Below are 287,759 nucleotides of genomic sequence, written 5' to 3' on the forward strand. Positions count from 1 at the left end.
TTTAGAAAGATGAGGAGGGGTGCTTTTCTTGTGGAATGCTCTTATCTCGCCTACCTGAATTTCAAGGAACTTTCATATATTCACATGGTCAAAAGTCACAGCCCTCCTGTTCATTGTTGAGCGTGCTGTAAACGAAGGCTTTGCAATTAAAGTGAGATTTGCCCACATCTGAGAAAGTAACCTTTTGACTCTGTGGTGATCGTGCCTAGGGACCCTTCCCACCTGCATGTGGCCGTGCAGACACAGAGTTTGGCCCGAGGAGGCAGCTTTACAGCTTGTTTCACACATATGTATAAATATACATTTTTTTCTATTTCAGTGCTGATAAAATCAGAGCATCTTAGGCCAAGAGAAATGGAGCCGAACAGACTCGAGCTTCCAACATTCCTAAACCCCACCCCTGCCAAGCTCTGTGTGCTCAGCTGTTTTGCATACGATTGCTTTATGTCCACGGTGTACTTTTAATAAGCAGTTTGGATTTTACTCCATTCCAAGGGAGATTAAATAAGGGAGGTAGGAGGGGGGGATTTTTATCCCTGAGAATCAGCCTCGGTGATTTCCTTTGGTATACCTCATTAGTATTCTTTATAAACTCAACCGAGGAAATTCTCTTCCTGAAAGCTTTGTGCCCATAAGATTCACAGTAAGTTAATCATATTAAGAGGTGTTAGGAATGGAAGAGGCCTCTCGGACAGTTTCACTGATCTCCGGAAGGCACACAGGATATCACAGTTGCTTGCATGGACCTCCCTGTGATTTTCCAGCCCTCTAATAATTTTTGTGGTATGAAAAATGGCACAGGGTTAAGTGGAAGTGCTGAGTTTGAGTCTGTGTGGCGTCCTCTGAGGGACTATTGTGCATGTAATGCTCAGACCACACCACAGACACCAGAATATCCCTTAATTCTCAGGGGTCCTATCTGGAACTGGCGAGGCGGCCTTTCCTAACCTCTACAGCATAACCTGGGCTGTGCGCGAAAGCCTCCTCCGTAGTTACCTCTACAGAGTCACGAACTGTCCTCTCAACTCCACCCGAGGAGGTTGTGATGTGTGGATTAAAATGACCCTGCAGGGCCCATTCCATGACTCAGCAATTCATTCTATTTCATCACTAATCCAATTAAATACCTCTCTTAACTGTATTTTAAATCCAACTTTAATATCTGACCCCTTTCTCCTCTATTTTGCTATCTACAGTCATTCCCTCACTTGTCCCCATGCCTGTACGCCTCTTGGTCACTTTACTGATGAGAGCACCTCAGGCTTTTTCATCTTGACCACCCTCCCAAGATCCTTATGACCAGATCTTGGATATTCAGCCCAGTGCCAGAAGGTGTGCCAATGGACCCACCAAGTGGCAGCCCGTGTAGGAGAGTTTTAAGTGTGTTCTCTGGGCCAGAGGGACCCGGAAGCTGACACCTGTTGGCTTAGATGTGGTCTGTCCACCCTAGGAACTGAGCTTCCCACTGAACAAGCTGGTCAGATTTGCAGAATGCCCAGCCATATGGACGAGTTTTAAGGCCAGCAGACTTGCCCACCCCTTCCTGTACCTTCTTCCAACACAAACCTCTTGTGCCATATCTCTTCCAAGTCTGGTGTCCTTGTCCTTGCCCCCACCCTGTCTTATTGTTCCCTGAGAATGCAAGAAACTTTCCCCCTCCCATCCTTTTTTGCACCACCCTGCCTTTTTTTTAATTACTCTGTTCTGGCCCTAAATATTTGTTTAGTTTGACTGCTTACCCAAACCACTCCTCATTTCATGTGTCTTTTCACTCTCAGTTCGTTAACAATACTTCTTAGGAATGATCTCACTAGACCATCTGTATAGACACTGTCACCATTAGAGTTGTTTTCTCCATAGAGGGATGCATTGCATTTGAAATAGTCATCCTTTGAGAATAAAATCCTGTTGTGCAAACTGAGCCTTTCTGATCAAGGAAAACTAATGAGACTGTAAAAACATTTCCATTTCTTGAAGAAGATGTGCCATTTTTGCAACCCATCTAGAAACTGATGTAAATATCATTAAATAATATCACTGCTGGTTATGTAGGCAGTCTCTAATCTTCTGGAGGGGAGAGGGCAGGTGTCTTTGCCAGAGTATCAAAAGAATCATGCAAAAGGACTGCCAGCATCAAGTGTAGGCTCAGCCCTCCCAGGGCTCCCCACCTTCAGACCTAACATGCACCAAACACAGTGCCTAGAGCTGTATAAAATGGGTTTTTTGGCAGCTCGGACTGAAAGGGAAGGGAAAAGGCTTTGCAAGGATGTCTCCACACCCATGGAATTCACTTAAAAGTGTCTCTGCACACTGGCCAAGTTTTCTGCCAAATGACTCTGGAGTATGGAGGCCAACCAGATCGGTGACCTGCCCAGAAGCCCACACATGCCTCTTGCTGACTATAGCACCCAGACATCAGAAGAGAGAAGCTGTCATTGGCCAGCCCAGAAAAAATTACATCAAGGCAAAAGCCTTAGCACTAAAAAAAAAAAAGAAGATAGCAGGAGGGGAAGAATGAAGGGGGGTAAATCGGAGGGGGAGACGAACCATGAGAGACGATGGACTCTGAAAAACAAACTGAGGGTTCTAGAGGGGAGGGGGGTGGGGGGATGGGTCAGCCTGGTGATGGGTATTAAAGAGGGCACGTTCTGCATGGAGCACTGGGTGTTACACGCAAACAAGGAATCATGGAACACTACATCAAAAACTAATGATGTAATGTATGGTGATTAACATAACAATAAAGATCTAAAGAAAAAGCCTTAGCACTATCCACCCTTCGATGTGATCCTAATTAGCAAGAACAGCTGCTGCTTCAGAATGGGGAGTTTGGCTTAAAACAGCGTAATGGACTCAAGTGTGTTTGTTTCATCCCAGCTAAAACTTAACACATGCTTTTTAAAAAGTCATTTACAGTCCAAACGCAGTTTTTGTTTATTAAGTAAGCATACTAAGATGGGAACCTCTTCAACTCAGCAAATAAAATTATAACATGTATTCCTTGGTCTATGCCGAGATGCCCAGGGTCTATTGCTGCCACAGAGCAAAGCGAGTTTGAAAGAGAACTGGATGAGCCCAGGTGGACTGGGCACGCTTAGCCAGCACGTAGGGTTTGAGCCACAGTTCTCTCAGGAAGGGCCCAGATTGAACGTGTCTTTGTCTTGTCTGCTACTTGCTAGTCCCACATCCGGTGTGGTGGCATCTCAACTCCCCCCGCTGCCTACTCGGAACTTGAAAAGTCGTAAGTTCCGGATTCCTGGGATCCTAGATTTGGGACATGGGAACCTAAAGAGCCAATAACACTTCCACCTGTGGTCTCCACCTGAAGAAACCCCCAGCTGTGGGAAGACAAGGGAACAATGGATCTGCTCCCTGTGCCACCAGGCACAGCACAAAGGACCCTGTGTCCTGTGTGGTGAAGATGCCCCTCTGACCCTGTGTGGTGGCCTTTGTGAGATGTGGCTTTTCACCCAGTATTCATATTAGCTAAAGGAATGTATTTGTAATTATTCTTTGTCACTATTTTACTGTCACTGGAAGTTTCTTTAGTTCTTTGAAATTTAGGCCTTTTTAAATTACATTTCTCTTTGCTACATAGAGCTCCCTTCAATAAATAATAAGAGCAGCTCTAACCCTGCTTTTATCCTGCTGTCAGTTTTCTCGATCTCGATGACTTACTGACATGTCCTATTCATTGTGCCCCAAATGGGAAATTGGCCTCCCTTTCCTCAAATCTGCTCCTGTTGACTTGTGTTTCAGCTGATGGCCTCCTCATCGTCCCAGTCATGCCACTTGGAGATAAATCACAGCTCCTCTGCCTTGTTCCTCTTTCCACCTTTCCTTCCCCATATCTGATCAGTCTCCAGCCCTGTGACTTCCACCTTTAGATCAAGTGGAATGACATTTACCATTTACTGAGCCCATCCGATGTGCCAGCCATTGTGCTAAACCCTTCATACATATGAGCTTCATCTGCATTGTACAGATGAGGAAATGAGACTTCTAAAGGAAGAGAACTGGTCCCAAGTCACACCAGTTATTGGCAGAGCCAGGCTTTAAATGCCAATTGAGTCCATGTAAGTGGGTGTTGTGTATCTTTAAGACATCTAGAATCCCAGAATTCTGTACATGCCTCTCACTTCTTACCAACAACTGTTGACTTCCACTAACTGAAAGGAATACATCCCAATAAGGCAAGCATGTCATGAAAAGCCATGTGAACTTTGTAAACCTGGGGTGGATCTTTATCTTGAGGTTTGCATTACACAAGTAAAGCTGTCAGTTTCCTATTAGACTGGGAAGTGTTCTGCAAATATCAGCTTTTAATTCTTATAAAGAATTGATTCAGGCAGAAGAAAGATCAGATGCAGTGGGACTTTCAGAGTGGTTAATTGTTTTAAGTGAGAATTGCTTTTGAGGAAATTAGGCACCATTTTAAAACTGCACTGGTTTATCTTTGTTGAGGAAAATATGCGTATTAAGATTTCAGGAAGGGGCACCCGGGTGGCGCAGCTGGTTAAGCGTCTGACTCTTGGTTTCGGCTCAGGTGGTGATCTCAGCGTCGTGAGATCGAGCCCCAGGTCAGGCTCCCCGCTCAGTGGAGTCTGCTTGAGATTCTCTCTCCCTCACCCTCTGCCCCCCACCCCGCCTAAAAATAATACATCTGAATAAAAAAGATTTCAGGCATTCTAACTCAGACTAGTATGCGAGTAAGTAGAACAGTGTTATAATTGGTTTGTACTGTCTTGGAGGAATAGTTGGAGGCCTTGAGACTCACCTTCCTTCCCTGCCCCTGCCCCAGGAAGCTCGTGTCAATGTGTCTGTTTTCCCGCCTATCAAAGGAGAAGGAGACGAAACAGAGCAGTCCTTTCCGTTGGGGCTGTAGGCTTTCTTCTGTCCTATGAACTTAATGTGCTCTATCATCTGCAACCCTGAGAGCCAGCTTCCTTAAACATTTTCACAGCGAATCCAGGTATGGGGGCACCAGGAAACATTGTAAACCTGTTGCCTTCAAAAAATAACATAAGTAATGTAAGAAAAAAATAAAATAAAGCCAACAATTCATCCTTGGGATCTCAACTTAAAAAACTCCCTTCTGGAAGCTTTTATGACCCACTAGTCTGGGAAGTATTCATTTTACAATCCTCCATAGCATACCCAGTGACCCAGGCAACACACATCTTACATTCTATGGTTCCTGTTGCTATTCTTCTTCTTTTTTTTAATTCTGAATTAATCAACCTCTTTTTTAAAAGATTTTATTGATTTATTTTAAAGATTTTATTTATTTATTTGACAGAGAGAGACAGCGAGAGAGGGAACACAAGCAGGGGGAGGGGGAGAGAGAGAAGCAGACTCCCCGCCGAGCTGGGAGCCCAATGTGGGGCTCGATCCCAGGACCCTGGGACCATGACCTGAGCCAAAGGCAGATGCTTAACGACTGAGCGACCCAGGCACCCCAATTGTGACAAATTCTTAAGAACAGCTCAGTGGGGCTCAAGCTCCACAGAGACCACTTCTCCCAGAAGAGCCCTCTCGGAAAACATGTTATTTCTATTGACCATGCGAGGAAACAAAGAGAGGGTCACTCCTCCAGAAAACCCTACCAACTCAACAGCTGCTGTAGTGTGTAATTTGGGGGGTGGGCCTCCTGACTTCTAGGAAAAGGTTGTAAAGGTGATAAGTAAAAAACAGCAACACAGTAATCAAAGACTTGATCTCTGAAGAAAGATCAAAGAGCAGCTAAGACAGGCTAGCTAATGCTCTACTTCAATTTGAAATCAAAAGAAAACAGCATTCTTAGCTCACACTATTCTTGAGATCAAGTTCCTTTTATATGTGAGCTTAATTCAGTAGGGCTCTGAATGACAAGTTAAGTTGCTAGATGTCCCTCTCCCTCAGAACTTCCTTTCCCCTTCCCAGTAGATCAGTGTATTGTTAAAGCACTCAGTAACCAAATCCGAGACCCTACGGAATTCTGAGGCCTTGGGTATACAGGGCAAAATTCTGAACAGATACTATGCCACCAAAGTACAGTTGATGTGTTCATCCACTTCCTGGGCTCTTGAGATTTAAACAAAACTCCTGAAACTATGTGTGATAAAGCATGTTTGCCTTTAATCCTTTACAAGAATATCACAAGATTCTTCTAGTAAAGCCATGTCAATTTCCCCGTGATTTGGAGGGGGACCATAGTAGATGAGTACAAAAGTCCTCACCAGTAGGTGAGTCCGGCAGTGGAAAGCAAGAACCAGAGAATAATCAGAAAAAACAGGCAAGGAAGCTGAGGAGTGGAACAAGAAGCCATTCCTGCCTATGCGTGAGAGACCTGGTTCCAGGAAAAAGAGCATTCAAAACAGGGTGTGCAAATGAAGAGGAGCAGTCTGGGTCAAAAAGAGACCAAAATAATTGCATGGAGACTCAGAATTAAAATGAGTCCCATACACCGAAGTGTTATTAATATGTAACTCACATGCCATACAATTCACTGACCCAAAGTCTGCAATTTAATGGTAGTTAATATTATTCAGAGATGTACAATCATCCCCACAACCAATTTTAGAACATTATCAGTACCCCCAAAAGAATCTCCATACCCATAAATGATCACTCCCCATCCGTACCCCCAACCTTCCCAGCTCAAGGCAATTTATTTCTCTCTAATGGTTCTGCCTATTCTGGACCTAGAATCATGCAGCAAGTGGTCTTTGGTGACTGGCTCTTACACTTGGCATGTTTTCAAGGTTTATTCATGTTGCAGCTTGTATCAGTCTGTCATTCCTTTGTATTGCAGAATGACATTCATTTTATTTATCCGTTCATCACTTGGTGGGTTGTTTCCACTTTTTTTTTTTAAGATTTTATTTATTTATTTGACAGAGAGAGAGAGCGTGCGCACAAGCAGGGGAAGGGGCAGAGGGAGAGGGAGAAGCAGGCTCCCCTCTGAGCAGGGAGCCGGATGCGGGGCTCGATCCCAGCACCCTGGGATCATGACCTGAGCTGAAGGCAGACGCTTAACCGACTGAGCCACCCAGGCGCCCCGGGTTGTTTCCACTTTCTGCCTATTATGGATTATTTTGTGATGAACATTTTTGTACAAGATTTTGTGTAGGCATATGTTTTCGTTTCTCTTGGGTATATACTTAGGAGTAGAATGGCTGGGTTATGTGATAACTGTATGTTTAACTTTCTGAGAAGCTGCCCCAAATGTTTTCCATGGTGGCTGCCCCACTTTATATTCCCACCAGCAACATACGAGGGTTCCAATTTCTCCACATCCTCACCAACACTTGTTATTTCCCATCTTTTTTCATGTGCATTTGAGAAGAATGTGAAGTCAGCCATTGTTTCTTCACATGAGTTTTCTGCTTCTTTCCCTCTCTTTTCTCCTTCTGGGACCCCTATAATGGGAACGTTCTTCCACTCGATTTTATCCTATAGTTCCCCTAAATGATCTTAATTTTTCAAATTCTCTTTTCTTTTTGCTGCTGTGTTTGGGTGAGTTACACTGCCCTGTCTTCTAGACTGCTGATCCTTTCTTCTTCATCCAGTCTGCTGTCATTGAGCACCTCTAGTGTATTTTCAGTTCAGTTATTGTATTGTATTCTCCGTGACTTCTGTTTGGTACTTTCTTAAATTTTCTCTTTGTTGAAGTTCTCATTGTGTTCATGCATTCTTCTCCCAGGCTTGGTGAGCATCTTTATGACCATTATTTTGAACTCTTTATAAGGTAAATTACTTAGTTCTGTTTCATTAAGGTTTTTTTCTGAAGCTGTATCTTTTTCTTTCATTTATAACACATTCCTCTGTTTCCTCATTGTGCTTGACTCTCTGTTTGTTTTGTGTATTAGATGAAACCACCACCTCTCCATCTTGAAGGAGTGGTCTTGTGTAGGAGATGAAACTGTTTGTTGAACCTTGCCCTAGCTTTTGGTTGTCTCTTAAAACTTTGTGATTCTCTAAGCAGCCTGACTTATTCTTGATAGGTCCCAGTTATTAAGACAATGCGAAGACCTGTGAGTGTTCCAGAGGGAGAGATCTCCCTCAGCACCTAGTCTCAGGTTGCTTGGAAGCTGGTCCCTCAGGCGGCCGCTTTTAAGATATACAAATATATACAGACTTATGAGACCAGGATTGTAAACTCTGCTGGCCTCCAGCCCAGGTGATCTGGAGGTGCTCTCTTGGTGACAGTTGCAAAAACTGGGGTTCCAGACAAGTGTATAAGCTGCTTGCTGGGTGGTTCAGACAAGCTATAGTGAGGCCAAGGGAGAGTGTCCCCCCAGCCTACATTCCCTGAGAGTGCTTCCATAGCCTCTGGAAGTGTGGTAAACCTGAAGCCTGCCCCATGGGCTGAAGTTTCAGGACAAGTAAATAGGCCTTTTTCACAGGAAGAATGGGGTGTGTTTCAGTCTGCTTTTTGTGCAGTACCCTGGGGCGGTAGCCTGCCAAGAACTGTCTCTCTCATTGTTTCGTGGCAGGGCCATGGGAACGGGGCTGGTGCAGGGGCAGGTGCTGGCCTGCAGGTTTTGGTAGAACCGCTTTTGCCAGGCCTTTTTATTACAGTCATTGTGGTGGGTGTGAAGTGATGTCTTGTGGTTTTGATTTGCATTTCTCTAATGGCAAATTATATTGAGATCTTTTCACTTGCATATTCACCATTTAAATACCTTCTTTGCCAAAATGTCTATTCAGAAATTTTGACCATTTATAAATTGGGCTGTATTTTTATTATTAAATTGTATATATTCTAGCTACAAGTCTCCTATCAGTCTATGATTGCAAAAGATTTTCCCCATTCTGTGGGTTGTCTTTTCTTGATGGTGTCCACTGAGGCACAAAAGCTTTTAATTTTGATGAATTCCAATTTATCTATTTTTTTCTTTTGGAGTCCTGTGATCAGTGATTATAATTTGCTGCAAGCTCAGATGATGGTTAGCATTTTTTAGTAATAAAATCTTTTTAAATTAAGTTATGTACATTTTTTAGACATAATGTAAATTAACAAGTCAGGACACAGCAGATGTTGGCGAGGATGCAAAGAAAGGGGAACCCCCTTACACTGTTGGTGGGAAGGCAAACTGGTGCAGCCAGTCTGGAAAACAGTATGGAGGCTCCTCAAAAAGTTAAAAATAGAGCTACGACCCAACAATTGCACTACTAGGTATTTATCCAAAGGATACAAACATAGTGATTCAAAGAGGCACCTGCACCCTGATTTTTTTTTAAGATTTTATTTATTCATTTGACAGAGAAGGGAGAGCACAAGCAGGAGGAGCGGCAGGTAGAGAGAGAGGGAGAAGTAGGCTTCCTGCCGAGCAGAGAGCCCAATGTGGGGCTCGATCCCAGGACCCTGGGATCACAACCTGAGCTGAAGGCAGACACTTAACCAACTGAGCCACCGAGGTGCCCCGCACCCTGATGTTTATAGCAGCAACGTCCACAACAGCCAAACTATGAAAAGAGCCCAGATGTCCATCAACAGATGAATGGATAAAGAAGATGTGGTATACACACACACACACACACACACACACACACACACACACACAATGGAATACTATTCAGCCATCAAAAAGAATGATATCTTGCCATTTGCAACGACATGGATAGAACTAGAGGGTATTATGCTAAGCGAAATAAGAGAAAGACAAATACCATATGATTTCACTGATATGTGGAATTTAAGAAACAAAACAGAGGATCATAGAGGAAGAGAAGAAAAAATATAACAAGACGAAACCAGAGAGGGAGACAAACCATAAGAGACTCTTAATCAAAGGAAACAAACTGAGGGTTGCTGGAGGGGACGTGGGTGGGGGGATGGGGTAACTGGGTGATGGACAATAAGGAGGGCATGTGATGTAATGAGCACTGGGTATTATATGCAACTGATGAATCACTGAGTTCTACCCCTGAAACTAATAATACACTATATGTTACTTAAATTGAATTTAAAGAAAAATTTTTTTTAAATGTAATTTTTTTAAGATTTTATTTATTTATTTATTTGACAGAGGACACAGCAAGAGAGGGAACACAAGAAGGGGAAGTGGGAGAGGGAGAAGCAGGCTTCCCGCTGAGCAGGGAGCCCGATGCGGGGCTCGATCCCAGGACTCTGGGATCATGACCTGAGCCAAAGGGAGACGCTTAACGACTGAGCCACCCAGGCGCCCCTAAAAATGTAATTTTTATATGCACTGGGAAAACAAAAAATTCACTCGACTCCTTTTATTGTAATACTTGCTTTATTGCGCCGATCTGGAATCAAACTCACAGTATCTCTGAGGTATGCCTGTACTTGATTTTCAGAAATGGTTCTGATAATATTTTTCTGCCCCCATGCATAGGCTGGAGCTAAAGGTGAAGCAGTGCTAGGCAGGGCTCTCTCATTAGGCCTGGCCAGGGATGCTGAGGTGTCTTAGACATTTTGCTCTAAGAAAATTTTCAACTCTAAAATTTTGGTTATTGCATCATCTTCTCAACCTCTTTCTCTACACGTACAGTACACATGTAGCCAGTAATGTTCTGGCACTTTCTGTTCTCGGGAATTGCTTTGTCAATTCTTGTTTTAAATGAGTCAAGACATTTCCATTGCTTCTTTTCAAAGACTGCTCTCCCAATGAAATTGTTCACTTTATTTCACTACATCTTATTTTTCTCCATCTTATGATTTATTGCAGCTCTCTGCAGTGCATTGCCTTATTCTTTCCACTGGACTATCTGTAGTCTTTCCCTTTCTGTTGAACCCCAGTAATAACCACATCCCAGTTATTTTCTTCAGCAAGAAAGAACATGGAAAAGTCCTGACTTCTGATATTTTTGTTATTCTTGAGTCGCCATTTTTGAGCTCTGCCAGCATCCTGGAGGATTTTGTAGGGCAGATACACATAGTCATTGCCTGATTATTGTGCGATCTGATTTCACACCAGGCAACCAATGTAGACATCGATTTATTAATGGCATTGAGAGAAGGTAGTCAGTTGTGTGTCACAGGTATGAGGCTATTGGCTTTTTAAAAAAAGATTGTATTTATTTTTAGAGAGAGAGAGAGAGCACGAGTCAGGTGAGGGGCACAGGGAGAAGCAGGCTCCCCCCTGAGCAGGGAGCCCGATGCAGGGCTCCATCCTGGGATGCCGGGATCATGACCTGAGCCGAAGGCAGACGCTTTATTTTTAACTATTTAACTGACTCAGCAACCCAGGCGCCCCAAGGCTATTGGCCTCTAAGGGCAGACCACTTTGTACCCATTCCTAGGTTTAAGGATGAAAGAAGCAGTGGAGTGATGCTGCCATGCTTAGCAGGTCCATCCTCTGCTCAAAAGGGGAACCAGTTTCCAGGAAGATAGGCAGTGTTTTAGCCTTGCCAATATCCAAGAAAACAAGTCAGATTTCCACTCACTCTTGCCTATGCATTGAAACTCCCCACTCCCTGCTATTATCTCATTTTTGATACATAGCCTCATCAACTTGATTTCCCAAACATTACAAGGTTCTGAACTCCAGGTTCAGGCCATGACAGCCCAGTCCCTTCCACAGCATGGCATAGGGCAATATCTGAAAACAAGCAGAAGGCCTGGTCCCTGCCCTCAGGAGCAAATGGCCCAAGTTCAAGATCACATACAAACATCTGAGTCCTCTTTGAATAGTATATTGTTTTCCTAAATAAAATTTGGACTTGCTATAGTGTTTTCCTGATCACTTTCATCTTGTCTTTCCAAGATGGGAGAGTACTTTTTTTGTTTTTTAGAAATCATTCTATCTGGGACAGCAGTACCATCAGCCAGCCTGTCCTCAAGGAGGATCTTCTGGACATGGAACCGGCTGTCCACGCTGATGGGGCATCCAGAAGGAAGTGCTGTCCTGGGCTGGAGTAGAAACCCAGCCACCACCTCGCAGTGCTCCCTTCTTAACCTCCAGCCCCAACCAACGGCAGCTGGCCCAAGGGGGAATGTCTCCTAGGTAAGACATCCTGCCCTTCCTCTTGATGAGAGGGGGGGAGCGCCAACATTTTACATGGGACTCAAACGTTATCAGTCACCTTGAGAAACACAGTGCAAGTGAGGTGAGACTGCAATTCTACACTTCTCCTCACCCATTCAATACAAGGTCTGTTTTAGCTTGTGGGTCTGTGAACCAACCTGTCTGCTTTTTGGTTTCTGGTCCCCTTCCATTTAATAGTCTAATTTCAATCTGCCCTCTAGGAAACAAAATGAAACAAAACAGAAAGTTTTAATGGTTTATAAGGAAGAGATGAATTCATGTCAAAAGTCTCTATTAGGTTAGTCATGATTGTGAGGCCTGGGTCAATTGATGTCCCCCACCCCAGTCCTTACGCCACAATAGACCACATGTGGAGAAAGAGAACTGAGATTTGGACCCGGTAGAGCTACCAGGTGTAATGAATTTAGACAGCTATCCATTCCAACTGACTCTTGAACTTTCTACACGCCCTCATTCTTGTCTGCATGTGTACGATTGCCCGCATGAGAACTGAAAATCTTAAACCCACACTTCTGAATAAGATTCTCTGTACACTAAGCTGGTAGCAAGGCCTCTGGCAGAAAAGGCAAATCTGGGCTCTGCCCAAGAGCCTCTGTTGTTATCAACTTGCATTCACCAAAAAGGTAACTGGGAAATGAAGGCATTATTTTTTCTGACTTGGTATTTCAGGACATTGAGCTCACTTATGCTTCATTTTTTCTGGCAGACCTGAGGATCATTCCACAAGGTAGAACAACTCATTGACCCATTTGACTTGGCCCCAGGAGTGCTTCGTAAAGAGATTTCCTATTCTGAAGAATTCCGTTAGAATTCCCTGGAGAAAAACACCCACTTTAGTTGGCATATCCTAGAGTCCCTGGAATCAGTTACTTACTTACAATTCCTTAAAATTTGGAAGGATTTCGGAATTGCTGTTGTTCTCTTGGTAAATTACTGGATCATACTGGTGTCTTGGAATAAGGCAACACATTTTAAATGCAAGTTTCCATAAACTGCAACTCAACTTCCCCAGCTCCTAAGGGATTTTCACTGGCCCAGACTCAGAAAATTTTCTTCTGTGGGATCCAAGACTTCAGAGACCAAACATTTCCTGAAGACTTTCCTCTGCTTTCTGACCTCTACCTACCTCCTCCCAAAGACATACAAAGTAACCATTTCTGATCTGTGCAGGCAGCCAAGAGAGCCTGGTGGGCCTAAGGGGCGGGTTAGGGGAACAAGGGAACATGGATACAAGAGTCTTTGTCTGCATTATGGCACCATGGAGTTTCCTGATGGCTTGAGTATGTTAACCCCTTGCTTTATGACTAGAATTTTTACTTCCCACCCCTGGAGCTTTTCTGAGAAATTGATCTTGTCCCTGGTGTTCATTTATATTCCAGAAACCAACTCGATCATAAAATAGGAGTGATGGTTAGGAGTAAAGGCAGCCAAGAGGACGTAAATTATCAGACTCTGGCACCTCCAAACGTTTTGAAACTCATTAGTTCTGCTGCCTCTCCCCCTTAGCTTGTTAAAACCTGGCCTGGGTGCGTTGGGTTAGTGGTTTGGGGACAGAGTTTTGGAGCCATTATTAGGAGATGTGCTGGCCTGATGTACATTGCCCACTCACCTACGCTGGTCATACCAGGTCCTCTCCCTGCCACTGCCCAATCCTGTCATCTGCATCCCTCCAAAGTTCTGCGGCGACCTCTAAGGTCATGTTCTCCCACCTTACAAAGTTGCAAATATCTTGGCGCATAATTTCAAAAGTCTTGTCTGAACTAGACTTTCTCTGCTCCTTCCGAGTAAGAACTTTGTTTCCTCTGTGTCCTGGTGTCCTTACTCCCCTCCCCACCCCCGGGCCTGGTCTGGTCCCCGGCCAGTGGACATTCTGTTAATACGAACTGACACTGGTGGGGTGTTCTGGGCACTGCCAAGACAGGTCCTGGCACTTGTCCCCAATTAGCTCAATTCTCACCACTTTTTCTTCATCACCATCATCGGTGGATGCTTCCTGCAGATCATGACCCCAAGTTCAGGATAGAGTACCCCTGCCAGGCCTCCCTTCCCGCATGAGATGCTCTCCCCCCACCCCCACCCCACCCCGCCAAGTCCCCCAAAGCCTCTGTTGTTCGGAGTCTGCGGTCCGGACCCCTGGAGTCCGAATCCCGCCTGGGCTGGCGGAGGCACCAAGCGGAGCGGGGTGGCGGCAGGCAGGGCGCACGGTCGGGGTGCCCACCTCCGGGGCTGCCCGCAGGGTGGGGCCGCTCCCTCTCCGCGCCTTCCCCATCCCCAAAGACGACACCCCTCCTTCCGCCCGGCCCGCTCCCCACCCTCGCCGCGGCGCCGCCTCCCCGCCGCCCTCCCGCGCTGGCCCCGAGCCTCGCAGGCAGCCAGCGAGCGAGGGGAGCGCTCTGGGATGGGACTTGGAGGAAGCGGCGAAGGAGGAGACAGCGGCCGCGGCTCCCACGAGCGACCCCCGAGGAGAACCGCGCCTCTCCGAGTGCCGAGGAGGCCGACGACGGAGACCCGGGTGGCTGCGCCCGTCTTGCTGTCCAGGCGCCCGCGGCAGCGGCTGCAGGTGAGCGGGGCGCGCTTTCCCCGGGGCTCTGTGCACGGCCCCGGCTGCCCCGAGGCGCGGACAGACCGGCCGACCGCCTGACGGACCGACAGACAGACCCGCAGAGCTCGGGCGGACGGGCGCACGCGGCCGCTGCCCCCAGGCCTGCGCGCCCGCCTCGCCCCGGCCCCTGCGGCTCCGCGCGGCCCCTGCGGCCAGGCGCCCCCTCCCGCCCCGGGACCCGTCGCTCCGGACCCCGCTGGGCCGGCACGAGCGGAGGGCGGCGCTGCCCGGATCCCCGGGCGGCGAGAAGTCAGGCCAGCCCGGCCGGGCGAGCGGGGCGCGCTCCCTGCTCGGGGCGCACGGTACGGCCGCCAGCCCACAGTGCCCCGTGGGGGCGCTGTGCCCCGCCGCGGGGACTCCCGACCTGGGCTCCCGCGGCCCCGGGGGGGTGGGGGTGGGGGGGAGACTTGTTGAGCGGGCACATCCAGTGTGATTCCTGTCCTACAGACAGGCCAGATGAGTCGCATTCCTCCCCTCGGTCGGCTGGTATTTTAATGCCGTGTCATCTGGATTTTGTTCTTGGTCCTCCCTCCGGTGTCTCTCCATTGTGGAGAAGGGAGAGAAGGGGGAGGGCATTTTGTGGTAGTTGCTGGAAACCCACGAGGACAGTTTGGGGAGGAGACAGAAAAACGGGGACCCTCTCTCGTTAAGGTCTCCAGGACTGGACACCCGGGAAGGTAGCGCCTCAGGAACAGACCCCCACCCTGAACCAACCCATTTGACCAAGTTCCAAATTGTCATAAATCAGGGGACCAGGATGCATCTGCACCAAGTGTATTGAATGGGCGGGCCTTCCAGGAGAGGGGAGGCTGTAGGGGTCGGTGGTCAAGGGCATAGAATCTGGGATTAGCCTGCCTAGGTTCAAACCCTGGCTGTGAAGCTCACAGGTTGGTAACCTTGGGGTAACCCAACTACTCTATGCCTCAGTTTCCTCATCTGTCAAATGGAGATGTTAATACCTACAGGGCTGTGAGGATTAAAGTCCTTAGAACAGTTCCAGGCACATCCTAAAGCTACCTGGTGAGTTCCATTACCTCTCTTTCCAGAGAAAGCAAGGAGTTCCTATGAGCAGTCACCTCCTCCCCAACTCAGGAAGATAGCCTCTCCACAAATACATGAAGGTGGCAGATAATCCACATGTAGTTAACTGGGGTTTTCCATTCTGGAGGCCACTCCTGCCCAGCTCTGCCTACCTGCTCTCTAAGGGACAGCTTCATAAAACCACGTCAGGATACCAAAATGGGTTTATGGCCTGGAAAGTTTCCTCTTCGCCCCTGAAACTTGGTCCCTTAGAATCCCCTTGAGAATGCCAAGATTTGTGGCTCTTCACTACCCGTCCATACTTTTATTCCTGTCATAGAATTCAGCCTGAGGCCTCCCAGTTGCCAGGACTCTCTTTTTTGTCAACGAGGGCTCCAGGTTTCCTTGCTCCTAGCATCCAGACCCAGGCAAACTGGAACCACTGTGGCCTGAGCTCACTCACTGGAGACGCCATAGCAGAGTCCACCTCCAAGATACCCTCCCATGGTTGTCGTGCCCTGGGCTCTTACCAGCAAGCACCAGGTATCTCTGTTCAGCAAGAGGTAGTTGTAATGAGGCCCAAGATTTAAAGAAAAGGGAATAGATGATTGCTCCTTGAAAGACAGCAAAGGAATAGGAGGGTCTTTGGAAGTTGTAGAAGGAGATTGAACAATTTTCCTCGAAACAGCTCTGACTGGTGCCTTAAAGAAGGCAAGGAGTAAGGCAGGGGTGTGGCTGGAGAAAGGGGTAGAGACAGGCTCAGGTCTCAGGAAAAACAGGCCACAGGGTGTGATGGGTGTCGACGCTGGTGGGCACCAGGTGTTGGGCATGAAGCTGGGCAGGCAGTGACAGAGGACATGCTAAGCCTCAGGGATGAGTGCTGGAGTTTAAGACCAGTCAGGTGGGTCAGAGGGTCTCTAGCGCTTTCCCCGGGACCCACTGCCCTCTGGTCTGCAGCACCTGTGTTCAAGAGAACCCTTCCCTGGGACTCCCCATCTTTAGGAAAGCTCAGGAGGGTTGCCCTGCTTCCCACTGTGAGAATAGCTCGGGAGGATCATGGGAAGAGGGAGGCTGAAGCGCCAAGGAGAGCGGAGCATGTCATCACTGTTGCTAGTAAACAGTGCCAGAAAGGCCCTTCCAAGGGACCAGTTGCCACCTGGAGCTCCAGACTGTGAGGTCATGTTTGAACCCTGCCATGTCGCTTGGCAGACGGCTATCACTGCCTTACCTGGCAGGACCCTGAAGGGGACTCGGAGGGAAAGGCAGGGCTGGGCTGGATCCCAGATGCTTGGGCCCTTGTCAGAAATTGGTGGTAGTGACAAGGTCAGTGGTGAGAGGGAGTGGGGGCCCAACCCGGAGAGCACACCGATCTTGGCACCTGAAGGACCCAGCTACCAGTCTCAGCCCTGTGTGTGTGTGTGTGTGTGTGTGTGTGTGTGTGTGTGTGTGTGTGTTGGGGGGGTGGCTGGGGGGACTTGTTGACGTCAGCATTATAACACAGGGCCAGATGACAGGGCTTTGAAATGCTAAACTAAGGAATCTAGATTTTACCGTGTTGGCACGTGGAAGTTGGAAGTCGCTGGCAGTTTTTGAGCAGGAACATGATAAGCGAGCATGATAGTGTGTTGGGAAGATTGAATTCAGCACTGGTGCTAGATGGATTCAATAGGAGAGACTTGGAAACAGTCTATTAATTAGGACTAATGTTCAGTTCCAACTTACAGAAAAAAACTGAAATAACGGTGGCTTCAAGAAGGAAGTTTATTTCTGTCTTGCGTTCTAGAAGCCTGGAGGCGGTGAGTCCAAAGTGAGAGTGAGGTCAGGGACCCCCACTCCTGTGCCTCGCTTTACCATGCAGCGTGGCTTCCATTTCCATCATAGGTCATGGTTCAACATGACTGCTGGGTATCCAGCAAGGATGTTCTCATTCCAGCTAGCAGGAAGGCAGGAAGCAAGGAGGTCAATTCCCCATCCCTTCTTTAGGACACTTTTCAGAAGTTGTACATACCATGACCACTGCCATTCACTGGCCAGCATGTAGTCACACAGGCGAGAAGGGAGGACTGGGAGCCATGGTCTTTATTCTACCCCATCACATGTCCACGTAAAAAGTGGGAGTATTACCAAGGAAGGAGAGGAAGGAAGATATTGGGGGGGGTAGCTGCCAGTGGTCTCTGTGATGGGAATAAGGTCTAGGGCTGTGACCTCGGTATGGATGGAAAGGGAAGAAGACATGAGTGACATCACTGAGAAAAAAATGGCAGGACTTGGTGCTTGAGTGCATGGAAGGGAAAAAAAGATATGGAAGGAATGACCATATATACCAAAATATGAGGGGAGGGTTTTTCCCCCCCAAAAATTATTCCTTAGAAAAGAGGAAATTGCCCTATATTTGAGTCCTTGCAAAATCTCTCAAAGTACAGGGAATCTAGCAAATATTTTGAACAAAGTGCTGTTTGGGGAAGACACACAATATTCAAAATGTTCTCAATCAGCGTGCTACCTTTGGATACATCTAGATACATACCAAAACAATAAAAAAAATCAACTCAGATTTTGTAATTATTCTTGAGGGCACAATTTCCCAGTTGCAAGGATTGGCTGATGCTGGATACAGTCCTTTAAAGAACAACACAATGAGTGAATAAGTTGCAGAGATACACTCTCCTCATCTGCTGGCCCAAGATAAAACCTCCAGCGTCAGCATCCCATATGGGTCTGGAAAGTGCTGTGTCTCAGACAACTTACACACAGGTGGAGACGTTAGAAGACTCAAAACGTATCTTTATTGTTGACACAATAGTGATGTTTGAAAGGCAAGCATTTGAAAACATTGTTTTATGGAAAATTTTTAATGAGAAAAGCCTTACTTCTAAAGTGATAACATTCTTTTGTAATTTAAAGTGTTTTGAGTAGGCATTTGTGACTAAGTTGATACATTAGTTACTGTGACTCGATATTTGATATTTCATCTACATCCTTTTAAAATTATATATTTAACTTGGCCGAGAAATTTGAGGGAGGGGGTCCTCCCATCATAGGAGACAGCCACTGGGGTCGCCTGTATTTAGGCAAATATCCTATGTAGAGAAAGACATGAGCTGGGACTTGGCAGTTATCAGTTGCCGAACTAGGGCCGGTTTGATCCAACATTTATTGATCTTTTCTTGGTCAATAAGTGTGTTTATTCAACATTTGTCTATTTTCTAAAAGCTTATTTATAAAATTCGGCCCAAGCACATGGGTGATACAGCAATGATAAGGTATGGTCCCAAGGAACAGCTCACAGATGAGGCAGGGAGACAGATCTAGTAGCAAGAAAAAGAAACCAAGGGCTAGAGCAGACAACAAACCCATTATTCGGGGTGTATAGAGAAGTCAATCCGTACTGGGAAAACTGGAGAACATTTTAGAGAGTGGGTAACACAATGAACCGAGCCTTGAGGAATGAATGCGATTTTGGTTCATGTAGGGCTTCTAGGCCAAGGGACCAGCATGGAGGGAGGCACTGGCTGTGATAAGAATCTGAGTTCCTCAGGCCAGGGAGATGGCAGGGATAGAAGTTTGGCTTTGTCCCTTCGCTAGCTCTCAGGCCTTGGAGAGTGTCTTCCCCTCTTAGTGTCCCATTCATAAAATTGGGAACTCATCCTCCTCACAGAAGGATTGTAGGGATCCAACGAGATGATAATATACAAAATGCCCAGGTCACTGCCTGGGACATAGTAGGCACTTAAAAAATAGTAACGGCCTACCCCCTTTCTCTTCTTGTCCAGAGGCAGAGTTTACCACCTTGTAGAAAGTCATGCCCAACCTCCTTTAGGATCGCAGGGTTGTGCTGGCCTGTGGCCTGGTTTAGGTTGAGAAACACTGTTCTCAGGCCACGCCTCTCATTTTACGGCTGACTAATTAAAACCCAGAGAGAGAAGTCACCAGTTAACTGAGGTCACACAGGGTGTTCTCACAGGGCTAGGCCTCTCCTCTCACGGCCTACAGCACATCCTGTTGGCTCTGGTGGGATTCTACTCGCCTGACAATTTACTTGGAACGGGGATACTTAGAAGAACCCAAGGCTAAGAGGGTCAGAGCAGTCTCCTCTCTCCCTTCCCCCACCCCCTTGCTAGAGCTAAATGAAAAGACTCATTGTCCCATGGAGAGGAGAAACATTGTTAAAACAAAGTCAAAGCTGTTGTGTTTTTTTAAAAATATTCTTTCCGTGCCCCTGAATGCTTCACGGAATCTGTTCGGATTGAATTAACCTCTGTTTCCCAGCACAACAATCCTCCTATGCCCATACGTGAAAGGAACGGTTTCTCAAGCATCAGTCCATTTCCCAGCTAGAAGCGGCTCCTGTTCTTCAAGTGCTTGCAGCTAGCTGCAAGTGCCCAACTGAGCAACATTATCAACGTGGGTTCCAGGCCCTGACCTTGTGTTTTCTTGTCTCACTGCCATTGCATTTTTTTTTTTTAAGTCTACCTTGCCTATATTAATGCTGACTACTGGTTTTATGTTGGCATGTATACAATATTCTTTCCCCCATTCCTTTAGTTTCTTTTAAACAGCTTTTTTGAAGTATAACTTACATACCAATAAAATTCATCATTTTTAGGGGACAATTTGATGAGTTCTGACAAATGCATACAGCTGTATAACCTCCACCATAATCATGATATAAACACTTCTATCGCGCCCCGTCTCCAAATTTCCCTCATGTCCCTTTGTAGCTGATCTTCTTTTCCCACCCGCACGCCCTGGAATCACGGATCTACCTTCTGTCACCTAGTGTTACTCTTTATTGAAGGTCACATAAATAGAATCGTTCAGATTATAATCTTTTGTGTCTGGCTGCTTTCACTCAGTATAATTATTTTAAGATTCAACCTTTAATTGCTGAGTAGTATTCCATTGTGTGGATGTACCGCAGTTTAATAATCCATTCATCAACATGTGGACATTTGGGTTGTATCCTGTTTTTAGCTTTTATAAATAAAGCTCCTAGGACCATCTGAGTATAAGTCTTTGTGTGGATGTGTTTTCATATCTTCTGCGTAAATTCCGAGGAGTGAGGTTGCTGGTAGCAAGATGAAACATCTCAGTCTGTCCAGGACTGAGGAGTTTTCCAGGATGCAGGACTTTCATTGCTAAAACATCGACAGTTCTGGGTAAACCAGGACAGTTGGTCACTTGTGCTGTGTCATTTGGCAAGTGTACATTGAACTTTATGAGTAACTGGCAATTTGTTGTCCAGAGCCTCTGCACCATTTTGCATTCTTACCAGCAATGTATTAGGGTTTCAGTTTCTTCACATCTTCACCAATACTTGGTTATAGCCATCTTTTTAATTTTAGTTTTTCTAGTGGATTTGTCATGGAATCTTATTGTGGTTTTGATTTGCATTTTTATAATGGCTAAGAATGTTGAACATCTCTTCATATGATTATTTGTCATCCAGATATCTTCTTTGCTGGTGTGACTGTTCAAATATTTCACATATTTTCAGATGGGTTGTCTTCTTACTGAGTTTATAAGAGTTTATATAGTCGGATATAAATAACAGATCAGAACTGTGTCGATCCTTTCTACCAGTTTGTGACTGACCATGCCATTGCATTTAAAAGGAAAGTTTTAAATACTTTCAGATATTAGCATTATTTTTAAATTATATATTTGTATGTCATTATTCTATTATACTGGTCATAAATAAGCATAAAAGTTAAGTTGATGTGTGTGTTAAATGGTTTAATATGACAAAATGAACAATGTGTACTTCATATTAATTGGTTTGATTGCATAATAAGAACAACAAGTAGCTTACTGAGCACTTACTATGTGCCATTCACTGTTCTGCGTGCTTTATGTATAGGACTGATTTAATCCATACAACAACCAGGTCTATTTCTTATCCCCACTTTAAAGATGAGGAGACTGAGGCACAGAGAGGATAAGAGCAACCTGCTCAGTGTTAGACACCTAGAAGTGCTTGGTTCTGTGTTTTCTTTTTTCTTTTTCCTTTTTTTAAGTAAGCTGCATGCCGAACGTGGGGCTCGAACTCACCACCCTGAGATCAAGAGTCTCATGCTCTGGGCGCCTCGGTGGCTCAGTTGGTTAAGCGACTGCCTTCGGCTCAGGTCACGACCCTGGAGTCCTGGGATCGAGTCCCGCATCGGGCTCCCTGCTCGAAGGGGAGTCTGCTCCTCCCTCTGACCCTCTTCCCTCTCGTGCTCTCTATCTCTCATTCTCTCTCTCTCTCAAATAAATAAAATCTTAAAAAAAAAAAAGAGAGTCTCTTGCTCTCCTGACCGAGCCAGCCAGGTGCCCCAAGTTCTGTTTATTTTTCACGCCTTCCCCTTCCCCTATTCCCCTTTTAGTTAGTGATGGTGACCTGAAAACACAAACACTTCTTGAAATCAGCAGGAAACCCAAGCACATGAAATGGTATTGTTTTTTGAAAATGATACTCACCCACCACATCATGTTCCAAATGTTTGGATTTAAATGCAAATATGTCAGGTTACAAGTGGGCTTAGAGAACATGTTGTATACATTTTGAAATAAATAAAGGGGGACTTTGTATTTTCTTAGTTCGGAGGAAGGAGAAAGCAGTAAAATAATAAATCACATATACTTATAAAGTCATTTAAAATGTGATAAATACCCAGGAAGCTTGAAAATAAATAATAAGTTTAAGACCAGAGAAAGAGGCGAACTCTTCTAAGTGTTCTTCCTTTTCTCAGAAGGAATCTCACAGTTAAAGCTATGAAAAAGGGCCAATCTAATTAGTGAAGAATTTAATTTATTTAAAAAGTTGGGGGCAGTAGTTATCAGTAATGAGCCGATATGCTCTGGAGTTTCGCCACTTTATCAGCTGCATAACCTTAGGTAAATTACCTACCTTCTCTGAGTTACTGTTAGAATTAAATGACTTAATACATTTAAAGCATTTGGCCCAGTGCCTGGCACATAGTAAGTGCTGTACAAACATTTGCTATTTTTAATAGAATTTTAATGCATACAGAAAAGTGAGTTAGCTCTATACAGCAAGTGTGAAAAACTGTGGACTTTGAAGTTTGACAGCCGGGGTTTATCTCCAAGTCAATTCCTGAAAGCAATTTGCTGAACAAACAATTCACTAATTACTGAGTTTTGTTTTGTTTTGTTTTTTTTTTTTTTAAGTTTTGGGAAATGGTCTTTGCCCTGGCCCTACCCTGTTCCTGCCTCTGACGGCAAAACATCTATGCCCTTTCATGAATTGTCTTCTGGGATTTGACTTGCAGCTAATTGGGTTTTCTGCTAATCAATGAATTGGTAAATTGGCCTGCTTACCCTGGGTTTGAATCCCTACTTTGCTACTTAGTTTAGCTGTTTGACCGTGATCAAGTTACTGAGCTGCTCTGAGCCTCCGTTTCCTCATCTCTAAAGAGCAGAAGTAATCATTTTGATTTCTGCAAGGTAGGTATGAGGATTACATGAAGTTGCCAAGCACAAGATGAGGACTTAGTAAGGATGTTACATGCATGTGATGTCACTTAAATGTTGTTCCTCCTTAAATCTTCCCTCCTCCCCACCTAACTTATATAAATTAATAAATTGCGATGATATTCATATGCATAGAAAATGGGAAAATATCTTTAAACCTAGTCTCAGGACATTGCCTTCTCCATAAGGTTTTGCCAGGCAGGATGGTCTTTTTTTTTTTTTTTAAGATTTATTTATTAATTTGAGAGAGAGAAAGAGTGTGGGGGGGGGAGGGGCAGAGGGAGAGGGAGAGAGAACATCTCAAGCAGACTCCATGCCCAGCACAGAGCCTGACATGGGGCTCCGTCTCATGACCCTGAGATCTTGACCTGAGCTGAAATCAAGAGTGAGATATTTAACTGACTGAGCCACCCAGGTGCCCCCAGACAGAATAGTCTTGACATCACTCACCATGTGGCCAAGTACCTTTCTCATCCCATCTGAAGCACTGAGATAGGCCATCCTGGGAAAACCTGGTTCTGACCCTGTCACTTCCCTGCTTAGAATCCTTCTGAGCCTTGATACCAGCTATACCGATACAGAAAATGGGTAAAGGCAGTGCTGTTCTGGCAGACAGGGCTCCTCTGGTTCAAAGTCCCCTTGCTCCTGTGGATACCTGGAAGTCAGAGTTAGAATTCTTTATTCCTGCTCAGCATCGGGTTTGATCTTATTCTTCTCTGGTCCCCCAGCGCCTTTGCTCATTTGCTTGTCCCCACCTCCCCAGGGGTGCCAGGCACTATGCTGAATGCTTCAGTTACATGCATTAATTCACTCAGTTAACTAATATTATCCCATATTCCCACAGGCCTCGGGAGGTTAAGTAGCTTGGCCAAGGTCATACGCAGTGAGTTTCAAGGGTCAGGATTCAAAGGCAGGAAGTTTGGGCCAGAGTCCAAGCCCTTAACTACTGCACCCTGCTGCCTCTTAAGAGACATGTGAGGGAGGCAGGAAGGCAGGGAGGCTGGGAGGCTCACTATGTGACGCTACCTTGTATCAGCTGGGAATTTATATATTTTACTTTGTGCCATATGCTATTACTAGACTGAAGGAATAATGTTACTTGGAATCTTCAGATATGATTTTTTTCCTTTTTCAAATCCAAGATATAGAATATGATTATAGACAATAGATAAAAAATAACTAAGGAGAAACTTGAGGATAGATCTTTTTTTCCCCATCAAGTTTTCCATTCAGTCTCATAGAGTCCAAAGTGACGAAAAATTTTAATATGCATGCCCTGCTCAGAGTATCCAAGAACCTACCAAAGGAAGTTCCTTGAGTTCTTAAGGATCAAACATATAAGTGACATTTTAAGGACAAGGGGCATATTTGATGCTGAAAAGGTGGCACAGCGGGTCTGCAGCGCCTAGAGTTCAAGGAGACCTGGAAATCTCACCCTGCTCCCTTTTCCCGTTGTGTCTGTCACAGCCTTCCCCTCTTCCTCTTCTCGAAGATGGAAAAGATGCTGGTGGGCTGCTTTCTGTTGGTCCTCGGACAGATCCTTCTTCTCCTTCCCACTGAGGCCAGGGAGCGGCCTCCCTGGAGGTCCATCTCCAGAGGGAGACACGCTCGGACCCACCCCCAGATGGCCCTCCTGGGTGAGTGTTGGGGGCTCTGCCTCCGAAGCAAGCAGGAAAAGGGGGTTAAGGGTGGACCTCCGGTCAGGGGATGGACACATGTCAGTCGGGAAGCTCTCTTATCCCTCAGTCTCCTGTTGGGTTTTGGGGGGGATGGGGTGGGGTGGGGTGGGGGAGGGAATGGATCTCATCGGCAATGAGTGCATGGGGTTTTCAAAATGAAATTGAAACCCTTCTATTTCAGAGGCTTCCATTTAATCTGAGGCTCATGACTTTTCTCCAATACGCAAGGAAAAAATCTGAAAAGGTCCTGGTTGTACTTCTCTGAGCAGGGGTGTTATGAGAGTTTTTCATTGGATTTGTCCAGCTCATCTGTGTTAATAACGCTTCCCTGCATGGCAGCATGGGGAAAAGAGCAGGCAGTTTTGCGGAAGGTGGGAGCAGCCTCAGACGAGAGGTGGGGATACTGTGAGTGGAATCAAGATATCAGGAATAGAAAATATCGGGGTTCTCTTATGAACATGTTTTCTTCAGGTGAATTTTTCTTTTTCTCCAAGAGAAAGGAAAGATCGTAAAAACACACAGACTATGGATACATGCATCTGGTTGTAAATATAGGCTCTGGTAAGCCCAGGATGTGGAGGTAATAGGAAGGTTGTCCAGTGGAAAGAGAATAGGTTTTGGCATAGACCTGTGTTCACGTCCTGGGTCTGGTACTTACATGTGTATACTTAGGCAGTGCAGTCTCTCTGGGGTTCAGTTTCCCCATCCATAAAATGGGAATGTTCATGCTGACCTTGGAGTATTTTTTGTGAGGAGAAAATAAGTTAATAAATGTAAACTATAGGTATGCAGTGAATGATAGCTTTACAACAACTGTTGTTCTGTGAAGTTCTCTGAAACCGTGTTTTATAGCTTGTTGGCCAGGTGACAGAGTCTGACCCCCTATGAAGGCCATTGAAAGAACTGCCCAATTGCCTGGTCGCCTCAGCATTCAAAATTACAATCAGAGACCAGGGGAACTCCAAACACTCTGTTCTGAGAGGTTGGAATCTTTACTGATGTTCACTAAATGATGGCCCCCCACGATCCTGGGCCTTCCATGTCTTTAGTCTTCTGAGAATCTGTTTCCATAGTGACATCAGCATAAGACTTTTGCAAATGTGGCAAGGACTGGGGCATGTTTACTACACTGATTGAAGGGCTTTTTACAAACAAATTTCAAGATGAAAAACATGTGTGTGTATATATATATATATATATATATATATATATATATATATATATATATGTATGTATACACACACAGAGGGAGAGAGGGAACTTAAAATGCATGATTCCTATAGCACCAGCCGCGATTGCACAGTTGGGTTTCTGATGGGGCTTTCAGAATGAGCCCCCCCACACTTAGCTGGAAAAGCATACTCCTCTTGGCCCTAAATACCTCCCCCCCCAACCCCGCACACACCGTGACTTCCCTATGTCAGCATTCACTGCCCTCTTCATCGCCCCAAGCTCAAGCTCTGAAGTAGAAACCCCTTGTCTTCTGAAATCAGCCCCACACCCAGTATTGCATCCTGTTCCTCATTTTGCCAGAGAATGTGCCAGAGACAAGGAGGAGGAGGGAACATGGCGCATCTCCCCGCCCCGGAGAATGGCCAGTGGCCGCCCCCGGACGTGCTAGACGGCTGCTGAACTCGTGAATGTGGTTGAGTGAGAATCATGAAACCGGAAGGCAAACACCACAACTTTCTGGCCTGGATTCTCACGTGCCATCTGCTTTTGGTCTTCCTCTGACAGGGAACAAAGATGCAGAAGCCACATTCCCTGCAGTCCTTGCCCTGGTCCTGTGATTTTCTCTTCATTCTTAGAATACGGTGTCTTCCGTGTTATGGGTGTTCGCTTTTTTCGGCTTGTTGTTTTCGATGTTCTAAACATTGCCCAGGCGCGTTTCACTTTTGTGGCACATCATTGTGGCTGTAGTTAAGGGACGCCCTGCATGACTTATTTCACTAGTTACTTACTTGCCAGGGTGTCTCTGAAAGTTTAACAAAGAAACAGAATTGTTTCTTAGGTTGATTCTTCATTTGAATTTTCTGTTTTTTTAAAAAAAGTTTCTATTTCATGTCTGAAGTCAAGTCAGAGTTCCAGTAACAACTTGAGCCAGTTAAAAAAAATAAAGCATGTATTTATCTGCCCTGCCTATGAGTGTTTGCAGGCTGCTCAGGTGGTAGTCAGTGGTGATGTGTGTCCACGTGCGCTTCTCTCCTACTTCATTCATTCATCTGGAGTTTCTGCTGTGGGGCAGACATTGGGGGTTCAGGAAGCGCATGTGTAGTGGGGGGAGACAGATATGGAAAAGGATCAGTAATTTGGTGGAATTGACGTGCAACAGAAGCAACAGAAGCTAGGTTCAGCTCCACTCTGCCTGTTGTACACTCAATGTAAGGCAGTGGGTCTCAGACTCTTGGGTCTCAGGATCCCTTTACAGTGAAAAGTTATTGAGGATCTCAAAGAGTTTTTGTTTTTGTGGGTTAGATCTGTTGATGGGTCAAATATTGAAATGGACAACTTAAAACAGTATTACCTAATGAATGAATGAATGAATTAAAAAATAACAATAATAAACCCACAACATAACCCGTAACATAAATACAAATATTTGTATAAAAAATGACCTTTTCTAAGTTAAAAAAAGAACGGCACTGTTCTACATCTTTACAGATCTTTTTCATGTCTGGCTTAATCGAAGACAGTTGGATTCTTACCTTGTCCGTTCAGTCTGTCATGAAATGTTGTTTTGGTTGGACTACATGAAGAAAATATGGCCTCCCCCAGATACGTAGTCTGAAAAAGGAAAAGCATTTTAATAGCCTTTTCATATAATTGTGGATATTTTTCTTTGAGATGACACCAAAACTTGACAAATGATAGTTTCTTAAAGGTTAGTTGCACTGTGGAAACAAAAACTGCATCAATAAACTTTTCATGCTCTATGTACTCATGAGAAAATAAGACTATAAGAAAAGCAGACATTCGTGCTATTATGGATATAGTCCTGACCCCATAGGCCCTTTGAAGGGATCTCAGGGACCCTCAGGGATCCCTAGACCACACTTTGAAAACAGCTGGTTTCGGGCTGCATTCCTAGGGAAGGCAGAGATCCTCCCTGAGGGATGAGCGGGCAAGAGTGAGGCCGGCGCGTCAGGTGGAACCTGGTCAGGCATTGGGGGCCGGCACGCCCGGGAGGCGGGTGGTCTGAGCTGGAGACAAACCTGGAGGAGGGAACCAAATCGCTGAGGGCCAGGGGCTCTGCAGCTCTGACATAGAGTTTGGGCTTCATTTGGCAGGGGTGGGAACCCCTGGGGGACTTGAGGCAGGCATCAATCACATCAGTAGTGGTCCCTGCTGACCCTCTGCCCATTCACTGTGCCATCTGGACAGCCTCAACCTTCCTGGGCTGTGGCAAAGGGCAGCGAGAGCCTCGATGTGCAGGCCACCAGGACAATGAAGGAGCCCATTCTCCAGCCCCCAGTCCCTTCCAGGCAACCATGCTAGCTGGTGGACTTGGAGCTGCAGGGTGTGCTGTTCTCAGAGCCTAAGCCCGTGAAAGCCTCCAGATTCATCCCTCTGTACTCCTTCTTTATCAGTGGTGCGCATTCCCTCCCAAACTCCCAACTCCTCCTTGGGCTGCCTTCAAGGTGGGGCTCACCAGAAGTCATGTCGCCTCCAGCCCTGATTACTGTCTGCTTTGCTTGTACATAGTTTTTCTCTTTACTCTATCACTGCCACAGGGTGGGGGTGGAGCTGTTGCCAGGGCAACCGGTGGACGCCTCTCAGCCTTTTGGAAACCTCAACCCTCTTGCCCAAATTCCCACAGTCCTTGACTCCCCTCGCCCCAAGAACAAGAGTCCGCAAAGGGTCTACACTTCCGTGGGCTGGCTCTCCCTGTTTTGTTTGCCTTTTACAAGGTCTTGTTGACATGTGCGTTCTTTTCTAACTTTACCAAGCTCGCTCATTTTATTTCTACTAACCTCAAAACCTTTTCCCTTCCCTGTAGCAGATGCCCCTTGGGATCAATAGTATCCACACAGAATTCATGTTTGCATTTTGAGAGAGAGTGTTTTCAGGGGGAGGTAGAGATTTTATTTTATTTATTTTATTTTTTTAAAGATTTTATTTATTTATTTCATAGAGAGACATAGTGAGAGAGGGAACACAAGCAGGGGGAGTGGGAGAGGGAGAAGCAGGCCTCCGGCCGAGCGGGGAGCCTGATGTGGGGCTCGATCCCAGGACCCTGGGATCAACACCTGAGCCGAAGGCAGACACTTAACGACTGAGCCACCCAGGCGCCCTGGGAGGTAGAGGTTTTAAAGGAGGCTAGCCCCATAGTATGGTTAAGGGATTGGGGGGGAGCTGAACTCCGTCTCCCCCCCACCCCCCTGCCCCCACCAACACATACTCTGCTAAGGAAAATTCCAGAGGTGTTCAGGGCTACAAACAGTGAAATTTCTTCACAACAGTTAATTTACTACTTAAAAATAAAGCTAATGAAGACAATCTAAGAACTCACTGTATTATAGCCCCAAGTTCTGTTCCTTGGCAATCACAGTACTTATGAGGGTCTTATTTCCATTCTTGCATACAGTTCTAATGAAATCTGACATCGAAATATTAGCAAAAATGCAATGTGTTTCATATAAGGACCTGAAACCTCCTAAATAAGCAAAGTGACCGAAGGAATGGGCCAGCCAAGAGAATTAAGTGTAAGAATGTCCTACTCTCTGTTGATAATTATTAACCTTTTCAAGTGTTGGCTGCCAGTAAATGAATTTCCACATCCTAAAACAATTCTCCTAATTGACATGCGTTGGCACCCTCAGTGAGGAAGGAACAGCAGATGCCAGAGGCCATCAGAGTTTCTGGCTCCTGGAGTGACAGACCTATTGAGGCCACATGTTTTATATGCCCTGGAGCCACCTTATCAAATTTTGAACCTTTGTCTCCTTCCCTGAGCTTTCAGGGGGCTTTGTTCACTCTCCTTCTTCTACCTGGAATAGCTTTCCTTGGCCAAGGCCTGTGATCAGCCAGGGCCAGCTCAAATGCGGCCTTCCTCTCTCTCGCAGCCAGGCAGGACCCTCTTGGGATGGGCCACACCCACTGCAGTCCTCTGCTCAGCTGTCAACCTTGTCTGCCCTGTATTCCAAGGGGTAATAGTGGCACCCACCCAAGATGGACTCCTACTCTAGTTATTTTTGTACTTGCCTTGTTTTTACCTCTAGACTATAAACCTTTGAAGATAAAGACGGTTTTTCATGTCTCATAGCACCTCTGGAGGCTACTCTCATTACGGAGCCCCTGCTGTGAGTTGGGCCATGCTAGCTCATTGAATCCGAGAGAAAAAAGACAAGACACCGCAAGGTGGTTATTGGTTTATCTCATTTGCAGGAGAGGAAGCCCAGGCTCAGAGAACTTAAGCAATTTGGCAAGCTTGTCAAGGCTTCTGCAAACCTAGGGAAAAAAAGGTGCCCACTCCCACCCCCACCCCTCTTAGGGAGTAGATAGATGCATGGCTTAGGGGAAGATGTCCCCCGGGGTCCACGGACGTCAAGCCCTGGTGTTGGGTCCAGCCCACAGCAAAGCTCGGTGCTTGTTGAATGCCTGAGTGGACGAGACGTACAGATGGCTGATTTCATCCCCATTTGGACGCTTCCGGTCTTGATTCAACTTATACTTAGCAGGTGACGTTGGGCGAGTCGCTCTGTCCTCCAGTTTGTTCATCTGCAAAGGGAAGTGGTTGAAGTCAGTGATCTTCAGGTCTCATCTAGGATGTGATGACATCACTAATTCCTATGCCTTCCTGATGTCCCTCCTCTGGCTCCTGTGGTGAAACCACCAATGCAATCCTTGGCTTTCTTTCACTTTCTCCAGGTGGGAGAGCCAAGGTGGAACCATATCCTGAAGGCTGAGGAGGGTTTTGAAGCAGACGAGGTGGGAGAGTAGAATCAGGTAGGAGGGTGGGCAGTCGGATCAAGTAGGGGAGAGGGGGTGGGACTGCAGTATCAGGCAGAGGGGTGGGGTGGAGCAGTAGGGTCAGGCAGGGGGTGATGGGGCAGTAGGATTAGGCATGGGAGTGGGTTTGCAGTAGGATCGGGTAGGGCGGTGGGGGGCAGTAGGATCACGCATAGGGGTAAGGGAGCTGTAGGATCAGGCAGCAAAGCAGTGTTTCTCAAATTTTATTGTGCATCAGAAGCTCCTGAAAGGCTTGTTAGAACACGCCCTACTGGTCTCTGAGCTCAGAGTGTTTGATTCCGTAGGTCTGGGCTGGGAACTCAGAGGTTGCGTTCCTGGAGATCTCAATTTGAGAATTACTGGAGAAGAGAAATCTAGAAGGTAGGGTCAGGGGATGGGCAGGAGGCAAAGATCTTAGGAGGAGATGCTGTGAGGCACGAGCCAGAAACACAGCGCAGGGATGAGTGACATCGGCTAAGAAAACTGCAGCTGGAGAGTATAAACTAACTGTAGGCTGGGTCCACCCCTTCCGAAGCTTTGAAAATAAGCTGCTGGCATTTTTCTACCCAGGGGGAGTTGGCAAAGGTGGGCCTCCCCCCTGTGCAGGGAACCAGCCTCTTGCAGCAGAGTGATTAACACGCATCTCAACAATCGAGTGGCTGGTGTGTGTCTTTGTCATCAGAATTGATTATAAAAATGAAGGTTGATGGGTAGAGCTTATCAAATTGTTTTCACTAGAGCAGAGGCTTTTCAAAAATCCAGTCCTTTGAAGCGAGATCACACCCCGTCTTCGGCCCTCCACTGGGCATCCTGTGCTATACACGGCAGCTGGGAACAAGGGCTCGGCGGGAGGACTGTCATGGCTGCTACTCAGCCCAGACGCATGACACGCATCTCTTTGTGCCTGCGGTCTCTGCTTTATGTACGAACTGATGCCTCTGTTATCGTTCACGTTGAATAAACTGTATAAACTGAATTCTTCATTCCTATCTTGTAATTAATATTGGAAGAATTAAAAAAAAAAAAGCCTAGCATCTGACTTCCAATAAGCTACGAAGTTAAAAGCTTTCCTAGCCAGTGAATAAATAACTGGATTTTTTTTTTCTCCTACAGATTGTCTCTCTCTCCCCTTCTTTCCTCCTTTCTCGTCTCTATTAAACTCTTTATCCCCTTCCTTTTCTGTAACTCTCCTTTATCTCTCCCTCTTAAATCTCTCCCTCCCTCCCTCATTTCCTTCTTCAGTTCCAGGATGTCCCGTCCTCAGCTTGCCCAGGAAGGGGGCCTCCTCTCTGCGGGTAACATAGCCACTCTTCTTTTCTCTTCCTTGATGGCTTGTCCTGTTGGAGGGCAAGGCATACAGTCTTATCCCTCTGGCCAATCTTGTCCCAGGTCTCCCTAACTCATGATAATAATTCAAGTAATGATAATGAGGGCTGTCTTTTTGTAGGGGGGGTGGGGGAGCATCTACTACGTGTCAGGCACTGTATGAGGCAGTTCACACTTTACTCCACACGGTGTTATTATCCCCATTTTACAGATGAAGAAACTGAAGCTCAGAGAGGTGAAATATCTTGCTCAAGGTCAGATAACCATTGAGCAGCAGAGGTGGGATATGAGAATACAACATGCCTTTTCCTTTGTTCAAACCCTTTTCTGCAAACCTACCTCTTCTGTTCTGTCCAACTCAATTGGACTCATCTTTCAGGGCCCAGTGGAAGCATTCCTAATCTTTTAGGTCGGGATTGAATACCCCAACAATGCATCCTCCCCCCCGCCCCCCCAGCATGCCCTGTGTCCCAGCGCAGCACTTACAGCCTGTGCAGCGATTGCCTGCTTCATCGTCTGTGTTGTAGCAGCAGGGATCAGTAACGTGCCAGGCACTCAGCAGGTACTCCATAAACGCCTAGAGGAGTAAGTGAACGAACAAATGAGCGAAAAGGAGTGGCCAGAGAGGAGCTGCCGAGCTGGTGGGGGTTTCCGAAGCCAGGGCATGTGGAAAAGATTCGAAAGACCTGAGGATGTTTCGCTTGAAAAAAATCGAAGGGCTCTCTGAAGGCTGTGTTATGGAGGAGTCCAGGCTTGTTATCAAGACCTTGAAGAGGAGTTGGAGAACCAAACACCTGCGCTTTCAAGGAAACAGGTTTTCCTTCCATACAAAATTCTATAGCCACCAGATTAGCCCAGGAAGGAAACAGCTTGCCTCCTCGGGCTTTAGGGATGTGGAAAGCCTTGTGTGTAGAGGCTTAAATAAGACTGTAATCTGGGAACTCTCACGGTCCAAGATTCTATGGAGTTGCCTGCGGGATTAGGAACTGAACTAGGAGATAAGGACTTGCTCTCCTATTTAAAAAAAAAAAAGCTAAATATTTGTTTTCCAGGAACAATCTGCCTTAGGAGCCTTTCCAATAACAAATTTTAAGCAAGAGAGAAACTGAGAAATTTTTAGTGACTGGCAACATATAATTTGTTGAATCCCTGAGTTTCACTTCTGGCAATGTTAATTGAATGAATGAAAAGAATGATTACAGGTTAATTGTATTTGCTTTTTTGGTTAATTCATGCACAGCTTGCAGTCAGCGAATATGACTAGACCCTTACTCTGCGTGGCTCAATGGCCATCACGGGGCAGGTGTTTTTAACTTAAGTAGGATATTTTAAATTTTTTGCATTAAATTTTATCTTCTTCATTTAAGTTATTCATTCTTGATTAATATCTTTTCCCTCCTTAACAGAGCAATTTATAATTGTTTACAAATTTGATAAAATGCTTTCTATATCTTTCTTTATGTCCCCACTGAAAATATTAAAACAATATTTTATATTCTTTTGAAATGATTATAAGGAATAATCATCTTTACTTTAAAAAGTTCATGTTTAAATGTTTAATGACCTTTAGGTACTGAAAATACAAGAGGAGCTATTTCAAAAAATTGCTCAAGTGATCAACCTATACTTATTTCTTGTATTCTCGAGAGGAAATATTATAGAGACTTGAGTTGTATATTAGTTTCTTAGGGCCGCCGTAACAAAGCACCATACACTGGGAGGCTTAAACTCCAGACATTTATTTTCTCACCTTTCTGGAGACTAGAAGTCCAAGATCAAGGTTTTAGCAAGGTGTGGTTTTTTTCTGAGGCCTCTTGGCTAGGCTCGCAGAGGGCTGCCGTTGCCCCATGTCCTCACAGGTCCTCCCTCTGTACCTGTCTACCCCCAAGTTCCCTCTTCTTATAAGGACACCAGTTAGATTAGACTAGAGCCCACCCTAATGATCTCATTTAACTTTAATGACCTCTTTAAAGACCCCATCTCTAAATACACTCACATTCAGAGGTACTAGGGTTTAGGACTTCAACTTATGAATTGTGGGGGACACAATTCAATCCTAACAAGTTGCTCTGCTCTTCACTTGCATCAGTGGAGGACAATATGTCTTCTCTGACACGTTCCTAAATAGCTTCTTTTTCCTTTCTGATTCGCCGTGTATTCCCATTTCAGGGTGATAGATAGAACGTTACCGACACACACCGGGGAAGCATGCTCAAAGACTCCAGAGATGTGGATGTTTCTGAGTCCTTGAAAGTAGGTCGGACGAACGTGGGTGGGTTGGACAGCCAACATCCTAGCGCTGGAGATGAGAAACGAGTGCAGCATAGCCAGGATGTGAAGCCAAGTCCGAGTAAGATTTTTCAAAAGCCAAGAATGAGAACCACCAGCTCAGAACAGTCTTCTTTCAGTATATCCAGAGAAGGCTGATTTATAGGGAAAGATGAAAGGAGGGCCATGTGTGTATTTTGGCTGCTCAGAGGATGGTGGGGCTGGGAAAGGAGGAGGGGGGAGAAGTTATCTTAAGGCCGTAGCCAGCCAGGGCCTGAGAGCATCAAAGAGGAAGCTGATGGCCAGATGTACAAGGAGCTGATGCAGGGGAGAAATAAGAGGAATGTAGGCATCTGACGACATGGGCTCAGGGCCAGGAGGGGCCTTCGGAAAGGCAGGATGCATTACGTGCCGTGTGGGGCATTTGGGCCATGAGAAGCCTGGGGAGAATGAGCCTCAGAGGCCTTTAAAGTCAGGTTGGACCGCTACGTAAACTGGGGAAGAATCCCATCCGGAGGGCTCAGACCTGGCAAAGGCTGTGAGAGGCTGCTTTCCATCTCTAGCTCTTAATTCCCCGGCCCTGACACTAAGGCTTGTTCCAGTTGACGGGATCCATTCACTGAATAAGTATGTCCTGAGGATCCCCACGTTACAAGCGCTGTGCTGGGCCGAGTGAAAAATCCAGCATCCTTCAACGTTTGGCACTCATTGCTGGGGTAGCCCGGGAAGCGTGCCCTCCTCCTAGAGTGTACCATTTATCCATAGGTGCCCAGATGGTCAGACTCCCTGTGGCTGTCCTTTGTGATGGTCCCATCTACTGAAGGAAGCAGGCTCCTCCACCCCCCTGGTCCAGGCAAACTTGAATTTGTCTCCAAAATGAAGAGGAATAGGAAAGCCTTCAATTTTACCTAGCTATTTTTCTGTACCCAAATCGTTTAGCTCTAATACATTATTTTTTTGTTTCGTGATTTGCCTCAGTTTTATCATTTATTCACCCATTGAACAGATACACATTGAGGATCTACAGTGTGTGAGGACAGCATTGTTTTGGGTGCTGATGATGCTGCAGAGACCCATCTGGCCCCTTACCTGTCATGTTTTGGGGTTTGAGACAAATTCCCCAGTTGCAGGCAGCATGGGGCTTCGGGGGGGAAATTTGTATGGGATCCGTGAGAGGAGGCCTCCAGAGCCAGTGGAACTTACTCATAAAGCCATCGGGACTTGATGCCTTCTGTAGAGAGGATATTTCTGACAACTAATTCGATTTTTTTTTTTAAGTCATGAGTCTATTTGGGTTTCCTGTTTCTTCTTGAGTCTATTTTGGTAATTGGCCTTTTCCCTAATTTGTCTGTATTTTCAAATCTATCGGCATACATACAAAATACAGGTCATGACACTATTTTTAACACAGGGCATGGTATTCTTCAACAAAAAGTGCTCAGGGTTCTGTTCCCATAGTTCACAAAGTTCCTACCAAAATTCTGAAGGAACATTGAGACCTGGGGGATGATGTGCTGGGGATGGGGGAAGAAGTCTCTATTGACTATTAGGTTTCTCTGGTAATACCTAGCATTTGTAAGAGAGCTCTACAGTTTTTGAAAGCACCTTTTGCTTGCCCTAACTCCCTTTTCTTCACAAAGCCCTTGAGAGGTGGATTTGATGACAGTTCCCAGCTACAGATAAGAAGAAATCTGATCAGAGATGTTAATTTATCCATGATGTAGAGATGAAGCCTGAAGCCACTCCTAGATGACACCAGTTTACCTAGAAGAGAGTTTAGAGATCATCCCGTTGAGAGGTTTTTAGCCTGGGGGCCATGGACCAACAGAGTCCTTGGACAGACTTCCCTGGGCCCATAATTTGTATGGGAAAAAAATTACATACTTTTCACCAACCTCTAACTGCAATTGAGCATTTCCTTCTATTATGATTGTAAACCACAAACCATAGGAGGAGTGGCAGCTCTGTGTCACCAGCAGAGACCACAGATATTTTCAGGGCACATTATGTAGTCAGAGATAATTCAAAATACGGCTGACATGTATCGCTACTTTGAAATTACACTAGTTAGGAGACCTCCCTTTCGACCTTGTTATTTTTTTTTTTTTAAAGATTTTATTTATTTATTTGAGAGACATAGAGATAGAGAGAGCATGAGCGGGGAGGAGAGGAAGAGGCAGGCTCCCCTCAGAGCAGGGAGCCCGACGTAGGGCTCGATCCCAGGACCCTGGGATCATGACCTGAGCCGAAGGCAGACGCTTGATTGACTGAGTCACCCAGGTGCCCCATCGTCCTTGTTATTCAGGGTTATTTTTTAAAGGCCGTATGTTACTATATCCCTATAGTAACATTTTAAATATCTTGATAAGTGAAGTTCAAATAATTGGCCTCCTTTCTTACCCTTTGCATTTACTTGTTTGTTTCTTGTGGTGATAGAGATACATAATGTAAGATTAACCATCTTAAACATTTGAAGTGTACAATTCAGTGGCATTGAGGACACTCACATTGTTGTGTAGCCATCATCACTGTCTGTTTCCAGAACTTTTTATCATCCCAAACAGAAACTACCTGTGAGGAAGTAATTCCCAATCTTCCCTTTCCCCAGGAACTTTTCTACTTCCTGTCTCTATGGACTTGCCTATTCTTGATACCTCATATAAGTGGAGTGATATAATATTTGCGCTTTGTTGTCTGACTTTTTTCACCTAGTATAATGTTTTCAAGGTTCATCTACGTTGTAGCAGGTGTCAGAACTTCTTTTTTGTGGCCAAATAAAATTCCATTATATGTGTATACCACATTTTGTGTATCCATTCATCTATTGATGGACACGGGTTGTTTCTACCTCTTGGCCATTGTAAATAATGCTGGCATGAACATTGGCCTGCAAGTATCTGTTTGAGTCCCTGCTTCCAATTTTTCTTGGATGTGTATCAAGGATGAAATTAACTGAGAAATATGGTAATTCTATGTTTAACTTTTTTTCGGGTGCGAGAGAGAACACAAACGTGTAAGTGGGGGCAAGGGGTGGGAAGAAGGGCAGAGGGGCAGAGGGAGAGGCAGAGAAAGAATCTTAAGCAGGCTCCCCACCCAGTATGGAGCCTGACCCGGGGCTCGATCTCACGACCCTGAGATCATGACCTAAGCCGAAATCAAGAGTCAGATGCTTAAGCTACTGAGCCACCCCGGCGCCCCATCTACAGTACACTTTTTGAAGAACTGCCAAACTGTATTCCACAGTGGCTGCACCATTTTACATTCCCACCAGCAATGCACAAGGGTTCCAAATTGTCCATATTTTTACCAACACCTGTTATTCTCCATTTTTTAAATAGTAGCCTTTCTAGTGGGTGTTGCATTTTCTGTTAGGCATTTAACAAGTTTATTCTGAGAAGGGGTCATGGGCTTCACCACACTGCCATGGAAGTCCTTGGTACAAATAAAGGTTAAGAAACTAGGATGAAGGAACCGAAGCCCAGAGATATTGTTACTTGTTCAAAGTGAAGTGATTCACCAGCAGCACCTACGGCTTAGGACCAAGTCTCCTGGGGCTCCGAGGAGCTCTTTTCTCCTCCTACCACATAGTCTCTTCTCATGTAGACATTTGCCCCAGCCAGTGGTCAGACTGCGTCAGGGCTGGAATAAAGTCATCAACCAACCAGCCACTGAAGCTGAGGCAAGCCCCAGATGCAGACGAGACAGACATAATCCCTGTCCGCAAACGGCTGTCACGTAAAACTACCACACACCACCACAGCAGCTAAATCTTAATTCACTCAACAAACACTGAGTGCCTTGTGTGAGCTCAAACTCCATGTTCAGCTGGAGTGTCTAAGGGGTATCCAAAAGGACATCCCTTGGAGATGCTCAACTGATAGTTTGGTTTACAGGTTATAAAGTTCAGGAGGGGAAAAGAACCCTGCCTATGTTTCCTTTAAATACAGAGTGGTGTCCTGAACTGTCATTCCTTGATCGGGAGCCTCCAGCTCTGCAGAGAGCCCAAGATGGCTTCCTTTTTCCTAATAATCTCCTCGTCCCATGTTCTTACAAGCTTCCAATCAACTGTGGCTCTTGGATCTTCCCACACCTGAAAAAACACTTGTCAACTTGGTCTTAAAAATAACAGTAGCTGACATTTAATAAGTGTGAATGCTGGCTTTCCGCTGTGTGACCGTGAATAAGTAACACAGCCGCTCTCTACACCAGTTGTCCCCCTTGTAAAATGGCAGTGATAATGAGTGGGAAATAGGATGCGATGAGACCATGCTGATGAAAGGCTGGCATGGAGCCTGGCACAATAAGCATTCAGTAAATGCCTGTTGAGGTTATTATCTATTTTGGAAGTTATTCTTAAAAAACACTTTGTACATTGCAAAGTGGAAATAACAGAGCCCCCTCTACTGTGACGTCTTTAAATCTAGGAATTAGGGTCTTTTCATCTCTGGGTCTAAAGCATTTGACATTGTAGCCTCTCAATAAATGTATACTGAATGAATAGTGAGAGGTGACATTTATTAATATTACTAGTATTAATTTGTATTTATCTATTTGAGCATTTACTAGTTTAGATATAAAACAGCATTTTTTTCTTTAAACCTTAGATCAGATATTGGTCTTAGAGAAGAACCGCTATCAAGTTGATTATATGGGCATTTTAGAAAATATGCACACTTAGCGAAAGAGTTTAATACATTTGATTTTTTTTAAATGTCAAAACCTGTACCATCAGAATCATTCCTTCATACATGGCATACATTTTTATTGAGCAGCTACTCTGCAGCAAGCTTGCTATCAGCAGAGAAATCTCTGGATTTCCTTTTGCAATTAGCTAAGCGAACAGTGGTTTTATGAAAAGATAGTTAAGTAGCTCCCAGGAAGCCTGGAGGTCAGTGGTTCCCAGTCGGTGGCGGTAGCTCGGCTTTGTCATTGAGACCAGAGCTCCTTCTAGATTTTAGCTCTGTCATCCCAGGAGATTGGCTTTCCTTCCTTAGGCTTTTGCCTTATAGTCACAAGATGACTGCTGCGGCTCCAAACATCACTTTGTTCCATGACCACGGTCAAGTCAGGAAGAGAATAAAGAGAAGAAAGAGGACTTTTTCATCCCTTGGTTCGTTCCTTTCATCAGAGCCCAAAATCTTTTCTAGAAACTTCAGGGGAGTTTCCCTTACTCCCCACTGGCCCAAGCTGGATCGCATGCTCATTCCAGCTACCCAGTCTGGGAGTGGGCTAACCACCACCGGCTGCGTTCAGGAAGGACTCCTTCCTGGTGGGGTGGGACCCGGGTGGGACCCGCCCTCATGGAGCTCAGGGCCACCTCTTTGCTGCTGGAAAACCTTAAGCAAGGGAGCAGGAAGGGGGTGGGGGGAGAGAAATAAATTTTAAATAGTCAACCACTAGTGTTGTCCACTCTACTGTGGTTAAGCCATTTCCTTGAAAAGTACACAAAATCGATAGAAGGCAGTAATAATTAAATTGAGAGATGAGAGGACAAGAAAAAGAATTACCCAAATGGCTGGTGCACGTTAAAAAAACTAAAAAAGAATGTCAAAGCCTTAAACTTTATTACTGGATTTTTTTGTTTGTTAGTTTGTTTTGTTTGTTTGGTTTGCAATGTAAGGCTTATATGATAAGTGGAAATGCATTTAATGCAATTTAAAACTTGTATGGTAAATGCTCTATGAAGTTTTCTAGGAATCTTGAAACACAGCTGGCTGAAATCCATACATAATGTCCCTATTCTGTAGCATGCTGAGATTGATCCTATAATTTCCATCCTTTGGTACTGGTTTGGCCTCAAGAGTTAGAGTAAACATCCATCCCCAACCTTTAAACATTTTTTTAAACAGTTTATGTTATGAGAGTAATATGTGCTTATTTTTGCCCTTGTTGTCGGTTGGATTCTCAGCGGTTCTCTCCTGCAAGAGTAGATTTAATCCTGTTTCTGTATAATTTTAGGAATATAAATATCCAGTCATGTTGCTTCAAGTCTTTTTTTTCCAGGACTGACCTTTGAGAGATGAAAGAGAGTTCTAATAACTCTTCACGTCACAGTCCGATGCTGGTTTCTTGCGTCGCAGACACCCAGATATGTACTTATTCGTTCATCCTTTCATTCATTCATCTCACAAAGAGTTGAGTCACTTAGCGGTGGGGATCTTGGGAACGTAGCAGGGAACAAAATAGGCAAAAATCCCTGACCTCATGGATCATGTATTCCAATAGAAGAAAGAGACGGATAATAAAAAATAAATAAGTAAAATATATATGAGAGAAGTCGGTAAAGGCTACAGAGAAAAATAAAGCCAGAAAGAGGGAGAGGAGTGCTGGGAGTGGGGGTGGGGAATTTGAGATTGTGATGGGGGTTAGGGGGAGCCCTCACCGAGAGGGGGGCGCCTTTCCACAGGCACCCGAGGGCGGGGTGAGGGGGGAAGTCCCTGAATCCAGAATGTTCCAGGCTGAGGGAACAGTGGTAAAATCATGCCTGAAGTGTTTAGAATTGCAATGCCAGTGTAGTGTGGCTTAGAGAAGTAACAGGCGGTCCTTTGGGGGCCGTATGTAGGACTTGGGCTTTTCTCTGAGAAAGATGGGAACCATGGGAGGGTTTTAAACAAAGGGATGGGGTGATTTCACTTGTGTTTAAAGAATCACTGTGGCTGCTGGACTGAGAACAGTTTGTAGAAGGGCAAAGGTAAATGCCAGTTGGGAAGCTAATGCCATCATTGCGGCGAGGGATGTTGGTGGAGGTGAGCATCTCTGGAGTGTAATGAAGGACTAAGAATTATTTTATTTTGTGGCAAGTTTCCCAAAACCTTCTTGAACAGTTCCAGCCACTGGGAATTTATAGATATAGCCAGCAGAGTTCCTGACAGTCACAACTAGGGAACATTAATGTAATATAAAGTCATGGAGCTTGCGCCCTTGTCCAGCTGTGGTGTGTAAGTTTGTTGTTTCCTGTAGAATACTCATGAAGAGTATGAGTTCTAGACTCAGATTCCTGCATTCAAATCCTGGCTCTACCACTTTCTAACAATGTGACCTTGGGCAAATTACTGAAAACTCTCTGTGCCTCGGTTTCCCCAGCTGTTAAATGGGACAATGGGTTGTTGTGAAAAATAAGGAGTTGATGCACGTTCAACATTTAGCATTATATTGATATATAACCATTGCTCAATAAATATTAGCTATCATTATAGATATGGATATAACCATTTATGAAGGTCAAGGAACAGTTCTGTTTAACTTATTTAACACCATGGTGTAAACTAGACCCAAGTAGAACTGGAAAGGAACTGAGATGTCATTTAGTTCCACCCTAGAGATCAAAGTGACATGGCCAAAAAAGAGGAAGAAGGTCATGTGGCTGATGTCACCTAGCTGATGGCAGAGCAGGGACCAGACCATGAATCTCCGGACTCCCAGTCCAGTGATTTCTGTGCTATGCCATGTTGCTTCCATAGAGCCTTCAACATAATACCAGGTGGGAATAATAATAATCGTAATAACAACAATAAGTGATTTTTTGACTCTTACTTTGTGCCGGGCACCATTCTAAGTACTTTACACACATTAACTTACTTAATCCTCATGACAACCCTATGAGTCATTGTCCCCATCTGGTAGAAGAGGAAACTGAAGTTAGAGCAGGTAACTCGCGCAGGATGGGAAGTGTGTGTTGGATGGGGGGACGGGAGTGGCCCGAGAGTCGGGAGGGTGCCTTACCATTTTACCGCATGATCCATATTCTCCGTTTGTGGAATAGGGAAATTTAATCCAGTCTTTAAGGTCCCTTTTCAGTTTTTTAAAGATTTATTTATTTTACAGAGAGAAAGAGTATGCATGAGAGTGGGGGGAGGGGCGGAGATAGAGAGCATTTTCAAGCAGACTCTCTGCTAAGCACGGAGCCCAACATGGGGGCTCAATCTCACAACCCATGAGATCATGACTTGAGCTGAAACCAAGAGTCAGACACTTACCCGAATGAACCAGCCAGGTGTCCCCCTTTTCAGTTTTAAAGTATGCGTATCCTAAGTACTTTGTGATTATCAGGTCTGTAACAAGTACCATTTTAGTTCATTAAACATGCTGTCTTATTAACGGATCTTCATTTTAATGATCAGCTGCAAGAAAGACTATTTGTAGAACAGCCTAGAAACCAAAGTCACCAAGACTGTGAGGGATGCTTGAAATGTTATTCCTGGCTTCCATGGCAACCCTAACATAGGGCGTTAAGCTGAGTACAGTTGAGTACACCAGCTGGTGTACTCAAGCGCTGTGTTTCACCCAAGCGCTGTGAGTGGTGAGGAAACAAATAGCTGGCTCAATAGTTTTCCTTTTGTGTAATACACTGTCTCAGTGTATTTTAGGGGGCGGAGGCCTAGGCCAAGTTAAGTAAGGATGGAGGAAATGAAGCATCGTATCAAAGTGGAGAGAGGACAGTTTCCAAAGGAGTTGGAGAATGAGAACAGTCCAAGTGCCGGGGGGAGTCACTGTGGAGAGAAGGATGGAGAGGCATGCAGAGGTTTCAGGGGAGGGGAAGAGCGTTGGTGGCCCTACTTCCACAAAGCTTGAAGCGACTAGACCGTCAGGTGAGCTTTGTGAAGAGAACTGAGCATGCTAGTTGTGTTCTTTTGTTCCAGTGTGTTTTGAGCTCTCAGTTGGAATCCACGGCGGATGAGGGAGTGGCAAGAAGGCAGATACGTTGAGGAGTTGAGGGCACCACCAGCACCAGTGCAGGAAACAAAGCTCTCTAGGCACTTTAAGCAGAAAGGGATTTCATCCTGGGAACGAGGTACTTACATAATTGTTGGAAAGTTCGGAGAAGTGGGATTTAGGGCCATCACACAAGAATTCATTGCTGGGATCAGGATGCTACTGCCACCATAACGGCATCTATGAAGCTGGTGAGCAGATACTAGAACATCAAGCCTGTCTTTCCACAGCCCTACTTGCCAGCAGAAGCAGCCTTCACTTTGCTTCCTCCTTTGTGAGTATATTTAATTGGCGGTACCTAATTGTTACCCAAAACCCTAGCTGCAAGGGCGGCTGGGAAGTATGGTTCTTGTCTTTTTCGTTTCTGCAGTACTGGAAGCCTCATGAAAGAGGTGAGAGTCAATGCCGAGTGCCAACTGACATTCAATCAATAGTTATTGCATTTGAAATCTGAATTAACCAGGCTGAGCACTAGAGGTGGAGGAGTTGGGACACCTAAGAGAGATGAGTTGGGAGGGCCCAGCTACTGACCTAAGCTCTCTGCTCCACCACTGAAAGTCCTTTGGGTAGACTCGCTCCAGGATTAGATAGCAAAGGGGCAGAAACTCAACTCCTAAAGATGAAGGAGTTGTCTTAAAATTCTCTCTGGTGCCTTCTCTATTACTTTATACATGGAAGACATCAATTTACATCTGAGACCAGACTGGGTTCTTGAATGGAAGGGAAAGCAAGGGGTGCGGGCCTGGAGAGACTAGTTCTGGGTTGGGTCAGGGATGAAGAAGAGTGAAGTCTGGGCTGAGTCAGGAGCCCTTAGGCTATGCCCTGAAGGAGGATGATAGCACATGTTAAGACCCTTCAGTGGATCCCCACTCGCTCCTTAATGAAGTCCAAACTTCTTCTTTTTTTTTTTTTTAAGTAAGCTCTACACCCAACGTGGGACTTGAACTCACAGCCCCAAGATCAAGAGTCGTATGCTCTACCAACTGAGCCAGCCAGGCGGTCCATGAAGTCCAACTTCTTTTTTTTTTTTTAAGAATTTATTTATTTATTTCAGAGAGAGAATGAGAGATAGAAAGCACGAGAGGGAAGAGGGTCAGAGGGAGAAGCAGACTCCCCGCCGAGCAGGGAGCCCGATGCGGGACTCGATCCCGGGACTCCAGGACCATGACCTGAGCCGAAGGCAGTCGCTTAACCAACTGAGCCACCCAGGCGCCCTCCAACTTCTTAATAGAAGGCACATGCAGCCCTCCCTCCATGGCCCCGTCATCCCCAACGTGTCCTTTGAGATCCTGCCAAACCACACCCCATGCAGTCACCTGTGCACACGTGTGCCCTACTCTGTTCCAGCCTCCATGCGCCTTAGCTCACACTGACCCTTTGCCTAAAACACCCAGCCCAACTTTGCCTGGCCAACACCTGCTCATCCGATAATAAGAGAATAATATTATAAAATAATATAGTACCCATCAGCTTCTCCAGCAGTCTCCCCGTCCACCATCTTGGGATCAGTGTCCTCCAGGCTCTCGTTGCTTATGTTTTTCATGAATCTTATGAATCTGTCTTCTTTCAAAGGTTGTAAGCGCCTCCCAGGCTGAGGTTGGTTCTCGTACTGTATCCCCAGCACCTAGCACAAAGAAGGGGGGTTCTTGGCATAACTCAGCCAAACCAAAATGATGAGAGAGGTGACGCCAAAGAGCAACTTTGTCTTTGCTGGTACAGGGCTGTGGAAGCCTTCTGCCCCTTGCCTCCATGCGTGCCCGCCCCCTCCCCTTCCAGGGAAAGGTGTGCCAGACTCTGCCTCAGGGCCTCCTTTTCCTGGCTGGTACCTCAGCCTGACCTTGCATCGCTCTTCACAGGTCTCTCTGCTTGGCTCCTGACTTCCATTAGCTGAACTCCCAGAAAGCAGAGGGGGCAATTGCTCAATTTATTAAGTTAACCAGTTGCTTCTTTCAAGCTGCCTACGCTGTTTTCTACTTTGCAGAGAGGAGAAATCACCTGTTCCCCAGTACTTTCTATGCTATCTTGTACTGAGGGGCAGGCAGGTTTTGTTTGAGTGTGTGTGTGAGTGTCTGTATGTGTGTGTGTAGGTTACGATTTAAGATACGAAGCCAATTTCTCAATTTGAAAAAGGAAGAAACAGTGAGAGGGGTTTTGATGGAGAATACCAAACTTACTCTGAACCTATTCAGTCAGCTCAATGAGTTTTAAAACCATTGATTATTTCAGGGCTTCTTTATACTTCTCTTTATCAATTGGGAGAATGCCTGTTTGTATGACAAACTCTGAGAGCAGTTGCGAGGGGGCATTTTTTTTTTTTTTTTTTTAGTGAAACTTGAGCAAACTGCTGTACCTTGCAAGGAAATTCAGTTCATTGGAAATTTTCTCCAGGGCTAAACTCGGGCAGCTTTCTCTTTGGCTCCTTTGCAAAGAAAATTGTCCAGGGTTCTGGAAACTACGGTTGTTGAACCTCATATGATGTCTTTTCTTTCAGCTCATGTAACAGTTACTAAAGGAGACTGGTGTGATGTGGCATGTTTTTTCTTTTTTTCTTTTCCATTTTGCTGGCTCCTTGGTGCACGCTCCCTGAGGGCCTTAGAGAGCTGTCCCTAAAGGAATTTGTGACAGTCAGCAGGGACGACTGAAATTTGAGCTGGTGTCAATCGAGAATCCCTCCTTGCTACCCAAAAGATGCAAGCTCATTCACCAGAACCTTCTTTAAAAAAGAACAACCAAAAATCTCCTTGCGACATTGGAGAATATATTTCTGCATAAAAGCTTCCCAGCGTGTGTTTCCACAGCCAGAGAGCATCCATCTCCCCCCAGGCACACTCATCTCTGTCTGCTCTGCAAATGTTCTCCTTGGTAATAGCCTCAAAAAGTGTCCGCAGAGCGAACCTGACAGTACTGAAGTTTCAGCTGCAGCCCGTGGACTTTGGTTCTGCTTTGTGGGTGTTGGAAAGAACTTAATAGAATAAGGGTTGACATTCTGACCCTATCTCATGCGTTCTTGAGAGAAGCACGTGGTACGTGGCGTCTTGAATGGTATCCACCGCTTTTGGCACAGCTCAATGGGACAAGCAGGTCTATGGTAAAGAACACACGGAAGGGAAAAGAAAACTGTGGAGGGGCTCCAAAGCCCCTATTTCCTTTCCCCTAGCCATCTTCTACCTTCTTTCTTCCCCAACCAGGCATTCAAAGCAGGGTGAATGGGGCAGAGGGGGAAGTCCGTGGAAATCCCCTCCATCTGGATGTACTTGTTACTCTTCTCTTCAGGAGCTGGCCAAGAGGTAGAGCACGTATTTGCTCTATATTTTAGCTGTTCATGCCTCCTCGTTCAGAATTACAGTCTCTGGCGACTATTCTTTATGGTTGAGGGTTAGGCCGTTCTGGCTAAGCGTATGTTATGACTAGGATGACCAACTAATGATTCACCTTCCCCTGCCTCATTCCGCAAGCTTCTGTATGCTTGTCTCACCAAACCCCTGGACGGTAGCCCTCTGAGGCCGGGGACTGCATCTTCTCCCTGTCAGCATCCCCACAGCTCCAGCACTGTATTTTGCCCATAGTGCCTTCAGTTTACTACCTTCTGGGTACCAGCCCTGAGCCAGGCATGGGTGACACGAAGATGAATAGAGCGCAGCTGTGCCCTCGGAGGTTTCTCCTATTGTTTTGTGGGTTTGCAGGCTGGTAAGTATGGTGTTTGCGGGATGACATCATTGTACACCGTCATTAATAGTGCTTACTGTCTGCACCGCCTGGCGATGCAGAAGGCACTTTTGGACACAGATAAGCACAGCAGATGAATCCGGGGGGCTAAGGCAATGTGCTTCCTCCCAGGGGCTGGCCCAGGGCAGAGAGTGAAGAGGACTTGTACACGTGGGGGATGTGTCTTGAGTTGACCTTTAACTCCTGGGGCTTGTCCAGTCCCTGCTGCCAGTCCTCCTGAGATTTTGTCTAGGGAAAAATGTGTTAACTGGCAATGAGGAGGGTCACTGGGTAAGGCTCTTCTCTGGGACATTTTCCTATCCAAAGGAGACTCTTTACATTAGGTCACCTACTGGGAAATGGGTCACAAGTACAGGTACCAGCATCAGACTGGCATGGGTCTGAAATCTGCATTCCGCCACCACTCATTTGTCCCATACCGGTAGTCTGGTTATTCAAACCCTAAGCCTCAGAATTGGGGGTAACAATGGTGCCTGCCTTATTTATTTTCTGAACCTAATTGAAAGGCAGGACATATCTGACATGAACATGATCCGACATTGGCACAGAATGTGGATCAGAACACGTGAGAAAACCCAGGATGTATGGTCGCTATATTTATAAGGTCTCTCCTGGTCTTAGGAAGGGGTCCCCTGATACTGTCTTCTCCTCTGGACTCTTGGATCTGGGGCCAGGGTCTCCCTGGCTCACATGCCCCTTGGGATAGAGTTCTCAGATGCGTTGTGTCCAAGAATCACCTGAAGGAATTACAAGTGCAGATTACTGGGCACAAGCCCCAGAGATTCATATTCACTGGGTCAAGGGTGCTGCCTGGGGCTTAGCATTTTAAATACACACCCGATTTGTCTCTGATGTCATGAGGACATTGAGGATACTGCTGTGGGTGTTTCTGTATTATATCTCCACTGACCAGCTCTCCCAGCTCATGGAGGGGGATCTGCACCTTCTCTCTTCCCTGCCTTCCCACCCCTCCCAGTCATAGGTGCACATCAAAGAGATGATGGGGCATCACGCCTGACACTATGTGGGTACCAGGGATTCATAGAAGATGCCACTTGTGGTTGGGTAGCTCCACGCATGAGATGCCGGGAGGAACACGCGCAGATAGAGGTAAATGGGGCAGGTACCAGGAGGCTCAGAGGAAGGCCTGATTTTGACCAGTGTTGGAGGGCTGGGCATCTAAGAAGGGTTTTCAAAAAAATAGGTGACCACAGGGTTGAGTCTTAAGCTGAAGAGGCAGCCCGGAGAGGATGTAGGGAACTACAGACCATTTGATATCACTGGGGTACAGGGTATAGAGGGCAGGGAGTGCTGGGCTAAAGTGTTCATTAGTTCATTCTCCCATGAACGTCATTGACCTTGCTGTCAGTGAAGCTTAGGGTGGTGGCTTTGGAAGAAATTGCTCTGCTGAAACAGCATCCTGAGAACTTACAGCTGCCACATTCAGCTACGGTGACTCTGATCAATGAAGCTCACCAAAATATTCATGAATAGGAAATTTCTGCTGTAAAGAGAGGAAGGGTGAGTTCCATTGGTCAGGAGAGTCTCTCTATTCTCTCAGGTGAGGAAGGCCATTGATGAGATGGTTGGGGCATTAAGATGGGGGCGGGGGATCTCAATGGGCCTGATTGCAAAGTGTCAGGTTGGCAAACTGGTTTCACTCCCTAGTGGAGGCACCAGGTGGAGGGAACTCAGGGTACTGTGTTAGGAGCTGTGCTGTGGCTGAACTTTGATTCTGAGCCTGGGATTGATTAGGGGGTCTCACAGGTGCCAGCACTGGAAGCCTGGGCGACAACGTGCAAAGCTTGGCATCTGCCGTCCTGCCTTGAGATTTTATCACATGAGTGGTTGTCAATCCAGATTTCTTTTCCTATGGCTTATACACTTGGGTTTTTGAGCCTTGTGCACAGGGCTTGACATTTTTACCAATTAGGTTTCATCTTGTTAGCTTTGACTCATTATTCCTGCACTCAGAAATCCTTTCTGCCCCTGACTCTGTTGTTCAGCTTATTAGCCATTGCTCCCCGCATCGTATGTAATGGTGTATAGAGAATCATAAGTGCCCCAGAATTTGGAAACGTGTTTGGAAAATCTTACCAAGTGGGGAATGATTTGCTAATGAGGCCAAGGTATGTTTTAGATGCCACGAAGTAGTCCAGGGTGTTTCCCTAATAGAAGGTAATCAAGTTTTCAGGGTATTCCCCAGAGGTTCTTTAGGAAGATGTGAGTAGAGCGTAATGGATTCAAAGAAGGCCATAGCTCATCAGCAGCACTGCCGCATGTCTGGCTGGGGGTTCTGCCGCAGCTGGTGACTGACTAATAAGGGAATTGGAGAGGGAGGGATGGACCGTGGTCTTTCCAGCCTGGGCCGAGGAGCACATGCCCCAGTCAGGGGAGTTTCCGGTTAAGTCACAGTGGGGGCAAATATGAAAAAATAGGCTAACTTGCCTCTGAAATGTTCATGAAATCACCTATAAGTCCTAACAACTAGTCACACTCTGGAGGCACGTGTCAACAGAGCCACACGAAGCGGCCCTAGGGGCCACATGTCAGGCCTCTGTGGGCACCTCTGAGGCCACACTGAGCACAACCCTGGGTCGGACTGTGGTGCCCTTCTACTCGGTAGTCTCTTTCTCTCTGGCTGTCTGTCTTTGACCAGCCCATATACTTCAGTTCACAGACACCAAATGCCTCTGGGATGCAATCTCCCTCGGCTCTCCCTCACACCTGCCCCATCCTGCAGTTTCCCCTGGGGCCTTGCTCCTACTGGCCTCTCAACAAGCACTTGTCGGGTGAGTGAGAATGGGAATGTCTAGCAACCTGGTGTATGGAGCTGCTGCTATTCAGGGAGGCAGGCATCTGTTTTATCATTCTATTACATTTTTAAAAATGCAAATAGGCATGTAGCAGGCAGAAGTACTTGGCAGGAGGCAGGCAACTTGGAGCCACAGCTTTCAGGCTGGGATTCCAGGGAAGGAAAGAACTGACCCCAGAAAGCAGGTGCGGCCCCGGGGCATCTTGGGTATGCTGAGGGTCTAAAGGACAAAATCCTTCCTGAGTATTGCTTGGCAGTTAAGAGTATGGACTACAGAGTCAGACAAGGTGGGGTCAGATCCTGACTCCCCTACTTCCTAAGTATGAGACCCTGAGCTAGTTGTTTAGCCTTTCTAGGCTCACTGTCCTCAGCTGTAAAATGGGAATAGTAACAGTACCTACTCGCTAGGGTGGGTGTAAAGAATAAATAAGCCAACACCTGGAAAGTATTCAGAACCAGGCCCAGTAATATTAAGTGCTCAATAAAGAGTAGCTATAAATTATTATTATATTCTTTTGAGTTTCACGACATCCCTGGGAGGTATTATTATCACCATTTCACAGAAGAAGAGCCTGAGGGTCAGAGAGGTCAAGGAGAGGCTCAAGACCACATGGGCAAAAAGTGGCAGAGGCTGGACTTACACTGAGGTCATAGGACTATATGTCACTTCACTAAGCATTTCGGAGCCCCTTTTGAGTCTCTGCATGAAATCATTTTACCCTTGTTGTAGATATTCACATACTTTCCTTCTCCAAGCATGCTTTGATCTTCCCAGGCAGATGGCACCAAATATTTGCTGTACAATTCCACGGCCATGATTGAATTTACCCAGAGCAAGGAGGCTGATTAGTGACAAGTCTGCAACCCTGAGCAGAGGAAATCATTCTAGGGTTGCACACTGGAATCCTGCTGGAGTGGGAATGTCACTTAAAATTGTCCTGGCTCAGGTTCAACGGTAAGAGACACTTGTTTGCCCAACTTGTGGGCTTTGAAGGCAAGCTGACAGTACTGGAGTGCAGCTGACAAGGTCCAGACTGTCACTTTGTGGCTCAAGGGATGACATTTTATGATGTGCCCACAGACCCTCATCCCGTGCTATTGAAAGTCTGTCATGAGGGGCCAGAAGGAAGATTGTGTGCTCTTCTCCCAGGCTAGGGAGACAGGGAGGCTGTTTATCAGAACCAGTCTGTGAAAGGAACACACACAGAGGACAGTCCATTTTCTGGAAACATCTCTTAGCAGTCCCCATGTGGAAAAGCTGTGGGGCTCTTCCCAAGCATCTATAGAGCTCATATTGTAAGGCCACCTGTATTGAGAATCTTCCAATTGAGAATTCTCCCCCATGAGATGGGGGAGAGCCATCAGTATAGTCCCAGGTCTGACCCTAATGAGCTGTCATGTCTCTGAGCCTCAGTTTCCCCTTCTGTAAGGTGAGTGACTTGGACTTTATTTAGACCCCTCCCGCTCTAACAGTTTGTTAGTCAATGAGTCTGTGAACCAAAGTTCCAAAGTGGCTATACTTCTAGATTGGGGTCTAGAATCTGTGACTCTATTGGCAGGCACCACACCTGCTCTAGAACTTTTTGACTTTGTGGTTTTCATCCACCTGCTTGAACTGACTGCTCTGGTTCAATCCCTTCCACCTGAAACCTTGCCCCACCACCCAGAATTCCTTTTAATTCCACAAATGTTGACTCAAGACTGACTCTGTTCCCAACTACGTGGTTGGGAAGATGAATGAGACTAGTTTCAAACTTCGGGGAATTCACAGTGAGATGGTGAAGTCCAGACTCACCAGAACGTCTTTTCTCCAGAGATCTCTCTCTGGTACCTAAACTAGTGGTTCTCAAAGTGTGGTCTCTGGACCAGCGGCATTGACTTCACCTGGGAACTTGCTAGAAATGCAGATTTTTCTGGTGCCACCCTAGATCTACAGGGTCAGAAGCTCTGGAAGTGTGGCTCACCGATCTTAGTTTTTAATGCTTCTCCAAGGGATGGGGAGGCACCTCCAGTTTGAGAACCACTGAACTGGTCCTCTCGGGGACAAGCTGCAAGACTGTGGTTCTGAGCCCTTAAGGGATCTGAGAGGTTGTCTTGAAGAAAACTCTGTCACTTGGGCTTCAAGGCCTCGCTTTCCACTCACAGTCACAGGTCCCTTGGAACCTCCAACGTTTTAAAACTTTGTGGTGTTTTTGTAAATGCCCAGGCATTGTGGAAATTATATACTTGTTTTGGTGGGAACTAATCCAGTTTAGCACATCATTCCCCATGGAACCTCCAGGCTTCCCTTTAAATTGACTGTGATGCTTGATGGGATCTTGATACCGTGACTAAGACCCACAGCAAGAATCCCAATCCCAGAGGACCTCCTGCTTCCAAACTTCTCCAGAGGAAGAGTTCTCAGGGGGCCAGTCTGCTGTCTCCTCTCCCCCTTCCAAGCAGCCTTTCCTTCATATCTCCCTCTGTCTGAGCCCGGTTTCAGTTCCCCTCAGCAGGCAGAGGTCACTGGGCCACATTCTCCCTGCAGTAAGCTCACACATCAGTGGTGGGGTGTGGGTAGCTCCTGGAGGGGGGCCAGGCTGGGCCCTGGGCCCTATGGGTCTGTCATCCATGGCTCCGACCAAGGGCTGTATGCTAGACCATAGGCACCTTTGCGAATATTAGAAGAGGCACCCCTTCTACGTGCTTCTCAGGTGGGTGCAGCCCTGGGGGCTCAGGGCTAGGCTGGATTTCAGCCACTTGCCTCATAGGGCAGGTGTCTGTGGGCAACACAGACTACACGGCCAGGAACAGCAGGCTTCTCCCCTGGAGCCTGGGCCCGGCTGGAGAGAAGTGGGGGGCAGTGTGGGCAGACAAGAGGGTTCCCACACCCGGGGCCCAAGGCCACCCTCTTCCGCCTGAATTCTCACTACCGCCTAATGTGGTGGGTGTTGGTGTGTCTCCATATAGGTTTTTTCCTACATTAGAAGAGATTTTCCAATATTCGGTGCCTCCATTTTCTCATGTATCCAATGGGTATGACACCCTACTTTCCTCTTAAGAGCTTGTTCTGAAAATCAAATGAGACCATAGTGATGAATGTGCTCTGGAAAAAGGATTTGAAAACATCCCATAAATGTCAGATTTTATATTGATCTTTCTCCCAGAGTCCTCGAAGGTAGTTTCTGGGGCCTCTGGTTTGAGAAACTCACTTTGAACTCACACAGTCCCAGTGTTAGACATAGGTGCAGCACAAGGTTGGTCTCCTGCCAGGATGCTGTTGTTTGGGGGTGCTTCCTTGCCCCCAAATCGGAAGACTTATGAGGGCACAGTGGACGAGGTGTGTGTGCAGTTGCTTGGGGCGAGTCACAACCTGGCAAGCTGGCCTGGACAGGATGACTTCATGGGCCTTTCCCACTTTTCATTTTGATGACTGGATCCACTGTTTCATATTTGGCTTTCTCTCTCTTTCTTGCAGCTGTGGTGATTGGAATTTAGGGAAAGCATTTGGGATCTCTTTTCTAATCCCTATCAAATCTGGATTTAGCTACAGAGTCTGGGAAGGGGAGGAGGGACTCCCCCGCGCCCCTGGCTGGAGGCAGTAGCTCAGAACATCGGAGAAATTCCAGTAGGGAGGCCCAGCCTCCACCCTCTGAGGCAGGAGGCCTCTCAGCTCATCCCCTATCAACCTCTTCCCAGAATGTGATGAGTTTCGTCCACAGACTCAAACCCCTTCTAGCCTTCTTGCTTGGGGGCTCTGAAGGAATGAGTATGGTGGGGGTAGGGGAGAGACGTAACGTTTGCCTTTTTCCCATTTAACAGTATCTTTGGTTGAAATGTTTCTTGGTCAGTCCCTTTTCCAGGTCCACTATGCCGCCCCCACCCCAGTTGAGGTCGCGTCCCCCTCTCAGCCAGATTAGTGCAGCAATGGTCTGCATCACCCTCAATTGACTTACTATGTCACCTCCCTACAGGCCAGGTAAGGGACATAATGTGATGCTAATGTATTATGCCCATCGCCTGTGGCATTAGGCACACACTTCTCAGGCCCTTCATGGCTGGCTTCACGTTACCTCCAGCTCCATTCCTATCCGCGCCTCCGAGCAGTTCGTTCATCCTTTATTCCATTTCTGCCATCTTAGGCTTCTGCTCGTGTGTCTCTCTCCATGTGTTTCCTTCTCTCGATCCAAACAATTGCATAAAACTAGTTCATGTCTTGTCCGTTTGGCCCCAGCCCACTGACATCCCTGTTCTCTGAACAACTGGTGTCAGCACCACACTGCTTCACATAATTCTTCTTTCGCTTGTTCCATTAGTTAAGTTCCCAAGGTAGATTGTAAGCTCCTTGACATTGGTCATTGGCTTGTTGTATAGTCCCTGCAGTATCCAGCGAAGCTTATGTGGCATGCAGTAAATAATCAAATTGTGTTGACCCTGATCAGGTGTTTGCCCCACGTAAAAACTGTGTGGATGACTTTCTAGGAACTGAAGTGTTCGTTTATCTTGCAAAAATAAATAGTATCTGTTTGTAGCCAATACTCATGATCACCCAGTCATGCGTCTTATACCCTTACAGTTTCCCCGAGTGGGGAAGAAAAACCAGGGCAGATTGGAGTTCTGAAAGGTGATTCCCCAGCCCTGGGATTTCCAGTAACGGCCAGCCTGCTCTGGCCCTTAGCACTCCTCTCATGAGTTTGACCTCTCCTCTTTCCCCAGAGAGCTCCTGTGAGAATAAGCGGGCGGACCTGGTCTTCATCATCGACAGCTCCCGCAGCGTCAACACCCATGACTATGCCAAGGTCAAGGAGTTCATTGTGGACATCTTGCAGTTCTTGGACATTGGCCCTGACGTCACCCGGGTGGGCCTGCTGCAGTATGGCAGCACCGTCAAGAACGAGTTCTCCCTCAAGACCTTCAAAAGGAGGTCTGAAGTGGAGCGCGCCGTCAAGAGGATGAGGCACTTGTCCACAGGCACCATGACGGGGCTGGCCATCCAGTATGCCCTGAACATTGCATTCTCCGAAGCAGAGGGGGCCCGGCCCCTGAGGGAGAATGTGCTGCGGGTCATAATGATCGTGACCGACGGGAGGCCACAGGACTCCGTGGCCGAGGTGGCTGCAAAGGCACGGGACACCGGCATCCTGATCTTTGCCATCGGCGTGGGCCAGGTGGACCTCAACACACTGAAGGCCATCGGGAGTGAGCCCCATGAGGACCACGTCTTCCTAGTGGCCAACTTCAGCCAGATGGAGTCACTGACATCCGTCTTCCAGAACAAGTTGTGCAGTAAGTCCTGCTCTTCTGTGGCTCTTTCAGGGGGAATCATTAGGATTTCTTTTGGGTAGATTTCTCATTAGGTAGATTTTGTGCTACCTCGTCCCAGGTACTGCCCTGGCAAAGGTGTTCGGCGAAGGCCGGGAGAGACACAGCATTCTCTTGGGGTTGCACGCTGGCCAAGGAGACAGATAGTAGGATATAATGACATAGGTAAGTAAGTAAGTGTCATTGTAACGGTGGCACGGAGGAAGAACTCAGGCCAGGACCTAACCGCGGCCGGGGTGCTCGGGGAGAATTCCCTGGGGGAAGGGACCTTTAAACCCGAGCTGCTGAATGAGTACAAGTAGATAGGCGAAGTTTTTCTCCAGCACATTGGACTGCCCTGGCATTCCCTAAGTTAGAGTTCACCAGTTGGAGTAGAGATGGGAACCGGAGGGCAAAAACAAAATACCATAATGTCTCCTTGGATGGGGTTGAATACCAAGCAGTGTTGCCCCCACGGTGGTAGGAGTGGTGCAGGTTTTCTCCTCGGAGCGGCCCGGTGCACAGGGAGGACGGAGCTGCGGTCCCCTCCTTCCGCAAGGGGGATGCCTCCCCACGTCCTTGAGCCGCTTCTGCTGCAGGCTCTTCCGCCCTCTCTTGCTTTCCAACCCTACTCTCCACAAGGCTTTGCTCTCCTTCCCTGCTGGACGGCTCTCAGTGACCTGTGTCCGGAGCTCCTGCCTCAGCTTTTCCCTGTGGGCCAACTTGCCCTCCTCCCAGTTGCCTGCTTCTACCCCTGGCTTCCTGTCCTTTCCTCCTCCAGGAGGGCACACCCAGTCTCCTTGGTAGTCCCTGGAAACTGGAAACGTGCCTCCTGGCCTGGTAAACTGTCCAGTCCTGCCTTGCCCACCTCCATGTGTCCCTTTCCCCTCCAACTGCCATGCTTCTTTGATGGGAAAGCAAAAGTAAATGTCTATTTTGAAAGGACTAGTGTTCCCCAGGAGTATCTGTGGAGAATGAGCTTAAGGACTAGACTTATCTCCAGCTCCCCTGGAGCAGGACCCTGGCCCTCTGGGGGCTCTGAGGACTCTGACCCTGTTCTCAGACTCTGACACAGCCTAAGGACCCCCGCTCCCCTGACCAAAGCCTCAGAGAGGAAAAACTGTGTTTTGCTGTGTCTTAAAAAAAAAAAAATCCTTGAGAACTAACATCAAAAAGCAGAGACTCCATTGTTTCTTGATTCCTAAATCGAAAGATTTACTTAGATAGATAAATGAATAAATAAAACCAATGCCCTGAAGGCAAAAGAACTTTTTTCTCTGCAGTGTCACTTGGAGAATTTTCAAAAGTGCCATTAGGCTGGGCGCGCAGAAGGGCAGTCCTGTGGCCACGGGTCACCTGGTTGACTTCAGCCAGTAGAACGCTCTGCAAACATGTTAAGGTTTATGACTTTAAACGACTTCTGCAGAATTTATGTTCCCCTTTTCCTGGAAATATTAAAATAGAAACTGGTTCCGTATCCGTTTGGATGGGTTTATTCATTTGTCTCGGAAAATGTCAATGGAGGCGTTCTTTCAGAAGCTCTCTGGATTGATCGGCAAATGGAAAGGCAGGACTGTGGGCTTGTCTGAAGAAGAACCTTCCCTGTGTGCTTTATGGTCAGGCAGCAAAATTAAAAGGCATTTTCGATCCTCCTCTCCACACTTTGTTGTCATCCCGAAGCTCTAAGAAAATACCAGTATTATGCCATTCGTTGGTTTGTGTGGCCTGAGAGCTGAATCCCCCTGCCCACCCGCCCCGCAGGAGGCCAGCTCCGCTCCCACCACATCGCGGGTGTCTGCAGACCCGCCAACCGTCTTAAAAGGTTGAGGAGGCCCCGGTGCCTCTTTATCAACCGTGCGGTAAAGAATGCAATAACTAATATTCGTAAAACACTTTCCCTTCTGTTCTTGTATTGGATCCTCATGGAAATCTGGGGCAGGCAACACAACAGCCTCCCTGCCTCTTTGCACCTTCGTAAACTGCTCAAGTGAATTGCCCGAGAACAAACAGCCAGGCGTCCGTGGGTTCTGCTTCCAAAGTACTGGCTCACTTCACTCCTCCGCACGTCGGGGGTTCTAAATTCCTCTTTTAAGGTAAACCATTTTCTGATGCCTTCCACCCAGCCACGCTAGGTAAATCAGCTTTGAGGTTGGCATTCGTCTCAGAATTTGACCGGGAGACTTTGTAGGATTGTGGGTGGCGGGAAGGACCCTCGAATCTCAGCGTCGCCCCCTGCCGGCTGTACGGTACTTTGCAAATCTGTAAAATGGGGATTTTACCTCCAGACTAGAGGTGTGAGCGGGCTTTATCAACTGTAGAGCTCTATTCAGTGTGCACCGTGTTGTGTGTGATTGCAGTCAGCTACACGGAGGACCAGCAGGCGAGGCAGATGGCCTCAGTTTTGATCTGCACTCCAATTATCAGACGTCAGCAATGAGCATCTTCCAAGTTCCAGGCATCTGTGAGGTTTTGGAAGTTTCATTTGTTCCTTAAACATCAGTTGAACTACACTCTGAGAATAACAGCTAATTTTGTTCTGGGCTAGGCACTTTCCATTTGCCCTTTCATTTAATACTTGTAACAGGCTTATGAGGCAGGTGCTGTTATTATTCCCATTTTATGGAAGTGGAAACTGAGGCATAGAAAGTATAAGCAACTTCAAATAGCAGGGTTGGAGATTCAGAGTGCAGGCTCTCTGGCCCAAGCTCTTACCCTCCAGGTGCCAGGCCCGAAGGTTTCAGGCTGGTGGGAAGATGCTCTCATCATAGAGAAATGGGATGGAAGCTATCCAAAATGTGCACTTTGGAAAGTCACCTGGCACTGAGGGACCTCTGATCAGAGAACACCTGGGTCTCTCTAGGGGCTCCAGGAGGGCTTTAGAAAGGAGATGATAATAATCATTACCATTTACCATATCAATATATAATATATAATATTATTATTATAATATAATAATAATATGATATTAATATCATAATACTAATGTGCTGGCTTGAGCTATTAGCATACATTAACTTATTTTATTCACACAATAAATCTGTGAAGTAAGTGCTCTTACAACTCTCATTTTACAGAAGAGGAAATTGAGACCCAGAGAGGTTCAATGACTTGTCCAAGGTCACACAGCACTGTGGTAGAGTTGAGATGTAAGCCCAGGCATTCTGGCTCAGAGCCTACATCTTGACCACTGTGTGCTACACACACTTGACAGATGAGTAGGAGTTTCCTGGCTACTTGGGGGAGATGGGGTTGGGCCACGGGCAAGAAGCCAGGAAAGGAAAGATATTTTCGATTGATTTTTCTATGTCATTGAAACAATAACGACAGCAGCAAAGAACTAGTCCAGATTCTCTCTTAGTTGTAACCTGCTAAGGGGACATGACCCACAGTTTGAAAAATGCGGATGAAGGGGTAGGTAGGGAAGGGGAGGCCATGGTACAGCTAAAGAGAGGATTTCGGAGGGAAGAAGGACGGAGGCTCTGTGCTTCAAGCAGAGCTGAAAAACGCTGCTGGATCTGTGGATCGGAGGAGAGAGGCAGTCTTCCTGTGTGATCAAAGCAGGAAACTTTATTGTAAAACTAGGACGAGTTCAGGCTCTGGAGCCAGACTGCCCTTGAGTGGGAGACCTGGTTCTGGCTCTCACTGGCTGTGTGGACATGAACTTGGGCACAGCGGTGGCTTTATATCCATGGGCAGTAAATTCTCACACCAGCCACAGCAATGGGGAGAATGCTGAGGTTGCATTCTCAGGCCACCCCTGAGAGCACCAGAGAGACTTGGAAACAAGGTATCCTGTGAATTGAGGCCCTGTCTGCAAGATGACCAAAACCTACACATCCTGGGGCCTACCATTTTTGCCACCCAGGGAGAGAGGACACTGAATCTAGGGACTGATAAACACAGGTCTATCCTGAGCTTTCTGATGACTCACTGTAATCTGGGCAGGGCTGCTTTTTTTTTTTTTTAATGACTTTTGTTGAACAACATTTTTTTTTTTAAGATCTTATTTATTTATTTTGACAGAGAGAGACACAGCGAGAGAGGGAACAGAAGCAGGCCTCCCGCCGAGCAGGGAGCCCGATGTGGGGCTCGATCCCAGCACCCTGGGATCATGACCTGAGCTGAAGGCAGACGCCCAACGACTGAGCCACCCAGGCGCCACCTGGGCAGGGCTGCTTTTTGTTTTTTTTTTTTAAAGATTTTTATTTATTTATTTGAGAGAGCGAGAAAGAGCACATGAGAGGGGGGAGGGTCAGAGGGAGAAGCCGACTCCCCCGCTGAGCGGGGAGCCCGATGCGGGACTCGATCCCGGGACTCCAGGATCATGACCTGAGCCGAAGGCAGTCGCTTAACCAACTGAGCCACGCAGGCGCGGCAGGGCTGGTTTTAACTAACCTCTTTCTACCTGTTCTATCAGCCAAGCCTGGTATTTGGAGCCTGGAGGCTGGCGGTTCCTACCCTAATAGCCCCACCCCACCCAGGTCAGGCACAAATTAAGGCTCTAATAGTGTTCCTAAGACACACCTTCCATGAAGCCTGGGCAAAGTCTACACTTATTAGAGCCCTCTGGGGCTCTGGTGTTAAGTGGGAGACAAGACTGACTTCAACAAAGGTTGATGCTGTGTACCCAGTAAGTGTCCCTTTCCAGACCCCTAGTCAGCCTTAGCGTTCCTTTGATCATTTATGCATTTGTTAATAAGTATTTATGCACATTCCTATTTCCTAGTTTAAAAAAGCCCAATCCTGCCAATGACCTAGTCTGCTGATTAGGGATTCCTTCCCCAGAACACAAAGCCTTGACCCAGTTGCAGCCCATGAGGCCTTCTGGAGGCCAGTGGAGCGGGCAGGATGATCGCCCCCCGCCCTTCAGTCCCACCACAGAGGCCCATCCCACGGGGCAGCTGATGTTCTTGGAAACACCAATCACGCACCCATAATATTTTACAGATGGAAAATTTTTATTTTATCTTAGTAAAAATGGTGGGGATTCTTTTGCTTGAAAGTAACAGAAATTCAATTTGAACCAGCTTTTGGGGTGGGGCGGCTTGCATTGTATTACCTCATGGAAATCAGGCGAAGAGTAATGAAGGACAGCTCCACTTTCTCTCCACCTTCTCCCCCTGCCTCCTCTTCCTCTCTGTTCCGTGAGCAGAATGCAGGCATCCTGTCAGCCCCCCACACGTACTAGCCCTCGGTTTAAGCCCCCTTTTCCTCAGTTCTAGCTCCTGGATGCCAAGAAAGGACTCTGATTGTCACACCTTGTGCAGGTCAGTGGCATCCAGGAGGGGGCTGCCTCATACCAACATGTCCCGACAGTCCCCATGCATTGGAGGTGAGAAGGAAGAGCAGTTTCTAGAAAAGGGAGGGGGGGTGGCTACACAGACAAAATACTAAGTGTCTGTCCTGAGGGTCCCTAGACACCATTCGTGCCTTTATTCCACAGGTAAACAAACAGGTCTGAAAGGGCTACCCAGCTTACCTGAACTCCCCTCCCTCGTTCAGGCAAAGGGGAACCAGAGCACAGACCTGGCTTCTCACCCAATGCGCTTTCCGTTACACCAAGTTACAGTCCCCTGCTTCCCATTCTTTTACGGCACATGGCCAACACAAGCCTTAGTAACAAGCTGTCAGTCCAAAACCCTCTGCAGTAGTTCTTGTAATTTACCCATTTGACAGGTGAAGAAAGTGGAGTTTAGGGAAATTAAGTAATTCATCCAAAGTCATACTGAGTGGTGAGGTGGAGTGTTCAGGCAGGCTGCTTCTCGGGGCCACCTTCTTCACCCCGGTGCCGTCTGCTGCCCGTGGGTGTTTGCTCTGCGTCACGTCTCCTGCCCCCTTGCTTCATCTGCCAGGCTCCTGGTGTGAAGATGGGCGCCAGGCTCATCACTGGGGCCTCACACCAGCGGAAACCTGCTGTGTGGTTGGTTGCCTGGACTTGAGACTTCCTTCATTACGGAGGAGAGGGACACGCTGAGAGTTCCTCAGGAACGCCCCCATGCCTGCAGGTCACTGGGCTCTAGCAGTCCGGGATAGGAAGAGCGGCTTCCAGGGTGCAGGGCAAATGCAAATTAAAAACAGAATGATGGGGCTCCTGGGTGGCTCAGTTGGTTAAGCGACTGCCTTCGGCTCAGGTCATGATCCTGGAGTCCCGGGATCGAGTCCCGCATCGGGCTCCCTGCTCGGCAGGGAGTCTGCTTCTCCCTCTGACCCTCTTTCCTCTCGTGCTATCTCCCATTCTCCCTCTCAAATAAATAAATAAAATCTTTAAAAAAAAAACCAGAATGATGATTTTCCACTCATGAGACTGTCAGAAATTTAACATTTTGATAATCCCGAGTGCTGAAGTTTTGGGGGGCGTGGGAATTGTTACTCTCATGCACTGCTGGTGTGAGCCACCTTGCAAGGCAATTAGGCCACATGTATTCAAACTAGGACCCAGTCCTAGCGAAACAACTGCCTGCACCTGTGCGCAAGGAGATGTGTTTGAGAATGGTCGTCACGGGCGCCTGGATGGCTCAGTCATTAAGCGGCTGCCTTCGGCTCAGGTCATGATCCCAGGGTTCTGGGATCGAGCCCCGCATCGGGCTCCCTGCTCGGCGGGAAGCCTGCTTCTCCCTCTCCCACTCCCCCTGCTTGTGTTCCCTCTCTCTCTGTCAAATAAACAAATAAGATTTTATTTACTTATTTGACAGAGAGATAGAGAGCACAAGTAGGCAGAGAGGCAGGCAGAGGGAGAGGGAGAAGCAGGCTTCCCGCCGAGCAGGGAGCCCGATGTGGGACTCTATCCCAGGACCCGGGGATCATGACCTGAGCCGAAGGCAGCCGCTTAACCGACTGAGCCACCCAGGTGCCCCCAGTAGCTCAGTTTTCCTAAGCACTGGATTAGTGGGATTGTTCTTGGCTTTTGAAAGCCTCTTTTATTTTATTTATTTTTTTTTGAAATCCTCTTTTATTTTAGTTTCATAAAAATATATTTCTACAGATGGACATCTTTTTTGTTTATGAGAACACTTGCATAACTTGTTCCCTGTTTATAATGATGCTTGTTAATTTTAAATATGTCCAGGTTGAATTATATTAAATAAAGTAATAAACTAAGATGTAAAAAAAAATGAGAATTTTTATGAGCTCCAGATAGACTTGTGCAAGAATCGATGTCTCTGAAAGCCAAAGGACTTCAGAAACTAAATGCAGAAATATTTTAAATTAAGATTAAATTAAAAGATTATGGAAACACGGAACTTCAAAATGCATTTTTTACTCCAAAATATTCTGCATGACACTTTTGCATATTAAAAGATTGTTCTTGGGATTTATGGTCCTGAAAAACTGTTGACTCTTTACCACATCCTCATTTAACTAATAGCTTCTCCTCCAACCCCATTGCTGCTACTGAAAATCTACACATTAGCCAAAGCCCCCTGTGGTATCAGCAAACTTTCTCATTCCCCAATTGAGCATTATTAATTGAACCGTGAAATGTCTGGTTTTTTGTAGATCATTTTTGACCTGTTTTTGTCAGCAATTTCATACGTCAACCTAGCATCATTTCCCTTTAACCCTCTGTGGCCCTTTATCTATAGACTGCTGATGGCATTTATTTAGAATGGTCTTGTCCAACTAGAGGCTGTAAATCCCCTTGAGGGTTGGGACTGTAGTTTGTTTTCCTTTGGGTCCTGCTTTCTCCTTCACAGCAGGTTCTGAATACATGTGGGTGGATGAAGTCAGAGAAGGCGTCATCATTGCCTTAACTCACTGTATCTTCCTTTTCAGCGGTCCACATGTGCAGCATCCTGGAGCATCACTGTGCCCACTTCTGCATCAATACCCCTGGCTCGTACGTCTGCAGATGCAAACAAGGGTACATCCTCAACTCGGATCAGATGACTTGCAGAAGTAAGATTGCTTTGCTGATGTATCTGAACCATCCTTCTCTGCTCTCTCAAGGGCCTCTTGAATTCATCTGTGGCCCCTCACCCAACCAAGTCATCGTTTCCCTAAGGAAAGAAAGAAGACTTTATAACTCGGGTATTTTAGGCCGGCCTCCCCACCCCCCACCCCCAATCACAGTGCCTGGACCAGAGCCTGGCACCTACTAAGCCAACAGGAAGAGTTTGGAAGATCGTTGGAGGCACCTTCTTAGAAATAGCCTTTTTGAATTCATGAGCTGGTGTCTTTTACTTCCAAGCTGTTCTTTAAAGGGAACCACTGGAGAGCCTTTTCATCCACTGTCTCTATTAACTGTACCCTGAGGAATTGTTTCTCTATTTTATTCTCTTCTCTGAAGCATTGACTTAGGATGAGTTATGAACATTGGCTGGGAATGATTATTCTGTTCTGTTTAGAGGTGTGCAGGGATCTAGTAGCTTTGGTGAAGGACACTTTATAGGTCTCCTAAATAAAAAAGGTCAAATAGATAAAATGCAAATAGAACTCACATTCTCTTTTTCTGGCCAAGCCCCAAAACGTACTAACAACGGACTGACATTTGAGCCAGCAAGTGGTAATCTGCCTCTTAGAGGAGAGAATTACCTCGATGGTGAGTGTAGTGCCTACATATATATATTTTTAAGGTGTAAGTAAAGCCACACTGTTTTAGCCCGTAGACAACCAGGCTACCAAACCAGGCTTACTCAAGACCTGAGGAAGACCGGCCCATACGGAGGCAAATAAAACTCAGCTAATCTGACGTGCAGTTCATGCAATGCATAATTATTACACCACATGGTAAGCAATTAAGCATTAATGGAAAGCATTTGCACAAATGGCTGTAATTAGTATCACATTTATAGAGCCAAACCACATTTTCCTGTTTTCTTCTCACTTCATTTTCGGGGTTGAGAGTAGTTGGATAGAGGCCTTCCTGTCCCCCAAGATTAGGTGACATCTGCTGGACTCCTCAGCTCTGTGGCCTGTGGAAGCACCAAGCCCTCAGACTCTGTGAGTCTCCGGTGCTCCGTGTTCTTTGGCTCCTCTCAGACCGCAGGATCCCAGACTTTTGAGTGCAGCCTGAATCATCCTTATCTTCTGCTTGAACCTCTGACCCTCCTTCAGTTTCCACAACAAAAATCACTCACACCAAATACCCATGGGCTTAATAGAATTCTCTGGAGAACTGGGGCAGCCCTGGCAAGGTCACCTCACCCACTGCTCACTGCTCGGCAAACAAGCTATAAACATCTCTTTCCGACATCCCCCTACCTTTTTTGCGAGCTCTGCCCGACCCCTCTTCCAGCCTCTTCGGGAGCTCCCCCTCCCCAAGGGGTTTCTCTGAAGAATGCTCAGCCTTTAGGTACCCTGCTAACTGCCTTCTTAGCTGCACAAGAAACTCCTCCCCTTGTCTTCTGCCCCAGTCGCCTGCTGCAGTCAGGGCATCTGCTGACATCCACTTTCCGTGGGCTGGCTTAGTCAAGTCAGAGGAATTTTGAGACTAGCAAATAAAAAAGAAAAAGTTCTCCCCTCAGTGTCATGAGCAAGACCTATCTCTCACCAGGTTCTGTCAACCCCTGCCTGGTCCCACCTCAAGCCTTGAGGCCCCCGGCCCCCCTAGCCCCTGTGTTGGTCTGGCCTGGGCTCCCTCCCGTTCAGGGCTGCGGGTGCAAAGAGCATGAAGCGGAAGCTGCCTGGGCTTCAGACAGACTGACCAGGTGGAAGGGCAAGGTGGTCCAGGGCAGCGGTTCTCCAGCTCCAGTAACTAAGAACCACTCAGGAAGCCAAGCCCTTGGCTGTCACCCCCAGGGACTCAGGGTCAACAGGTCTGGGGGTGGGGGGCGCCCAGAGGTCTGCATTTCCCGTGAACTTTGGACGTGGATTGCTGCCACACTCAGATTCCCTGGTGTCAGGCAACAAGGGGGACCGGAGGGAAGGGCTTCGAGTTAGGGGAGAAGGGAAGGAGCTGGAGCCAGGGCTCTGCCATCCCAATCTGACCCAGCCCCTCCAGTCACCCGGAAGCAGTTCAACCACCTGCGCTATCAGTACCAGACTTCGCTGAACTGGTACAGTCACGAGAACAGTTCTCTCTCTCTCTCTCTCTCTCTCTCAGACAAAGGTGATAACTCTTGGATTTGCATTTCTGAAATTGTAGATGGTTATTTAAACTCCTTGACTCAACTTCCTCACCGATAAAATGGGAAAGCTGGTGACAAATTCATATCTGTGTCATCAATAAGTCCGTGTTAGCCTGTGGTTTTAGTCTGGTGGACAGTTAAAAGTTGTGCCAAGCGAAGGCTGGCACATTCCTCGACCTCTGTTTAGGAGCTGCTTGCAGGGACGTGTCCCTGCCCACATGGAGAGAGACTCAGTGGGCCTGGAGGGGAATGAGACACAGCTCTTTCCGTTTTTGAGCATGTAAGATGTGCCAGGCAGCGTGCAAACGATTGGAAATAAAATAGTGAATGAGACAGCAATGTTCAATGGGGGTAATTCAGATAACCAATATAATTGCAACCATGCAATTGGTGATTGCACCAAAGTAATTGCAGCCCATGCTCAGCTCAGTGTGCGCAGCACATAAGGTCAGGCCGAACTAGAGTCAATTCCCTTATTAAGTGTTCACCATATGTCAGAAGCTCTCCTAGTGCTTTCTACGTGTTACCTCATTTAATTCTGACAATGACCTCTTAAAGTGGGTTTTATCATTCTCGTTTTACAGATAAGGAAAATAAGGTCCTCCCCTAAAAGTTCAGGCAATTTACTCAAGATCATATGGCTAGTACTATGATCAAACCAGTATCCAAATCTTGTTCTGTAGGACTCCATATTGCTAGGTCTTAAGCACCACTTGATACTGTCCCATGATCCTTGAGGGCCCCCAGATGGCAGCAGGGCAACCCTGCAACCAGAGAAATTCCTCCAAGCCCAGGAGGACAGGCAGGTTCCAAGGCTCACTGATCCCAAAGGAGACTCAGAACTAATTCACCAGGACTAACATTCAAATGATTATCATTCCCTCAAGTCCACTGCCAACTGCTATGACACTGTCATTCTACAGAATGATGTGAGAAGACCTCTCGGGCGATTGCCCTCAGATGTGCTTGCGCACGCGTGCGTGCACACACACATACACACACCATGTCCACCATTTTGTATTCATACTTGTCTGTGTGGAGGGAGGAGGCAGACACAGCCAATTCAGAGATTCTTCAGATGGAAATGGACCTTAGCTATCAGACTTTTAGCTCCCTTCCCCACATAACCCAGTAATTCTATTCCTTCCCAGTGTCCCAGATGAATGATATTGCATGTCCGTTCACTCCCTGGGACACCAGGTTTTTGCACAACACCTCCATCCCACCTCCAGATAGCGTGGACTAAGCTGAAATCCTACTCTCTATAAAATTCCCAACTTTGATACTATTTCTGCCAGCTAAAGCTATATACCAGAGGGTGTATTTCCTTTTTCAAATAAAAAGAGAAAACCCTTTGATTATTGAGGAGTGTTATCCCCCCATCCCTCATTAATTTTCTCTTTTTCAGGGGAAGCATAAACACATCTTTAAGTAAATGGATTTGGGGTCTCTTCACTGTCCAAATAATCCTCTTCTGGACACTAGTTGGTCAGTGTCTCAAAATGTGTCCCTCCATTCAAAGACTAGATCAAGCATATTAAATAAATATTACCCTCAAAATTCTGCCCATATGAGCAATTTGGAATGTACTGGAAGTCAACATTGTGGATTCTTCTGTCCTCCAAAAAGTCTCTCCCACCCAATACCATTATATGAAATAAATGCAAAAGTGTTAGCATAGTACCTAGCCCATAGGACTCAGTAAAAGTTTATGTCCTTGGGGCACCTGGGTGGCTCAGTCGGTTAAGCATCTACCTTCGGCTCAGGTCATGATCTCAGGGTCCTAGGATCGAGTCCTGCATCGGGCTCCCAGCTTAGTGGAGAGCCTGCTCTCCCTCTCCCTCTGAAGCTCCCCCTGCTTGTGCTCTCTCTCTCTCTCTCTGTCAAATAAATAAAATCTTTAAAAGAATTTAAAAAAAAAAGTTTATGTCCTTCCCTCTCCCCATTAAAAAAAAATGGGAAAAACCCCCATGAAGTATGCCTGTCTTCACATTTTCCCCTACCAATCCCGCTCCCTTTGAATTGCTTTCCCAAACTTTATCTTCTTTCCTTTTCTTTATGTTTTTAAACAAGGAATTTTCCTTCCCTTCTTGAATATTTAATCTTTCTGGAAAAAATATTGAAAATGCAACATTTAGAAAATTTCACTTGGCAAAAAAATGTAAACTTTCTTATCCAGCTTTCTCATTTTTTCTCTTTCTCAAGAACCATACCAAATGCATTTTATTGCTTTCATTCTTCAGATATGTTCCTGACATTATTTTTTCCAAGCTACAGAAATGATTTAGTAGCTTTTATTTTACAATTTAATCAAGGGGCATGATCCAGAAAAAACAGTCATATTGTTAAAGAGAGAAAAGAAAATTATAACCAACATCCCTCCTGATGAATTTAGATGCAACGATTCTTGAAAACTTAGCAAATAGAATCCGTATTTATATACTCTAATCAAGACCAAATGAGGTTTATCCCAAGGATGCAAGTTGGCATTAACATAATTCACCACATCAACAGATTAAAAAATGAAAAACTATATAATCATTTCATAGATGCAGAAAAGGTATTGAACAATACCCAACATTCATTCATGATCAAAACTCTCAGCAAACTAGCAGTAAAAGGGAAATTTCTTAACCTGATTAAAGGTATCTATGAAAAAACCTATGGTTAACATCATACTCAAGAGTGAAAGATAAATGTTTTCCTCCTAAGAGAAAGAACGAGACAGTATGTTCATTCTCACCACTTCTCAGCATTGTACTGGAGGTTCTAACTGATAAAATAATAAAATAAAAAGAAATTAGAAAGTCATGCAGATTGGAAAGAAAGAAGTAAAATTGTCTTTATTCACAGACTATGTGATTGCTCCTGTAGAGAGCTGGTGAGAATCTTTAAAAAGCTACTAAAAATTAATAAATGAACTTAGCAAGTTTGTAAGACACAAAGTCAATATACGAAATTATTTGATTGTATTTTTACATACTGGCAACAAAAATCAGAAATTGAAATACCAGGGGCACCTGGGTGGCTCGGTTAAACATCTGACTCTTGATCTTAGCTCAGGTCTTCATCTCAGGGTTGTGAGTCAAAGCCCTGCATTGGGCTCCATACTGGGTGAAGAGACTACTTTAAAAAAAAGAAAAGAGAAGAAAAAGAAATTGAAATACCATTTATAATAGCATTGGAAATATGTAATTTAGGGATAAAGTTGACAAAAGTGTGCATGATCTGTACACTGAAAAGTACAAAAGATTTCTGCAATAAATTAAAGAAGTCCTAAATAGATGGAGAGATATACCATATCATGGAATGGAAGACTTAATATGGCGAAGATGTTAATTCTTTCCAAATTGATCTATAGATTCAAAGCAGTCCTTATCAAAATCCTAGCAGATGTTTTTAGGTAGAAACTGACAATCTGATTCCAAAATATATATAGGAAAATGCAAAAAAACTACAATAGTCAAATGCAGTCGATTCTCATTATTCATGATGGTTGTAAGCCTCTGTGAACATTAAACTAGCAATTATTAGATCATTGTTCCTAGAAGAAATACAGGGTTAGATTCTTGTGAGCTTCTGGCCACATCGTCAATGAGTACATAGCAATTTTTTATGTGTGTTTCTATTCAAAGACACCTTATTGAGTAAATATTGTTGATTGGTTAATATTGAACTCACAGCCAACAGCACTATTACTCATGCGTGAATGAAGATCATCTAATATACATCTATTCTTCATGAGGCACATCACAGCCTTCTTGCATTTAGGAACACTAGACAGCATTTCACACTACTCTTGAGGGCCCTTTTAAACAGTGAAATCACTCAACAAAAAGTACAAAAAGCAAAAAAAAAAAAAAGGCACTAAGTAGAACACAAAAAGGATGCTTGTTTGTAGTATGAGAGCTAAAACAAGAAGGCAAAGCGTTGCCTTTTTTTAACCTTAACTGGGAATGTGTGCATGAGGTAACTCAAAATTTTCACCATTCTGTGCACATCCACAAATGGCCATGAAAATACTGCAAATATTGATTTGGGTTACAAGTAAATTTTAGAAAGTAGGTGAATGTGCAAATATGGAATCTGCAAATAATGAGATTAATGAAAACTCCAAAAAAAATAAACAAAAAGTTGGGGGGTTTAGATTATCTGATTTCAAAACTAATTATAAAACAATAACAATCAAAACAGTGTGTATTGGCGGACATCAATGGACCAGAATATAGTCTAGGAATAGACTATATAATAGGTGAACTGATTTTTTAGAAAAGTGCCAAAGCAATTCATGAGGAAAGAATAATGTCATAAATAAATGGTGCTACAACAATTGGGTTGCCATGTGCAAAAAAATGGACCTTGACCCTCACTTCATACCATATGCAAAAATGAATTCAAAACTAATTTTAAATCTAAATGTAAGAGTGGAAACAATTAAATGTCTCTGTGAAAATGTAGGAAAAAGTTTTTGATGACCCTGGGTTTGGCAAGAATTTTTTAAAAATAGGATACAGAACACAAAAGAAAAAACTCAATAAATTGAACTTCATAAAAATTAAAACATTTGGGGGCACCTGGGTGGCTCAGTTGGTTGAGTGTCCAAATCTTGATTTCTGCTCCGGTCCTGATCTCGGGGGTCGGGGCTTGAGCCGCCCGCGTTGGCTGCGTGCTCAGTGTGGAGTCCGCTCGTCCCTCTACCTCCCCGTTGCCTCTCCCTGTGCTTGTGTTTTCTCTCTCTAAAATAAATACATAAAATCTTTTTAAAAATCAAAACATTTGCACTTCAAAATACACTACTACCAAAATGAAAAGGTGAGCCATAGTCTGGGATAAAATATTTGCAAAACATATATCCAGCAAAGGACCTTAGACTATATAAAGAATTCTTAGAACTCAATAATAGGAAAATAAACAACCCAGGCAAAATGGGCAAAAAATCTGAACAGACACTAAGCCAGAAGATATATGGATGGCAAAGGAGCCCGTGAAGAGATGTTCAACATTATTAGTCGCTAGAGAAATACAAATTAAAACCACAATGAGATACCACCGTACCTCTACTGGATTAGATAAAATTTAAAATATTGACCATAATACATGTTGGCAAAGTTGGCAACAGGTACTCTCATTGTTCCTGGCAGGAATGTGAATGGTTCACCCCCTTTGGAAAACAGATTAGCGGTTTTCTACAAAGTTAAATATGTACCTACCATATGACCAAGCCATTCAATATATTTAGGTATTTACACCAAAGAAAGTAAAGTTTATGTCCAAAGATTTTTTAAAAGATTTAATTTCTTTACTTATTTGAAAGAGAGAGGGAGCATGCAAGCAGGGGGAGGAGCAGAGAGAGAGGGAGAGAGAATCTCAGGCAGAGTCCTGAGCCCCAAGGCAGGGCTCCATCTCACAACCCTGAGATCATGACCTGAGCTGAAACCAAGAGTCAGATGCTTAACCGACAGAGCCAACCCCATGCCCCTATGTCCAAAGAAAGATTTGAACACAAATGTTCACTACAGCTTTACTTGTAAGAGTTCCAAACTGGAAACAACCCAAGTGTCCACCAATAGGTAAATGGATAACAAATTGTGATATGTGCATACAATGTAATACTACTAGGCAATGAAGAGAATGAACTTTTTTTTTTTTTTGAGAATGAACTATTGACAGAAGCAGCAAGCTAGATGAATTTCAAAATAACCATGTTGGATGAAATAAGACAAACAAGAGTATATAGAGTGTGATTCCATTTATAGAAAATTTTAGAAAATGACAACTAATCTATGTGACAGAGAGCAGATTCATGGTTGTCTGGGAATGGGGGGAGAGCGGTGGTGGGGAAGCAGGCAGAGGGATTACCATGGGGCGTGAAGAAACTTTGGGAGTTTGGGGATGATAGCGGGTGATATGTTGACATGTCAGATTTATCAAATTGCATTCTTTAAATATGTGCAGTTTATTGTATGCCATTTACAACTCAATAAAGCTAATATATATATAGAGAGAAAGTCAGAATAAGGTGGTTTTGGAAGGTAAGTAGTACTGAGACAAAGGCTGCAAGATAAGAGATTGAAGAGAGTCATGGAACAATCAGGGAAGGCGTTGTGGAGGAGGGCATTTTCCTAACAAGTCGAAGAGAATTGCAGGGCTTTTTGTCTTTGAGGGTGCTAACTAGGCCAGACTGCTCGTCTGGAACAGTTTGGGGCATTAGCGTAGGCTGAGGTAAGGGATATAAGCTGGAACAAATTATGGAGCTATTTGATTCTCAAGCTGAGTTCCAGCAACGATCTTTGGTGGGCGGGGGCGCGGGGGCTGGACACAGGGTGTCAAGAGTAAAACTACATTTTAGTAAATTGACTTTAGCAGTAATATATATGTGGGATTCAAATTGGTGGACAATGGGTGGAGAACTACCATCCATCCATTCACTCATTCATCCAACACTTACTGGTTCTCTCTAGGCACTCTTACAGGGTGGTAGGAGAAAAATAGGTGTTTCTCTTATATGCTTGAGACCCAAGAAACACTCAGATCTTGATTCCCCTTAATGCTCCACACCTATGGAGCCGAAGATGCAACCAGTTTACAATTCTGATCAGCTCAGTCCGTTCAGTACATGCTTTATTATGCCTACAGAATCAATTAGGAGACCACGGCAATAAACTGTACGCCAGGGAGGAGTTTATGAAATAAGCTGGGAGATGGGAGTGGGGGATGGTAGCAGAATTTAAAATGACTCGCTTCAGGGCGCCCGGGTGGCTAGCTTCAGGGTGCCTGCCTGGGTGGCTCAGTTGGTTGGGCGACTGTCTTTGGCTCAGGTCATGGTCCTGGAGTCCCTGGATCGACTCCCGCATCAGGCTCCCTGCTCAGCAGGGAGTCTGCTTCTCCCTCTGACCCTACCCCCTGTCATGTGCTCTCTCTCTCTCTCTCATTCTCTCTGTCTCAAATAAATAAATAAATAATCTTAAAAAAAAAATGACAGCTAGCTTCAGAAAGGAAACCTGGTTTTGAGGCAAAACTAATGAGTCTGAGAAGGAGCCCACCCAAGTGGTTGGATGCAGCTGGAGATGAGGCATTAGAGTTCAAGGAAAATCCCAGGATATGGATATGCTTGGTGGTAGTAATTGACCCTGAAAAATGGATAAAATCTTGGAGGGAGAGAGGGAGCGTGGAAAGGGAAGGTCAGGGTCGGAGCTTTGGGGCTGCCCACGATGAGAGCAAGGAGCAAGAGTGGAAGGGCGAGCAGGCTGCACCCACAGGCCTGCAGCTTGCCAGGTGCGGCCAGGACCACCCTGAGCAGAAGCAGAGGCTGCTGAGCAGAGTAAATGTGGTCACGGAGCTTCCTCTCCACCCCTGCTGCTGGGCCCCGGAATGTGGAGATGGTGACGTGCAGCTGCTCGCCCTCTGGTTCGGCCAGGTTCAGGGTGTTTTTTTTTTTTTTTTTAAAGAAGAAGGGAAAAGAAAGGAATCCTGGCTGAGTGGCGTTCTCATGGGAGAATGGACCTGCCAGCATGTGAGCGGAGAAGTGCGATGTGAAAGAATCACCACCTGTCGCCTGTCGGGGGCAGGGGGTGGGGAAGTGAGTTTGAGGCTCGTGCAGCTTCTTCTCTGCATTCCTGGTTTCACAAGCGCCCAGACAAGTGGTTCTCAAAGTGGACCCCCCAGACAAGCAGCCTCAGCTTTGCAGGGGAACTGGTTGGAAACGCAAACTCCCAGGTGGGACCCTAGGACTCCCGAATCAGGGACTCCGCGGTGTGACCTAGGAGTGTGTGTTTTAACAAGCCCTCCAGGGTTTTCTGATGTAAGATCAAGCTTGAAAACCACTGACCGAGGCCTTTTAAGCTAGATCTTGAGAGACTCCCCTCAGTAGGGAGTTTATATTAAGAACGTGATGATGGGGGGCGCCTGGGTGGCTCAGTTATTAAGCGTCTGCCTTCGGCTCAGGTCATGATCCCAGGGTCCTGGGATCAAGCCCCGCATAGGGCTCCCTGCTCCTCGGGAAGCCTGCTTCTCCCTCTGTCTCCCCCCGCTGCTTGTGTTTCTTCTCTCGCTGTGTCTCTCTCTGTCAAATAAATAAATAAAATCTTCAAAAAAAAAAAGTGATGATGGGCCAGCCATTTGGAAATTGCGAAGTGCTCTACAAGAATAGGGCCTTATTGGGCGCCTTGGTGGCTCAGTTGGTTGAGCGACTGCCTTCGGCTCAGGTCATGATCCTGGAGTCCCGGGATCGAGTCCTGCATCGGGCTCCCTGCTCGGCGGGGAGTCTGCTTCTCCCTCTGACCCTCTTCCCTCTCGTACTCTCTATCTCTCATTCTCTCTCTCTCAAATAAATAAATAAAATCTTTAAAAAAAAAAAGAATAGGGCATTATTTGTGCATGCTTGTTTCAGTGATCCTCATTCGGTCAGATTTACTTATGTTTTATGGCTTTACGGGGAGGTGGGGAGGGGAGCCTTCCCCCTTTCTTTTCCCTTCTCAGAACAAAAATCTTGTGACTAGGAGAATTGATTGGAAAAGAATTTAACAATTGGGGAGAGAAGGATTCCAGGCACAGCTGGGCTTTACCCGAAAGGACAGGTTTGTTTTTCTCGGTGACATTGGGTTTGTTTTGTTTCTTCCAGCGTTAGAAGCACAAGGCTGATGACTCACATTTACTGTCAAGAGTCCTTAAGTCCAAACTGCAGCTGTCAAAATAAGATTAGTGCTTTCAGGCACCATTAAAGAAGGGCGATGGTCCCCAAAATGCAGGCTTGGGTTTGTGGAGGCCTGACTCTGCAAGGGCTTTCACATTGGTGCAGGCGGAAACCCCATTGTTTCTCACTTGAGTGAAATCACAGCCCTAATAATACATTTCTCTTCACCCTTGCTGGGATGGATAATTTCTGATTTCTACATCTCAGGCTAAATAACAGCAGGAGCCGTTTAAAAAAAGTGGAGCGTGTCTTTAAAGGTGTTCATTTTGCTTTAACTCCAAAGGACGGATTAAACTGTCCTTGGTGGGAACAGCATGCAGTGTGGCTTGTCTAAAACTCTGAAAAGCCAGTAAAAAACCTTTGATTTTGCCTGGCATGATGTCAGCCACGGCAGCCCCAGCCTTTGTGCCGTGCTCCTCACCCAGTGGAACCAGATGGAGATTTTCCAAGTTCTCTGGCTGAGGCGCGGCGCCAGGGTTTCGAGATCATAAATGAAGGAAGGCACTTAAATCTAGAATGCATGCGAGCTTCGGGGCAAACACTGGGGATGGATTTGAGCACGACTCTGGGGCTCTGAGTTATCAAATCCTCACTGATTTCTTTCACCTGGGAAAACTGAGCAGCTGCAGTTAACATCCCTCCCTATAATTCACAAGGAACTAAAAACAAGTAAATTCTGCTGTCAGCTCTGTGTTAATAATGATTGCCTTCTGGCAAGGCATTGCTTGAGTTTGGTGAGATCTTTTGTTATAAGATTCAAAATTGTCTACTTCGCTGTATCAGATCAATGCAGCAGAGAATTCACAAACCAAAACTTAGCCAAGGATACGTTGACGTTATTTAAAGAAATCTGAATCTATGTCCACGTGTGGAGTTTTCACAGGCATCCATAAAGTGACACTATATTGTAATTGTGATGTAGGCACAACTCAGTTGGGGCCTACCTCTCCTCCATGCTGAACTGGGCCTGTACCTCCAAGACCTTTCTTTACCCCAGTCTAAGGAAGAAGAAGGCTAGCATTTGCTGAGTAACTACTGTCTTTCAGGTGCTTTACTCATCTCATATCTCAATTAGCCCTGCAATGGTTTCTCCACTTAAGTATTTAACTTCTAGTAAAATCAGATCGCATAGAAATCACTTATATAAGGTCATGCAAATCAGCTAGCCGAAGCCAGGTCTGGCTCCGAGGACGATCTTCTTTTCACTCTGATGGGCTCACTCCCACCTGTCTAAAGACACATAACTGCCCTTTATCTCCTTTCTCCAAGGTTCTATTCCCTTGCTCCTTGCTGTTTCACATTACCTCCCTCAAGTCTTTGTATTAAAAGAATCTTTTTAGCGAGACCACCTGCTGACCATAGCATATAAAACAGAAGCTCCCTTCCTTCCACAGTCCCAACTCCCTTTTCCTGCTAATTTTGTTCTGCAGCACTTATAAGATCTAACTCATAAGATCTAACCGCCTGGGTGGTTCAGGCGGTGAAGAGTCGGCCTTCGGCTCAGGTCATGATCTCAGGGTCCTGCGATGGAGTCCCGTGTTGGGCTCTCTGCTCAGCGGGGAATCTGCTTCTCCCTCTCCCTCTGCTGCTCCCCCTACTTGTGCTCTCTCTCTCTGTGTCAAATAAATAAATAAAATCTTAAAAAAAAAGATCTAACATAACCTATGTCTGGCCCCTGTCGGTGGTGTGCTGGTAAATGTTTAACAACCAGATCTCCAGGGGGGAAAGTACTGACTTGTAAGTTTTGGGAATCCCTGTGGTGTAAATACTTCCAGCATGGCCAATTTCATGCCACCCACCTGGCCTTGCTGAATGCGGGGTAGGGCAGAGATTGCACAGTCTGTCATGTGGGTCAGTGGGAGCTGGCCACCACACACCTCTGGCTCCCCACTTGAGTATCAGCTCCATGTGGCCAGACATCAATGATAGATTTTTTAAAAAAATTTATTTTATTCACTGTTGTGTTACCAGTACTTTGACAAATGGATGAATGAATGAATTCAGTCGTTCAAATATATATATATATATTTTAAAGATTTCATTTATTTTTTAACAGAGAGAGAGACAGCGAGAGAGGGAACACAAGCAGGGAGAGTGGGAGAGGGAGAAGCAGGCTTCCCGCGGAGCAGGGAGCCCGATGTGGGACTCGATCCCAGGACCCTGGGATCATGACCTGAGCCGAAGGCAGATGCTTAACAACTGAGCCACCCAGGCGCCCAGTCATTCAAATATATTTTTAAAAAACTGACCATATGCCCCACATCGTGCTGGATATTTGAGCTGGAGTGCTGAGCAAAACAAGCCCTGCCCTCCTACGGGAGGGAAAATAGACATTCAGTGATCGTTGTAAATGAAGTGTTCAGTTATGGTTGTGGTAAGGCAGACAGTGAGGGGGAACTTGACTTCTAACAGAGAGCAGTCAAATAAGAGCTGCCTGAGTACTCTAGGCTGGTGGTGGTGAAGTCCAATCAACAGATGTCCACTGCACACCTGCTGTGTGAGATGCATGGTATTGTGCAGGTATCCTGAGGAACATCAAGACTGATACTGTCCCTCTCAGAGTTCTCAGCCTAGATAAGATTGATTAGGGAGAACTACCTGACAACCTCATGTTTGTGCAGCATGGACATGGGTTCACTCTCTCATTGCTAAGTCCTTACTGAGCAACTACAACGTGCCAGGCACTGTGCTAGGTACCAGATGTGGCAGAAACAGCAAGACAGCCAGCCCGTTAGCTGTCGTGACAGTATCAGTGTCTGAAGCTGGGGGCTGGCTACCAGATGTCACGGAACTCTGAGCCCTCTCCTGGTATGGGAACACTTCTGGCTGGGGACAAGCACAGGTACAGAGATTCAGGAATAATTGTGTTCCCATCACACTCATCCTGCCAGGATCCCATTTCTGATGGTGGAGAGTATTTTTAGGACTCTAGAAACATCCCTATTGGGAGCCCAGGAGGATGGGCCTTTGTCACTGTACTTTCAGCAGATGAACACTTATGGAGCACCAACTACATGCGTGAGGACAGTGTGCTAGGCTCTGGGAAATCACTGAGTAAGATCAGCTCACATTCCAGTGAGGCAGACAGACATGATCAGGTCTTTCTGGTACCACCCGATAAATGTGCGAGTGCTAGAGTGGAGCCCAGAGGAAGGAGCCTCTGAGCCCAGCCAACCTGGAGAGGTCTTCCTGGAAGAGGTGCCATTTGATGGAAGTCATGAGCCATGAGTGGGGGTCACCAGGTAGAGGAGGCTTGGAGGGATAATGGGAACCCGGAATTCAGTGCTTCTCCCATCCCCCATAGTTTTATTACTCTTCAGTGAAACCCTCCTGGGCTGTGAGAAAAAGAAGCACTGTTTTTCAAAAGCATAAGGAATCATCGAAAAATATGTGTTTGTTTCAAATGGAAGTGACCACTGCCAGAAAAACAACCTTGTTTTATCAGAACCTAGTCTGTATTTATTCCTTAGTCTTTGTTTAATTAAGTTAATCCCTCAATGTTTTCCCTTGGGACAGTGCAGATCCTAGTGGCCATAAATCCCCAACGTTATAAAAACAGTATGGGGGCGCCTGGGAGGGTCAGTTGTTAAGTGTCTGCCTTCGGCTCAGGTCATGATCCCAGGGTCCTGGGATCGAGTCCTACATCGGGCTCCTTGCACAGTGAGGAGCCTGCTTCTCCCTCTCCCTCTACTGCTCCCCCTGCTTGTGCTCTCTCTCTCTCTCTCTCTCTGACAAATAAATAAATAAAAATCTTAAAAAAAAAAACAGTATGAAAGTACAACACACAGGGAGCCAACTGGCACGCATGCTGCTTGTGGGGCCGGCCTTCTGGAATGCGAGCGATGAGCCTCCTGGTCCTACCACGCTCTGCACCCTCATGTAGTGTCTGCAATTCTCTCAGCCACTTGGAGAGGGAATTGAGGAGAGTAGTCATTCTGAGGTTTGTTTAAAAAAGGAAACTGAGCCTGGCAGTCTCCATTAATAAAGGGGGAGACTTGATTCCTGGGCCTGGGCACCTTCTTCTTGGATGATCGCAAGGGCTTTTTATCCAGTTCAATGACTCAACCTGGCTGCACACTGCAGTTTTCTGGGGAGCTTTTAACAAACACTGCCGCCTGCATTCCACCCCCAACCTGTTTGATTTAAGGAGAGGGGCGCCCTGGGCATCAGGATTTTCAAAAGGTCCGCAGATGGTTCTAATGGGTAGCCAAGGTTGGGCACTGCTGCTTCTGTCGACCATACCTTGCAGTTATTCACAGGCTGTTCTGTGGGTGTCCCAGCCCTGTCCTGAAAGCAGTAAGCATTGCCTGTCTTACCTACCCTGTGGGGAGAAGTCTTATGGGAAAAAAGATAATTGCTTCAAGGTCTTGGTTCATTGCTCTCAAAATGCTGCTTTTAAAGGGGTTCTTCTGTAACAGGTTGGGGTTTTTTTTTCATTATTATAAAAGCTCTTGTTATAAACTTGTGTTAGAAAATTCAAGAGCAGATCATTATAAGTAAGAATAAAAATCACCTATGCTGCCACCACTCCTTTGGAACTACTAGAAGGCGGGGTCCCCACTGGACACCCAAGGAGGCAGAGCTGGGGCAGAGAAGGGAGACCTAGGTGGAGAAGCTCTGGCCCCCCACTTTGGAGATGGCCTTGGGATTTGGGGGTGCATGTTGTTCCAGTGTGCTGGGGTGACCTTTTCCAGCCACGAGGCTTTTAGGCAGGCGCTTTCGCCTCCCCATTAGGGAGCTTAGAGTCTAGCAAGGGAGACACAGTAAATAGACGGCAGTATAGATGCCTGTGTAATTAACATTGTGATCCATGCCAAGGGGAGAGGGGCAGGGGTGCACCAACAGCTGATAGGGGAGGCAGAAACCTCTGGCTCCGAAGAACAATAGAAGGTCCTCCTATCAGAAGGTTAATTTTTCCATCAATGTGCAAGCAAACCAGAGCTATTTCAGCACGGAATTCAAAAAACTACCACTATTCCCAAACAAAGCAGTGATTTTTTTTTTTAAGATTTTATTTATTTGGCAGAGAGAGACACAGCGAGAGAGGGAACACAAGCAAGGGGAGTAGGAGAGGGAGAAGCAAGCTTCCCGCTGAGCAGGGAGCCCGATGTGGGGCTCGATCCCAGGACCCTGGGATCATGACCTGAGCTGAAGGCAGACACTTAACGACTGAGCCACCCAGACACCCCCAAAGTGCTGATTTTTATTTAACATCTAGAGGTCCTCTAAGTTTCATCAGAGCTGAAGAAACTGCCAGATCCGCCTTTTGATGCATTTCACTGAAGGGTAATAAAGCTATGGGGGCTGGGAGAAGCACCGAATTTCGGGTTCCCATTATCCCTCCAAGCCTCCTCTACCTGGTGACCCCCACTCATGGCTCATGACTTCCGTCAAATGGCACCTCTTCCAGGAAGACCTCTCCAGGTTGGCTGGGCTCAGAGGCTCCTTCCTCTGGGCTCCCCTCTAGCACGCGCACATTTATCGGGCGGTACCAGAAAGACCTGATCATGTCTGTCTGCCTCACTGGAATGTGAGCTGATCTTACTCAGTGATTTCCCAGAGCCTAGCACACTGTCCTCACGCATGTAGTTGGTGCTCCATAAGTGTTCATCTGCTGAAAGTACAGTGACAAAAGCCCATACCCCCTGTCTCCCAATAGGGATGTTCCTAGACTCCTAAAAATACTACAAAAGGACAGGCCAGGTAGAATCACGCTCTCTCCCTTTTGACGGATTTTACCCTGACTGGTCTGGCTTGCCTGCTGAATGGGATTGATTTCTCAGCCTGCCTTCCAGCCCTCTGTCCCCTGGTGTCAGCTGTCCTTCCCATCTTCCCTCCTGCCACTTCCCTTGGAATTCCCAGCATGGAATTCAGCTATCAGGCCTACCCCATTTTCCTCACTTCTGCACACGTACTCACACTGTTCCCTCAGCCCAGAGTGCCTTTCTCCTTCTGCATTCTCTCATGCTTACCTGCCAACCTTTTCCAGTCCACCCTTGACTATGGGGCTAGTTTGTTCTACCTCAGGACCTTTGCATTTGCTATTCTTTCAATCAGAAATGCTCTTCCTAGAGCGTCACATTACTAATCCTTAGAATACAAGCTGGGTGACAGCAGGAACCCTTTTGTCTCTTTGTTTCACCCCTGTATCCCCAGTGCCTGGGGCAAAGGAGGTACTTCATTTATTGAATAAATGAAGAGATCCTATGATTCAGATTTTTCTTAGATCTCTGGCTCAGGCTTATAACTGTAGGTTTTATCATTAATTATTCACTATGACTTTTACATGAGCTCAAGTTTTTTCTGGTTATTGGTGTTTTTCTTCTATCTATATCCACTGGAAATCTCAGTTGGAGTTCCCAATTGGAAATCTAAGATAATAAATATACTGGTAAGAGATAGAAGAATTTGCCTCTATAATTTTCTTCATCTACTTTATTGATTTGGGAGTGAAAATACATCTTTTAGCACTTGAAAGCCAGAGTCCCTATTTGTACAATCTTAGACATAAACATTTTTTAATGTAATGATGCAGATTTTATTTTTAAAAATTATTTAGTGCATTTAATAGAGGTGATGAATAAATCAGCTTTTATCTTTTCATCAATTTAATATTTTATATTTATCTAAAAGCATAATAAACAATAAAACTCAGTGACACCGGAGATTACATTAAAGTGTAGCCATTGGATTCAGAGATCAATCAAGCTTTCTAGTTAATTGAGTTTCTATCATAGCTTTCATAGTGATAACTTTTAACCAGAGAAAACTCTTTTTAATATATTTGATCTCTTTAATGCTCTTTGGTTTTCTCCAGCTTTAATGGTAAAGTCACTGGAAGAGCTAGTTATGAAACCAAGCCATTTTCCTTGCTGAGAAATAACGTCATCACGTCAGCCTGTTTCTTGCAAAGGAGAGACTGAGTCAGTGATGGATTGAAAATGCCTTTAACCTTTTCATCCTCTGATATATTTTTAGTTCCCTTGCGGTGAATGTATTCTGTGAGTGCATTTTCACATTGCATTTGCGTGAAGAGCCAGGGCTCAGCGTATAATAAATATGTGACTCAAAGAGGCCCGCTAATAACCATATATCCATTTCTCCCTAGTAATCTTTGTTACCTCTACCTAACCTCCTCTGGCTTCATATTTTCCTCGTTTGTTACTGGCATGAAGAAATAGAGCCTAAGGAGGATTTCTAAAGATCGTTCTGGTAGACAAATGGAATGAGGAGAAATATCTTCCAAAGGGACAGATGCAGAATTGGGACCTGCCATGTTTTGGGTGGAGTAGCAGTTCTTTTCATGGTGCTCCCTCTCAGCTTCCCCATCTGCAGAATGTCAATGACTGTGCCAGACTGGGGTTACAAAGCATTTTCGTTCTCGAAGAACAGGAATGGTACTCGATGCAGACAAGTGCAAATGCTTGCTCGTGATAACACAGGAGCCATCAGAATGTTTCAGAGCACTTTCATGAACATGAAGAAAATACAAAACTGATGTTAATTTGAGATTAGTCAATGCATTTCCCAGAGGTGAATAATTCCAACTTTGAAAGCTATGTTTTTCTTTATACATAGAAATGCATCAAAAGGTTAATAGTGGTTGCCTTTGGATGGTAGGATTACAGTTATTTAATATGTTAAAAGGGATTTTAACAAAGGCTTGTTGCCTGGCCGTGTGCTGAGGGTCATCTCCCTCAGAGCTGTGTTCTAATGGCACGACTCTGCCCCAGTCCAGGATCTGTGTGCGGCGGAGGACCACGGCTGTGAGCAGCTCTGTGTGAATGTTCTGGGCTCCTTTGTCTGCCAGTGCTACAGCGGCTTCACACTGGCCGAGGATGGGAAAAGATGTGTGGGTGAGTACTCCCCTGCCTGGTTTAATGAGGAAGGACAAGTTGAGCACAGTGTTGCGGGGCGGGGCGGCGGGGGGGGGGGGCTCCCACGAATCCAACTGCTCTCCTCTGAGTTTCAACAAAGTGCTCCGTTCCTTGGTCTAATTGTTGGTCAGATTTTGAACTCTGAAGACTTCGTTGATGGCTGAGGCTAACATGTTCTCGTTCAAGGTCCTCAGCAAAAGGCAGATTTCTGATCATCTATGTAAATATGATTGTCCCTTTATATACTGCATCCCTTGAAAAGGACTGAGTGGATTTTCATCAAATTCGGAGGCAGTTTGGGATGGCCTGACTGCAGTATAGCTCATGTGCTGTTCCTGAGATTCCCTTGCTGATGGGCGAGGTTGCTGAGTGACACCTCAAAGATGGAGGCAGCCTTCCTGCTAAGTACGGATCTGCTAGCAATGGGCCCCGAGTGACCACCAGGGATGAGAGCCCAGCTGTCTGCAAGAAGATACCATTGTCAAAGGAAAGGGACAGTTGCCTCAAATGCAAGCCCAGGGAAGAAGTTTTAAGGGCAGTGCTTGGAATTTCAGGCACCCACTTGCAATCAGTTGAGTGGCTTCCCACTTGGGCAACTCCACCTTCTGTGACCTGGTGGGAGGTAGGAGAGGTGGGGGTGGCATCTGATTTCTTCAGTGAAGGATGATGGTTCCCCCCGGCACCCGGAGAGCAGGCCAGCAGGTCCCTCATGGCACCTCCCTGTGTGCCTGCAAAGCACCTTAAGCTCACACGGTCTTATTCATCCTTCCTCCAACAAACAGTGCCTGGCAAGCAGTAGGTGTTTGATTAACTGAACACAGTACTTCTAAGGCAAAAAAATCTGGAGGCAAAGGAAGGGAAAGGACTCAACTGACATCAGAGCCGGAACCTACTGATTCTAAATCCTGCATTTTCTCTTCCATATCCTATTGTGTTCTGGGGGATATGTTGTTATGTCCTGTTCTGTCTTGCTTCCCACAGTGAATGATTATTATATTGCACACAGAATTTACATTTTCCAGCACACTTTGATTCTTAGATAAGGAAGCAGAAAGAAAAAGCAACAAAACAAAAGTATAGGTGGCATCTTCTTTGCAGGTGAGAATCAAGTAGCTTTGTTTGCTTGTTTTTACACATGATGGGAAGAAAACTGCCCTCATCAGATGTCCACAAGTGGAATTGGTCTCCTAAGCCTTAGAGGTTTTATTTATTTTTTTCTTAATCTGCTGGTGGTGACAGTGATAGGTAGCAAGTTACCACATCCACCAGCATGGGCAAAAAAAAACCCAACATGCTTCATTCATTTTTATTATACAAGTAATATACTTGCATTGAGGATGAGGATTAAACAGATGAGCACTGGGTGATTTATGCAACTGATGAATTGTTGAACACTACATCTGAAACTAATAATGTACTGCGTGTTGGATAATAGAATTTAAATTTAAAAAAGGATTAAGTAGATGAGAAAAATCACTATTAATAGTTTGTTGTATTTTCTGCCAGACTTTTCCCCATACACACATCTAATTCAAGGGGCTCCTGGGCAGCTCAGTCGGTTAAGCGTCTGACTCTTGATTTTGGCTCAAGTCATGATCTCAGGGTTGTGAGATCGAACCCCTCGGTGCAGAGCCTGCTTGAGATTCTCTCTCTGTCTCTCTCGCTCTCTCTGCCTCTCCGCCTCTCCCCCCACTCACACACCTGCTCTAAATAAATAAATAAATAAATAAATAAATAAAATCTTTTTAAAAACTTATAAAAATATCTAATTCGAAACATTTTGTTAATGTTGAACAAAATGAGGTCATACTATTTATTTTGTCTAACCTATATTTTTTCCCTTACCAATAGTTCAATGGGTAGAAACTTTGGGTGCTGTTGGGTCAGAAGGAAATCGGGCTATTGGGAATAAGGCCAGTGGATAAGCTTCAGGAAAAAGGGCGAGGGTGTCTGATTAATTGGGTGAGGGAAGGAGCAGGGAAGGTCCAGAGCTTGTGTGGGCAACAAGGAATAGATGGGGCAGGGGCAGTAGGGGCTGTGGCTGGGGCAGGAGGCCTGCCCTGGGCCTTGGGAAACTGGAGGGTGGTGAGGAACCCAGTTTTCTGAGTGTTGCCAAATAATTGCCTTATCATCCCTGTGTGGTAGAGAACCTTGGTGTCTCTAAAGGTTTTGCTGTAACTTTTGGGGTTTGACATTTGTTGAAGAGCAACAAGCATGAGCATGGAAGCTACGCTTGCCAGGGAGCTGTTGTGGGCTGTGTTTATTAAAGATGGGCTTTTCTCGGGGCTCCTGGGTGGCTCAGTTGTTAAGCGTCTGCCTTCGGCACAGGTCATGATCCCAGGGTCCTGGGATCGAGTCCCGCATCGGGCTCCCTGCTCCTTGGGGAGCCTGCTTCTCCCTCTGCCTCTCTCTCTCTGTCTATCATGAATAAAAAAACAAAATCTTAAAAAAAAAAAGATGGGCATTTCTCTTGCTGCTGCTATCAGCATGCAAGGATGTCTGCCTTTCCTCAGAGTGGGTGGGAAGAATGGGAAAATGGGAGAGACTGTGTGACCCAGGCCTCATCCATCAGATGTTCCTGTCCTTATCGTCCTCAACCAAGCACCTGACCTGTTGAGGTGCTTAAGCCATGGTGGACCTTTGTTGCCAGTTGCCTTGGTTAGGGAGACTGAGCACATCTCCAGAAGGTCAAGTGCTGCTTGATGGGGCTATGCTGAGGGCAGAGCCAGTGGCAGAAGTAAGAGAGGCTACAGAAGGTCAGAGAAGAGGGTCATTCTGATGGCCAGGGTGGGGAAAATCTGGGAAAGGAAGGAAGAGTAGCCATTAGGCAAGTGTCCAAGGCAAGGGGAGACATGAAGGGCAGTAATGGTGTGGATGGGGCAGTGTTCTCAAAGTTCAAAGCCTTATCAAAGCCTTATCTCCCAAAACAGTTCAAAGCCTGTGTTGGGAGAGGCAGGCCTTGCTGCTGGGCATGGGGAGGTGAGGGGGAAACCGTTACAGGAATGCTGGACTGAAAGCTAAGACGGCAATCTAACCTGAGGACAGCAGTCTGAAGGGGCTTGTCAAAGATGGAGACTCCGGCTGTCATACTTAAATAGGAAATTTAGAGAAGCAAAGGCTGCTAGGGACTCTGGAAGCATTCCATCAGCAACTGGTCTGGATGGCCTGTGTGTAGATGGGAACATTAAGGATATGGGGACCATAAATCCCAGTTAATCCAGCATGATCCCAGTTTATGCCTGTTGGCTCAATTCTCAACAGCCCTCCCTTTCACTTTCAAAGGGGTTCTATTCTGGGTTGATAAATTATAGGATCACCCTAGGTAAGGCCAGCCTGGCTTAAACAGTGGAAGAGACCAACTCTGTTGAAGTAGAGAGTTCCTGAAGGTGTGAAGTAGAAGATGAAACTGAAGATACCAGCTGGAAACCTAGTGTTCAGGGCTTTGAAAATCAGTCTGAAGAGTCTGGAAGAGAGACACTGAAGGGTTTCTCACTGGGAGTGACCGATGCAAAGCCTCATTTTAGGAAACTTCATCTCATGGTGAACTGCAGGATGGATTCTAGAAGGAAGGAAGGAAGATGGTGAGGGATGGGAGGACCAGTTAGGAGACTCTGGCCGTCCTCAAGGAGAGGTGACAAGAGCCAGAGTTTGAGTGATGACTGAGGAGATGGAGAGGGAAGGAGTAAGGGATGAGGAGGTGATGGAAATAAAGGGGAGGAGGAAAAGTCGGAAGTCGCTCCTGAGTTGGAGCTTCCATGACGCCGACAGATCATGAGTCGTTTTAGAGAAGCTGAGTTTGAAGTTGAGGTGGGACCCCGACAAGGACGTGTCAGGAGGGAGAAGAAAAGAGCACCCCACAATGAGGGGAGGTTGGGACCAACAATGCAGCCGGGAAGCAGCACAGCGTGTTCCTTCCTAAATTTTAATTTCCATTTAGTTTTCACTTTAAATGTGTATTTGTGTGTGTGTTTGTTTTGACCTTTAGTACAGTAAGACCTGGGCTCCAGTCCCAGTTCTGCTGCTCACTGGTCATGGGTCATTTCATTTCTGAGCCTCCATTTTCTCATCCATACTGTAGAGTAATAATACCTCTGTCATAAAGTGTTGTGGGATTAAATAAGGTAACGAGTCAAGCTTCTGATACATGCAAGGCCATTATTATCATTATTACAGTGTATATCATCATCATCATCCTGGCTATCCTGAAGTATGGAGTGAGGAGAGAGTGAAGGCCTGAGCCTTGCTGGCCTGAGCCACATGTATGTAGGGAGCAGGAGAGACAAGTGGGGCGGGAAAAATATCCGTGAAGGAACAGCCCAAGGTGGGGGCGGGGGTGGGGGGAAGTGGGCAAAAGAATCAGAAGTCATGGAGTATGGTGGGAAAGAGAATTTCTAGGCCAGGTCAATATTAATGTCATGCTCCAGCGAGGCCAAAGGGAACAGAACTTAGAGAAAAAGCCTCTGAGTTGAGTCACTGATTCATCTCAGCAAATATTTCCAAACTCTCTGCCAGGCACTTTGCTGGCCATTAGGGACGCAAAGATGACCAGAAGCCCACGGATAATGATCAAGAGGGGTGGAGCAGAGGGCAGATTTCAGGGGAAGGGGGAGGTGGTGAGACATTGGGGACAGCAAATCTAAATTATTTATTTAGAGATGTGTGGTAGAAATTCCTTTACATCCAGCTACAGGTGAATGGATGCAATGGGTTTTCGGTTTCAGCACCTTCAAAGCTGTGATTCTAGCTCTTTGACTCATCCCAGAATTATGACCGTGACCTGCATGAAAACCCAATTCTTAGCCAGACTCAGGACTTTTCAAGACAGCGTTTCCATTTTTGAGTTAGAGGAACATTAAATTCTAGTGTTGGAGTCCCATTTCCCTAACTGCTCATTTCACTCTGGACAGTACTGAATTTATTTCCACATTCAGGTGATCGAGAGTGGATTCCCAACCTAGGTCTTCCCTTTGCTTTAATTGAGTTCCCTCTATTTGTAATCCATCAGCTGCCTCTAAAGCTGTGTTAATTTCCACCCAACACATGCATTTTTCAAAGACTGTTTTTCTCTATCTTTAAGGGTCACTTTTCTGCTGTACTTGTTCATCTGGTGTTTACCCACTGCCCTGTCTTTGGGGTAACTTTGGTCCTGTTTGCATCTTATCTGCCTAAGCATATTGTAAACCCTTGGGGACAGAAGCCGATGATAGTACTTTTCATCTTTCACAGAGCAGACTTGCATGCTGTATGTTTCAATACATTGACTGAGGCTGAGTAATTGATCACAATCTCAAGCAGTCATGTATTTAAAAAAAAAACCTTGTTCCCTTGATTGCTTTTTAAATTACAAAATCAATTTTTGCATATTAAAGAAATTGTCAGAATATAGATGTGTATAAAGTCGAAACTTGAAAGCCATTCCTCTTCAGTTTCACTTCCTGCAAGTAATCACTGCTAAAAGCTTGGCTTCTCCTTTCTGCCTTTCTTCTAAGATGTCTTATGTATAGTATTTGCTTGTCATTACCATCCAGGGTTTAACACAATGCCTGATGTATAGTAATTACTCAATAAATGCTTGTGGAACAAGTGAATGGCATTAAGGTATTTCTTAACCCCCAAATTCAATTTTATCTGAATAAAGATGCAGGGTGATAAAAACCTAATCTACATTTATTGACTATTACTAAGTCCTAACGCCTGTTTGAAATACTTCATGTATAATTGCAACAACCCTATGAGGTAGATACTATTGTTATCACATTTTATAAATCTCTTAATCTTTCTCTGTTTCAATGACTTTATCTGTAAATTGAGGATAACAATAATATATACCTCAAAGGATTGTTGTGAGGGTTCAATGAGTTGATATATTAAGGCATTTGCTAATATTATTACTGTCATATTGTCTGATACATGGGCAACTGATAAACATTAGCTGAATCTGAATTTCTATATCCTTTTTATTTAAATAATTAATTTATTTATTTGAGTGAGAGAGAGAGGGAGGGAGAACGAGTGTGAGGGAGGGGAAGTGCAGAGAGGGAGGGACAGGGAGAGAGAGAATCTCAAGCACACTCTGTGCTGAGCGTGAGCCCAGTGTGGGGCTTGATCTCACGACCCTGAGATCATGATCTGAGCTGAAACCAAGAGTCAGATACTTAACCGACTGAGCCACCCAGGCGCCCCTGAATTTCTGTAACCTTTGTGAATTTTTGTCTTCTTATGAATGCTTGCATTTAATAGCATGTCAGATGTATGCTACATTTACAAAATCACATCGAGGCCCATAGTCAGAACGATGGCGGCACGTAGCATGGGGATTTAGCATGGTGTTACTGCTGCCTTCAGAGCTTTGCCCCTAGATTCTCCTCTATCAGTGACCTTCAGTGAGGAAGGGATGGTTGATAATTAAGTTGGGGAAAAGGGATGGGAGGATCCATTTTTATATTGAAAGGTCAGCTTTTTAGTTCATTAGCTAACCACCCATGTTTGAAGCATGACCTCCCCCAATTCAAAGATGTTAAGTATTAGATTTCTCCCTATACTGGTTTGCTAGGGCCATAACAGAACCACAGAGTGAGTGGCTTTAACATTAGAGCTTTATTTTCTCACAGTTCTGGAAGCCAGGACTCCAAGGTCAAGGTGTCAACAGGGTTGGTTTCTTCTGAGGTTTCTCTCCTTGACTTGCAGAAGGCCTGCCTCTACATGTGGTCTTTCTTCTGGGTGCACACATCCCTGATGCCTCTGTGTGTGTCCAGATTTCCTCGTCTTACAAGGACTCCAGTTAGACTGGATTAGGGTCCACCCCAACGGCCTCATCCTCATCAAATCACTTCTTCAAAGGTCCTACCTCCAAATACAGTCACATTCTGATTGGGTTTAGGACTTAAACATATGAATTTAGGGTGGGGAAGACCATTCAGCCCAGAACACTTCCCTATTGTTATTAAAATCAACAAGAAACTCTCTGCGTTTCAAACTCCTGCATATAGAAATCCAACTGGGCTCCCAGAGGTTTTGTGACTCTGACTCTACGCGTGTGTCTTTTGTATACTCAGCAAGTCAGCTGCTTCTACCATTTCTCTCATGATGAATTTGGTTTTTCTTACTCTGTCATCAACAAACTTTAAAATCCAAATGCTTCTCTTTGAAATATCCTATTTCTACTGATGCCATCTCCTTGCAGACTGATGCCGGCTGAGAAAACTTTGGAATATGACCAGGTTGTAAATCAGAGACCATCAATCTTAAGCTTCATTACCTTGTACCAAAGTATCGTTTATCGTTGGACACAACTGAGTGATTGTTCACCTATTAGGCAGAGACTGAACACAGCGAGACCGGCTTCTAACCCTGAGATTTTAATACTTTGTGATCTGGAGGGCCGCATTCCCTACAGCCAGGGAATTACCCTTTCTGCTCATAAAGGACAGCATATAGATATGTCAGGCAAAACAACTGAGAACAGATTTTATTGAAGGAGATGAAGACTTGGAACACAACAGGAACATCTCTGAGTTACCCACAGGGAGCACCTCCATACATCCGCTCCCTAAACTTGGCCTCTCTTTTTACAAGTACAGTTTTGCAACTGGGGAAGTTATGCAAAGAACCCAAAGCATGTGGCAAAGGGTATCAGAGTTGAATGGACTGGAATTCTCTTGGTCTTAAAAATCTTTTAGGTTCACAGGCTTGAAGTGGGCTCCTCCACATGTAATGTTGTACTCCTGGCCTCCTCTGCTGTCCCCAGCAGCCTGGCAGCAAGCCAGTGAGTGGCCCTCAAGTCAAGGGGGGATTGGACACCTTGGGGTTTTACAGGCCAGGGTCTTGAGGCCCAGGAATGCTTGAATCCCACCTTGCCAACCTCTCCTCTCCCCTTCATTTCCCCAGATTGCTGAGCACACAAAAAACAAAACCAGCAAGAGAATCAAAGTCCAGAGGAAACCTTCTTACCCCGTGAGCTTGGGCCTATGGTTGGCCGATTGATGGAAAGTGTCTCTGGAAGAGTGGAATCATAAAAAAACCACATATCCAAACCTATCTTAACCTTTTTGTTTTTACTTAAAACACCTAAATGTACTTTTAATAAAAATTACCTTTAATTATACTTTTGAAAAGTACTAATTTTAAGTTCATTTTTTAAATCTATGATTAAAAATTTTTTTTCTGGCATAAATCATACCCATAATGTACTCTCCACGATTTTCAATTTTGGTTTCTTGAAATTGAAGCAAGAATTTGAAGAATTCTGTAAAGCAGCCTAAGGGCAGAATCCTTGTAAATTTTTGTGAAAATTTCCCCACTCTTTTACATGTTTTATCCATGCCTGGTTCCACAGCAATTTTGGTTGACAAATTGCTTTAATTAGGTCTTTCCAAAGCTTTCAATTTAGTTTTTTTTTAAACTCAATTTGTTTTAATGCTTATATTTAATTGGTTTTTATAGTATTTATAATTAAGTACAATAACATGTATAAATGGCATATATAGCTTTGGGAACAAAACCAATTTTGACTCTTTGGCAGTGGTTCTCAAATTTTAACATGCATCGGAAGCATCTGGAGGGCTTGTTAAAACACACATTCTTGGGCCCTACACCCAGCTTCTGATTCACTAAGTCTATAGTGGGGCCCGAGAATTTGCATGACCAACACGTTCTCAAGGGATGATTGTTGCAGCTGGTTCCCCACCACGTTTTGAGAACCAGTGCTTTATAAGCATGCAGTCAGGCAATAGGGAAAGTACACAGGTGTTCTGGAGCACAGGTGTTCCTCCACAGCTGCTTTATAAGCATGCAACCCAGCCACAGCTGTTCAGAAGAACAAGTGTTCCAACAGCCTGGAGCATTTAGTATGCTCTGGGCATCAGTTCTCATATTTTCAGAGGGAATGAAAAGCATTGACTGATCAGGCATCGGTTAAGTGGAGGTCAGTTAAAAGAGCTTCCTCTGTACAACTCTATTAACTGCCTGAGCCAACACTGGATGTTCTAGAGCATTCTGGAAAAATGCAAGTTTGGAGTATAGGGCTTAGATTTTAGGCCTAAGCAAAACTTCCAACCAGTCCGCACTCTAATAAGGGGCCAACATACTCAGGTGTCTTTCTGAGGGACAGAGCTGGCTGGGCTCAGAAATTACACTCCATGGTGTGTAAGAGGAAGTTTCAAGAGAGAGGGAGAATCTGAGTTTCTGACTTCAGGTATAGATAGTGGCCCACTCAGCATTGTGATATTGTCAAGAACGTGGAAGTCAGAGGAGCAGCTCTTCTCTTTGGTGGGGACACTAAAAAGTAGGTGGCCTGAGGTAGGAGAGGCTGGCTGATGGCAGGTACCCCTATCAGTGGTTGGGAGATTTTGAAGATGGCAGATGAGGCCCAACATGGGGAGGTCAGAGGTGGGAGGTGCCTACTGCTAACACGGGTCGGTGTGGGCCGCAGCATGGCCCACTCCTGTGACTGGGACCCATGCCGGGGCTTGGTCTCAGGGTCCTCGTTTCCGCGAGTATTTACTCGATGTTACAATGGTTCTTGAACGATGAGACCTTAACTTTTATTTATTTATTTATTTATTTTTAAATTTTTTATTTATTTGACAGAGAGAGACAGCGAGAGCAGGAACATAAGCAGGGGGAGTGGGAGAGGGAGAAGCAGGCTTCCCGCGGAGCAGGGAGCCCGATGTGGGACTCGATCCCAGGAACCTGGGATCATGACCTGAGCCGAAGGCAGACGCTTAACGACTGAGCCACCCAGGCGCCCGAGACCTTAACTTTTAGAAGAATTTGGTGCTAGAGCACTATTTATGGTATGACTCAACTCTAGCAACTGGCTTAGGTCCCATGACATGAAGATCCTGCAACTATGTGAATGTCCTGTTCCCACAATGATTTGTGTATTTAACCCTCAAATATTAGGTGCTATTAGAACTCTTTAGGGAGGCAAAGTCACAAAAATGATCCTTAGAAACCTAATGAAGCCCAGGGGCGCCTGGGTGGCTCAGTCGTTAGGCGTCTGCCTTCGGCTCAGGTCATGATCCCAGGGTCCTGGGATCGAGCCCCGCATCGGGCTCCCTGCTCGGCGGGAAGCCTGCTTCTCCCTCTCCCACTCCCCCTGCTTGTGTTCCTTCTCTCGCTGGGTCTCTCTCTGTCAAATAAATAAATAAAATCTTAAAAAAAAAAAAAAAGAAACTTAATGAAGCTTGGAAGCAAAAGAATAAGCACAACACAGCTTTTAAAACTTGGTAGCTTTTTCCTTTGCATCTTTTGATCACTATGTTAAGTATGTCATTATCTTCCCAGTGCATGGTGTTGGTTTTCAAATCACACATGTGTATTAATTGTGGATCCCATTTCCTTTTTATTATTTCCAAGTTTTTGATATTGGAGTATCCTAAAATGTTATAGAGGAAAATGGTTTTTTAAAATTAATTAATTTATTTGGGAAAGAGGGGAGGAGGGGCAGAGGGAGAGAAAAAGAGAAACTTAAGCAGACTCTTCACTGAGTGGCTAGACGTGGGGCTCGATCTCATGACCCTGAGAACACAACCTGAGCCAAAACCAAGAATCAGACGCTTACCCGACTGAGCCACCCAGGCCCCAAGGGAAATGTTTTTAAAAGGAAAAACAAATCATCCATAATTCTCCACCTTAACACTGCAAGAATTTTCATTTCTAGTTTCCAGGCTTTAGGCATTCCTAGGAGCTCTATTTTACCTGGGTGTAATCCCTGTAAATATTCAGTTTTGAGATCTACTTTTTCCACCAAATTTTATCTGTCTTCCTATTTACAATTACATGAGGATGAGAATGTTGATAACTGTCACATGCCCCAAGTAGAACTCCCGATCTTCTCCCACAAACTCACTGTGCCTCCCCCATCAGATGACAGCAACTCCATCCTCACGCCAGGTCCCCCAAGTCAGCCTTCCTCCCTCTCTTTTTCTCCTGCCCACCTCTGTTCCGGCAGGACCCCCATGGTCCCCACCTCAACTGATACCTGGTGCATTAGCTTCCTAGGGCCGCCATCACAAAAGACCATAAACTCGGTGACTTAACAGAAAGGTATTGCCTCCTAGTTCTGGGGCTAGAAGCCTGAAGCTGAGGTGCTGGCGGGGCCATGCTCCCACTGGAACTTGTAGGGGAGAAGCCTTCCTTGGTTCTGGCAGTGACCGTCGACCCTTGGTTTCCTCAGCCTGCAGCCACATCACTCCAACCACCAAACCCACACGGCGTTCTCCCTGTGTGTCCGCGTCTTCACGGGGCATTCTCCTCTCCCTATAAGGACACCAGCCGTATTGGATTAGGGTCCACCCGTAGGACCTCATTGCTGCTCCACTGTATCAGCAAAGACCCTGTTTCCAAATAAGATCACATTCACAAGTACCGGGGAGAGGACTTCAACATAATCTTTTTAGGCAACACCTTTAGCCCAGAACACCCAGAACACTGCTCCCCTGTCTCTCCCACCCACCCCTGTGCCATGCCATCCTGCTTTCACCCTCCACTGTTCCTCACTGGGATGATTGTAGCCTTCTAACTGGTTTACTACTGTCATACTTGCTCTCTGTGGTCTGTTCTCCATTCCCGTGTTCAGAACCTTCCAGTGACTCCATGCTCACTCAGAGTAAAAACCAAAGTCATTGCCGTGGCCTCAGTGCCTCCTGATGCACACTCCATCCTCACCTCCCACCCGGCTCTGCTCCAGTCCTGCTGGCTTCCCTGCGGGTCCTTCAGCACACCAGGCAGATGCCCACCTCATGGCCGTGTGCTTGCTCTTCCTTTTGCCCCAATGCTTGCTCCCTCCCACTTATCCGCTTGGCTAGTCCCTCATTCAAGACTCTGCCCAAATGCCACCTTCTCCTGAGGGCTCTCCTGGCCACTTCTATTACCTTCCACCGTCCTTCCTGCCTCCCCACAGGATCTATTCCTTTTCCCCAGAATACTCTCCATTTTCTACAAGATGATCCAGTTTACTTATTTATTTTATTTTTTGACCACCCCCACCATCATCCACATGTAAGCTCCTTGAGGACTGGCATCTGTGTCTGTTTTGTTTTTTGCTCTATCCTTAGTCCCTAAAACAGGGCCAGGCCCAGGGTAGGTGTTCAGTAAATATTCATAGAATTAATGAGAAATAGGACAAGACATCTTCTCATAATTCACTAAAGCATTTACCATTATTTATTGTTCATCTTATTTTCCAGATTTTTTTTATCACCGTAAATAATGCTGCTATAAATAGCTTATTTCATATAGTTAATCTCCCCCTTTTCTCAATGATTTCTCTGGGTCACGTTTCCACGGTGAACATTGTCAAATGTCCTTCCAAAAGAATTTTTGTCAATTTATGATTCCAGCTCCATGAAAAGCTCTGATTCCCTTTCCAGGCCACCTTGCCACTATTGGGTTTTGTCCTGTTTTTATTTGTGCAGTTTAATACTTATAAGTGTCGTAAGCCTTGTGATAGTTTTGATTTGGATTTCTTTTTTTTTAATATTTTATTTATTTATTTGAGAGAGAGAGAGAGAGAGAGAGCATGAGAAGGGGGGAGGGTCAGAGGGAGAAGCAGACTCCCTGAGGAGCAGGGAGCCTGATGCGGGGCTCCATCCCAGGACCCTGAGATCATGACCTGAGCTGAAGGCAGATGCTTAACCAACTGAGCCACCCAGGAGCCCCTGATTTGTATTTCTTTAACGTTTAAATACAATTGGTCGTGTGTTCTTTAGTCTATCTTCTGCTATAAACTACCTGATCTAGACCCCTGATTATTTTTTGGGTGGGGAGGGGAGAAGCCTTGGATCCATGTTTATTTATTCATAGTATTTGGGGGGCAATGATGTTAATCTTCATTTATATTTGTTATAAGTATGCCATTATTTCCGGTCCATCTTGTTATCTCCTTTCCTGTTTGTGTTTCTACTTCAACTCTGTGTTTGAATATTTACAGCTGTGGACTACTGTGCGTCAGAGAACCACGGATGCGAACATGAGTGTGTGAATGCGGACGGCTCCTACTTTTGCCGGTGCCCTAAAGGATTTGCTCTTAACCCAGATAAAAAAACATGCACAAGTAAGTTACATTAAAAAAATGTGTGTGTGTGTGTGTGTGTGTGTGTGTGTGTGTGTGTGTGTGTGTGTTTGGACATTTTTTGGACCTAACATTTTATTTATTTACTTACTTTTATTGTAATTCCTGTGTAGTTAGCATACAGTGTCGTATTAGTTTCAGATATACAATACGGTGATTTAACAACAATAACAGCATTTTTTTTTTTTTTTTTTTTTTGATGCTCTTGCTATGGGCACCATGGCCATGGGACCTCTCCCAAGCATATATTGTAGCACAGGATTATGTGCTGGGGAATCTGATACCTTCTGCCCCTATTCCTCCTTTGTCAGGCCTTTCTTCACTCGTCCCACGACTGTAGCCTACCCTGTCTCGACCTCACTCTTTAAGGCCTTCGACAGAGGTTGTCTTTTATTGGAGACCACATGTGGGAGCGTTCTTCTAGCATCTGCTGAGTGTGCTGACAGTCGGACCATCTAACTTCATGCTGGCTCAGCCGGGCTATGCCCATCAGTATTAACAGAGCTTAAGAAATACTTTCACTGAAGCCTTGTGGCTTGTGGGCTTCAGCTCTGACTCCATAGAAATACAGGAAAATCGCTGAGCCTAGAGGAGTTGAATGTGGTTGCTTTGGGGTGGGGGAGGGGTGGGCAGAGGGCGGTTTGCAGAGAATTGCTCATTCTTTTTGACATATTTAGTTCTATTTGATTTTAACTATACACACACAAATCAAAATTAATTTGAGCTCCCAAAATCTGACCATAAAAAATTTATAAAGATGTTTTACAAAAGGATTGCAAAAGTGTTCTTTTACATGTAAAGGTATGTCAGAGCACTTAAGAGATTGTGTATGGACTATCATCCTGTAGAGGGGTTCACTTGAGAGAAGCTTGGTTTTAAGGTGTTAGGGCTCAGCATTTTTAAAAAGTGTTTTTTTTTTTTTTTAGATTTTATTTATTTATTTGAGAGAGAGTGCACGCACGGGAGAGAACACAAGAGGGAGAAGTAGAAACAGGCTCCCGACTGAGCAGGGGGGCTGGATCCCAGGATCCCGGGATCATGACCTGAGCCAAAGGCAAATGCTTAACGGACTGAGCCACCCAGGTGCCCCTAAAAAGTGAAGTTTAACAGCAGGTTAGCATACGTCATCTCTAAAACATACCTCAGTGAGAAAATAGGATTTCAATTCATAAAAAGTTCATGCACCCACAACCTTTCTAAAATAAATTGATTATGTAAGGCAGGATATACTTGCACAGTGTTTTAAAAAGCGTCCCCCACGCAATGCCTGGAATATAAACTTGCCCTTCAAAACCTAATCATCAGCAGCTTACAAACTACTGGAGCTGGAGGTAGGGGTGGAGCGTGCAACTGCAAGGGAGACATTCAGTCAAAACTTACATTTCTGGAGCCCTAAAAATGTGCCAATAGCAATGAACAAGGCAAGGTCCTTCCTGGAGGACAAGATATCTGGGCTGAGTCTTGAAGGCAGAGCCCGTCATTTATTTTCCGGACAAAGAAGGCTGAGACACGGGTGGCCAGGAGGAGGAAGATGCGAGCCAGACAGGCTCAGACGCATGCCTGGCACAGGACCTACATGCAGTTTATTGAAAGAAGAAGTGAATGAATGAGTGGACCCCTCTGTGCCTCGTCTCCCTTCCCCTCTGAATTTTCAGAACCATAGGCCAGTAGCCTGGGCTCTGGTCCTGGCTGGGAATGTGGTTGCTGGGCTGATAGGTCAGTTCTCTTCATCAGAGAGGAGGCCATGTGATGCCAAGGGGCTGTCTTCAGCCTCAGATCAAATTCTGCTCTGTCACTGCGTGATCTTGGGCAAGATATTTGCGCCTCGGTTTCTTCAACTAATAGGGGATAATAATGCTGCCTGCTTCATAGTGTTGTCTTGAAAACTAAATGAAATCATCCATATAAACCATTAGGCAAAATTGTCTGGTGCTGAGCAAGTTCTTTTAAGGGATGATACTGCCTTCAAAGACTTTAAATTGGTATTTATTGAGCATATACCACACGCCTGAGCTAAGTTTAATAGTGTATGGCCCCAGGCTTCCGCTGGGATGAGACTTGGAGGAAAACACACATCCTATCCAGTCTCCCTCCTGCCTCTGCAGAACTCCATCCCTGCCTGGAGTCCCTGTCCCCAGTTCCCAGTGCCTCATGATCACCCCCACCCTGTGGCTCAGCATGTCTCCTATCCCAGAAGCTCTTGGGATGTGGAGGATTACAAGCCCCAGGATGGTGCGGGCAAGGGGACCCTGGCAGTGGGCACTGAAGCGCAGAGGCCTGGGAGGAGAGGTCTTTCTGGGAGGCAGGGGCTGGACTGGTCCAGCTGGGAGGCCTCACCAATTAGGCACGGAGCCCAGCATTCCAGCTGCCTCTGGGCCCTGGTAGAGTCAAGACCCAGAAGTGGGCAGAGAAGAGTGCTGGGCACTTATAGGGGTCTGGGCAGGCAGCATCGGGGAGATGTGTCCCCTAGAAAAAGGACCCCTTTCCTCCCATGCTTGGGAGCAGGGTGAGGGCCAGACCTGGGGAGGTTACTGGCGAGAGGAACGGGACCCCCGGCTTACTTGGAAAGCTGCGAGAGTGGGAAATAAAGCAAAACCCAGCAGTAAGAACTGAGAGCCTTGGAAGCACCCCACATCTGTGAGGGACCAGAACGAGAACTATGGAATAGGGGCCAGTTAAAAAGACAGAAACAGGATTGAGGCGGAAACTCAGAATCCAGGCAGCCATCCCATTAGTAATTAATGAGACATCGTGTCAGCTTCCAGCCAACTCCGCCTGGGTGCTCCCGTGATGTTGAGAGAGCTTTTAAAAAATTTTTCCACTTCTCATAAACTTGCAGAAAATGAAATGAAACAAAAGATACACAGTCCCTTAAATGTTGTCTCTCTTTTTAACCAAGAGTATATTTGAGGGCTTCATCCAATTGGTAAGTATATAATTATTGAAAAGGAGACTGTCAATGTGATCTACCAAAGCATGATTAATTCATGATTAAGCCAAAATGTACATAATAGAGCTTTATGTTCCTGAACAAATAATATAATTTAAAATATGTAAGTACTCAGGGCTCCTGGGTGGCTCAGTTGGTTAAGCAACTGCCTTTGGTTCGGGTCATGATCCCGGGGTCCTGGGATCGAGCTCCACATAGGGCTCCCTGCTCAGTGGGGAGCCTGCTTTTCCCTCTCTCTCTGTCTCCCCTGCTTGTGCTCTCTCTCTCTCTCTCTGTGTGTGTCAAATAAATAAATAAAATCTTTTTAAAGAATAAATAAATAATAAATAAATAAAATAAAATATGTAAGTACTCAAAAAAGCACCACTTTTTATATCAATTCTTTGTATCTTTATATCAATCCTGAAGCAACCCATCCAAACCTATCTGAATATTTTGTAGAGGGGAGAAGAGTAGAAATATGCAGGTACCATTAATTTGCAAAATATTGGTAAGACTTTTTTTCATTACAGTCAAATATATGTAATAAATTTACCACTGTAGCCATTTTAAAGGGTACAGTTCGGTGGTGTTAAGAACATTAACGTTGTTGTGCAACCATCTCCACCATCCAGCTCCCGAACTTTTCATCTCCCCAAACTGAAACTCATCCTTATTAAGTAACTCCCCATTCCCTTCCCAGCCCCCAGCCCCTGGCAACCATCCTTCTACTTTTGTCTCTATGAATTCGACTACTCTAGGTCCCTCGTGTAAGTGGAATCATACAACATTTGTCCTTTTGTGACTGGCTTATTTCACTTAGCATAATGTCTCCAAGATTCACCCATTCATGTTGTGGCCTGTGTTGGAATGTCCTTCTTTTTTAAGGCTGGGTAATATTCCATCGGTAATATTCCATTGTATGTAGACATCACATTTAGTTTATCTGTTCCTCTGTCACGAGACACCTGGCTTGCTTCTACCTTTGGGCTACAGTGAACAATGCTGCTATGAACGTGAAAGTGCCAGTATCTGTTCAAGCCCCTGCTTTCAAATTGCTAGATCCTATTGTGGCAAGACTTTTTGAGGTCTACTTTGAAACCATTACTACTGAGCCAGACATGAGAACATTCTCAGATGTTAAGGGTCTTTTCATGGGAAAGATAGAGGACTTCCATCCACCAGACAGGAATTCATGTCTTGGTATCAAGGAGACTGTGGGTTTCATGTTTCATGCGATAATGAGTTAAGGCAATTATAGACATTTGTAATTTATATAATAGCATATTGTTATTTATTATTTACTGACTTTGAGATCATTATACTCATTATTTTTTAGACTCCATTGATAACTTGGTTGACATTTCCATCCTTTTTTCAAGTAGGAATGCTTTGTACAGAGTAAAGTACTACATGAATATTTATACTTTCATTAAAAGTGAAACACAGAAAAAGGGAATAATTTTATACTGAATCAGTGGCATAAAATATAAAATGTGTAAAATGTATCAGTCTTTGGGTTTCCTGGCCAGCTCATGGTTAAGCTGCTGTAATATGCCACTTTTGTGAGAACAGTGTGCATGAATCAAAGACTCTCAGTTAGAGGCGGCCTTAAAGTTCAACCTAGTTCTAGCCCAACCACCCATCCTACAATATTCCCACCATGCCATCGTCCAGCCTGCACTTGAATACTCCTACTGAGAGGACACTCACTACACCCCATGCAGTGCGTTCCACTTTGTGCAGCTCTGACTCTTAGAAAGTGATTCCTTAAACTGAGCTGATAACTACTTCCTTGCACTTTGAAACCAACAGAACAAATTAAGCTTCTTGTATTTTCTTGGTCTCTGAGACTGAGTCATATCAGAATAACTTTGTTTCATTTAGTAGACTAGCCAGTCATGGAAAATGTGGTAAGAACTATCTATACTTTCATAGACATTCATCCAGTTTGTGGATGAAAGCCCTGTACCCCATAGACCAGATGGAGAAATGTGTGCTGGATGAAAGAATAATTGGTCAGGTCTGTAACTGGCTGAATGTCTGTACCCAGAAGATGTTAATTGCTGAGCTGCTATCCTCATAGAGGGAGGTATTTTAAGCACCCTGGCAAAAAGAAGCCTGAAGAAGTATGTGAGATCTGTCTTATATCCTTAGTGACCCCTTGTTGGTTCTTAGTGGGCAGTGTTTACCCATCTAAATCCTCCAAAACACTCCATTAAGAGTAATACCGATTCCCATTTATTCATTCAACGACTATTTGTTGAGCACCTACAATGTGCCAGATACTATTAGAGACACTGAGCGTGCAGTGGTAAGTAAAACAGACTAAAACACTTCTGTCCTTATGGACAGTATCTTACATTCTATTGGAGCAGAGTAAGATGAGAATACAGGGCTCACAGGAAAGTGGCATTTGATCAAAGACTTGAAAGAGGTGAGGAAAGGAGGAGATGTTTAAAGCAGGGGAAATGGCACCAGTGCAAAGGCCCTGAGGCAGGCACTGTGAGGTTTGGCAATTTGAGGGACAGCAAGGAAGTCCATGTGACTAGAAGACAATGAGACATAGTAATGTAGTGTTGTGGTCCATGGAGCATAGAGCCTGTCCTCTCCATAGTCATATGTTTGAATCCCCAAATTCCAGTGATACCTGTGAGTTCATAGTCACTCCCCTATTCTAAAAACCTAAATTGGCTTTGCTTGTTGCCTGTATTTTGTGTTTTGGATATAGACATCAGAAGCTATACATATTGTCCCCAGCAATTTTCCCTGATTATTTTCTTCGCCGTTACTGGGCACTTCCCACACTGTTCTTTTTTTCTATTTTTTTTTAATGCTATTTTCCATGGCAACTAATTCACAATTATGAACAGGTATACTTATTTTTAATACCCTTTTTGATTACAAAAGTAATGTAGAAAACTGGATCATATAGAAATGAAATTGTATAAAATGAAATGATCTATACTCTCATCACCCAGAGATAACCATAATTAATACTGATTTGCTCTTTCTCTTCTGCCTTTTTTATGTGCATGAATATATTTTTATAGAGTTGAGATCATATGGTATAACATTAAATCATGAGTATTTTCAAATGTCATTTAAATTTTATCAAAAACATTAAAAAATTTTAATGTCTGCATGATAATTTATCATATGTATGTATCACAAATTGCTCAACATTTTTTTACGCTGCTCAAATTGTATTGTGGCAAATATCCTCATATATAAGTCTTTGCATTTCTGACCAGGAGTAAAACACAAAAGAAAATTTATTGAATCAAAGGCTGTTAACAATTTTAAGGTTTTTGATGTATATTGCAAAATTATTTTCCAAAAAGTTTGTAACAATTTATACTCTACTGTGTTTTGAGGAGGTGATTAAAAATTTTTTTGCTAACTTACTAGGAAAAAATATTTTCTCATTGCTTTATTTTCATGTGTAATTACTTTTCTTCACAAAATTATATAGTAATATATAGAGATAATTGACAAATATATATTTTTTGGAGTTGTTATTTGATTAATGAATAGTCTGTTCAAATTAAAATTAACTCAAGAAGAAATAGATCATGTGAATAAAGCCTCTATCTATAAAAATAAATTGAACTTGTACTTATAAACCATCCCACAAAGAAAACACTAGGACCAGTTGACTTAACTCGTGAATTCTACCAAACATTTGAGTAAGAACTAATACTAATTTACACAAATTCTTCAAGAAAATCAAAGAAGAAGGAACATTTTTCAACTTATTCCATGAAGCCAGCATTATCCCTATACAAAACCCAGAAAAATATATTACAAGAAGAGAAAAATACATTACAAGAAAAGAAAACTACACACAAATATCCCTCATAAAATACATGTAAAAGTTCTTTAAATATTTTTAGCAATCAAATGCCACAATATATAAAAAAGATAGTGCATCTCAACCAGTGAGATTTATCCCAGGAATTCAAGATTCGTTTAACATTCAATACTTGATCAGTGTAACTCACAATATTAACATATGAAAAAGCAAAAACCATATAGCCCAACTCAATAGATACAGAAAGAGCATTGCACAAGACCTGACATCCAATTATGATTTTTAAAAGAAAAAAACTGGGGCACCTGGGTGGCTCAGTCGGTTAAGCGTCTGCCTTCGGCTCAGGTCATGATCCCGGGGTCCTGGGATCGAGCCCTGCATCAGACTCCCTGCTCCATGGGAAGCCTACTTCTCCCTCTCCCACTCCCCCTGCCTGTGTTCCCTCTCTGGCTGTGTCTCTCTCTGTCAAATAAATAAATAAAATCTTTTAAAAATAAAGAAAGAAAGAAAAGAAAAAAACCTCTGCAAACCAGGAATGTTGAGAACTGCCTCCATCTGATAAAATGCATCAGTGGAGAAAGCATCAGGTAACGTCATACTTGATGAAACACTGAATGCTTTCCTTATAGGATTGGAAACAAAACAGGATACCCATTTCACCACCTCCTTTTAGCATTGTACTATAGGTTCTGGCCATTGTAATAAGGAAGAAAAAAAGAAATGAAATCTGGATTGGAAAAGAAGAATTAAAGCATCTTTATTAACAGACATGATCATCTGTGTAGAAAATGCAGCGGAGTCTACAAAAAAGCTACTAAAACTTTTAAGTGAGTTTAGCAAGGTTGCAGGATACAAGGTCTATATTGCAAAAAACAACTATTTTTTGTATTTTTTAATGGAAAATCAAGATTAAAAAATACCATTTATCATAACATCAAAAATATGTAGTTACCTATGGGTAAATTTGACAAAAATTGTGAAAGACCTATACACTGAAAGCTATAAAATATCGCTAAGGGAAATTAAAGAAGACTTAATAAAATATATCATGTTCATGGATCCGAAGACTTAATATTTAACTGTCCTTTCCAAAGTAATCTATACATCAAAGCAATATTTATAATGATCCTAGCATGCTTTTTTGTAGAAACTGACAAGCTGATTCTAAAATATATGTGAAAATGCAAAGGATTAAAACAGTCAAATGAATTTTGAAAACAATGCACAAAATTGGAGAACTTAAACTACCTGATTTTTTAATACTAATTATAAAGCAACAGTTATCAAGACAGTGGGGTATTGGTGTAAAGATGGACATATAGGTCAATGGGACAGCATAGAGTCCAGAAATAGCCCTACACATATATGGTGAAATGATTTTCAATAAAGATGCCAAGGCATTTCATGGGGAAAAGGATAATGTCTTCCACAAAGGGAACAATTGGATTGCAAAAAAAAAAGCAACTTCACGTTCAGCTTATACCATAACAAAATTTAACTTGAAATGAATTTTAAACTTAAATATAAGAACAAAAGTATAAAAATTCTAGAAGGAAACATAGAAGATCTCAGTGACCCTGAGTTTGGCAAAGGTAGGACACAAAAAGCAGAAACTATGAAAATTAAAATGAACAACTTGAACTTCATCAAAATTTAAGCTCTTGTTCTTCAAAAGATACCATTGTTAAAATGAAAAGGCAAGCCATAGACTGAAAAAGAAATACTTGCAAAAATTATATCCAAAAAAAGATTTATATTTAGAATATATAAAAAAACTCTTGAAGCTTAATAATGAGACAAACAACCCAATAAAAATGGACAAGGGCGCCTGGGTGGCTCAGTTGGTTAAGCGACTGCCTTCGGCTCAGGTCATGATCCTGAGTCCCAGGAGTCCCGCATCGGGCTCCCTGCTCAGCAGGGGGTCTGCTTCTCCCTCTGACCCTCCTTCCTCTCATGCTCTCTCTCTCTCTCAATAAATAAATAAAAATCTTTAAAAAAATGGACAAAAGATTTGAAGAGATACTTCACTAAAGAGGTTATAGGGATGGCAAATAAGCATATGAAAATATATTCAACAGTGTTAGTAATTACAGGAATGCAAAATAAAAGCACAATGAGATGATTACTACACCCTAAAAGAATGGCTAAAATGGCCAAGTGTTGGTGAAGATGTGGAGCAATCGAAACTCTCATAAACTGGTGTTGAGAATGTTTAAGAAATTAAGCATATGTCAATGGTATGACCCAACCATTCTACTCCTAGATGTTGACTCAAGAAAAATAAAAGCGTATGTCTACATAAAGACCTATACATGAATGTTCTTGGCTACTTTATTTGTGATAGCCCAAAACTAGAAACAACTCAAATCCCAACACCAGGTAAATGGATAAATAAATTGTGGTATATCCATGTAATGAAATACTATAAAAAGGAACAAGCTATTGATAATACACATGAACATGGATGAATCTCAAAATAATTATGATGAGTGAAAGAATCCAGACCCGGGGTGCCTGGGTAGCTCAGTTGGTTAAGCGTCTGCCTTTGGCTCGGGTCATGATCTCAGGGTCCCGGGATTGAGGCCCGCGTCAGGCTCCCTGCTCCGCGGGAGTCTGCTTCCCCCTCTCCCTTTCCCTCTGCCCCTTCCCCCTGCTCATGCTCTGTCTCTGCCTCTCTCTTTCTCTCAAATAAATAAATAAAATCTTTAAGAAAGAGAGAAAGAAAGAAAGAAAAGAACCCAGATCCAAAAGAATACATTCTATATGACTCCATTTTAATAAAATTCTAGAAAACAGAAACTGAAATTTTTGAAAGACTGATGATTATATGGGGCCAGAGGATTTGGAGAAGAATGAATTAGAAAGAGACACAAGAAAACTTTTGAGAGGAATGGCATAAGTTCATTATCTCGATTGGGGTGATGGTTTCCATGGAAGCATATGTATGTGAAAATTCATCAAGTTGTTCATCTTAAATAGGTGCTTTTTGTCCGTTGTACCTCAATAAAACTCAAAACAAGTAGGGGAAACTGTATTACTCAAAAATGTGAATGTCATAACACCCAAAGAGGCTGTAGAAATATTCTAGACTATCAGTGTTCTACTGAATAGAACATTCTGTGATGATGCCAATGTTCTGTATCTGCACCATACAGTACGGCAGTCAGAAGCTACTATGGCTATTGAATACTTGAGATGTGGCTGGTGTGACTGAGGAACTAGATTTTTAATTTAATTTTTATTTTTTTTTAAAGATTTTATTTATTTATTTGAGAGAGAGAATGAGAGAGAGAGCATGAGAGGGGGTTGGGTCAGAGGGAGAAGCAGACTCCCTGCTGAGCAGGAAGCCTGATGCGGGACTCGATCCCGGGACTCCAGGATCATGACCTGAGCCGAAGGCAGTCACTTAACCAACTGAGCCACCCAGGCGCCCTTAATTTAATTTTTAAAAACGATTTATGTATTTATTTATTTGAGAGAGGGCGTGCATGCTTGTGGGGAGGGGAGGAGCAGAGGGGGAGGGAGAGGGACAAGCAGACACAGAGCCTGAAAAGGGGCTCGAGCTGATGATCCCGAAATCATGAGTCAGATGCTCAACTGAGCCACCCAGGCACCCCTAATTTAATTTTATTTTAGCCCATTTTGATTTAAATGGTTACATTCGACACATGGTTCTAGATTAAAGGAAGCTAAGCATAAATGAAAACTAAATATAATCTCTGACCTTATACTGGATTCTATACTGGAGGAGTAAAAACACTAAAGAACATTATTAGATCAACTGATAAGACTAGAATATGGATGGTAGATTAAAGTATTATATCAATGTAAATTTATAAATTTTACAACTATACTGTGGTTATCTAAGAGAATATCCCTCCTCTTAGGAAGCTCACACTGTATTTGGAAAAAGGACCATGATGTATGTAACTTACCTCAAATAGTTCAGAGCGATGAACAAATGATAAAGCAAATGGGGTAAAATGTTAACAATAGGTGAATCTGGTAGAGAGTATACAGGTGTTTCTTGTACATTTATGTTGGCAACTTTTTGTAAATTTGAAATTGTTTCCAAATAAAAAGCTTTACAAAATACCTTATATGTGATGATATTTTTTTTAAAAACTTCCCAGTCTTTTTGAGTGCCTGGCTGGCTTAGTCGGTGGAGCACGTGACTCTTGATCTCAGGGTCATGAGTTTGAGCCCCACACTGGGTGTAGAGATGACTTAAAAATAAAATCTTAAAAAAAAATAAAGAATTCCAGTCTTTTAAGGATACATTATGAAATATCTGTGGACAAAATGATATAGCATCTGGGGTTTGTTTCAAAGTAACATGGAATCCTAACATGAGAGGAACGTAGATTGATTCTCTTGAAGCCAAATGATATGTATACGAGTTTATTATACTCTTCTGTCCATTTTTGTGTACATTTAACATTTCCATGACTTTAAATTGGGAAGAATTGGCATTTACTTAATGTTTTTCCTTTTAAGGAGATTGCATGCCTTTCTCTTACTCATTTTGTTTCCTATGGTACGGGCTGGGAAAGCTCATTTATACCAAATTCTTCATTATGAAAATGATATCCGTAGGTCACATGTTCCTTAATACAATAAAAATCTTCATCACAACAAAAATATTTATGACCCCATCAGTGGTCAACTATTTCAAGCAATTTTAAGCAGTGTTTTCAATTCCCATGATAGCAAAACCTTTGATCAAACCCTTCCATAGAAACCACTTCCATATCTAAAAATGCTTATATAAGTAAAATGCCATTATAAAAAATTCCATGTAACCTTTTTTTTCCCTTGATATTTTGGTTTAAATTAATGTGTACCTAGAGATCACATTCTCTGACTGTGAAGCCTTGAGAAAATCCTAGTGAAGATGAGTCCAGTGGAGAAATGAGAACAGTCTTTTGCACTCAGGATATCTATGCCGTTCACACCTTCTTTTTCCCAGGATCTGGCTTCATGTTTTATTGTTTGGCTCAGTGTGTGAGGGATTTAAGTAGTTTGGGGTTAGACTTTGGGAAGATTTCATTGTTTTAACTGCATAAATTCCATAAAGCATTGAACTAAGCTCTCTCTTCCCAGCCTGTGATACAACGAACAAATGCTCCATCATACTTTTTTATTTAGGGGCTCTTACATGAACCAGGACAAGGAAAGCATCTTCACAAATTCATTTGCTGCATAAACATTTTGTAATGTCAAGGAAGTTCTCACTGGGGGGCCATATCTCTAAACGTGGAAATAGCTTCACTGAGAGATCCCTTCATAGTGGGAGTGTTTGAGGTTATAGGAATCTATCTGTTTAGGGAAAATGAAGACTGAAAATCCCTTGGTTTTCCGGTTAGATTTATTGTTTTGTTCATCATTATTATGATTTTTCTTTCTCTCCAGAGATAGACTTCTGTGCCTCGTCTCATCATGGCTGCCAGCACGAGTGTGTTAACATAGGTGACTCCTACTCCTGCCGCTGCCTAAAAGGTTTCACCCTGAATCCAGATAAGAAGACCTGCAGAAGTAAGTCACCTGGGTGTAGGAGAAGGGCTTGTTCCCATAAATGCCCTGCTAAATTTCCTTCTCCTTGCAAATCTGAAGCCAGTATACTTGTACTCAGCATTTGTGTTTACTAACACTCTTCTGCCCTTGATTTTACCTTTTGTCACTCCTGATTCTGTGATGGGGATGATTTTTAGAGACTGAATAGACTGGGTCTGGCCACGGGATTCACTGAGTAGAGTCAAAGCTCCAACCTATGGGAAATGAGGGCACACCGCCCCCCTCCTCATTAGCCCCACAACATGTATTTGGGACTTTGAGAAAGAACAGTCTGGGCTCAGAGACAGGAGGTAAAAGGAGTTAGTTTCTTCCAGTTATACCAGATGAGATACCTGATGGCTGCTAAGCAGGGGAAATTGCTGCTCTATCCTCTTTGACACGAAGAAAGAAAACAACTCTGACTTTAGGGCATCCCCGCAGCACTCAAGAGGTACATGGTGTCAACAGGATGAAATGAATAATGTGCTGAGTGACTCAAATACCTATCAGCACATCAAGGGTGATCTAGAGCACGGACCCCAAATGGGATCTCTTTAAACCAGACTGTCCCTGAGAAACCACTAGAATGGAAGGTCCACAAGGACAGAGAGTCTTCTCTCTCTCTCTCACTCTTGAATCCTCAACACCCCAAGGGCTTAGCACATGGAGGTGTAACACAAGACTTGCTGAGTGAATGACTGAAGGAATGAGTAAATGGATCTCTCTGAGATTTATCATCCTGGAGAAATTGCAACTATTGTTTGAATTACTTGATCTCCTTAGAAAGATGGCGCTTTTAAAGCATGCAGATTGTGAACTTTTTTAAAAAAGTATTTCTGTAGTCAGGCGACACACATACTGACTTGTTTGTGTTCTCCTGGCAGTCTTGTTTATAGAACTTTCTGGAACCCCCTCTTAGGGATGTATGTTCTCATGCACTTCACCTGCCTCTTCCTGGCGATAGGTACAGCAGGGCTCTGCATCACAGGCAGGACTGAATTTTCAAACGCTCAACCATGTATTTCTTTTGAAAAAGCACTGTGGGCTATAGAACTGAATCCAGACAAGCCACATTCTGCTCCCAGCACATATGGACTTAGCCCCTCACTCTAATAAGCATTAGACCTTGTACCGTGGTAGATGGTTGCAGAGGCCATGTTTTGAAACTGCGCCTTTCTTATAAAAGATAATTCCTACAGCCTTGCTTAGATGGAAACCCTGCAAACATTCGAGCATTAAATAGGAATTTTCACTGAGAGCATTCAGAATGTGAAAACAATTAGGTGGAATATTTTCCATTAGACCACACATGCATTCACTAGGGTAAAGGGCCAACTTTTCTGGCCTGGCCACTCCTCTCTGCTATTTACACCTTTTTCTAGGGATAAGTGTGTTAGTGGCTGACTATACCCAGGGAAAATCAGTCACAGGTGGACTCATTTGTAGACCAAAAGCTCTTATGCAGGGGATAATTAGATCTGGTTCAACTCAGGCACACATTGTGGTTGCAAGCTTCATGTGTATTACTAATGGAGGGAAAAGGGAACTAGTTAGGCATACGGCCATCAGTGAAGGGGAATTTGCTTGAAGCTCTTCATCTCTTCATTTATTTATTTGCGAGAGACAGAACAAGTGGGAGGGGAAGAGAGAGAGAATCTCAAGCATCTCTGTGCTGAGCATGGAACCCCATGTGAGGCTCACAACCCTGAGATCATGACCTGAGCCGAAACCAAGAGTCAGCCACTTAGCTGACCACACCACGCAGGCACCCCTGAAGCTCTTCATCTCCTACCAATCGTCTAGGATTCCTTCAACCTCTGCCACTCCCCCACATCCTGCCTGGAGAGGGACTTGGAGTAAGAGAAGGGTCCAAGGCAGTGGACGCATGCATTGTTATCAGGGGAGGAAGGAGGTCAAAAACAGAAGGGCGAGTGGAAAGGAGGTGACCATTGGGAGTAGTTTGACCACCACAAATGAGCCCATACATGGGCTTGTTTGTAGGCTGTGGCCCAGTCCAGAGTCCCTAATGCTCATCCATATATGTTTAGCAATTATAGCTCCATTTCCTCTTTAGCCAGGTGTCCTACTTTTTCATCCCAAGAAAAATGGAATTTGTTTCTAAGACTCCATGTCCTCACCAGCCCTTCTCTCAACCTCCTGCCTCATTGTTACATGTTCCATTGTCTGTGCAGACCCAGCCCTGGGCTCCTGAGGTCAGCCTGTTAGAGCCACCCCTGACTTAATGTTTGCACTCTGTCCATTATGGCAGACAGCTGTGAATGGAAGTGAGCGCTCCCTGTCTCTCTGGAGCATTATGTGGAAGAGGGAAACAAGAAATTAGATTTAAATCTGGAGTTTGTTATTAAGAGTTTGAAGGTCTCGAGAGCATTACAGACCTCAAGCTCAGGGTACAGCCATTTACATTTAATAGATGGTGGATGGATGTGGGCAATTTTCAAATCTAATAAGAAATCTATTTTTCAAAGGAATTTGATGTCATCCAATTAAGGTGGAAAACAAAGTTCAAGGCAGAATTCTATTAAAGAAAAGTCTCTTGGCCGGGATTTCTTCTTCCTCCTCATCTGGGCACAATTTCTTTTTCTGGAAAGTACTGTCATCATTTTAAAGCATAAATTATTAAGGCGGTGGTGCAAAGCACAGAAACTGGGACTGGCCTGGCTGTTGAGGTGGGGCCTGAGGGCGGAATCCTATGTGGGTGTGACCCGTGTGCTGGGCTCCAGGATTGCTCATGCTGGCCCCGTGGCTGATGCTCCCCGTCGCTGGAGACATCATACTTGAAGAGCTGGGATGGCATACAAGGTTGGACTGAGCTGGGAGATGTGAGGGCTGGCCTTAGCAGTGTCACTCATACTGGCCCTATGACCTTCAACAGGCTTACTCTCCTTCTCTGGACCTGGATTTGCTAAACCAAAGGAACATGACATCCTGCTTTAACATTTAGTAGCCTGTCCAATTTCTCTGAAATGTGCTATCTGTGCCACTCCATGGGCATTATGATTCACTGTCTGGGGTCACTGCTCTTTCATGTTTTTATGTCGTACCTTCTCAGGGAAATCTCCACCTTTCTTGTGAGTTGGCACTTCTAAGTTCTGTTTAAAATTTATTGTCTGACTGTCCCTCCAGCTGACCTCATGTGGGGCTCACTGGACCCTCTGGGCTTCACCAGGTAAAGCTACCCACAAGCCTGGCCCATGTGTGGCACTTACAGTTAGCGAGGAGACTGAAACACATATGGGGCACATGGTAGGTACTCAGTAAATACTGATGAAGTAATACACATGTGAAGAAATGTAACTCAAGCATGTAAAGAAGGCCAAGATCTACAGTTAAACCTTTGCGATCAGGAACCATTTGGAGAAGAGTCCGTGTTTGCCAGATAGCTGAGTGATCACATCTTTAAGAATCAAAATGATTTTCAGTTTAATTATTTCATATGTAAATCTTTCTTAAAGATAATGCTGGGAGGGCACCTGGGTGGCTCAGTCAGTTGAGTGTCTGACTCTTGATTTCGGCTCAGGTCACGATCTCAGGGTCATGATCTCATGGCTCAGCCGGGAGTCGGCTTGACATTCTCTCCCTCTCCCTCGGCCCCTCCCCTCTGCTTGTGCAGCAGGGTATGCTCTCTCTCTCTGTCTCTCTCTCTGTCTCTCTCTCCCAAATAAGTAAATCCTTAAAAAGAGAGAGAGAGAGAGAGATTGCTGGCTTTTAAAAAAATTGTGGTGGGGCGCCTGGGTGGCTCAGTTGTTAAGCGTCTGCCTTCGGCTCAGGTCATGATCCCAGGGTACCTGCTCTGAGGGAAGCCTGCTTCCCCCTCTCCCACTCCCCCTGCTGTGTTCCCTCTCTCGCTGTCTCTCTCTCTCTGTCAATTAAATAAAAATCTTAAAAAAAAATTGTGGTAAAATACACCTAACATAAAAATGACCGTTCTAACCATTTTTAAGTGTATACTTCAGTGGCATTAAGAACATTCACATTATTGTGCAACCATCATCACCCTTAAACTCCAGAACTTTGTCATCTCCCCAGACTATACCCATTAAACAATGACTCCCCATTCCCATCTCCGCCTCCCAGCTCCTGGCAACCACCATTTGATTTTCCGTGTCTCTGAGTTTGCCTGTTCAAGTTACCTCATATAAGTGGAATCATATAATATTTGTCCTTTTGTGTCTGACTTATTTCACTTCACATGATGCCTTCAGGCATCATCCATGATGTAGCATATGTCAGAATTTCCTTCCTTTTTAAGGCTGATTTCAAGTCCCTGCTTTTGATTCTTTTGGGTAAATATGCAGAAGTGGAATTGCTGGATCCTATGGTAATTCTCCATTTAATTTTTTGAGGGAACTCCATACCGTTTCCCATAGTGGCTGAATGCTGGCTTTTTAAAGCAGCATTTACTGAAAACCATTTCACCTTTCTCTGGGCCTGTGAGGAAGCGATTCCCACAGACCCTCCGCTATGTGGCCCCAGACTGTAGGGCCTTTTGTACTCTATCTCTTTGCTTGTTTTTCTTTTGTCTGTCTGTATGTGGCCAGTGTTTTATTGACAGGCCCCTTTTTCTTCATTGAAGCTCCTTGCTTGTTTCCCAGCATTCAGTTCTGTTCCTCACAGGTAAGGTTGTTGATGAGTTCCAGGCTGATGAACTGAAACCGCACGCAGCTAACAATACCCTGCCTCCCCTCACACAGAAGGGATGAGTTACAGAGAAGGCCAAGGGGTCAGTGACACTTGTGGTGGCATCTCTCCTCTTTGGCCATTCCCTGCGTGTGGTGAGAGTGCTCTCTGCATGCTCAGTGTGCAGCCAGTTCTCCTCAAACTCTGTCCCCAGTCACTTGGGAGGGTGCATCATAGCCCCTCGAAAGGATGGTTGCCAGGCTGGCTTAGATCAGCCATGATTCATGCCTTGGGGGTCAGGGTTCTAGTCCCGAGAAGACGGGGTAATGGCTGTTGGCATGGTAACCAGCAGTGTCTGCCCACATCTGCAGGAGAAAGAACAATGCAGTTAAACAGATCCAGCTCAGCCACTAAGGGGACAGTTCCTCCAACACCAGTCTCATGAAGACCCTCCACGAGGTCATTTGATTTCCTTTCCCAGTTCTCCATCTCCCTTATAACCTGTTCTTCATGGGGTCTTGTGACTTTAACATTTTCTACCAGGAAATGAAATGCTAATTGGCTCCCGGTAAAGATGCTGCTCCCACCTGCTGGCAGAAACCCAGCCTGGAGGGGGGCAAATGTCTACATAGGACACAACTGCCACAACCCCCTGCCACAAAGCATCAGATGTATCTTCTCCACTTTCTTGATATGGAGGCTGCCATGATCTCATGGAGAGCGAGCTTAAGCATTTGGGTTTTTTTTTTTTTTTTAAAGATTTTATTTATTTATTTGAGAGACAGAGAACATGAGAGGGAAGAGGGTCAGAGAGAGAAGCAGACTCCCTGCTGAGCAGGGAGCCCGACGTGGGCCTCAATCCCAGGACTCCAGGATCATGACCTGAGCTGAAGGCAGTCGCTTAACCAACTGAGCCACCCAGGCACCCGAGCTTAAGCATTTGGACCGTTCTTAATGTAACTGCCAGGTCCTGCCTCCCCTAGCTAGCTGGATATTTTTGCACAATCAACTTTTGTTGGGTCTGCCTTGTGCTATCCGATGTCATTGTCAGATAACACTGCAGACAGTGGTTCCCTACGTGCTCTGAGCCCTAGTGATCAGGTTAACTGGGGAAGAAAAGCCTAACTGGATTTTCCGGGTGTTTCCATCTTTCTTGAGGAGGGACGGGCTGGGAATTGTCTTCAACCCACTTCACCAGCTTTTGGCCATCAAAAGGGGAAAAGACCCAAGCTGAAAAAATCCAGACTTCTGATCCTAGGTTCTCCTTCAAACCGGCTCGCAGAAAGCAGGAGCCGTCTTCTCTGTCCTATAGAGCACCTTCTTTACTGAGTATTTGCCATGAGGGGCTGACCTCACAGCCCTGGGAGAAGCCCAGAGTCTGCAGGAGGGTCTGCCCTTTCTCCCCTCAGGGATCAACTACTGTGCGCTGAACAAACCGGGCTGTGAGCACGAATGCATCAACACGGAGGAAGGTTACTACTGTCGCTGTCGCCGGGGCTACACCCTGGACCCCAATGGCAAGACTTGCAGCCGTGAGTGTGCCGGGGCAGGGGGGTTCGGATGGGAGGGCGCAGTTCACACATAGGCCCTGGGGCTCGCTTCTGAAGCTGCTGGGTCTCCTGAAAGCCTGATGGTCCAAGATGAGGAGGAAGAAGAAATCCCGGCCAAGAGGCTTTCTCTTCCTTGCCTCAGTTTATCACCCATAAAATGGGACTATTCATGCTACCCACCTCACAGATTGGGTTGTGAGGATTAAAAAAACCAATACATATAAAGCTCTTAAAAACATGCTGCTAAATGTCCACAATAGCCAAACTATTGGGAAGAGCCCAGATGTCCATCGACAGATGAATGGATAAGGAAGAAGTGGTGTGTGTGTATATATATATATATATATATATATATATATATATATATATATATATATTCACCATATATATATATATATTTCACCATATATATATATATGGTGAAATACTACTCAGCCATCAAGAAAAGGACATCTTGCCATTTGCAACAACGTGGATGGAACTAGAGGGTTTTATGCTAAGCCCAATAAGTCAATCAGAGAAAGACAGTTATCATATGATCTCACTCATATGTGGAGTTTAAGCAAGAAAACAGAAGCTCATAGGGGAAGAGAGGGAAAAATAAAACAAGATGAAATCAGAGAGGGAGACAAACCATAAGAGACTCTTAATCATAGGAAACAAAGTGAGGGTTGCTGGAGGGGAGGTGGGCAGGGGGATGGCGTAACTGGGTGATGGACATTAAGGAGGGCACGTGATGTAATGAGCCCTGGGCATCATAGAAGACTGATGAGTCACTGACCTCTACCTCTGAAACCAATAATATACTATATGTTAATTAATGGAATTTAAATTAAAAAAAGAATAGTGCCACTAAGTATTAATAAGCACTCAATAAATATTAGCTAATATTATTCTTCACTGTTGGAGAGCACTGATTAAGTCAGACCTACCAGAATCTAAAATCCAAGCACGATCACCTAGTAGACATGTGGTCCCAGGCCAAGTATTTAACTTTGCCAAGCCTTGATTTTCCCTTTTGTTTAGAAAAGTGGCAATAAGGGCAGTATTGGTGTGCTCGAGTTTTTAAGGGGAATAAGCAGGACCATTTCAGTCTCTTAGCCTGGGCCTGGCACAAGGAAAACACAATGAAAGATAATAATTCATGATGACCACGGAGCCTGGGAGAGTGACCAGTGTGGCTGCAGGCTGGGACAAGAAGCCAAAAGGGACAGACCTCTGAAAGTATGTGGGCTACCACAGAGCTGGTCTGAGGGCGGAGCTGGGAAATATGCGACTTTTTGTGAAGCCTTTCTTAATTTTCTTGTGTAAGAGGCCCAACAAATCTCCATTTGGTGATGTAAATGCATGGAAACTTGCAGGCTTTGCCAGCTGGACGGTTCCATCATGTTTTATGAGGCACGGTCTCCACTGGCCCAGGCCAGCAGGGGTGGGGGGGGCACATGAGCACTGTGGTGGATGCCTGTGACCCTGCTCTGCTGGGAGAGGGGCTCCGTGGCATGGCCAGCACAGAAGGGGCCCTTTGTGCGGCTTTCCACTCGGCAGGCCCCGCATCTGCTCCAGCTTTGGGGACAGAGATAGATTGTGAATGAGAACAGTGCAGCTGTTGAGCATTTGGACCACAAACTGCCAGAAGGGGAAGTTTCACAGATGAAGCATTAGGTACAGAGCAATCCTCAGGAAAACTTGTGCCCCTTCAGTCTGTAGAGGGAACAAAGTACCTCCAGTAAGCTTTCTAAGGACTGATCTCGGAGGTCAAAGAACTTTTGAACCAGAAAGTTAGTGCTGCTGTACACTTGCTTCTGGAAGTCTCTGAGTCCTGATGAGACGCTGGTGGGGAGCAGGAGATGTCCTGGTAAAGATGGATCTGGGTACATTCTGCCTTCTTCCAGGAGTGTGGGGTCTGCCAGCTGACAGCCCTGGCAAGTGTCCCAGGACAGGCTGGGCATGACCTGGCTGAGCCCACCTGGAGCTCCAGGGGCCCCCGCCTGTTCTTCCCTCCCAGCGTGGCTTGGAGGAGGCTTGAAGGGCTCAGAGTGGGGCCAGAAGAGAGTGGGCCATACTGTCTCTCTGGGATCAAATGAGAAAGACCACTTAGCTTCAAGAAAGTATAAACCAAGCCATTTCTTCCTAGGAGTCCCCAAAGAAGGCCATGGTATCCTGGTTCCCTCAAGTACTCAGGGAGCCCCCGGCCCTAATAACAGCAGGCCCTTATGAGGTGCACACTCTGTGAGGCTGTGGTGAGCCCTTTCCAGGCACGCACTCACTTTATCCTCACGGTAGCCTTAGGAAGCATCTACCTCGTGTCTGAGTAGCTGTATCATCTACAGTCATATCTATTCAAGGGACCCTGTGGCAGAAAAGGAGTAAGTAACTTTCCTGGTGTTCCATGACTGGCTCGTGGTGGAACCAAGGTGTGAATCTGGGCTTCTGGCTCCTGAGATCCTGCAAGAGTCCGCAGTAGGTGCCTCCAACAGTGGAATGTTCCCGAAGGCACCAGCCCCGGGCCCTTCTGAGGAGTCAGAGGCCTGCTTGATGGCCCGGCACAAGGCCTTCAATGTGTCTCCAGTCCCTGGGTGTGCGTTTTCTCCATCAGGGAAATCTGGGAGGCCGCCTGCAGGGCCGTCTGTGGGCTCTGCTCACCACAGCTTCATGTTCACTGTCCTTCGGTGCTCGTTGCCCATGGGGGCCAGCTATGCAGTGCTTGGGTGCCAGGATCGGCCACACATGCACGCTGTGGCTCTGGTTTGTTTTCTGAATCTGGGTGTCCTGGGTAGGGGGGGTGAAAACACTTTTTCTGTGTCATTTTCAGAGAAAAATGAAACTATACAATTAATTCTTTCCCAGCGGTACTTAATAAGCATCCCCTCAGCAATTCCCGTGTGCCAGCTACAGTCTGAGGGCCTTACAGGTATCAACTCCTCCCCTTCTCACCACATTCCTCTAAGAAAGCAACCAACATCATCCCCGTTTCTCAGGTCGGGAAGCCATGGCCCAGAGGTCAAGTGACTGCCCAGCATCGCCTGGCTAGGAAGCGGTGCAGGCGGGATTTGAGCCCAGCTGGTTTGATACCACCACCCTCATTCTTAAGCGGTGTGGCTTTGGGCAAGCAGCTGGGCCTCCCTGAGCCTCGCTTTCCTCTCTGAGATGGGGCTCACACTTGCCTGTAGCCCTGAGGACTGCAGATGAGGATGCCAAGGTCCTGGCACAAGGAGCTGCTGTCGCTAACACCAACACAGGAGGTGTAGACGCTTTGCTTTACTCCTCAAAACACAGAAATGGGAAGAAGAAGAAACAAACAAGGCTGAATTTCCAGAGGCCAGTTGCCCTGGGTAGAATGAAACAAACCTTCCAGCAGTGCTCTTTGTGATGCCAATGAAGTAAATGGCTCCTATGGGCTCCCCCCCCCCCCCCCCCCCCCCCCAGGAGGACGGTTTTCTTAATGCCCCATTGCTGGTGAGCGCTGTCAGGTTATTTTGTGTTTTCCTGGGTGACAAACGCAGGAGTGGATCACTGTGCTGAGCAGGACCACGGCTGTGAGCAGCTGTGTCTGAACACTGAGGATTCCTACGTCTGCCAGTGCTCCGAAGGCTTCCTTATCAATGAGGACCTCAAGACCTGCTCCAGTAAGTCTCCCTCTATGCTTCTCTTCTACGGAAAAGCTTTGCAACAAGAGTGAAAAATACGGCCGCTGCAGAGGAGGGTGGTTCATGGTCCTGTCGTTCCTCTGCCCTTTCCTGTGCTCCGGGAAGATGGTGGGGGGTGTCCTCTGGGGACTGCATGCCTTTGAGGGGTGGGGGAGCAGACTTCATGACTTTGTGGGGTAAAGGTGGGGGGAGATAGACAAGACTGTGGTCACTTGATTGCCATCATCAGTAGCCCAAAGTCTTACTGCCAACCTCACCTGGCTGTCTGACTTTGCAGGGGCGGATTATTGCTTGCTGAGCAACCATGGTTGTGAATACTCCTGCGTCAACACAGACAGATCCTTTGCTTGTCAGTGTCCTGAGGGACACGTGCTCCGCAGTGACGGGAAGACCTGTGCCAGTAAGTGTTCTGGGGTCCACTGACAAGCGGGACTCGGCACAGGCTGTCTGTGGGTTTTGCTGGGCCTGTGTGAATGGGCATTAAAGGCCTTGTTCAGTGCTTTGAGCCCTGGTGCTTCTCCCCCTGCCCCAGAGCTTCCTTCCCCTACTCCCCAAGACAGCTTTTTCCTACTTCTACAGCGTGCCTCGGGGTCATGTTGAAGCTGGACAGAGCCCTATTTCTTGCCTTTCTCTTCTCTACCCCTAATCCGGCAGAAAGTGGTAGCCAGCCTGCGATGCACAGTGATCATCATGCAGACAGACCCCTTGTTGAGTGCTGACTTCATGCCGGGCACTGTGCTAAGCCCATGCAACCTCAGGCTCTGGCAATACTGTGGAATCTCCAGCTTGTGGTGAAACTGCAGCTCAGATTAAGTAAGGAGCCCAAGGTCAGCCCTGTTAAAGGCGTGGGTTCAAGCTCTGGTCTATGGGACTCCAAAGTCAGTCCTGGGAGAAGGGGAGGCTCCTGAGAAACCTTCCCTCCCCCAACCTCATAATCTATCAGCCGATGGAGAGCTTGGCAGTGATGTTTCCTGGGTACATATATCCTTGCAGCTGGCCCCAACTCCTGTCCCATTAATTGAGGAAAAAAAAAAAAAAAAGCCCCCAGATCTCCCTCTCTCCTCACTCGAGAACGTTGTGTTTTCTGCCCTGCAATCCCAGTGGACTAAGGTAAAGACTGAAAAAATAGTCATTTTGACAGAAGGAGTCAGAAATGGAGGGAAAGGACCATAGTCTTCCTTTCCCACCCTGCTGGTCTTTCTGGTTATAGGGCTAGCTTCCCTGACTACTGATACAATGGTGGCCACAACCTAAGTTATCCACCTTTTAATATTGTCCATTCGCAGGGGCGGGCGAGCTGAGGCGCGCCCCTCTCTGCAGACCATGAAAAAATGTTTCCCTAGTTTGCAATAGATTCTGGAGTCTCGGCGAGTGGGTTATCCCTGTATGGCTGGCAGCCTGCTAGCTGCTAGAGACGGCTACTGCCACCAACACCGGGAAGGTGTGGGCATTGGGGCACGGAAGGAGGGTGGACGTGTGGAATTGCATCTACATGTGACTGCATGCCAGAGCCGGATACTTGGTTTTTTTTATTGGTTTGCTTTAATTTTCCATCATCTTAGATCATTCATGCCCTTCCTTTGTCCCCCCACCCCCCTTACTGTGATCATCATGAAGAGCTGACTGTTAGCTGGCTGGAGGACTTGTAAGAAATTCTCACGGCCCTTCCCAACACACACTGTCCCTTACAGTCGCACACCCCTGTCCCTCCTCCCCCAGGTCCACACGAGTGATGCCACTGACACTTTTAAATGTTGCACATTTTCCCATTTGACGTGCAGTGCAATCAGAAGTGAATTTTGATGTGTCTATATTTATAGAGGGTTGTGACTCTGTGAAATCTTCTGAGATGATCAGATAGGTCAGAATTATCCTCTGGGAATGGTGGTACCTAAGAAATGAATTTTACTCACCAGCCAATACATAGGCATTGAACTGTTCTCCTAATTAAAGGCTGTCTGTCTGCCCTGGGATGATTCAGCCTGGCTGCCCTGTCCTGTAATAATGGGCTTTGTTTTCAGTGTGGCCATTGTTAACTGGGGGCTATGCTTCTCAGCTCTATGCCAGATGACAAAGAGCCTGACCACATGACTCCAAATTTTTGGGAAAGCCTGCTGGGCTGGGAAGAGGGGGGACCTGCTGGGGGCCAGCCAGGGCTGGCTCAGTGTGTAAGGGTGTCCTTCATCCTTCAGAAAGGCAGCCTCCTCTTAGAGCCTTGATAGCAGATGGCCTGAAGAACACTTCACTCACTTTCCAGAAAGTTCTCTGAAGCATAGAGCGCAGACCCACGTTCCCAGGGCCCTGGAAGTAAGTGGGCATTGTTACCGCCATATGCCTGCAGGCACCTTGGGCTCTCCGGCCTCTGGGATGAAGCCCGTCATCCCTTCTTCATGTCCTTGGCCCCCAAACTGTGATTGTAGGTTCTCCCTAGGAGCCTTCTTGCGTTGGCGGGTTGATGCACAGACTGTGGGCTAAGGTGGGGAGGGAAATGGAGTAGTCTTTTCTATAAGCTGCAGCTGAGAGGACTCCTCCCCTCTCTAGCTCCTGGTGATTTCCCTGAGGTAGACCTTTTGCAAGGGCGTCCCAGCATCAGGAAGACTCCACAGGCTATGTGCACAGAGCACACTGTCCACTGGCCTGCCAGCGCCTGGGGCTTGAGACTGGGTCTTGTTTGGAGTCAGAGTCCCCAGGCCTGGCCCACAGGAGATGCTCAACAAGGTTCACTGAGTGAGTGAGTGAATGGTCAGAGACCACCTGTCTTTTTCTCCTGCGACACCTGGCACAGACTCCACTCCCTACCCAGCAACCTTCAGTGGCTCTCCACTGTCTCCCAAAATAAAGTTCCGTTTGCGTTTCTCAATTTGGCAGTGTCAGAGAACCCCTTCCTCCACTTCTTGAGCCCCATCCCAGGTCTTCCCCAATTCCTCCAGTTCTTCAGGAGGGTAAGTCCCGTTATTCTCTGAGCGGCCACTGTACCTCCAGCCTGTCTTTTCTCCACTTAGCACAGCCTTCCTTTCCCAGCCTTGCAGATAGAAACCCTGCCTGTGGATGACATTCCCCGTGGAGAACTTCCTGCTGCCCCCAACTGGTACTTCCTCTTCTGCCCTCTCACTCCGTGGTACCCTTTGCACAGATCTGAGAAATAATGTGGCAGAGCTGAAAGAATACTGACCTAAGAGCCCAAAGACTGGGTTTAAATCTTGTTGCTTCCACCCTGGGCAAGAGAATTGACCCTTTCTGGATCTGATTGCTCAACTGTCAACTTGGGACGATGATTTCTGCCTCTCTGTCAGGGTTGCCAAGTGGCACAGGGAGAGACAAAAGTTGAAGTGCTTTGGGAACTTGTAAACTGCCTTAAACCCTAAGGTACTCTTTTGTGGTCTTTCCTCCCACCGTTAGACTGCCCTGCATTGAGGAGAAGGCTGAGGTAGCACTTTGCCTTGCTGCCTGGAGACCTACCTCCCCCAGGGCTGGGCCTGCTTCAATTGGAGCGGCCCTAGAGATTGGCCACCCTGGGAGAGGCCAGACTCATGAGTCCTCAAGGCTGCTGTCAGACTCTGGCAAGGGCAGGATGCTGACGGAAATCTGGGCCACAAGCCACAGAGCACTGGGAATCCTAGTCCAGCCACCACAGGCTGTGGAGGGCTGTTGGGGCATGATGCCCTCCAGCTTGACTTTGAAAGGCAGAGACAGCCCTGAGCAAGGCAAATGGAGTGTTGTAATCTGCTCAGGCCGCCATAACAAAACACCAGGGTTTGGGTGGCTTAAACAACAGCAACTTATTTTCTTACAGTTTGGGAGGCTGGAAGTCCAAAATCAAGGTGCTGGCATGGTCGTGTTCTGATGAGAGCCCTCTTCTTGGTTTGCAGATGGCTGCCTTCTTACTGTGTCTTCACATGGTGGTGGGGAGAGGGGGGACGAGAGCAAGCTCTAAGGACCCTAATCCCATCATGGGCTCCCCACCTCATCTAAACCTAATTACCTCCCAATTACTCCGCCTCCAAATACACCCACACTGGATGTTCGGGCTTCAACATATGAATTTGGTAGGGGGAGGGGGACACAATTCAGTCCATAGCAGGGAGTGAGGGAGAAGACCACCTTCACCCTCACCTACTCACATTATAGGAACAGAAGGAAGCTTCGAGGTCTTCTGTTTCTTTTGTGGGAAACAAGCGCAGGAAGGAAACTGGCACCTCAAGCTGGCCCCGAGGGTCAGTGGAAAGGTCAGGACCAGAACCCAGGTCCCCTGATTCAGGACCTCATGCCCAGAGAGTGAGGTGCCCTCCAAAGGGACATCTCCGTTCAGCTGTTTTTTTGGGTCGTCTGAGCAAAAGCCATTAAAGAGTTAGCAAATGATTGGCTGCTCCTAGTTTTATTATAAGAAACGCCCGAAAATGGTGTAATTCCATCTCTGGGCCCTCGTTACCCTCTTGGCAGGCCACCTCCGGGGCTGGGTCAGTTTTAACAACCTCCTACGTGGAGCCTCAGACCCAGGATTGCTGTCTGTCATCACCAAGAGGTGCGAGTCCATGGAACGCATGAGCCTGGAATGGCTGTGCCACAGACACCCGCGACTCGGCGGGTGTGGAGTCCAGACGGGAGCGCAGCAGTCCGTCAGCAGGCAGGGCGGCGACACGTGGGTCCCAAACACCCCTGCTCTGTCCTCAACCTGTAATCATCCTGATCACAGATTGTAGATCCCATTCAGGACAGGGGTTGAATGAAAGGTGTGGACCTGCCTCCCTTAAGGAGGAAAGAAAAGGATTCTTCTCCTGGGGGGAAAAATGTGTTCTTCCTGCATCCTGAGATTGTCATACCTCCTCTCATCTGTTCCATTTAAGTCCTGGTTCCCAGTAGGTGGTCCTCACTCTCGTCTCTGCATTTGAGTCTGGGCACTTCCTTAAGCTCTTGGTCCATTTGCTCTCATTCTCCACAGGTATTGACCCTGTACCTGCAGCGTGCTGGGCACATGGTGCTGGGCACTGGGCCTCCCTCCCTGGGGTTGATGCCAGTTCCGTTTCTGCCCTGACAGGGTTTCAAGTTTCTCAGGGAAGAAAGAAATTAAAAATCTTTCGTGTGACGTGGGAAGAAGAGGCGCGGCAGGAGCATGGGGCAGCTAGTCCAGAGAAAGTTTCCTGAGAAAGAGATGGTTGATCTGACATCTGGAGATTGAAGGAGTGAGCTAGCCAGAGATGGAGGGCATGGTGGACTAAACGTTGGTGTCCTCCCAAATTCGTATGTTGACATCCTAATCCCCAAAGATGATGATATTAGGAGGTGGGGCCTTGGGGTAATTAGGTCATGAGCATGGGGCTCTCATGAATAGGATTAATGGCCTAATAAGGGAGGTCCCACGGAACTCCCCCACCAGTCCCTTCCACCATGTGAGGAGACAGGGAGAAGTCTCCAGCCTGGAAGAGGGTCCTCACCCAACCTTGTAGCCTCCGGAGCTGTGAGCTATAAATTTCTGCTCTTTACAAGTCGCCCGTCTATGGTATTTTGTTATAGCGGCCAGAACAGCCTAAGACAGAGGCGGCAGAACTTCCCAGGCACAGGAAACAGCATGCAGAAGCCCAGAGAGTGAGCGCACTGGGTGTTGAGATTTGAGCGCCAGAGGGCAGCAGGTGAGAACGGGACCTGGAGGGGCAGGCGAGACAGTTCACCTACAGCCTTTAGAGTTAGGTGAGACTGGAGGCCCAGCCTCCCTTGAGGAAACGATTTTATTTTGTCTTCTGAGAATCTCCTAGCCTGAGTAGACTCTGCTGAGCTAGGATGGCCACTGCAGGTGCTGCTGGACCAGGAAACATGAAGGTGGTAGATTTGTGGTCTGATCCCAGCTTTGCCCCCAGCACAGCTGACCCAGTTCACCTCTGCCGACTCAGAGACCTTGGGAAGGTCACTTCCCCTCTCTGGCCATCTGCTTCCTCAGCTCTAAAATAAAGGGTTGGATCAGTCAATCTCCTGGGCCCCTTCCAGCCCAAAGATGAGACTGGTGCCAGGCACAAAGCAAGTGCTCCAGAAACACTTGCTGAATGGATGAACTCCTTGCTGGGGTACCCACCATTCTACCTGGGCTAAAGGCACCCCATGATCGTGAGTCAGGGATGGTGGCTCCCTCTGCCTGTTAGGGAAACACTGAAGTACTTTCCTGCAGGGGAGTATCTGGCACTGGGCGGAAGCTGACTCCAAGTTGGTTTCCAGACTTGGTTGAATAGGAAGCAGCTAAACCTATGGTCAGGAAGTTGATGACAGTACACCTTGGGCATTTTCTAATTTACCACATGTGGTTCCTTAACTTATGAGTGACCCAGAACATCCCTGATAGGCAGGAACTGGACATTTTGCTGAGCAAATATGAAGTGTTCACTCTGCAAGGCCGGTGTGGGGGAGAGAGTGAGAACCACCCAGCATCCACCCTCCACAGGGTTCTCACTTAAAACATCTGCACATGCAACTCTTTTTTTAAGATTTTATTTATTTATTTGAGAGAGAGAGAAAGAGAGCACAAGCTGGATGGGGGACAGAGGGACAAGCAGACTCCCTGCTGAGTGTGGAGCCTGGCATGGGGCTCCATCCCAGGACCCTGAGATCATGACCTGAGCTGAAGTCAGATGTTCAACCAACTGAGCCACCCAGGTGCCCCTGCACATACAACTCTTGATTTTGGGGTCATGAGTTCAAGCCCCACATTGGGTGTAAAGATTACTTAAAAATAAAATTTTTAATAAAATGATAAAATAAAATCTTAGGGGCACCAGGCAGACTCAGTCAGTAGAGCATGTGACTCTTGATTTTGGGATCATGAGTTGAAGTCCCACGTTGGGTACAGAGATTACTCAAAAATAAAATCTTTTTTTTTTTTTTTTTTTTTTTAAGTAGGCTCCACATCCAGCATAGAGCCCAATGCAGGGCTTGAACCCATGACCCTGAGATCAAGACCTAAGCTGAGGTCGAGTCAGATGCTTAACTGACTGAGCCACCGAGGTGCCCCTCCCCAAATAAAATCTTTAATAAAATAAGAAAAATAAAGGGCGCCTGATGGTTAGGTGTCTGCTCAGATGGTTAGGTGTCTGCCGTCGGCTCAGGTCATGATCCCGGGTCTCCTGGGATTGAGCCCCGTACCAGGCTCCCTGCTCAGCAGGGAGACTGCTTCTCCCTCTCCCTTTGCCTCTCTCCTGCTCATTCTCTCTCTCTCTCTCTCTCTCAAATGAATAAATAAAATCTTTAAAAAAAATAAAAATAAAAAATAAAAATAAAAAAATAAAACATCTGCACAAAACCCCTGGGTGGAGGGTCTGGTTACCCTTAATTTTCAAAGTAGAAAACTGAGGAAATGTTTCCTTTTACTCACCAGATCCGGGGGTCCTGGGATTGAGTTCTACGTCGGCTCCCTGCTCGGTGGGGAGCTTGTTGTGTATCAGGCATTACACTGGGCAATGCGAGATGCAGGAGGGAAGGGCAGGTCCAGTGAGTGTGTGGTCTCTTGGTCAAAGCCCATGCGAGCACAGCCCAGTGAGGATGCAGGTGAAGACCCAAACCAACACGTGACTCCCTTTTCGGTGACAGCAGTGATCTTATCAGAGGGGTGGATTCCAGCTGCTTTGAGGCCCCACGTGGGGAGGTACAGGAAGACCTCAGGAGATGGGGGGGAGGGTGAAGAAGGAGAAACAGAGGAATGGCTGTGTAGACCACGGTGGTGGGAGGGCCCCTGGCTTGGTACTGAGGTACGCACTGAAAGACAGTGCTCGGAGCTGGGGGGAGGGTGGGCCAGATGAGGCTGTAGGGATTCTGTCTTTTCTGAAGACTCTGAGAATCTCAGGCAGAGGGAAGAAGTGATGTGAGAAGATTTGCATTTTGGAAAGAGGACTTAGGACGAGGGGAGGGAATGGATTGGAGGGGGTAAAAGAGAGTGTGTGGAAACCAGTTAGTAGACGATGCAACAGCCCAAGAGAAAGACAGTGGTGTCTGGTTCTTGATGATGGAGGCACAGAGCATCTCACCCTTGGTAGTTTATTGGAATCACCTGTGGGGCTTTTAAAACAACCAGATGCCCCGGCGGTACCCTAGATTCCCTGAAGCTGAGACTGTCTTACACTGATGTAACCTCGTTAGAGGACGACTGGGAAATATTTATCAGCTTTTAAATGTTCATGCCTTTTAACTAAGGATTTCTGCTTCTGGATATTTATCTTTCAGATATGCCTTCACATTGTATGTAGAACTATATGCACAAGAATATTCATTACAATAATGTTTATAATAGTAGAAGACTAGGCACCACCTAAATGCCCGTCCAATAAAACACTGATTAAATGATGGTGCAGGCTTTAAAAGTAATGATGTAGAGTGTCAAAGGTGAGAGAGAAGCAAACTTTTCATTGTAAATTCTTTGTTCCCCATAAGCATTTTAATTTAAATTTTAGCTTATTTTTAGAATAGGTAAGGGGTTGAGGCGCCACAGTGGCTCAGTCGGTTAAGCACCTGACTCTTGATTTTGGCTCAGGTCATGATCTCAGGGTCCTAAGATTGAGCCCCAAGATGGGCTCTGTGCTGGGCGTGGAACCTGCTTGAGAGTCTTTCTCTCCCTCTCCCCCTCTCCTCACCCCATGTGCACATGCTCTCTCTCTCTCTCTCAAAAAAAAAAAAAAAAGGAATAAGTAAGGGGTTTACATGGTTTAAGAATCAAAACAATATGAAAAGACATACATTAAGAAGCTTTGCTCCCCCTATGGCCTCCCATCACATTCCCTACCTCCCTTCTATCAGTAGCCAGCCTCCAAGATGGCCACCAGTGATCCCCATCTCCTGGTAGTCACACACTTGTATAGTTCCCTCCTTCACTGTTGGTCTGTGTGACCAGTAGCATATGGAAAGAACCACGGCCCGTCACTTCTCAAATTAAGTAATAAAAGACACTGTGGTTGCCATCTTGAGCACTCTCTCTCATTTCTTGGATCATTTGCTCTCGGGGAAGCCATGTTGTAAGCTGCCCTGTGGAGAAGCCCACATGCTGAGGAACTGAAGCTTCCTCCAGCTAATAGCCAGTAAGGAACTGAGTGAGGCCGGCCAGTAAAGACGTGAGTGAGCTCAGAATCACATCCTTTAGCTCCAGTAGAGCCTGGAGATCACTGCAGCCCCAGCCAACAGCTTGACTACAGGCTCATGAGAGATCCTGAGTCAGAACTCCCCAGCTAAGCCACTCCTGGATTCCAGACCCCCAGAAACTGTGAGATAATAAATGTTGTTTTACGCTGCTAGGTTTGGGGGTAACTTGTTACACAGCAACAGATAACTAATACACTATTTTCATTAGTTTATTATTTATCCTTCATGTTTCTTTATGTGAATAAGAGCAAATATAAATATATATTTTTATTTCCTCCCTTTTCTTACCTACAGAAAAAAATGGTGTACTGTATATACCCCTATTCTACGCCTTTTTTTTCTTCACTCAATGATACTTATTGGAGATTTCATATCTTTACATAGAGAATGTTCTCATGCTTTTTACAGCTACTTAATTCCCTTGTTGCTGGACACTTGGGTTGTTTTCCACTTGTCATTATTGCAAACAATGCTGCCATGAATAACTTGAAAGTATATCCCTTCCTATGGTACAAGGTACCTGTAGGAGAGAATTCCTGAAGTGAGGTTGCTGGGTCAAAGGTACATCTTGTAACTTTGGTAGATGTTGCCAGATACCCCTCCTTAGGGGAAGTATGCCCTTTAATGTGTTTGAATTTTGAATCATCTGCCTGTTCTGCCTTTAAAAAGTGATGGTGATTCTAATACTCATGTGAGGTGGAGAACTCCCCACTGCTCTACAGTCATCTGATTTGATGCTCTGGGGGAACAAGGAGGGAAAGGGTTAAAAACCAAACTCTCCACATGCTTTAAAACATGCACCCAATTGGGGCACGTGGGTGGCTCAGTTGGTTAAGCAACTGCCTTTGGCTCAGGTCATGATCCCGGAGTCCTGGGATTGAGCTCTACATCAGGCTGCCTGCTCGGTGGGGAGCCTGCTTCTCTCTCTCTCCCTCTGCCCCTCCCCCTGCTTTTTCTTGCACTCGCTCTCTCTCTCTCTCTCTCTCTCTCTGTCAAGTAAATAAATAAATAATCTTAAAATAAAAAGGCGTGCACCCAATAAAATTTCAAACAGCCGCTAATGTGAACACTCAGGAGAACTCAGAAACTGGGCTGGGAGCTCCTGTGATAGTCTGTAGCCAAGGGTGACGTGGACAGTGGCTTTGGGCTCAGCAGGCTCCTGATAAAGGAAAGCAGCACCGATCTGCCTGGTGTAGGTGCAGACCACCACGGCTCAGGGTCTGTGTGGGAAGACTCAGCCACTCTTCTCGATGACAGCCTGAGATGGAGCCAAGAAAACAGGACAGGGCATGGGGGAAAGAAATGGTGTGCTGCGTTATGGCTTGACAAGGCTGGCCGGAAAGAGTTATAGCTGTTTTATTATGTTGGAAAATGGAGTATTCTTAATATAAATTCATGGTGGGAAAAAAATGCTCACCTCCACAGGCCAGCCAGCTGTCTCTATTATGGATCACTCAATTGTATTTCCACTCAACACTATGTGAGGAACTACCCCAAGCCATTGGGGAATGTTCTGCATTAATAATGAGTCTAGATTGTGTCCAGAGAAGTAAGTCATTTTCAGAGCAAACAGGACAGGCCGACTCTGCTTTGACTCTCTTCTGCAGTTATAATTTTAGTTAACATAATATTTTCCCATTGTTCAAAGATTTTGGCAGCATGTCTGTCCAATGGAAGACGGGCAAAATTCCCTTCATGTTTGAAAGCTTACTTTACGATATAGCAATGCAATGTAATGTAGTTGGGGAAAATGTGGGATTTATTATCAGAAGATTACATTTTGAGTCTGGTGCTATCACTTATTAGCAATTAATCTTGGCGAGCCATTAACCTTCCCAAACCTTAGTCTCCCAGCTGGTAAGTGAGAATAAGAACAATTGCCTTGACTACCCCACAGGGTGGTTCTCAGGACTCCCCTCCAGAAAGAAATACTGCAAAATGCCTTAGAAATAAGTGTGTGGTCTGTGCCTGATTATACAAGTGATTACTTCAGAGCCTTGATTTCATAACTTCAGTGCCTATCCATTGTAAAATTCTCCTCGATCTGAAATGATTGAATTGACTTTCAGAATTGTGTATTGTTCTCATAAGACGTCACTTTCCCCATGTCCTCAGTATCAGGCTTTTAAAATGTCAGCTTGGTTTTCACAGAGTCACAAACAGAAGCTGCCCCAGCCCTGTGGATGGCAAAGCCCTTCCTTTTGCTCTTTCCTGCAGCCTTGGTCATCCATGACTCTTCTCTCATCTCCATAGGAAGATGGCCTCTTCATATCAACCCATCAGCAAAGCTTGTAGGCTCTACCTTCAATATATAGCCAACAGTCTCACCAGTTGTCACCATCCTGGTTGGGGCCACCAGGCTTATTGCAAGAGATTTCTCCCAGCTCTCCATGCTCCATCCTCGCCTACACCGAGTACGCCTTTTATGACAAAGCCAGTTCATGTGACCACACTGCTCAAAACCCTCCAGGGACCCTTCCTCACTCAGATCCCACTGCTGCCCGTGAAGCCCATAGGGTCTGCCCCTTGTTGGCCTCACTGGCCTCGTCCCCTGCCAGGCTCAGGTTGCTTGGGTCCACCTATCTCTTTGCCTTTCCTGAAATGTGCCACACACGCTCCTACCTCTGCAGTTTGCAAATGCTGTTCTTTGCCGAGGATGCTCTTCCATCCAAATAACACACATTCACTCGTCTCTTCAGGACTCTGCTCAGGGGCACTGTATCTGCCTGCAGCCTGTGAAACACAAGCCCTCCCTGGCCCGGGCACATTCTCTCTCCCCTCTCCTGCTTGTCTCCACGGCACTTTACCCATCTGACATATATATTTGTTTGTCTATTGTTTGTCTTCCCCTTCTTCGCTCCCACACCTGCTGCCAAATGTAAGCTTCACAAAAGCAGAAACTGTCTTATTCATTGTTAAATCCCCAGAGCCTAGAAGAGTACCTGACTTGGAGTAGGGATGCATGAAATAGTTGAGGACTGAATGAACAGGTGAAGAATGGCTCACCTAAGTGTGACACGTACATAAGTAGATATGTAGATAAGTTGATATTATAGTTATATGATAGCCAGCGAAAATGAACTTATTTTCTAATATTTATAGGCTATTTATATCTCTCCTTTTATAAACTGTCTTTCATGCCTTTTGTGCATTTTCCCTATGGAAATTTTCCCAGCTTTTATTTTCTGCATTCTTTATATATGAAGAATTTTTGCTCATAGACATATTTTCTGTTTTGAAATGTGCATTGTGGAATAAGACACTGCTTTAACTGAAGGTGTCTAAAATGTCTTTTAAGATGGAATAAGTTACTAAAAAAAGGACTGAATAAGTCAGTACTGTATGAACCATTTCCTTCTTCTGTTTCTCTAATTCCAATTGGATTCCCAGAATTGGACTCCTGTGCCTTGGGGGACCATGGCTGTGAACACTCATGTGTAAGCACTGAAGACTCTTTTGTGTGTCAGTGCTTTGAAGGGTATATACTCCGTGAAGACGGGAAAACCTGCAGAAGTAAGTTTTTACCGGGGTTGTCTCACGTGGCTGTGTCTGATCTTTGCATGAATTCCACCATCCTGATCTCTGTTGAAATCAGTTACCCTCAAAAGCCACTGCTACACGACTATTAAATATAATGTGGGGTCCTGGATGGAATCAGAAAAATGACATCAGGTTAAAAACTAAGGAAATGTCAATAAACCAGGGACTTTAGTTGGTCTTAATGTATCAGTGTTGGTCCATTAATTGTAACAGATGTATCACATTAACACAAGTTGCTAACTGGGTTTGAGGTTTATAGGAACTCTGTGCTATCGTCTCCATTTTTCTGTAAATCTAAAACTTTTCTTTTTTTTTTTTAAAGATTTTTATTTATTTGAGAGAGAGAGAATGAGAGAGAGAGAAAGCACATGGGGGGGGGAGGGTCAGAGGGAGAAGCAGACTCCCTGCTGAGCAGGGAGCCCGATGCGGGACTCGATCCAGGGACTCCAGGATCATAACCTGAGCCGAAGGCAGTCACTTAACCAACTGAGCCAAAACCAGTTAAAAGAAAACAAACAAATGGACAAATGAAAAAAGCCAATGCTAGAGCTACAACTGAAGTTGCTTGTGTATGCCCTGTGGCAAGAAACAAGATTCTAGCAGCTTCTAGCCCTGCCATTTATTAGCCAGGCAAGTTGTTTGACTTCTCTGAGCCTCTGTTTATCTTTAATAATATTGTTGTTGTTGCTGGTAGCACCAGTCTCTCATAGAGACCACCTTATGATGTGCCCATGCTTATGTCTCAGAAAGCAAAGCCTCTTAGATGGGGCCAAGATGCATCTCTGTTAATCAAAGGCGAGCATGTAACCCTGAGCAAATGATTTTCATCCCTATCAGTCATCTTTTCCTCAAGCTTCTCAAAGCACTTTGCAAAGAGCAACTTGTGCTGACACGTTTGAAGAAAAGATAGGTAATTGGAATTATGACTCTCATTTTTTCAGACAGACAGGAAAGGTAAGGCTCCAAGAGGTTAAGTGATTCTCCAAAGCCATATGTCAGGGACAAAGCCAAAATTAGATTTCAGTGCCACTAATCTAAATTGAGGTTTAATCTTCTAAGTAATCATATCAGACCAACAGTGTTTCCTTTTGATATCAGAAACTGCATCTGCAGAAAGCCAATGATTGATTGCATTTAATGAGATATTGAAGTAGGTGCTGGTGAGTGATGGTGAGGATGATAGTGAGGAAGTTTGAAGAGTTAACCTAATTTAGACCCACTGAACTTCATCCTCAATTTTACTTTCCTCCCATGGATCACTGAGCTCAAGGGGGCCTGGGGTCTGGTGGCTGAGATGGGTGGATCCTCCAAGGTGAAGCCTAGGGAAAATTTATGTTGGTGAAATTGCTTTGACTTGCTCTTCTGTCCTCAGGGAAAGATGTCTGCCAAACAGTCAACCATGGCTGTGAGCACATTTGCGTGAACAGTGATGAGTCATACATCTGCAAGTGCCTGGAAGGATTCCGGCTTGCCGAGGATGGGAAACACTGCCGAAGTAAGTGGCCTCCAGGTAGAGATGAACTCTTCCATCTGCGGGACACGGACCATGAGATAACCTCCTTTAATATTTAAAATCTTCCCTTATAATCAATGTTACAATGACAAGTTCCTGCCTTGGGTGATCTGAAAGTGTTTGCGAGTGATCCGTACAGGAGACCCTTAGTTGTTCAGGATTTTCTCAGTCAAGGTCCCGAGTTGTCAGGCTTTTTGCATCTCTCCATTTTCTCCCAGTTGCTGGCCATTCCACAACCATTGTGTGGATGCCCAGAGCCTCGCCCAGAGCCTGGCTAATCATTGGACAGAATTAGAATCTCTGCCAGCAATCACTATGAGCATCAAAGGATAATTACAGTGCTTTTTCTTCTTGGAAGACCTTAAAAGTAAGGTGTAGGGTGGGAGAGGGACGAAGGGATTTTTCTGTGGGTTTTATTTATCCACTTTCTCTATCGTTGCCTCTGTAGGTCGCTCAGAACAGATTCTGAGAGTTTACTGAGAAGGTGCATTGGGTTCCCCAGAGAAACAGAACCAATAGAGTGTATGTGTGTGTGTGTGCCTATATAAAGAGACAGAGAGAGAGGCAGATGGACATAGAGAAAATCTGTAGGGCGGGCCAGCAGTCTGGAGACCCAGGAAGAGCTGATGTGGCAGCTCTTATCCAAAGGCAGTCCAGAAGCAGAATTCCTTCTTCCTTGGGGTGGTGGTGGAAGATTCAGTCTTCTTTCTCTTAAGGCCTCCAAGTGATTGGATGAGGCCAACTCTATGGAGTGTACTCCACTTTACTCAAAGTCTAATGTCTGAAATGTTAATCTCATCTAAAAAATACCTTCACAGCAGCATCTAGATTGGTGTTTGACCAAACAACTAGGCACCATAGCCTAGGCAAGGTGACATATAACATTAACCATCACAGCACTGAAAAAAGAGCCAGACGGGACACATGAGCTTGGTGAAGTGGGTATTAGAAGAGCACAGGGCAAGGATTTTTCTCCCCTGGGAGATTCTGAGCTCTTAGTCCCTATTTGGGGATGTGGGCGGGGGGTAGTGTTGAAACTGTCTACTTGCTTTTGTTGATATCTGCTCCAGTGGACAGGACGGCTCTTTTTTCATTAAGGCAAAATCAGTTCATTTGCTTTTCAAGTTGATTTGGGGGAATTTCCTCACAGACTCCTTTGAGATAGCTTGGGACATCCCACATGTCAACCAAGCTGGCTTGGGTGGAGTTCACTGTCTTCATTCCTCCACCAGGAAGAGGGTGGAGGTCTTCATTCCTCCTACCTTTAGCAGGATGTTCTGTTTGAACAGCTGAGCCCTGGAATGCCGATAGGACCCTGGCCTAATGCTGCAGATCTCCCTGCACAATCCTGTTTTGCCTTCACACTGCAGTGTCCCCTCGGTGGAGACCAGGTCTGCAGTTCTGCCCATTGTGTCTGTCAAGCTGTCTGTTCACGGTTTTATTTCTGTGAATGCAAGTGTACACACGTGTGCCATTTATTCATGCAACATATTTTTTTGCTCAGCAAATTGAGCTATTGTATACCGGGCACAACATCTACCTCTGGAATTTGATCACTAGATCAAATACCACCATCCCTCCTTCTAGGGGGGGATTCGTAGTTACCTATCCCAATTTTATAGGAAGCTTCTCCTTCTAGGGAGCTAATGACAGAAAAGAGCCATAGGCTTTCATGTGGTGGAGGAGGAGAACACAGGAGATGCGTGTCTCAGCTGTGCCACCAACTTGCTGCATGACCTCAGGCGACTCCGTGACACATTTTGAGTTTCTTCATGTATACGCTGGATATAATTATTCTTGCTTTAGTCTTCTCAAAAGATGTTGTGAAGATTGGAGGGCTGTAACTACTCTGAAGCATTTAAAGTACCTCACACATGAGAAATGTTCATTAATTGAAACTGGAGTGTTTGGGATGTCTATGGGAAAAAGTCAGTAGCTTGGGAAAATCAAAACCCAAGGCAACATCAAATAATTCTAAAAATTAATAAATACAGGATACCCGATCATCCATCTTACCATTCAGGCTTGTGGGGGCTGGGGCTTTCTGAGAGGAGCTTCTCCCTTCCCATGCCCTGTCCTGAGTATTAGAATGAAAAAAAGGGCATATTATAAGAGAAAGTTTAAACAGAGATGGGTTTTTTAAAAATGGATTAATTCTTTGATCTGTCCCGACGTGACCATTCAGTCCAGCTCATTCCTGCACGGATGGAGTTGCTCATCTCCCTGTATTTCCCTCAGGGAAGGATGTCTGCAAATCGACGTACCACGGCTGTGAACATATTTGTGTTAATTGTGGCAACTCCTACATCTGCAAATGCTCAGAGGGATTTGTTCTAGCTGAGGATGGAAGACGGTGCAAGAGTAAGTGATCTGAACTTGGCTTTCTGCTTGAATTTGAGTTGGGAGCAATCGCTCTTTGGAGTATTTTCAGGAAACAAATCCCTCACCTCTGCTTCTCCCATAATGGAGCTTAACTGAGGCACCTGTGGAAAAACTTTTGGTTTTAGTTGATAGTAAGTTCACTATCCGCCAAAGGGCTGGAGTGATCTTAGGCTGAATAAGCATATCTGGAATGAGAGAGGCAAGATTTGTCCTCTGCTCTGTACTGGAGAATTACGTTCAGTTCTGGGCATTACATTTTAGGAAGAAAGAGATAGATCTAAGTTTATTTTTTATTTTTTTAAAGATTTTATCTATTTATTTGACAGAGAGAGACACAGCAAGAGAGGGAACACAAGCAGGGGGAGTGGGAGAGGGAGAAGCAGGCTTCCCGCCGAGCAGGGAGCCCGATGCAGGGCTCGATCCCAGGACCCCGGGACCATGACCTGAGCCAAAGGCAGAAGCTTAATGACTGAGCCACCCAGGTGCCCCTAGATCTAAGTTTAAGCATTAAAAAAGCCCTTCAAAGTAGCAGAAAAAAATCTTAAGAAAATTACTTTGTAATCTCAGAGTAGAGAAGACCTTTCTAAACATGACATCAAACATAAAAACCATTTTTACTTTTATTCTTTTAAGATTTTATTTATTTATTTATTTGTCAGAGAGGGAGAGCAAGCAAGAGAGAGCACAAGCCGGGGGATCAGCAGGCAGAGGGAGAAGCAGGCTTCCCACTGAGCAAGGAACCTGATGTGGGGCTCGATCCCAGGACTCTGGGATCGTGACCTGAGCCAAAGGCAGAGGCTCAACCAACTGAGCCACCCAGGTGTCCTAAAGCCATTTTTAAAAAAGAGAACATATATAGTGAGAGATTAAAGCTATGATATCTTTTTTTAAAACCTGTTATCAGAGATCAAAAAGGTTGATGATTCCTTATGTTGACAAAGGTATATTTTAATAGGCAGTTATAAATATATCCCTGGGTGTCTGAATCAGTACATTTAGGAGGGCAGTTTGGCAATATTTTAAAGGCAATTCCACTTCTATTTGTATTATATAAACATATGGATACACACATACATACATATATACTTTTGTGATGTTTAAATTCTGTTCCATGTGCATGCATTGTTTTTTAGAAAAAATATTTTAAGGAAAAGGATAATGACAAGCAAGATTTAGGAAGTTCGGTACGATGTCAAGTGAAAAATAAAGGAAGAAATTGGGGATCTTTGTAGAAAAAGACTTGAGGTGCCATTCCAATACCAAAGTGACAGTCACTTCATTAGTGATTTATATGACACCCCTGGGGAAGGAAGGAACAGTAGGGAGAAACTGCAGCTCAGCATGAGGACAAAGACACTTTCAGGGAAGCTGTGTAATTCGTTAGTTAAGATCATGAACTTCGGGTCAGACAGACCTGGACTTCAACCCCGATTCATAATACCTGTGTGACCTTGGACAAATTATTTAACTCTCTGAGTCTCAGTTTCTTCATCTATAATATGAGGATAACGCCTCACAGAATCATCATGAGGAATAAAGGAGACCATGTATTTAAAGGGGCTTAGCTCAATGCTGGCACATACCAACTGCTTGACAAATGGTAGCTCTTGTAACCAGCAACAGCAGAGATGTCCAGAGATGGGGCTTTACTGGCGAGGTGATGAGCTGTCCATCAGGAGGGGCGTTCGGGGCCAGGCCGAATGGCTCCTGGGTAGGGATATTACAAAGACGTAAGCAAAAGGAGGGCGGTACTAATGACCTTTAAAGGTCTTCTCTAACCCTGAAATTCTGGAACTCTGTGAAAATGAAGTTCTGAAGGCAAATCACAGACCCACTGGTCTCCTTAACTACAAAAAGAAAATGCCCAAGTACAGTTGGAGCAACCCTCCTGCAAACAAGGAACCAGCAAGGGAGTTATCATTCTTCCTGGGCCTGAGAGCAGAAGTCTGGTCCTTCTTGTGCTGACATTCTTCCACTCTCTCCAGCATCCTTATTTCCCCGAGAAGCCTTTTGTGCCTCTCTCTGCAGAGAGGCTGCAAGGACTGATTCTGTTCTGTAAGAAGAGAGTGTGTGGGGAAGAGGAGAAAACAGACCTACTGCTGGACAATTATTCCAGTATTTCTGCAATCTGCTGGAGAGCCATGTACGTGCTGCCTGAGAGTCTAATTTTTTTCATTCAAGTACAGGCTTTGAATGTAAATGCGGCTCTGACTTGGCCTTTTCCTCTTTTGCTAATAAACAATCAATAAGTTGAATAATAGGAACAAGTACTTAATGGAGAGAGAGAAGAATTCAACCCAACAAGACACACACACACACACACACACACACACACACACACACACACGTTAGCATGTTATTTGGGGGCCACGCACAGAAATAATTTGGCTTTTGTGTGTCCTTACTTGCTTATATCATTGTGCTCCACTTTCAAAAATTAGACAGCTACTTGATGTCTAAAAGAGAGCATTATGTCACATGTGTAGGCTGTTTGAAATGAGATCATTCATTTGGGAATCTGTACATTTTTTTACACAGCCCTAAATAACGAAAAGTCTGTCCACACCCAGATTGCCTAAGTATTGGCACAGAGCCTTCCTGTCAGCCGTCTGAGTTGCTTGAAGAGCTTCCGAATAGATAAAGAATTTGCAGTGATGATTCATGTCTAAGCTTGAATAGGTCAGTGGGGTACTTACAGGTAGGCTACCTAAAGGACACCATGTCCTTCACTTATTCCATCCACAAGCATTTATTGAACCACTCGTGTGTGCCAGGTCTGGGGGCACAGAAGCGAATGAGACGTGGTCCTTGCTGAGGAGGAACTAGCAGAGCAGAGAGACGGGCATGTAATCAGGTAGCCAGTGTGCGGGGTGTTGGGCTAACCGACTCCGAGGGGCTGGAAGCAACGTCAAGTCAGGGATTTTGCCTCGGTCCCTATTGCAATCCTGCTGTGCCTACTGCCTTGCATGAAGCAGGTGCTCCAGAAGCCAATTTTTGTCGAATAAATTAGTAGTTGTTAGGAGTACACAGACAGTCACAAATACAAGATGGATGACTAGGAAAGCTCTCTGGAAGAGATGATTACTGAACTGAATTTAAGAATTTCCTTCTCTGCCGTCTGTCAGAATGCCCCCACTGGGGTGATGTCACCCTCCTGGAGTGAAGTTGTAGGAATCTTTTGGGTGCTGTCAGGCCCTACAGGGTACTCTACACATAGTCCCTCGCAGACTTGGCTGTCAGTGACCCAGAGTACAGTGTGGGCCCGGTTTCCCTGACAATCTGTACCTCTGTTGTGTGATTTTGCTTGTGAAAAATACTCTTTTTATCAATTTAACAAGCCACCGAGAAAGGCAAATGTGAAAATTATTGTGACTCGTGACTCTCCCAACCCCTTCCGTCCATCCTGTGTATTCTCTAAAGAACCAAGGTGGTTCTCCAAAGTGGTTCTGCCTCCAACTGAAGCATACTTGTCTTCTACTCTAAGTGAGTTTTGGTCATTTGACCATCTCAACTTTCCTTTCCTTCCTGTAGGATGCACTGAAGGCCCAATTGACCTGGTCTTTGTGATCGATGGATCCAAGAGCCTCGGAGAAGAGAATTTTGAGATTGTGAAGCAGTTTGTCGCTGGCATTATAGATTCCTTGGCGGTTTCCCCCAAAGCCGCTCGAGTGGGGCTGCTCCAGTACTCCACGCAGGTCCGCACGGAGTTTACCCTGAGGAACTTCAACTCGGCCAAAGACATGAAGAAGGCCGTGGCCCACATGAAATACATGGGCAAGGGCTCCATGACGGGGCTGGCCCTGAAACACATGTTTGAGAGAAGTTTCACCCAAGTAGAAGGGGCCAGACCTCTCTCCACACGGGTGCCCAGAGTGGCCATCGTGTTCACGGATGGACGAGCTCAGGATGATGTCTCAGAGTGGGCCAGTAAAGCCCAGGCCAATGGTAATAAGGGATGGAGATGTAGTGTACGTCACTCAAGGGTCAGGTTTCTCAAACTCACTGGGTGGTCAGAGGTGGTCAGGCCATGGGTGAGAGTCTCTGAGCTTTGGGAGAGGCTGCCTGTCAAGCGCGGATACCCCTTTCCTGCACTGCCACCTAGAGGCCGTAAAGGGCCCCGCGGGAGTTACTGGCCCTGGGAGGGATGAGTCCCGCTGACTGCGCTGGTTGGTAGTCTACACCCACCACACGAGCGATTTCCTGGCCAGCAAGTGACCTCCAGTGGAGAGGAGCGACTCTGCACGTGCTCTTTAACCACAGATGAAGACACAACCGTTCCCAAACACTGGTCTGGTTGCTTTCGAGTGATCTGAAGAGTTTGGTAAAAATAGATGCTTGATGGGAAGAACTTTTACTGATACTTTTTTTTTTTTTAAACCAGTGCTTTCAGGTGAACACTCCGAAAGCGCAATAGCTTTATGATAGCAAATACCCTTGTGGTTGGAGGAGGCAAAAGTTAGCTTTTGAGAAAGTCAAAATGTTGGAAGAGATTATGACTAAGTTGTTACTCAGGAAAGCAAAGCCTGTTCTCTGAGGTTTGCCTGACTCGTGTATAATGTGGGGGAGGGGAGGACTGGAAGTTACTTTAGTTGTGCATAGATGCGGACCGTGGCAGGGGAGCATGGCCCTCAGAAAAGGAAACCCAAAAGCTAGGATGGTTGGTAGAGCTAGAGTAAGGCAAAGTGACTGGATTCCTTGGGGAAATGAGAGAACCTGAGGTTTTGAAGCAATTTGCTTGAAAGCTACTTTCTTCAAAACTTGTAGAGGGTACATTGCTTTAGCAAGTCCTATGAGTGGGGAAAGGGTATGCAGACCAGGGCTTCGTCTAAGATGTTATGGGCCCAGTGCCTAGACCAGGCCTGGCATGTAGTCCATGTGTGACTAATACTTGCTGAGTAAATGAACAAGGAGAGAAAGTACTAGCAATCCCATTAGTGAACTCCATTCCTCCTCACAGAAAGGCTGGCTCACACTGACATTCACTGTTTGTGAAGGAGTCCGTTTTACTGATATTGTTTACCTCATTATTGACACCTTTTTCTCTAGCCCAATAGAATAGTAGCCACAAAAGTGTCCTGTTCTGAATCCTCTGAGTGGACTGTAAAAATGGCTGCCATACCCAGTTCTTCTGCTTCCAAACCAGCTTGAGAGCTGACATCAAACCCATTAACCCGCCTAGCCTGCATTTTTAAAGTGTACTGAGGGAAGTATCTTGTCTCCTTTTGTTTCATTGAAATCGGTCTACCTTACTCTTTCCCCCATTCAGATTTCCACCAATAGCCCAAGAGCAGGTGGTAGAAGAAACTGATGTTTATTTGGTTCCAAAATGAACAAAATTTACTTGAAGTGACATCCTCTGATGAATTTAATTACCCCTACACATAGCTAATATAATCTTAAAATAGTAGTTATCCTTTTTAGGAAGTTTGCATGAAGTCACTGGGCTCCCAGACAAATATGTTGAACTTGCCTATTGACCCTACACAGACTTAGAACAAGGCATAACTCTTGCCCCTTGGCTTAAAGAGCCATTTTTATGTGTATTTTTAAAATCCAGCCTAATGAATTAGCCAGAACAAGATTATCAGTGCTAAAAAATTTTGAAAATGAAGGAGAATTTAAGTTCTTATTGTGTTTTACTTTCAAGCGAAGCATATATGTAGGAAGGGAGTCTAATGACTTCTGTTGTTTAGAAAAGCTTTTGGAGCAATCTCATATCTCTGTTGGTATCTAAGGTTGGTACTTGGGTTTATTCTTTCTTTCTGACATGGGGGATTTCCAGTGGTCTGCAGATTTTCCTTTTCAGCTCAGCACCTCCTCATAAGGCTTTGTCTTTCAAGAGAAGTGGGTAGAATGCAGCTTGACCTGCACCCACCCCCCCATCGTTAAAGGTTCCTATCCTGTACCTTTGAGAAGTAGAAACTAGGTTAGAAGGTCATAAAAATTGACCTGCTTCTTAGAATTCTCCCAGAAGAGATTCCCATTTAGTAAGCAGTAAGATGGTGCTTTTTTCTACTTTATCCCCAAGGCTAATTCAGGCAAGAGTTGAAGGTTTGTTCAATGACCTTGCCCAGAGCTGAGCAACAGGTTGGTGGTCTAGCTCCCAACCTCCCCTAGATGCCTCACCTTCCCCTTATTGGAACCCCCTCTTTTGTTCACAGGGCCAAAATAAAAATGGTAGAAAGATAAAGGGAGGTTGACCTGGACCCTTCAAGTCACACCACCTAACATCCACCTGACTTTAGGTGCGGTTCACACAACTTCCAGACCCTGGGAACACAGCTCTAACTACCTTGTTCTTCATTTGCTCTGCAATTTAGGCATAACTATGTATGCTGTTGGGGTAGGAAAAGCTATTGAGGAAGAACTACAAGAGATTGCCTCCGAGCCCACGGACAAGCATCTCTTCTATGCCGAAGACTTCAGCACGATGGGAGAGATAAGTGAAAAACTAAAGAAGGGCATATGTGAAGGTACTGTAGCCAACCTCGAGGAGAGCTCTTCACACAGGGCAGCATGAACCCTTGGATGAGAAATTCTCAACATATTCCTCCCAAGTGCTCAGAAAAGCGCCTCCCTGGTGCTTGGGGCCAGTAATGCCTGCAAACACTATGCACAAAAAGGGGAACAGGAGAGAGAAAAGACGAAATTAATAGCTAGCACTGCATGAGCACTTACTCTGGGCTCGGCAGTGTGATAAAGACTTTGACACACCAGCATACTTAATCCCCACGAAACCCCTATAGAAACGATCGTTTAACTAAGACACAAACATTATACATGTCACAGAGCTGAGGTGCGATTTCAGGAGATGCCTGTAATTGGGGGGGAAAGGGAGGGTAGTCCTTTCAAATGTAAGGAACATGTGGCTGCAAAGAGTGCTTTGTTTACAGAACACAAGCCTGCCCTTTAGAATCTAGATTTTGTTCTGTCCCAGAGCTCTCCATGCTAATCTCATTGGGCCAGGATGCTCACATAGAGCACCTCTGCCCCGGCTCCCTACTCCTGTCCCAGGTTCAGTCACCAGTCAAACCCCAAGTGAAGTGATGTGTTTTACTCCTCTGCAGGAAAGAACAATGAGGGAGGGGGATGGGGAGGGAAGGCCTTTCAAACTTCTAATGCGAGGAGAGATTTCACCTCTAGGCCGGTTCCTTCAAGCTGAAATGCCTCATGGAGGTGTTGTCCCTGCAGCTTTAGTCCTTGGTCAACGTGAACCTTTCTCCCACCCCACCTTCTACACATGACATTTAGGGGGGGCATTCTTTTTTTTTTTTTTTTAAAGATTATTTATTTATTTATTTGACAGAGAGAGACACAGCGAGAGAGGGAACACAAGCAGGGGGAGCGGGAGGGGGAGAAGCAGGCTTCCTGCGGAGCAGGGAGCCTGATGTGGGGCTCGATCCCAGGACCCTGGGACCATGACCTGAGCCGAAGGCACATGCTTAACGACTAAGCCACCCAGGCGCCCCTAGGGGGGCATTCTTAACTAAGAGGCACTTAAGGGGTCCAGGTTTCTCTTACTAGAGAATGGCCCTAGCAGTGTCTTGGATTACCCTGGAAACCAATTGCTTTTTTGAAACTGGTGTTACCAAATAAAACCAAAACACCCTGGGTGAGACCAGGTAGGTGGGGAGCTGGTCTGGGAGGAGCTTCCTAAAGAACACACATGCATGCAGACAATTATCACTCCGGTTGGTCATCTTTTCCCTCTCAGCTCTGGAAGACTCTGATGGAAGTCAGGACTCCCCAGCAGGCGAACTGCCGAAGAGGGGCCACCAGCCAACAGGTAAAATTCTAAAAAGCCAACAGGTAACTTTTAAAAAGCAGTGTTTCTAGAACCTTTGGTGGATGCTTCCAGCATGGTTTCCCCCAGACAAAAGTCATAAAGATGTGAAAGTCAGTAAGATCTGAATTATGTTAACTATGGCTTTTTTTCCTCAATCAGATAGGAAACATTTACTCTATACTTTAAGCCATATTTGGTAATAGCCTCTCTCTACTGACAAGTCTTTTGCCACAGTATGTCCCAAAGTAAAGCTTGTACCACAGCTAGGAATATGAAGTACGTTACTCTGACTGCTGATGGCTTGTTATAAGCACAACTGTGTTAAGCAGGTTTGACTTCAGTTTTCTTTCTCTTTACAGAATCTGAGCCAGTCACCATAAATATCCGAGACCTACTTTCCTGTTCTAATTTTGCAGTGCAACACCGATATCTGTTTGAAGAAGACAATGTTTCACAATCCACACAAAAACTTTTCCATTCAACAAAATCTTCAGGTAATTCCAAATACAGTATTGCTACCAGGTGGCTTGATACCAGCCTCTTAGCTTGCCAACCAGACTCAGCTGCAGGGAGGAAAGGAAAGGAGGAAGTAGGAGATGGGAAAGGGGAAAAGAGAAGGGCTTAAGTGAAATGAGAACTAGAAAAATTAACTGAAAGAAACTGGAGTAGCCTTCACTGCAGTCCACTCTAACGGCAACTCTCAGTGTTGGAAGCCCATGCAGCCCTCTCCTGGAATTTACTGGATCTGGCTGCGTGGAAAAAGTTGAACATTTCTTTCATTTTGGTTTCTCCCCTATGCTGATTCAGTCTTATTATTACGCATCTGGGAAGTCTGGTGAGTTACAGAGGTGAGTGAACACTTTCCATGTGCTTTCTCAGGAAGTCCTTTGGAAGAAAAACATGATCAATGCAAATGTGAAAACCTTATCATGTTCCAGAACCTTGCAAATGAAGAAGTGAGAAAGTTAACACAACGCTATATCCTTTCCTAATACTATGCTTGTGTGTGTGATGCGAAGAATTTCACCAGACTTCACAAATACTGTCCCTGTGGGTATGTCTTAAATGAAGTTATTTCCATAAAGCCAAGAGTAGTGAACTCCTAGAAAGGCTTTTTTCTTAAGCAACCTGCTCGGTGTTTGAAGGCCAAGGGCAAGCCAAGCTTCGTGGCAAGCTTGGGTCAAGCACTTGGTTGCTCTCTGCTGTTCTAGGGGTTTAGCAGTGAGGCCAGCCAGTCAGTATGCAAAGTAAAGAAGAAAATAGATTTAAAATTTAACTTCCTCTCTGCTGGGAAGAAAAGGAGGATATGTACCAGGTCTGATCTCCATCAGAGGTATAGTAAGTCTAGGCAAAGAACGTAGAATGATGAGTTTCAAACTCCCATCTAAATTCCAAACCTTTTGGGGGCACCTGGGTGGCTCAGTCGTTAAGCGTCTGCCTTCAGCTCAGGTCATGATCTCAGGGTCCTGGGATTGAGCCCCGCATCAGGCTCCCTGCTCCACAGGAGGCCTGCTTCTCCCTCTCCCACTCCCCCTGCTTGTGTTCCCTCTCTCCCTGTGTCTCTCTGTCAAATAAATAAATAAAATCTTCAAAAAAGAAAATTAAAAAATAATAATAAAATAAATTCCAAACCTTTCTTTTGGCCCCAAGCCACATTGCAGCCATAGCTGGTAAGCATGTGGTTTCTAGAGGACTGGGGTTTTTTGTTTGTTTGGCAGCAATGATCTTTTATATCAGTACTCTAAGATGAAACATTCCATCAAGGGACAGCAGAATCCAGTGATTCATTAAACCAATATTACACATAAAAGGAATGCTTTGAGATAATGGAGAAATTAGGATTCAGTGTTTCCCTAACTGCCCGCTGCTCTGAACTCTGAATTACAGTGAGCTTACTAGCGCTGGCTCATATCTACCTCAACTCCATCAACTAGCCTCGGGGAAAAGGTTCAATTCCGAACTCTCTCTGTGCCAATGGGTTTCTATCATAAGGAACAGATGTAGCAACTCCCTTTCTGAAAGCTGGAAATATGCTCCCCTAAGTAAAATAATCTGACAGTGGTTAATGGAGGTGACGGATCCAGGCTCTCATTCTGCCAAGGGGACTGGTGGAGGGTATTACAGAGCTTACATGAAAACAGATGCTTGTTCTAATGCCCCTCTCCTCTCCCTTTTCCCACCCCATTTCTGAGGCTCTGCTTCCCAAGACGAAGGACGTTATAGATAAAAGAGCACAGGTCAGAAGTCTTCAAGGCTGCTACCCTTTGGCCCTATCTGGCCTCCCAGGTGAAAACTGCCCCATCTCTTTTCTCTTGTGACATCATCTCTTATTAAGGCCCAATACTTCTCTTCACTACATTCCCAAAACTGTCATTTCTGGCTTCTAAAGGTATGTTATGGCAAACTAATTTACAAGCAAGATAGGTGTGAGTAGAATTAGAAAAAGGTTTTTTAAGAATTTTGGGGCACCTGGGTAGCTCTGTTGGTTAAGCCTCTGACTCGATTTCGACTCAGGTCGTGATCTGAGGGTTGGGAGATCGGGCCCCACCCCGGGCTCTGTGCTGGAGGTGGAGCCTGCTTGGGATTCTCTCTCTCCCTCTCCCCCCACCCCGCCCCTTTCTCCCATGCACACATTCTCTTTCAAAAAATAATTTTAACTATTTCTCTGTTAAAAAAATATTTAACCTGAAAAAAAAATTTAACCTGAAAGGTTTGTAGTCTTTTTTTTTTTTTAAGATTTTATTTATTTGAGAGAGAGAGAGCACAAGCAGGGGGAGCAGTAGGCAGAGGGAGAGGGAGAAGCAAGCTCCCCGCTGAGCAGGGAGCCCGATGTGGGGCTTGACGTGGGGCTTGATCCCAGGAACCTGAGGTCATGACCTGAGCCAAAGGCTGACACTTAACTGATGAGCCACCCAGGCACCCCAAGAGATTTATGGTCTTGATAGCATGTGTTAAATGGCTTACTATAAACCTTCAAGTCAGAGTTTAAAAATTTTTCCAAAAGGGAAAATCCAAAGGCTTGTATCTTTCAGGACAGATTTTTATGTAGCTAAATCAAGTTGTATTTGAATGTAAAAATAGACAATTCAGATTCCTCTTCCTTAATTTGAGAGTCACTAGAAGAAATGACACAAAGGATGGAAGCCCTGGAAAATCGGCTGAGATACAGATGAAGATCCGAAATGCTCTACGTATTTGTCCATCATTGTATCAAGGGTTACAATGAAAGCGGCTTGGGCCCCAAAGCTCAGGCTATTGTTAAGTCTATAAAGTTGTAAAGTAAAACATAACTAGTACTGAGAAAGCTGGTTTGCTATAGAACACAAAGGGAAAAGTACACACTAACTTGTTTAAATTTGAGAAAAAGTGCTTCAGAACCCTAAAATGAGATTATCAAGTGAGAACAAGACAAGCTATGCAAGATATTCTGTAACATACTGTGGACATGATTTGCTTTTGCCTTGTCCTGCCTTGAGTGTTGCAATCTCATTTGACTACAAAATAGTTTGCAGTCTTACTTCTGTAGAACACTGGCTATAGAAAAAGCTATTTTTTTTGTATTGGACTTTTATCTTGATATATGTATATGGATGTATGCATAAAATCATAAAACGTATGTACTTGTGTAACAAGTTGGATTTTTTTATACAATATTAAAATTCACTACTTCAGAGAATGGTATTCTGCCTAAAATTCCTAGTTAACTTTGAATGCAAGGTATGTGTATATGGGAAATGGTCAATATGCATTTGAAAAAAAAGATGTTGACTCTCACTGGCCATCTGGAAAACACGTTAAAACCATCAGCTTGGCAAAATTAGTGTCTGACTACAGTGTTGGCAAGGATGAAGAAAATGGGGCTCTTGTACACACTACTGAGAATGCAAATGGGCATGCTCTTTGGAGTATAATCTGTCAATACCTAGTAAAACTGAAAATGCACACAAGCCTGCACTCTAGCAACTGCCCTCACAGGCATCTAACTAGAGGACTTTAGCACATACACACAAGGAGACCCGTACAAGAATGTCACTTAAGTTTCTAAGTCACAAATTGAAAATAACCTAAATCATCATCAGAAAGGGAACTGATAAAATTGTGGTGTGGTCCCTACCTCAGAAATACAACATTTAAAAGGAAGGCACTAGACCTACATGTATAGACAGTAAAACTCAAAGATGAATTTTAAAAAGCCAAAGGTAGGGGCATCTGACTCTTGGTTTCAGCTCAGGTCATGATCCGTGATCTTGGGGTCCTGGGATGAGTACTAGTGTGGCTCTGTGCTTAGCAGGGAGTCCGCTTGGGGACTCACTCTCCCTCTGCCCCCTTCCCCAGCTCATGCACTCTAAAATAAATCTCACAACAAAAATGAAGACCCCCAAAATGACATCCTTTGCATGGAAGCTACTGTATTTGAGGCCAAATGATACTTTTTAATCAGAACACCTTCAATAAGCTTATATTTAACTATTTCAAGATGAGTGTTTTCATCAGACAGTTCTCCCAAAGGGCAGTGTGGTAGAGTGGGAAGAATATCTCTTAAGCTTCAATCTTACCTGAAAATCATGATTCTCTCCAAATATGAGTTGTGATCTAAAGTATTAAACCTTCAGTTTGTATTTGTATTTGAGTCATCCAATTGATCCTGAAGAGGATTTCATTAGTAAGCACTGATTTGGGTTGGCATTACCTTCTGAGAGGTACTCCTAGTTCAGGCATTGCTTCCTTGGCTCAATTGTACTTCACTTTCTGTTGAGTCCCAGCTCCCTCTAGTGGCTCTAGACTGCACCCCCCCACCCCTTTATTTTTAGCCATTAAATACATTTAATCATAGAGTTTTCAACTTTCTTCATCTTGGGGAGAATGCCTTCAAAGGAAACAAAGGCCTCTAACCAATCAGTCAAATTTACATATTAATCTAAGATATTTACTTGAAGATGGTCTAAAATCTGAAATACTTCCTCCTCTTCCTTGTTTTGCTATCTGTTATGTCTTAGGTGTAAAGGTTTTACATTCAGGTTTATTGTGGTGACCTTTACAAGCCTTGATTTCTTCATCTGTCAAATGGGACTAATAGTACTATCTCACTGGATTGCCAAGAGGATTAAATGGGTTAATGTGTACATTACTTAGTAAAGTATCATTTTAAATACTCAATTATTAGACACTTTTTATTCTTCAGCAGCCCATGATATCTGACACAAAGACGGTAATTTACATATATGTTCAGTGAATGAATGAATGCTTTGCTTACCTTATCTAAGTGAAGTACTTAGGCAGATTCCCACTCCTAAATTACCTTTTGAAGCCAACAGGTAGGAAGTAGTAAATTATAGTAAATGTATAGATGTTCAAGACCTACTATCAACAAGATGAAGATGAAATTCTGGCCTAGAAAAGCCACAAGCATTATCAATGAGAATTAAGTAAATGTTTAAGCCCTAAAAGTCATTATTCACCCTGGTGTTTGAACTCGTGATATAAAGTTGAGTCTGTCCTCTAGGACCTTAGTGAGAAACAGGTGTGATTAATGCCATAAAAGTTCTATGGTAACTCAGAGGCACCCAATCTAGACTAGAAGAGGATGTAGGGGTAGGCCTGGAAAAGGAGGGCAAGGGGGAAGGAAACCAGATGCCACTGCAAAAAGGGGAGCCCAAGTGTTAAGGGGCAGCTGGAAATAAGATTTGCAAGCAAAGAGAATTGTTTTCCATGAACCAGATCTTCCCAAAGGCCCAACTAATTGCATTCAGGACCAGCCTAGAGTTTGGTTTCTTCACGTACCTTTTGCCCCTGCCACGATACCATACCAATTGCAATTAACACACTCCACAATAACCAGCCTCTTTTTTGGGACATTTCTATCTCCAGACCTAACGGGTAGCTCAGTACAAGTATGGAATAAATCTAGTTGGCTGGAATTTCCTGCAATCCCCCGCATATTAGAGATTCCCAGCCAAACACATTACTTTGATTATAATCAGAAAATGACATTTTAAAAATACCTAAAACTTAGGACTCCCCAGATCTTCCTGGCCAGTGGTATTTTCTCTAATTCTGACAGCATTTTAATAGCACTTCATCACAGCTGTCCCAAGACAGAATGAGTGAGAGGTTTCCCATCTACAAGCTTTAAACTCCTTTTCTCTGAACTTTAAATTCCTTTATTCTTAAATGAGTGCACGAAAAGCACAAAGGCAAAAGCTGAATGACCTTATAGCATATTATCACCACAAAGAAGCCCCTAGAAATCACAAAATTATTTCCCAGAAACCATCATTCCAAAATGCCTGCAGCCAAAAGTGCTGCAACAGAACCATTACAAAGAAATGGTACACTGGTACCTGCAATATTGTGTTCTTCAGGGACCACCCCTTAAGAAATTAAATTGTAACAAGTCAACCTGGAGGGAAAAACAATCCAAAATTAACCCATATCGCTGCAAGCTCAATTTGAAAGGCAAAATTTACCAAGTAAGTAGAAAGTAAGCACACAAACTTCCTTAACCCAAAGACAAACATTTCTAACAACTATGGAACAGACTAATAGCATCAGAGACCAGCAAGCAATTCTTTTCAAGGACAAATTTTAAGCATTTTAAAACACCTTGGGCACAAGTCTCTGGATATGAAAATATGAGCACTTTAGAACATTTAACAGATTTTCATATCTCTGTGGCTCTTAACCAGGAGATGCTACTTTGAAAACGTGGGGTAACATTTGGGGGAATCATTACAACATGGAAAACCATGAGAAATAACCTGCAGTATATCCAGTCCTCCACAACAAAGAATTGTCCCATGAAAAAATGTCAGTAGTGCTCCCAAACTGATAAAATACTGAGTAACTGAACAACCAGTAAGAAAACCAGTTGGTAACAGCTATTCTTCAAATTATATCTACAACCTCAGATTAACTTCAGACACAAACTAAAATCATGCAGTATTAACCTATTCCCTTACCTAAAAAACTGGGAATTTGACCCATCTGTGGTTGTTCCATAGTGATTAAAAAGGAGTCTTGTGACTCCAAGTTCAGTAAATACTGGACACTGACATTCCATACAGTATACTGATGGCATCCTCATCTCCTATTATGTCTCACTCATCTCCTATCCAAAACTGCCTGAGAGCTGAATAAGATCTTAAGTCCAAAAGACATGGTTATTTCTGACACTGTTGCAGCCCGAGAGCCCAGCACAGATATCTATACTCTACCAGCAACATTTGACTCTCTAAATCAGGATATATCTAAATCAGTATTTTTCCCCAAGTAACTCCTGGAAATGTCCCAAAGGAAGTAACAGATTTGGGAAAAGGGTTCCCATCAGACATATCTGAGAGACATGGTATGCAGTTTCCCAAAAATCTGAATGCTAAATAGACTTTACAGTGTATCTTATCTTCTAGGAATAAAATGATATAAAACAAACTTTGGTCAACTGTGGACTTAGCACTTACTGAAGATCTGGGATTCTTCTGAAGTGCTCCAAGTACAGATCTTCTACTTCAACCACTACACACCCTTAGGAAAAATCCTTCTTTATTAAAGTTCAATAGAACTTTTCAGACACACAAAATTTTGGGAGGGGAATACGTATTTCATTTAATCCTCTCTGCTAATCAGATTTGTAGATTTAGGCTGGGATTGTAATTCTGGTTAAATTCTGGGTATTGATCTTTGCTGCCTCTCAAACATACTCAAATATAATACGCCAACAGGATCAACAATTTTAAAAGACTGGAATCTTTTAAAAATCTAGTAGAGGAAAGGAACTCTGCACTCCCTTTACAAAAAGGAAAACAGAAACTGGGACACACACCTCTTAACTCAAAAGTCTTGCCACCACATCTAACTGCCTCATCCTCTCAAATCCTATCTTCAGGAAAGTGTATGGAAACAAAAAGATATAAAGAAAAAAACTGCAATGAATACAGTGCAAGCTGTGGCCAGTTTTATTAAAGAAAAATTATGCGTGATTTACTTTTCACCAGTCTGTTCTGGCATGCTTCGAATGATATCAGAATCACCTAGAAAATAAAACACAACAGTTTTACAATTCATTTAATTGCAACTGGTAATCATCAAATTAGCAATGGCTATCTTCAAAGGTTGTGACACTAGCTTTGAGGTCATTTCTCAAGGATAATCAGATACTGAGTCACAGGCACTTCCCATATATGATACATCATATAATCAGACTTGGTTTATCACCGGCATTGTTAAAACCAGACCTAGGGAAAGAACTAGGTCTGGGGACACATGCATGGTCTTAATATAGCGAATGTTTAGCCTGCCCTGATTATTACAAAATCAGAACAGCGAGAATATTCGCGGTATTTTATGAATTAAAAACTCGTAAGTTCAAAATATAACATGATCTGTATTTGTAGGCACTTCTTCTCAACTTAATTTTACCTATCTGTTCTTAGGCAGCCAATAAGGACTCCTCTCTTCCACTATTTCACCTGATTACTCTCCACCTTTATAACTTCACCTTTACCAAGGTCCTAAATTATTTAAGTGCTTCAAACAAAATTCATTTCAAAGTAAAAAAAATTCACTTATAACAAGAACTATTACAATGTACTGATACTCATTATCAATTCTCTGTGAAATAAAACTACAGGATATCCCTTGCTCTATCCAAATTCTCAATATCTGAACCTAGGAACCATAGACATTGGTATAGCGAAGAATACCTGTAATTGTATTATAAAGGAAAAAAAATTATTCTAGGACTTAAAAAACATACCTGGATCAATGATAGCCAGTGTGCATACTCTGTAGTATTTCCCACATGCTGTGCCCAATTCAATATTATTGCCACTGTAGTGATGGACACCAGTTTTGGCCAACATGGCATAGTATTCTATTTCAGATTTCCTTCAGAAACCAAAAGACAAATAAATAAATACCATAACAAGTGACTGACAGATAAAATGTTACTACTTTCGTCATTAGTTTTAATGTTGGTAAGGCTTTCCAACAGTAACTAAACCAGTTGTTACTCTTTAAAAAAAGTACCACATCCATTAGCCAATACAAACCATCCTTCCCTTTGATCCCTTATATGAAATGGGACAATCACCAAGTCATCTTCTGACTATCTATGTTTAAGACTATAACTATGCTCATGGAAAAGAGAGGAGGATGTGAAATCAAAGTATTTACTTAGCAATTACTAGTCACCAGACACTTTATGTTATATAATTCCACAACAACCTCTTAAGTAGTATATATTCCTTTTTTTTTTCTTTTTAAACTAATGAAGACATTCAGGCACATTAGAGTAAGTGGAGGTTCCAGGATCCAAACCCATGTTATCTTTAAAAGATAAGCTATTTCTCTGTCTGGTGCTCTGAATCCTAGATGGGGAGTATTACTTACACAGAGCTAACATTTCTGTGTCAATTGAGTAGATGGACATTAAAGGTTTTACAAATCCTTCTGAAGGGAGTCCTAACAGAACAGTACCACTACTCAAAATATGATCCACAGACCAGCAGTTATTTGAGTGCTTGTCAAAAATGCATTAATATCAGGTCCCTACCCAAACCCATGAAATCAGAACCCGCATTTAACAAGATTACCAGCAACTGTGCACATTCACGTTTGAGAAGCACTGCCATAGAAGATAGGCTTGAAGACCATACCATGGGATGGGATGGAGGACGGAGCACTCCAGGAAAACCAATTACGTACAGGTACCCTATACAAAATCCTGTGAGCAGGCTATGCATTACCACAGAAAAATCAATGTGCTGGAGGGGCTGATCACGCTGCTTATATTCTGCACAGTCCAAGTTTCTTTACCTTATTTTCCATACTAAGTTCAATTTCAAAACCGTGAAGTCAAGCAAAAACCTGGGGAATTAGGAACCTGCAGCTCCACGGCCAGCCTGAACTTTTCTTATCTTAGCTTTTCTACACTAAAACGAGTTCGAAAAATGAAGTATTTTAAAGAAATGACCCAAACGGCAGGACACAAAACACATGGTGAAACAAGTAACGTGTCTGTGCTTCCCTCCAACTTTGATGTTCTGTGGTTTTTACCCCTCTGCCACACATTTTTCCCAAAGATGAGCTTACACAATAAGAGAACATGATGGGGGGCCGGGGCCGTCAGCCGCAACCACCACAGAAGAAACCGTAGATTCTTCTCCAAATGCTCGCTTGTAAAACAAATTTTACGTAAAACCGAGTTCGTACTACCCAGACTGCCCATGGTAACACTCATGGGTATTCACTCCGATCAATATACAGTGGGCGACACACACCCTCAAGGTTCCTTCGATTACCTCAAGGCTGGGCAGTTGTTGGCGAGGATGACCAGTTTCGCTTTGCCATGTCTGATCATTTTCAGAGTCTGCTTGTACCCCAGGACGTACTTTCCACTTTTCATAACAAGCTGGAGCCTGGAGTTGATCGACTCCAGCGACTTTTTCTACAAAGCAAACATTTAACACGGATTTTAAGGCCTTTTTTTTTTTTTTTTTTTTAACCATCTCAAAACAGCATCCAGCTTTCTGGAAGTCGAGCCCTTTAATAAACCTCCCAAGTCTAGGATCCTAAGTCACTGAGAGGACCACTCGGTTTCCTCTCGGGCCCCTCCATGCCAGTGGGCATGCTGTCTCCCCAGTGTGCTCAAATCTGCCCGCCCCGGGCCGAGACTCAGTCCTCCACGTGAATCGGCTTCCCGCCCTGGAGCGTTTCACTCACCGTCTTCTTTGCGGCCACCATCTTCCTGCCTTAGATGCGGGACGGCCCCAACCTAGAACATACAGAGGACAGGACAGGAAGTTTAGGATCGCAGCTCCAAACAGCAACGCGCCGGGATCCCCGCGCTGCCTAAACGTCGGCCCCGCAAAGCCCACTCACCTAAAACCAGCCGCCAAAATGGCCGGGAGACAGAAAGGAAAGAGTTCCCACAATGCAAAGCTCTTCACCGCAAAGCCTGGACGCCGGAACCGGAAGTAAGCCGCAAGCGGAAGGGGAGGGGCAAGGAGAGGAGGGCCGCTGGCTGCTGCTGTTTGTATGGCTAGTTAGAATGGTGGCAGACCTGTACCCTTACTCTTGCTGCGGGCCTTAAAGTTGTGTTAGTCTGTTGCTCCGAGCTGCGAACTGAGGAACCGGGGAACGTTGAACCGGGCTGGAGTTGGAGAAGCCGACTGAGAGAGGCGGGAGGGACGGTGAGAAGGGGCGGCGGCGGCTGGACCACGGTCTGTGTGCGGCGGAGCTCATCTATCCTGAAGCCGCGGCTCTTGGAGGGGACTCCAGTGCGCCTCAGCTCCTGGGTCTACCCTTCCGCGTCACTTCCACGCGGGCCGAAGCAACTGTGCGCCCTGCCCTGCCCTCGCCCAAGTTGCCGGCCCGCGCTGACTTCCCTAAACTCACCTCTTTAGTGGCGGTGTTAGCGTAACCTTGTAAGCCGAATCTTCATAGAGCAATAAACAGATCTCTTTGACAGATCTTTTTGTTGTGAACGTTGGGCCCTGATATAAATGTCCAGTGACGGATCATTAAAAATAGCGAGCACAGAGCGTCTCCCACTAGTACCCAAAAAGTGTAAAATTGGACCAGTAGGCAGTAAGCCGTCATCGTATGTCAACTTTTAGGAATATATCCAGAGAAACAGTTTCTCAAAGTCATGTGAACAAGGATATTTATTTCAGCATTATCTTTAACAGCAAAAGAAATTAGAAACAACATCAAATGCTCATCATTCTTAATGTATGTGTTTGTATATGCATAGAAAATTCAAGTCTGGAAAGCTAATCGTCAAAACTCACCACTGGATGAGGTATGAGGAGAGTGGGTGATGAGAAGACATTTTTTTACCTTATGTATTTCAGTACTACTTGAATTATTTTACAGCATGCATTGTTATGTAAAGTTCCTTTTTAATAATAAAGTGGTGACTTTAAATAGGTCTTGCGAAACACCAGTTATAACTGAAAGCAGTATTTCTGAAAGTATGGCTCCCAGATCACCTGATAATCACCTTGCATTCTGACTCTTGGACCCCACCCAGGTATGTAGAAGAAATCTCTGGTGGAGCATAGGAATCTCAGTTTAATATGCAGCTTCGGGGATTCTTATAAATACTAGAATTTGAGAAGTAAAGAACTAAAGAATGAGGGGCACCTGGCTGGCTCCGTTGGTACAACATGCAACTCTTGATCTTGGGGTCCTGAGTTTGAGGCCCATGCTGGGGGTAAAGGTTACTTTCAAATAAACACAAAAAACTAAAGAATGAGATAGCCAAGTTGGGTTTGAGGCATGCCTGCTTAGGTAAAGACAAAAACTAAATAATGAAGCCTTATACTTTTATATTGAGCCGTATATTTTCAGAGCTTTTTAATACTTTCTCTCAAAGTGATCAGGGTAGATATTATCCCCATTTTGGAGATTAAATGATTAAAGTACTTGATAAGACTTTCCTGGGGTGCTTTTCGCTATACGATAACAAGTTTCTGGTTCTTACTATATGTGTCCTCACTATACTTTAAAGATCCCAACGATCTTAATAGGGTTTTGTACTGGAAGCCAGAGAAGCCCAAAGCACTTATTTTATGTATGAAATGTACCACAGAATGTTTGAGAATTCTTCTTAGAGAATCTTAACTGATTTTGCTGTATCTCTTTGGAGACAGACTTAGGTTCTTGGTTTTTCTATTTAATATCTGCTTGACTTGGGGCAAATTGTCTAAATTCCCTAAGCCTCAGTTTCTTCATCAGAAAACTAGAATAATAGGTCTACCTCATAGTATTGTTGTGAGGATCCCAGTAAACGTAATGGTGTATAAAGCATCTAGCACTGGGCCTTGTACAGAACAAATGTGCGGTGAATATTAGTTCTCTTCATCAGTCCAACTCCCATCTCTTCAACCTTCCTACCACAGCCGCCTGCCCACACCTAAAGTCTTTCACAACATTACAAAACCTATATATACGAGGGGAAGAAACAGCATGCAAAAATGACAGTCCTATCTTTTGACTCAAGAAGATTTTATAAAATTTTCGACACTTGTATTTAGTAGAGCAGGAATTGGCATACTTTTTCTATAGAGCCAAAGAATAAATACTTAAGGCCTTTGGGGCCATATGTTCTCTGGCAACAACGCAGTTCTGCCATAGCACAAAAGCAGCCACGGGCAATATATAACAGCTGTGTTCCAATAAAACATTTACAGAATCAAGTGGCTGGCGAGATTTGGCCTGCAGGCCATGGTTTGCTGACCCCTGTGTTAAAAGATTACTCTTACTATTATTAAAAGTAACTGCTTTAAGTCATGTCCTTATTCCAAAGAGATGTATGTTGAAGTATATATGGATGAAGTGTCATGATTATCTGCAACTTATTTTTGAATCGCTAAAATAAATGTAAATAAAATCTAAAATAAATGAAGGTAAACAGGTAGGTAGAGCAAATGCAGCAAAGTGTTAACAACTGTTGAATTTAAAGTGGAGGGTATATAAGTGGTGGTTGTACTATTAAACTTTTTTGAGTTTGAAAATCTTCATACTAAAAAGTTGGGAAATATATATGCTTTAAGAAGGGATTTTGCCATCTAGATATTATTTTGTTTATTCTGGGTATCAGTTGGTAGCATTTTAGAGTGATTTTGAAAAAATATCAACAGGTAAATGTGATAGAACAGAGTTAACACAAGGCTTTGGTTTTCATTCACCAAAATTGCTGCTCCAAGTTTCTGAGAACTCTGCAGGCACCTACATTCATTGTGCTTTTGGTTTATACTTGCTATGGGAATTAAAAGTGACAGACTGCATTCCCTGTTAGAGCAAATACTAAGAAGTTCATCTGGTATTCATTGGTTCAGTACACTGGCGCATCCCTTATTGTTAAGCAGTTAAAACTATCATATTCATTATCATCAGCTATTAGTTATTCACTGTCCAGATTAGGAAGCGGCCCATTAGTACAGCTGACCCTTGAACAACTCAGAGGCTAGAGGCACTGACCCCCCATGCATTTCAAAAATCCATGTATAACTTTGGACTCCTCAAAGACTTAACTACTAATAGCTTACTGCTGACCAGAACATCCTTATCGATAACATAAACGGTCGATTAACACGTTTTATTTTTTAAAGATTTTATTTATTTGTCAGAGAGAGAGCACAAGCAGGGGGACTGACAGGCAGACAGAGAAGCGGGCTCCCTGCTCAGGACTCGATCCCAGGACCCCGGGATCATGACCTGAGCTGAAGGCGGATGCTTAACCGACTGAGCCACCCAGGCATCCCAACACATTTTTTATATTCTATGTATTATATACTCTATGATAAAGCAAACAAGACAAAAGAAAACATTACTAAGAAAATCGTAAGAGAAAGTACATTACTGTACTGTACCGGAAAAAAAATCCGTGTATAAGTGGACCCTACCAGTTCAAATCAGTGTTCAAGGATCAACTGTAATTTAGAAGTCTATTTGTTTAACTCAACCTTCACATTCTTAAGTCACCCTGGACATTATACATGTTCAGAAATCTGGTGAAGAGAGGAAGGGACGGTGAATCTAAGTGAAAATATCTTGTAAACCTAATGAATGTTGGTCACCTTTCAACTAACTAAACACATACCCCGATACAAGAATTCTGAACCATTAGAGGACAATAATAAGGAATCCAAAATATTTCTCCTATGCCCCTCTCTTTTCAGACTAGGAATGCTCCAGACTGCACTGGATTAAAAATAGGCCAGAGAAATGCTTTCTCCTTTTTTTTAAAACCATTTTTCCATCCAAGGAGCATATTTTTTTAAATACTCTTGGATACAAAGAACCCAGAGTACTTCATTCACTATTTTACTGTGAAGGAGTGACACTTGGAACGTAGAGTGATGTCTATAAATGTTTGTCTTCGGGTTATTTTATATTTCTTAGAGTCAGTTTTTAAAAGTTTAGTATAAATGGGATTCCTATGTTTCTAAGTGTCTATAATATGACATTTTACATATTATTTTCAATAATTTGAAAAGCTTGCCATGTACGTGTACTTTTATCCTTAATAAAGGTGTGATACACAGGCTAAAACCAATTTTTTTGCTTTTAACTGGACCTTAATAATGTAACACTCTATGTCATGCTGATCAGAAAATGTTACTGATTAGTTAATGGAGAAATAATAAATGCAAATTTGGGACAACATCAAAACATGAGTATGTTGAAGAAAAATGATAAAGGAAGTGAAAAGATTTATGACCATGCCTTCAAGATATAACACATCAAAGTACTATCAGCATTTAAAATGACAGTATCAGTTATATTCAGGTATTATCAAGATAAGACTGAAGGAATAAGACAGGACAGGTAATTGCTAAGAAGGAGAGTGGTCAGGGAGAGGGGAAGTAGGGTAAGTATTGTATATTAGTCTAGATAATTAAGTTGTAAGCAACAGAAACAAACTAGCTCAGTTAAGCATAAAAGGAAAATTAGGTTGTAGTTCACCAAATGAATAAGAAGCCTGGAGAGCAAGACCCAGATCTGTGTATATGGTCATGGAAGAAGCAGTCCCATTTATTAGTCACTGGTTCGAAACATACTCTGCAAACCATAGGGCAGCACCCTAACCGTCAAAGATGTTTTCTCTTGGCTGGTGCCATAACTGAGTGTTTAATTTGCCCCTCCATCATCCTATAGGTTTAGCTTCTTCTGGATGTGGAGGTAGATGAAAAGGCCAGTAAATCACATAGAAATTAACCTATTACCTTACTTGTCTCATAGTAAAGTGAGTTATTTGATAAGATACAATACTGAATGTAGTGTCTTGGTGTGTAATGTCTTGAAGATACTATCCTGATGTGCAAGAAAAGCAAATCTAATCCAATGTATATTAAAATAAGGAAAAAATACCAAAGAGGTTCAATCACTCTTTCTGTTTCCAAAGAGGTCTTATCACTCATTCAGGAAGTGGCTGATCGGCCCTTCAAGGTATAGGTACCATTTTGGGGGCTTATAGTTGGTCACTCTTAGTGCTACTGGCAAACTGGGCCCTCAGCCAGGTAAACCATGTTAAGTGGAGGAACATGCAGTTGAGCTCATGTATGTCTTCTTTCTCTGTTCTTAGAGCCATCCTATTCCTGAGCCCGTTGAGCAAGCATTGAGGTGGCTCATGAAAAAGACTAACATCCACAGGACAATGGATTATTATTGTTCACCTGATTATAAAATGCTTCCTCTGAAGAAAATGGAAGAGACCATGGCTTGGCTGACAAAATTATCTCCAAGGAAAAGTAAGATACCCCAGTGAACTCCTAAAAATTAGTTGATGGGGAAAAGTGGGTACTTAACTGGGCCCAGTAAGCCCTGGTTTAGCATGAAAGCATTAAGATTCAGAGAATTTCAAGTTAGTGTTTATATTTAATCTGTGAGTTTTTGTATCTATTTTGAAGAAGAATGGAATTTTGAAAAACTTTCACTAGCTAAATCAAATTAAATGTGACTTTAACTTTAAAAAAAGCATCTTCTGAAGTGGGAGCCTGCTGTGGACTGACTTGTGGCCCCTCCCTTCCCCACTCATATGTTGAAGCCCTTACCCCAATGTGATTCAGTGGGCAAGTAGGGTTGAGGAGGTAGTTGGGGTTAAATGAGGTCATAAGGGTGAGGCCCTAATCTGTTAGGACTGTGGCCTTGTAAGAAGAGGAAGTCTCAGGGGTGCCTGGGTGGCTCCGTTGGTTGAGCATATGACTCTTGGTTTCAGCTCAGGTCATGATCTCTCTCATGGGTCATGGGATCAAGCCCCGCATCAAGCCCAACACTCAGCAGCAGAGTCTGCTTGAAGATTTTCTCCCCCTGCCCCTCCCCCCACTCGCTCTCTCTTGCCCTCTGTCTCTCTAACATAAATAAATAAATCTTAAAAAAAAAAGAAGAGGAAGTCCCCCGACCCCCACCCCATGTGAGGACACAGTGAGAAGGCTGCCATCTGCAAGCCAGAAAGAGTTCTCACGAGAAACCAAATTAGCCAGTACCTTGATCTTAGACTTCCGAGGCTCCAGAACTATGAGAAATAAATATGTTATTTAAGCCACCCAGTTAATGGCATTTTTGTTATGGCAGCCCAACCTGTGAAGGCCTTTTGATAGCATTTATATAAGATATAAATATTCCCCAAATTATGGCCTATTCTGAAAGGTCCATCCACATACCTCTCCCCCTTAAACTTCCTTGCGCTAATCCTGTAATTTTGCTTAGTGACTTGGAATCCAGCCAAATCCTTAGCCACTTTCAAAGTACTTCTCTTTCCTTGGGGCACAGTAACCCTGATTAGAAGGTTAGGAGGAAAGTTATAATACGTATGTGTAATGTTATAAAGTGTACTTCCTCAAAGATACCCAGTCTTCTCTTCATTCGAAGGGATTTGTGAATTGATTGCTGGGCAGCCCAGGCTCTGTCAGGTCTGCACTGCAGGAGGGAGAGGAAGAGGGGGAAGAAAGAGAAGGGGTAGGAAGGGGAGGAGAAGTGAGGTAGAGAAGGAAGGGAGGGAGGGAGACCTCTAAACACACCATAAAGACCATAGCTGTGTACCCCCATGACCCATATAGAGAAATATGTCAAATTTTAGACAATTTGAGCATCCAAATTAATAGGTGTAAGGATCTGAATTGTGCCCTCCTCATTCATATGTTGAAGTCCTAACCGCTATAGTTTGTAATATGGCTGTTATGGAGACAGGGCCTTTAAAGAGGTAAAGTAAAATGAGGTCATATGGGTGGGCCCTAATCCAGTATGACTGGTGTCCTTGTAAGAAGAGACTAGGACATAGATACTTATACTATGGGAAGACCATGTGAAGATATATGGTGAACACTGCCATCCCAACCAAGGAAAGGCCTTCAAAAGAAACCAACCCTACTGACACCTTGTTCTCTGACTTCTAGTCTCAGAACTACGAGGAAATAAGTTTTTGTTGTTTAAGTCAACCCATCTGTGGTACTTTGTTATCGCAGCTCTAAAAAACTAACACAAATGGTAACATGACCCATTGAATAATGTAAGAATTCATGAGTATTTACTGCTGTAAATAAATGAATAATAAATGGAGGAGAAGGGAAAGTGCTCCCTTACTGTAGAATGCCAACTAATAAATGTAGAAGGAATAATATAATTAGAAAACCACTGTTTGATAACCATCATAGTAATAATTGATCCCAGCAAGAATATTAATGTAGGCTAACAGCAGATAAAAGTTTGATGAGATAGAGGATGTTAGTCTTAAAGTCTCTCCCCATAAATTACAAGGAGTAAAATAGTAACGTTTTGGTGGCAAACTTGGCAGACACTACCTTAACTAACTGATCAAAGTTAACATCACCAGTAATTGAGCAAACTGACATCATGTGCTCTTTTTTTAAGATTTTATTTATTTATTTGATAGAGACAGAGAGAGCAGGAACACAAGTGGGGGGGGGAGAGGGCGCTGAGCAGGGAGCCTGATGTGGGGGACTCGATCCCAGGACTCTGGGATCATGACCCGAGCCAAAGGCAGCCGCTTAACGACTGAGCCACCCAGGCGCCCCAACATCATGTGCTCTTGATGGGAATTCACAGATAACATAACATCTTGCATTCCAGCCAAAACTGCATTGCCTGAAAACAATCATAAGGAAACACCGGACAAACCCAAATTGAGAAATATTCTACAAAATAAATGGCCTATTCTCTTAAAAAAAAAGGTCAAGGTCATGAAAGACAAAGAAAGACTGAGGGAACTACTTCAGATTAAAGCAAACTAAAGAGAGGCATAACAATTAAATGTAATGTGTGGTCCTGGATTGGACAATTGACCAAACTTGAATACGAGGTGGATTAAATAGTATATCAACAGCAAACTTCCTCGTGGTAACAGTACTGACGTTATGTAAGAATAAGACTGCCATCCAAAGCTAGTCTACCAATCAATAGCCACTGGCCACAATCGCCTCCTCCCCTCCCCAGCTATTTAGTGTTGATTCGGATGAGCCCTCCCAGCCCTTCGCTCTCTCCGGGATAGCGTCCCTATCCCTGCTACTGAGGCCTTTTCCCTCTCCTCCTTGACTGTACTCCCCACCTTCTGCCCACCTGGCTGCCTGTCCCTGTGCTCTCCTGCTTCCTCGCTCTGGCGAGGCCCCTCCCTGACCCCCCCGCCCCGGCCCCTTCCACCTCTGCGCGGCAGCCTACCTTCCCCAGGTGCGCACCGCCACCGCGGCGCTCCGCCGTGCGCTTGCGCTCCGCACCCGAGGGAGCCGGGCGGGTAGAGTTGGAGGAGCGGCGGTGCGGCCGGGGCGGCTTGCGGGGGATCGGAGCTCCGGGCCGACACCCGCGCCGGGTTGGGACAGGTGGCTGCGCTGGTCCACAAGGCCGCCTTTCTGCCCGCGATGGGCTGCTCCAGCAGCGCCCTCAACAAGGCTGGCGATAGCAGCAGGCTCCGCAGCGGTGAGCAGGGGACCCGGCCCCAACCCCGCCCGGGCCTCGGGATTCGGGTCGGCTTGCTCCCCGAGGGTCCGAAAGGTGCGACTCGTGTCCGCCCCGCCCGGCAGGGGGCGGGCTGCTCGCTGAGGACGGGAGTGCACCCTGAGCGCAGCGCGACTCCCTCCGGAAACCCGGAGGGCGGCTGCTGGAGCCGCGGTGCGGAGGTCCGGGTGCGCCCCGCCGCGCACGCTGCCCGACGCGGGAGGCCAAGGGCCGGGCCTCGGGTTACCCTACTCGACGGGCGATCGGGAAGGTGGGGTTAAATCCCTACCGCGGTTGGCCGCGGGTTCCCTTAAACAGATGAGTATTTTCCTGCCCTTACAAGAGGTGCTCTTTCATTTCCTCAAAGTACGAACTTTCAGATTATATAAAGCTGCAAATTCACTGGGAACCATTAGTTTCTGGTCGTAAGGAGAGACGTGGTACCTCTTTTTCTATCGAGAGCTTGCCCTCTCGTCCGCATTTCAGCATCAGAGATGATAAAGGATGCGCAGAGTACAGGTGGACATTCATTCCATCAAGTAGGTTCCTGCACTTTTGAAGAGGTCAGATACACTTTCGCCTATCCTTGGCTTCGGTTTTTCTTGACAAATATCCGTGCGATAAAAACTGGTCATAACAAGTATATTTTGAACGTCTATTATATGATAGCCACGTGCCTGGCTAGATGCTGGAGATACAATTGACCCTACTTTTGGGGGTTAGGGGTCTAAGTTAAATGATTAAGATCAGTTTCTGAGAGTAAGAAGTGCTGTGAAGAAGAGTAAGAGCCCATTAATGAACTAGAGAATGACTGGGTTTTATATGCACTTAGATTTCGAATGGCTAACATTTTAGATCAAGTTTCGAAGGTTAAGCAAATTTCTTCAAGTTAGTTTGCATCATATTCAAGACTAACTCTAGGGGAAATTGTATATTCCAGTTAATTCCTTTTCAGAGGTCTTTTAGCACCTTGTGTTATTCCAATAACACAGAAATGTCTTCCTCTCTGATTTTGTAGTAGAGAGCACAGGGTTATTGTGAATGCTGTTTCAAAGTTCAGACACTGTGTCCTAGTCAGAGGTATGTTGTGTTGCATCATTTTCGTGGTGTATGATAAATTTATTTCTAATTTCAGTAGATAACAGAAAGCAGTAAAAAGTTTGTAAATAGGCAAAGTCATTAAAACCATATATAAAAGTGATTCCAAACCCTTTGTCACTGAAAACAATGTGAAGTGATGGGAAAATCCATTCCTAACGTACACTACTTGCTAACCTTTCTCCTAAAGAAACAAAAGCCTCTGTACCCCAAACATGCTCTCAAGAGGCCAGTGCAAAATAATAATAATAATAATAATAATAAATTTAAAAAAATTTTAAAGAGGCTAGTACAAGGAGCAATTTCTTTGATGTTTCATTTTATGAAATCAGGTAGATTTTGCATTCTGCTCCATGATAAATCCTTGTTGGTTTCAATATGAAAAGCTGAGGAAAGTTGATGCTTCAGGAAGATACACCATATTTTGGTTTCTCTTATCCCCTTCCGTGGCCCCAGATATCCCAGGATTAGCATACTGATTTAAGAAGCAGAGCACTAGGGGCGCTTGGATGGCTCAGTGGGTTAAGCCTCTGGCTATTGGTTTTGGCTCAGGTCGTGATCTCATGGGTTGTGAGATGGAGCCCCATCTTGAGCCCCCCCTCAGGCTCCACACTCAGCAGGAGTGTGCTTGAAGAGGCTCACCCTCTGTTCCTGCCCCCATGCATGCACTGTCTTGTGCCTTCTCTCTCTCTCTCTGTCTCTCTCAAATAAATAAATAAATAAGTGGGGGTGCCTGGATGGCTCAGTTGGTTAAGCCACAGACTCTTGATTTCTGCTCAGGTCATGATCTCAGGGTCCTGAGATCACCAGCATGGGCCTCTGCACTCAGTGGGGAGTCTGCTTCAGGATTCTCTCTCCCTCTCCCTCTGCCCCTCCTCCTGCTCGCTCATTCTCTCTCTCTCTAAAAATAAATAAATAAATAAATCTTTTAAAAAATCCATAAATAAATCTTTTTTTAAAAAGCAGAGCACTAAATCATCATTGTAGATTTTTTTATTTTTTAAAGATTTTATTTATTTATTGGAGGGAGAGAGAGTGCGTGCGAACGCATGCATGCGAGTGGGTGAAGGAGCAGAGAGAGAGGGATAAGCAGACTCCATGCTGAGCGTGGAGGCAGGGCTCTGTCCCAGGAGCCTGAGATCATGACTTGAGCTGAAATCAAGAGGTAGGAGCTCAACCAACTGAACCACCCAGACACCCCTCATTATAGAATTTTGTTTAACTGATAAAACCATGACTCTGGGGAATGTTACTCTTAGGGAAGGACAAAAGTATCTAATAGGTGGAATAGGTTTTCTCAAAAAATAATGAATAATCTCTTGTTTTAAAAAAATTTATCACCAGTATTAATAACTATCAACATAAGTCACACCCTTTCATTTTTAATTCTTGCTTTCCTCATTGTTCTAAGTTTTCCCAGATGTTGTTCTGAAAGAAATGTTAAAATGCCTGACAATCAGGTTTAGAGTGTAGAAAATTAATACGCTGCATAAATTGCTCAATGCACATATCGAATCAGTCAACAGGTGTATTTTGCTTCTGATCCCCAATCACACAATACTCTCTTGTAATTGGATACTATTGTATGTTCATCAGCATTTCAACTCCATGATCTTGGAGGCTCAATAAATAATTCATTCCTGTTTCTGCAGCTCAGAACTTCTTTAAATCCTATATACAATCCCAAGTCTGTGTGTATTAGCTTTTAGATTAAAAAAATCCAGGTTTATTAAATGTCCTGTACGCGCCTTTACTCACTGTAAAGTGCTGCCTAACAATACTTCATTTAATCTTTATGACAGTACTATGTCTAAGTATTACAAGTCTCTCCATTTCACAGATAAGGAGCCCTGTGACCTTGGGCAAATTATTTACTCTTCAGAGTGAGAGCTGGGCTTTGAATTCAGGTACTCTGATTCCAGAGCTTGACCTATTTCTCCCTAAACCATCTTGTGATAACTAGATTTAAATCTGTTTTTGCCTCAGATCACTCTGGATCCCTATTAGAGATGTGGTCATCCACTATGCAAACAACAAAAGAAATCTAATAGAGTATAATATAGTATTATAATTCAATAAATTTAATAATATAATAGTCTTATCATAATCCCTAAATAAGACCGATAATAATAAATATACAGTTGTGACATATGTAATATATAAATTTATTATATATTAATATATCATATACATATTTTAATAAGTATCCCTAAATGAGTCAGTAAAATATGAACTTTATATTTACTTCCAAATATAAACTGGGAATATTTAGAAGACATTTATTTAACCCTAGAGATATTTTAAGCAGAGTACATAGATGTAGAGAAACTTCCAGTGCCCTCCCATAGAGATACAGATAATCTTCATATCATACCAGACATTTTTTAAATTCACAATATGAACCTTAAAACTGCATGGGTTGATGCCAAAATACGTGAACTAGCCTGTAGACTGGATTTGCATTGGCAGTTCTGCCTACCTGAATTTTCTGTAACTGGCTTAAGAACTGTTATGCATGATGCAATATTAGCTTACAAGCAAAATAATCATTAAATAATGGGTTGGACTAGATTACCTCTGAGATCTCTTATAGCTCTAAAATCCTGTACCATTAAAATATGAAGGTACTTATTTTTCTGGGCTTCAATTTAGATCACATAGCAGCTATTTGGTTAGGTAGCTGTTAGACTGAATAGGAAGATCCATTCTACTGATCACATGGCTATGTTTGCTCTGACCCATCAGACACTGCACCCCACTGAGCTTCTTTCCCTCACCTCCAAAGACTGACTAGGGAAAGAGGCATGGGGGACCAGGACACAGGTGGATAGTCAAATCCAGGGCTATCAAAGTGTAGAACAGGGCCTGCTACATGGTAGTCACACATAGATTTTTACTGAATGCCCTAAAATGTGAGAGGAAAGAGGCTTTTCTTTCCAAAAGGACAATTAGACAGATTGAGTGGACCTTCTTGTATTTGTGGAATCAAATTCTAAATAGTGGGGCCATCTTCTGTTCAAAATTTCTGTTCTTCTCAGCACCCCGAGGATCTGGTGGAATTTGAACACAAAGATTTTGTTGATTTTACGGACTTTAACGGACCCATGGGTCTCTAGGTCTTTGTTACCTGAACCTTCCTTCCTGTGCCACCAGCCTTCTATGTACGTGTATGATTCTTGCTCTGCTCTTTCCTAATATAAATGCCATTTGTTTCTGGCAGACTTCTTCCTGAGATCTTACAGCTTAAGCACCAGCATGGACAAAGTAAATAGATGGTAATTATTGACAAATTCATTGCTAGGTTAATAGCTACATTTCCACTGATAGCTATAATCATTTGTTTATTCTATCCTCGACTCTCCACTAGCTGCTTGGAGTCCATGTTACCTAAGCAATATAGGATGAGGCTTGAATTTCATGCTCTTACGTGAATTGTTCTCTGTACTGTGGCGACACCTTCAGCCCATATTTTCACACAGTGACATTTCAGTCCTAAGTAGACAAACATTTTTTCTTTGTAATTGAAGAATAAACATCATCAACATTAAAACTCATTTTAATAGGCTTGCATGCAGATATTATATATATAAATGGGATTTCTTCCTTTAAAATGCTAGAAGTCTAGACCAAGTCTTGTATGTGTCCCCTCTAGAGCCTGGCACACAGAGCTTGGCAAGTCTTTGTGGTAGGGCGGTGTTACATACAGCTAATTAAAATGGAATATATGAACCGCATCCGTGGTTCAAAAATTTGAAAACATTTGAAAAATGCATGCTGTGAAAAGTATACCTCCTGCCCTGTTCCCACCATCTGCTTAGTTCCAGTCATACCCATGGGTAAATACTTTTATTAGGTGGGGTTTTTTTTGTATATTCTTCCAAAATGTGTTTATACATTGCAAATATTTTTCCCTCTCCCATCTTCATTATGCAGTGTAATTTTTTAAAGATTTTATTTATTTATTTGTCAGAGAGAGAGAGAGCAAGCGAGAAAGAGCACAAGCAGGGGGAGTGGCAGGCAGAGGGAGAAGCAGGCTCCCCTGTGAGGGAGCCCGACTCGGGGCTCAATTCCAGGACCCTGGGATCATGACCTGAGCCGAAGGCAGACACTTAACCGACTGAGCCACCCAGGTGTCCCTATTTTTCACCTTGTTTTTTTTCACCTAACAAGATGGAGATCTTTCTGTATTGATATATAGAGAATGTCTTTCTCCTTTTTTACCCTTGCTTAATAATCCATTGTGTGATTTGTTTAACCAGTCCCCTATTGATGGACATTTGGTTTGTTTCCAATCTTTCTTTTCCTGTTGCAAACAAGGCTGCATCGAATTCCTTTATATATACATCATTTCAAATGTGTGCTAGCATAACTGTAGAACCATTTCCCAGAAGTGGCATTACTAGGTCAAAGGGTATGTGCATTTATGATTTTTTTTAAAGATATTATTTATTTGACAGAGCACAAGCAGAGGGAGAGAGGGGGAGAAGCAGGCTCCCCGCTGAGCCAGGAGCCCGGTGTGGGACTCGATCCCAGGACCCCGGGATCATGACCTGGGTGGAAGGCAGCCACTTAACCGACTGAGCCACCTAGGCGTCCCTGTGCATTTATGATTTTGATGGATAACTGCCTAAATGCCTTCCTTAAGACTTGTACCAATTTATTCTCTCATCAACAATACAGTAAGTTTTTTTTATGAAATTGAAGGATTTTCGAGATTAGTGCAGTCACATCAAAACATGGGCTTGGAGGAGAAGGCAGGAGACAGGTAGGAGCTCCCATTTGGTTCCAGGTACTTTAGACTGTGATCTCATTTAATCCCCACAAGGGCCTTCTAAAGCAAGCATCAGTATCAGCAAATACAGCTAGGAAACTGCAGCTTAGCGAGGAGAAATAACTTGCTCGAGATCTCAGAGCTAGCAGTGATGGGGCTGCAGCCTAGTACGTGTGACTCAGAAGCCCCTGCTCTTCTCACAGTCCAGTTCCATCTGGTGTCCAGCCACACTTCTGCCATAACTCGTTGTATGGCCCAACCTGTAGGAAGAACACAATCCATATCTATTCAGTGGGTGCATGGGTGGATGGCTGGATTGACAGAGATGGGGATTTAAGGAAATGAGGGTACTACTTAGAAAAGCCAAGGGAGAGTAGGAATCAGGACCCAGGGAATAACAGAAACTTGGAAGGCAACACTGGCTGGGGTGGACTTGGGAAGAGAGTAGGTTGTGAAGAGGATCTCCTAATCAGGCAGTAAAATGTCAATACAGCCAAACAAAGCTTCATTGTGTTCTTTTAAATCATGCGCCTGTAAGGTTGCCACATGTCCCAGCTAATACGCACAGTTTCACTTCTGTGTTAATGTTGTACAACACTGGGTTTAAAATAAAAACCTAACATTTGTGGGGGGTTACTGCAAGGCTCACCAAAACTGATAAAGAACGTCAAACTTGGCCAGCCTTCAACACCTGGTGTGTTTAAGGGTATATAGTTCTAGGTAATTTTTTGTTTTTAAGCAAAATACCAGAATATAGTTCTCCAAGCGAGTGTTAATGTCAGGAAAGTATCAAAATGTCCTCAGAAGCTTCTTTACATTCTCAGGGACGTTGCTGTTGTTCACATTCCTTGATCCCCTCCTTGGGAGTTGCCATCTGGCTCTAGAGTTCATTCTTTTGTGTATATTCAAGGGTATCAGAGGTTTGCCCTTTAAGGATGAAGACTGAAAAAAAAAAAACAACCACATTTTAAAAAAAGATTTATTATTTGAGAAAGAGAGAAAGAGAGCGAGTGAGAGCATCAGCAGGGGGAGGGGCAGAGGAGAGAAATCCTCAAGCAGACTCCCTGCTGAGCGTGGAGCCCCATGCTGGGCTTGATCCCAGGACCTGGAGATCATGATCTGAGCCAAAATCAAGGGCCGGATGCTCAACCGACTGAGCCACCCAGGTGCCCCACATTGTTTTTAATAGCTAAACATCTATGGGAATTGCTTTATGAAGGTGGACAAAATAGGCCCGGTGATGCTAGTATGCTCAGAAACAAGGGGTGGTCATTGGAAATAGGCAAGGAAAAGAAAGGGCAGCCTGTGTTGTAGGGGCAAGTTCAGCTGACATCACTTTCTTCCCCATGGAAGGGCCCAAGGGGCTGTGGGTCCCCAGGATAACTAGGCTGGGCTGCAGTGACTGGGTGGCTAGAGTCCCACACTAGAAAGGATGACCTCTTTTCTCAGGCTACATACTCAGCAGTCTCTTTGGCTGCTCCTCTAGCCTGGCTTCTCTAATAAGACAAGAGACCTCAAGACACGGTACCATGTTCTGTATTCATACTGAACACTTCTTGACATTCCAGTATGTATGGCCCTGAACACTTGCTTTAAGATGAGCACGTCATATTAGGCTAGATTAGATAAGTGAAGTGTCCAAATGCACATTAAATAGGAAAGTCAAGATGCAAGAAGATCAATAAGCATCCATAGACAGCAAAATGACATCCCTGCCCTCTCTATCTACTTTAGGGTCACCAAAAGTCCCATTTCATTTACAAACAGTGTACTCTGTAGCCGTGACAGTAGAGTTCAAAGTGGGCATCAAAATAGCACCAATTAACATCATCTAAGATAGATATAAAATGAACTTGACCTCATAAGCCAAAGATTGAAATGACTCATGATCAAGAGGCTGCTCACTAAGCCCTCTCTGTGACCTGAGATCCTAGCCTTTCCTGACTTCTTTGCAGCTGTTCCATATGCCTCTCCACCAGCACCCTCTCCCCCCCACCCTGCTTCTCAGGCCCCTCTCTCTCAGTGATTGACCTGCCTCCTCTCCATTAAAAGAAAGGTCCTTGGGATCTACTTCTTTGAATGCACCATCAAACCAAGTTTTCTTTGTTTTTGTTTGTTTGTTTTTGTCAGTTAACTGCTCTTCTTCCCAGCATTTTCCCATTTGGAGACAATACTTCCTCAAGCCTGTAATATATTTGTCCTTACATTCAGTGAAAAGGACCTTCCTGCCTTATTCAGAGGCTTGCCTTTAAAACGTCCTCCTAGGGACGCCTGGGTGGCTCAGTCGGTTAAGCGGCTGCCTTCGGCCCAGGTCATGATCCCAGAGTCCTGGGATCAAGTCCCACGTTGGGCTCTCCTTGCTCAGCAGGGAGCCTGCTTCTCCCTCTCTCTCCCTCTGCTTGTGCTCTGTCAAATAAATAAATAAAATCTTAAAAAAAAATAAACGTCCTTCTAAAGGGTCCCTGCAGGATGAAAACATTCCACACTTTGCAGACTGCCCTGATTGATCTGTCCTTATTATCTTCTAAGCCTTGCCCAGCTAATGCTCCTCTAGTCTATTTATGGTGACAGAAACATATCTATCTGTTCCTATGTTGTCTGTATCAGACCGTCCCAGCCTGTGAGGATGGGTTTCAGCATGCCAGCGTTTCTCCCAGCCTTTAGGGCAGCTGGGCAGGGTCTGGATAGCGTGAGCCCTCCAGGTGCAGCTTCTTCCTTCTGCCCCAGTGTGCTGCACAAACATCCTATTCTATGTGAGCCTCAACATTAAAGAGATCGGGAAGCACTGGGTTGTGCATTCCAACTGCTCTGTCATTTTCACTGGCCATGGTTCTTCTTACTGGAGAGGACATCTGCCTTCAGCCACCCCAGCAAGGACCTCTATTGAAATGTCCTCCCCAAACCATTCTCCTTGCTGTCATTGATAATGATAAGGAACTCTTTTTTTTCTTTAGTTGATTCTTTGGGAGGGCCTTATTCTTACCCTTTCCATTTTTCCTAAGACTGAGAGGAACCACATAGTTTCTTTAACTTTGTTTGCACTAGAGTAGTATCCTCTATAGGCTAGACGGTTTTGAGGCTCCGATTACCCATATACTTTGAACTCGTGCGTGTGTGTGTGTGTGTAAATTTCAACACACTGGGAGGCAGTATAGGTTGCTGATTAAGAATATGCATCTGGCTTCAAATCCTGGTTCATGATCACTTATTAGTGCTTTGACTTTGAGCCACTCAATCTCCTTGTGCCCCAGTGACTTCATCTGTAAAATAGGATTAACAGTAGTGCTTATTTCATAGACTTGTTCTGAGGAATAAAATCAGTTAATACATATAAGGCACCTAGAAGGTAGCCTAAGTATTGCCTAGTAGAGGGATTGGCAAACTTGCCTGCTGGCCGGATCCGGCCCACCACCTGTTTTTGTAAATAAAGTTTTACAGGAACACAGATATGCCTAGTCACTTACACATCACAGGACTGCTTTCTCCTCACCATGACAGAGTCGCGTTGTTATAGGAGCAGCCCTAAGCCCACAAAGCTGAAAACATTCGCTGTCTGTCCCTTTACAAAAAAAAAAATTGCTGACGCCTGCCTAGAGTATTGTCTAGTAAGTCCTCAATAAAAATGATCCATCATTAACACCAATTTTAGTAAATCTCAGTTTTTCTTTATTGCTTTGCCAAGATCAAGTTTTTTGGTTTTTTCCTCAAGATCAAGTTCTAGATCCCCAAGTTTGTTGATTTTTTTTCTGACTTTCTTTCTTTTTAGTAAAAGAAACACTTTCTTTTTTCTTTTTAGTAAATTTGTAAAAGAAAAGGGACTGTTAAAAATATTAAGCTAGTAATAGCATAAGTGTTACAAAAATAAGAAAAAATCATAAAAGTAGTATGTGAATGACCAAAGTTTATGAAACAGTTTTTCTAAAGTTATTGGATCTCATTTTGCTAGGTTACATGCTCTTGTATTTTTGCTGCTAAACTTAAAAAAAAACAAACTTTTATTTTAGGACAGTTTTAGATTTATAGAAAAATTTTGAAAATAGTACAGAGAGCTCCCACAGACCCCATATACCCACTTTCCCTTATTATTAACATCTTATGTGAGTAGGGTATGCTTGTCACAATTAACCAATACCGATACATTATTTTTTTTAAGATTTTATTTATTTATTTGAGAGACAGGGCGCCAAAGCGGGGGGGGGGGGGGGCGGAGTACAGAGGGAGAAGCAGACTCCCCGCTGAGAAGGGATCCCTGATGTTGGGCTCAATCCCAGGACCCTGAGATCATGACCTGAGCCGAAGTCAGATGCTTAGTGGACTGAGCCACCCAGGCGCCCCCTGATACATTATTATTAACCAAAGTCCATGCTTTATTCAGATTTCCTCAGTTTTTCTCGAATGTCCTTTTTCTGTTCCAGATTTCCATCCAGGATTCCACAATGCATTTAGTCATTGTGTTTCCTTAGGCCACTCTTGACTATGACAGTTTCTCAGACATGTTTTAGATGACCTTGACAGTTTTGAATACTGGTCAGGTGTTTTGTAGACTATCCCTCAATTGGGATTTGTCTGCTGTTTTTCTTACAATGCTCCTGGGGTTGTGGGTTCTGGGAGGAAGACCACAGAGGTAAAGTGCCCTTCACAACACATTATCTCAAGGGTACACGTTCTCAATGTGACTTATTACCGCCTCGTCAGTTTCTCTAATCCTCCGTTTGGAGACTCTGAAGCTTGGAAAAGGGTGAGTGTAGATTTTTGTTTTATACTCTAGTCTTACTGAAATCTAGCTTAATCATTTCCGTGATTCTTGGTCAAAACTGCCTCTTCCTAGATGAAAGCTTTTTCTTTTTTTTTTTTTTTTTAAAGATTTTATTTATTTGAGAGAGAGAATGAGAGAGAAAGCACATGAGAGGGGGGAGGGTCAGAGGGAGAAGCAGACTCCCTGCTGAGCAGGGAGCCTGATGCGGGACTCGATCCTGGGACTCCAGGATCATGACCTGAGGCAAAGGCAGTCGCTTAACCAACTGAGCCACCCAGGCGCCCGATCAAAGCTTTTTCTTATGCCCTGCTTTATGAAGAAGCTCATTTAATTCAGTTTTCAAATGTCTGTGCCAGAACCCCATGCTGGCCTCCCAGGTGCTTAGGACTGTATGGGGAAGACAAGTGGCTTTTCATTCTGGAAAAGAAAATCCCTCACTTCCCTCAGTGCCATCTGTACTGTTTCCTCACCATGGAGGCAAAGTCATCTGAACTGAATGTGGATCCCTAACCTGAGAGAGCAGTAGCAGTGGTCAGCTGAAAGCCCTGGGGTCCTAATGCAGTCTGCCACTGCTCTTCTGGTACTAGGGGCTCAGGGGGGCACTGACCACCCACATATCCCTTGTGAATATGACTGCTCTATTGTAAAATTTAAGTATTCGATCCCAGTCCCAAATTTGCTAACTGCTCAGAGTATGGTCGTGGACCCCCTAACCACATGGGGATCTTGTCCAAATACAGATTTTGGTTCAGTGGGATCTGGGGTGGGGCCTGCGAGTCAACAAACACACAAACAAGCAAAAAAAAAAAAATAACTCCCGGGTCCTGCTGATGCTGCAGGTTCTGGGCCCACAATGTGCCTGAAAGCACCTAAATCTTCCAGGTGAATCAGACTTCGCTGGGCTTGACTCTGAGTTCTGCCACTCACGAGCGGTGCACCGCTCCTAGCTGAAGGTTCATGATCTGTCTGTGCCAGAATTTCCTCTGCTGTGTAATGGGGATAACGGACTTACCTTGTGGAGTTTTTAGGAAGATTGAATGAGAAAATCCACAAAAAGCACGAGGCAAAATGCCCCAATAAACATTAGCCACTGTTGTTCTTCCTAGAGAAGCAGGGTGGGCAAGATCTGTTGAGGTTGGTCAAGTGTCATAATGTGGGCATGTCAGAGACATGATCTCCACTTTCTCTCTCCTCTTCCTCGTTCATGGAGGTGCCCTTGATTTTGCAGACTAGATTTCTGCCCAAATGCTGGATCCCCATGTGCCAGTAATGAGCATCAGTCAATGAAACTGTCTTTTCTTCGTGGTGAATACTGTTGATAATTTCAAAAGTGATGTTTTATGCAACAGCTTCTTTGAAATAAGAGTTTGTCTTCTAGGAGTCGAAAAAAAACCCAAAGGAAATGAAATTGGAACATTATTTCTGCAGGAGGTGACGATTTGTCATTACTTGACTCTGTAGCTCTTAAATATGAGTCTTTCCCTTCTACAGGCCCTACATCTCCACGTGGGCTCGTCAAGTGTTCCAGAAGTGTCTCTCCAATGTCATGTTCTTGTTTCTTTATAGTTAAACCTTAACATTAGGTTTACCTTCAAACTTGATCGAATATACTCTGGGATGGTCAAAACTAATTTTAGATATGTCAACACAGAAAGTTCTGTTAAAAAGAGGGCTTGTCCGATTTTTATTTACCCTCTTTAGGATTTTTTGGCCATGGTTTCCTACTTCAGTTACATGGGGTTTTGCTTAAGTTCACCTCTCTTCAAAATGAATGCCCTATTAACATCTGCGAAATGATAGAACGCACCCTTGAGGATGGGCACACGAGGACAGTTTGTAGACACTTTGGTGGGGAGAAAAGGGCAAAAACATCTAGAGCAGCACCACTGGTAGCTCCGCAGATATTTGTTGGATAAATGATATGATGAAATTGAGGACAAAGCAAAATAAGAAAAGATGAGTGGACTCTTCCCTGGTGGCTGACACCTGCTGCATCTTGGTTCTCAAAGCTCCAAAGCTAAAGAACCTAGAAATGGTGGCGGCAAGGGAAAATACCAGGGTGCCCCTTTCTCACCGATTCTCTAGAAAATCCAGCAGACAGGCCAGTGAGGTCTTTGGGATGTCTAATATGTCACAGCCATGGGATAGGAAATACTGACCTCAAGTTTTTCTCCTTGCTGGGTAGGAAGCTTTTCATTTCTGATTAGGGTGATGAACTGAGTTGAAAAGCTTCCATCATAATGTGAATTTCAGGTATGTTAGCTCTCGTTCTAATCCCTTCTGTAATGTTGCCTAGTATTTCATTTCTTTGTGTGCCTATCACAACGGTGCTTACAACAAGGGTTCTGTTAGTTCAGCTGTCAAAATAAATTTGTGCATGGATCAGCTTACAACAGAACCAAGAGAGATAATGAGCACCAAAGGATTAGGCCCAGAGCAGTGTATGATTTGATAAATTGTAGGGTTCAGAAAACAGACACATCTTTAAACAACTTTGGATGTGGAAACAATGCATCCATCCACAATATTTATTACATAATAATACAGATTAGGCATAGAATGTCTCCTGTGTGTGGACAAAAGATCTTACTGCTTTTCAAGTTAGCGTGCTGGAAGAAATGATGTAGTACCTTCTTCTGCCTCAAGGAGGAATGTCTGGGATTCACAAAACCACGTGGGCAGAGCAGGTTGAGATTGTTGGGTGAGAGGGAAGGCATAGGTACCACGTTGTACTTAGTGAGGGAAGTAGCTAGTATTTGAATCTCCCTGCAGACAGTAAACTGGAGGATAGCAGGGACCAGATCTTCCTGCTCAACTGCTGTGACCTCTGCTCCGCTCAGAGGCGGCATCTAGTAGGCACTTGAAGACTTGAAATCGGTGAATAAGTGAAATCAAAGCCAGCAAACAGAATGAAAGATATTTATTTATATAAAAGCTCAGTGGACCTCATTAATGCCAGTCAGGTCATGCCTGATATTGTGAGTACTATCCCATTATTGATCAATAATCATGTTTTAAAACTTACCGTGGTAACAAAATGATTTTGTAGGTCAACGTTGACAGCTTTCTAGTGTTTAGGGGACTATTTATCCAAGCTCCTTAATGTTGTGGTTCATTCTTTCTGTTGCTAAGTTAGCTATAATTTATTGGCAGGGCCACCAGGAGGCCATAAAGGACCTTTGTGAAATTGGAGAAAGGTGCCCTCCCCAGCCCTGACACACGCAGCCTTGCAGGTGCACAAAGGCTGGAGTTCAGTCCTCCCTCGGCCCTCTGCAGGACACCTTGTGTAGTGAGAAATCTGCACCCGCATGGCTGTTGCTGCCCTCAGCTTACCGAGCAGGTACTGAGCACCTGCTCACGTCACACACCATGTTAGGGACCTACGCACATTATCACCTCAGTCAGTTCTCTGAAGAGGCCTGAAAGGCAACTGTCATATCCCCATTTTGCAGATAAGGAAACTGAGGTCTAGAGGGGTTAGGAACTTGTCCAGATCGCACCACCAAATAAATGGTGGAATCAGGATTCACATCCAACGTCAGAACAGTCTGGAATGCACTGGGTTAAACATATCCAGAAATTGTAGTTGCCTCAGCAGCTGAGGATAAAAATCTTCTGAAGGATAGAAATCTAGTGCCTGAAGGGAAGTGTTTGTGGTGACTAAAGACTTCAGTGGTTTGAAACTACCATTTGTTTTCAAACTTTTCATTTATTTACTCCAATCTCTTTATTTCTGAGTAAGCTTAGAGAAGGGTACCAGTATCGGAATGAATGAAATTGCTTTACTTTTCTGTTTGTCCACCATCATCTCTTCCCTGCTAGTGCCATCAGGTGAGGTCTAATGCCAGTGATGGCTAACGTGATTGTCACTTGGTGGAGCCATTCACTGAGCTAGTGCTTTCCACTAGCAAGATGACGCATGGAATCCTCACAGCAACTCTGCTAATACTGTTCCTGCTTTACAGGGAAACAGGCACAAAGAGCCGTCATCAGGCTAGTGAGTGCAGGAATTGGGACTCAGACGCACTACATTACGGGTGTTGTTTTCAAGGTCATATGATCTCTGTCCTCTCTTTTAGAACAGATTACCCTCTTCTTTCACATAGAGAAAGAACTTTTGGGCTCTTAGTTAAGAATTGTGACCTCCAAAATACAGTCATTTCAAAATTCAAGCAGAACACGGTTAATCAATATAAATACAAAATGAATGTCACTACCCTGAGAGCATCCTCTCTCTCTCTCTCTCTCTCTCTCCCCCCTTTATTTTTGGTGATCATTTTATTTATTTCTTTTTTCCTCTAAGTTATCAAATTCCAGCTAGTTAACATACAGTGCAATATTAGATTAAGGTGTGGAATTCAGTGATTCATCACTTACATACAACACTCAGTGCTCATCCCAACAAGTGCGCTCCTCAATACCCATCACCTGTTTAACCCATCCCCCCCACATCTCCTCCAGTAGTCATCAGTTTATTCTTTATAGTTAATATTTGGTGATCATTTTAAAGATGTTTTTTCTCCTTTGGGCTACCTTAGGAAAATATTAGAGACAGTGACATTCTTCTGTAATATTTCCCAGTTTGGTTGACAATATTCAGGTTGTATTATAAAAATATTATATGTCGAGGACATTTGCCTCTTTCAAGTTTATCCAGAAGATTAGTAAAAGTACCTAAGAATGAAAATTGACACTGTGATCACAGTCATGAATGTTCTAGTTATATGGCAAAAATTGATAGATCACTTGTGACACTCTTTGTGGATAAGTAACTTTTCACAAAGCTTTTGGTTTTGGAGATAAAAACTTGACTTAGTCCAATAGCATAATATGTCTTTCAAAATATAAAATTGAGTGACTTTGTTTTGGGTGTGTTGTCACATCCCCCACAGCTTTCTGCTCTAGAAGAATGATGCCTCTGGAATGTACCCACAGCTGCCACAGCTGGATGAAAGTCATTCGTCTCATTTAGCTGACGGTACTAATCACTGTAATAACTATTTTACCAGCAAATATAATTTGGCAGACATCTGTGATTAGTATATTAACACATTTCCTTGTTAATTCCCTAAGGCGACCATCACCAAAACATCCCTTGCGTGATCTAAATGAATGTCATAATGAGTTTCTTTATAGGCCTGAGAAATCACATTTGTTAAGTTGCCTAAAGTGCTACTAATTTGAAAGCTTCATTCATGGTGAGGCCTGAGGGAGAGCCAAAAGATAGCCCTGTTCTGACATATGACCCCCCGGGGCCCACCGCCAGGGCCCACAATCTCCCCCAGTCCTTCCCAAACTGCTGCTCCAAGCGTCAGCTTGAGTTACTCTCCACCCAGGTCTTCAAACCCAGTACCCAGAGGCAGGGTGGGAAATGGTTTGATGTGAACAAATGTATTAAAAAGAGAAACAGGGGCACCTAGGTGGCTCAGTCAGTTAAGCGTCTGCCTTCAGCTCTGGTCATGATCTCAGGGTCCTGGGATCAAGCCCCGCATCCGGCTCCCTGCTCAGCAGGAATCTGCTTCTCCCTCTGACCCAACCCTCTCGTGCTCACTCTCACTCACTCTTTCTCAAATAAATAAAATCTTTAAAAATAAAGAAATAGAAACAGTTGGCAGTATATTAATGATAATACACAAACTAAGGAAGTGAAGAACTATGACAATTATTAACTCAGGGAGAAACGAAAAATAATTTACACAAAGTAATAGCTTACTGTTTGGCTCAGTTCCTCCTAGCAGACATATTCGTTCATTCGAGGGATATGTACCTGGATATTGATTTATCCAAATTACAACACAGTTCCTATTTTCAGTGATTGCTAATATACAATTGCTGAATTGAAAGGAAATGTGAATGTGTAAAGGGAAAGGTGGGGGGTGACAGAGGTGGGAGAAGGAGGAGCCCAAGTCTTTATTTTTCATAGCAGGAGTGAACTGAAATGCCCCAACTAAGAGATCATGAAGTAGCAATTTGCTTAGAGATACAGAGGAAAACTATCCCTCCAAAACAGCTAAATGAATTAAGATACTTGCCCCTAGGGAAGGGGAGATGGGAGAGGAGATCCGAGTATTAGCTGAGCATCTTACATTTGATAAGCAAGATGTATGTACACATATATAACTGAGGTGGGGGGTAACTTAGGGAAAAAATAATTAAAAAAAAAACAAAAAGAGAAACAATCTTCAGGGAAAAAAAGGTAGAAGTATATCACCTAGAGGCCCATTTTAACATGTTGGTTTATTTTCTCCCAGTTATTTTCACCCTCTGTTTGTGATTGTCTTTCTCTTCCTCCCTCTCTCCCTTCCAGTGATCAACATTGCTGTAATCATAAAATAGATAGTGACTTACTGAGCACTTAGGTGTACAGCAGACCTTGTGTCAGTACACATTTTATATGCATCATTTCATTTGATTAACCCAACTGTGCGTGCCGATATTTTAACTTCTATCATAATTATGTTCTTATATTAGCATATGGTCTTCATAATCATCTTTTTTCATGGTACGAGAATATTCCATCCAGCAGAATATGTATCTTTTCCCCAAATTATTAGACTTTAGTTTGCCAGCTCTTACTGTTATAAAGAATACTGAGATGATATACTTTGTCCTAAAGCTTTTTCCTGACATGTATGCTTAAAGAGTAGAATCATGTTGCCCAGTGGCTTGTCTTAAACTGTCTAGGGCACTGTCACGTTCAGTGTCTAATGTGATGCCTCGTGTGGCTCGGAGACAGGTAGCAGAGAGAGATGCACTGCCGTTTTACAGACGAGATACTTAGGAGCTAAGTCTTCGAGGTCACACGGCTGGAGGAAGAGTCAGAATTAAAATGCATGGTTCCCAACTCTTTCTTGGTTTCTGCCCCCACCCTCCCACCCCAGTGAAATGAAACCCAGGCTGAGCTGTCCCTGTACTTTCCTTCCCGCACATGTTGGTCTTCACCTAGTGGAGCTTCTCTGCCATGGGGCCCTGTCCTTTCACCGAGGGCCATTTCTGCTTCAGGATAAAGTAAGACCTCTCTAGCAGCCCAAAACCACACTTCTTCTGAAATCTTCCACCAGGGCTAAGGAGGAGAAAGGGCAAGAAGGGGAAATAACAGGACAAACCAAAGTGCAATGTGCTTACTTAGAAAATGGGGCAGGAACCGGGAGAAGGTGTCTGAGGAGCAAACAAGAAAATATTGTGGTTTGGGAGGACCTTAACGCTTAAGATAAGGTGTTTGAGCTGAAGACAGTAAAGAAGTATGACTTAGGGCGTCTTAGGGTCATGGTACGGCCTTTCTTTACTCAATTGTATGCAGGACTTTCTTGAATGTTAAATCTTTTTTTTTTTTTAGAAGATTTTATTTTACTTATTTATTTATTTATTTATTTATTTATTTATTTATGGGGGGGCAGAGGGAGAGGGTGAGACAGAGAATCTCAAGCAGACTCCACTGAGCACAGATCCCAACATGGAGTTCTATCCCACAACCCAAGACCATGACCTGAGCCGAACCCAAGAGTTGGATGCTTAACCGACTGAGCCACCCGGGCGCGCCTGAATCGATTTCTTGATGGTGATATATTTTCTCAGGCTAGAAACTAACCAACAATTTGATTTTTTTTCTTTCTCTTTTTCAAATGAATGATCAACAAGTAATTTTAAATATGTACTTTTTTAACCACAGAAGAAAGTGAGTCCTGCTTTGCCCAACCCAGACCACATACACTGGGAAAAGGATCTACTCTTTATGGCAAGGTACAAAAGGAAAGTCCTCCGCCCCTCGAGAAGCTCAAGATTGCAGCAGTGTCTACAGCTAATGGTGTTAAATCCCTCCATGAACAGCCCCTAGCAAACGATACTGCAGATCCACCAGGATCCACAGAAGAGACTCAGCCTCTAGACAGACCTGAGGAGTCTGGGCCGCCTCAGCCAGGTGGTGAAGATGATACTCCAGGTACAGGAGAAAAGAGGAAAGACATGGGAGCAATGACAGAGGCTCAGCCTTTAAAAGGAAATGCTGAGACTGAATCTGTAGGAACAGACACCAAGGATCAGCCTTTGAGGACCACAGGAGAGAGGGACTCTCCGGGAGCAGTGGACGGTACTGAGAATCCACAAACTGCCAGAGAGATGAAACCTCTAGGAACAGCTGAGAAAATCCCTCCTCTGGAAGCAGCTAGAAAGCCACAACCTCAAGAAGCAATGGGAAAGGGTGAACAGACCCAACTCCCAGAAACAGTTCCCAAGGAGAATGAATCTCCAGAAGTATTGGAAGGAAGTCAGTTTGTGAAAACAGCTGAAGAGTGGCAACTTCAAGAAACATTGGGAGAAGATGAGCGGTCCCAACCTGTCGAAACCATTCCCAAAGAGAATGAAACACCGGAAGTATTGGAAGGAAGTCAGTTTATGGGAACAGCTGTAAACAATTATTTGCTCCATAAAACTCCTGAAGGTCCCGGAAGCATGGAGCAGATTCAACCTGAAGGAATAATAGTTGGAAGCATAGAGCATCTGGCAGGAATTCTAGAAATAGGAGCAAATATTGAAATGGTCAGGAAAAATCACACTAACGAAGAGGACCAGCACATTGAAGGTAAAAGTTATGCTGGTTGTTTAGATGTGCTGCATAACAAATCATCCCTGGGGATCTCTATTTCAGGTGGTTGAACTTCATTTGACCCAAACCAAAAAGGCTTCCATACCTGGAAAACAGGCTTTTGGCTTGGCTTTCCAGCAGAAATTTTCTACATTTGATCTTAGCCAAATGGCTGAGAAGCGATCCAGCAAAAATTTTCTAAAACATAGTCTGTGTCCAAAATTTTTAACCTGGAGCTGTCATTGTTGAATACAATTGGATGTTGAAGGCACATGTTAAAAGTTCTGAATTTTTCCAAGTTCACTTTTCATCAGGCCCCATGTATGGTATTAGGATCCAAAGTAGAGATGAATAGGTGGCTAATGGAGGAACTCACCTTCTAATGAAAGAATACCCAACTAATGGATCTTACAGGGCAATTTTCATCTTTGCCAATCTATCCTAGGAAAAAAATTACTGTCAGTCCGCTCCTGTCCTCCGACTGGCTTGTCTCTATGAGAAGACTTAGAGACAATGTATTACTTTTTGGCATATGTGTTTTTAAAATGTACTTTACCAGCATAAAAAATGGTATCTATACTGTTCTTTCTTGGAGTTATAATTTTAAAAAAATAACATTTCTTCTGGGACGTGATTTACATTTTGGTAAATTTTAGCTTCATACTAAGTTCATACTAAGTTCATATTAACTTCATAGCTTCATAAGTCAAGCATTCATCCGTTTCTTAATTCATTTATGACCACAGCAGTTTTTGAATGCCAGTCATATGCCAAGTGTGTGGGGGGGGAGGGCGTGTAGGAGTAAGAGATAGGCCCTGTTCTCCAGGGGCTCATGGTCTGGTGGGAAGAAGGCAGAATTTAAACAAATTACCACAGTCTATTGAGGTAAGAATTTTAATGAAGGTGTATAAAAGTGCTCCAGGAATAACAAGGGAGGAGCAAGTAAAAGCATGTATTTGTTGGACTAGGGTTAGCAAACTCAAGTCGTTAGAGCCTAGGATAATGATAGTGAGTCAAGTGAAGGACACATGTTATGTCTTGGGGAGTCCTGGGGACTGTAGTGAACAGGTACACCATCCTATCAAAAGAGGCAGCTGCTTCTTGGCTCCATCTATGAGCATGGGGGCCAGTGTTGCCCATACTGACTTCTTAGGGAGACAGATTTGTGTCTACAACCTCCAGACTTTTATTTATTTATTTTTTCAGATTTTTAAATGTTTGCAATCTTTAAATGTTTAATGATTGTTTTCTTTAAACACCATCATGGCCCAACAAAATAGGTTTCTGGGCATGCCTAGACCACCTTTTCATTTAAATATAAAGGGAACTTTTTATTTATAATATGTTCTGCTCTCATTTCTTGGGTAATTCTGCAGCCTGATTTTATATAGGGGGATGCCAAGATAGGAGATGTGAAGTGACATTGGCCATTCAGAGGATCTGAGAGAATCAGGGCAATTGCCTTTCTTGACCCCACCAGAGAAACTTACTAATTAGACCTAGAGAGCAGGGAACTGCCCCATTGGAAACCAGCTGTCGGGTACTTTATTGTTAATGCCAAATGAGCATCTCATAATGTCTCCTTTGCTTACTTTTCCAGGTGAGACAGGAGAAAAAGTTGAAACAGAGATGGAGAATGAGAAAGGAAGTGAAGGGCCTGGAACAAAAGAAGAAGAAACAGGGGAAGCTGTGGATCTTTCAGCGGCCACATAGATTGGCATGGTTGTAGAAGGATGAACGGACAGTGTGTTGTAACAGAAAAATGGAGTGAAGTGTGTGGGTACAGATCTTATCTTTCAGTGTCTACGCATTTTATACGAAGAGTATGGTTATCATGTTCTTGATTACGTTGTTCCATAAAACCGCTAGGCTGTAAACAGTTTTCTTAGGCACTTAGAATAGTAATACATTCAGACCTGCAGCTGCCACAGCCGATAACAAGTAGGGTATAGGATCCCCGGAGGGTGAGGGTGTTTTCTTCAGTGTGGTAATAGGTCTATTCAGTTTAGAAAATGAGACCCTAAAAAGAAGGTATAAACCTTAGATATAGGTGGAGAAAAGAGTTAGCACATTTTAGGGAGCTCATGATGATAAGGTTGCACAGTTATAATTACAATGGGATAAGAATGAACAACAATGTCAGGCTAAACTATACCTAATGTTTCTTTCCTGTTGCAGAATTTAAAGCTGGTAGGAGCCTTGGAAAGTGTGTCCATCTAGTTACCTGCTCACCTTGAATCTGTCTACTGCCTTAGACTCTTATTTATCATGATGTGTTAAATGTGTTAACAAAATCCTTGTCAAAGGAATGCAATCTCTGGTGCTATTGCAAAATCAGGTGTTTCTACACTGAAAGGCTATACATTTTCCATGTGCCATTTTGAATTAGCTGTTGATTTTGCACTTACGTGAAGAGTTTCAATTGGTGTTATCCTTTTGACTGACATTAAACGTATTTTAAATAAATTGACTTTTGGGGCACCTGGGTGGCTCAGTTGGTAAGCGTCTGCTTTCGGTTCAGGTCATAATCTCAGTTCAGGGTCCTGGGATCGAGCCCCACGTCGTGCTCCCTGCTCGGCAGGAAGCCTGCCTCTCCCTCTCCCACTCCCCCTGCTTGTGTTCCTGCTCTCGCTGTGTCTCTCTTTGTCAAATAAATAAATAAAATCTTAAAAAAAAAATAAATTGACTTTTAAATGTATTTCAGAGGCAACAAGCAATAGGAATTAAAACCTAGATTAGTGAGGCGCCTGGGTGGCTCAGTCGGTTAAGCGTCTTACTCTTGATTTTGGCTCAGGTCATGATCTCAGGATTGTAAGATTGAGCCCTGATTGGGGCTCTAGATGCTGAGCTTAGAGTCTGCTTAAGAGTCTCTCTCTCCCTCTCCTCCTGCCCCTCCCCACTGCACCCCTGCACGTGCTCTGTGCATGCTCTCTCTCTAAAAACAAACAAAACACCTAGATTAGTTGCCTGTGAAGTTTATTCCTTGGCTCTTGTTTATGGTTTTTGTTGTTTGTTTTTAATTTATTGTGGTTTAATGTTAGGCTTTAGAGGCAGAAAGAATCTAAGAAATTAGAATTTAAAAACCATTTATAATATTTCATTAATGTTAAAATGATGCACCATTGAACGTTACTTTTTAAAAATTCTTCCAAAATTGCCAGGGGATTTTGGTGAAAGATCATACATGAATGGTAATGATGATAGCAATCTTGTCCACCATTCGGTGCCTTGTGTTTATGAATATCAGGATAGAATTATATTCTGGAAACATTTCGTGTCTTTTCTTATTTGTAAATATCTATTTTAAAGGTAACTTCAGATAAATTAACTAGACTCTTACTTTAGCTTTTATATTAAAATGACTACTAAGATGACTTGTAATTAATTTCAAGAATATAGGATACAGGGAAGAATTATCTTTATTCTGATTTTCATATTAGTTTATGTTTCTGGCTTTAAAGCGTTGAAGTAGACAGCAAGAGGAGGTCTGTGAGTAGACAACATCTTCCTTTCTGCAGAGCGGCTGGATTGTGATTTTATTGAGAGCAAGGACCGTTTTATGTATCTTTAATTCAGGCATTTAGCTCCTTTAGTGGAACATGAAACGTGCTTGATAAATATTTGTCAAATCAATAAATGAATAATGAATACCAAGGGCTCCCATATACGTTTAATTCTTTAAAAAAGAATAGATTTAAAATATCAGTTTGTGTAACACTAACTTTTTCATGAGGGCTGCTCAAGCTCAGTAACAAGCTATATATTTGGTGTAGTTCTGAAAACACTATTTTGTGGCTAGGGAGTTAAATAAATGAGAACTGATATAATATCTTTCAAGCTGCCTTTTGTAATCCAAAGGTGTTTTCCCTGACCAAAAGATATTTTTATACAGATATCTAGTAAGTAGAAAATGATAGAGTTTAGTATAAAATATGAATGATGATCTTAAAAAGGATCTTGTACTTTGTGTCAAGTATAGAAATAGTGGGATTCACTTACTTAATAGACATAAAGGTCCATCCTCTGTTGTGTGGATTTTTTTTTTTAATCAGTAGCATGTGTTAAAAGAGACCTATTCAGAACCGATTCTTGGAAGAACTCTGTCTCAAAGGCATTATTAGAGAGTTGTAATGTAAGTTTTCAAATTGTTTATGAATCTTGGCATTTTCCATTAATTACTAAAATAATTTTATAGATTTTGGAAATTTGTAAATTTCTGGTACTTTTTATACTTTGGCCTTTAATGTGGCTACTAAGACATTTTTAGAAACTGTTCTTTTTTTTTTTTTTTAAAGATTTTATTTATTTATTTGAGAGAGAGAGAATGAGAGAGAGAGAGCACGAGAGGGAAGAGGGTCAGAGGGAGAAGCAGACTCCCTGCTGAGCAGGGAGCCCGATGCGGGACTCGATCCCGGGACTCCAGGATCATGACCTGAGCCGAAGGCAGTCGCTTAACCAACTGAGCCACCCAGGCACCCTAGAAACTGTTCTTATTCTTACAGATAATATTAATAATTTTTATTCAAAACCTATAATTTAAATGTTCCATAATATGTGGATATTCTAGAATTGAAATATTTCATCTAAATAATTACTTATTTTAAAAAATAAATAAGTGCCTGTAGTAAAACTCAATACAGAAAAGTATGAAATGGGCAGTGAAGTTCTCCCTCCCATATCTTTTAGTCCTTCCATGAAAAGATAATAAGGTTTCTTGCATATACTTCCACAAGAATGTAATATATATGCCATACTTTATGAATATGCTAAAACATAAGTGTATATTTACATATCCACATTTTAAAACACAAATGAGAATTTACATAGCCCTTGTGTTGTGAAAAGTGCATGTAAAACCACTAATCCATCCTTTCCTGTGTTAGAATTTTTCTCTTTTGCCAAGACTGACAGGCAGCATAGCCAAGTGCATTCTGTTTCGAAGTGCTCACTCTGAGCAGAGATAATCAGTTTTGCCCCAGATTCAAAATACAGAAGTTGGACAAAAGCCTTGAGCTGTTTTTAATGAATTAATAAGAGAAACTATCACTGGGGGTGGATTCTCTCATCCTGGGGTGCTATGTATAGCCCCAGGATTGTAGCCCTGTTTGTGTTCTACTAAGATAATTTCAGTATTTTCTACAAGTAAGTGGGAGGGAAATGGTGAACAAATGATTTGCCAGCTAGCAACCCCAGTAGGAAGTGAATGTTTGCATTTACCAACAGAGGGTGCCAGTTGCAAAGCTCAGAAACTCACAGTCTGACTCCACAACTCTCGGCCAGAAGTGCTGTGTAGCCAGTCCCCCGGGGGGGACCTGTGATCTTACTGCCTTTTCCATTTTAACTTTGGAGCAAGAACTCCTAACCTAGCTTGGAGCAGTCAAAACCCCCATATCCCTCTTAAATGCTTTGTTCCACACTTGGCCTTGAATTAAGAATAAGAATGGCTTTAAAAGGAAATGTTTTTTCCACATTTAACTAATCCAAGAGCATTGGATAATCATGGCCAAATAACCTGATAGGGTTTGTATTCTGTGCTCTTGAGGAAACCACAGAAGCTTACTAGAGCACCTAACATTACAAACATCTCATTTTTAGAAAGATGATTCGGTGACCAGTTGTGAATTGTTTCACAGATGCCAGCAATGTGAACATCATAAAGCCATTCATTAGCTTGCCCACATTTGTAAGGTAAAGGGAGAGTGATCCTCCTTTTCTCTCCCCCACACCAAATAGTCAGGCATGGCTGTGTCTGAAAAGTCGAAAGCATTTGCTCACAAGATACCATTTAATCTAAAACTCTGTCAGCTCCTCTCTTCCTCAGAGTTTATAAAGTTGATGAGCATTTGGTTATACTTGCAAGGTTTTAATTACAGAAACAGAATCAGTGTAATCCTAGAGAGCCTCTCACAGGGATGGAATTTCTCTTTTCAGTTGTTACTATCAACAAAAGCTAGGGAACTGCCTGGGATTACTAATCCATGTAGAATCAAATTGGAGGCCATTAGCTTTATTTCAGTAATACCACTCAGCAAACTTACTGGACAGTATATGAGATACTGTAACTTCACACCTGTATCATTATTTCTATGGCTAATGAAGTCTCCAGACATCAAAGCCAGGCTTTAATGCCTTTTGAAAGTAGAAGAAGGGTACGCCTTCAGTTTAATAATGTGCTATATCAACATGAATAAACATGCTCTTTCTACCCACTACTGGGGAGAGAGATCAGCAAGCCTCACCAGTTTCCAGAAAAAGAGTTCTGAGAAACCGGTTAGCGATACTAATTTTTTTTAAAACTGAAGTATAGTTGACAAACATAGGGATGTTAACTTTGGTTTGAAATCTGCCTCATTATTTTTTCTTGTACAACATAGATGGTTCTCAAATTTTTCTTAATAAAAGCAAAATATCATTCGTGCTATTATATAAATTTATGAAAAAAGTAATGCATATTATATTGACTTGATTTATGCAACCCTATTCCAAACATTTAAAAAGAATTATTCAAGGACAAGAACAGAAGCTTTCTATGGCAGCTGAACTGTTGGAGAGGGGCTTTGGGTTGGGAGAAGTTTCAGCCCCAGTGCCAAGTAAGAAGTCACAAGGCTCACAAGGTGACAAGTCACAAGGTGACTTTTCTGACCATCACCACACTCCCAACAGTTCAGTGAGGGGACAATTTAAACTATAGATAGTAGGTATTTAGTGGATCAGCACAGATTTGCTTCATGCTTTCTGGATCTTCGAGTTTTGTTAAAAAAGTGTTTTTGGTAAAAATAACACTGGCATTGTCTAGGTACTTGAATGTGACACAGTGATCATTTAGGTGATAATTACAAGGAAGGATTTATTATTAAAATAATCACTTTTTTCTTAGTATGAAACGAATACATGTTCATGGTAGAAATCAGAAAATACAAACTTTAAGAGATGAAATCTAAATGTTACACGTAACTGGATAGGAGGGCTTCTTTTTCCTTTTAGTGTTACAATACAAAGTTAGCCAAAGCTCAACTGTTAATAGAACTTTAAGTCTATTGAATGGCTGAGTGCAGCATTTCTGGGTTTTCCTCATTGGACTCTATGGGGAATAATAGGTTTTAGAGAATGTTCCAACAATCCTTGCTATGTTGGTAAATATTGATTAGTGCTATAGGGAGAGAAGCTGTGACCAAGTATATTAGCACTTAGCTGACCACAATTTATGATAATTTTTTGATATCTTAGGGAAAAACATTGAGACTTAATATTTTATTTGGAATTACTTTTAATACTAACTGCTAACCAAATGTTAGAGAAAAGACTGTAAGCTCTTTAGTGGGCAGGGAAGACGCCCTACTGAGCCTAGTATAAATTTGGCACTCAGTAAATATTTGTTGATGACCAATGGTCTTTATTCTTATATAATCTTGATAATTTCCTCAGAACTGAATATAATTGGCTGTAGAGGAAAATATGGCCAAAATTCTTATAGAATTATTTTGTACTGCTGGCTCAATATTTACAATTCTGATTGAATATGTTATTAGAAATAAAGTGAAAGTTTTTTGTGGTGTATTTTCTATCTGAATTTTTATTACAGAAAGATACAAATTACTTTTGACTCATCGTGTTCTTCCGTAAGAAAAGTGTTCTTTAAATTACACCCTCTGTGAAACGTAAGGAATCTGACAATAGCATGGAAAGATGGGTGACTTCTTTTAGATACTTCATGATCATTTAGTGATAACACACTTGCTATTTCTGTATGTTTGAAAGACTAACATGAAATAAATGTTCTTTCTCACAAAATCTAGTGATTCTCCTTCAGTGTGGAAAGAAGACTCAACATCCCAACCCAGCCACTAACAAGTTGATTAACTTGGGTACGAGCATTTTATTTCCAGCTCTTTTATTCTAGGGTTTGAATTTGAAGCCATGACCTATTTATAGCTATGCCCCTCAGACCCAAGCTGGCCTGAGTGTCTAATTTCTTGGCCACAGTGATTGGTTTAAGAATGGGCCCCTAACCTGAGCTGGACCAATCAGAGCCTTCTCTGGGAAGCTCCTGCCAGAGATACCAGAAAATGTCTTAGGGCCTTAGGGATCTGTATGTCTGGGCCTGCAGCTACTTCCCCTAAGAGACAGGGGAGCCAGGAAGTTTCTGGAGTGCACATGGGTAAATAAAGCCAGTGGTACTCTGGACTTCTCTGCTATACAAGCCTATGAATTCCTTTCTTTCCACTTATACTAGTTTGAGTTGGGTTTCTGTCACAAGCAAGAGTCTTGATAGTAAAAGTAGAAAGAGGTGGTTTATAAATGAGCTGGAGAAAATATTAAATGTAACAGCAGAAATTAATGATAATGAAAAGATATACTAGGGAGGAACAACAGAGCCCCAAACAATTTTGTACAAAGATTAGTAAAACTGATAAACTTCTGGGCAAGACTGATTATAAAAAAACCTCAGAAGCCCAAATAAACCATATTAGATGAAAAGGCACAGATTCAAGAGATTGAAAAAATGCCTACAAATGTGAAAATTAAGATGAAGTGTGCAAATTCCACAATGTAAATGACTAAAACTGACTGAAGGAAAAACTAGAATATCTGAATGTTCCCGCTACCATGAAAGAAATCGAATCAGGAGTTTACAATTTTTCCCCAAAGAAAATTACCAAGCCCAAACTGTTTAATAGGTAAATTCTATCAAACGTTCAAGGATAGATGTTCACAACCATAAGCTCCTCCGCAGGAGGGAAAAGCCAGTCTTACAGATGAACATAAATGTAAAGATCCTAAACAAAATGTTATCGCTCTAAATTTGAGGGTATAAAACATGTACATTATAAATATATATGTGTGAGTATATATAATAGACACATATATTGACCAAGTTGAATTATTCTAGGAGAGGTTGGTTCTACGTTATAAAAAATTGATCAGTTGTATTTAACCATATTAGCAAGGTGAATGAGAACAATCTTATGATGATGTCATAGATACAGAAAAAATTCAATTTCAACCATTTTGAACTCCAGTGTGACCTCAGTGAGGCCTTCCCTTCCTGCTGACCTTTTTAAACTTGTAATCCCCAACACTCTCCAACTCCCCTTGCTTTAGTTTTCCCTACAGCTCTTCACATTCTAACATAATTTTTTGTTTAACTTTTTAAAAAATTGTGGTAAAACATAAATAACAAAATTTACCCTTTTAACTATTCTTAGGCATATAATCCAGTGAATTAAATACATTCACAATGTTATGTAACTATCACCTATTTCCAAAACCCTTTCATCACTCGCTGCGGGAACCATGAAGCAAGAGCTCCCACTACCCTCCACCTAACCCTTGGTAACCTCTACTCATTCTGTCACTATGAATTTGCCTAATATATAATTTACCATTTTTCTTATTGTCTGTTCACTAGAAGTTAAGCTCCCTGAGGACAAGAATTTTGGGCTCCTTATTTCAAAACTGACAGCACTCTTGACAATATCTGGCTTATTAAATATTCATGGAAGGAAGGAGGGAGGGAAGGAAGAAGAGAGGGAAGGACTTTTAGCAAAGTAGGCCTAGAAGGAAACCTTGATCTAGTAAAAGGAGTATATTAACAATCCTATAGCATCACACTCAACAGTGAAATGTTAAAGACATTCCTTTAAAAACAAAACACAATGCAAGTGATTTCACTTTCGTTTTACTTCAGAAACTTGGAAAGGAAAACATTTTGCTTAATGACTCAAACATATACAAAAAGAAATGATAAATGCAAAATTCAGGATATTGGTTTCCTGAGACACATGGGAAGTGGACAGGATTGGAGCATCATTATCAGGTCTTCTACTGCAATAGGAATATTCTTTTTCTCGAACTGTGTGGTGGAAGCATGCGTGGTCAATATTCCTGTGTATCTACTCAGTATTAAAAGATGTTTAAAAAAATTTGAACCATAATATTGAGTGAAAAAAGCAAGTCAAAGACATTCAGTATATTATTAATATAAAATTCAAAATCAGGCAAAACTAAATGATCATTTGTATGCCTAACTTCTATGTGGCCAAACTAAAAAGCAAAAGAAGAACGATTAACATAAAATTTAGGACTGCAGCTCTTTGGGGGAAGCAACAACAACAGGGCTGAGAATGGTTTATATAGGGCTCAGAAAGCATTGGTGGTGGTCCTTTCTTCAGCTGGACTTGGTATTTATTATCTAAACCATGCATAAAAATTATATAGCGTCTTTGATTCATGTAAAATAGCAATAAACTGGTTTTGGTGGGTAACTTAAATTCAGGTGTCATCCTAGACAAATTTCATCACCTGTCAACATTTTCTCCAGCACATTTCGGGGTGGGGGGTGGAGTTTGTCCCTTGCTGATTTACCTGTCTTCATATTTTTAGGAGATGCCAGTTAACTATGAGCAACCATTTTAACTGAAAAGGCAACCTTTCAGTTTAACACCCTACCACAGACTGCATTGCTACAGTCCCTGAAACATTACAAAGTTTTTTTTCTAGGGCATTTTTATGTACAGTGAGTACCCATTCATACTCCCTCTCCCCATGGCACACAGTCTCCCTGATTATTAACATTTTCACTAATGTGGTACATTTGTTATAACTGATGAACCAACACTGATATTATTAACTGAAATCTCTAGTTTATAGTGGGGTTTACTCTTTGTGTTGTACATTCTATGGTTTGTTGACAAATGCACAATGCCATGCATCCGCCAGGCCAGTATCCTACAGAAGAGTTTCACTGTCCTAGAGACCTCCCGTGCTTCACCTCTTCATCCCTCCCCTACCTCCTCCACCATTCCCCAAACTCATGACAACCACTCATCTTTTGACTGTCTCTGTAGTTGTGTCTTTTCCAGAATGTCAGAGAGTTGGGATCATGCTGTGTGTAGCCTCTTCGGACTGGCTTCTTTCACTCAGCAACATGCATTCAAGGTTCATATCTTTTTTATGGCCTGACAGCTCATTTCTTCTTATTGCCAAATAATGGAAAGGCTTCAGTGATTATCCTCATCATCACAGCTACATGCCAGGCATTATTCTAAGTGCTTCATACATATTAATTTAACACTTAAAACTTTATAAGGTAGGTACTACTAATATCCCCATTTTACAGGCGAAACAGACATTTTACAGAAGAAACAGAACAGAGAGCTTAAATACTTGCCCGAAGTTATAGAGCTTAGAAACGGTGGAACAAGATTTGAACTCAGGCAGTCTGGCTCTAGAGTCCAGCCCTTAAGCACTATACTATATTGCTTCCTATAAAAATGTCTAAAAGAATTTCCAGTGCCTAATCTTGTTTTATCAACTCACACTCCCATACTCCCCACTCTGCCTACTTAAGGAGTTGTCATGCTTACTCTGTTAACAAATTCAGTTACCCAAACAGCAGAAACCTTTCTAATTAGCACATTATTCCGTACAATCAATAATTAACCAAATACGGCTGAATAGAGGTAGCTCTTTTTGAGCCTTTGCTCTATGATAACCTCTGCAAAGTAATTTTCATATACATTATTTTACTTCATCCTTATGACATCCCTTTGAGGAGGTGCAATTATTATCTCTCAGGAAACTGAGGCTTAAGGAGCTTAAATAACTAGCTGAAGGTAATAGAGCTAATATAAGTGGTAGATGTGGGCCTCGAACCCCACTGGAATTACTCCAAAGCCTGTGCTCTAAAAACTGTTGTCTTAGCTGCCTCTAAGAGTATCTTTTAGTTGACTGAGCTTTCCAAATTAACATGCCATTTCTACAATAAACTGAAACATTTATGAAACAACTCAGAAGTGGGTCACCAAATTATCTTTATATAAGTGGGATGCTTGTAATGTTCGATGCTCTCTCTAACAAGTTCTCGTATCCCCAAGAATGGTATGTGTATGTGTAGGAATGTTATGGCTGCTTTGCTGTAATATGATACTCTTGAAAACACCGACTTTTTTGGAGGAGTGGTTAAGTCACCTGACGCATATTCTCTCAGAAGGATACCGAGACAGTTTTAAAAATGAGGCAGGCCTCTATGTATATCTATGGAAGATCTTCAAGACGGAAGACAGCAATCTGTAGAGTAATATATACAGTTCCATGTATGTAAACAAGCCAAAACCTAGCTGGATGATCAAGTATGTAAAGAACAGAAAACTGCTGGTTCTATTCAAAACTCTTAGCAGTGGTTCTCTTTGGGGAGGTAAATGGAATGGAGGAGAGTGAGTGAAGGCTACTTCTACTTTTTAATCTATATACTTCTGTGTTGGAATTTATCCTACAGCAAGGAGGTATTCATGTAGTAGTTGTCTAAATTAAAAGATTTTAAAGGATCAAACACAAAATGATTATACATAGCCTGATTACAACAGTGTAGAAATGTACAAAGTCAAAATTAAGTTTTGAGAAAAAAATAGTTGGGGTTTTAACTTCATGGTCTCCCCCCCACCACCATCAGATAATGTGCTTTAATGTACAAATTAAACTGTTAACAAATAAGTGAACAGAATCAGACCAAGGAAAATCTGCACGTCTATTTTATTTCCATTAGAAAAATATTATCTATTAAGATTGTGGTCCACTTCCTTCTCCTTTACCTCTACCATTCAAATTTCAGTACTTTAAGTTCACTCAAGTAAAAGCAGAATTATATAGCTGACAAGAGAACTAACTATTTCACATCATTAAATTAAGAGGATTTAACTGAATTACAAGTGCTCTTAATTATTTATCAGGAATAGTAACAACTCCTCTCTCTTATGATTTATTTCCCTTTACTTTCATTTATTTGCATAAGTATATAATGAGCGTCTCTTTCCCCACATCCAGGAACATGAGTGTGCGTGTGATTTATTACACCAGTAACTGGAGTTGTCATCTGATCCCCCACTCATGCTTAATTCCCCTTATTATATGGTATTTCCATAATGACCTCAAATGTTTAAGTCAATCATAAACTTTCCAACGTCTACTGTAAAAATTAAGATGTTAATTTGAAGACATTGTTAAAATTCCAGACTAAATAACGCCGGACCCACTTATAGCGACGCTGTTGTGAGAGGTCCTTGGACAGCGACTGCCTCAATCTCCACACGGCCTCCCTGCAAGGAAAATAACCAAGCAACGGTTAGGTAATTTTTTACGAATGAAGAGAGCTCTAGAATACCTACTAAAAAACATATACAACTCATAGCAATACAGCATTGTTAACATTACATTTTTCAAAGAAGGGAAGGATGGGGAAGCATTCACTGGCAGGCTCCCATGTCAGACACATTCAAGTGCATTAGCTCACAGGATTCTCTCGGCAGCTCTAGTGGGCAGCGTGCTCTCCTCAATCCAGAGAATGATATACATGGAAGCTTGGAGAGGTGGTTTTCACCTGTCCCAGGACACCGTGCTAAATGGCAGAGGTTCAAACGCATGTTTTGCAATTCCAAGTTCAGAGCTCCTTCCACTACACTCAATACCTTAGTTAAGTTTGAGAATACTGACCATTCCAAGTAACAACCGATTAAAACAATAAACATACCACTCATAGAAGATAAATTTTCTTTACAGAGAAGTCAGTAGGCTGCTTTTTTGTAGGCAGGAATACTGTGCTGCTAGAGGAGCTTCTCATCGCATTTGAATACCACAATATCAATGGTAAGAAAATATGTGGGCTACTGGTTTTGAGATTATTTTTCTAATGGAAGTCTGGATGTTTCATTAGGCAAGTGAAATTTTTTATTGCAGAGCTCACTACCCTGGCTCAGGGTATAGTCTCTAAGTATGTGAAAACAATACAGATAGTATTTTACTTTTTCTTACAATTTAAGTCCCTGATTCTGTTGTGTTCATGTTCATGTGTGGCCTTGATTTCTAATTTTCTTAATATTTAAGACAAATTAAAAAAACTTCTGAAGTTTCTTAATCCCCCCTCCCCCCACCAGCATATAATATTGGGTATTTCCTTTTAGTCTTTAAGATCCTGGAAAGCAGAGATTATTTCTTTTTTTTTTCTTTAAAAAATTTCCTGCCAAAGTACTTAGTTTGTTATACTCAGAAAACAACGTAGAAATTTACAATCGTGTACATTAGTCACTTTAAAGTGTACTTACTTTGGGCAAAGCAGCAACCTGGTAAGCAGCTCTTGCAGGAAAACTACCCTTGAAATCTAAATTTAAAAGAATTTCATTTTAGTTTTCAGACACTGTATTATGACTGCACAATCAAGACTCTGGTAAGTGCGTCACAGATCTGTCCATTCTTAGATATAAGCAACACTAAGAAAAGCTCACATTCATATTTGTTTGATAAAATATTTTACCATAGGATTCCTATGATATTGAATACTTTTTTAAAATGTCTTAGCTTTCTGGAAAAAAATGAAAATACATGCTTTTGAGACTTTGATCTTGTTTGATATGAATGGGGTTTTATGTTTAGAGCAATATTTATTGTGGTATGAACTCATTTAAGCATTCCAACAACCCTATAAAGCTTTATCCCCATTTTGCATGTGAGGAAACCAAGGCATAAAAATGTTAATTAACCAGCTAATGATTCTGAGAGCCTGAACAGAGATGGTGTTGAGGCCGTATCACAGCAGTACAATCTCTGTGTTAAAAAAATTATTAGGAAGGCTTAAAAAACCTGAGAAGTGGACAACAATATTAAGCTTTAGGAAAATGAATTTGTAGGGTTGTAATATATTATCCTAGGGAGTACCACAGAAATGTCTTGGATCTTTTCATGGGGGTTCACTGTATGTTCTCAATCAGGCTATTCTTTTAGGACAGGATCTATGGCCATTTCTTTAGCAGCTCCTATCACTCTTAATTCATAATGGATACTCAATAAGGTTAACAGATTCATTTCTTGTTAAAATGGAATACAGTAATAAAGCCAAATTACTTACACTGCTTGTAGACTTCATTGACAGTGTTGAAGTCATTCATGTCAGCCAGCAAAACAGTTGTTTTTACCACTAGAAGACATATACGTTGTTATTAGGTTTAGCTGTTCGGTCTCACCCAAAATATTACTTAGAAAAACATATGGTTCTGTGACTGTCTTGATTAAAATGGGACTGAAATTAAAACAACTTTGAAAAGCAATGACAATATGGCATGATGTATTACTGGATGCTCAATGTTCTTCAAAAAGACCACAGAAACATCAGACAGAAATGTGAAGGCATATCAAGTTGCTCACCATTAGTGAAGTCACAGCTTGCAGCTTTCAGAATTTCACCCAAGTTTGTAAAAGCCTATGAAAAAAGGCAAGAAAGGCCTAAGGCACTGATGTTATAGTAAAGTTTTAATTCAACTCAATTAATCAATTGCTAATACCCGATTGAATAGGTTATGTTGCAGAAAAATTCTCCTTTTCTAGGAAATTCTACTCTTTCTAGACCACCTCTATACAAGTGAATTACTTCTTGGCTTTTGTTTAATGGAAATGAATCTTTTTGAAATATAGTGAGACCGTGTCTCCTTTTGTGAGTAAGAGACTGGACTGACGTCCCTTCTTCAGTGCTAGAGTGTGTGAAGTTCTCGGCTGACGTCCACTCAGCTGAAACAGAGAAAGCGCCTGGAGTTCCTAACTCTTTATCACTTGGAGGATAAGTATGAGCCAGTAAGCATTAAAATATGTTTTCTTTTAAAGCAATAATTGATTTTAAAGAGTACTTTTATCTTTTTCTCAAAAAATAGTATTAGTAAACTAGGTATATGCTTGACACTCTGGCCTTTGGAAAAACATCAGTTTTTACTCATTCCTTAACGTATTATTTTTTCAATTCATTATTCCTCTCCACTTTACTGGTCACATTATAATATTTGATATTTTTATGTCTAAAAAACAACTCACCTTCTAAATAGGTAACACATAGATATGGCAAAAAATTCAAAAGCTATAAAGATGCAAATACAGTGCAAAGATGTCTCCCACCTGGACTGCCCTTCCCCCCAGTTTCCTTCAGAGGGGACCACTGTTTCTGGTTCCTTCTATATCCTGTGGAGACAGTTGATGCTTATACCAGCATGAATATTCACACCTGCACACGTGCACAAACATACGCACACACACACACAAACACACACACACACACACAGATGGTAGCGTACTGTGCAAGCTGTTCTGCATCTTGGTTTTATCACGTTAACAATTAATCTTGGGGGATTTTTCTGCATTAATTCAACTGTACGGCTCTAGCATGATTTATTTCACTAGTTCCTTATGGACAGACATTAGGTTGTTTCTGGCTTTGGATAATACAAATGACTTGGTGAATGCATAAAATTATAATTTAATTCTATTCATTGGATTAGAATTGTACTCCCCATTCTTATTTAAAAAAAAAAACAAACATACTACACGTAATCTTCAATAGTTCTTACTAGCAAATGTTGACTTTTACTTTTGTGGTGTTTTTTTTTGCGGGTCAGTGGCCCTGATAAGAAATTTCCCAATCCAGGGACGCCTGGGTGGCTCAGTTGGTTAAGCATCTGCCTTCGGCTCAGGTCATGATCCCAGAGTCCTGGGATTGAGTCCCGAGCCCCCTTCTCCCTCTGCCTGTCACTTACCCCTGCTTGTGCTCTCTCTTTCTCTGACAAATAAATAAAATCTTTAAAAAAAAAAAAAAAGAAATTTTTCCAATCCATGTAGAAATGACAAGATGCTATCTGATTTCAATACTTTAATTGAGAGTTAAGTAATTTTATTGAGATAATGGACATCTAATATTGTATCAGTTTTAGGTACATAACATGACGATTTGATAATATGTATATACTGTAAACTGATTACCACAGTTTAGTGAATATCCAATAATTCAGGTTTGAAGTCACCTTGGAAGGTAGACTTTTTTTTTTTTGCTTGTTAAATGATTCCTCAAATTTTGAACTTTCTATTGACATAAAACCGTCTTAAATCAATCAGTAAGTAACTCTAAAAGCATTTATCTGATAATCTCTATAAAAAAATCAGCCAAGTAGATTCTTAATAACCCCCAGTATTAAAAAACAGTAAAGAAGGAAACTTCAAACGTGAAAAATGACTTACTTGTTTGGCTTCTTCTGCCACCCCTCCTGGCACAAGCTGTCCACTTGCAGGGTCCATGCCTAGCTGTCCTGAAATGTAAACGGTCCTGTCGACTAACACGGCTTGACTGCAATAAACAGAAATTCAGTGTATATAAAAGATATAAAATACAAAATTCAATGCTAAAAGATCTCTTTGCTAAGACACAAAAAGCACAAAATGTAAAATAAAAGAATTAATAACTGAATTTCATTCAAATTTAAAAACTTGCTTTTTGAAAGAGATCTTTAAGAAAATGAAAATATAGGTCACAGATTGGGATAAAATATTTGCAAAACATATATCTACAAAGAACTTGTATCCAGAATATATGAAAAACTCTTATAACTCAAAAAGAGGAAGATAAACAACCCAATAAAAAATGGGCAAGTGACTGAACAGGTATTTCATAAAAGAAGACATATGAAGAACTAGGGAGTACATGAAAGATGCTCAACATTACTCATTAGAAAAATGTAATGCAAAACCATAATAGATACCACTACACACAATAAGACGTCACTGATAAGAGTAAGTATTGGTGAAGATGAGAAGCAACCAGAACCCTATACATTGTTGGTGGGAATGCAAAAACAGTACACACCTTGGAAAAGAGTTTGGCAAGTTTCTTAAAACCTTAAACATATGCTTAACATGCAACCCAGCGATTTCTTTCCTAGGAACTACCTAAAAGAAATGAAAATATATGTCCAAAGACCTTACATGAATGTTCAGAACAGCATTATTCATGACAGCAAAAAAGAAAAACAAAACAAAAAATCCACTGCTAGATCCAACTAAAGACTACATATTATTTGATTCCACTTATATGAAATTCTAGAAAAGACAGAATAGAAGCAGAAAGTAGATTAGTGGCTTCCTGGGTCAGTGGTCATTGACCACAAATGTACAGTATGAGGGAATTTTTGGGGGGTGATGGAAATGTGCTAAAACTTGACTGTGGTGGCAGGTACACGGCTCTAGACATTTACAAAAATTCATGGTGGTCTACACTTAAAAATGGGTGAATTTTAATGTAACTCACACCTCAAAAGAGCTGTAAAATAACAGAAATGCAATGCCAAGAGCACTCTAAGAAAAGGAGTAATTATTCTCAGACAAGATTTCACCTGGGAGGTTACACCTCATTTCTGCAAAGTGCTTGCTGTTGGAAATGACTTGTAATGAGGATACTAAATTTCAGAATTAGGATAAAATCACAAGAAACAGAATAAGCTATGCACATAGAGACCTGAAAAAGAGCCAAGCAAATCAACTCAATTTTCTTTTTTTTACTTTTTGGATAAAGAAAACCCCTCTGTCTCTCTTTTTAATTGTGGTTAAATACATTTACCATTTTAACCGTTTTTAGGCACACAATTCAGTGGCAGTAAGTGCCACCATTTTTAAAATGTTGACAAAGAAACCTTAGTAGCAGTTTAAATTCAGAAGTAAAATTTGTTTTACCATTTCCATGCTTATTTAGAAACAGCAATTTCTCATTTCTAATTTTACATTTCTAATGCTACATTCTCATTTCTAATCTTCTAGTTCCCTATAGTGTTTTCCAACATGCTCTAAGCTTTCCTTTTATTTCATGATGTTTCCCCTGATTTTCCTGACCATATTTTTTCTTTATAATTTAAACTATGGAATAAATATATATATATTTTTTAGGTAAGCTCTGTGCTTGAACTCATGACCCTGAGATCAAGAGTCACATGCCCTACTGACCGAGCCAGCCAGGTGCCCCTATAATTTTTTCTTAATAATTTTTTGAATAAGAGAACATTCACATGGTTAAAAAATCTAGACACTATCCAAAGAATCTCAGTGAAAAATCTCTTCCCTTCTTTCCTTATTTTCCTTCTGCTCCATTTCCAGTCCCTAGAGATAACCAATGGTTTTCTTTACATATTCTTCCAAAGTTTTTTCATGCATATATGAATAAAAATGAATATATTATCTTCTGCCTGTTTTATACAACATGTAGTATACTAAACATCTTTTTTTTTTATACAACACGTAGTATATTAAACACTCCTCTACATTTTGCTTTTTTCTCTCAACAATATATCCTGATCTTCCCATAACTGTATGCAGGATGCATCCTTATTCTTTTAACAGTTGTGTGGTATTTCACTGCATGGACATACTTTAACTAGTTACCTTTGATTCCAGTATTTTGTTATTGTAAACAAAACTACACCGAAAACCATCACATAGTTTTCCCTGGGCAAGTAACTAAGCCTTTTTTTCATCTGAACCTCAGAGGAGCTTTTCCCACACCATGTACAGGATCCTGCCTCACATTATAGCTCAGTCTGTTCTCATACTATCTCTGGGGTGTGCCGGACTGTAAACTCCCTGAACACAGGAGCTGTGTCTTAGTGTCTCCAGCTGCACAGGGCTGAGGTGACTTCTTGCACGTAGCGGGCACACAATAACTTCTTTTTGATGTTTTGCTCTCTAAAGGCTTACTAGCTTAAATGATTGGCTGTCAGTAAAGAATCTTTTTAGCAGGACCTACTGGCTTATTGTGTGGGCTTTGGAGAGTGGAACAGGGTAGATTTAAACTTGGTAATAGGATTTAGAAAGTCTAGAAATTCTTCTCAACTATCTGGCTTTCACCCTAGCCCAGAAACAGGTAACTATTGAGTTTGTTAATGTGTAAGCTTTCCTCAGGTTGAAAAGCATCATCAGCTAACAAGGTTTCTTATTAACTGTCCTGTGTAGAACTAGGCTACCCTGGGCCCTTTGCAAAGTAACTTTAGCTCTCTCCATACATGAAACATAGTTTAAGCCCATATGTATTACCATTGGTCAAAAAATTTGTGATAGTAAAAAGGTATTCATTTATTCTCCGAAAATTAACAGACATCTAAGACTATCTGACCTATGTGTTATCTCTTATAGATTAGTAAAGAGATTGTTCACAAAGATAATAGTTGACCCTTCCTGATTATGGCATCCTACTATCCAGACAAGTCATTAGCCTCCAGAAAATTTAAAAGTGTACTGTTTTATTTCCAGGTCAAAGGGCAATAACACTTTCAAAAGCATCTTAGTAATAATTCTCATGTTGTAATCTATGCCACATGGACTATCACTTCCAAATTTCATGACTATTTGGGTAGTGTGCTAGCAAAATGAAAAGCAATGCAATATCGTGATGTTGAAATCTCTCAAGGTTCTGTCCTGAGGTATTCCTGAAATGTGCTAAGCTGATTAGCTAATTGGTGACAACACCCCATCCATCAAAATGCCAGGGACTGAAAGTTAAACACATTTGAATTCATCCTGGAGGAGACCCAGAATTTTCAAAAACTGTGCTCACTACAAACTCCATGCACAAAAATTGGTTTCCAAATGGTTCTTCAAACATATCCCATTAACTTTATCAGGATATGACTAGTTAGTTGGAGTGTGGTTTTCTTCAAGATAAAATATTAAAAATTAGCACCATTTTTAGTGGCCTTGTATGATCTCTGGATACAAAGAAGCACAAGAGGACAATGTCCTAGAAAGTCTCCACACAGTGAAGCTGGTTGATGTTTTGTCTTTTTATTATATTGGTATATTCATTTGATTTCCTTCTTTTTTTCTTGCAGCTTTATAAAGACAGTTGATTCCGAGTCACCCAGGAATATTACTGTCACACTTGCTTTCTTGAACAAAGTACACACTTGAGGAAGGTGTGTGCTCTAGGGTCTATAATCACTTTGTGTTTGTTTCTGGTAAGGGCTGCTTTTGCTCTGAAGTAAAACCACTGAGTGACTGAGGAGGAGGGATCAGGGCAGAGGAGGAAAAAGATTACTGATTTTTACTTTTATTGTAATACCCCCTTAACTATTCTTAATGTCTTCCCCAAATAATTATCAGAGTACTCTTAAAAGAAATCTGTTCATGTCACTTCCTCTTCAAAAACATTTGAAGACTCCTCAGTGAATACAAAACAAAGTTTATACTCTCCAGTTTAGATAGTTGGGAACGATCACAATCTAGACTTTGCTAAAACCTAATTTTTAGCAACAGGCAAAACAGCAATTCAGATTCAAAGTCCAACTCTGAAAACCAGTGTTTCCCAAAGTATAGGTCACATGCAAACTGAATCACAGTAAGGAAAGGACTCCTTTTTCAATTCTCTTTGAGTTTTTCCATGGCAGGAGACAGCAAACTAATGATGAAGATTGAGCTCTAGAGCTCTGCCTAAGTTCAAATTCTGTCACATCCCGTCTTGGTGGTTGACCTTGAGCAAATTATTTAACCACACATATATCAATTTCACCATCTGAAAAATAAGTGCTGTCATAACAACTGTGTACATAAAGCACTAAGGCACCTAGAACAGTGCCTTGTGCTGAGTGAGCATCAATAAATGTTAGCAGTTATGACATCGATCCTCTCATTACATGAAGGAGAAAAGATACCAATTTTAGAAAACAAAGAAATCTATCACTTTTAACAAAGAGAGCTGGCCTTGTGTTCTGAGCCAACTGTAGCAGCTTCCTAGGATTTAATTATACTTTTTATTTAATTGAGCTTATTTTTTTACTGTTACCTTCTACTGGTTTGTCTTCTATTTAGAGTACTCCTGTAAAATTTCGTTTTTAAATTTGTTAAAGGGAGCCTGCTTAAATAAAAGTGTTAAGTAAATAATGATACAGGTGGTACACAGATTTGGCAAATGAAAAAAAAAAGTCGTAGTTGGATTACCAAAACTTCCTCCAAAAAATCTTTATGCCATGTATTCTTCCACAATTATGCCTCAAGTCATTCCCTCTGACTTCCTGCTTAATTCCTTAACAAAGTAATTTAAAAATCACTTTATAACAGTACTATACAGATGGCAAACACAACCTTCAAAACCCAGCTCAAGGACTACCGCTTGCAGGAGCCCTCCTAGATCTTTTTCTTCCTCTGTCCCAAGTTACATCAATTTGTTTCTTCTCCTCTTTTGCCATCCCTCAGCCCCCTGACCCTTTACTCCTACTGCATTTTGTTTCTAACCCTGCTATGGTAATTATTGTTCTGCATCTGTGTTATTTTTCATGGCAATGTAGTACAGAGGAGGGAGCTAGGGCTTGTTCAAATCAAGCTCTGCCACTTATGGATGGTCTGACCTTGGACAAGTTCACTTTCAGCTTCAGTCTTCCTTTTGTAAAATGAGGATGGGACTTAGAGAAGAAGGTTAGTTGTCATGGTGCCTGCCATACAGCATGCACGAAATGAAAATGTTTCTTTTTCTTTCCCCCACATGCCTGAATGTCTTTCACACTGTTTTAATTCTTACACGTTTTTTGTAGCCTCTGCAGTGCTTGGCATATAGTAGGTACTCAATATATGTCTATCATAGTTGAAGTGTTTCAGTTGTAGTTTTCATTTGTGGTTATTTTAATAGTGAACAGATACTATATTTTAAAAAGGGAAAATGAGAAAAGGTTTACATGGTATACTTTAGTGAAGAATTTAAAACAACAAAAATTATATTAAGGGAAAAAAGTCTCCAAGAATGCATAGGGTAAGATCTAATAGTTTTAAAGCTGAGACATTTTAAGAAAAAAAAAAAAAAAGGATTTTTAAAAAAGAAATTAACCTTTTTATATTTGCAGCACTTCTGACAAGTGGAAATGCATGTACACAGGGTAGACTTTCTGGCCGGTATACATATATTTAGCTAGAGCATGTTGAGGCCATCTTAGCAAATGATTTTTGTTGATTTGTATTTGACTTTATTAGTGGGAAATGAGCATGGGCAATGAATTCATAAACATCCCAATGCATTTCTATGCGGACTGTAAAAATCAGTGCCTTGGATAGATGAGCATCTATTTGCTAAGCATTTCTGTGAAAAGAATTCAGCTCTCTCCAGATGGACACCCACATCTGTTCACGTAATTTACTCCTTTGAATTAAGAGAGGGTTAGACCAAACATTATGCTAAAATGGAAGAAGTCAGTCACAAAGGACCACATATTGTAGGATTCCATTTACAGAAGTCCAGAACAGGCAAATCCACAGAAACTGAAAATAGATTAGTGGTTGCCAGGGGTTAGGGGAAAAGAATGGGGAATGACTGCTAATGGGTATGGGATTTCTTTTGGAGGTGATTAAACTATTCTGAGATTATATAGTGGTGATGGCTGCCCTATTTTGTGAGTATAATAAAAAAAAAAATCACTGAGTTGTACACTTTAAAGGCGTGAATTTTATGGGTGTGTGAAATACCTTCATAAAATGGTTACCAAAAAGAATACAAAACCTGACCCCTTACGGCCGGCGAAGCGCTCTGGCCCTCCAGGTCCGGGGCAGAGTCCCTGGGAGCACAGACTCACACTCTTTGGGTCTCCGGGTGCTTTGACCCTTTCCCGGGTTGTTTCCCGAGTTCAGCGAGTTTGAGCAGGTTGGACCGGACGAAGCCCGAGGCCCGCCCCAGCTCTGACCCGGAGTGGCTGGAGCCCCGGACCCCCGATCTCACACGCCCAGCGTCCGTCCGCGCTCCCCCAAGCCTCGTTACCTGTAGGGACCAATGGCCCCTGGGGCTTTCGCAGTGCTGATCACCTTTCTGATCAGAGACGCCATGGCTAACCCTTTTATCTTGCTGCCGCTCCAAGAGAAGAATCCCGTACACTGCCTCTGTTAGCGTCTCACCAGACTAACCAGCCTAGGGGTCCAGTCCCGGGAGTAACTCTTCTCCCGGAGCGAGTTTGCTCGGCATTCTGGGAGTTGTAGTCTCAGCCAGGTTCCCGGCCACGTGGAGGCCGCGACTGCGCTGGCGCATGCGCCATTGCTCGCCGCACACGTCTCCACGGAGAGGGCTGTTGCAGAGCCTTGTCATTCTGACCCGGGGAGCCCTGGATTCCTCCCTCAGAGCCTCTGGCAGGTAGGTCGTGAGGGGCTGGTTTCCCCCAGGGTCCGCGAGTTAGGGGGGAGTATGTGACGGCCCCGCGCCGGCCCTCCGGCCCGGCTCTCCTCCCAGTCTTCCGTGGCTCAGACCCCGCTGACCATCCTCTTCCCTGGCAGCCTGCGCCTGGGCCCCGCTTGCCGCCCCGCGCCTCCTTCGGCCCCTGAGTTCGAGCCCCCTGCGTTTGTCATTTCCCCGTATTGTCCCGCCGGGCGGATGCCTTCCTCGGAATGGGCTTGCGCCCCCGTCCTGCCAGGCACTCTGAAGGAATGAGTTGGGTCATTAAGGGGACCACGTTGAGATCTGGGCGTCGTCCACCTTCCGCCCCTCCCATGTTCCCATTCATGAGTGCTCCTCCAGCTTCACAAGGTCTCTACGCATTCCCCTTAGGTCTGAACCGAGCCCTGGTGACTGGGATCTGATTTCAAAAAGGAAGATAGAAGATAGGCTGGTCTCTTGGCAGATAGTCATGCCGTGTCAGAAGGAGTGGTACTTGGCCAAATATTTCTCATTCTGTAAATAAATGTATTATAAGCACGCTTCACTCCATTTATGCTTGCAGTTTACATTCAACAAATATATGTTGAGCCCTATTTTGTGCAAGGCACATTGCTAGGTGCTGGAGGGACAACTGTGAAAAAGGTAAGATTCCTGCCCTGCCCTGCTTCTAAAACGTAATGTAAGAAGATCCTCGTCATTCCTTCTCATTTGTCCTACATACTGGAAAGGTTTGGTTTTCCTACTTTCTGCTCAAGAGCCTTTAGAGCTTTTTCATTGGTTTGGGGCTTCAAGCAGGTAATAAAATAGAACTTCCAGTCTGGTTTCCCTGGCCTACTCAGTTTTATGCCCTCCTACTGTCTCATTCCACTCAAGTCATCCTGAGTCCTCACTCCTGACATCACACAGAAGATTCCTGAATACTCTTTCTTCACTATCCAAATTCCAAACAACTGAAATTCTATTTTCTCGTTGGCTTTCCCTGTGGATCCACATTTTCCCTTCTTACTCAGCGTCCTATTGTGCTATACTGCAAAATTTAGTCTTTTAATGTGTGTAGTCTTGTTCTCTAATTGTTTTGTGTCTTAAAAATAGTGAATAGAGGCAGACTGCCTGGTTTGGCTCCCAGCACACTTACAATCTTATTGGCCTTAGTCAGATTTTGTTACCTCTCTGTGCTTCAGTTTCTTCATTTATAAAATGGGGGTAGTACTAATACCTCCCTCATAGAATCTTTGAGAATCGAATGAGTAAGGCGTGTAGACTAATGCTTGACACGTAAAGTTCTCCATAAACGTTAGCTGTTTAAGACAACCAAATTCTTTAAGGAAGGAGGCCACAACCTTATGCTGCTTTTGTATACACACAGCCTAAAACTAATGAGCAAGAATAGATAACCAAAATGTTGTTAAATTTGATTAAACTGGACAATTAGGGGATGCTTTTTATTACAAAATAATTCACCATGTGATTCTTTAAATAAGGAGCTCTCTTGGGGCATTACAAGTAATTTAACTTGTGTAAAATGTTTCTTGTGAAACAAGATACCTGTATTCTTTTTTAATAAGATTTTATTTATTTACTTATTTATTTATTTGAGAGAGAGGGAGAGAGCGAGCGTGTGTGTAAGTGGGGGGTGGAGCAGAGGGTGAGGGAAAAGCAGACTCCGCACTGAGCATGGAGCCAGGTGAGGGACTTCATCCCACATCATGACCTGAGCTGAAACCGAGTCGGACACTTAACCAACTAAGCCATCTAGCCCCAAGACACCGGTATTCTTAAGGTAGGTTTTATATCGAGTCTAAATCACCAACTTTTTAGATCTGGAAGAAATCAGAGATCATCTGGTTAATTCCCAGGTTGTCAAACTGGAGTCCATTTTAAAGGGGTGAAAATGGTCAACCAGGTGATAGTAAGCTGTGTGAGAAAACATATGTCCAATTTATTTGAAGATTTTGGGGAAAACAGTTTTATAAAGCCTGGCACATATTTAGTGCTTGTTAAAGCTAAATGAGTAAATGTGGAAACACAAAAACTGAATAATATACTGAAACTCACCCAGTTGTTCAGGTAAGAGTTAAGATAGCTTCTGGAAGCTATTTTTAAGCAAAATCCTCAGACCTCATAAGAATATAGTCTATATTCATTCTCTTCTGGTGTTAGAACTGTTTGAGGACCACCACTAGTTCAGTATGCTAATTTTTTAGTCTGGTATCAAAGCTTACCCCAATCCCCGAGTCCCAGCTTGCTCCTGGCCTATTCTAGTGCTGAGTAGACCAGGGTTCCCAGGTCGTGCTCTGTCTTGCTGGGTAAGTTCTGATTCAAGCAGATAATAGTAGGTGAACTAAATTGTTCTGTAAAATCATTCTGAATGGTTCTTAATGCAGACTAATCTGAACCATGTCATTCACTAACTGACTAGTTCTGCAGAACTTCATTTACTTCATGTGTATATGTATATATATATTATTTTTATTTTATTTTATTTTTTGTAGTGCAAAATGGTGGTTTTATTAAACAAGGGGACAGGACCCATGGGCAGAAAGGACTGCTGCCCCCCACCCCCAATCCCACCCCACCCCCACAACCCCCCCATATATTTTTTAAATTTAAAAAAGTGGTTTTGGGTGTACATGTAGTTGTCTTTCATTTAGGTGAAAGCAGAATGGAATGAGAAGGTGAAATGACATAATCTCTGTTATTTCAGTCTGCCTACTCTGGCCTGCTCAGTTTTATCTTCTCCTCTCTCTTCTCACTCTGTTTGGGAATAATAGCAATTTAAATGAAGCCCTTAGTTTTTGCAAAGTGCCATGCTCAGTATATTATGTACATTACTTTATTCTCACAGCAACCTTGTGATGATTCCCATTTATAGAGGGGACTGAGGCTCAAAGAGGGAAAGTAACTTTCCTACGATTATGTAACTAAAAAGTGTTAAGGAAGGTATTTGACCCAGATCTTTCTAACTCCGAAGGAAGGGTTCTTAAATACTACACAGCACTGGTTACTCTTAATTTTGAATGAAGCCCTGCATTGGGAAAGAGGTAAGTGAATGGGTGGTAGTTAATTCAGTGGCATTCAGTAGGAGTGGTGCGATTCTTGATGTGGCAGTCTGTTAGTTTGTGCAGGTGTTTTTGGTTGGCATAATGAGTGGGTAACACTGCTGGCATTTATCAGGCAGGGCCCAGGGATGTTAGACATGCTGGAGTGTGTAGGAAAGTCCCACAGTAGCCTAATACCTGTTTTACATAAAAGCACAAAGGATCAGTTACATGGTTTTAATATACACTGCATTTTCCAGGAATGCAATAAATCAAAACAAGACTATCCTCCCTACCCCTCCCCTCCTTTTGCTACTTTACCAAGGGGTGTTCACTAGTTTGGAAAACTGTGTCACCAGTGGCATTGCTGCCTTCTCTTTGAGGCACAGTACAACCCGCTGTATTACTGTACCTTTGTTGCATTCGTGGTAATTCTCTGTATAGGTACCAGGAAAGACTAGTATAAAAATACTGAAATGCTTTGGGAATGGCTTGGCTCTGCTACTCTGAGCTGCTCTCCTTTGCACAGGATTCTTCAGATTTCCCTATCGTCAGTAAGAACAGAGTTAATGCCTATGGCATGGGGGCTTCCAGGCTTCTTTTCCAGCTTGACAGATTGTACCCGTGCTTGTACTGGTGCTTATGTTGTGCTGATTATACCCGAGTTCAGAATACCTCCCTGTTATATAACGTCACCCAGTAGTGGTGAAATACTTACATACAGAAAGTACACATTATTTTGTTATTTAGTTCTCCTTTATGTTATAGTCAGGGCCATATTATAGGGTATATATTGGTAAAAGTTATGTGTCTAGTAGGTTATGTTATTAATGAATTTCATTTCAAAATAGAAAACAGGTGTTTCAAACCATTCAGAAAAAAGGGGGAAGGGGCGCCTGGGTGGCTCAGTCAGTTAAGTGTTTGACTCTTGATTTCGGCTCAGGTTATGATCTTGGTCTTGAGATGGAGCTCCTTGTCAGACTCCACACTCAGGGAGTCTGCCCAAGACTCTCTCCCTCTCTCTCTGCCTGTTCCCCACTGCTCTTTCTCTCTCTCAAATAAATAAATCTAAAAAAAGAAAAAGAAAAAGGGGGTTGTTGAGTTTGAGAGTTGCAAACTACTGAGTAAAGCCATCAGGCTCCCCGAGGGTTTTGTCCTTTATCCTTATTTTAAAGTGCAATCTTTTGGCTGTTACATATTAAAGGTACAGGGGCTCCTGGGTGGCTCAGTTGTTAGGCGTCTGCCTTCGGCTCAGGTCATGATCCCAGGGTCCTGGGATCAAGCCCCGCATTGGGCTCCCTGCTCAGCGGGAAGCCTGCTTCTCCCTCTCCTACTCCGCCTGCTTGCGTTCCCTCTCGCTGTGTCTCTCTCTGTCAAATGAATAAATAAAATCTTTAAAAAAATAAATAAATAAAGGTACAGCTGGCCTCATCTCTGTGGCAGAAATGAAAGCATCAGTAATTTATGTTCAGTTTTTGTAGAGGGTATCATATCAGAATAGTGTGTATTGTATTTCATTGATTCAGGTGGCTCTTGTTTCACCTAAGAATTTTTGCTGTGGCAGAGGGTTCTTATCTCATACCTCATTATTCATTCTTTGAGTGGACTTTATGCTGTGTCAGCATTGGGATATGATTGAATTTTCTGATGATGCAATCTGAAATATACTAATAATGGTCTCTTTGATCAATAGAATTATTTTTCTCCTATTGAATTGGGTTTTTGGTGTTAATACCATTCATGGCTCCCCTAGAGATGCCTCTGGTGATAAATCACTGCTGTAGATCAGTATCGTGATAATATTTTGATATCATCAGCCCACCTATAATAAATGAAGAATCAAATTTTGAGTTACATGAATATTTATTTACTAAATGTATTTTAATTTTGCATGGAAGTTCCCTTTGCTTGTACTAAATTTATTACTTTCTTTCCAGAAATGTCTAATGCAAAAGAAAGAAAACATGCTAAGAAAATGAGAAACCAGCCCACTAATGTGACTTTATCTTCTGGCTTTGTGGCTGAAAGGAGCACAAAGTACCATAATGGAGGTGGGAGACCTTTCCAAGCTCAAAAACAAGGTAAGAGACACACAGTACTCTCGCCACTCTGTTTGGATCAAAATGCTTTTGTTTTTTTTTTTTAAGATTTTTACTTTGTTCGAGAGAGAGAGAGCACGTGCATACGAGCGTGAGCACACGAGCGTGAGCACACGAGCAGGGGGAGGGGCAGAGGGAAAGGAAGAAGCAGACTTCCCACTGAGCAGGGAGCCCAACTTGGGGCTCAATCCCACGATCCCCAGATCATGACCTGAGCTGAAGGCAGACGCTTAACTGACTGAGCCACCTAGGCGCCCCTTGTCAGCTCTTTTTGATAGTTACTATTTAAATAGTAAATGACCTGCATTAAAAACAGATACAGTTGACCCTCTTTATTCACACATTTTGTACTTGCAGATTCATCTAGTCGCTAAGCTGATTTGTAACCCATTTGTGGACTTGCAAAGAGAGGGAAAAATTTGAGTCACCCCATGTGGACGTTCTTAGCTGAGGTTCCCAGCTGCCTTCTTGCTTCTGCTTTCTTACAGAGATGACCAATTGATGTGGTGTGTGTGTGTGTGTGTGTGTGTGTGTGTGTGTGTATGTATTTCCTCCAGGAACAGTGCTTCAGTATTTGCTTATTCAGTGTTCTTTGTGACTTTATAGTGCATAACTACTGGGAATAAGAATTGGCTGTATGTATCTTAGAGCTGGTATATCTCTACCTTAACACAATTACTATTAAATTACACTATTTTAGGGATGCCAGGTAGTTCAATTGGTTGGTTAAGCATCTGCCTTCAGCTCAGGTCATGATCCCAGGACTGATTGAGCCCTGTAGCTGGCTCCCTGCTCAGTGGGGAGCCTGCTTCTCCCTCTGCCTGCCACTCCCCCTGCTTGTGCTTTCACTCTCTGATAAATAAATAAATAAATAAATAAATAAATAAATAAATAAATAAATAAATCTTTAAAAAAAATTACACTATTTTATTTCCTAAAAGAAGGACAGTGTGTTTATTGTATCTGCATTTAACTTGTGTGCTGATTATAGAACCTTATAGGGTGATATGAAGGTAATAGTGTTCATTGTGTAGCAATAGAAAATGCCAGTTTGGGAAGACAGCAATCAGGTGACTAAAGACTTTTGGGGGACCCTTTAAAGAAGAGTGTGCACTGGGTCTGATTAAGTAAGTTTTAGACTCATATTCATAAGATTTAGATTCAGATCCAGCAGTTGATGCCTACTATGCCATGTAATAAGCCTTCACACATACTATCTCATTTAAACCTCCCAGTGACAAACTTTGTAACATGTTTCATGGTTTACAGGGGCTTAATAATTAACACTATGATGGAAATAAGCTGGAACACCATAAAATTCTCTACTGATCTTTCCCTCCATTTGCAGACAGGGATTTGATATTGTCTTAAAATCAGTGGTTTCCACGCCAAGACATTGGTATAGAGACTTTCCTTTTTTTTTTTTTTTAAGATTTTATTTATTTATTTGACAGAGAGAGACACAGCTAGAGAGAGGGAACACATGCCAGAGAGGGGGAGAGGGAAAAACAGTCCTCCCGTGGAGCAGGGAGCCCAATGCAGGGCTCCATCCCAGGACCCTGGGACCATGACCTGAGCCGAAGGCAGACACTTAAACGACTGAGCCACCCAGGCACTCCTAGGGACTTTGCTTTTCTTTCTTTCTTTACTTTAGCACAGGCTCCCAACTTGAATGTGCCAGAGATTTATGATAAAAGACTGAATATACAAAATCATGTAAATTGTAGCATTTAAGGGAGCTTAGATTTAAAATCTGTACTATTTGGAGAAAAGATCCCTTGTATCAGTTATATGCAAGGTTAAGTTGGGCTCACAAGATTAGCCAGTGTGCTGCCTGCTAGCAACATCACCTTGGGCAAGGTAATTCACCTCCCCATCCGAGATTCCCTTAGGGAAGATAGTAATAGCCACCTTACAGGGTGGTCTTAGGATTAAAAACATGATTAGTATTGCCACCCAGCAAATGGTGTTCTCCACTGTAATCCAGATCCTTGGTAAGGCTGACATACTTCTTTTTGTTTTCTTTTTGAAAATAAACTAGAGCCTTTTTCTGGAACTTCACGACAGCGGCAAACCAAAATGACCCACCATTCCCCGGTCGATTCTGATGTGAAGGAACAGTCTTCCTCCAAAATAATGTTTAAAAAGAAGGGAGGATGGAAAGCAGGTCCCGAGGGCACGTCTCAGGAGATTCCCAAGTATATAACTGGTAGGTGTTTGTGAAGAAGTGAAGTTTGATTATACGATGAGCTCTCTGTGTCTAACGACGAGCTCTGTTTCTAACGCAGCCAGATTTCCAGGGCTCTCTGTCTCGGCCCTGCCCCTGCGTCTCTCTGCTCTCCTCCTTCCACGTTGGGACCTTCTTGCCTCCAGCCTGGACTTTGTTTGTAGCTTCCTTGAACCTAATTGCTCTCCCCTCTTCCATTTCTTTTTTCCTCTTCCTCTTTTTCTAAGTCCATATCTGTGAACTGTTCCTTTTTGTCCTAAAATCTTTGCCCTTCCCCCACCCCTTTTTTAAATATAAAATCTATACTCCTCAGCACACATTCTCCAAAGATGAAACCAAATTTAATGCACTCCAAGGGTAACTAAGGCCTTTAAATACCTGTCTCCAGACCCCTTCCGACCTTGTCTCCAGTCACCCCTGCTATCCCATAACCCTATATTCTTAAGGTGTGCCTTCTAATCTCTGTGCCTTCTGTTTACTTCCAAAAAATTCTGTTTTTCTATAAGGAAAACTAGTAATAGTTATGGCTACATATTTGGAAAAAGCAGAAAATGTTAAAAAAAAAAACCTTGAAGTCACAACCATTGTTAAAATCTTGCTTTTTCTTTGTTTTCTTGTGTGATTGTTGCACTTAAAAATGTTCGAGATTATATTGCACGTAGGCCTCTGTTTTAAGAAATTCTTTGTAAACTTGCTTTTAAACTTTTTATCTGATTAGAAAAGTAACACTGAATCCTTGTAGAAAAGAAAAGTTGAAACAATAGTTTCATAATCTGATAATACAGAAATAACCACCGTTGGTATTAATCTAATTGGGGGTTCAGGTGGTGGGTGAGTTGTAAGCTCATGTACTTCAAATCTCTCTTCCTTCTGAGATCTACCAGAAGTATGGATTCAAGACTTGTCTTTAATGATGGTGCTGTTTTGTCGGCAGCTTCTACTTTTGCTCAAGCCCGAGCTGCTGAAATCAGTGCTATGTTGAAAGCAGTGACCCAGAAGTCTTCTAATTCGCTGGTTTTCCAGACCCTGCCCCGGCACATGAGACGGAGAGCCATGAGCCACAATGTCAAGCGCCTTCCCAGGCGGTTGCAGGAGATTGCCCAAAAAGAGGTATGGTTTCACTTACTGTAAATGTTTAAGTTAGTAGTTCGTAAAAGAAATTGAAACGTGTTAACCTAATAGAATTAAAATGAAAACCAAAAGCAACATGCTCATTTTGCATATTTTTTTGGTTTAATCATGATCCCCCCCAACCCCCCTTGCTAGCTAATTAGCAGGCAGTTGATATTACACATAGTGTTTGAAAGCCCTTTCTTTTTTTTTCCTACTTTTTTTTTTTAATTGGTTTCAGGTTGGAAGCCCTTTTAATGGCATTCAATAGTTGACGGTCCCCTGCCAGATTTATTTATTTACTTACTTATTTTTAAAGATTTTATTTATTTATTTGACAGAGAGAGACACAGCGAGAGAGGGAACACAAGCAGGGGGAGTGGGAGAGGAGAAGCAGGCTTCCCGCGGAGCAGGGAACCTGATGCGGGGCTCAGTCCCAGGACCCTGGGATCATGACCTGAGCCGAAGGCAGATGCTTAATGACTGAGCCACCCAGGCGCCCCTGGTCCCCTGCCAGATTTAAAATGTAATCCTGACCTTACCATATAAGCGATTTTAATTCTGCATTTTGGGGGTGTGGCCAGCTCGAAGTTGGAAGGTTAAGAAAAAAAGCAGCATCAATACCTGGTGTTTGCCTTTTGACTTTTTCAATGTTGAAAACTTGAAACTTGGATTTAATTTTTGTTCAAGTCTAGTTGTTTTTGGCTTCACCAAAATCCTTGGCTTGGGCATTGTCAGATTGTCTAAGCTTCCCATGTCTTTGCTAATTGATTCAAAAGTTCCCCATGAAGTGCCTTCAGTGTACTGGTACTATACTGGGGGTGGGGTTAGAGTTCATCAACATAGAGTCTTTATCCTTAGCGGCCCACAGACTAAGGGGGAAGAGTTTTTGTTTTTGTTTTTGTTTTTTTCCCCCCACAAAAGTTTTGCTCAGCTATGAAGGAGATTAAGAGTGAAAACTGAACAGGAGTTTTGTGCTTTCTAGATGTAATGTAAGGTTTGTTTCCCAGTGATCAGTTTGGCATTTGTCTCTTAGGACCTAACCAACATGAAATATGTAGGTTTTCCTCACTTTATACTTTTCATCCTATGTTTTGTGTTTAGTTCTAATCTCAGAGGTTAAAAATACAGTAAAACCAGTAACAAAAAAGCTAGCATCTGATTTATTTTCTTGCTCTCTAATATGAATAGCCACAGTAAGCTTGTGTTACTGTGTGGAGCCTGTTATAATTATTCTAATCCTCATAGTCCACAAAGCTTGCCCAGTTAATAAGTGATAAGTGCTTCCTCTCTAAGTTTGCCCGTCTCTGAAATCTTCACTCTGTTGCCTCCCCTTCTGCTCTTTCTTTGGAGACATAAGTTAAAAAAAATAAGCATAGTGGGGCACCTGGGTGGCTCAGTCGGTTAAGCGTCTGCCTTCGGCTCAGGTCATGATCTCCAGGTCCTGGGATCAGGCACCATGTCGGGTTCCCTGCTTGGCGGGGAGTCTGTTTCCCCCTCTTCCTCTGCTCCTCCCTCTGCTTTGCTCTCTCTTTCTCTCTCTCAAATAAATAAAATCTTTAAAAAAAAATTAAGCATACTAATGGAATCCACTTAATCTAAAGTTAGTTGTTTGAATTCCTCACATGTAACTTTGTTTTGAGATAGTTACAAACTAGGATCTGCCTCTCTCCTTGAAACCACAGGCCGAGAAAGCAGTACATCAGAAAAAAGAACATTCAAAGAATAAATGCCATAAAGCTCGAAGATGTCACAAAAAATGGGTGCTAGAATTTAACCGTAGACAAAAGAAGAACATATGGTTAGAAACTCACATCTGGCACGCCAAGCGGTTTCACATGGTCAAGAAGTGGGGCTACTGCCTTGGGGAGAGGCCGACGGTGAAGAGCCACAGAGCCTGCTACCGAGCCATGACAAACCGTTGCCTCCTTCAGGTATGCTTTTCTGACTTGTTTTCTTTTTCTTTTTGTTGAGACAAAATGGAAGTGATGTCTGGGCTCAGCCCTAAGGGGTAAGGCAGTGGGGGAGTCGGGGAGGCGAAGGAAGTCAGGTCAGAGGGAAGAACGGTGGGATAAAGATGGAGAGTGAGACCGAGGCTAGCAGGAAGGTGAGGTTGGTTCAGGAGAAGCGCGTGAGAACGGGCTCCTGCGGGTCTGGGTGCTCATGTTCGAGATTTCTTTAGCATTGATTCACTTAGCAGTCGTTCCTCTACAACAAATGAATTTGTGTGCCCTTACAGCTGTGTTCAGAAATGCTGTTCTAGATGCTTAGGATTCAGTGGGATGCTAGGAAGTTTGTTTTAAATTTTTTGAGAGGACCGTTTGTTTTAGAGCCTGGTAATAGTATTTATCTTGTCCCTCACCCCTCCCCCAGTTGCTAAATCCACTGCTCTCTCTCTTCCAGTACATACTTAGAAATTTGCTCTTTGCAGAGGGTCTGTCTGGATGGCAGGATGACCTTGGCCAGATTTTTTTTTTTAACTTTTTTATCTGAGTATAGTTGACACATAATGTGATATTAGTCACAGGTGTACAACATAGTGATTCGGCTTCTCTCTCTGTTATGCTGCGCTCACCACAGCATAGCTACCCTGTGTCACCACACAGTGCTCTTACGGTATCATTGACTGTATTCCTTATGCTGTGCTTTTATCCCCATGACCTATTCATTCCTTAACTGGAAGCTTTGGCCAAGTTTTGAAAGCCATTGATATTGAGATTGTCTGATACCAAGATCTTGAGAGCAATATAGCAGAATAATCAATATAAGAACCTTTAAAAAAAATTGTGGTAAAGTATACACAACATCAAATTTTACCACTTTAATTATTTTCTTTTTTAAGATTTTATTTTTAAGTAATCTCTACACCCAGTGTGGGGCTTGAACTTAAAACCCTGAGATCAAGAGTTGCATGCTCTATGGAGTGAGCTAGCCAGGCACCCCCTTTAATTATTTTGAAGTGCACAGTTCTGTGGCATTAACTGTAGTCACGTTGTTGTGTAACTATGATCACCATCCATCTCCAGACCTTTTTCATCTTCCCAAACTGAAACTACCCCCATTAAACAATAACTCCCCATTGCCCACCCTCTTGCTTCCAGCAACCACCATTCTATTTTCTGTCTCTAGGAATTTGATCATTCTAGATGCCTCATATAAGTAGAATCACACAATATTTATCCTTTTGAGACTGGTTTATTTCACTTAACATAATGTCTTCAAGGTTCAGCCATGTTGTACCATGTGTTGGAATTCCCTCATTTTTGACGCTGAATAGTAGTACTCCATTGTGTGTGATACCGCATCTGGTTTATCTGTTTATCCAACAGTGGACATTTAGCTTGCTTCCAGCAAACTCTGACTGAGCCAGCCAGGCGTACCCGCAGATTTTCTTTCCGAAAAGGACACCATAACTTAACATTTTAAATGAAAATTCATTTTGATTTTGCTTTCGATTGGTTTAAGAACATTTACTAATGTCCTAGGAATAGACAGGCTTCAGATTTTGACTTATGAAATGATAGCTTTAGCAATTTGGTCTGTGTTGTGGACCTGTAGAAGTTTTTCTGATGTGGCTTTTGGCTTCTCACAGTTTTCCCCCATGTCACTTCCTAAGTATTTAATTATGTCTCTCCCTCGGTGCAGGATTTATCCTACTACTGTTGTTTGGAGTTGAAGGGCAAAGAGGAAGAAATACTGAAGGCACTTTCTCTGATGTGTAGCATAGATGCAGGTAAACGTGTTTCAAAGCTGAGCGCTATTTTAGTCTTTGCATATTTATTCAGGTCACGAGCAACTAAGCATTTTGGAATTTAAACATATCTCAAAATGTGTGAGACGGTTCTTGTTCCCAGGGAGTGTGTTAATGTTGGGGAAGGTAGGGTGGTTTCAAATCATTTCTAACATTGTCAGGTGTAAAGTGAGAGAGCTCCTGTTCTGGTGGAGTGAGTTCAGTTGGGCAGAAACTCAAACCTCATTAAATCATTCATTCACTGTTGATTGAGAACTTACTGTGTGCCAGGCTTTGATCTGTGCAGTGATCAAAACCACCTCATCCCTCATGGAGATAGACAACAAGTAACAGTAGGGCGATCGGGAGATGACACTGCCATCCCAGCACTGGAGATCATGGCATTTTGTCTTTGTTTATGTCAGGACTGACTTTTGCGGCAGTTCACTGCCTGTCTGGGAAGCGCCAAGGTAGCGTCCTGCTTTATCGGGCAAACAAATACCCTCGAGAGATGTTGGGGCCTGTCACATTTATTTGGAAGTCTGAGAGGATCCCCGGTCACACTTCTGAGAGCAGGCAGTTGTGGATCTGGCTTCATCCAACGCTTAAACAGGTATAATCCTTGAGATTATTTCCTCGAGACTCTGTTGCTGCATTTTTAATTACCATTGAAATCAGTGCTTCGGAAATTTAAATAGTATGAGAGTTGGGCTGATAGCTTGGTATTTGAATATAGGGAAGAATGTTATGTGAATATGAAATGAAGCAAACCTTGACCTTTCACTTTTTAGTAAGCCATAGTGAAAGTAGAGATGAAAACCCAACGTATTATGCAGTGGCTTGAAATGCTGCATTGGTCTAATGCTCCTACGAGGCCTGAATTCACTGGTATCTAGGTGCTTGTCAGAGCCTCTTTGATGATGAGAAACTGTTTTTAGTAATTCTGATGATTTTTAATCTCTCTTATTCATTTATTTATTTATTTTTTGGTCTATTCACTGCTTTTATATGGTAGGCTATAAATTTTCTCTTTAATCTCATTTTCAAAAAAATGTTAATTGCTCAGAGTAGTCACGTTGTTTTCATTAATCTTCATAAACAGGAGTTTTTTTTAAAGATTTTATTTTATTAAGGTTTTTTTTTTTTTAATTTGTTAGAGAGAGGAAGAGAGAAGGCATAAGCAGAGAGCAGAGGGAGAAGCAGGCTTCCTGCTGAGCAAGGAGCCCGATGTGGGACTCGATCCCAGGATCATGACCTGAGCCGAATGCAGACGCTTAACCGACTGAGCCACCCAGGCACCCCTGACACTTAGGAGTTTTTTTGTTTCAAATGCCTTGCACTGTTTAGAAGCCCCAGAAAACTTTTTGATAATGCTGAATTTCATTTAATTTGGGGATAAAGATATAAATTTTTTTTTTTTTAAGATTTCTTATTTATTTATTTGACAGAGAGAGACAGGAGAGAGGGAACACAAGTAGGGGGAGTGGGAGAGGGAGAAGCAGGTTTCCCGCTGAGCATGGAGCCCAATGCGGGGCTCAATCCCAGGACCTGGGCTCATGACCTGAGCCGAAGGCAGCCGCTTAACCAACTGAGCCACCCAGGCGCCCAAGATGTAAATTTTTTAAAGGGAGTAAAAAATAACATGAACTAAACCACCTGAAGTGTTTCAATATTTCCTTAGGATATTTTAGAGGAACTCAAAGCAGCGTGCCAGTGTGTGGAACCCATCAAATCAGCCGTCTGCATCCCCAGCCTCCTGCTGACAACATCCGAAGAAAAAAGCCAAACTGTACTGCCTGATGAAAAAATTGGCAAGAAAAGAAAATGGAAAGATGATGGAGAAAATGCTAAACCTGTTAAAAAAGTCATCGGTGATGGAACTAGAGATCCACATCAACCATCTTCTTGGATCTCTCCAGCTACAGGCATTATAATCAGGTACAGGCTGAATTTGCTCTGAACCCACTGAACAATTTTAGTGAAGACTTGCTCTGTTTTCACCAGTGGCTCAGACACTGTATATGATGGAAGTTTCCATCTTAAGACCTTTTCTCTCTTTCAGTGATTTGACGATGGAGATGAACAGGCTCCGGTTGATCGGTCCACTTTCCCACTCCATCCTGACTGAGGCGCTAAAAGCTGCTTCTGTCCAGACCGTAAGAGTCAGTGTGACTGTGGTGCTTTATTCCACTCATGTCCTTCTTAGCAAATTTGTGAAACCTAACATACTTCGGTAGCATTGGGGTCATGGTCTATAAATGTTTATTTCTCTACCTGTGCTTATTATCAAATATGTCATCATCTTTCACTTCTAGGAGTACAGATCTCAGCGAATCTAATAAGTAAACTGACTTGTTCTTATTTAAATGCAGACTATCCTTGTAGTCTGTGAGTTTTGTGTTTTATGGGTAACAGAGCCCTTAAAATTACTGAAAGTGTGTTCTGTTTTTTGTTTGTTTGTACTTGTTTGGTGCATATTTTTGGGGCTGTTTTTTTTTTGTTTTTTTGTTTTTAGTTTAGTTTCATTTAAATTCATTTACATATAGTGTATTATTAGTTTCAGAGGTAGAGTTCAGTTGTATATAACACCCAGTGCTCATTACATCACGTGCCCTCCTTAATGCCCATCACCCACTTACCCCATCCCCCCACTCTCCTCCCCTCCAGCAACCCTCAGTTTGTTTCCTATGGTTAAGAGTCTCTTACAGTTTGTCTCCCTCTCTGATTTCGTCTTGTTTTATTTTTCCCTCCCTTCCCCTGTGATCCTCTGTTTTGTTTCTTAAATTCCGCATATGAGTAAAATCATATGGTATTTGTTTTCTCTGACTGATTTCACTTAGCATAATACACTCTAGTTCTATCCACATTGTTATAAGTGCCAAGATTTCATTTTCTGATGGCTGAGTAATATTCCATTGTATATATATACTACATTGTCTTTATTCATCTGTCGATGGACATCTGGGCTCTTTCCATAGTTTGGCTCTTGTGGACATTGCTGTTACAAACATTGGGGTGCAGGTGCCCCTTCAGATCACTATGTTTGCATCCTTTGGATAAATACCTAGTAGAGCAATTGCTGGGTCGTAGAGTAACTCTATTTTTAACTTTATGGGGAACTTCCATACTGTTTTCCAGAGTGGCTGCACCAGCTTGCATTCCCTCCAGCAGTGTACAAGGGCTCTCTGGGGCTAGTTTTAAGGGTCTGTGATCCCTAAAAGGTTAAGAGCAATGTGTCTGGTGCGGCACTGTCCAACTTTCTGCAAGGATGATATTCTTCTGTGGCGCCGAGTATGGTAGCCATTAGCTACATGTAGCTCTTGCGCACTTGAAATGTGGCTAGTGTGACTGAGGAACTGAATTTGTACCTTCATTTAATTTTAATTAACTAGAAATTAAATAGAAATAGCTCTCTGTGGCCATCGGCTACCAAGTTGACCACACAGGTCTAGAGAAGAGCGACGAGTTTAGGAATCAGACACTCCGGGTTCAGATTCGGTTTGTTTCCCAGTGTTAGTGCAACTAACCCTTCCATGCCGGTGCCTCTCACAGATTTGACAGGGTCAAATAAGATGTTAGGTCGGAACAGATTTTGAGCTGTTAGAAGAAAGATACTTTAAAAATCAAAGGCTACTTCTGTCTGCCTTCTGTTGCTTCCACACCTGCCTCAGCCACTGTGTCTCTTGACTGCACACTGAAGCAGCTTCCTCACTTCCTCTGCTCTTCCTTCTTTTCACTCCATCCTCCACGCAGGAAACAGATTGATCTTTTAACAATTGATTCACATCATGTCACTTCCCCGATTAAAAGCTTTTGAATAGCTTCTTACTGTATTTGTGGTGAAATCCACAGCCCTTCACGTGACTGCATTCTCTTGTGCCTTCCTGCCTCTCTGGTCTGTCTTTCCACATCCGCAGCTCAGCCATGCTAGCCTCTCAGGTTCTAGAATATGTCAGGTCTCCGCTCCCTTAAAGCCTTCACACCTGCTTTTTCTCTATCTGGCTGAACTTTCTGCCCGCACCCCCTCTCTGCTTCGCTAAACCTTCCTTATTCTTCAGATTTCAGCCTCTGTATCATTTCCCTCTGGAATCCCTTCCTGACCCCCAAGTTAAATGATATAAATTGTATTATATTTCATTGCATTTTGCACATTTCCTCAGTTTATGTCTAGATTCGCTTGAGTACTTATGCGATGTTCACATTGAACTTCGTGATGGCAAGGACTCTGTCCCCAGTGCTTAGCACAGTGCTTGGCACAGAGTAGGGGCTCTACTCTAGCTAATCAGTTGCTCAGGGAGGATTTGAACCTAAGAAGTTTGGTTCTAGAGCCTGTACTTTAAACCCACAAGCTATACTACCTGAGTTTCTGTGAGGTAAATAGCCCGTATGTTCACAGGTTGCTTCTGTAGAATGTGTAGGAGCATATCCTCCTTCAGTGAACTTCAGTGTGAATCATGGCTGTAGGTTCTCTTTCTTGGTGTGCACCTGGTGCTGAGGTGCTTTTTGTCTTTTTGTTTTGTTTTAAGTTTTAATTTTTTTATTCATTTAAGTCATCTCTATACCCAACGTGGGGCTCGAACTCATGACCCCGAGATCAAGAGTCGCACTGTCTTCTGACTAAGCCAGCCAGGCACCCCTGAGGTGCTTTTTGAAACCTTGCTCAATTCCTGGTTCTGTCTGGGAAAAATATAAGTAAAATATTTGTTTATCTTGTTTGAAGTTTCTAGGAATAATGTAATTATAAAATATCCGTTTGCCGCAGATTGCTTCAAACAGTCTGGGTTTGGTTTTTCTTGGGCGGGGAGGGTGTTACTGCTTAAATTGGTATGCACTTGGCAGTAGTGGGAGAGGAGCAAGGAGCAGGCCTCTTGTCAGGAGTGTAAGGAGAGAAGAACAGAGGGGTCTCTGTGGAAACCAGGGCTGTGGGTTTTAGTGTGTGAAATCTTGAGAGAAGTGTATGTCGTTGCCTCTAATTGGAAGAGTAGTTAGGCTGGTGTGAATTATTGTGTTAAATATGGTGGCAGTTGCCCACATCTCTCAGCCATAACAAAATGATCAGGTCTGATTCATTATTTGGTGAATAGGAGTTGTTATTTTTCAGGAGGGAGAGGACACAGAGAAGATACCTCACCACTGGTGGATTGAAACCTGTAAGAATCCTGATAGCGTTTCCCTTCATCACAGACAAGAAGCCGTTTTTGAGTTGTTGGGAGGTATTCAGAGGGAATACTGACTGGGTGGCTTGGGGAAGAAGGGCGGAGTGGGAAGTGGGCTAAAAGAGTGTTCTATAGTGGGGCTAACTACACGGAGCAGTGCTTTTTAACTTGTAACTTCTTGTTGTAATATGGCAAGAGAACATGGAAGAGAGGTGCCTGACTCAGGGCACCTAGGAAATTCTATTTGAGTTTCTGTTAGCATTCCGAATAACTGGCATTCTGATATGATAGGTAAATGCATAGACCAGGTACTAAACTGAGGTCTATACTTAGCTGTACACAATTAAGCTTGTGTGTGAAGCTGCTGTAGTTATCACTGTTGAAAATATCCATGCTCGTGTTGTAAAATAATCTATTATGTTAATGTTTTTGGTAAGGAACGTTACTGTTTACGAATGTTAATTTACTCTCTAAAAGTATTAATGGGACAAAAGAAGAATATGTGTTTTTTAATAGTCCAAGAAGAAATTTTTATTAAAAAATTTGAAAATACAAGCCAATATGTATATATTGTGAATGATGTAAAAGCTTGGTTTTTTGTTTTTGTTTTTGTTAAAGGAATAACATCACCCGCAGAAATTCCGGCCGGTACTATTTTGGGACTGACAGTTGGGGATCCTCGAGTAAATTTGCCTCAGAAGAGGTCCAAAGTTTTGCCCAATCCAGAAAAATGCCAAGGTAAAGTTTCTAGGACACCCCTGGTTTTCCTTACCATTTTGAGTAGTTTAGTCCCATGAGAAGAGTTCTGACACCTCTGCATTAACTTCATTTGTAAAAAGTTAGGGTGATCTTTACCTGCCTCCCTTTCACGGTGATTATGACCAAAGGAGATGGTGTGTATGGAAGTATCTTTTAGCTAGGAGACATGTAGTCTGATCCTTATGTTCATTTTTTCTCCCTGAGTTCTTTTTTTTAGTATCTGGTAAAACCTGTCTTTCTGCAAACTGGGGTCTCTGAAAATGCCTGGCATTTCAGAATTTTAATTGTGAGGAAGGGATCTGCACCCGCAGTTGGTCTTGTGCTCATTGGAAGCCTCTGTCTGACCATACAGATGATCCAGGTTCGAATCCTGGCAAGGCCATCCCAGGTGCTGAAGGGTAAGATATCTTGGTTTAGACTCAGTAGAGTGGCCTGTGGGAGGTTGTTGGGCAGGGGTGGCATTGGAAGGTGGGTAGGAGCCAGCTAAAATTTTAGTCTGATCTGGGATTTGCAACAATGGTGATAATATCGCACTGTATTTACTGTCATTTAAACACTATTAATTGGAAGAATCATTAAAATTACCTTCTGGATTTTGAGAGGAAAAATACAGGTATGTGTAGTAATAACTTCAGTTTCTTTTTTTTAACCTCCACATGTAGTTAATAGCTTATTATTAGTCTGTCAGAACCTTACATGAAAGGTGGATTGGAAGAGAGAGAGTTTGAAGATCTGTAGGCAGGTTAGTTAATTATGGAGCTTCAGACATTACTCAATGAGTTGTTGCCTCTTTTCTTTTTTAATGACATTATTGTCTGGTGCAACCCTAAAAGTTGCAGTGTCGACTAAGCATTAAACGTTGACTGTCATAATTGCCTTAAAGCTGTAGTTTAAACTCCACTTACTTTCCCTCACTGCTTCAGATCCTTTTTTGGAATGAGGCAGTTATGTATTAAATCCTTTTTAAGGCTTTTATCTTAATATGAATTAGTCCCAGGAAAGTTAAAGTCTACCTTGAAACACATGATTTAATTTCTATAAAAGCCTACCATCTTGGTAGTCCTGGTATTTTATTAAAACCTGTTTTAGGTGATTTCATTGAAGAAGTATTGGTACGTGAGCTACATAAAGAAGTAGACTTTTTGAGGAGCTAGAATTATACCAATATTCCTAACAAATGTAACATATCATCTAGGATGATAATTTAAAACTAAAGTTAGAAATCTACTTTGATGAGCTGTGTCAGTTAATAAAAGATTGATCCTTGGAGGAATCTCATGTTATGATGATCGAAAACTTAATCCTCCGATGTACTTCCAGTTTCTCTTCCTATATCTGAAGTCATCCTCTGTCTATTTTGACTCGGACAAAACAGACCAATTTTGGTGCTACTTAAACTGTAAAGAAGGGTTTGCCTGATTTGGAGAACAAACCATTGTCTTACGTGTGCTGGGAACGAGAGGATTCTGAAGAAAGGGGGTGTATGACTGTGATACCGCGATTATAACAAGAAATACGTATTTAGGCCACTGTGCAGCTGCCCCTTTCCTGGCATATAGCTCCTAAAATCCTTGTAATTCCCTAAGTGATAAAAGCCTTAAAGCCTGAAAGGCTAAAGGAGCGGCTTTTCTTATTCATTAAAGTTCCTTTCAGTCACAACCTTTATGTTGATGAGGTGGAAAGTCTCTAGGGATGGTGGGCTGGTTACCGGGGGACCAACCACCCCAACCACAGGGTTAGAGGGTTGGGACTTCTGGGCCACTTCTACCCCCGCCCCACCCAGACCTGCTTCTGGGAGCGGGCACGGGGGTGAGGGCTTGACTTTGTCAACGGGCAATGATTTAGTTGATTATGCCTCTGTAAAAATCTTACACAGTTGGGGTTCAGAGAACTTCCAGTCTGCTGAACACTTGGAGGCGTTGGGAGGGTGGTGAGTCAGAAGAGGGCCAGGACCTCATTCCCTCATACCTTACCCTGTGCATCTCTTCCATCTGCCCTTTCTGAGTTAAATCTTTTAATTAAAAACAACAACAACAACAATAATGGAGTAAGTAAACTGTTTTCTTGAGTTCTGGGAGCCATTCTAGCAAATTACTGCATTTGAGGAGGGGGTCATAGGTGAGACCAATTTCTAGCCACCTGCTCAGAAGTATAGGAGACCAGGGACTTGCAGCTGGCGTCCAAAGAAGGGGCAGTCTTGTGGGACTGAGCCCTTAACCTGTGGGATCTGACACCCATCTCCAGGTAGGTTAGTGTCAGAATCGATGTGAATTGTAGGACACCCAGCTGGTGTTGCAGGACTGCTTGCTGTGGGGAAAACGGCTGCACATTTGAATGTCCGAAGTATTGGGAGTAGAACAGCAAGACTGTAGAGAAGGAAGCAGTCTTTCAGTGAAGAACTTGAACTAAGGATGCATATTTTTAGATGCTGTGAAAAAGTTTACTTGATCATTTGATCCTTGATTTTGAATTGAATATTAATAATTTTTTTTTGCAAATCTTTTCAACTTAACAACAGCATTTCACTATGTAAGTAACTGGTTTTCCATGTGAGATTTTAAAATATAAGTCCTGTTGTACTGTTATTTTAGGTTGTATTCTCCTTAGCATCTGCTGATTCGCTCTGATAGATTATTTTAACTAGTCTTTGTCATCCGGAGATGAATTTGCTTTAGAATATGCTTTACATGTGCTCATGGGCTCTTTATAATCTTTCTCTTTATGTACTCTTTGATAGTGTGTACCCAGAACACAGGAAGAACCAGTCAAGTTGCCTTTAGAGTGACAGGTGAAACCCCAAGCACCTTTAGAGCACTGAGCTGCGGTGACTTTGTGAAGTGTCCAATTATTGGTCATTTTGTACCGACTTCTCTGTTCGTGCTCTTGGGAAAAAAAGCCCTCATAGCTTCAGCTGGTCCTCTTTAACTGTTCTGCATGTTTAACTTAAAATAGAGTGGATTTGAAGACTAACTTTGGTTTATTTGATTCCCAAATGAGGAAAACTTTAATTTCCTTTGCCTCCCTAAGGAAAACTTAAGAAGGTTGTAATTTAAAATTTGGCCATCTTCAAATACACTTAAGAAAGGAGAAAAAAAGCTATTTCCTTCAACCTTTAAGTTATTCTGCAGTTGTTTAGTCAATTAGAGGCCTTTGCCTGGGTATGAAAGAAAATATGCTTATTTCAGTCGTGGGCCAAGGATTTAGAATTACATTCAGAGTCATCAGTCGTTCTAGGCCCACTTCAGTACATGCTGACTCAGCTGGTAATACTCTTTTTTTTTTTTTTTCCTCAGTAATAGACTCTTGACCTAAAAGGGCCTCTTCCCTTTGCCTTTAGACATACTCTAGTCTCTTTTAAATAGACTTTATGTTTTAGAACAGTTTTAGGTTCACAGAAAAGTTGAGTGGAAGGAATAGAAAGTTCCTGTATTCCCCTGCCCCCACATGCACAGCCTCCATGAAGCTGCACTGAGACATCATTGTCACCCAGGGTCCATAGTTTCCAGCAGGGTTCGCTCTTGGCAATTTATATTCTGTGGGATTTGACAAATTATAACAACATGAATCCATCGTCATAGTATCATAAAATAGTTTCACTGCTCTAAAAATCTGTGCTCTGCCTATTCCTCCCTCTCTCTCTCTCTCTCTCTCTGCCCCCACCCCAAGCCGTTGATCTTTTTAGTGTCTTCCTAGTTTTGTTTTCTAGGATGTCATCTCCCTGGACTCGTACAAAATGGAGCCTTTCCAGATTATCTTCTTTCACTATGTAATAAGCCTTTAAGGCTTCTCCATGTCTTTTCAGGGCTTGGTAGCTCATTTCTTTTTAACCCCAAATGATGTTCCATTGTCTGGATGTCCTACTTACATTGTTTCATCTATTTATTTATTACTGTTGTTTAGAATACTTGAAGATGAGGTGGACTTTCTGTGCCTTTACATCCTCAGTATCAGCCCTGTCGTTTGTAGAGCCTCAGTTCTGTCACTCACATCGTTGGCAGCTCTCCAAAGGAAAGCAGTTGTGGGTGGAGAGGCTGTTTGAAACGAAGCCTGTTGGCTCCTAGACAGGCTCTGGGAACTTTCACAGAACACAGCACTGGTATTTGAGATGCTGGGGGTTATTGTCTCCATGAGGGATACCAGCGGCCTAGAAGCGGTTTCTGCTTTAAAGAGCTTTTATCTCAGATCTTTTCATCAATGTAATATTCTCTATCTCTGTTCTCCCCTAAAATCTGTCACCTTAAGGCCCAGTCGCTTCCAACTTATTTTTTTTCCAGCCATCAGCCCATGCAGGTATGTGCCTTTGAGTGTGACCTTTCAGTGTAGGCGGTTTAGATGTTAGCCAAAACACGTGAATTGTCTTTCTTTTTTCTTTCTTTTAATTTTTCAGTCCAAAAAATAGAGTTGGAAGATTTTCCCCTCTCTGGTGTTTCAATGACTTCATGTAGGAAATCTCTTCTATTGATATATATGTTTATAATTGAAAAAGTTTCTCCTTTCTTCCCACTAGGGTACTTTCTGGCATGGTGCAGTTTAAAGGGACGAAACAATATATTTCACAGAAAATGTGCTCATTCTAAAGGAATGAGAAAAACATGTTTTACAGAAGGAATAAATAATGAGAAAGGATTATAAGAGATTTGAAATAATAGAGCAGGAGAAAAAGCTGTTATCTGTTGGCTCACAACTGTTGGACCAGGAATGATATAAAGAGCCCTGAAACCAGTAGTGAAAATATGGCTTGTACTGTCCTAGCACATTATAAAGAAATTGTTCACCAATTCAGTGGTTCCTAGAATTTGGTTATCTTAAATGTGGGATTAGGCAGTTATTAAGATGCAGCTGAACATGATATTTATATCTTATACACTAAAAATAAATGTCAAAAAAAGTTTAGGAGCCTTTGCTCTTTTGCAGATTATGAAACCAGCTATAGGAGTAGCTTAATTTCTAGTGAAATAAATTCTTCTAGAGAAGTTAAGTGAGCGCCTACAAAATATTTTCTTGTAACAGGAGGTCAACCGGCAATGTTTAGAGTTTGACTTCACTGATCTAAAGGATGTAGTTTGAAGGCTTTTTCTTTTCCCTCTTAGATAATGAGAAAGTTAGACAGCTGCTTCTGGAGGGTGTACCTGTGGACTGTGCGCATAGCTTTATTTGGAACCAAGCTATCTGTAAGAATGTCACAGAGAATAAAATCTCGGATCAGGTAACTAATGGTGTAAGGATTATTGGTCAAGTCCTGAAGACAGGGTGAAATTCCTCACTCTAGATGCTGTAAAAGTTTTAATCCTTTATAGAATCCCATAGACTTCCTTTTATTTTCAATATATTGATTCAATATATTGAGCAAATATGTAAATGGATGAATGAATGATCCCTTAGGATTTTTTTCTGTTCTTAGAGAAGAAGAATCTCTAGAAAAAGTTACTACAAAGACTTTTTCTTAAAATGATAATTCCATGGTTTAAATACATGTTTTTCTTTTATTGTTTTCTTTTTCCCTTAAATGTTCTATCTTTAATTTCACAATGATTGAGCTCCTACCAGGACCAGGGATCATAGTAGATGATGGGATAGATGGCTAGGGTTGTTTGAGGAAGTACAGGTCAAAGGAAGTCCAGAGAAGGGGTACCAAGCGCAGACTAGGGAAATTGGGGAAAGCCTCCTGGATGGAGGAGCTGATATTTGGGTTGACTCTTAGATGGGTGGACAGAATTAAACCAGACTTCTTGGGGGTCAGGAGCCAAGGCTGCAGTAAAGAAAAGGGTTGCTGGAAGTGAGACCAGCGTGTCCAGGGGCCCAGGATGATGTGTTCAGTAATCTCTAAGTGGGTCAGTAGTTTGGAGTTGAGGGTGGGGCAGGAGATGAGGAAATAAATAGGGGTCAGAGCATAAGAGACCTTGAGGCATTTTAAGGATTTGGGCAGAGAATATAGCGCGCCATTGAAGGTTTTAAGCTGGGCCATGACATGATCAGATTTCACTCTGGAAACACTGTGGAAGGTAGATTAGATTAAGAATGGGGGGACGGGGGGAGGAGCTGGAGAGAGGACTTATGGTTGGATGGCCTTAAAAGAGACCCTGGAAATAGTCCTTAATTGAGGACATGATGGGGACCTGAGTTGAGGCGGTGTGGCTGGAGTGGAGGGACTGGGGTTGAAGACATACTCCTGAAGGTAAACCTGACAAGACACAGTAGTTGATTGGATGGTGGGAAGTGGGAAAGGAGGAGACTTGTAGACTAGCTCCTAAGAGTCTAGCTTGGATTCAGTACCTCAGGTAAAAGAGATCCAGAGCCTGATTTATCACTGTTGTATTCCCAGGTTCTAGAAGAGTGTTTGTCACATAAAATATACTCAGTAAATATTTGAATGGATGAGTAAATGAATGAAGAGCAAATATGTAAATGGATGAATGAATGAGTCCCCCAGCTAGGTGGGGAACACACGAGGAAAGCGGGTGCAGTAGGAAAGATGAATTCAATCCTGGATAAACTAAGTTGGAAGGTCCTCAGGACTTCCCCAGTGTAGATGCCCAGGAGACGTGTTTTGATCGCAGGAGGAAGTCAGGGCTGAGGAGATGGATATTTTGGAGTTATTATCACCGTGTAGAGATGGTAGTGGAAACTCAATGAGAGGTGAAAAGGAGAATCAGGGCTTGGTCATGCTTGAGGAGCATCCGTGAGGTAGCAGGCCGACTTGCCCGTGTGGAGGCGGTCTGTTGTGTAGTCTCTCCTGTGAGTGCTAGACTTCCCTCCTGCCCGTTCATCTCTTTTTACAGCGGGCCAGACAAGTCCTAGAGGCTTGTTCACCACTCCCTACAGTCCTTATAACAATAATTTATAGCATCTTCTCTTTTAAATCTTTTAAGACCTGGTCAGAAAATTTCTCAAGAGTCAGAGTGTTTTCCCACTTGCCCTTCCTTGAGAAGTTGTTTATTGTTTGTACCTTTTTTTTTTTTTTTTTTTTTTTTACCTCCTAACAACAAATCTTAACCAAAGTAAATGTAGGGACTGAACATCAAAATATAAAACTAATCCTGACGTAAGAGATTAGCAGAATGGATGTAGATTATTATATAACTTTGAATCATCTGGTATATTGCAGCTCAAATTTAAGATAATTTGGGGGGGTGCCTGGGTGGCTCAGTTGTTAAGCATCTGCCATCGCCTCAGGTCATGATCCCAGGGTCCTGGGATCGAGCCCCGCATCGGGCTCCCTGCTCAGCGGGAAGCCTGCTTCTCCCTCTCCCATTCCCCCTGCTTGTGTTCCCTCTCTCGCTGTGTCTCTCTCTGTCAAATAAATAAATAAAATCTTAAAAAAAAAAAAAGATAATTTGGCATTTTCTACCAAAGCAATCGTATAGAGGAAAATCATTATAGGAGGAATACCATGTATTTCAAATGCCTTCCATTTCTTTATTGAGAACATTTTTTTCCTGTTTTTTGAAAGAGCATTTAACTTTCTAAAGCTGCTTATTGGGAGAGCCAGTAGAATCTCCCAGGAAATTAGGGTGGTTGGTCTTGAATTATTTTCTTCCGCTTTAGGATTTAAACCGGAAGAGAAGTGAATTGCTGGTGCCCGGGTCGCAGCTTGCTCTAGGTCCCCAGGAATCCAGGATACCTATCCTTCTGATTCAGCAGCCAGGAAAGGTGACGGGTGATGAGCGACGAGGCTGGGGAAGCGGCTGGGACGTCCTGCTCCCAAAGGGCTGGGGCATGGCTTTCTGGATTCCATTTGTAAGTTCCTTTTCCATTCCCACTGTAACAGTGTGTAAAATACATTCCTAGTCCATACGAAGTGCCAAAAGAGTTCCAGGTTTCACGCCCCACTTAGAAATCGAGTGCTGTTTTTCTACCCCTGTAGCTAGAATTCTGATACAAGATACTTCATAACACCCCCGGCGCCAGGTTGTCATTAATAAGAGTTGGGACGACGTAGGTGTGATTTTTTTGAGATTTTGAAAGTGTCCTGATTTTTGAATTGTAATGGCAATTACTATTGAGGTAGGTTTTGTTACGTGTGTACGTGTGTGTTTTTTTTTTAGTCAAAAGAATTTGTTACAGTTTAAAGCAGTTTTTGTAATTTTCTAATTTTTATAGATGTATAGAATACATTTTTTATTTTTTAAGAGCTGAACGTATATTTTCCTATTAACTGCAGCTAAAAATTTTATTAAAATCCAACATAGTTTTTTTTCTTCTTGATAGTTTAAATATTACTTTGAACTAGAGAGTATAAAAGGCATGTAAGACTGTTAAATTCACATAGGTAATTAATTTTAGCAATTATGCCTAGTACAAGAGACATTCCGTTAATCATTTAAGAATGGGAATATTTCTTGGGCTCCTGACTGGCTCAGTAGGTAGGGCATGCATCTCTTGATCTGCGGGTCATGAGTTCAAGCCTCATGGTGGGTGTAGAGCTTACTTAATAAAAAATAATAGGGGTATCTGGGTGGCCTAGTTGATTAAGCATCTGCCTTTGGCTCAGGTCTTGATCTCAGGGTCCTGAGATCAAGCCCCACTTTGGGCTCCTTGCTCAGCAGGGAGCCTGCTTCTCCCTCTCCCTCTGCTGCTCCCCCTGCTTGTGCTCTCTCTCTCTGTCAAATAAATAAATAAAATCTTAATAATAATAATAGAAAGGATGAGAATATTTTTAAATAATTCTAATTTTTAAATTATGAGTTGTTTCAAGCATACAAAAAAGTGTAGATGCTGATATAATGAATACCTGTGTGCCCCTCACCCCCATCCAGCTTAAGAAATAGAACATTACAGATTTATTGGAAGCACTCTCTCTCTCTCCAGTTCCATTTCCCATCCTCCTTCTAAAAGAATCACTATTCCTATTTTCATTGTTTGTCACAACCTTGTCTATTTTTATAGCTTTATCAAGTATGCGTTGTATTCCCAAATAAAATATTTGACATGTTTTTAAATGTTATATACCTCACCATATATATGCTTTTGCAACTTACTATATTCACTCGGCGTTGAGATTTTTCCATGCCGATTGGTGAAGCTCTGTTTCATCATTTTTGCTACTGTATAACCCACTGTAGGATTATCCCACACTTATCCATTCTCTTTTTGATGGGCATTTAGGTTGTTTCCCATTTTCTCCATACAAACCTTAAGCACTAATTTTACTGTAAGTTGGTATGTTAATAGGGTATCTTTGACATTTCTTTTAGATCTATCGAGGCGCAAGAGTTGGTGGGTTAAAAGAGTCTGTGGTGCATTCACAGTATAAAAGGTCACCTGACATTCCCAGTGATTTCCCAGACTGCCCCGCTGGGGTTGTGTTTGCTGAAGAGCAAGCCAAGAATCTCCTTGAAAAGTACAAAAGGTACGAAACTGGTTTCTCTAGTTTCCTAAGATCTTCCGAGGAGGGGAAGGGCCTACTCAGCATTGGCCAGTGATATTTGGAATGGCTTCAGTAACTCTTATATAACATGGAGTTTTCATAGACTTTTCCTTGAGTTCACATAATCAAGACATAATGAAGTTAGGAGATTGTCTTATATGTGGCTCTGGTAGGCCTGTGCAGGTTACAGACCCTACCCGTGATCATTTGCTTACGTTGATGATGGTGCACGCCTAAACTGTGGGCCTGAGTTTCCAGATGCTTGTTCGAGATTTACGCTCCCAGCCCCTGTCCCCTCAAAATAGAATTTGTGTTTTTTTATGACCAGTTACAGAGGTAATACATATTTATGAAATTTTAATGAAACTATGGCAGCGTGTAAAAATGCTTTGTAAACTGGTGTATTCCTTCCATCCGGAGAGAGAAGTACTATTTTTACATTTTGGTATCTATCCATCTAGACTTACTTTTCTTGTCTTTTCTCTCTCTGGGGGAGTGGCCAGCAAAGGGCTTTACGTCTTTTATCCTGTGAAGTGCATGCTGCCGTTGAGAGCCTGGGTCTCCTACTCGGCTCCCGGAAGCACAGAGACTCTCTCGTTTGTAGTGGCATCTAGCCAGGGCCTGGTGCATGGTGCCCTTGATAACTCTTTGTTGGCTAATGAATGAGGAGATGGTGGGATGTTGTAGTTCTTTGGCCAGGAGCCCCATGACCCCTGTGCTTTCCTGTTCACCGCTGCAACCACAGAGGCAGGCAGTGCTAGGTTTCCGGACTTCGTCAGGTGACGGGTGAATGAATGAGCGGGTGGAAGGACAGGGTTACTTTTCTGGATTGCTGGCTTACGGGCTCTTGCCGTGATCGTGTGTGCTGTGCCACCCAGAGTACCTAGCAGAGTCTTCTCTGTGTTTCTTCAGTAATAATTGACAATAATACTTACTTCTCACCCTTTAGATTTCTTTACCCATACAAATTTTTCTTAGGTACAGATTTTTTTGAAAAAGGATTATATTACATATACTATTTCAAAACCTGCTCTTTCTATTTAGCAATCTATTATGGATAGTTTTCCCATATCAGTAAATGTGATTCTAAACCAAGTGTTGGCAAACTTTTTGTAAAAGGCCAGATGATAAATATTTTTGGCTTTGTGGGCCCTTTGGTTTCCATGGCAGCCACTCAGCTCAGCTCTGCCTTGTGGCACAGAGACAACCACAGATGCCACATAAATGAATGGGCATGGCTGTGAGCCAGCCTCATTCTGTTTATGGACACACAAGTTTGAATCTCATATAATTTCATGTGCCATAAAATAATTCTTTTTTTTTTTTATTTAACCATTTCAAAACATAAGAGCCATTCTTAGCTCATGGGTGATATCGAAGCAGACAGTTGGCCAGGTTTGGTGTGAGTCGTCATCTGCCAACCCTTGCTCAAAACAGAACTGAACAGTTGCATCCAGGACTCCCGTGTCAATGAACTGTAATTCCTCAGTGGCTCTTTAGGCTATTTCTAATTTTTTGCTATGCGCTTCTGTGAACAGCTTTCCATATGCATCTTTACCTGTTTGTCTGATTTATTCATTCATTTAACCCGTTTATTTAGAGCCTACTATGTGTCATACACCTTCTAGACACTGGGGCTACCGCAGGGGAAGGCAAGCAAATTCTGTTCCTTTCCTCGTGGAGCTTATGTTCTGGATGGAAGCACATGTTTCTAGGCTGGTGGGAGGGATCCAGCAGAGGGGAGGGAAGCTAACATTGCAAGAGCAAAGCCCTTGAGTGGGGAAGTGGGGGTGGTATTCCATAGGGTCAGGCTCAGATCGCTCATTTCAGTAGGCTGGAAGGCTGACTCTGAGATATGAATACAGATTTAGGTAGGGTAGACTCTGGCCCAGAGATTAGGTAGAACTCTCCTAATGGTGATGGTCTTCTCAGTGAAAAAAGAGGTGAGGTTATCAGGAATAAGAAGGGGAGAGAGGCTGTTGGAGATTCAAGGAGAGGGGAATCAATATAGACCATTTTCCAGAAGCACGGAAGATAGAATTGACTGGAGAAATGTCAGGAAGTGCACTTGAGTTTCATGTTTACAGTAAGACCATTCAGGGCTTCTGGGTATTCTTCCCCAGCCCTGTTCTGCTGATCCGGGGCTGGCGTGGGGTAGGTGGAGGGCTGGATGTAACCAGGGTGGGCTTTGCCAGGGGGAGGGAGTTGAGGGTGCATGTAAGGGAGTGACTGTCCTACGAACTGGAGAGTTTAAACTCAAGAAGAGATGGGCGAGGGGTGCCTAGGTGGGTCAGCCAGTAAAGCGCCTGCCTTCAGCTCAGGGCATGATCCCGGGGTCCTGGGATCGAGTCCCACATTGGGCTCCCTGCTCAGCGGGGAGCCTGCTTCTCCCTCACCGTCTGCCGCTCCCCCTGCTTGTGCTCTCTCTCTGTCTGTCTGTCAAATAAATAAATTAAATCTTAAAAAAAAAAAGAGAGACGTGCGAGAACGGTGGGGAGCTGTGAGGAGATGGTAAAGGAGTAGTAAGTTCCGCTGCTTGAGGAGCTATGGTGGGGGAGGAGTAAACGGGCTGGAATGAGAGGCCTCACTCTGAGGGTAGATACCTGAAATTGAGACTCTAAGGTGGAGCAGGTGATGGCAGTGACCAAAATGAAAGTGCGACTGGGAGAGTGGGTGTCTGGGGTGAAGTAAAAGATGGGAAATGAGGACATGAAGTTTCTGGTAGGCCAGGGCGTTAGAAGGCTGATCTAGGTAGATGCTGAAGCTGCTGAGTGACAAGAATCAAGATGGAGGGGAAGACGGTGTGGCAGGTGGAGGGGGGGTGTGGGCAGCTGATGGAGGACCTGGCTGAGGAAGGAGAGCCTGTGGTCTGTGTGAGGGCGCGTGCTGAGGGGGAGCTGTGGTCTTGGAGGAGGAAGGAGAAAAGTGGTCTGCCTGCCTTAGACTAAATCCCATAGATAAGATTTCTGGTTTAAAAAAAAAAGATACACACCCCAGGAAATTTTTGTACTGTGGACAAATTGCTGTTTATATTAATTTAGGATTTTGTTAGTATCCTAAAGTTAGAAGCGTGCCTGTTTTCCCTCTTCCCGGCAACATAGGATATTTCCAGCTTTTAATATTGATAAAACTGATGGGTGGAAAAAGTGACATCTTATTGTTTGAATTTTTTGTTTGTTTACTTGTGATGTTGAATACTTTTAAGCATTTTTCACCATTTTGTTTTTCTTTCTTTCTTTCTTTTTCTTTCTTTCTTCCTTCCTTCCCTCCTTCCTTCCTTCCTTCCTTCCTTCCTTCCTTCCTTCCTTCCTTCTCCTTTCCTTTCCTTTCCTTTCCTTTCCTTTCTTTCCTTTCTTTCCTTTCTTTTTTTTTGGTAAATAGCTCATTTATTTCCATTTAAAGGTCTTCAGGTGAAGCAAGTACCCTGGGAGCATTTTTCACCAGCTGTCCCTCTTGGGAGGTCAGAACCCATTTGGTTCAAAATCCAGAGTAGAGGCTCAAACCAATCCCCCAATTAAGTCTGCGGGTTCATGTCCATCTGGGGCCCTGGGGCATGGCGCATAGAAGGAATATCAGGGCTTGTCCCACAGAAGACTCTCAGTCTGAAGAGGGTTTCTGGGGCTCCCTAAGAGTCCCCCAGCCCAGAATGGCCAATAGCCTGGCTGCTCCCTGCCTTTTGGGGACCTGGTTCTCTTTAGCTTGTGGTATTTCTCAAAGGTTCTCCTTCTTTCATACATTGCTGAAAAAAGTCGATTGCTATCACCCTGTAAGTTTGGAAATCTCTCTCAAAATTGCAGATGCTAATAGTCTTTGGTTTGGCAGTTCCATTCCAGGTACTTTTCCTGCAGATATACTTGTGCTTGTGTGACATGTTCAAGGTCATTCATTGCAGCATTGTTTATAGAAGCTTGTGTGACATGTTCAAGGTCATTCATTGCAGCATTGTTTATAGATGTGAAAATACCAAAATGTCCTGCAATAGGGGACTGTCTAAATCAACGAGGGTATAATCCAGCGGTGGAATAAGATAGGCAGCCTTTTGCAAAAGAATGAGGGATCTCTTCATGTACTCACATGAAATGATCTCCAAGGTATTTTGTGAAATGAAAACAAGTAAGAAGTATTATATCTGGTATGTCACCACCTGTGTAAAATAGGTAAAAAAAATGGGAAGAAATATGTACATATCTGCACATATGTCCATAAAATGTCTCTGGAAGGATATATTATGAAACAGATAATGACGTGGTCTCCTACAGGGCAGCTGGGTCATTTATTTCCTTCTAAAGGTCTCCGGGTGAGGCAGGTACCCCGGGGGCACTTTTCACCTGCTACAGGTCGGGTTGGGGAGAAACTTCACCACCACCCCTTCTGTTCCCTTCGAACTTAGAATGTTGTCACACACAGGGACATCGCAGTATGACTCCAGGGACACCATGAACTTGCAGTCTTTCAGGAAGGGCACCCCCTAGAGTTGTGCAATGGCCACATGGAGCCTCTTTGCTGGGTGTATTACCTTTTGAAAGTAAAACCAAAGGAAACAAATAAGCTTGGCCAGTAGAGTTGGTTGTTATTCTTTATCATGTTTCTTGGAAAACTTTGTTTTGTAGGTTTGTTTTTCAAGTAGAGATGTAGTGCAATTAATAATTAAATAATTATTTTAATGATACCTATCCTAAATTGTTCAAAATTGGTTCTCCTCCTTGATTTTCACTAGGCGCCCTCCTGCAAAACGGCCCAACTATGTGAAGCTTGGCACCCTGGCACCTTTCCGCTGTCCCTGGGAACAGTTAACTCAGGAGTGGGAGTCAAGAGTCAGGTCCCAAGAGAAATCCTCTGGAGCCTCTTCTCCAAGTGGCGAGGAGAGTGACTCGAGGAGAGACAAGTTGCCTTGCACTCCCACACCTGAGAACACGGATCTGCGGTCTGGTGAAGGGGGAACATCTCAGAGCAGCTCCAGCAAGCCCCGAGATGGGGTGGCCACGGAGTGCCCGGCCCGGCTGGGGACTGGGTGGGTAGCGGGCCAGGATGCCACCGGCAGTCTCCCCTGCGTTCTGCGGTAAGTGCCCAACGACCCCCAGTGCGGGTTAGATTGTTCTCCTCCTGAGCAGGCTACAGGATGTAAATGTTCTCCATGGTTCCTTTATGCAAAGCCTGAGGGAACATCTGGGCTCTCTGGGGGGTAAGCCAGTCTTCGGTGTCTCATAGCCCGGGGACACAGCCGAGTCACATTTGATTTGGGGCACAATACCAACTGACCAGGTGACTTAAAGTATTGTCATCCACAGACATAAACCAAGGCAGTTGTTCTCTGTTTCATTTAGTCTTTGTTGACAAAGTCGTCCCCTTGCGAGGGACGTTCCCTTGGTGGACTCTGAGCAAGCATTCTTCCCTTTACATCCCTGAAGTCGATTTCTTCTGGCTCCTTTTGAATGACCTGAGTTTAGGAGTGCCCCGGTGCCCGCTCACTGTCCCATTGTCCTGTCGGAGGGCCCACTGTACGAAGTGTGTTCCTGCGCAGCCTGCTCCATGGTGCTTCACTTACCCTCTGTTCTGTGCTTCGAATTTTAAAAAGTGCTCCTCCCTCTGGCCTTGTACTTCTTTCCTGTGCAGTAACTTCCTAGTTTCCTATCCTTCCTTCATTCCATAGGACTGCCTCTCGCAGCCTTAGATTCTTTTCTCTACCTTCAACTTCTGAAACCTTTAGTCCTTCAGCATCTAATAGGAGACACATAAGAAAAATATCCTGACAAAGATGTATTAATGTCTGTTTTCAATTTAAAAAAAAAATTACCGTTTTGATGCTTTCCCACATAGAGTATAAAAAAATCAAGTTAACTCCAACAGTGCCCCATCTTCTGACTCCATGTTTTCTATCTCCTCAAACGTGTGTCTCCCGCTTCACGTAGGAGTAGGAAATGGCTGAAGCAGCTGTCGACCTGGTGTGGGCCCAGCTCCGGGGACAGGCGGGCAGCCCGGCGGGCTCTTGGCAGCGGGCAGCCAGCACCAACCAGAGCGGCCTGCCTGTCCCTCCTGGACCGCTTCCCCAGGGCCCTGGTGTGGGTCAGCCTGGCCTTACTGAGGAAGGGCAGCCCCGAGCCGCACTCCATGATCTGTGTCCCAGCCGAGGAGGACATCTTCCAGCTTCGTCAGGATCGGCTGTACTCTGGGCCCCAGGAACCCAAGCACAGCGACCCCTTCAAGAGCGAGATCCGGAAGCAGAAAGAGAGGAATAAGGTAGAGAAGAGGCAGAACCAGGCGCAAGCTGAGCCTGAGGGTCTGGCTGGGGCGCACCCTGCAGCCGGGCACCCAGCTCTGACCCTGGGCTTGTGGTCAGGCCCCCTCCCGGTGGTGACTTCTCACTGCTCCCGAGTTGTCCTTGGCTTTGTCACGCAGGGAGACTTTTCCATGGCCGTCGGCGGCGGAGAAGGCCTGGGGTTTGTTAGCTTGACGGGCTTGCTGGATATGCTGTCCGGCCAGCCGGCAGCGGAGAGGGGCCTTGTGTTGCTGAGGGCGCCCGCCTCCCTGCAGTATCGGTTTGCGAGAATGGCCGTGGAGGTGTGAGCGCCGGTGCGCATCCTGGCAATGGACACCTGCTGACTGTTTGTTTACCAAGTCCCCCCATTGGAGAGTTGTGTTGTTGCCATCTTCTGCTTTGAAATATTACATAAAATTCCTTGGAAACAAGAACGAAGATAATGTATGATGCAAATGATGGAATACTGACACCATTCCAGCAATCCATGGTAATCTCATGGATTTCCTCCATCTTTCCCCGTCCTTGCTGTAACACTTGAAAATGATTTGGCATGGATAGCCAAAAGCTTTTGTGTTTTGATTTCTTGGTCTGTGTCATTCTTGCTGAAAATCATTAGATTCTGTATGTTTTCCTGTTCCTTTTTTATTAGGAACAAAGGGCTGTCAAGTGTATTTGAAAAGCCTTGTAGGCACAGGGTAAGCAGCAATGGTTGTTTAATGGCTTGATTGTTACAGGAGAGGGAAAGGCTCTCTTGGTCTCTGTGCATGACATAGGGTTCCCCCATCTGGACCGTGTTCGATTGCTTCCCGGAATCAGCATGCCTAACACTTGACACCATGTGGAAGGAAACCATGGAAAATTGATTGCTGCCTATTTTCAGGCAGGCTCGGCGTAGGGCAGAGGTGTTGGGGCGGAATCAGAATGGGGCTCTGATCTTTAGAACCCATTGTCCTCTTTGCTGTCGACCAACAAACACATGATCCTAGGAGTTACTTGGTTTTTCTGTGCTTTTTGTTTCTGCAGAAAATTTTTCCAAGCCATAGAGGATGGTTTCTCAAAATATGTTCTATGAAATGTGTTATCTAAAAAAAAAAAAAAGAAAGAAAAAGATTCTAACATTAGATTGATTTAGGAAACTCTGGGTTAAACAAAGCTAAGCATTTCTTTTTAAGGGATTTCTAGAACCTTCCATGTGATAGCATGCATTGTGCCTCTCCAGGAAGTAGATAACAGCTTACAGTATTTTCTAAATCTTTTGATTCCTGAACTCCTTTTGCAGGGAGCACTTTGTAGGACCAATGTTTTCAGGGACACACTTTGGAGAACGTGGCTACACAGTGCAATCCTTACCTTTGCAAGGCGATGATTAAAACAACAAGCCTCTTTTAGACACTCATGCAGTCACGATGTCCACCTGACATTTGAGCAGGGTCTCATCCTGTCCCACACAGGAGTGCAGTCATTGCTTTTTTTGCTTGCGGAGAAACTAGGTGCTCATTCACTTTTAGTTACCCTGCACGTCTCACACCCTCAGACCCTTGCCTTCCTACCACACATTTCTAGCAGAGCCTGAATGGGTTTTTTTTTTTTTAACTTAAATGTACAGTTAGGCGTTATTTCGTGTAAATGTATTGGGTTTTTGCAGTCGCACTTGGTAGAAATGTCTCTGGGGCAGATGCGTTGCGGAGAGAGAGAGCAAGTATTACAGGAGCTAATGAAATGTCTGATGCTTTTCCTCTCACCATGCCTCTGGATATATTTGTGTCCAACCCAAATGAGACAGAAAAAAAAACCAGTGTAACTTAGTGGTGTCTGTAAACAGAATAAAATGTCACCTGGTGTTCAATTGTGAATGTTTATTGGGCCATTCCTCATTTGTTTTCTTGGCTCTAAGCCAATTCATCTGTGCCTTAGCTTGCTGGATGACAGAAGTCGGAGTGTGCTGTGAGTCACCTAACCTCATTCTGTGCAGCACCCTGCCTGCACTCACGACAGAGGACAGGGCACCCTTACTCTGCTTTGTGGTAGAAGGCCAAAGAACTATGTGCTAAAAGGCTAGACTCGCATTTCCCAAAATTTGTTTGTGGGAGGGCTGGTCCCTGGAGATGTTTCCTGGAAAGTGATGGCCAAATAAATTTGGGGAGACCTGTAGTCCACATTCTCCTACTGCAGATTCACAATGAATGAGTGTAGTCAAGGCCCTGTAGATACCTGCAGGAAGGAAATCAATCTGTCTTTCACAGAACTCCCTCTCTTCTTTTTGCATACCTGTTGTCCAGAGAACACTAGTTTCATGGAATATACTTTGCAAAAACACTGACAAAATCTGCACATATGCAGTGAAGAATCCATTTCTCCTATGAAAAGACAGGAAGGGTCTTATTCTCTACAGCAAAAAATGAATAAACGTGTTTATTTTGATCCTACCAGTGCTGCAGGATTACCAAAAAAGTACGATGTGGCCCCTGGCCTCTTGTCATGGGAGCAAAATCTCCAGAGTTTGCCAGGTCAGGAAGTGTCCTAAAAAGCAGAGCTGTGAGCTGAACACCTGGAGACCAGCTACACACCTCCTGAGTTGTGAAAGAGACAGAATTGATTCTTTATGCTTATGGTCAGCTTTTAAAAAATATTACACAAGTAATATTTTTGTATTAATACAGATTCCTCATAGAAAAACCTAGAACATGCTGATAAGCAGCAACAACAACAAAAGTTAAAATCACCTGGGTTTTCAGCACCCAGATGTAACCGCCATTACCTTTCTGGTACATACCCTCCTAGGCCTTGAGATGTGTGCCAGTGGTTTTCTTTTAAGAAAAGTAGCGTCGGGGGGCGCCTGGGTGGCTCAGTTGGTTAAATGTCTGCTTTCGGCTCAGGTCATGATCTCAGGGTCCTGGGATCGAGTCCTGCATCAGGCTCCCTGCTCAGCGGGGAGTCTGCTTCTCCCTCTGCCTGCCGCTCCCCCTGCTTGTGCTCTCTCTCTCTGACAAATAAATAAAATCTTAAAAAAAAAAAATAGCGTCTGTAATTGCTCATATAAAAATCCACGCAGTACCTCTCAGGTTAAGTGCACGTTGCCAGTTCCTTCTGGAGCTTTGTTAGCGTGAACCCGAATGTTCATCCTCCTTTTATTGGCAGGAGGAAGTTCGTAGGTAACGGGCCCATCAGGAACTCACCGCAGCATTGCTGACTTGGCCGCTGCGTGCCTAGGGTGGGCCAGTGGGAAGTGACTGGGGCAGGTGATGGCTGGATGGACTCCATCGTGGTCTTCACTGGTCAGGACTAGGCTGCTCAGCAGGTAGTAGTAAAAGACCAACTGTGGGTCACTCAAGAGTAGCGCCCCCAGTTACACAGTGACCTCAGCCACAGCGGGCCTCTCCAGAACTCAGAGGCACGGGTGCTATCCTTTTGACAACCGTGGCTTCACTCCTGGCTGCACGTTAGAATCACCTGACGGCCCAGAAAGCCATCTCGGGTTGGGCCCAAACAGCGGTATTTCTTAAAAGATCTCTTCTGTTTTCTCTTGGGAAGTATCCTTTCAGAACATCTGTTCTTAACCTTGGCTCCACTTTGGAATCCCTTGGGGAGCTTTCCAAGCCTGGGCGCCTGGGGCCCACATCCCAGAGATGCTGAGTTAACTGGTGAGGGGTGTGACCCAGACACGGATTCACCCGAGGTGACTTGCAGCCAGGATTGAGAACCACTGTTCTAGAATTTTAATATGAGGTTCCCGTGTAGTTAGGTAAGGACACAGAAGCCTGTCAGTGATGAGGAAGCATGCAGGGTGGGAGCAGACGTAGGCTGTCTTGAGTGGGGTGCGTGGCTGACACTGATGGCCCTGAGTAGGGTCCTGCAGGATTGGAATGAACAGCCAAGTTCACGTAATGGCATTTCCTTTCCCCGCTTTTTTAAAATTAAAATTTAACCAGGTACTGTTCTGGAAGAATCCACTCTAACCATTCGTGGGCTTTCACTTCAGGAAATGTTTATAAACATGGAATTCTCCTAGTTTCTCCCTCCAATCACTGGTCTTTGGTTTTCTTGAATAGCCAAGCCCTCGGTGGCTCCAAGACTTGGACGACCCAGCACGTGCTGTGCTGTGTTCACGGAACGTTCTTGCCCCTCCTCCCCCACTTTCTGCACCCCTGTCCCCTCTCATCCCATCCTTCCAAGTTGATTTCGTATTTCTCAAGAGAGGCCTCCTCCTGCCTCCATTATTTTCTGTCACAGAAGGGTTTATTTCTTGAATGACATCGCAACGTATAATAATTCTTTGGTTACTTTTTATTGTCTACTCCGTTAGGCTGTGAGCCTCATGAAGGGGAGACCGTATCTTATTTGATCACTGTTGCAGCCCAGGCTCTAGCTGAGTCCCTAACCCACGCCTGGCATTTAGTATGTTTTTGTTGAATTGCTGTGCTAATCAAAGAGCGTGTTGATAGTAAATTGTACGATCCTGTTTTAACCCAGGCAGATGTTGCAATGGTCTAATGAGCCACTAGGTGGTGCTAAGACCTCATGGGAAACGGCCTGCTCTGGAAAAACCTCAGAACTAAAATACAATTCAGTTGTGTATATCATTGTGTAAATGGCCGGGGCGGGGGGTGGGGTTGGAATTTGTGAAGTTACAGGTCAATATTCCTTCTCTTGGGGCAGAGCCATACTGTTAAAAATCTTGGTTTGAGAAGTCTCCATGATTTTTTAAAGATTTTCTTTATTTATTTGAGAGAAGAGTGAAAGCCGGAGAGATCACAGAGGGAGAGGGAGAAGCAGGCTCCCCGCTGAGCAGAGAGCCAATCCCAGGACCCTGGGATCGTGACCTGAGCTGAAGGCAGTCGCTTAACCGACTGAGCCACCCAGGCGCCCCAGTGTCCATAATTTTTAAAGAGGGTCCTGGATAAGAAACCATTTTTCAGCTCTCTTCTGAAAAATGAATCCCTCTGCATTATCCCTGATAAGTCTGCCCTCCCCCCATCACAAGCTGAATGCCCCCAGGGACAGGGAGCTCATGACTTCCCCCAGAGACACTCTCTCCCCCTTGGTACCGTACAGTGGTTGCATGGCCCCTTCAGCCCCAGTGTAAGCCTATCTCCCCTCATCCCTACTTCTGTCAGCTCAGACTGAGAGCCAGCCCTTTTTTAGGAACTGAGTTTTGCCTTCTCCTCTCCAGGCGGAACAAGCCTCATTCTTTAGCTCTCCTTCTTGTTTCCAACATCTCACAGAGGATCTTAAATTTATTTTTTGGACACAACATAATTTGTTCCATGAACAATCCTGCACAGCTGCGTGAGCCTCGGGCAGGGCTGCTGGCTTCAGGGAGTCTCAAATGTTCTGGGTCACTGTGGGCCCTCTCTGAAGTCTCCAGCTTCCTCTTTCCTTGCTCTGCAGCATTTAGCCGTTACTACTTGAGGCATGCATGAGCTTGGTAGTTCTCAAAAGCAGAGCCCGGAACAGCTAACCTGCAGGTAGTTGATTTTAGGAAGTGACCTCAGGGGATGGGAACGAGGAGACTGGCAGAGTGAACTGAGGAAGGAGTGGAAGCCGATCCAAGCGAGCTTTGTTCAGCTGGTTACCTATGGGGGCAAGCCACCGTCTGCGTGAGAGAAGGCAATCTTTATTTCCCAGCTCGCAGTCCCCCTGGTCAAGGGCTGCCCCAGGGAGTGCTCATTTCCTCGAATCTCCAGGTTTGCACAGGTGCTAGAACAGCTGAGTCGGCTATGTGGGCATCCCACGGAAGGCCAGCCAGAAGCCCCAAGGGCAGAAACAAGAGGTGCAGCTAAGGCAAGGTGCTTTGGGGCCACTCCTGTGCCCCGCAGGTTGCTGCCGGTAGGGCTGGACAAGAAGTGCCCCGAGGGAACGTGAGCCGGGATAAAAGATGTCTAGCCCTGAGCCCTCAAGAGACAGGCTGGCTGTTTCCTGTTGCAACTTTCTTGGAGCCAAGGGGTGCCTGTGTGTGTGTGTGTGTGTGTGTGTGTGTGTGTGTGTGTGTGTGCGCGCACGCACGCGTGCGCTTGCATGTGCTCGCGTGGGGGACGTGGGAGGAAGCGACCAGGTGCTTGATGAGCACTCTGCAATAAGTACCAGCAGTTGGCACGTAGATGTAACATTGATCTTGCCAACATGAGGGACAGTTCCAGTCTGGCTGGTGCCAGCGCTCGGACAGGGGATCTGTGCGAGGGGCACGACTCTCCATTTTGCGGGCACTGCCTGGCGTAGTTCTGAATATTTCCCATCATCTGCCTGCAACAGTCATTAGGAAACAAGTCTGAAGACTGTTGTCTGGTAAGAAAATAGCCCCGTGGAGATGTTCTGCTGCTTCCGGGGCTGGCTTTCCCATCATGCTGGCCTAGGTGGGCCGACAGCTTCCTTTCCACGGCTCACCCTGTGCCCGCCTCACTGTTTTCTGACCCCCCCATGCCTGCAGCTCAGTCTGTTTGTGTCCTTGGTGAAATGGAAGAGGTTGGGGAACGGTTCTGCTACTTATTACAGCGTGGGCCTGACACCAGCAGCATCAGCATGAGAAATGCAGCATCTCAGGCTGCACCCCACACCTGACACAGGTCTGCATTTGAATAAGATGGCTTCCAAGTCACAGAAAAGTTGCAGGAACAGTGGACTGAATCAGTGGTTTCCAAACCTGGTTATCATCGAAAGCATCTGGGGAGTTTGCTAAAGACACAAATTTCTGAGCATCTGCAGTGTGGCCCTGGAATCTGTAATTTTTATTAAGCACCCTACGTGATTCCAACACAGGCCATTCATGGGGTTGTGTTTGAGAATCACCAGGATAGGCATCTTTTGGGTTTTTTTTTTTCCCACTCCTAAGATTCTGATCTTTTTTAAAGATTTATTTCTTATTTATTTATTTTAGAGAGAGGGAGGGCACGAATGGGAGAGACAGAGGGAGACAGAATCTCAAGCAGACTCTGTGCTCAGCGCGGAGCCCCACGCGGGGCTTGATCTCGTGACCCTAAGATCACGACCTGAGCTAAAACCAAGAGTCGTACGCTTAACCAACTGCACTACCCAAGCACCCTCTAAGAGTCTGGTATTTTTGACACTGACTTTCCACAAATGTGAATGTCAGTGTCACCCTTTTGGGGTGTTAAGTATTAGTGGGGCCTAAATGAATGTTTGTTTGTTTTAATAGTGAGGCCCAGTTTCTGGCTGATAACTATTCTGTCAGGAACTTGTGTTTCTTCCAGCATTTAATAGATGTCCCTTTAAATAATTTATGGGTACTTTGCCAGGCCCTGCATGCTCCCACGACCTCGCACTTTGGGGATGCTCCAGTGGCGCCTGGGATGGCGTTTTGCATCAGCCCCTCAGCCATTAGGCACTGGATGGATGTGTCGGAGATGCCAGGTCCTGACTCCCTGTTGAGAGATGGAGCCCACAGCATCTACAGAGAGAGGTCAGAGCGTCTGTTTGCATTTGGTCTCATCCAGCATCTTGGATGGCCCCGAGTCATTCCTGTCCACCTACATCATGCCCACACAATCCTGAGCGGCCTTTGAGGAAGCACTCCTTGCCTTTGCCCTGGGAGCCGTGGCTGGGGCGTCTGTGCGGGGACCCACCCTTAGGAGAGAGAAAAACTGAGTGGGCTTGGCTTTAACTCACCCTGGCAGCACTGAGCACTGGGAAGTGAGAGGAGGGAGGCCGAAGACCTCAGGGCACCCCCACCAGACTGGGAGGTGACAAGGTGGCAGGAGGCTCCAGACCAAAAGAAAGATTTCCTCAGAAGGTCCTCCTGGAACTCGGGCTCTCATGCAAAGCCTAAGTATCTCATGCCATACAATTCCATTGTGCATCATTAATTGTTTTCTGTCAGTGGCCTATAGAGCTGTCCCTTTGAAAAGGTAGGAAATGCTTCTTACCAAGGGCAGAGCGTGGCGCCCCCAAAAGCTTGTCACTCCTACAGATGAACACACCAGGGCTGGGTACTCTGCCTGGGGAAGGAAGTGGTAGCCAAAGAGAAGCAGGCTGTTAGGGCAGGGTCAGTGCGGGCTGGAATTTGGGGTTTTGTTTTTCCTGGGACAACATCATCACAGAGGGCTCTGTCCCTCCAGGCCCTCCCCAGAGACCAGAGATGAGTGTGGCTGGGGGCTGGGTGTCCACCATGTTCCCAGTCCTACTCTGTGGATACTTCCCCAAGTCAAGGGGGAGCGGACAGGGGGAGGAATGGGCAGGCTGCAGTAACCACAGGGTCGGGCCAAGAGCAGGGATGGCTAGGGAGCCCCAAACCCCAGCAGGACACCGCCGTTATCATAGCCATGGTTCCTAGGCCTTCATCTCCCTGAGGTGTGAAAAAAATTAGTTCCACCTGTTTGGCCCGTGGAATGGATTCTTTTAGTTTCCAGCTACTTCATTCGGTCATTAGTAATGATAAAGGGGGGACACTAAGTACCCACTATATTGCTAGGCTTTGTGTGCAATATGCCAGTTAATATTTGCAGCCACACTTTAATTATTACCTCCATTTGCAGACAAGGAACTTGAGGACTAGAGAAGCTTAAGAGTTGCTGGAGAGACACAGGCTCGGGGTTGGGGCACAAAGCAGCGGACTTCCAGGCTGAGCTGATCCCGGCCTGCCGTGATGCCGTGCTTCCTGGCCTCCCTCATCCATCGGGCACAACACGTGCGCTTTTCCGTGCTGGGTACCCAAGGGGTTAGATCCGAATCTATCAATCCGGCCTGGACCTGCCCTCAAGCACTTCAAGGACAATGACGCGATGCTCTGGTACCACATGAAGAGCTTTGAGGATTTGGGCTCTTGGTCTGGCGCAGGAACCGAGTCTCTCATCCTGATGTTTTCCTAGGAAAGATGGCCCTGGAATCCCAGTAGATTTATTTCACTCCCTTTCCTCGCTCTTTAAATCTGCCCTGATATGCTGTTTTTATTTATGACTCCAGCACCACCCAAACCATTCGTCTTGCCATCGTTAGGCAGTTATGAAAGGCCTGTGATTACGTCTCCCAGTTGGCCCGCTCATGTTTAAAACATCGGCCAAAAGCAAAACACGAAAACACACACACACACACACACACACACACACACACACACACACACACACACACACACACACACACACACACACACACACACAGCTGCCCCGTCTCCCAGAAAGGAGCAGGTCCCCCGCGGAGCATTCCCTTTCCGAACCCGGGAAAGTCCGCCCGAAGCCCTTGCCTCTCCTCCCGCCCTGCCCCGTGCTGGTCTCCAAAGCCTCTGCTCATTTCATTTTCTGAATGTTGCCCATAAATCAGGGGGCCTGGCTCCGCGGCCTGCGCTGCGCTGAGCCGCTCATGCGGGCCTCTCGGGCAGTTACTCAGGCCCAGCACGGATTAATGCTAATCTCGCGTGCGGGTGGCTGAGTCAAGAGTTATTCTTTCCATCTGTCACCCCTCAGGCCGGAGTTCTGTGTCCGTTCTTCCTCCTTCCCGGGGGTGTCTGAGGCCACATGGTGACACCCCTGCCCACGGACAACAGCTTGCCCATGGAAGGCACAGGCTGTTGAGTGACGGGGTGAAAGCTGAGAGGCCCGGAGCAGGCGGGCATCCTGAGTCCCACCGGCCCGCAGGGGAGCTCACGCAGTCCCCCTGCTGCCCCACAGCAGAGATGCCACCAGCACGCACGTCTCCTGACAGGCCCTTTTCAAGGGCCAACTTTTGAATAAAGAACTTTCCAGAAAGAGCCTAAAATCCAGGAAGGAAGAGAGCCGGGTGCTTGGTGCAAGTTCTGCGTCTCCCTTTTTCTTCCCGTCTTTTGGCCATCCCGACTTCTCCTCAGCGGCCCTGCCCTCTGCCCGTCTTCTTTCCAGGGGTGGCCTGGAATGCCCTCAAGACCCACAGGCTGCCTTCAACTCCTGTCACTCCTTGGCTGAAAGACAATGGGCAGGTCGCTTAAGCAAACCGACCCTCAGTGTTCTCGTCAATAAAATGGAACTAAAGTTGCTGTCTACCTCACCATCTTGAAGTTGAGACTCAGGGAAGTCAGAGAAGCACTCGTGTTTTACGTTTATATTTGTCGACCGCTTGCCATGTATGACTCACAGAGCCTTGGCTTCTATCTTTTGATCCTCATGGCAGTTCTATGAGTTTTACTGTCCCCATTTTGCAGAGAGGGAAGCTGAGGGCTCAGTGACGTGAGGGAGCTGCCCAGGGTCACACAGCTCGTTGGGATCAAGCCCGCACCTGTCAGCATCCTTCCCCAACATGCTCTTTGGTTAAGGGTTCACCACACCCTGTCTTTGCCCCTGTGTCTCTCAAGTACCTTTTGGGTTCTCACAGGGACCCCTTTTAAGTATCTTTGGAAAACAAGGGCTTAAGGTATCAGGATCAAAATGACCGTGGCCAAAGCAGTGTCCATCCAGGCTCAGAGACTTCGTAGGGGAGGAGGGTGGGGCTGAGGATGACCAGCTCGGGATCCCTGTTTTCCTCAAAACCGCGGGTCCGAGAGGATGATGCAATGACAATGACAGGGGGCCGGGGGCTTCTCTACGCAGCTCCCAGGCGTGGCCGCGGGGTGGCGCTGTGGACCGACACAGGAGCCCCCGTAGGTTCCCAGCGAGAGGAGCCTCAGGTCAGTCCCAGGAACTGTGGACTGTGGACGGACAGATTTCCGGAGACCCAGGAAAGGACCCCCCAGAGGGCCGTTCGGTTCTGTGCTGACGCAGCCCAAGAACTGGCTGAGCTTTAGGTTCCTCTGGATTCACCAGGTGTTTGTGGAGTTCTATTCGCAGAGCAGGCCCTTGCCTTGGGGAAGCCAGCGGCTTGTGGGAACAGGTCTGTCCCTGGCCCCGGGAGCACACAGTCCACCTGGGGAGCCAGAGGTGGACACTGTCGCTCTCTTCAGAATGAATGCGAAGAAAGCAGGGCAGTTTTTCACCGCCTTAAAATTTTCTTTCACCGCCTCTTTATTTTCTCGGGGCGTCTGGGTGGCTCAATCAGTTAAGCGTCTGCGTTTGGCTCAGGTCATGATCCCAGGGTCCTGGGATGGAGCCCCTTGCCTCCCTGCTCAGTGGGGAGTCTGCTTCTCTCTCTGACCAGGCCCCACGCCCCCCATGCTTGTGCCCTCTCTCAAATAAATAAAATAAAATAAAAATCCACACAAAAACCCAACCTATATTTTCTTTACCAAGACCAAAAAAAGTTCATGCTTTCTCTCTTCCACCCCTGGCTGCTCACCAAGGGTGGGTCATCCCCAGCTGAAAGTCGTGTTTGAGGATTCTAGGTCTTAGACAATGTTCCAAAGAGCAGTAATGGGCCCTCCTCAGTAACCCATCTTACCGTTCATAACCAACACCACATCTCACCTGGGTCAGACCCCGGCCTCATTTAACCCGACAAGCTCTAGTTCTTTCTCAAAACACTGCTCATCCTAACTCTTTCTGTGTCACTTTTCCTGAATCCTCCAGAATGAACTATTTCGTCCTCTGTCGTGGACCCTCCTACAACTGGGCATCTGCCACATGGTGTGTAACTTGTTTGCACATCCGCCCTGTTAGACTAAAGTGTCCCTGAGGGCAGCATCCCTGGGCTTGGATCCCTAGCACCCACCGCAGTGCCAGGCAAGTGGCATGCCCATTAGGTATTTGTTCAATTTAACTGAGGTACTTGAGGGAGAAAGCACACAGGATTTTTTTAAAACACTTATTACCTAATTCAATCCAAGCAAGAGCCCTGTCTGCTTGGTATTATCGGCATGATTTTGTAGGTGAGATAATGCTAGTTGCGGCAAGAGATGAAGCCTGAAATCTCAGTGGCTTAGCACCCTCAGAAGTTCCACCTCACATCACAGCCTGGGAGAGGTGGACAGCCTTCTGTCACTGGAAGCTACTTCATCCTGAATACCTCTCTCCATGACCTGGTTTAGGCTGCTCAGGCTGCTATAACAAAGTACTGCAGGCTGGGGGGCTTTGACATTTCTTCCCCCACCGTTCTGGAGGATGGGAAGTCTGAGATCAAGGTGCAGGCATATTGCGCTCCTGCAGAGGGCCCCCTTCCTGGCTGACAGATGGTTATCTTCTTGCTATGACCTGCGTGGCTGACACTGAGTGAGCAGGAGAGCTCTGATCTCTTTCTCTTCTTCTTTTTTTTTTTTTTTTAAAGATTTTATTTATTTATTTGAGAGAGAATGAGAGATAGAGAGCACGAGAGGGAAGAGGGTCAGATGGAGAAGCAGACTCCCCACTGAGCAGGGAGCCCGATGCGGGACTCGATCCCGGGACTCCAGGATCATGACCTGAGCCGAAGGCGGTGGCTTAACCAACTGAGCCACCCAGGCGCCCTAATCTCTTTCGCTTCTTATAAATACACAAATCCCATCCTGACCTCCCTCCCGCCATGACCTCACCTCACCTTCATCACCTGCAAATACTATCACAGTGGGGGCAAGGGCTTGCACAGGGGAATTTGGGGGCTGGGGTGGGACACAAACATTCAGTTCCTAACAGGTGCCGCCACACGGGCACGTGGGTTGTCCTGGCCCAGAAGTTACCTCTGTTCACAATTCATTGGCCATGTGACCCCACCATAAAATCAGGGGCGGCTGAGAAACATAACATGCATATGTGGTCAAACCCTGCCAGAAAACCACACACACACACACACACACACACACACACACACACGCTCACATCCACATACAGATGCACATACATGAGCGCACACACCTATGAGGCACGCTCCCACACAAGAACAAAATAGGAAACACCCATCTCCACACAGAGAGGCTGCACAACACCATGAGTCCAAAAACTAAAAAGGAAGAAAGGACATGTGTAAAAACAATCTGCAGGTCAGGAAGTTAAAAGGGCTGTGTCCCTTAAAGAAGATTCCACCCCCCCCCCACCATAGTTTAGCAAAGTATTATGCTTAGGACTGAAAACACAATGATGCTGTGGGAGAAAACTAGAGCAGCAGGTGAAAGCAATGACCCTGTGGGGAGATGATAATGTTCTCTCCGTGGCTGAGGATAATCGTTCTGGAGACAAGCAGTTCTTGGGTGGTTTACAGCGAACAGCAAGACGTAATCTTTGCAAGATTTAGCTTGAGTATCCGAGACAGTTGTTTTATCTCCGATCACTAGTTTGCATATATAGAAGCAGGCATGGCAGGAGGGGGCCTACCCCTCCCGCCTCACCCCGGCTTTGTGCTGCGCCCCCCACAGGGGTGTTGATGGCTGACACGGAGGTTGAAAGCGACCTCAGGGAGGTTACCCGATGACATTTTGAAATTACCTGACATTACCGACTGGGACTGCAGGTGACACATCTTTATGGAATTAAAATATTTGGGCCAATTATAACAATAAACATGCCTTAAAAGGAAAAAGAGAAAAAAGCAAAGGTTTCAAGCCCCCAGTGTTGATTGAGCTCTCCCTCTCCCTCTTGGGGGAGGCCTGGAATGAGTGTCTGGGACACAAAGACATTCTTTTCACCGGGGCATTTCTGGCCCTGCCCAGGTGATAATGAGATGCCCTGGGAGCTTTGGATTTCACTCACAACCATTCAATCCGGTTTGATCAGCACTCCTGGAGTGAGGGCTGGGGCTTAGGGCATCTCTGGGTGCTCAGAACACAATGTTCTCTTGGTTGCTGCCTGCAGGGAGCTTGCAGTTTGGAAGAAAGATAACACACGCACTTTAATAACTATGAGGCAGAGTGGAAGGTGGAAGCCCCTGCTGAAGGGTATGTGTGTGTGTGTGTGCCGGGGCGAGGGTGTGGGGAGTGATTCCCAGAGTCTTCAGACCAGGCTTAGGAGCATGGGTACAACTTACGCCTCTGAACTGGGAAGAGCACGGACTAATGCACACAGGAGCTCTCTCAAGCACTGCAAGGTGCCGCTGACTCTTGAAGCCAAGTTCATGGGAAGGTGGGAAGGAGGCTGGAGCCACCAGCCATGGCTGCTATGCATACTCTGACGTATGACTCCCCTTGGCCATCAGAAGCCCCCACAGCGGGGACACCAGGGTGGCTCAGTCAGTTGAGCATCTGCCTTCAGCTCAGGTCATGATCCCAGAGTCCTGGGATCGAGCACCATGTTGGGCTCCCTGCTCAGCGGGAAGCCTGCTTCTTCCTCCTCCCCCCGCCACCGCCCCCACTGCTCGTGCTCTCTCTCTCTCTCAAGTAAATAAATAAATCTTAAAAAAAAGGAGAAGAAGAAGAAGCCCCCACGAGGAAGCTGCATCTTGCAGTCGGGCCATGGCTAATGGGAGTGGGGAAGGCTCGGAGGCTGAGACAACAGTTTGGAGAAGTGGGCATGGCCTTGGGGACAGGGGCTTGTCCCTGTGGGGCCCCCCTTCCACATCCAGGCAGCAGTGGCCAGGGCAGCTGCCTGAACTAGAAGGAAACATCATGACCGTCATCCAGAGCCAGCACTACTGTCCACTGAGTGTTTACCTGGGGCCAGGAAGCCTGCCACGTGCCTTCTACAGGGAGCCTGGGGTTGGGCAGCCTGCTACCGCCCAGCTCACCCCTCTGTCAAGTTTCTGGACTTCTTCAGGCTCAGTGTCCTTACCTGTAAAGTGAGAGCAAGTAATGGCTTACGCTATGTCCAGCAGTTGGTGTCCGGGCCTGTGCTGTTAGCCACAAAGTTCTCCTGCCTTGTGCGGCCAGGCTGGGGTAATGGGGGAAAGCACTGGGCACTGCGCCTGGCACCCAGGGACACCTCAGTGTGAGATGCTGTGATGGATGGAATGTATGTCGCTCCTACCCCCAAATTCCTGTCGAAGCCCTGAAAGCCCCCTACCAACACCTGGATCTGCAACTTCCAGTCTCCAGAATGGTAAGAAATCACTTTTTGTTGTTGAAGCCACCCAGGCTGTGGTATTTTGTTATGGCTAAGATAGTTACCTAACTTAATCCTTAAATCCCCAGGTCAGTACCATTAGACCCATTTTCTAGATGAAAAACTGAGGCAAAGAGAGTTTCAGTGACATGACCTGGGCCACACAGCTGCACAAGCCCCAATTCTAACCCCGGCTGGGAACCGCGCCTCCCTGGGGCAGGTGAGGGCTGGGTCGCCCAGGTGCGAGCCTCTGAGTGCTGACTTTTTACCCTCTTGCCCATGGCAAGTCCCCTTCCCTCAGCTCAACTCAGGCTGTTCATGTGTGAAATGAGCAGAACTGGGAAAGTTTAATGTACGGCAGCAACTCTGAGTGCAAGCGAGTGAAGGCTCTCTATTGGGATTGGAGCCCAGACGATGAGTTGGAGGACAGAGACCCAGTGATGGGGCTTTGCTGGGTGGCTGCTTTCACTAATGATTCTATTATTAATAGTGGTTATATAATAACTATTTCAGAAAACAGTATGGTGCCTTCTCAAATAGAATTACCATAGGATCTAGCAATTCCACTTCTGGGACATAACCAAAAGAATGGAGAGCAGGGACGCGAACAGATATCCGTACGTTCATGTTCCTAGCAGCATGATTCATGACAGCCAAAACAGGGAGGCAGCCGACGGATGAGCGGATAAACGCAATGTGGTCACATGGTCTAGACATACAATGGGGTATTAGTCGGCCTTAAAAAGGAAGGAAATTCTGATACGGGCTGCCACACAAATGAACCTTAAAGACATTTTTCTAAGTGAAACAAGTCAGCAGGAAAAGACGAACATTGTATAATAACTGTTACAATTCTCATGGTAAGAACTAGCTTCAGCCTCCAGCCAGAGAGGCCAGGGCCTTTGGAAGACCGTCCCCTCAGTGAGGGCTGTTTGCCCAGATGGGTTGGGTGAAGGGGCTACTGAGGTTTAGCTCCCTGGTGATGGAAAGCCACCAGTCTGTGGTCCTGCCTGGGCTTCATGTTGGTTAAGTGACAGTGGGGTCTCTGCTTACTTCCAGCCATCTGCCGGCTCTGTTGCTCCAGACTTAACCGCCCCCCCCCCCCCCCACTCCCCACCCCCGTGACAGCCAGAGAACCGTGTCAAACATGACAGCCTGCCAATGTGCCGTTTGGTGGCTGGAGGTCAGGAGACTTAGCTGTGACACCACTTTGACAGTGAATGAGATGCTCAGTCTTTTGTGCCTATTTCTCCGACTGTACAAGGACTGGGAAAGCTCACTTCATTGGTGTGTGGAGTGATGCCTCCTCTGTGAAGCCTTCCTGGTCTCCCCCACCACAGACTCCATGTAGTTCTTTCTCTGTGCTCCTGCTGGACCTCGAATATCCCCACATGGGAACATAAGTCCCATGCAACTCCAAACTTTGGGTGGGAGGGCTGGGTCACGGCCAGGCCCCTAGCACTGCCGGGGTACAATCGCTGTTTGTTCTAGAGATGAATGAACGAATAGGGGAGCCCTGGGCATGCAGGGGAGGAGACCCTTGTCCGGCTTTTCCCTGCTTTCCTTGGATCTCACTTCCCTTCCTGCCTGTCCCCACTGCCTCTCCACCCCGCCCCCTTCACTGTCATGTTCATTGAGCCTCCTCTTAGACTTTCCCTTGTGCCTGGGGGAAATAAAACCTGGTTGGAAGGGACCTCAGGAAATTGGTTCCAGTAGGATCAGAATTGGGTTGACAAGATTTGATTGCTGCCTCTCCCAGTGGTTGCACCCCAACTGTGGGCAATGACTCGATGCCACAGAAGACAGTGTGGTCACTGGCTTCCAAGGGAGCTCCCGGTATTTTCACCTCTGGGCATTCCCGCGCTGTGTGGTCCCTCTCCGCATTGAATCAGGGCTGGCCGTGTGCCAAACAGACGATGGGGGAAGTGATGGTGGGTGACGTCCAAGACTACGTCAAAAAGACATTGCAGGTTTTGCCTTCGTCCTTGGATCCCCTGCTCTGGAGGAAACCGGCCGCCATGACATGAGGAGACTCAAGCGGTCAGTCCTACGGAGAGGCCCACAGGGGCAGCAGAACAAGCCCCACGCCAACAGCCAACACCAATTTGCCAATCATGCCCGTGAGCTGCTTTAGAAGTGCATCCTCCAGCCCAGCTGGGCGGCTCTTGAATTCCTGACCCACAGAAATGACTGGAGATAATCAGTGGTTATTGGTGTTTAAGTCTGAGTTCTGGGGTAACTGGTTACGCAGCATAAGCTAATTAATACAGACAGGACTCAAAGGGTAGAATTTCAGACCTCACGATCCTTCCTATAATTGAACTGTGCACTCCCGCAGTAAGGGTGGTGTGGCGCAGCCCGGGAGTGTTTTAGAATCACACACCCCGGTGGGGGCGGGGGGGGGGGCGCCCCCACTGCCAGACTGCCCCTTCAGCAACCTGGCTTTGCTCAGCATGCCTGGGTGTCACCCACATTCCTCAGCGCCAGCCCCCCACACTCAGCGTGACCAGCACGCCGTTCTGCCTCAGCCCCCAGGCCCGCTGCTTTGGGCGCAGACCACAAGGCAGCAGATGACTTTCCTCCTCATTCCCTTCAGAGTCTCAGGCACCGGTCATGACCGCTCTGGAGACAGATGGGGCTTTCTGCCTGGCATCTGGAGGGCAGGGCCGCAAATGCTGTGACATTTTTAAACACTTGTCTAAGCGAAATGAGGGTGTTGCTCCTAAGCTGTTCTGAGCAAAAGGACCTACTCAACCCGACAGCAAGGGCCTTGGAAGCAGGGACTGTGTGACTTTTTCCTCTTTCTCTTGTTTGTTCACTCCTTCCTCCGTCCCCTCCCCCCTCCTCCTTCCTCCCCCTCCTTCCTCCTCTCCACAAGGCACAGGTAGGTACTAGCTGCCAGGCATTGTAGTAAGGACAGGACAGAGGGGCGGGAACAAGCAGACAATAACCTCTGCCCTCAGGGAGCTTGCATTCTGCCCAGGGAGGCAGACTATAAACAAAAAATAAAGGACATTCAGTTGGATATTTGATGGCAAGAGGTACTGGGAGGAAATGAAGAGGCAGCGTGAGTTTCAGGAGGTGGTGGAAGTTTGAGTGAGTCAGGAAGGTCCCGCGGAGCAGGGGACATCTGAGTAGAGGCCCGTAGGAGGCAAGGGCCGAGGGGTGTGACTCCTAGGGAAGAAAGTTCTAGGCAGAGGAGAGGTCAGGGCACAGGCCCGAGCATCCAGCATCCCATCTGAGGTGGGAGCAGCCAGGAATTTTCAAGAGACCGCAGAAGCTGGTGTGGCCATGGCAGGAACCAGCGGGGGCGGCGGGAGCAGATCCAGCACGTTGGCTTTTACTCCAAGCGAGCTGGGCAGCCATGGTAGGATCTTGAGCGCCAGAGCCTCTTACTGCAGTGTGCACTCTACCTGCATCCCCTTTCCCCGAGTGTCCCCCCCATGGGTGGAGACAGGAATCTAAAATTCCAGCCCCCATCTGCTGATGAAGGGCCTTCCCCTTCCCCCCTGAGGGGGCGTCAGGTGTCTCACACTGAGCCTTCGGCTAGGGATGCAGGTACAGGTACGCAGGGGCTCTCCTGCCCTGGTGGTGGACACGCGCTCTCCGAGGAGCCACTAGGAGCCTCGCCGCGGCTTGTCTGCTGGGGTCCCGCGTGGGAGCACCAATGTGGATGCTCCTGAGTGCCTGTATTCCCAGAGCCGGCCAAGGGCAGGTCTGGTGCCGGGGCAGAAAAGAGGCCATCTCGCCCTGCCTGTGTCATCTATGGTAAGGCACAGCCACACTGCTGAGGGGCCCAGGGGCTCAGTCTCCCCACCAAGCAGCCTCCGCAGCTTCGCTCCCAACCTCTGAGAGCTCACACACAGGAACCAAGACCTTCTCCTGCTCTCTCTGGCATTCTTTTGCCCAGTATGACCTCTGTCCTATGTTTTTTGACACAGAAAGGCCGGATTCTGGCAGGCACGGGATCTGATGGAGTGCCATCAACGCAGTGGTGTCCGAGGGCCCGGGCCAGCCGGCCGATGCCCTGGGAGGCTCACGCTCGGCTGGCCGCTGCCCTTACTGCCTTGAGATCCCGGTCACCCTCCTTTCCCCTTGTCACCTTCCAGGTCCCCACGATTGCTCCGCAGCTCCTGGAAGGTGGGGCCAGCTCCTATCTTCCCCGAAGGCCCTTCTGTTTCTTCAGCACCTACTGGGTTTGGCCCGTGGTGGACCTCCAAGGCAATGCTTAATGTCTGAGTCACGTAATCGGCTTTTGAGACACACTTTGCCTGATAATCTTAGACACACTCGGTGTTGTCCTTGTGTGCGTCTGACTCACACGTTTTACATGTTGTGTGTCTGCCGACGGCACGGTTTCCACACCCCCTTCCTAAGCCAAGTTCAAGCCCGGCTGTTCTCCTTGCTGCTCCCACACGGTCTCATTGCCATTGTTTTCTTCTTCATCCCTCAGACCTCATCTGAGATAAATCTCCAAGCCCCCCTCTCCTCCCCGAGCTGGTCTATGACTCACGAAGCCCTGTCCATCCTTCCGAACAAACAGGCTGCCCCCAGTCTCCCCCCTCCGCCCTCCCTGACCCAGTGCTCGCTCGCTCTCTCTCTCTCTCTCTCTCCCCCTCCAGCAATGATGAACTTGACTGCAGCGCCGGGTTAGGGTTTGGTCCCGGATCGGTGATCTTATTAAAAACAGATTTAGTAATGCTCCAAGCAGTCAGTCCGCCTGTCCAGTAATGGTTCATCATTGTCATAAAGCTGAACAGGACTAACAGGGGTCAACTAATCTCTGCTCTTAGACATGACAACGCGTACGTCATCCCAGAGAGAAGGAGTGATCTTTTATTTGTTGTTAGTTTTTAAAGACCTCCAGAGAGAGCCGGGCCTCCCTCGGAAACCTACCCGGGTGATACCTTGTTCCCCGGGCCGTGTTGCTGCTCTGTGCGTGTGTGTGATGTGCATGCTCCTGGGGTTCTGCAGAGACAGAGACCTTCTGCCCCCACCGCTTGCCCCCGGCCCCCTTCTGCAGGTGCAGGGTCTGGGACAGTTGCAGCAGAGGGGAGCAAACCCGAGGGCGGGAGCACTGCGCCGTGGATTCTGCCTCAGATCCACCCACCCCTGAACTGCTCTGTGACCCAGGACACACTGATTAGTCTCCCTGAGCCCCGGCCCCTCGACTCTCATGGGGGAATAATAATGGTTACTTTGCAGTGTTTTGAGGCTTGGTGATAATACCCGTAAAGTGCCTTGTCCTTAGAAAGTGCTTCATAAATGTCTGCTATTATTGGGAATAGAGAAAAAAAAATGCCTGGGGAGGCACTGGGAACTTTTGGACTTGAGAATCTCCCGAGGACAGAATGTGTGGTCTGCGTGGGCAGACGTCAGCCAGGGGCGAATCCTCCTGGGAGCCTCCACTGTTCACTGCTCGGGGTCCTGGAGAAAGCCCAAGACTGCCCCAGCAGGGAGAGGTGCTGGTCCCAGGTCATTTGCATCCCGAATACTTCCAGCTGGCTGGCCATGGCATCCTGTCCACGGGCTGTGGGGGGCAAGGCATACCTTTGTGTGTTCGGGGGCGGGGGCCGGGGGGTGATACACATTGCCTGACTGGATGAGAAGCAACTGGTCCCTGGGCTGTTGGTTTCCATGGCAGTGCCAGGAAGAGCAGCCAAGCAACCAGGCAGTTATGCTTGAAAAAAAAGTAGTATGATTTGGGAACCTAGTGATTGTCATAGTTCTGTGTATGCAGCATACAGAGATTCATTTATGTAACAGTTATGTTCTGAGCATCTATACCACATGCCAGGCATTAGTGGGCATAACAGACAAAGATCCCTATTCTTGGGGAGTTCATGTTGTGGCAGGTAAGGGTGGAGAGGCAGAAGGTGAACAATAGACATGGTAAACGCAGAAATTATACGGTATTTCAGGAGGCGAGTAATGCTATGGAAAGAAAGAGGAAGAAGAGGAAAAGGTCATGGGGCCTAAGAGTACTGGGTGAAGGTGGGATGGGTTGCAATGTTAAATAAGGTGGCCAGTGACATTTGAGCAAAGATTTAGAGAACTTTCAGGGTTAGCGTGGCAGCAAGAGCAGCGTGTGCAAAGGCCCTGTGGCAGAAGTATGCGTGGTATGTTCAAGGAGGCACTGAGGCTGGAGGTAGAGAAGGAGGTAGGAGGGGCCTTCAGGGCAGAGAGGTCCTGGAGGTTGGATCACGTCAGGTCTTCGGACTTGGGCTTTTCTACTGAATGGCCACTTACAAGGCTAGAGCAGTAATCCAGTGGGAGATGGCAGTCATGGCAGTGGAGGTGGTGACAAGTCCAGGGCAAATTCTGTTCCACAAAGAGTTGTAATTGGACACCAGGGATCAGATAATCATGCAAGTGACTAACTCAAAGTGGATAATCTAAGAGTTGCACACACACACACAAAAGTAAAAGGGATTCTAAGGAGGGAAGGAATACATCTGGCTGATAAAATCATTAAATCTTTGTGTTAGAGATTTGGGCTTTGAAGGGTGGAAGGTTTCATCCGGGAGCAGGGGTGGGAAGGCGATTAGGGCAGGAGTCGCAGCCTGGGCAAAGCAGGGAAGAGGGAGAGGCAGGGACAGTCTAGGCCTTTCTCTCTCCATCCCTGCTCTCCTGCCCCACCCCTGCAGCATGCAGGGGAATCTGAGGGGACAGAGACAATGTGGCAAACTGGCCGAGGCTGGGGGAGGGAAGGAGGACCTAAAATGAGGGCAGCAGCTGGGAGTCTAGGAAGAAGGGGAGGCATGGGTGGGATGCTTGGGGCAGAGGTGAAATGTGGCCTGTCCAGTGATTGGCTGGCTGATAAGAGAGGAGTCAGAAATGGCCGCGAGGCCCAGCCTGGGCCCAGGGAGGACAGGGGTGCTGTTTGATGGCAGGGGTGGAGAAAAGAGGAGAGGAGGAAGGTGATGACTTTGCTTTTGGATATACTGAGAGCAAGCTGTCCAAGGGCCACTGGTCAAGCAGGGGTTGGAAATGCAGGTCAAGGCGCTGTGGCCACACTCAGCTCTCTGCTGACCTGCACTGACTTGTTTGTTGAGGGGCTCCCAGAATCAGTGGGAAGACTGTAGGATTAGGCCTGGACAGGGGGCAGGAACCAAGTGAAACCAAATGGCTGGCTTCTGGCCAACACTGAGTGGCATCACTGGCACGGGAACACTGGGGTGACAACTGGATGCTGGATACCACCCCTGCTGGGGGCAAACGAGTACATGCTTAACCCAGTGTTCTGGGAGGGAGCATGAACTGCCAGGGGCTGGGGACAGGGAGCCTTGCTTTTCCAGCTTTCATAGTGGGAATAGGGGGGTGGGGGGGCTTCTGCTTCCCAGGCAGCTTTGCACCACGGAGGTGCCCCAAACATGGGGGCCACATGCTGGGAGCCGATGGAAACCAAAGTCCCTGTGTTAGTTGGCTAGATCTGCTGCAACAAAGTGCCACAGACTGGGGGTGCATAAATACAGTTCCCCGGTCTAGAAGTCCAAGATCTGGGTGTGAGTGGAGTTGGTCGCTTCTGAGGCCAGTGAGGTAGAATCTGTGTGGTGCCTCCCTCCGAGCTCCTGGGGAGCCTTGGGTGTGTCTTGGGGTGTAGATGGCTGTCTTCACATCGTCTTCCCTCTGTATATCTCTGTGTCTCAATTTCTCGTTTTAAAAGGACACCAGTCATATTGGATCAGGGCCTGCCCTAAAGACTTCATTTTTAACTCGATTCCCTCTACCGGGGGTAAAGACCCGGTTTCCAAATAAAGTCACATTCTGAGGTAGTGGCGGTTAGGACTTCAATGTATATTTTGGGGGTGGGGGACACAATTCGGCCCCAAATAGTTCTGTACAGTAGTAGCGTGTTGGTTTGGCTTTCTTCTAACTTCATTTCTCTTCCTCTGAAGAACAGGATGGTTTTCATCCTGATGGCTTTAGAAAGATATTTATGTAATTGTCAATTGCTAAATTATGGAAATGAAATCAATCTGCTTTGCTGTCTCAATCATTCATAAAAACCGGTGACTACGCTCTGGTTTGCTCTCAGCAATTTCTGTTGATAGGCTGAGAGATCCAAAGCTCTGCCTGAGGAGAGTGTCCGTGGCTACGGGAGAAATGTTTTTTCCATTATTAGCTTTCTTGTTGTGGTGCAAAACTCAGTCAGGAAAGTGAGGTTGCTCTCATTGCTTTTTGGATGGGGAAAACGTGTGCAGCACGTGGGCTGTGCAAAGGGGCCAAATACCAATTTGTAGCAAGGACCGGTCACCCCCGGCCCACCGAGGAACCGCTGCTTCACCACTCAGACCTCTTCCCCAAACATGTTTGATGTCCCCATGGGTTTCGGGAAGGACATGGAGTTGCACGTGTGTCCTTAGGCCTGATATCTGCAGTGTCTGTGTGCGGTCCGTCTGGGGTCCGTCTGGGGTCCGTCTGGGGTCCGTCTGGGTGAGCTTTTCCTGTCTTGTCACCTTGGGCCTTTGCTGTGGACTCTGGGCCCTGTGTGCGTTTTCCTGAAGGCGAACGTGGGGTCTTTGTGCCAGGCCTCAATCCCCTCTTTCCACTGGTTACCCACCCCGTCTCACTCCTGTGTCTTCTGACTGAGGCCCAGCAGGCCAGAAATAACGAGCTCTACTCTATAAACAGGGAAAAGGGGTCACCAGAGGCAGACAGACACCCAGAAATGTGTTTCCTTCTAAATAGGGCTAGAAAAAGGAGATTTGGGAATTCACCCAGGTGAGAGCCCCTTCTCCCCCCCCCCCCCCCCCACCATAAACCTACTAGCAACCAAAGAGCAGGAAATAGAAACGTGGAAGAAGAGAAGTCATCACTTTTATGTTCTCTGGTTGGGGTGGGGGAGTGGAGAGGGGGTTCTCTCCCGATGTCCAGAGAAGTCCCTGGCCTGCAGAAAGCAGCAACCCTGAGTAAACAGGAAACGCCAGAAATCTTTTTATTTGGTGCTGTCTTAACTTTCCCTTGTTTCAGTGGAAAATGAGTCTGGATTCCACAAAACTCCTTAGTGAACAACAACCAGAAGCGGAGGCTGTGCCAAGGCTCTCATTCCTCAGCGGCGGTCTGGGCTCGTGTCTCCTTTGCCTAGACCTTGGAGGCTGGGGCCTCGCGGGGCAGAAAGCGGGTGGCTGGCTTTAGAGGAGGCCCGCGGGACGGCCAGCGAGAGGAGGGCCTGCGCGCACCGCCGCCCCCCCCACCCCCGCCGGTGACAGATCGCCGTCCTCCTCTGCAGAAGCCTGCTTTCCCGGCAGCCAGCTGCGGAAGAGGGGGGCGCCCTTGCTCCTGTCCCCCCCCATCCCCGGGAGTCAGCCCCGGGAGCGGGCGGCTGCAGATGTCCGCGCCGCAGGGAGGGGGGGCCCGTGCTCGGCGGGCCGCAGGGATGCATGGCGGGTCCTGCACACGGGGCGGACTCTGCACGAGGAACTAGTGCAACCAAGGGGTGCACTGCTTGGAGACGCGTTCCTCCACCCCTGCCCTGTGCAGTTCTCTGCTGCGGCCGTGGGGCTACCCGTTCAGATCTGCTCTCCCCGGCGGAGAGTCAGGGAATGAGGCGTTTATAAGCCTCTTTTGCCATTGAGCCCCACGGCGTTTTCCTGTCTGTATGATTAGGGGTGACTGTCGGTCTCCCCACAGTGAGAAGTTTTCCCAGTACCTCTCCTGCTCCCCTGAACACCTGTCTTCATCCTCCTCTCTCAGCAGATGCCTCGGCCATCCTTAAATTACTATATATCAGAATTGCTATGCCTTTAAAAAAAGAACAAGATTCTGGCGCTCATTAAGATTAAGCCGCGGATCTACCGAGGACTTGTGGTCCTTTTCTTGGGCTCACCTTCTCCTGTCTCCTACCTGAGCACTGTCCGCTACCGGTTCTGGACTCTCATTGAACAGTGCTGCACTATAATTTGAATGCTGGAAAGAGCTTGCTCCTGGTTATCATGGAGAACTTCTTAAATGTCGAACTCATGCTTTCTGTAAACCCCATGAGTCTTGGGAAAATCCGACCCTAATGGTGACCAGGAACGCTCACTCTCTCCCGCCAGCTGGCGAAGGTGTTGGCTGTTACTGTAAGCGCGCCCATGAATGGAGGGAGGTAACGTCACACACCTGGGCCTTCCCAAGATGGCTGTCTGTCCCTGCAGCTCTCTGGTCAACCCCGCTGTGCGTCTCCTTCTCTTACAGTATTACTTACTTCCTCTTTCTCTGCCAACAGATGTGGCTCTTTCATTTTGGCTCTTTTATGCTCATGATTCCTTCTTCCTTATAACTTCAGTTTCCTACTGACTGTGGCTTGCTATGCCCTTGCTGCCCCTTCTACCTTCATGCCCCCCCCAGGAGGGCTTCCCGTCTCTGCTCCCCACCTGACCCCTTGACTCTCTCCACATCTCTCAGTTCTGGTTCTGGGGAGCGCAGCTCTGGCTGGCCCAGCACATCTTTCTCAGGGCCCAGCTTTTCTGCCCGAAGCCATCTCAAAGGTCATCGCCCAGCTACATGGGTTATTGACCCTGGCTACACAGGTCATTTCTGGCAGGATGTCATATGCCACAAATGCAGAGCCTGAATTCAGTCGTGACTTCCTGAGTGTTTATGATGCCATCTAATATCGATGGTGGGCAACTAAGAAAGAGAAAGGGGAATGTCATTAAATTCTGACAGGCGAATTCTTTTCTTATGTCCTTAGGTCCACCCTTCACCCCCCAGAACTAAAGTTAATGCCATCATGTACCTCCCAAATCAAACCCAAACTCTTAACTGTGGCAGAGCTGGCCACTCAAGTCTTTCCAACCTGCCTTTCTCGTCCCACCAATTGCCTTCCTCCTCATGACCCCACGTGGCAGGTGTCCCCAAGCTTACTCTGAGCTATGCAGCTTCTCTTCTGCTCATGGGCTTCTGTCTATGTCTAAATTCTCTATGTGCCTCAGAGACCAGCTCAGGACCTGCATTCATTCCCTAGGGCTGCCGCAGCGAAGTACCACAGTACCACAACCTGGGCGACTCCGAGAAATGCATTGTCTCGCAGTTCTGGCGGCCTGAAATCTGAAGTCAAGGTGTCGGGGCAGGGCTGTGCTCCTTCCAAAGGCTCTAGGAGAGAGTCTTTCCTTGCGTCTTCCAGTTTCTGGTGGCTCCCAGCATCCCTTGGCTTGTGGCTTCATGGCTCCAATCTCTGTCTCTATCTTCACGCGGCTACCCCCCACCCCAGTGTGTTTGTCTCATTTCCCCTTCCATCTCTCATAAGGACCCCTGTTACTGGATCAGGTAATCCAGGATGTAACCTAGGATGATATCACTTCGAGATCTTTAATTTAATGACATCTGCAAAGACCCTTTGGCCAAAGAGGTCACGTTCATAGGTTCTGGGGGTTAGGAGGTGGACATATCTTTTGGGAGAAGCACCATTTAGCCCACTATAATCCCTAGTTCCTTTTTGAAGACTGCCTCCTGGTCAAAAATGACCTCTTTCTCCTCTGGACTCCCATGCCCTTTATTCAAGTCTTTTAAGGCACTTAAAATTTATTTTGATTTTTTAAAAGATTTTATTTGAGAAAGAGAGAGAGAGCACAAGTGGAGGGGAGAAGGGCAGAGGGAGAGGAAGAAGCAGACTCCCTGCTGCACAGGGAGCCTGATACAGGGCTCAAGCTCCTGGGATCATGATCTGAGCCAAAGGCAGACACTTAACTGACTGAGCCACCCAGGCACCCTCCGCCAAAAAAAAAAATTTTTTTAAGATTTTATTTATTTATTTATTTATTTGTTTGTTTGTTTATTTAGAGAGCAGAGGAAGGGGCAGAGGGAGAGGGAGAGAGAAAATCTCAAGCAGACTTCATGCTGAGCACGGAGCCCAACACAGGGCTCGATCTTAGAACCCTGAGATCATGACCTGAGCTGAAACCAAGTCAGACGCTTAACTGGCTGAGCCACCCAGGTGTCCCAAGGCACTCTTGATGTTCTCTTGTGCAGTGTAGACACATTGGCACTAGTGGTAAGAGTGTGGGTTGCAGAGTTAGATGTCTGGGCTTCAAATCCCAGCTCTGCCACTTGCCAGCTGAATGACACTGGTCGAACCACGTCGCTTTTCTGGCTGGGGCCAGGATGCGCTGAGGTGCTTAGGGCACACCATATAAGGAGCTACTCACTCTCAGGGTCCAGCAGGTGCAGGGTCAGCCCTCTCACCACCTTGACAGGGACGTTTCCATGAGCTTCCTTAAATTTCATGCCTCTCTTGCTTTACCCAAGTCCCTGCCCTGCCTCCCGCCCTGGTTTTTTAATCTGTGAAATAGGGACAGTGACCTCCCTGGTAGAGAAAGTGTAGGGACTCAATAACTAGCACAAGTAAGAGACTTAGCACAGTGCCTGGAGAGCTGGTCTTCATGTCTAATTCATTTTTATAGTCCTAATTTTAAACACATTACATCAAAAATAGTATGTAATCAATTATGTTTAAGTGAATTAATAGCTGCTAAGTTTGAGGCATGTGGTGATGGGGTCTGTAATCAGGAAAACAGCTCCAACTTCGAGTCCCTGGATCAAGAGTTCCTGAGCTGGTTCATTTCCTGGTCCACATTGCGCGTTGAGAAGGTTTAGGTGAGGAGCTTTGGACAGAGGGAGTAGAGCCCAAACCTCAGAAAATTGCTGAGGTTGGTTTTCAAATTAGAACCATGAAGGAAAAGGCTCCAAAAGTGGGATGCGTGCACGCTGGCAGGATTAGCTCGAGTCTGGGTAGCAGCAGCTCAAATGTGCAAAGTGGCTTAGGTTCATGCGAGCTGGTCACATCGGGAATGGATGGGCTCCCTCTCCGTTAGGCCCCTGCCAGTTCCGTGGGAAGGAGATTCTTTCCTGGAACATGGAGACTATCTTGCATCTTGCCTGGAACTCCATGAAACTGTTGGCAGCATCTGGCTCAGCTGGGTGCATCCCGAAACACCACATTTATTTGATATCGGAATTGATATTCCTCTTTTACATTGTGGTTGGGACTCATTAACTCTCAATAAGGACCGACATTGAAGGAGGAGTTTCCGCCCTTTCTTGCGAAAAAAAAAAATATTTCCTTGGATGGGACATAGCTCCTGTAACTGATTTGCTCTCCTGGCACAGGGCAGCATGTGGTGGGGTGCCCCAGGGCTGGTAAGAAAGGGGACAGATTCAAGAATTCCTGGGTGGGAAGGCTTTTTCCCTGCGCTTACCACAATTGCTAAAACACTAGGTTTAATAGCCCAAGACTGGTCTATATTTGCATGGAAACCGTGTTTGTGTGGATTTTTTTTTTTAAATTTCAAGATGGCCATAATAAGAGCCAGACTGTTGATGAGTCTAACGATTAGAAGCAGCTCCTAAATTTCCCACACAATCATGGTAGGTTCAATTCTGAGATCTTATTTGAAAAGTTCAAAATGAGTGGTGTTTTTATCTAGCGACCTCACTAAAGCACTCATATCCACTAGTGCCAGACACGTGCGTTACGTTTGCGGTTGCCCAGTGCAAGGATTGTCCTTATAACCAGCCATGGAATTTAAGTAAAGCAGTCTGGAGGGGTGTCAAGAAGGTTCATTTTAGGAACTGCTGTATTTATGTCCACAATATCGCTATTAAATTGGCAAGTATGAAGCAGCCTTGAGTGTGGCCGAGCATATACAGTCACCATTCCTGGATGAGTTGTGTGCTTGGAAACAAGGAGCGTAAAGAGGGTTCTTGGCTTCCAGGAATTTGGCTCAGGGTTTCAATCCATTTGAATCATGTCCACCATTACACCTGTTCCTTTTGGAGCCAAACCTGCACATTATCACCATTACTCTTCAATAGCACTGAAATTGCAATAATCTATGAAATCTGTCCTTTCCTGTTCTTTCTCTGCCACAAAACAGAATTTCCAGGAGCTTGTGGGGGTGGGATGGGGGTGTTGAAAAATACATTCTGAGTCACCGCTTGAGAAGTTTTTATTGTATATTTTCCCCAAGCGATTCTGGTAGTGAAAGTATTATGGGTATAGAATGAGCAAACACTTAAATTGAAAACAATCAGATGAGAAAGTCCTCTGCTTTAATGAGAGGTCACTAGTACTTATTTCTGAAGCTATTATCAACTTGGACTGTGGGATTGGAGAGGCTCTTCCAATACAGGTAGTGACACAAAAGAATCACTGGTTTTTTTTTTTAAGATTTTATTTATTTATTTGAGAGAGAGAGAGAGCACGAGCGGGGAGGAGAGCCCGACACGGGGCTCAATCCCAGGACCCTGGGATCATGACCTGAGCCGAAGGTAGACGCTTAACCAACTGGGCAACCCAGGCGCCCCTGAACCACTGCTTTCAAGAGAGACCTGGGCACCAATAACAAACTCATCACTTCCATCTGTATCTTATATAAACAACAAGATCCTAATGTAAATATCAAGACATGGCTCCACAATCCCATAGTATTCTAGTTTGTCACGAATCATGAAGTGTCACCTTTCAACTCCTGAACGCCCAAGGAGCAAGAAACTGCACAGCAAGGATAGAGGAATCTAGATCAGGGATTGGCCAACTACAGTCCTAGGGCTGACCACCTGTTTTTGTAAATAAAATTTTACTGGCATATAGCCATGTTCATTCATTTACACATTAGCTATGTTTGCTTTCATGCTAGAGTGACAGAGTTGAGTAGTTGCGACAGGCAACGTTGGCCAACAAACCCAAAAATGTTTACTCTCCGCATCTTTACAGGAAAATTTTGCAGACCCCTCGTCTAGACAAATAGTCAAATGAGTCAAGTTGTTGGCTAAAGGTCCCCAATTCACAATGCCAAGAGAAGGACTGGGTTGGCTTTGGTTGTTGTCATGCACTTTGTAATTTAAAAAATCTTATGAGCCAGTACAACTAAAACTCCCATTCACCTTGCTTTGAAGAAGCAATATGGAAAGTAAAATTAGGTCTCAGTATATTTTATATGTTGCCTGGACTTCTAAAGCATTGCTGGATTGCTTAAATATGCATAAGTCAATGTCATTTCTCAAAACTTTTAAAAGAGGCAAATGTTGGCAACTTCTAAAGTATTGGCATCATGCTGTGTCTGTACAAAATTCGACAATGCTCAAAACCACGTGCTGTCGCTATAAATGTAGTCCTACTTCAAGTGAAACTCTTTAGTCTAAATATTTTCACAATCTTTGAAACCAGTTTTAAGAGTCATCAGAAATCTGTAGTTTAAGACACCAGACACATTTCTTAGCTGAGCCTTCCAGTGCCAACATGTTGGACCAATTCAGTAAAACATGCCATAAATTATATGACTGCTTTATTTGAATTAGGGGATACTTTCCACGATAGCAGGAATTCTTACTGGGAGTTCAAAAGCCAGACACAGGGTCTAAGTTATTATTCATATACTGGTGATGGATTCGAATCTTGCCTTTGTGGCCAGGTTTGGCCAGGAGTATAGGTTACAACAAAGAACAAAGCTAAAAGACCCAAAGCAGTTAAGATTGCAGTCTCAATAGCTCTGAGTTATACCACCTTTACAAATGCAAGACAACTGGCTGGAACAACCTTGCACTGGCATGTCAGAAGTGATCGGAAGCTTTTGGAATATCATTAGGATAGGGCTTCTTCCTTGATGTTGCTTACAAGGAAGGCTCTCTTTCTTCTTGTCATTTAACTATATTAGTAGATCATTAATAACACGTGTGATTATGGACTCTATCTGCAAATCAATCTTAGTAGATATGTGACTAGTCACAGCAGAAAAGCCATTCAGGTCTGGGAGCACATGGCCTTCCTCTAGACTCAGGTTGGGTCACCTGGCTACGTCTACAGACTTAAATGGCTAAAATCCAATTCTCTACTCATAGCTGCACTCTTGCCTAGAAGAATTTATAAAGCTTGATATAATAACTTGGGGGAGGAAGTGGTATGCTAGTGAAAATAATACTAAATAATACTAAGAATTTAGATACGATTTTTGAGACTTGCGTCAAGAGTTGAAACATACAACAAACCAACTAGGTGAGTCCTAAGAATGATACGAATATGGGGTATGAAGTTTTCAGGTTCAACTCAAGTATAATTGGATCACATAGCTGAAGAAAATGTCCATCATTCTATATTTTTTGAAAAATTGGTCTTAATTCTTAAATTGCTCCTTTCTTCATCTGAAAAAGTTCACCAGCCAAGGTATACACCATCACAGAATGCCACTTACAGACTCTCATTTTAAAGATACCCTTAATTTTCCAAAGGACAGTTAAAATAGGGCTCATTTTCAGAAAAAAAGATGATTCACCATTCTAACTCAGGACTGGAAAGGTGAGATCCTTATGGGGGAGGCTCATAAAAGACGTCATAGGAGAAATGAATGCTCTCAAACCTTTGGTACAGGAGTGAGGTTGGGGGATGAACATGTCTCTTTGAAGCAAAGCAGCTGAGGCTCGAAGTTATGTGGGAAGGGCAGCCTGTGTGTTCTGTGGCCAAATCGTGAATGCACATTTTTGTGTGACACTCCTGCTTGGGGAGCCAGGCTCTCATTAAGTTCTAGCCAGTTCGATGTTCACGAGGGGGACCTCCAGGGTGTGGGGAACACTTCAAATTACATTTTGTGAAGACAAGAGACTGTCAAAGCTTAGGAAGGCCCCTGGCTGTTAAAGGCCAGTGTAATGCTCGTGCGCGCGTCAGAACAAACTAGCTGCGGACACAAAGGGAGGTTTTTTAAAGGTGGTATCGAATAACAGGCCAGCAGCCATTCCCTCTCTGCGGCTTAGACCTCTTTCTTCTCTCCACTTTGGCTCTTTGTTGAGTCACTTCCATCAGGCAAAGTTCCATAGGATAAGCCATTTGAATCTGGTTGTATTTTGTCCAACATTTGTTTCCCTGTGGAGATAACAATCACAAAAAATCTTTTGCGCTCTTAGAAAAGAATACATCTTAATAATAATTTCCCCTCTCTTTAGGCCACATTTTATTCCTTTTTTTTTTTTTTTTTTTTTTTTTAGTGCTCTGTGGTCACCCTCTGCACAGAAGAGATCAATGTCAGGAAGAAAAGGCCCTGGAACTCTGTGTCCCTTGTGGTGACCACACACTCTCCACAGGAGACAGTGGTCTTCCCGCCACACGGGGTCTCCTGTGCTGGGCATGGAAACCGGGTTGGCTGGTCAAGAGATGAACATGAAGCATCCACTCATCTCCACACCTTCCTTCCCAGTGTCCTTTCTCCTTTTCCGTGTTTGCTCTAATGCATGTGACAACAAAGAAAAGCAGATTTCCATAGCAGCTTCTAAAAGCTGTTGCTGATCCTATGTTTGGGGCTTTGTGAACCGAAAAATCGAGTTAAATGATATTTTCTACCCAAGAGCCTCTAACCACACAAGTCATTCACAATGCACAACTTTGCCACGAATGCCAATTCTTGCCTTGAACGCTCTTAGCTGGTAAGAGGGCCCAAGAGGGAAAGAGAACACGGAATTCCTTGGGTCATATTTTCTCAGTTGTAGGGACAAGGCTTTAATGGCTTTTGCTTCAAAGTCTGGAACCTAACAGAATGGTAGAGGAAGCTGTCAGAACATCATTACTTTGGTCTAGAAGCCTGTAGGTCACCCCAAATCCCTAGCAAAGCTGGATATATTGGGTGGGCAGGGGAGGAGGTGAGGACACAACCGTTTGCTTTGTTCTGAACATCGCTTCTGTTGTCTACATGACGACAGCGAGTTACTGCCCAGTGAGAGCGGAGGACTGCAAAGATGGTGCGTGTGAAATGGATTGGGATGAAGAAGGCAAAGGGGAGGGGGAGAATCTCTCCCTGTTCAGGCGACGGTGAAGAACATCCCTTTTGGCCCCACCGTGCACAGGCCACTGCAGTCTCCCGCAGGAATGATGGTCCTTGGCAGCCTAAGCTCCTGTCCTTAGAAGTTCCTTCAAAGGCTCTCTGAGCAGCAGGGGACCCCTGCTACAGCCATTCCCTACTTCTATCCCCACCCTTTTTCAGTTTAAGGGAACCCAAAAAAAGAAATTGGCAACATCCCCCAAATCAAGAAAAAGGGGCCAGTTCTCTTATATCCCCAGTGTTCTGTGCAAAACCAACATTCAAATAAATGATTATTAACACTGACAGTTAAAACATCACCTCTGGTTTCATGGTTAAATAGACATTTTCTTGGGTTATAAGAATTATGTTTTATATTAATCTTAACACCCCCAATAATACCAGCAACTACTAATTTATAAAGTTTTCCATCATAAATTAAAGAATATACTGTTTTACCAGGAATATTTCCAAAATCAATGTAAGATTGTGGCAGATGTTCCTTTTCTCGGTTTCTTGTGACCAAAAGCACACCAAGGAATGACAGAAAACACCTGTAAGAACAATATTAATAAGGAACACAAGAACACTGAAACAACCCATGGTGTTAAATAACAGCTCCCTAAGTCTACATGATGACATAAATTCCACTGGTTTTGTTTTTCCTGTTTCTCATGGTAAGCCTCCTAGAACTTGTCTTAATTGCTGCAGCCAATTATATTTTTCCCCAGAACCAAGACCTGGGCAGCTTCCAATAAATCTCTGCCCCAGGTTTTTACCATCTGGAGGCTAATTCCAGCTCTAAACCCTTTGGGTAGACATTAGGTCTCATTTTCTATCCATGCATGCCCAGACCCATTATTGGCATGCAACACGAGCAAATATATATATATATATATATATATATATATACATATATATATATATATATATATACATATATATATATAAGAAATATGTATATTTCTTTAATTTTCTAAGAAATCTAATTGTCCTTGGCCATAAGAATAGTCATAGTTTCCAGATCCTAGAAGTTTAGGCTTGCCCAAGTATCTTATGAAATTGAATTTTCAAGCTAGATGGTTTTCTACGCTGAAAATAGCCTGGGCTCAAGTCTGCATAATAATGGTCATGCAGAACGCCAGAGCGAGAAACAGCAAAGCATTAATGGAGTGCCAGCTGGAACCAACAGAAGATCTTAGACATGGGTGATATTCTGTCAAAGTTCTGCTCTCTGTTTGCAAGAATGTCAGCAATGATGCCGACCGAATTTCCAGGAAGGGTTAAAGATGGGCACCCAGACACAGGAAAGGGATACTACCAATCTGATGTTATTAGGTCCAAAGCTAAAAATCTGCCCCAGACTTAACCTTTTATTCTAGGGAATCCTAGAGGCATCTGTGGTTCCTGAATGAGTTCTAACCAAGAAATTTCCAAGAGCGAGATAGGTCTGATTTAGCACGGAAAGTTAATGGATAGCTCCAACAGCTGATGGTGGATTTATCTAGACCTTGGCTGGAACTGAAAATCCCCAGGTTCAGAACCCTCAGAGAGAGACCCAAATTACCAAGTCAAAGACACAGAGTCCTGCGGAGGGTGTTATATTGAAAACTATGTTTCTTTTAAGAGCTCAGGAAACTAATGTTTCTTATATTGTCTTCCAATCTTCTGTACCTCAGATATAATGCCAAAAATCCCACATAAAAGTAATAGGATTTCACATTCCTTACTTATGAGACATCTACTCACCCAAAAATATATATAAATACAGTTAGAAAAGCTGCGCCAAGGAACTCCTGATAAAATATGATACCTATAACAGGAATAAAAGACAAACTTAATTTTAGGGTAAGAATATATATACTAGCTTTCAAATTATGTTCATGTATTATTTTTTTCTAAGGATAATTACCCTTAAAATGCACATTCAGTAGCTTAAGTTTAAAAATATTTGCATGCCACACTTACATTTTCAGTGATTTCAAAAAGAACATAGATTCCTAGACTTTATATAATGTATTATTATTATAAAATCAACACAATTGACATAGCTTTTGGAAATAGAAATTTCTTATCCAGTCTAGGATTTGTCCCACTGGAAGAGGCAATGAAAAAAACTCTAGTGACATTTCCCACCTACACTTTTAGGCCAGGGGTCAGCAAGCCTGACCTGAGAGTCTGGGTGGGCTCTGGGGCCTGGGACACGGCATTCCCTTCAGCACAGCGGCTGGCCACCCAGGCTGACGCTCTTGGAAATGCCTCCTGCGCGCTCACGCACTAGAGGATGTGGGAACCATTCTCCCCAGCTCTGTTTCTCACTGCTGAGCCCCTCTCCCTTCTCTTTCTTCTGCTCTTCCCTTTTGGGGGAAGGAAAACTTGGATGTGTTATTTATTCTGATAAACTCGTCTTCTCTCCTTGTTGGTCTTGATGATTTCTTCTTGGTCTAAGGTCCCAAAGCCTTCAGAGAGTTGTTTTTTTTTTAAAGTTATCTTTAAATTATGTATTATGTGGAACTGAATTTGTGTGTGTGTGTGTGTGTGTGTGTGTGTGTGGTGTTAGCCTGGCTAGTCAGCTGACAAATATTTATGGAGTCCTACGTGCCTGCCACGATGCGAGGTGCTGTGGCTACCATGATGGACAAGCCAGAGTCCTATACCCAAGGAGCACTCTCAGAAGCCCATCTCCTCACCTAGAGAATAAACCTCGTTCAGGCAGAAGCCACGTCCAGTTCTAATAAATATTTGTCGAGTGGATAAACATTTTGAGAGCATTCTTCCATGTTATTGCATACTTCCTTGTAATCATTTTAATGTTCCCATGTTATCCTAAGCAGATGTACCATAATATTCATTTCTCCAAGGGCATTTTAAGTTGTTTTGAAATTTTTTTGTTTTAGTCAAGTAGCAATAAACTTCTTTGTACATTTCTTTTTTTCTCAGTACTTTAGGATTTTTCTTGTTACTGCCCCTTAAAGCAGAATTTCTTTTGTAAAGAATAGAAACATCTTTTTAAAAATTTGTAGTAAAGGGATGCCTGGGTGGCCCAGTCGGTTAAGCATCTGCCTTCAGCTCAGGTCATGATCTCAGGGTCCTGGGATCGAGCCCTGCATCAGGCTCCCTACTCAGCGGGGAGCCTGCTTCTCCCTCTCCCTCTGACCCTCCTCCCTGCTTGTGCTCTCTCTGACAAATAAATAAATACATAAATAAAATCTTTAAAAAAATTTGTAGTAAAATACAAATAACCTAAAGTTTACCATCATAACCATTTTTAAGTTTGCAGTTGTTGTGCGAAGTATATTCACACTGTTGAGCAACTAATCTCCAGACCTTTCTCACTTGGCCACACTGGAAGTCCATACCCATTAAAGGACAACTCCCCATTTGCCCCTCCTCCAGCCTCTGGCAATCACTACTCTGCTGCCCATTTCTGTAAGTCTGACTATGCCAGATACCTCATATAGGTGCAATCATACAGCATTCGTCTTTTTATGACCGGCTTATGTCACTCAGCATAATGTCCTCAAGGTTCATCCATGTTGTCGCATGGGTTAGAATTTCCTTCCTTTTTAAGGCTGAATAATATTACATTGTATGACATACCACATTTTCTCTTTCTACTCATCTATTGATGGACATCTGAATTGCTTCCACCTTTTGGCTATTGTGAATAATGCTGTTATCACGCAGGCATACAGGTATCTCTTCGTGTCCTTGCTTTTGATTCTTTCGGATATGTGCCCAGAAGTGCAATTGCTGGACTACATGGTAATTCTATGTTTAATGTTTGGAGGAACTGCCATAGTGTTTTCCATAGTGGCTACTCCATTTTACACGCCCGCCAACAGTGCATAGAATTCAAATTTTTCCACATCCTCAGCAATACTTGTTAATTTTGTTGTTGTTCTTGTTGTTTTGTTTTTGCTAGTAGCCATCCTAATGGGTATAAGGTGGTATCTCCTCATGGTTTTGACTTAAATTTCCCTAAGGATTAATGATGTTGAGCATCTTTTCATGTGCTTATTGGTTATTTGTACATCTTCTCTGGAGAACTGTCTATTCAAGGACTTTGCCCAGCTTTAGATTGGGTTATTTTTGTTGTTGTTGTTGTTGAGCTGTAGGATCAGAGACTAGAAACATTTTTCAGGCTCTCGATAAAGACTATGAAACTGAGCTCTAGGAGGGAGGTCCATGCCACCCAACTCCACGAGAGCACCTGTCATGCCTTGTGGGCATCAGTTATTATAGCAATAAAAAGAACAAAACAGAAACCTTACTAGTTTCTAGGCAAAATATGGTATTGCATTTCAATCTTAAGCTAGACTTTTTGATGGGGGCAAAAAGGGAAAGTTAGTCAAGAAGCTTCATCTCCATTTCACACTTCAGCAACAGCAGATGAATGATCGCTCCCAGAAAGCTCCAGCCTCCCTGACTCATCAATTACTTGGTGTGTTGAGTATTGAGATTCCAGCTCTGTTGGTCCTCCTACAAAATGTTCTTTTCAAGGGAACTACCTTTTTTTTATACATCTTTACAACATTAACTATTAGGACATATGTCATGCCTGCAACTCTTTTTGGCCCTATTAATTTTTTTCTAGTAATTCTAGGGCACACAAATGTGCAATCTTTTCTTACTTTCTTTTGTCAACAAGCATAAAATGCTAAAAAAAAATCAGATGTCTTGGTATATGATCTTTCTCTTTAAAAGTAAGGTTCAATTTTGGGAAATAAAACAAATGCATCAATTACTCTTAAAAACTGTCCACTAGCAGTCACATTGTTTGCCATGAAATAAGAAAGATGTGCCAATTAGGGAACATAATCCTTAATTGCTTCCAAAATGCATAAATTTTGCTTTGGGAAATGAACTTCCAATATGAGAAGGTAGTAAATATATCCAATAAGCCAGTAAACTAGGCCACACCAGTACTAAACTTAGGAGTGAGATACCGGAATCTACTGTATTTTGATTTGGATCATTTTTCAAATTTGTGCTTTTTTAAGAACACTATTGTGTCTCATATATATATATATATATATATATATATATATATATATATATATATATATAATTGTCAGTAAATACCGAAGAACTATAATAGCAGAAAAACAGAGGTCAGAGCAGCAAGGATAATAGTTTCTATGCTCATCTGCTTGGCCTTCCCTGGAACACTGGGTTCAGTTTCGGATTCAGTTTTGGACCCCTCTCTCTGATCAAGGCAGTGAGGGACAGGGAGGGAAGAATTCATGGAAATAGGGATGTTTGGTCCAGAGAGAAGACACAAGAGGACCCTTCAGCTGCTTTGATTATCAGAAGGGCTGGCAAGGAGAAGACTCCGGAAAGCAGAACTAAGATGAGAGTCTTGAATTCACAGGGAGGCTAGTTTCAAGGCCAGTATAAGGAAACACTTTCTAATAATTCAAGCTCTCCAAATAATTAGAGTGATCCAAAACAGAACTGCGCTATCTCTGGGGACAGAGAACCCTGGGGAGCCTTCACACAAAGCAGAATAACCCATCCTAGGGGACGTTATGGAGGAAGTTCAGTCCTGGGTGGAGGTGAGGATGATATGACGTGGGCTACACAGTCCCTTATAACCTCAAGATTCCTTGATTGTCTCATTTACTCAGACAGAAACGTGATTTATGTCTGGTGTGGGGGTAGAATCACCTGAGGATAGAAAGCCAAAGCTCACCTGCAATAATGGCACTGGTCGTAAAGAAAATATGGTTGACCGGCACCACCGTCGTTGTACCGTAGAGTTTCGTGGCTTGATTCAGGAACCTAGAGCAGAAGGCACTTACTGGAGCCCTGGCTTTAAGAGACGCTCAGCAATAAGTTAACAATAACATCAAGAAATGCATGTCCTTAAGCTACAACTACAAAGGGAGAGGAAGTGCAGTAAAAGGGCATTTCCAATCAGCAGTCATAGCTTATATGCATCTGATGTATGAGATCAGATGTCAGGTTTTATGGTCTGTTTAAACCAACAACAGTAACAATGAAAAGCAATTAATCATATTCTGAGGCCACAGAAGTTTGAGTTGGAAGCGATTCAAGCTGCTGGACCAGTATCACACTGGAGCTGATTCATTAGAATAGACCCTAGAATCTGTTAAATAGCATATCTGGGGAATAGTATAGCTATCCATTGACATGCCACGTGCCAAGAAAGAAGATGGAGAAGTGAAGGAATGTTTAACGTTTGGAAAACAATGCTCAGGACGCCAGCTGCAGAGCACATGTGAGAGCTCAGTGTCTCACTCTGGCCACCAGCGTGATTCCAGCTCCCCCAAGGAAGATGCACTGCCCTGTCACTGACACCAACTGGACAATTAAAAAAAAAAAAAAAAGTTCAGCTCCTATTCTAGCACAACTGAAAAAAAATGTTCTGTGGGTAGAGCCCCGATGTGCCTGAGCGTGTGTGTGTACACATGTGCCCATGTGCACACACTTACGTACGTATACATGTGCGTGTGTGTATATATATATATATATGTACGTTATCTATGAACAAACACACCTCCTTGGGCGGTTTCGCTGGGTGGCCAGTCCTACGGTTCTAGTGCGTTCACCGTAGCTCCAGTGTGGCAGAGGCAGGGACTAGAACAACGGGGTAGGAAAATGCAGGGTACCTTCAGTTCTACCTGCCACTGAAATCCATAAAGCGGAGTTGAAAGATAACAATGCTCATCTCGAAACTCCAAAAGATATTCTAGCAGTGCTGATGAACTCAGAAGAAGAAAGGGAGATGAAAGAAAGTAGCGAGGGCCAAGCCTGAGAAACACACTCATTCTCATAAGGAAATGACAAGTGAAACAGTGACCAAGCACTAGGGTTCTCCAGTCATTGTCCACATTCCTTGCAACAGGGCCCATGTCCGCCCCGCGGCTATTAGACTTGACTGCCAGCGCCTGCGGAGAGGAGCACTCTCTTCCTGAGTGTAGGCTCTGATTTCCCAGCTGACACTGGGATGGTGCTTTTGCACAGCATTTTGTGATAAACAGAAAACTTCCTGGCTGACTAAAGACAGCCTCGCAGGCAAAGCCATAATCACGATGTGAAATGGAGGGGAAGTGACTGGAGCAGATGGAGGTGGGGGGAGAGAAGAACAGAAATTTAAAATGTTCCATGTCACCACTATTAGGCCCCCAGAGAAACATAAAACAATCATTCCGCCATCCCAGGGGTACAAAGAAAATTCTGGCCAATGATGCAAAGTTCTGGGGAAAGGATTTCCCTCCCAGCCAAACGTCTGGTTTTGTCCATCCCTGGGCAATTAATGAGCATGAGCTAAGGATGAAGGTGAAGGGTTCATGTATTTCCTATATTTAGAATGAAATCCTGGATGTGGACCTGCCCCTTTGATTTATTGCTAATGACAACCTGCGTACGATGGATATTAATTACAAGCAGAAGAGCATCAGGAAAGTATCAAAGTGCACTTAGCTAGATTATGGCCATACTTTAGAACTCACAAGACATGAAGGCAATGCTCAGTGAAAAAAAAAAAAAAAACTTATTATTGGACACGGAGGATAAAGTGAGGCATGCTGGCTGAGGATAAGCTGTAGACCCTTCACCCTTAGAAATCAGTTGCACCTCATTTTAATTATCAACAGACGCCAATAAAGATTAATGCTCAGAGAAGCACAGGAATGTTGAAAGATGAGTGAGTATGCAGAAGCTAACTTACTTGACTTGGAAAATACAAGATGCGATCATGATGATAAACATGATATAGAAGATGGGATAAGTTAGTTGCATTTTATCCGTCACAGAAAAAGTGATCATGCCTGAGACTGCTTTTACCGAGATAACCGTCAGCGAGGCTGAAAAAGAAAACAAGAAACACAAATAAAATACATCTTTGAGACAGAATCACAATCAAATATCTCCAGTTTGCACAGTGGAGCCGTCAATAACCCCCATTATGCTTTCGGAATGCAGGCTCGAGTGAGGTGATGGTAGGACGGGGTGCCAGACAACCAGTAGCTCTCTCGCCTGAAGCCACGCTGGACTCTGATTTTGCTTAAATCAGCTAAAGATCTGCTGTGCGACAGGGTGCTTTTTTATCTTTGCGGCAAGATACTTATTTTCCAGCCCTTACTGTTGAAAGGATGCTGCAGAGTTTATAATTACTAGGAGATGGGAGAGCAGAAAACAATGAAGGGGGGAGAGAAGAAAAGTCAGACAGTCCATGTGACACGAAGGGGAAAATAACTATTAAACTATACTGAAAAAATTTAAAGCCAAACACATGAGAAAACCAGTGTGTGGAAGGTAGTTCACTCTGTGAGTTTACTAAGAGTTGTCCTGAGTCTCTGTATGAGCTTTTTTGTTCATAAATGCCTAGAAGTTTCATGAAAAAAATATATATTTTTTTACAAAGACAGTAATAGGAAGCAGGACCAGAGCTGAGCATGCATTTCTCAGAGTCAACCATAAAATCTAAGGTTTACATAAGCAATGTCTATTCTCTATGCTAAAGAGGAACATATCCATAGGAGAACAAGTTTTACATAGGTCCCAAATAGCAATGAAGTGACTTGATAAGTTATAACATGAAAGCAATGAAGCATTTCCTAGAAGCATCATGTCTCTGTAGGAAGAAAATCATGTTTTCTTTTTGTTTTTGTTCATTTAATGTTGCATATAATTCCATAACTTAGCTGAAACCTACAGAAAGTGAAAAATAATTTTTACATGAAATCAAATAACTATAATCAAAGGCAATGTGAAGGAAAAACATTGTCTTTGGTGCTGTTGGTCTACTTGGTCATAATATATCTGGGCTTTATCCCTTTTAGCTTTTGAATATTTTAGCTTTCATATATTTTATATGTATATATAAAATCAGTTTAAAATAGCAGCTGATGGCTAACCAGGGAAAGCCTCCCATAATCTCCTTTCCAAAAACTGAAAATATACTTTACTTTGAAGAGTACCATGCCACACTTCCAAATTAGACATTTTCTTTCCATTAAGAGTCATAATTAACAGAGAACAGTCGATAAATTCTAAAAACAAACCCCAAATCTGAACAAAGAGGTCCTTACAACCAGGCTCCTCTTCATCTCAAAATGTCTTTTGACCTCATCATTTTACATGTTTTCTATAGATTATGACAATAGTCATACCTTAGCTAATCTAGGAATTTTAAATATCTGCGGTGATGTGTGTCACTTGATGGTTTGAGTTTGTAGGGTTAGCTCTTAAGGGACCTTGGTTTCCTCCTCAAAATTTTGCTTGAAATTGAGCACAATGTGGTTATGGTCTTGTGGTCCGAACAGCCAGGTTTCCCAAAGGGATCACTAATGGGAAGGAGTTGAACACACCGTTCCATTAGCCTCACAACCTTCGGATTGCAAAGGCCCTTCAAGGTCATCTAATGCAACTACCATCTGATGTTAAATTATACTTAACCGCAAAACAAAAACAAAAGTAGACTTTTTTATTAAACAGCTAAACCAACTATCGGCTTGCTATAGTTAATCACTGTATTTTCAAAGCATGTACAATCACCAACTGATTAACAACTCTATTGTAACTCTGCAAGTTACTTCTAGGCTGGTGACAAGTATTTCCGTTTTATTTTTGGGTGGGCGTGTGGTTAATGAAGACAGGTGAAAATACAAAATTTAACGCAGTATCATTCTAACATATATATAAAAATATAAAGTATGTATCTTCTCTTTTTATATACAGAAAAAAAGTCTAGGAAAAATGCCAGAAGAAACTACACCAAGATGCTATCAGTGGCTATCTCTAGGCACTGGGATTATGAATAATCTTTAAACTCATTTTTTTAAGCTATAAAAGTTTACATGTTCCTTTAAGAGAATTTGAAAAATGCAGAAAAGCCTGGAAAGAAAAATGAAAATCACCTGTAATCTCAACACTCATCCCCAAATCATTTTTAACATTTGGGAATATTTCTTTGTAGCTATTTTTCTGTCTCTAAGTATGAATATATTGTAACATACGAATCATACAGTATATACTATTTAGGAACCTATTTTCAATTGCCATTAAGTATTTTTCTATGCCATTAAATATTCTTCTAAAGCATGATTTTCATCAGCTGTGGAGTATGCCTTTGCATCAGTGTATACTTTACCTTGGCAATTCCCTATTTTTGCATATTTAGGTTGCATCCTTTTTTTTTTTTGGTATTAAAAATGAGGCTGTGATAAATATTCCTGAACACAAATCTTTGCATGCCACTCTGCCAATTGCCCTAGGAAAATCACCTAAAGGGGACTTTGTTAACAGCTGCTGTTCTTCTGAAATACACTGGCAAGCCACCTTCTATAGAGTACCAGTCACACTCCCATTTACATGGATTTTTATGTTTTTCTTGATGAATCTCTTTTCTTATTTCTCAACAATAGACATTAGAGCATACTATTTTTACCTGACATAGCTGACCTGTGTTTGAAATCTGGCCTTCTCAGTTCCCTCCTACTTCATCAAATGCTCCTTCCAGAGACTTTCCCAAATTGCCATCAATGTCTCCTTATTAGAGCCATCAATATTTCATTTATTAATTTGGCTTCTCTAATCTGAGTATGCAGAGCAGAGAGAAGGACCTCCTAGCTTTCCAGCTTCCTGATCAGCTGAGCATTCTGCTGGGAGTCTTAAGACTCCTTTAAGAAAGAAGATTGCAAGGGCACCTGGGTGGCTCAGTCATTAAGCGTCTGCCTTCGGCTCAGGTCATGATCCCAGGGTCCTGGGACCGAGCCCCACGTCGGGCTCCCTGCTCTGTGGGAAGCCTGCTTCTCCCTCTCCCACTCCCCCTGCTTGTGTTCCCTCTCTCGCTGTCTCTGTCAAATAAATAAACAAAATCTTTAAAAAAAAGAAAAAGAAAGCAGATTGCAGCCACAAGCATGGGGCACCAGAACCCAGATCTCTTTCTTCCCAGTTGCCCTCACTTTGTTTTCTTTTTTAGTTCATTTTTTAATTTGTCACACAAACAATATTATGTTAACAATAAAGTAAAAGAAAAATCCACCTGCCTACTGCCTCTCATTCATTTCCAGTGTACGCCTCATGCGTGCTTTTTTTTTTAAATTTTACTTTATTTTATTATGTTATGTTAGTCACCATACCATACATCATTAGTTTTTGATGTAGTGTTCCATGATTCATTATTTTCGTACAACACCCAGTGCTCCATGCAGTACGTGTCCTCCTTAATACCCATGTGTGCTTTTAATCACAGCAAAGGTAGGTACACTATTGTGTGCTACTTTTTCATTTAACCTGACACTATACATATTTTTCAAAGCTGCTACATGATTTTCACAATCATTTTTTTCTTGTAAAAGTCATTACTGATCATTGTAAAATGCCCAGCCAGCACAGGTAAGTATAAAGTGAAGAGTGGATACCTTTTTCCCTTTTTTTACTGTAGTGAGAACATTTCTGGTTTTCACCAATGGGTGTGCTCCAGCTTTTGGGTTAAGAGAAATATGTTCTTGGGGCACCTGGGTGGCTCAGTCGTTAAGCATCTTCCTTTGGCTCAGGTCATGATCTCAGGGTCCTGGGATCGAGTCCCACATCGGGCTCCCTGCTTAGAGGGAAGCCTGCTTCTCCCTCTCCCACTCCCCCTGCTTGTGTTCCCTCTCTCGCTGTGTCTCTCTCTGTCAAATAAATAAAATCTTTAAAAAAAAAGAGAGAGAGAGAGAAATACATTCTTCCAGTGTCATAGAGACAGAGAATAGAATGGTGGTTGTCAGGGGCTGGGGATAGGGGCAGATGGGGTGATGTAAGTCAAAGGGTCCAAATGTTTAGTTTAAGAAGAGTTAAGTTCTGAGGATCTAAGACACAGCATGGTGACTACAGTTAATAACGCGGTACTGTGTACTCCAAGGTTGCTGAGCATTCTCACTGCACACACACAAAACAGTGAACTATATTAACCATACGAGGTGATAAATATGTTCATTATATCTTGAGCTCGGTAATCACTCTACAATGTATATGCATATCAAATTATCGTGTTGTGTACAATTAGATATATACACTATATGTGTCAATATTTCCCAATAAAGTGAAAATTATTAAAAAGAGAGAAACATGTTGTTAATACACAGATATTTCTATTCCGATTGCATTTCGAATTCTTTATTAGCAATGGATATTAAACTTTAACATGTCTTTTCAGCATTGATTTACATGATATTTCCCTTCCGAGTCATTAACATGATGAACTATGTTAATGGATTTCTTAAAGAACCATCCTTTCATTCCCATAATTAATTTAGTTAATTCAAAATGTTTACTTTGCACTCACTGTCCTCAGTTCTAGGTAATTATATACAGTGTCACTAGAACAGACATGACTGCGTCCTCATAGAACTAATCGGGTGGGGGAGATGAGTTCATACCAGAATATACATATATGAGTAGACTATGCAAGTACAAATTATTGTAAGTGTTACAAAGAAAAAAGAACCAGTTTCATTAAGACCACTTGGTCTTAAGTGAAGAATGATTTTTTTTTTCCTGGATTCTACCTACCTCTTTTTATTAGAGACTTTTACAGTAATATTCAGTAGTGAAATTAGTTCATGGTATTCTTTATGTGTGGTGTTTGGGATCAGTATTTATACTGATTATGTAAAAAAAAAAGGTGAAAGCTTTCTTCTTATGTCCTCAAATAGTTTGAACAACATCAGAATAATCTGTTTCTTAAAGATTTAAAGGCATTACTGTCTAGGTTGAAAGTAAAAGTATGCAGTCCTGGTTCTTTTCAGGATGTAGCTTCTATTTCCTCCATAGTTATTTTCCTTTATTTAACCAAGTTTTCATATTTGTTTTCAATTTTATTTCTAACTTTGGGTATTTGAGATTTTTTTTTGGTCTTATGGAGGATCTATTGTAATGTCTTTTAAGAATAACAGATTCTTGGGTTTATTTATCAATCCATTGCTTTTCTCTTCTCTATTTCATTATTTTTTTACCTTTATTAATTGCTCCTTTCTGCTCGCCTCAGCTTTATTTCAGTGTTTTTCTTCCCTAACTTTTTGAGTGGAATGCTTGACTTACATTTAAAGTAATGAATTTCCTTCTGAATACAGCATTAGTCATAAACTATAGGCTTAATAGTAAGTGTTTTCATAATAATTTTTAAAATATATGCTGCAATGAAATCTTGGTTTCTACTTGGGCCCAGCTGCAGTTTAAGAGTAGTGTTAACATTTCCAGATGTTACGGTTTTACTTGTTTCTATTTTTGTTATTATTTTCTGTTTTTCTTTCACTGTGATCTAAGAATGTGGTCTGTACTATTTCAACTTCCTGGACTTTATCAAGGATTTCTTTGTGGCCAATGACACGATTAACTTCTGTAAATGTCACACAGGCACTTGAAAGCAGGTGTGTGGTCTGTTTTCCAGAATTTAGAGTTCAACATTAGATCAAAATTAAGGACTCACTCCTCTATCCTTACATATCTTTCTGTTTACCTACCTTCCACGAGCTAAGAGAAGTTTCTACTCCTCTCATATTTCTGTTAATGTCGTTTTCAAAAGAGCGGCTGCCCGAGTCTCCTGAGGCCTCCCGGCCTTGGTGTCTCCCCCCTCACCCCCCAGGCCCACCATGCTGAGCAGCTAAATACTAATGTGGGGCTTCCAGGAGCCTCTGCTGCATTTAATGCTTCCGCCTTGATTTTAACTTAGATAGTAATAGTATGGCCTTCTGCTTTCTTTTACTTTCAAACAGAGTTACTTTGTTTTAGATGACATTTATGTATGAAGCCAAAGTATTTCACAACCAGCAAGGGCCAGTCAGAAAGGACACTATTTCTACAACTCTCACAGATCTGAACCAGAGAACACTGGCTGAATCCAATTTCAGAATCCTTTTCAAAATCAGGCTGGGAATTTTTCTGAAGTCCAATTTGGAAATCTTTATTACCAGGTAAATTTACCCCATTTGCATTTATGATCATAACTGATGTGTATGATCTTAATACTGTTATCTTATTTTCCTATTTAAAATTTCCTTTGTTTTCAATATTTTCCTATATACTACACATTTTGTCTCTCAGTTGTTTGCTTTTGTTCTCCCTATCTGGTAATTCGGAAAGAAACAAATATAAAGTTCTTTTTCTGTTCTTTTGATCAATAGCATACCTGAACATAGTATAAATTTGTTTCTATAAGTAACTACCACAAATACAAATCTTCCAATTCAAAGGAGAGAATTAGCTTGTGAAATGAAAAAAAATGAAAGCTCCAGCCCTTCCTTAACATGAGCACTGCCTGTCCCAATGGTGTAAGTATAACCTACAGAGTCATAGCAAACAACACACGATGTATGGATCATCTTATCTGCAAAGAAGAGGCAAAAGAAGCATTATAAATAAATCTTTAAAAAGGCAATTTTCCAAATGATTAGTGAGAGCTCCTAGTGTTGATTTATATGACAGAGAGTGTGTGTATGTGTGTGTGTGTATGTGTGTGTGTGTATATGAGAGAGAGGAGGGGAGAGGGGAGATTTAAAAAATATATAGGGCGCCTGGGTGGCTCAGTTGGTTAAGCGACTGCCTTCGGCTCAGGTCATGATCCTGGAGTCCCGGGATCGAGTCCCGCGTCAGGCTTCCTGCTCAGCAGGGAGTCTGCTTCTCCCTCTGACCCTCTTCCCTCTTGTGCTCTCTATCTCTCATTCTCTCTCTCTCAAATAAATAAAATCTTAAAAAAATAAAAAAAATAAAAAAAAATATATATAGTGGGCTTATAGAAGTAACACTTTTCAAATTTTATAAGATGACTCTGGAAAAAAAAGGAGATGGGTGGCTCAACAACGAATGAAAGAAATGTTTTTAAGAAAATCATACTGCTTACATTTACGTTTCTTATTAGCCATATTTCATTAAAGTTTTTTAAAACATGTAAACAAGATCGGTCTTGGTAAGTAATTCCTGACACAAAAGTTTCAGTTGGGATCATTCATTTGTTCCTCTTTTAATAATTTTCAATTATATACTAAGAAAGACAATTCTCAAATTGTCAGACAGCAAATAAGATTACCAAGAAGTAAAAACCCTTACATATGTTTTTAAAAGAATTAAACATACCAATTGTAGCCATGGACATGCAAAATATAATTTGCATAATTGAGACTGGGTTTATTACTACAGTTCAGAGTTGAAAAGTAGAAACAACGAGAAAGGAGTCGAATGAATGCTCAAGAGCCTCCTTCCAATCTCTTTCCTGACTTCGCATGGCTAGATTAGAGAATTGGGAAACAAAGCGCATCCTTACCGAGAAGTGCCACCAGGGTTAACAGTATCACCATGTGCTTCATTTCCTTTCTCTTATGGAAATATAGCAGAGTGCAGAAAATTAATATTTCTAAAATCTAGAAATGAAAAAGATGAAAAAGAGTAAACTATAAATTATTTTATACAAAGTCTTCAGAATGCCACACTTCCCTTTCGGATTTTGCAACAGTTTTCCTATGAGAGCTGAGGGTGACTGGCGTTCCTAAGACAATTATAAACATATGAGAACAATATAAGGAGCCTCAGGCATCCAGACCCAGAGCTCTAACCTCACCTATATGCCAATGACCCTGAGATGGGCAACTCCAGTCTCATTTATCCAACTATCTTCTAGGCATCTCCACATGCACGTTTAATAGCCATATCCCCAAAATATGGGCAATGCTAAACTCCTGAATGCCTTCCTTCCCCACCTATCCTTCCTGGGGCCTTCACCCCCCAATGAATGGCATCAATACATACCTCGTTGCACCAGCCGGTAACACCTTCCTTTCCCCCACTCCCTGCCACCTTCTCTCTAACCCCTGCAATAGCTTCCAATTTGTCTCTGATTTGACTCTTGCCTCTACAATCCAGCCACTCAGCAGTCAGAGGAATCATGTCAAAGCACAACTTGAATAATGACATATGTCATTCGTAGAGAACATATATGATACACACATAAGGTATTTATATAATATGACAAGCAGTCGCATGCCGTGCACCCAGCCAGAGAGAGAGAACCTGCCAAGACCTCTGAAGTCTCTTGCGTACCACTCCCCAATTGTACTCCACTCCTCCTAGGATCTCCCCAGCAACCACTACAATGAATTTTTGTGTTTATTATTCACTTTCTTTATAGTTTACTACCTTTTATGTATCCTCAAACAGCACCCTGTTTATTTTTGCATATGTATGGACTTTATACATGCAGAATCATACTAGTTTTTACTTCCTGGTTTTTCACTGTGCACTGCTAATGAGACTTATCCAGGATGATATATGTATTAGAAATATATACTAAATCCAGTCATTCCTTTGCTCAAACCTCCTACGGTTTCCTAATCACATTAAGAATAAAATCCTGGATGGCCCACCTGAGCCAGCCACAGATGGCTTCCCCCCCAGTGCTCTGCAAAGCTCAGATGGCTCCTGCCTTTGGGCCTTTGCACTAACTGCTGGAGTTGCCTGGAATACTCCTTCCCCGATCTCCCTACAATGGCTCCTTCCAATCACTCAAATTTCAGCTTAAAGATCACCTCCTCCGAGACATCTTCTCTGACCACTCTGATCTAGCAGAGCCACCCCTTATCTACTGTAGAGAGTTTTATCATCATCGGGACTACTTCCTGTTCATGCACTTATGGGTTTTTTTCTGTCTCCCTGACTAGCACACGGGTTCTATGAGAACAGGGACCTTATCTGTCCTCTTTGTTACTGTCTTCAGTGCCTGGGCACCGACAGTCACTCAATCCGTATTTATGGAATTCATGAATAAATGACACCTCAAATTTATTACGAGCAACTTGCCAAAAAACAGACCTAATGTCTAATAAACTGAGTGTTCAATAAATATTAATTGACTGAATGTCTAAAATTTTCCCACCCTTAAGAACATACTAATGTGATTTTGAGTTCTCAGTTTTATTTTTGTTTTAACATTGTTTCTTTTTTGAAGTCCTTCAGATAACCTGAAGTAAAGCTATTTTTTTTTTCAAGGAGGCAGTATCCCTGGACTGAAATCATAAATATGAATGTTTACTTTTCTGGCATCAGACATGTAAAAACACCACCACTAATTTTTTTTCTTAAAAATTACTAGAGTTAGGGACTTCACTGCATTCAGGCCTGCATTTTACTTATGGAGCCCTCCTCTAAATCAACATGTATCTCTACTGTTTCAGTTCAAAGTTTGCTTGTTTTTTTTTCCCTTTCATTCTCTGTGGACACGGAAAGCAGCAGGACCATATCTTCCTCATTTAAAAACCTTTCATCTCATATGGAAGATTAAGTCATCCCTCAGTCTTTTCCTGGTTAATTAAACTAATTACTTTAACTTTTTCTTATAGGACTTATTTGCCAGGCCTTTAATTTAATCAAGGCATGCTACAAGAGCTATTAAACTCCTATCACTTTGCCTTCCCCAAAGCTGCCATCAAAACGTTGGGTGTCCCAATGTCTGTACGGATCTTCAATTGTTAACAGAAATATCCCTGCCGGCTTTGTCCCTGCTTCAACCACAGGCTTCCATTTCTCACATGATACAATTACAAATGACTCACAGCAGCGTTTAGGACCCCTGTATTCGTTGCTGGAGAGAAAGAGGCTCTTCCTGCACTAATGCACAGAGCGTGTTAGCTAAATCTATTAGCAAGAGGATGATTACTTTTGGGAGTGGATGGGGGAAAATGAGGGGAGTTATCAGTTCTAAATATCACATATGACTTTTTTCCAAATTCCATCTCTGTGGCTCCAGATAAATAAAACATGAGCTGCTGTGACTCAGAATGACTGTAGTTGCCCTATGTCCTGTCTTGTGGCAAGAGG

General features: G+C 44.0%; 6 protein-coding genes and 1 non-coding gene across 22 annotated transcripts in view; 3 read left to right on the forward strand and 4 right to left on the reverse strand.

Annotated features, from left to right (window-relative positions):
• The first annotated feature begins 14,331 nt into the window (after nt 1-14,331).
• MATN2 (matrilin 2) lies at nt 14,332-144,701 on the forward strand. 3 transcript variants are annotated; one of them, XM_027622807.2, is made up of 19 exons: nt 14,332-14,559; nt 24,562-24,731; nt 54,265-54,834; nt 62,623-62,745; nt 81,342-81,464; nt 94,420-94,542; nt 106,716-106,838; nt 112,904-113,026; nt 116,548-116,670; nt 116,969-117,091; nt 129,190-129,312; nt 130,712-130,834; nt 133,091-133,213; nt 136,766-137,179; nt 139,555-139,707; nt 140,949-141,020; nt 141,380-141,514; nt 141,900-141,998; nt 144,138-144,701. In XM_027622807.2, exons 2-19 carry the CDS (start codon nt 24,587-24,589, stop codon nt 144,191-144,193), a joined length of 2,874 nt encoding a protein of 957 aa, XP_027478608.2. In that variant the 5' UTR covers nt 14,332-14,559; nt 24,562-24,586; the 3' UTR covers nt 144,194-144,701. The 3 variants fall into 3 exon arrangements, with proteins under 3 accessions (XP_027478608.2, XP_027478616.2, XP_027478621.2); XM_027622815.2 differs by having other exon boundaries at nt 141,437-141,514; XM_027622820.2 differs by lacking the exon at nt 81,342-81,464.
• A 4,248-nt stretch (nt 144,702-148,949) lies between these two features.
• RPL30 (ribosomal protein L30) lies at nt 148,950-152,006 on the reverse strand. Its single transcript, XM_027570029.1, has 5 exons — nt 151,899-152,006; nt 151,740-151,791; nt 151,319-151,464; nt 149,773-149,903; nt 148,950-149,047 (listed from the first exon to the last, which is right to left on the reverse strand). Exons 2-5 carry the CDS (start codon nt 151,758-151,760, stop codon nt 148,998-149,000), a joined length of 348 nt encoding a protein of 115 aa, XP_027425830.1. The 5' UTR covers nt 151,761-151,791; nt 151,899-152,006; the 3' UTR covers nt 148,950-148,997.
• LOC113917552 lies at nt 149,223-149,354 on the reverse strand. The gene has a single exon (XR_003518277.1). It is a non-coding gene; the product is annotated as a small nucleolar RNA SNORA72 (small nucleolar RNA).
• Nucleotides 152,007-152,072: 66 nt separating the features above from the next.
• ERICH5 (glutamate rich 5) lies at nt 152,073-182,251 on the forward strand. 8 transcript variants are annotated; one of them, XR_003515681.2, is made up of 7 exons: nt 152,075-152,209; nt 152,773-152,820; nt 152,949-153,051; nt 157,111-157,276; nt 178,767-179,675; nt 181,279-181,454; nt 181,857-182,251. XR_003515681.2 is itself a non-coding variant. In XM_027569953.2 (6 exons), exons 4-6 carry the CDS (start codon nt 157,156-157,158, stop codon nt 181,389-181,391), a joined length of 1,143 nt encoding a protein of 380 aa, XP_027425754.1. In that variant the 5' UTR covers nt 152,075-152,209; nt 152,773-152,820; nt 152,949-153,051; nt 157,111-157,155; the 3' UTR covers nt 181,392-182,251. The 8 variants fall into 8 exon arrangements, 7 of the variants coding, with proteins under 7 accessions (XP_027425774.1, XP_027425754.1, XP_027425782.1 ...); XM_027569953.2 differs by having other exon boundaries at nt 181,279-182,251; XM_027569964.2 differs by having other exon boundaries at nt 152,093-152,209; nt 152,708-152,820; nt 181,279-182,251.
• Nucleotides 182,252-192,190: 9,939 nt separating this feature from the next.
• On the reverse strand, nt 192,191-203,453 carry RIDA (reactive intermediate imine deaminase A homolog). Its single transcript, XM_027615961.2, has 6 exons — nt 203,257-203,453; nt 196,722-196,827; nt 194,871-194,925; nt 194,575-194,643; nt 193,775-193,830; nt 192,191-192,772 (listed from the first exon to the last, which is right to left on the reverse strand). The coding sequence occupies exons 1-6, from the start codon at nt 203,319-203,321 to the stop codon at nt 192,710-192,712; spliced, it is 414 nt and encodes a 137-aa protein (XP_027471762.1). The 5' UTR covers nt 203,322-203,453; the 3' UTR covers nt 192,191-192,709.
• A 75-nt stretch (nt 203,454-203,528) lies between these two features.
• Nucleotides 203,529-239,241, forward strand: POP1 (POP1 homolog, ribonuclease P/MRP subunit). Of its 3 annotated transcripts, none has more exons than XM_027615927.1 (17): nt 203,529-203,622; nt 204,034-204,285; nt 208,619-208,762; nt 210,822-210,989; nt 211,942-212,117; nt 213,803-214,051; nt 215,763-215,850; nt 216,273-216,460; nt 217,529-217,785; nt 217,910-218,009; nt 220,949-221,060; nt 221,622-221,741; nt 226,853-226,968; nt 229,308-229,499; nt 230,957-231,111; nt 235,847-236,188; nt 237,039-239,241. In XM_027615927.1, exons 3-17 carry the CDS (start codon nt 208,621-208,623, stop codon nt 237,691-237,693), a joined length of 3,060 nt encoding a protein of 1,019 aa, XP_027471728.1. In that variant the 5' UTR covers nt 203,529-203,622; nt 204,034-204,285; nt 208,619-208,620; the 3' UTR covers nt 237,694-239,241. The 3 variants fall into 3 exon arrangements, with proteins under 3 accessions (XP_027471728.1, XP_027471749.1, XP_027471738.1); XM_027615948.1 differs by having other exon boundaries at nt 203,530-203,622; nt 217,910-218,003; XM_027615937.1 differs by lacking the exon at nt 204,034-204,285 and having other exon boundaries at nt 203,540-203,622.
• Nucleotides 239,242-268,851: 29,610 nt separating this feature from the next.
• The window catches only part of NIPAL2 (NIPA like domain containing 2), a 73,023-nt gene continuing 54,115 nt past the window's right edge, over nt 268,852-287,759 (reverse strand). For all 5 annotated transcript variants that reach the window (XM_027571323.1, XM_027571314.1, XM_027571287.2 and 2 more), the window contains 6 exons: nt 285,214-285,310; nt 277,639-277,774; nt 275,638-275,726; nt 271,692-271,755; nt 270,402-270,496; nt 268,852-269,014 (listed from right to left, as the gene is read on the reverse strand). In XM_027571323.1, coding sequence (XP_027427124.1) covers nt 268,902-269,014; nt 270,402-270,496; nt 271,692-271,755; nt 275,638-275,726; nt 277,639-277,774; nt 285,214-285,310 — 594 coding nt within the window. In that variant the 3' untranslated portion in view covers nt 268,852-268,901. The remainder of the gene's footprint in view (nt 269,015-270,401; nt 270,497-271,691; nt 271,756-275,637; nt 275,727-277,638; nt 277,775-285,213; nt 285,311-287,759) is intronic.

The sequence above is a fragment of the Zalophus californianus genome, chromosome 4, assembly GCF_009762305.2.
Source record: "Zalophus californianus isolate mZalCal1 chromosome 4, mZalCal1.pri.v2, whole genome shotgun sequence".
NCBI classification, from domain to species: Eukaryota; Metazoa; Chordata; class Mammalia; order Carnivora; family Otariidae; genus Zalophus; species Zalophus californianus.

Coding starts and splice junctions, on each gene's coding strand:
- MATN2 (XM_027622807.2), top strand. CDS start 24,587: ATGGAAAAGATGCTGGTGGGCTGCTTTCTGTTGGTCCTCGGACAGATC. Junction 81,465..94,419: donor GGATGGGAAAAGATGTGTGG/GTGAGTACTCCC, acceptor GAATATTTACAG/CTGTGGACTACTGTGCGTCA. Junction 141,021..141,379: donor GAGGGGCCACCAGCCAACAG/GTAAAATTCTAA, acceptor TTCTCTTTACAG/AATCTGAGCCAGTCACCATA.
- RPL30 (XM_027570029.1), bottom strand. CDS start 151,760: ATGGTGGCCGCAAAGAAGACG. Junction 149,904..151,318: donor AACAACTGCCCAGCCTTGAG/GTAATCGAAGGA, acceptor TGGTTTCTGAAG/GAAATCTGAAATAGAATACT. Junction 149,048..149,772: donor ACTGGCTATCATTGATCCAG/GTATGTTTTTTA, acceptor TTTATTTTCTAG/GTGATTCTGATATCATTCGA.
- ERICH5 (XM_027569973.2), top strand. CDS start 157,156: ATGAAAAAGACTAACATCCACAGGACAATGGATTATTATTGTTCACCT. Junction 157,277..178,766: donor AAAATTATCTCCAAGGAAAA/GTAAGATACCCC, acceptor TTTTAACCACAG/AAGAAAGTGAGTCCTGCTTT. Junction 179,676..181,278: donor AGAGGACCAGCACATTGAAG/GTAAAAGTTATG, acceptor TTACTTTTCCAG/GTGAGACAGGAGAAAAAGTT.
- RIDA (XM_027615961.2), bottom strand. CDS start 203,321: ATGGCGTCTCTGATCAGAAAGGTGATCAGCACTGCGAAAGCCCCAGGG. Junction 194,926..196,721: donor TGGCAGAAGAAGCCAAACAA/GTAAGTCATTTT, acceptor CTTTTTTCATAG/GCTTTTACAAACTTGGGTGA. Junction 192,773..193,774: donor AGGTTGCTGCTTTGCCCAAA/GTAAGTACACTT, acceptor TTTTCCTTGCAG/GGAGGCCGTGTGGAGATTGA.
- POP1 (XM_027615927.1), top strand. CDS start 208,621: ATGTCTAATGCAAAAGAAAGAAAACATGCTAAGAAAATGAGAAACCAG. Junction 218,010..220,948: donor CTTCTGTCCAGACCGTAAGA/GTCAGTGTGACT, acceptor GTTATTTTTCAG/GAGGGAGAGGACACAGAGAA. Junction 221,061..221,621: donor CGTTTTTGAGTTGTTGGGAG/GTATTCAGAGGG, acceptor TTTTTGTTAAAG/GAATAACATCACCCGCAGAA.